The sequence below is a fragment of the Ambystoma mexicanum genome, chromosome 6p, assembly GCF_040938575.1.
Source record: "Ambystoma mexicanum isolate Mex_15411 chromosome 6p, UKY_AmexF1_1, whole genome shotgun sequence".
In the NCBI taxonomy this organism is placed as follows: domain Eukaryota; kingdom Metazoa; phylum Chordata; class Amphibia; order Caudata; family Ambystomatidae; genus Ambystoma; species Ambystoma mexicanum.
The window spans coordinates 495,368,214-495,656,571 of record NC_090935.1 but is presented as its reverse complement, the minus strand read 5'-3'; the positions used below and the strand labels follow the sequence as shown (position 1 = coordinate 495,656,571).

Sequence of the window (288,358 nt, the reverse complement as noted above, 5' to 3'; positions counted from 1 at the left end):
TGGTCTGGTTGGTCAGAATAGCCCGTAGCGGTAAGCGATGCCGGTAATCCTTTACCGGCATCGTTTTTCCCTTACCTCCAAACTCGGAATGAGGGCCACAGTCACTGAAAAGGAATTGAGGTATGAGATTGGCATCACCTCCATCAATGCAAGAGTGACATGGAATACGCTGACCTGGTACAGAAAGGTGGTAGGAGCAGATGATCTACCGCAATTCAAGATCTTAAATAACCCGGCAGAGCATGGAACCGATGCACTCCTGACTAAATGGAGACAAAATTGTGAAATAATTTTAGCACAACTAAATACTGATAAAGATACACTCTTACAAAACCCAAATGCGGTAAAAAAGAAGCTGGTGGAACAAGACTGGATTGAAACCTATGATCTAAGAACTCAATGTAAACTTATGAAGAATGCCCCTCCCGAGGTAAAAAATTAAATACATTACCGAAATATATGGCACAATTTCCATGCAATAAACGAAGAGCAATGTTTCTAAAGTTTAGACTAAACTTATTAGAGACCAAACAAACACAATATGTAAGAAAAGAAAATCAAGAGGAAGATCAATCTTGCAGATTTTGCAATAATCTAGAAGAGTCTCTGAAGCATCTTACCTTGTCCTGTCTAAGTTTGAAAAAAGAAAGATCTCGATACATCGGGTTGGAAATTGCCAAATATCCATCGCGAACAGGAAAAGAATGGTGGTCGATAATGCATGAGGAAGACAATAACAAGCTGATGTTTGCTTTGACCTTATTTCTTGAAGAACTGAAGAAAAGATTGTCGAATCAAACCCCCATATAGAGAGCAATGTCAGCGAAAGGGGCTAAGTGAACATACTACACGTTAACCGTACAGAAAAATGGCATAGCCCCGAGAACCTACGTCAAGCCAAAGGACAATGATTTCTCAATTGTGATCATAACAAAAAAGATGTTTTAAAGGTTAATTGTGACAAGTAAGAAGATATAAAATTGTGACATGCAAAATAATTTTTTTTAAAGTTTGTAATACATTGTATACAACATAAATGTAAAAAAAAAAAAAAAAAAAAAGGAATTATTGGTGGTGAAGGATGCTTGCCAGGTCTGGAGACACCATCTGCTTGGGGCTAAATGGGCCATAACGGTCTTTTCTGACCACCATAACTGGCTGGCATCTTATCTTTTTTTGTTTTGGCTTCAATTTTACCATCCGCCACTGTCCGGGTACGGTCCACTGTAAAGCCGATGCCTTGTTGCATCTTGAGGTGGGGATGCACTTCCTCTATTTCCTGATACCCTCCTTGACTAGTCCCACTTTGTCTGGTAATGTACGCCCCCTTCTCTCTTAGTCACCTACATTCGTCAGTGGTCCTCCCAACACCCCGAATAGTTACAAGACTGGAATCCTGTTTTTCATGATGGACTTCCCTTCGTTCAGGATAGACTGTTCTTACCCAACCACAATACATAAATACAAGCTTTAGAATGGTCCCATGATGCAGCTATTAATGGACATCCTTGCCCTTCTCCAGCATTGATGATGGTGGCCCACTATGTGTCGGGAAGATACCAGTTATATAGAAAACAGCTCCATTTGTGCTCAGTGTAAAACCTGTAAGGGGAGACCTCTAGGCTTGCTCCAACCCATGCCATTACCACAGAAACCATGGCAAATGGTTACGATGGATTTCATCACTGATCTCCCCAGGGTCCAGAAGTTTGACACCATTTGGGTGGTGGTAGACAGTTTCCCCAAGATGGCAGGATTTGCCCCATGTACTGGTGTCTCGTCTGCCCCTGTCCTAGCCAACCTGTTCTTTCATAATGTTTTTTGTCTCTTTGGTCTTCCTTCCACTCTGATAACATACCGGGGATTTCAGTATACATCTAGATTCTGGAGGGCACTCCCACCACTACTTGGTATTGACACCTGATTTTCATCTTCCTACCACCCTGAAACCAACGGTCAGACCGAGCATGCTAACCAGGCGCTTGAGCAATATCTGTGTCGTCTATGCTTACACTACCAGAAATCATGGTATCAGGTCCTTCATGCTGCAGAATTTGCATACAATAATGCCCCCCACTCCTCCACTGGTTCCTCTCCGTTCTACTCTCTTATGGGCAGCACCCTCATGTTTTGCCATTTCCAGACCTATCGTCCTCACCTACTCCTGCAGCTGATGCCTACCTTAGAGCTCTCGCTTTGATTCATGACCAGACCCTTGCTCATCTCCAAGAGGCTCAGGACAGTATGTGTAGTTTTGCAGATAAAGGCAGCGTCAATCCCCGATTTATGCGGCCCATGACAGGGTGTGGTTATCCACGCTTTGTAGGACCCTACAAAATAACTAAGGTGATCAATGCTGCATCCTATCGTCTTGCCCTACCTGTATCTTGGTGGATACACGGGGTATTCCACAGTTCCCTCCTGAAGCCATGTCCTCCTTCTACGAGAATTTTGTTACCTCCCTCTCCCCTGATACAATGTTCATCTGATGAATAGGAAGTGCATGCCATCCTTGATTCCCATTTCAGTAGGGGTCAGCTCCAGTACTTGGTCGACTGGGTGGGTTTTGGTCCCGAGGAGCGGACCTGGGAACCTGCAGAGAACATTCATGCCCCAGTTTTGGTTGCTCGTTCCCATAAGGAACATCCTTCTAGCCCACTGGGTTGTGGGCCATTGGGGGGGGAGAGGTTCTGTCACGCATCAAACTACTTCTCACCCTTGCAACCGGCGTATGCGCCTTTCTTGTCCTTCTCCCGCTCCACCTTCATTTCAGGGGCATGTCAAATGGACCTCCTTTTTCAGTCATCACCGTGTTAGGGGTGCTGTTTGCACTTGAATGGTACATTGCTGACAGAAGCGGCTGTGCCTGTTTTGGCGGTTGCCATGGCGATTAGGAAATAGACAAGGAATGATCTCGTCCAGTCACGTGACACGCCAGAAGTCACATGTTCAGTTACCCTGACAACGAGCATAAATGAACGCTCGGCACGGTGTCCACAGCTTTTCAGCTGTGTTCCCAGCCGGCGTTAAGCTTTCCTCGTTGCTTTAATTCTACGGTGTTTGGCTTCCTGATTCCTGACCTTGGCTATGCATCTTGGATTGTTCTTTGGATTTTCCTGAATCTGCTTACTTTGTTCTTGCCCATTTTGATTGCTCGTGTTATCTGACCTCGGATTTTGCACTGACTTCGGACTTCCTCTTCTGTACCTTGAACTGGATTGCTTGTGGTTTTCTACTGCAACGCTTTGGACACATCATACCAGATGCTGGACCCTACCTACAGACAACACTGCACCGTAGTGGTAGGGGATTTGCCTCCTGTACATCAGGATTCCTGCATCCTCTCCTACTACAGATCCTGTCTCCAGATTCTCATTGGTAGGTGAAGTCCCTAAACGTTACATGCCTGTACTTGACCATTCAATTGTTCCTAACCAGTATTGTCTGCTTTGCAGCAACCTGTGGACCCGGAGCTGTTGTCCCAGCTACCTGTGGCCTCAATAACCAGTCAGTGAGTGATACTCATATCTCCCTGACTGGTACTTGGGGGCGGAGGTACTTTAGTCCCCGCAGTAGCGCACGTCTTGACAATGGTGTTCTGAATATTGGTGCACCAGCAGTCATCTTTCAGGATTGTGGCTGAGGGTTTGTAGGGGTTTCCAGTTCCCCTTAGAATGAACATCTTACAAGTGTTGGATTTCGCACTGGCAATGCGAGCATTGTAGGTAGTGGCTTTGACGGAGAGGGCAGCTTTTTTATACTGTTTAGCGGCAAGGGAAAACATTGTTTCTTAGCTTCTGATGGTGATTTCTTCCAATCAGCTTCTGCTATCCATTTTCTTGAGCAAAGTATTTGGAGTTTGGGGGTAAACCATGAGTTTCTGTGTGCAAATGGTTTGTATTTCCATGGTCCCAGCAGTGCAATAGTGTCAATGGCAGCCATCAATGTCTTAAAGTACAAATCAGCAAGTGTGTTAGGGTCAGTGGCAAAGGTTGGCTCAGGTAAGCACAGTTTAGCAGGGCAGCGATATGTTCTTTAGTGATGTTCTTAGAGCTGCAAGATAGGGTAGAGGGCAGCAGCATGGTGATCAACAGAGTGGGCAGTAGGCGAGATGGTAAAGTGCACAACGTTGTTGTCCGACCATGGGCAAGGAGTGTTAATGAGGATGTTGCCATGGCAATTTAGGTCAGCAATCTAGTCTGGGATGTGTCCTTTGTTGTGTGTGGGGGAAGTAACCATTTGTTGGAAGCCAAGTACATTGAGTGGGTTAGTGAGAGATGAGGCAACTATATCAGCGGGGTCGTTGTATCCTAGATTGAAGTCTCCCACAAGAATCATTTTAGAGGTAGACTTGATATTAGCACCCAGTGTATGTAGGAGGTTCTCTTTGAAGGAGGGTGCTGGACCTGAAGGCCGGTAGATTGTATGATGTGTGATAGTGTCGGAGACGGAGAGGGTTAATGTAACACATAAAATATCACAATTGTCAGACAGAATGGAGTTAAAGTATCTGATTTATGGGGAGTCCCTTGCTACAAGTGCTACCCCTCCACCCTTGGCATTGAGTCTGTCACAGCAGAAGATTGTGAATCCTGGGAGGATGGCAACTGAGAGGGCAGGGCCTGAAGCAGCATGCAGCCGTGTTTAAGTGGTTGCTAGGATGTCGAGATTTCGTGTGGTGATCAGATCATGGATGTCGAGGGCATATGCAGGAATAGATCTTGCATTGATGAGAACACAGTGTAGGACTAAGGAGGGTATATGCTTCTTAGCTGGGTGAGGTGGGATCGTTGTAGCGCTATTGTACGATTGGACTGAAAAAAAGGTCCGACTGTACAATACGACCGAAAAATGCTACCACCAAAGGTTCGAACACCAAAAAAAAAAGACTGCGGGGGTGTCCCCCCCAACACCGCGCTCACTATACTTTGTGGTATAGTGAGCAGGGTGTTGCGGAGGAGACCCCCGCAGCACACCCATGAAAGAAAATGGGGGCTGCAGCGGTGTCCCCTGCAACAACCCGCTCACTATACTTCAAAGTATAGTGAGCGGGGTTGCGGGGGAACCCCCTGCAGCCCCCGTAGTATGTAAGTGTGTTTGCATGAGAAAGGTGTAAACTTTTGGTAGTTTGCACCTTTCTCATGCAAACTTTCCGGCCGCGGCATAAAAAAAGCTGCGGTCGGATCTCTTAGAATCATTGTAGCTACTACTTTGCTTTGAGGTATTTGGGAGCTGTGAGGATGACTTGTCGTAGCATTCCCTAAAGTAAGAAGTTTAGTGTTCTTTTGAGTGGTCAAAGACTTAGAGGGGTTGTTTGAACTTGACAATGCGGACTGCTTTGTACAGGATCTTGGTGTAGTGATTATTTGGTCACCTAGGTGGGTGTTTCTGTTCGTAGTAGATTGGGGGAAGGAGAAGATGCAAAGGATGGCCGAAGGTTCTGTGCCTGTGCAGCTAGCGAGGGCGGAGTCTGGCTCCATGTAAGGTTGGGTACTGTGCCCTGGATCTTAATGTAAAGGGGCAGCATTGTAGGTGGCCTTGACAACCGTAATAGGTGTGGGCCGGCTGGTGGGTCTGAAGGAGGTGCCAAAATGCGCAAAGGAAGGAAGGTGGTGGGTCTTGGTAACGCGTGTCTGATGGCTCAGTGGTCATGGGTGCTATGCAGCAGTGAGGTGGTGCAGAATTTGTAGGATTTGGGGTGTGTGTGGCCCTGTGGTGATACCCGTTTGTGGTGGGGACTGTTTGGCAGAATCGGGGCGGTTCTAGAGATGCTGGTTTGTCTAATGTGAGTAGATGGTTTGAGGTGCGTGCATATGCAAATAATGTTCGAATCGCTGGTTCATTTTCTGTGAAAAAAAACCAGTATAAATTGGTAAACACAGTGGTTTAAACCATTTATTTGCATTGAATTATACGTATATATTTACTTTTTAGACCCTCATAAAGAGTGCATTGTAAGTACTATGCTTGGTACAACATTAGTGTGTGTTACACTGTTGTTGAATTGACTTCAAATACTCATTGCGTCATTGGGAAAAACAATCCATAGTGGATAAAAAAAAACGACTACATTTTAAAGAATATAAATGTTACAGAGTACATGTTTTTGGTAGCATTGATACCTGTTGTGAGTGTATGTTTAAAGTAGTTAGATACCTTTTGGCGTATTCTAACTATATTGGATTTTAGATGAAGAATTGCAGTAACAATACGGCTTATGTTATTTTAAGTGTATTAGACTGAAAGGGATTTTTAAAGTAGTTAGATACCTGTCAGCGTATTCTAAATGCCTTGTATGTTAAACTTAGTATTGTAGTATTATGGATGTAGTTAGATACCAGTCGGCGTATTCAGTTTATTGTACTATAGTTCAGTGAGCAAATTTAGGTTGAATGAACATTAAGTAGGCATTTGTTAGATTTGCTGGTAACCTATGTTTTGGAGTAACAGATGTGTCTTTACATTCAAACCAACCACTTTGAACATATGGAGTAAAGTGCCCTGAAGTGGTGGTGAAACCAGTGTGGTAGTTTATGCCTACTGTTGTGAGGGTTTTCATGCCAAGAGATACTTGGCCATGTGTGAAGCTAGTCTGTTTACAGTTATTGTTGGTACCAACTGCATTGTACCTTAGAAGCATAGTATTACTTACTGTCCTTGTGAGTTGATTTGTATGGTGGAACGATTGTCTGAATTGCAAAAAGGACATATTTTTTGATTTGCATTTTGGAGGAGCTGCAGAATTTGTTATGGATACATACACAAATCATTCATTAGGGATGTGTTCTTGTGAAACATGGTTGCAGAGAGTGCATGTATGTTGCCATGTGTATAAAATTTGGAAGATTTCATTTATAGGAATGTTTTTGGTTTCTAGTAATTGTAGTAAGTACATTAAGAATTCTTGTGGTTCTTCCTATGTGTTTAAGGAGAATTTTACCATTCCTGCAGAGTAGGCTAATTCTTGCCAAGGGGCACAATTTTATACTAACTATTTCATCTGGGAGTCATTGATGCAATTATCAATTAGGGAAAAGGCTGCCTGTGTGCCTCATCTACTTTTGTTCCCCATGTCTCAACTCCAAAAGGTGATGAGCATTACCAATGAAATGCCTGGAATCAATACTGACATATATGGTCTAAACATATACATTGATATGGGTAATATCCAGGAACAGGCCCCATTGTACAATCACTATTGCCCTGCTTTGGCAGGATTTAAATGAGTGTGATATATAGGTCTATACCCCCTGTATGGCGGCACACAAGAAGCAAGGTTGCATAGAATTGTTAACACAGGCGACATGGCTGTTATAATGTGAATTACATCTCGTGTACATGTTCCATTTTGGGGTGTTCTTTCCGTGTGGTTCTGGAACCCTGAGCTGGGGTCACACGGGTTAACTGTGGGGGACTTCTTCTTTATTCAATAAACCTATGTTAATTATACTGAACTTCTTGGACATTTTATATTTTATATATCCAATACATAACAAGTGGCGACGAGGAGCTGTCATGAAAAGAAGTCCCCGGATGTGTGCTAATGCGATCATCAGTTTGCAGGATTGAGTAAATTGCAAAAGACAGCTGGGACCCACCAGAAGTAAGAGGAATACAATGCTGACGATTCAAGATACATTATCGTGTGTTTCTATGCCTGCGAAGTGTAAAAAGTGCCATACCGCTGTGTAGATCAAGGTGCATCATTCAAAGGCTGCGCGAGTTTCCGAGACCAGTGGCAAAGTAATTAAAGCAAAGCACCCGGTACGTGGTTACGTAGATGATGTGCGCTCAATAGCACTACATAAATATTTTGAGTAAGGCACCCAGCGACGTCTAATGCGTGCAGCCATTTTAATCTGATGAAGATCACCATGGCTACATACCTATGCTACATTACGAGCTGCGCGTAGTGTGAACAGCTGTGTCAATACGAATATAATTAGCAGTGATGCGTCCGTAATCCATGCATATGAAAGGATAAAACGTCAGTTTTACACATTGTATGTGACAACTTCCCAACACAAATAAAGTGTGGCAATGAATATTGTAAATCGACGCAGCCAACACAGTTAGTGTAATTGCTGAATAGACATTTAAAGGCACAGAACATTAATGGCTGTTGAAGTGGACACACGCTCTGACAAAGTGAACAATACAAGTAAATTATAAATAAAACTCAAGATATAATAACAACGAAAAGGGATGGACATATAATGCAATAGCATTACAAGCATTGTTCAAGGCACACATCCTATCACAAGTACAGACCCACAGAAAGAGGGGGTTTAACCACTGAAGTCTCAAATCATATCGTGAGAAACATTGGAGTGTAGCAAACCCCGCAACATCACAATCTCGACATGCAAAACATTGTAGCTCCGGTGAAATTCTTGGTGCAGCCTGGAAACCCTGTCTGTTCATGGGAACAGTGGTTAGACAATTTCCAAGTTTATTTGAGAGCAATTGGAGGGGCGAAGTGTAATGATGACTTGAAGGAGGCTACACTCCTCAATTGTGTAGGAACATAGGCACTGAGAATATTTAGAACTTTGCCTGATCCTGGGGATACAGAAGAAGGATCCAGAGACTCAATTAGTAGTTCGAGGAAATATGAAACTGCATTGTTGAAATTGGGGAAACATTTTGGAAACAAAACAAATATAGTTCTTGAACGATATAGATTCTTTTCAAGAAAACAATACAAGAATGAGTCAGTGGATACGTATATTGCAGCATGACGGGTCTCATATCTACGTGCGAGTTTACAGGTGTGGCAGATGAGTATTTAAGAGACCAACTGGTACTAGATGTAGCCGATTCTCGGATTCAACAACGACTATGGCAAGCAAAAAATCCGACGTTAGAACAAACACTTGAAATTGCCAGGTCAATTGAGCTAGGAGAAAAATGCATGAGGGAGGTTCAGAATAAGCCCAAATGTGTTGATATCAAATCAGTTCAAGATGTGAGTGATGGGGGATTGTGTAAAGATGAAGAAGCTTTGGTTGCTATGGTGAAGAGAATTGTCAAATCGGATTTTGGCATACATCCCAGACAAAACAAGGATACATTCCACAGATCACAAAACAGATGCTATAAATGTGGCTGGTACAAACATGCAAACCCAGAGAAAGATTGCCCAGCAATATTAGCAGAATGTTACAAATGTGGACAAGTAGGCCATTTTGGCAAGGTTTGCCGCAATACCAGAGGAAGAGGCAGAGTTAACGCACGCTACAATGTAACAAGAAATTATAGTCAAATTGGAAGAGGTACATCAACGGGCATAAGGGCCATTGAGGAAGCTGGTTGTTCAAGTGATTTGGTAGCAATCACAAGCGAATTTGAAGAGGAAATACAGATTTTAGCTTTTACACCTACGGGAGGAGTTGTTGGCCCGTGGGTATCTATGACCATTGATGGTGTTGCCCTACAAGTCATGGTTGATACCGGGTCTCCATACACAATGGTAGATATGGAGACGTATGTACATGTGTTGAAGAAGAAGATGGAGAATTTACACATTACCAAAGTGAAAGCAACCGAATATGGTAAAACCCCAATCAATGTTATAGGGTATACCTGGGTACACCTTGATTTTGAAGGAAGAAAGACATACTGCAAGTTATATGTGGCCCAAGATGGTTTCTCAATAGTTGGTTGGTAGGAACAAGCCTCTTTAAAAATCAAAATACATCCAGGTGAGAACATACCCATATTGTGTGTAACGGACAATAGTTGTGATTCTGCTACCAATTTGGCCAAAAGTTTCCCCATGGTTTTTAATGATAGCATTGTTCTCCTTAAAGGGTTTAAACACTGAATAATACTTAAGAGGGGAGCAAAGCCTGTAGTGCTCAAAGTAAGGAACATTCCTATTGGCACCCGAGAAGCACTAAAAAAGGAATTGGAGAAATTATGCGCACAAGACATCATTGAGCCTATAGAGAGCTCTGAATGGCTTTCTCCCATTGTGACTGTGAGGAAACCAGACGGATCAATTAGGATGTGCGTTGATTTAAGAGATCTTAATAACATATGGATAGATCGCCATCCCCTACCCAACATTGGAGAGATGCTCACCACTATGGAACCTGCAAAATTTTTCACTACGTTAGATTTGTCCTCCGCATATCATCAGGTGGTGTTAGATGAAGGGTCCAGACATCTCACGTAGTTTATAACGCCTCTGGGTGCGTTCAGATATAAGAGAATGCCGTTTGGGCTGGCTTCGGCAGCTGCTGTTTTTCAAAGACTGATGCAGCATCTTTTTGATGGTCTACGAGGTGTACACTATTTTCAAGATGACATTTTGGTTTCTGCCATGTCTGAGGCGGATCATGATGCCAAGTTATTAGGGGTGTTGCAGGTTATACAACAGAAAGGTCTCATTCTTAAAATTGAAAAATGTAGGATAAAGAAGGAGGCGACATACCTAGGTCATTGTATTGATGCTAAGGGGATCAAGCCAAAAGAGATTCTGGTGAACACCATCCTCAAGCTTCCTGAACCCACCGACAAAGATCAGCTTAGGAGTTTGTTGGGTCTCACAGAATACTATTCGAAATTTGTGGACCATTATGCTGAAAGAACAAATCAGATGAGAGGCCTGATGATTAAAGGTACAAAATTTGAATGGTCTAAAGGATGCAAAGATGAGCTTGAGACAATCAAAAGGTTAATTAACAAAGCACCCACCCTTAAAATGTTCGATCGAAGTGCAGAAACCATGATATCTGTGGATGCCAGCAATACAGGATTAGGAGGAGTGTTGGAACAAGTACAAAATGGAAATGTGGTTCCAATTGTTTTTGCTTCTAGGACATTGAAAGGAGCGGAAAATAACTATTCTACTGTTGAGAAAGAAGCTTTAGCTGTCAAATGGATTTTAGAACATGTCAAGGGACTTATATGGGGGATTCCTGTTGAACTCAAGACAGACCACAAACCTCTGATACATATCTTAAATCCAAAAAATCCACATCTAACATCCCCGCGTATTAGAAGATGGATTCTGATTATCATGCAATATAATGTGACCATTAAGTATACCCCAGGAAGAATGAATATTGTAGCAGATTGTTTGTCTCGTCTGCCATGCTCCTCTGAGGAAGATGATCCCGGGGAAAATGATGAAGAGACCGATTGTGTCATAGCACAGATACATCCCAACTGAGTTGGATCCATAGTAGTTGGATTTATCTGGTTGGTGGTTTCCGATGTAACATTGGATTCAATTCCCCAAACGTTTTTTATTTCCAGTAATAGGAAAGAATTTGGATAGATGTGATTGTTTAATATTACTGTAGTTAGTGAAAAGATGATATGGCACCACAATCGAGCCGATTGATATGAAGCCACTTGATTCGCCAGCAGAGTGGATAACCCGCTAGGGAAGGCTATTGCCTACCACTAAGGGTTTGAAGACAGCAGATTGAGGTTCATCATTCATGCATGGTTCATTAATATCTAAGAGTGTTTTGGATTCCTCATTGAGTTGGTTAAGATCAAGAAGCTCGTCATCTTTGGAGATATTACAGAGTTTTCATGTTAGAATTGTGGCCATTCATTTTTGCTACTGTTTTTTTGCTGTTTTTTTTATCCAGACTGATTTTTTTTCCTATTTAGTCTTCTTTTTTGAGCTCTTAGTTCTAGGTGTTTCATTTTGCGGTACAAATCTAAATTGGCAGTCTCATAAGTCTCTGTAATAGATGCGACTTCGGGGATGTCCGGCATAGTCAAATCTATAATATCGTTGCAGTCAATGAGGTCAGTTAGCGGGGTGGAACTATTGGGAGAATCGGAAAGCGATACTAGGGCTATGCCGTTCACCTCCTGCGGTGCACAGCAATTTTTAAGTTCCTGACTTTGAAAGTCTTTCACATTTTTTATGTGATTTACTAATTCAGATATTTTTTCAGTATTGATAATCACAACTTGTAGTAGATCATTAGATGGTAAGTCAAATACTGGTCTGTTGTTTGGAGGGATATTTTTTACAACATCAGCATAAGATTTGTTTTGACAGGCTTCTGATGAAGGAACTACTATCATGAGTAGTACTTGGGCCAACGTTAGGTCTAAGTTGATGAGGATCTGACTGAGTCCCAGTTAGGGTGTTATCATAACAGTTAAAGGCCCTCGTTTTGGGCCAAACAGCAACTTATTAGATGCATGTGAGGGCGAACTAGCAGTAGGATGAAAATTAGATCTTTCAAACAAATTGCCAGGAGAAGGAGGCTGTTCAAACAATTTAGCATGAGAGTGGTTGCATTAGCGTAACTCTTCAAAATCAGGGGGTAAATGAAAGGCAGGGGTAGAGGGACCAAGTGATACTCTGATGCGTTTGCCTAATTCAGCCTTTACAGCTGGAGCCAACATTGATACATCTGAGATGTGATTGTCATTCTAGCGAGTAGGAAGACATAGAATTGTTTGGGAGATTAGTCGAGCATGTGTTTAGTGTTGGAGGCTCGAGGACGTCCATGTCATCTGCCTCATCTAATGCATAGTTTGTGGGCTTTCGGTTAATAACAGGATTTGCATGAATCTGGGCATATACTGAAGGTTGTGAGGAATGTGGACAACTGGACAAAGAGGAGGAAATGCCTTGTTGATGAGGGGGTGGTGGAATTCGAGCCATGAGCTGAGCAGGAAAAAGAGTTTGCTATGAGAGGTTCTGTTCTCCTGTTTCATTAGATTCAGGGGATTGTGAAATAATGACAGTATCTGTTTGGTTGGTTCTAGAACACCCCTTGATTTGTTTCCCACTTCTAAGTCCCCTGAACATTGTGAGCCAATGAACTTGTAGCTAATGAAAGCTACAGACAGAGTACCGATGTGGAAAGCGAAATTAGTTATCCACAAACTCTTTTTCAATTGCCTCAGAACTCAAGATTCACCTCAGTTCGAATAAATGTAAAACCCTTTCCGTCCTTCTAAGGTAAAGATGTCCAACAATTATGGAGATAGCAAGTATAACTCTGGGAGGTTACCGAAAACGCCTAGGATTAATTAGCGGCGTTCTGCGTAAGCAGCCAGTCTAGAGGAATGATGAGAGTTTTCACTGAAATGAAAAATAGCATCAACTCCCTTGCGAATAGCTGCAGCTTATCAAACTCTAGTGCAGAATTAACAACAAAGCGAGTGAGTAAACAAAGGTACAATACCTCAACGCTGTCATGCTCGCTGAACCGCTACATTTATACAAAGGTGATAGATCCAATACAAAAAAATTGTGCAGGTACAGACCAAAGCTTCATTGTAATAAGGACAGTATCAATGGCGCGCATTAAACGCATATGCCAAAAAGACACAACGGCACTAATTCACCCCGCCGCCCAAGCCAAAAAGGCTTAACAGGCACTTTGAGGAACTTCTGTGGTGCGTGCGCGCACGTGCCTTTTGTAGAGGAGACGGGCGGGGCTTCAAAGGTATTACTAAAAAAGAAAAATAGTGACGTAAATAAGGTACTGGTTAGAGGATTGGCCCCTATATCAATGCTATGATAAGTTCAGGGTCCAGACATATGGAAAACACACAGTGGTACTAATATTCTGAATGTTGGAAAGTCGGCAGCAGAAAAGGCTTCCAAGGTTAAGAAGAGTCTCCAGGCTTAACAGGCACTTCGGGGCACTTGCATGGTGTGCCAGCTGTTGCTGCGTGCGCACATGCCTTTTGTAGAGGAGGTGGAAGGGGCTTCAAAGGCATTACATGGTAGTAATATTCTGAACGTTGGAAAGTTGGCGGCAGAAAAGGCTTCCAAAGTTAAGCAGCGTCTCCAGGCTTAACAGGCACTTCGGGGCACTTCCGTGGTGTAACAAACTATGTGGGTGGGCCTAGGTTCCTTAGCATACAACATACATCAACGTGACGTCAGAATCATTATTTTTGTACCACTCATGTTTGCCAAGAGATTTGTGATAATTGACTGCAAAACACCATCTGTGTCTTTAATCTTTTGAAGCAGTTGGGTAGCAGATATGTTTGAAAACGCAGAGCCTGTTCTTAATGTGTTTGCAACTCCATAACATAGAGCTGCTAGTTCACTTTCAAACAGGAGATGGGAAATGTATTCTACATTTTTTCTAAATCTGAGGTCTTCAGAATACATTCATAAAGAGCGATATTCTGATGCACTCTAATTTGTGTGGATCTTTCATCGTATCTGCCTCCTTTTCCTGTATGAAAGAGTAGAGTAAAAGTGCGTGCTTCTACACTTTTCTCGCATATGCTCATTGGCGAGCCTTTGGCTTGACACATTTTATAGGTTTATAATGCATCTTCTTTGGTGTCTCTGGAGTGTAGTGGGTGAATTGTATACTGATCTAAAATGTTGAATGCAGCAACAGGATCTACACGTTCAAATTGGCCAATTTGTGGTGAATCCTGAAATATTTGGGTTGTTTCTTTTACGTTTTCCTCTACGTTTATATCTTTGTAGTATTCATTGTTTTCTTTAAGGTATTGTAGGGCTTGTCTAACTTTGTTTAAGTCGACTTTTTTGTTTTGTCTTTTGTTGGTACACCATTTTGTCTTTTGTTGGTACACCATTATCTAGGACAATCAATAATTGATCTATTGGCCATTGTACTCCTAGAGTTTGTACATTTTGTTTAAGATCTAATGTCACATATACTACTTTGCCACAAATTATTTTAATAACTCAAATGCAGGCAATATGGCCATTTTCAGCTGAAGGTGTATTATAGCTTGAAATTGGTGTACTGTTTGGATTATAGTGCTCTCATACAAGTTACGTTCTTGGAGAGTTTTTAGAGGTAGGAAGATTTCTATTAGTAATAGCATGTGATGGTATTTGGTTATTGTCCAGCTTTGCATTGCAGTATGTGCAAACCTTTGAGGGGTCAGTTACTTTGTATTTATTTTCTGCTGTTAGATATAAAGCTAATTGAAACCATTGGGATTGGTCACTGTTTTCTTTTTTGTAGGTCATATCTATTATTGTGGTGCTCTTTTTATAAAAGGTACTGCAACAACAGACAGATACTTTGTTTGGTATTTCAGCAGATATGTTTTCAAACGTAGCTATTTCTTTCATTGTGTTTTTGAGGTGTGTGCTGTTTGTGAGGTTTTCGCTAATGTTTTCAGAAGATACTGAATGTTGCAAAGTCAACTTCAGTTCCAAAATATTTACTTTGAATCTGTTCTATTTCTCGAATGAGTTCTTTGGCAGTGGCATGCAGGAGAATGCGATTTAAATTTTGCAGTTCTAGAGCAGGACATTTTGCATATTATAGTCTGTGCACAAGATTTCGTATAGCGGAATGGTGTGTTGCCAACATTTTGATGTGATGGAACGTGCTTTTGCAAGCAGTTCCTGAAATGCAGGCTAATGAATGTCCTAGCAGTCCTGTATGTATGCGCACTGGGCAGGTGTCTATGGTTTGTAAAGATTTTATTCTACTTTTGTCTTTTAGTTTGACAAAGCAATTTAGGAATTGTCTTAAAGATTTGAAGGATTGTTGCCATACATTACATATTGAGCTGCACATCCATTTGTATAATGGACAGTTTGTTTGGGCCAAAGGAACATTGGTTTGAAAGGTTGTTGGGGAAGTTTTCTATAAGAGTTTCTTTTGCTACAATGTTGTCTCCTACCATTTAATAGCCTCGGCCATTATTGTCTATGGCAATTGGGTCTCTTTGTTCTTGTTTATAAGTGTCTTCATTGAAATATGGCTCTGGGCTGCTTGTGTGAATCTATTCACTGCCACAGAAATTGAGAAATGTATCTCTGTTGACATTGCGCATCTTTACAAGTACTTTTTTAAAATTTATTGATTAATTTAGTTAGAGGTTTTATTCTGTTTAATATTAATATAAACAACTTTTCCTTTAGTAGAAATGCGCTGTAAATTAGAGCTACGAGGATTCGTTTTCTGCAGTCGTTTAAGGGTGGATCGTGATTTGTAACTATCTTTATAAGATTGTTAAGAACTCTACGGTGGAAAAGCTTTTGTAAAATACAGTTTTCGATTGCTTTACTGTGGCTATGCTAATACTTGTAGATATAGTGGTAGGTTCATTGCTCGGTCTGATTTTGTTTGTATATGTTTTTTTACTTGTAGATTTGCAAGAGGGACATTAGTTGTTTTAGTGGTGGCTGGTTTACTGTTGTTGAGGGAGGTTAACTGTTTCTTTTAATGTTTTCTATATATTGTTTTAGAGGAGGCCGACTATATGTCTTGATTTTCTTATCTGCTCAAATTTTTCTTTGTTTTATCTTCTCAATATTGTCTTTGTTTTCTACAGAGTTGCTTTTTAGTAGGCATTGGGCCTCATTATAAGTTTGCCGGTCTGGTAACAACAGTACCGGTAAGCTTGCCGGTACCTTTGTTACCGGACCGGCAAACTACGAGTCCTACAAGCGGGAGCCTTTCTGCCCGCCAGGTCTGACCGGCACTCGCTCGCACACACTGGTGGTAGCACCGCACCATTGTGAATGGTGCCGGTGCTGCCGTCCTCCCCATTCCCACTGAGCCCCAAGGGGCTCAAATGGGAATGGGGACTAATAATTACCGGCACCCAGCAATGGACTGGAATGCCCTGGTAATTGCCCATTGCTATTTACCAGCACGGCTACCGCCAGGGTCAGAATAAAGCCCACTGTGTTTTGCCTGTTGGGAAAAAAAGAAAGTTTGTTTTTGACAATTGTGGAATGTTTATGAATGTATTATGCATGGGTGTGTGTATGATTGTGCAGTGGGATGATAGGTGTGGTTGGGAACGTTGTAAGAGTAAGAGGATTTACAGGTGGTATAGGCTTGGGTTAGTGAGTAAGGGAGTGGTTGTGTGATGGAATAAGTAGGAACATTATGATGTTTTGGAGAAAACAGTCGTTGTTCTAATGGTGTGATTTACTGCATACGTAAGAGGGTTGTGTGGATGTGATGGAAAAGGGGTGAATAAGTGTGTCTGTGTGCTAATGTATGTTAGCGATTCGGAATGGAATGGGTTTTGAAGTTGTTGCATTGCAATTGGGACCTTGTGTGCATAGGGCTATGGAATATTAAGGAAGTAAATTGTGGTGTAGAAGTTGTTGAGAAATAGCTGTGTTGTTAGGTAGTAATGAATGGGTGGTGTTTTGAATAAAGAACAGTGTTTAGATGGGAATTGAAATGGTGTGAATGTTACAATATAATGAGTATGAGTGAAATACAATGTTGGTGAGTAAAACAGAATATTCTAGGCTAATATATAGAGAAAGTACATTGTTACAATTAGAGCAGTGAATATGCTATACTCATGTACTTACTTTGTAGGATATGTAGAGTGTTCTTTCTTTGGTAGCTGTTTTCTTCAATCTCCTTTTTCCTGTCATTGAAAAATACGGTAAGTGGGTATATTTGGTAATGGCGAAGTAGTTTTAGTAAGAGAGTTTGTTATTTTTTAGGGTAGTAGATGTTGTTGGGGGGGGGGGGGGAGTTAATGAAGGTGGGTTATGGGTGCTGTAGTAAAGTATGTTAAATATGTTGTTAGAAACATTGGACTATGGGTCTTAATATGAATGAGCTAATCTGTAATTGAAGGTACTGGTAAAAGGTTATTGGCAGCTTTTCTGGACCGGCTTACTCTGTGTTTAGTGGTAGAGGCACTGTACTCCTGGCAGGTCTTACCTGCTGGGAGTTGAGGCTGCTACCGGCAGGCTTTACATTGAAGCACTGGCATTGTTACTAATGGTGTCGGTGCTTCATGGTTCCCATTCCCATGGAGTCATATAGGACTGTATGGGAATGGGAACTTAGTGTACTGATTGTAATATTTCGGTAGCATTTGGATGTCAGGTGGTGGTAACGGTAATACAGAGTTGATGGCAACACCCCATCTACCGGTGGGTTTTATCAGCAATCTTGTAATGAGGCCCTATGAGTAGTGTTGTTAGGGATATGCTAATGACATTGTTGTCCGAGGCTTAGAGAAATAATGCACAGGTTGTTGGGATCTTCTGTTTTGTTATTGATAGGTTGAATTAGGGAGTGGCCCCAACATTCCCCAAACATTTTTCCCTGTGTCTTTCTTTGGTTGGTATTAATGCACCTCAAGGGCTTCAAACCCTAGCCGGCCACCTGCGCCAAATACCTTGGGTTTGGCATGGACAGACACCTCGCCTTCAAACAGAACATAGAAAGATTCGACCACATCACCCTGACCCTCATGGAACTGCACTGGCTCCCGCTGCAAGTTCCCGAAAGCCATAAAAACATTCTACATCAGACCTATCGTCAAAAACCAACACTTGACCCACTCCTCCCCCAGAACTAACGGCCTATTTTCAACACGCATTTCATCGCCAAACGAATAGACCCACACAGCATACAAACAGCTTGGCCATTTTGCCAAAGCCAACAACCCCTTAGACTCTGCACAATCGGGTTTCAGACCACTAAGGGGAACAGAATCTTCCATAGTCTCCATCTGGGACGACCTAAAAAGAACAGCAGACGCAGAAGGCTGCGCTGTTCTCATCCTGGTGGACCTCTCTGCAGTCTTTTATACCATCGATGACTCCATCCTACTAGACAGGCTACAAACACTAGGAATCAGAAGCACAGCCCTCTCTTGGATATCCTCCTTTATCTCAAATTGATCACAAATCATGCACCTCCACATCATAACCAGTAAGTAAAGGGGTCCCTAAAGGAGCCTGCCTATCACCCCTACTATTCAACTTCTACCTAAAACCCCTTCTCGCAATCATCCATCCGCTCGTACAATCTTATCTGCTACAACTATGCAGATGACACCCAGATCATCCTCAAAATCCCAAAATCTCAAGGCTCTGGCAGTCCAGATCTGTCGTCATGCCTCTCTGATATTGACCACTGGATGATGATCAATCACCTCATCCTCAACCCTGGGAAAACTGAAATCCTAGTTTGCGGGAAAATAGCCCTCCTCCCCCAACCTATCCCGTGGCCCAAACCACTAGGACAAACACTGGCAATCTCTAATTTGGTAAAAAAACCTTGGATGCACTTTGGACTCAGACTTATCCCTCACCCAACACACCACCATCGTATCAAAAACTTGCTTCTACCACCTATGGATTCACAAGTGTATTTTCCCTTACCTCACCTATCCCCACCATTTTTAGGCCATCAACTCCATCATCATGTCCCGCCTAGACTACGCAAACTGCCTCTACCCAGGAGCCCTGGCATCTCAACTAAGGAAACTCCAAAGAATCCAAAACGCAGCAGTACACCTGCTCATTAACCTGCCCGCCAGAGAACACATCAGCCCCACATCCTCCATTGGCTCCTGATTGCTCGATGCATCACCTTTAAAGCCATGTGCATCACCCACAGCACAGTCCACAACACCGGACCGGAATTCCTCAGAGACAAAACTGTTCCCCATCGACCCTCTAGGAACCTCAGATCTTGTACAGCCTGGAACTCCCTACCACACACATTCCCAAGACGGAAAACCACCTGAAATTCAGAAAGGCCCTTAAATCCTGGCTTTTCCCAATACTCCCCTGAATCCTAGTTCCTTAACACTACACCGCTGAAACAACACCCCTTGCACCAATTACAACAAAGTGGCCGGCAGCTTTCGCAGCGGCTCACCTGACACACTATCACCCCATGCACAACAACATTCCCACCCACAAATACACCAGTGTAGCCAGCAGCCTTTGCTCTGACACACCTGCAATAAACTCACCTGTGCTCGCCGCCCATCAGACCCTTGCATAAGAGACCACGAATAAATCCAGGGAGGCCTGCATCCCTCGCTAAGGCACACAGCAATAAACTCACCCACACTCAGCGCATCCTCGGCCCTTTGTATTAGAGCGGCCATGAATGACGAGACCAATGCTTAAGGGTTGTCAGTTGGAATATGCTGGGCTCCAGTTCATTTAGGGAACAGAAGATGATGGGTTACATCTTTGAAGTTCATGATATCATTGTATTACAGGAGACATGGCTCCTTGCATCCTTACAATTAGATGGTTTTACATCACTGCATGAAGGGGCTAAAAAAATTGACCGTGGACAGACCATCGGGAGGAATGCTAATGATGATACAGAACTCCTGTATAACCTCGATAGAACAACTGCCAATAAAAAGGCAGGGAATTCTTGCAGCAAGGGTGTTTTTGTCATCTGACCTAAATGCTTTTCTCCAGATCCCCTGGGTTATAATACGTCTATACTGGAGTCCCGCTCATGCAAACTTGACTTTTTTTTGGAGGATCTGTCTGATCTATTGTCTCATATTCACATAGATCATTCGGACGCAAATCACATGCTAAATGCTAATTGTTTGAGGATGGGAATGGGAGATACCCCCATGGGCATTTCAGTTAAAAAGGCCATCTGTGGTCAAATCTCTTTGATGAGTGGAAACTGTGCATAGCAAATGGCTCCATAGAGGGTGAAATTCCTACAGCGAAAACATGGAGGAGGGGTGCGATGTCGTCCACTATTGATTACATTGCATTGTCAGATCATCTGTTTGCACACTGTAAAGAATGTAGAGTAATGGATAGAAGTTCAAGTGACCACATCCCCTTCTCCATATCCTTTGACTTTCAGAAAGTAAATCGTGTAGGAGATACATACGACAGTCCAATTTTGATTAATCAAGGAGGGAATTGGATACTCAGATTTAGGCACAATGGTATCCCTTTGAACAACAAATTGGATACCCAAATTAAAAGTTCTGACAATCATCTGACTCAATCCCTAATTAATCCAAGATAATTTGTGGAGTCTCTTTTGGAAAACAGATCTTCGAATTAAAAAAAAAAAAGGGATTTTCACCTGCTAACCATCCACATAGATACGATCAAGAAACAGCTGATTGTAAAAGAAAACTATGCCAAGACATACGTAGGTTACTGAAAGAAGGGAAATGTTGGTTAAAGAAACAAAATCTCTCTGAAACAATTATCGCAATTGGTCTAGATTGCAGAGAATGGAGAGATTAAATGTAGATGGTAAATACATGCTGAAGCAATCACTGAGTCTAGCTCTAGAAATTTCTGGAGCTTGATAAATGTTCCAACCCAGCAAATCTCCATCTTCCACACCAATTGTATCAATGAATCAGAATGGACAAAGCACTTTGTAAGTAAATTCGAAGAATTGAATCCATGTTTCTGTTCGATCAGTAAAGATCTGACGTGGGACTTGAAGATGGATGAAAATCAGATCAAAGATTTCATTTGCAGCTCCAACATGAAGAGTAGCAGGGCCTAATGGTCCGACAAATGAAACCCTACGTAAATCATCAGGTTTATGGTCCTCCAGCTTGTTTGCTCTATTTAACATCGTAAGCGCTCGTAAAACTCCACCTTCCTGGAGTACAGCACTTATAATTCCCATTTTTAAGAAGAGTGAGAGAGCTAATTATAGACCCATAGCATTGATAGACGTGGAAAGCAAAACATTTACAAGGCTAGTCCTTAAAGATCTGGAGGATTCGGCGGATCAAGCCAATATAATATCAAAGTTGCAAACAGGTTTCCGCAAAGGTCATCCAACGTCTTTGAATGGATTGACAAAGATTTTTGGTGGCAACAATTTAAAACACAAATGTCTATATGGGGCGTGGATTGATCTCTCCCAGTGCCTTTGACATCATTAATAGGGGCAAGTTCTGGTGCAAATTGAGGGACTGGGCCATAATTATTCATTTTCATGAGTCAACCTTCATACAAGTGCAGTTGAATTTGGAGGGGGATCTATCGTCATAAATTCCTATGAATAAGGGTATAAAACAGGGCTGCATAGTTGCTCCCTGTCTTTTTAACATGTTTATGGCAGCCCTATGGAATTACTTAATGGGCTACTCATTTGTAGCTCCAACGATGGGTGATCAGAAAATCTGTGTATTAGGATATGCAGATGATGTAATTTTGGTAGACTGCACAGCAATTGGCCTACAGAGATTGATCAACGCATTTGCGAATTACGCTAAGGAAAACGATTTACTGATCAATCCTCTCAAAACTGCTGTATGGACACTTAAACCGGCCAGGAAAGGTGATTTGTGAAATTTTAGGTGGAGCCTTAATAAAATTAAATTACTTTTAGTGTAAGAACTAAAATATCTGGGTTTTCAAATTAGATCTAACCCACTGTTGTTAGCCAACTGTGTAGCCAAATGAAATTTTTCTTACATAGATATTGTAAATTTACCCTTGTTCCACTGCTCAAATTCTATTGCGGAAAGGTCATTCCAATACTAATGTATGGGATCGAATTGGAAACCTTGGTTGTCAAAATTAACTGGACCCGGCTAGAGGGTGGATTGTGGAAAAAACTACTTAACCTGCCACCCTCTTTGCCGATGGCCATGCTGCGATATGAACTAGGCATTCAATCTTTAGGCTCACAAACAGCATTAGAAAGAATTGCACTATACAGGTTAATTTTGGTTCCAAGGCAAAATTCACTATATGAAGACGCTAAGAAACAGATGGAATCAAATTCCAATTCTTTCCTAAACGAGCTAAAGCAAGAGGTTTTGAGTCATCTAGAGTCTTGTGATTCATCTGAAAGAGAATTGATCGCAAAACCGTTATAAAAGGCTAACTCAGGCTGATTGAATTGCAACAAGGGCTGCGCTTGTAGACAAAAAATGTTTTGAATGAATGAATAATACCTTTTGATAAACCTCTAGGTCACCTGGCAGTGTATCTTGGTAGGTTCCCAAACCAACAATGGAGGGCACATTTTCTGAGATTCTGAATGAATTTCGTGGTCACCAGGGACCTGGTAAGAATTACAAATAAAGGTCCAGAAACTGATGGATTTTGTAAACCTATGTGACTTGAAGACCAAACAAACTGTTAAATATCTGTTGATGGATTGCTCGGGTACGAGTGTACAGAGAAACAAGTACTTCTCTTGCTTTGTTCATAACAGCGGCTGGCTGGTAACAGAGGGGTTACGTCTCTGGGAGGGGAAGGAGACATTTCTCTGCCTGGAGGTGCTTAGATTTCTAAGGAGATCAAAATACCTAAAGCAAGTTGAATTTACAGTCTTTTCTATCACCTGAAATGGGATTTGATAAAGAGCCAAGGCATTTTTGTTACAAATGTGATGTATTTTAATTGAATATATTAAGAACTACAGAAGTATATTGGATGAGAGGGGTATTTGTTCTTATCTCTCCATTGCTTCTTCTTTTTCTTTCCTTCTCTGTATATTTTTGTTTTATTGATTCAATTGTATTTAATCTGTTTGACCTTTATTAATATTTTCTTACTGTTTGTGAAAAAGTTGCCAAAGCCCCTTGAGGCACTGAAGTGAGCAGCCTGCCCGTGTCTGTTGGAATCAAGATGGTGGCTACGGCGGCTTAATGCAAGGACTGCAGGAGGAGTGGACGTTTGTGGGCCGTCAAGAAAGTTGCAGCCTATCTCGGAGCTGAGGCGAAGTGTGTGCGTTGGAGGGGAGATTTTCCGGCCTGCGCGGGAGATGAGTGCCCTTGAGGGGACGAGCTGGAGCGGCTATTGGTGTGCGCACTGGGCACCCTGAGAAGGTAGGAGCCCAGTGCTGCTACGGAGCACTGGAGAAGAGTGAAAGCGGGCGAAGGAGGTATCGGAGATGCCACAGAAAGGGCCATGCGGCGCAGACAAGCTGCCCTGGTACATTTGGCTTACCCAAGGGTTTACATACATGTGGGGCATAGTGGGGACGCTGTCAGCTTCGGATAGTGTTCCCCATCATCATAGCAGCTTCTGAGCTGCAGAGAGGCCAGCAATGGACATATTGCAGGGACAACCTGCTCTGGGGAAATCGGCAGTAACCAACTTTGGATGCCCTTAGGACTGCTGTGTATATTTCTGTTTTATTGATTCAATTGTACTTAATCTGTTTAACCTTTATTAATATTTTCTTACTGTTTGTGAAAAGTAAAATTCTGACTAAGACACAATAAAAAAAATAATAACTTTGGGCTATATTACACTGCTTTTTCCACAGAATGTTTTTCTTGCAAACATTAGATGTTAAATATTAGGGGGTGTGGCTAGGGTCCATGCGGTGAAGACGTGCCTGGCGTGAGCTCCCGCTCCGATCCATATATTGATCCTTACAGCAGCGTGTTATATATTTCTACTTCATGAGATTTTTATCCTTACTGGCTGCAGCATTGAAGCGCCGACTTTTGGGTCCCTTCTGCAGGTTGCCAAAGCCCCTTGAGGCACTGAAGTGAGCGGCCTGCCCATGTCCATTGGAATCCGTTGGTGGCATAAGGACGGCACCACGTTGTGTGGTGGATTCTGAAAGCCATTGGAACGGTGGCTGGTAAACCTTAAGAGAGAAGACAGACATAAGCGGTGGAAACGGGTGGTGCGTTCCAATTTCCCCACAACTTCCAAGCGAGGGGCTTGGTGGTGCCACCCTCCTGGGGCACATCATGCTTAGTCTACAACCCTGACACCACGGCTGCCTTGTTTGAGAGGGGAAGAGCACACTGTGTGCGGCCGCAGATTCTACTGGCTGCTACACTTGCTGTGCAACTACCAAGAGAGGACGCTACTACATATACATGATCCCCTTCCAACAAATTTGCAACATGCTTCTTAGAGCTGTGTATGCACATTGCACACTCCGTGTATGCCGGCTACTAAACAAAAAGGTGGTAGTAGAGGCACGATTATGGATTCTTTGTGGCCAAAGGGAAACAGCTAGACCCAACGCCAATGAGGGAGGTTGACCAGTCTGGCGCACCACTGGCTCAGGAGGTGACCCATAAAGACAAGATCTTTGCAGCAATTGAGGCTTCACAGACCTCCCTGGAGGCTAGGATCTAAGAAGTTAAGGGAGATGTGCATCTCCTGAGACAGGACGTTTGATCCCTCCGGGAGGAAGTTCCAAAGTGGTAGGTTGCCATGAAAGGGATGGGCGATGCCTAGTAGTTTCCAGGTTTTTGACAGGGCCAAAGACGTGCAGGCAACCCGGTCGAGTGATTCCGATACCATCTGCGCTGGTGTGACAATCAGGGAGCGAATATCACGGTCGCTGACCGACAGCTTTGCAAGTCTGACGTGGGGTGGGGGGGGTCCGATGTGTTAAAACCAAAACGAAGTGTATTGGAGTTGCGTCACTAGCCAGTATTTGAGGAAATCAGGAGCGCCGAAGCCGCCTGCCTCCATTGGGGTGGCCAAGGTCTTGAGTTTAAGCCGGACCGCGCCCGAGTGCCATAAAAAGGTGTTGAGGGTACGAGTCAATGCCTGGAAAAACCCACTGCCCAGCCACTGGGGGATGTTGGTGAACCTGTATAAAAGCTGGGGTAACACTAACATCTTCAGTATCCCTATCCTGCCCGTAATTGAAATCGGGAGTTTGCTCCAGTTCAGTGACTTTGCTGTGAGTCTTTTGAAGTATTTTTGGTAGTTCTCCTCAAAAACCTGCTCGAAGTGACGAGACACTAGTATGCCTAGATAAGTGAAATTTGACTGAGCCCATGTGAATCCCAGGGTGTCAAGGGGGGTGGGGCGCGTGCAAGCAGTGAGCGGGAATAGGGTGGATTTAGAGCAATTCACTTTGAGACCGGAAATACGTCCGGAGAGGATAATGTCTTCCAGTATCGGAGCCAGATTGGTGTTGGGGGAGCGGATGAAAAGAAGGGCATCATCGGCATATAGGGACCCTATATTCGAGTGACCAGCGGTTCGCAGGCCTGTGTGTGCAATGGACTGGCGTAGCATGTCTGCAAATGGTTCCATCATTATGGCAAAGCCCTGCCTCGTTCCCCTAGCTATTTGGAAAAGGGGGGAGCATCGGTCTTCAGTGCGGACCCTAGCTACTGGATTGGAATACAGTAGTCTGTCCCAGGAAAGGAAACAGGGGCCGAATTTGCATTTTTCGAGAACCCGCCAGAGATACTTCCACGAGACAGAGTCGAAAGCTTTTTGCATATCAAGTGTCGCGGCTACTGCATGAACATTTGGGTTAATTCTGCTTATAATGTTGAAGAGGCGCCTCAAGTTCAGGGAGGTGGAGCGTCCCGGGATAAATCCTGCTTCATCAGGATGAATAATGTGTAGCATGTAGGGGACAAGGCGTAGGGCTAGTAGTTTGGCATACATTTTGACGTCACTGTTGATTAGCGAGAGTGGACGGTAGGAGCCGCATTGTGTGGGGGGGTTTACCGGGTTTCAGCAAGACGGTTATCGTGGCTTCACGGAGCGAAGGGGGGAAATGACCTGCCTCAACTGATTCTTCCCAAAGGGCCATCAAACGAGGGAGTAGGAGAGTTTTGAAGTGTTTGTAGAATTCCACGGGGAGGCCGTCCGAACCTGGGGATTTGCCTGATGAGTGAGTCTATGGCGTCCGAAAATTCCTGGAGGGTGAATGGATTCTCGAGAGAGCCGATGGTCTCAGGGGAGAGAATCAAGAGGGGAATATTATCCAGGTAGGAGTCAATCTCCGATGTCGAAACGCTGTCTGCGTTGGCATACAGAGATTCGTAGAAAGATAGGAATTCGGAATTGATATCTTGTGGTGACGTGGCCAGGGAACCATCAGGTCTCTCCACTCCAGGAATGGGTGTGGTGCCGAACTCTCAGCGGAGAAGCCTGACCAGAAAGCGGTTTGGGTGTTCGCCTTCACCGTACTTCCTTGTAAGACCCGAGCTGTCCAGGAACCTCAGTTCACGGTCTGCCAAAGAGCGGAATGTGTCAAGTTCCGCGCCGATTGATGCTAGGAGTTCCGGAGTTTGGTGTAGCGAGCATTGGGTCTCCAATGTGGACAGAGTGGTTTCGCTTTTGGCAATATCCCTGCAAATTGTTTTCAGGATGCCGTTTTCCTTGGACAGGGCGATACCTCTAAAATAAGCTTTAAAAGATTCCCAGAGGGTAGCCTGCAAGGACACCGTATTGATGTTAATTTCGAAAAACTCCTCGGTAGCAGTCTCCAACTCAGAGCTGAAGACGGGGTCAAGGAGAGAGTGAGGTTTCATTCTCCAGTGTCTAACCCGGTCATGGTCTGGGCCCCAACAGAGGGTAATGGTCACCGGTGAGTGATCAGAGAGGGTTCTGGGAAGGATCGTTTGGCGGGACACATTCCTTATAAGTATGTCAGACACTATCTCTCGATTCGGAAGTATGAGTCATGTACCGAAGAGTAAAAGGAGTAGGAACGGGAGTCGGGGTAAAGGAGTCTCCATGCATTAACCAGGGTGAGCTCGGGGAGGGATGACAGTGTAGTGTACGCTGCTTTAGAAAGTTGGTGGGGTCTGGAACTGGATCTATCTAGGTCTACGTCGAATATTGTATTAAAATCACCTCCCCAGAGGATTGGTATTAGCGGAAAACTGTCAATGAGGGACGTGAGATGTAAGTAAAATTCCGGATCGTCGATGTCAGGACCATAGATATTTAGTAGTACCACCGCTTTATTCTGCAGGATACTGTGGAGTAGCACATATCTGCCCTGGGGGTCGATCTGTGTAGCTAAGGGATTGAATTTAAGGCTCCTGTGGATCAGGGTCAACACCCCATGGCTGTGGGTGGAGTAGTTAGTAAAGTACGTTTGAGGCCCCAATAGTTTGGCAAATTTTTCACAGTGCTCAGTGCAGGCGTGTTTCTTGTAGGAACAGGATTTTGACCCCGTGTCGTTCGGCCTGAAGCTGTAATTGTCTCATTTACTTATAGTTTCCTAGACCCCGCACATTCCAACTCATGAATGTCAAGTTATCCTCGATCAACAGTTCAGAGGTATTTGTTAGAAATTACGGGATAACAGAGTGGTGACCCCCAAGATCGGTGCACTGTTTGCTCAGGTCTGCGACAACATCGGATCAATATTGCCCAATGCTCTACCTTCCTGGCGGATACCAAGCCTTTTTTATAACATAAAACCCAACATTGCCCACCTCCTTCCAAATCCCTCCCACAAACAGAGGGATGATGACCCTGAACCCAAACAACCAAATCCAAACCAATTGCATTAACGCTGGGGGGGCCTGTGAACTGGCCAGGCGGCGATGCTACGAACCGTAAGGCACTTGGAAGGATAAACATGGTGCCTAGTAGTGACGTTGTGCGCAACCTGGGCAGGGCCCTCCGTGGGTCGGCAAGGCACGGTCGATCTGTAGGAAAGCAATATGATCAAAGTTGGGAGGGGTAACCTCCCTAGCAATCAATTAGGAAAATAACTGAATTTAACAAGAAATGGCAAAGGAACATTGTGGATGAGCGCTGGAGAGGAGAACTAGACCAGTAAGGCGCTCAGTAATGAGCCCGGAGGCACCCTCTGGGATTGTGAGGCCACACATTAATTTGTTAATTGCGCATTTCTGGAACCAGAGGGTGACCCAGAATGTAGATAATCAGTCAAGGTGCATAATAGTAACGGATGAGTATCAAAAAAGGGGGTCAACCGGGAAAGTGTTCATCTATGAATCTGGAGGCTTCCTCAGGGATTGTGAATAAGTACACTTGGTTGGAGTGTTCGATTCTCAACTTGGCGGGGTATAACATGGAGTATTTGACCTCCAGGTCTCGCAGTCTCCTCTTCACTGCTAGGAAAGTCTTACGTTCCTGTTGAACCGCCACTGAAAAGTCCGGATATAAATGGATCCTGGCAGCCCCCAGCAGGAGTTCACCTTTGGCTCTTGCCGCCCTGAGGAGGGCATCTCGATCACGGAAATTTAGAACTCTGGCTATGATGGTTCGAGGAGGCGCACCAGGCCTGGGTTTTGTAGTAAGGGCACGGTGGGCTCGCTCGAACGCAAACTGTGGCGAGAGCTTTGGGGAATCAAGCAGTGATAGTAAAGTGCGCTCGACGTAATCTTCCATAGGTTCCTTTATGCCACCTTCGGGTATTCCGATAATGCGGAGGTTGTTGCGCCTCGAGCACAACTCGAGGTCCTCATTCTTTTTCTCAACCTCGGTAACTCGGGTAGAGAGTGCGGAGACCTCTGCCCTGAGGGAGCCCAGGTGATCCTCGGTGGTACTTACTCGTGTCTCGATCTCAGCCACCCGGCCGTCCGTCCTCTTGATATGGGCTTTGATGGAGGATATGGTGGCATTCATATCGTCCAGTTTGCTGTGGAGCGTGGTGAACCCCTCCCTGATTAATCTCATCATTTTCTGAGAGTCTGAGGGATACAAGGCTGATGAGTTTGAGGGCTCATGCTCAGGTGCCTCCACCACTGACCCCGACGGGGCCTTTGTGAACATATTAATCGAACTCTGTTTCTTTCCCGCACCCTTGGTCATGATGCCAGTTGGACAACAAGCTCTGAGGCCCTGGAGGGGAGCAGGTATGCCAAGGCAGATCGGGGAGGAAGGAGGGTTACACAAGTAGGCCTGGTGAGCTGTTCGGGGTACCTGGGGGTCCCGGGACTCACCACAGCCGCCAAAGGGGAGGGATCAACCTCCAAGCAGTTCTCGGGTCGGGGATCTTCGCGTCCGGGTCCACCGGGGGGGCAGGATGCCAGCACGCCGCCCGGGGGGGCAGCGGAGCTGGGCGCTCAGTGTTGTAAAGGACCTCCGGGTCCAGACAGGAGGCAGGCCCCAGATGAACGGGGGGAAGAAGACAGCGGCGTGCATACACAGCGCCCCTCCCCAACAACGGGCCTCAGATCCCCGGCATCGAGGGCGAACTTCTCTGCAGCGGGAGCATGGATCGGAGCAGCGTCAGCTCTCGGTCCAACTTCAACTCGCTTGAGCTCCGTGTCAGGGCTGATTCAGAACACGGGATTTGGATAGTACCCGCCCGGGTCCTGCAGCAGTCGAATCGAGTGGTTAGTGCAGGGTGTAAGGACACACCAAGGCAGAATTATGAACGAAGAGCGCCTCGCAGCGCGGAGCTCCGAATCAGGCAGCCATCTTAAACGAGCGCAACAGCGTCCCCCTTAGAGTATTTGACATAGTTGATAACTAGCCTTTGCTTGTGCCCTCTGCCGGCTACCCAAATGGCAATGTTTCGTCTTGTGGGAACGGGTATTCTCGAACGGCTTGATGCTGATGAGTGTTGTTTTGGCCTCATTGTTGGGGGCACATATCTTTGGGTTGGATATGGTTGGTTGTTAATGTTTGATTTGGTTTTATGCATCTGGATCAGGGGTGTTGCTAGGTCTGGAAAAGACCCGGGGCTACGCTATTGTCGGAACTGTCGGGACTGGGGGCTAGCTAGCCTTTTGGTTGTAGCTCCTGAGATTCTATCCGGGGCTACAACCAAAAGACCAGGTGCTATAGCCCCCTTAGCTCCCCCCTAGCAACACCTCTATCTGCAATACTGGGAGGTGGCTTGGGGCTGGGCCAGAGGTCGATAGGGGGGGGATCTATGTATAGGGCCTGGTTTTCTGTGGGGGGGGCCTGAAGGATGGGTGGTGGCTGCTGGTGGGGGGGGGTTATGGCAGACATTTGGTCCTGGGTGCCTGGTGTTGCTGGGTCCACATACTGTTTAGATGGCATGGATTAGAATATTGACCTGGAAGGTCAGAGGGATGGGCTCCTACCTATGTAAGAACCAAGTGCGGTCCTACTTATGCAGGAAAAAAATATTGATTGCTTTACTGCAGGAGACGATGAGTTATGGTGTGGATAGATGCTGCTGTCCCCTTTCGGCTCCTTGCTGTGCATGCAGACAAATAGGGCATATGTGTTATAGTACATGGCTATGTCAAACATCAAGAGGTAAATATAGTGGACCTCTATTGCCCTAATCATATGATACCTGCTTACCTTCACCCCTTGGGCAGTAGACTGGCTCGACTGCAGGATGCTTTGCTCCTCTGGGGCAGAGACTTTAATTGCACTAGGGATCCTGTCCTCGATAGGTCAGACTCTACACGGAACAAGTTGTCGCCAGCCTCGGCGGCCCTTCATGCCATATTAACTGACCTCTCACTGGTGGATATTTGGAGGGAACTAAATGCGGGTAGACAGGGCTACTCATATTACTCAACCCCACATAAACTTTACACCAGAATCGATTACATGTTTGTGGGGGCTGAGCATTTGGTTGCATTCTCAAGAGCGGAATATACAGGGCGCTATGTCTCGGATCACTGCCCGCTAATGGGGCACTTCGATAGACGGGGACTCAGACCGCGTGTTCTAACGTGGTGCAAGTCAGCGAAGCTACCGCGGGATGACATTTTTAAAGATTGCCTGGGGGGTTTTCGTGCAGATTATTTGGTGACTACATGGGTAGTGTGGACAGCTGGGGGACAGTGTGGGAAACTCTGAAGGTGGTGACCAAGGGTGAACTAATTGCTAGTGTGGGAGGTATTAGGCGGTCGCTGTGGGAAGACTTGGGGTCTCTGGAGGACAGGATCCAGACTTGGAATCGGACAAGATCACAGACCACTGTGCTGAGTCTGAACCTTTATTGTTGCAGACTCAATGCACGGAAGCATTGGAGAGACTCTGCAGATTTGATTACTCAATATACATGGCACATATGCACAATGAGGGGGACAAATCAGGGAGGTTGTTAGCATGGCTGTGCAAGTCTGAACAACCTTGGCGAGCGATAACCCTTCCTCTCCCCTGCTGATCTCTTGTCTGTTACTGCACTGCTCACCTGGTTATCCTCTGAACTCGGGCCCGGTCCCTGACCGCCCAGTTGCACTCCTGCACTGTCACCTGGCACCCCTGTACTTGTGGTCTGTATCTGCAACCCTACAGTCCCCTTACCTGTACTTATTGACACCTGATGTCTACAACTTAACTCTCGCACTTGCCAACTGTTGGCTGCACTACTTGTTTGTGATCCCATGTACGGCACTTGCCTGATGTCAATGTCACTAGGCCTAGTAAGATCTTGTTTTTGTCCTCCCCGTTTCTCCTCCCTTGCCTCGTCGTGCCTTGAAACACTTGTATATAGGCACGTAATAAATGCCATATCATGTCATACACGATGAATGCAGTGCCCTTTGGCAGTCCCAGGTGGCGATAAATGATATTTTTAGCACATTCTATAGTGGGCTGTATAAGCACGAGACACTGATTGACCCGGTGGTGCTGCGCTCTGCGCTCTACCAGATCAGGATGCTGCAGCTAACTGTGGAGCATGCTGCTACTCTTGACCTACCTATAAGGGAGGAAGAGATAGGTGGGGTGATTGCATCCCTGTCAACTGGGAAGACACTGGGGGGGTGATGGACTCCCAGCTGAGTTTTAAACCTCTCACCCCTGTCCTAAGAGTGTATTAAGAAGCACATGAGCGAGGTCTGCTCCCGTCTAGCATGCAAGAAACACTTATAGTCCCTACACCAAAACCTGGGAAGCCGGTACAGCTATGTGAAACATATCGACCCCTGCCAATGTTAAATCACAACGTCAAAATACTAACAGCTCTGCTAGCCGGGCAGCTCCTGAAGATTATTGGCACCAGACAGGATTTGTGCCCGGACGAAACACCTCTGTGAACCTCTGCCACCTACAGCACACACAATATACCAGAGTAATTCCCAAGACGTGCCGTATGCAGTGGCATCCTTAGATGCAATTAAAGTGTTTGACTCAGACTATTGGGAATGGACGGGTGCTGCACTGCAGGTCTTTGGGTTTGGTGTGGGCTTAATTTGGTGGGTTATGCTAATGTACTCACAGCTGGCGGCCACGGCGAGAACAGGGAGGCAGGTATCGGGGTCATGAGACATACTGAGAGGTACCCGGCAGGGATGCCCACTGTCACCCATGATCTATATACTGGCACTACAGCCGCTGGCTGTGTTTTTGCGTCATGAATGTTCTGCATCTGGCGTGGAGGTGGGGGGGGGTATAGGCACCTCGTCTCACTGTACGCAGATGTACTCTTTTACTTATGTGAACTGGAGCACAATCTGCCCACCATCTTGGAGGTTCTGGACGACTTCGCTAGGCTGTCCGGGATCTCCTTTACCAGACATAAATCGCGTCTATTCCCCTTGGCAGGACTGCGATGATGTGAAACCCGAGACCTGCCAGATTTGGGGCGGCAGTGGGAGGTGGTGCACACATGTAAGTATATGGGTATATATATTGCGCACACGCCAGAAAGTATGCAGACTAGGAACACAGTCAAGGCAGTGGATGGGGTGAGGCGATCTATGACATTCTGGAGTAGACTGCCACTCTCAGTAATGGGTCGGATAGCGTTGGTTAAAATGATAGTACTGCCATGCCTACTCTATTCCTTTGCGAATGTACAATGCTATGTTGCTGCTGTTTTTTTCTGCCATTTGGAAGCTATGCTCAGGGTTATTCCTTTGGGGTCACAGCAGACAGAGAATTGGCTTGAACAACCTGTGTATGGCATATAAGGATGGGGGTGTACAGCTACCGCGGCTGGAGCTCTATTATCTTACTGTGCAACTTCAATATGGGGCTGACTGGCTTGCTGATAAATCAACAATGAATTCTAAATTACTGCAGGACATGCTGCGCCCTGTAGTGCTCAAGGAGGCCGCTGCATAGGCTGAACGGCGCTATTGGTCAGACTTGGACATCGGGTTTGGGTGAGATTAATAAAGATGTTGAAACTATGCAATCCGTGCGCGCACTGCATGTCCCTATGACAGCGGATGTATGTTCGGAGGTGGATGAACTGGCCAATGCCAGGTGGTGGGATGAGTTGGGGCTCACTACATGGGGGGGAATATGTACAGGGATGGGGTTATCCAGACCCTTGAGGATTTGATACCAAGGGAAGGACTTCCCAATAGCCAGTTCTTAGGATACTCGAAGCTTGTGATAGTGGCCAAGCGAAAGTGGACGGACTGGCTGGGAGAACCAGAACACTTCTATATGAGTTGGAGGATGGTTGGCGGCTAGTGTCCCAGTTGTATGGGTGCTTATTGAGTGCAGTAAGTGTGAGAAACATGAGATTGAAAGCGCAGTGGGAAGCGGATCAGGGCTGAGAGTTGAGTGACACTCAGTGGGACAATGTATTATGTTTTGTCAAAAGCGTTTCCTGTAATGCAAGGTTTCGTCTACTCCAGCTTAATTTACTTCACAGAGCGTACATGACACCCAGCCAAATGGCCAGATTTGATCCCACGGTGCCACCTACTTGTCCATGGTGTGGCGCTGATGGCGCAGACATTATTCATATGTTTTGGGAGTTAGTGTGTGTTAAGACTTCATCATCCGGTATCAGTGGGATCCGGCAGAATGCTTGTTGGGCGCGTACCCTAGGCCGGACAAATACACACGTGATCAAATTCATGGACCTAGCGTGCGTTTTAGCTAAAAGACTAATTGCAATGTCAGGGAAGCAAAAGAGGGGACCACAATATCACCTATGGTGTATTGACTTTAGGTTATGGAGCACAGCAGAGACCACTGCTTGGTATAGAGCCCTGAGGGATGGTAATCTCGAGCCAACTGAAAATGTTGAGGCGTGGAACATGATCCTCCTTGCGATATTCAGCCCGTCATACAATAAATAGCCCCAGAACCCCTCGGTATTATTTTCTCTAGACACATGCCCTAATGGCTCATATTAATGAGTGACACTTGCGTCGGAACATGGGCCTCAAATGATCGAGTGGTGTCTATCCCTATGGGGGTCCCTCACACTGCCGATACATGCCAACCCCTGCCCTATTGCCAGATGAAACATAATATGGGATGCCTTATTTTCTTTTATGTTGTTCTTTTTCTGTTCATTGTTGTAATCTGTTGGTTGCTTTACATACTGATTGATATTCCTTATGTTTCTGTCACAATTAGACTTGATTTGTGGATTTTGTACAATGAGACTACATATTAGTAATAAAAATATTTCATAATAAACATATGTTAAATGTTATGCCTCACTTTCTTATAGCTATTAAGGCCATGGATATCCCACGTCATAATTGTTAACTTGGTCATATTACTCCACACATACAATTAATGGCCTGAAATATGTGACGCATTCCTACATTTTGGGTACATATACACACTTACACAATAAAAATGTTACTTGCACCTGAATGCAGAACAAAATCCATCTTTACATTTTACATAACGCAAAGCCTTTGTTTTTGGATCTCCTCATCCCCAGAAAGGAATATATGCAGGGCTCAATAAACCATGGCGGTCAGAGGTCACTATGCCAAAGCAGGGATAGTGTTGTGGGCATGGACTTTGAGTCTTGCGGCTGTTAGTGCCATTTCTTTACATCTCTTCCACATGGACGGTGTTGTAGGGTTGCATTTTGAATCTCACTGCGGTCTGGTGTCATTACCATGCAGCTTTTTCCACAGGCACAGTGCTGTAGGCTTGCATTTATAGGCTACAGGAACTCAATGCTACGTATAGCACTGTATCTCAATAGCCTTATCCCACCCAGGGCACGGCCAATCACCCGCATACATCTGTAGCAATTTACTACTCTACTGTATAACCTGTGCCAACTCCTCGTGGCAACTCCAATATGGCCGCCGCCATTCCCCTCAGGCCATATCCCCCTCCTTGGGTGCCCAGGGCCTGCCTTGCATTGCCTGATTGGGCAGCCTTCCTTTTTACTCACTAACCAGGGAACAGGCAGGATTAGCCAGTCCCTCCTCAAGGCCCTTCCTTAAGGCCCAGGGACTCCCTGGCTAGACTGCACCATCAGAGAGCAACGGACCTGGCAGCACATCTAACCCACCACCTAATCACCTGCTGCTGTGACTATTAGGCTGTTCAAAATGACATTATTTTCAACACTCTAGTGCTGCTGTGGATATTTTTAAAAATTGGATGTTTCTTTTCACAATTGCCTGCGCAGCTGACTGGAGCACCTGATGATCTCTGGGGCCTCCTTTGTGGTCCGAGCAGCACACAAAGCTTCGTTTGATTTTGAGGCATTGGGTCATTCCAGTGTTCCGCGGCCTTGTGGCAACTCCAATATGACTGCCGCCATTTCCCTCAGGCCGGGGACTGTCTGGCATTGCCTGCTTTTGCAACATTCCTTTTACTTACCAACCAGAGAACCAGCAGGCTTAGCTGACTACCCTGTCTGGCCCTGTTCGGGCCTACCCCTCCACACTGACGGCATACCTGGGGCTCTTCGTGTGGATGTACACACCTCCATCTGGTAAGCTGCTACTCGTTCGCTCATAGCAGATAGCCCATCACTCCCCCACACTATGGCCTGCTAAAAACTCTTGGTACCTTACCTGCCTGCTCTACTGGCCTATTAACTTTTCCTAATGTCCTGGCAATTCCAGTACCTGGCGTTACACTTCTATGCACTGCACCTGCAAGGTCTAATCGTTTCCTTGCAGGCACTATTATTGGTATCACCATACATTAGGGCCGCATCAGCTCTGTGGGTTTGTTATGTCAACAGTTTTAAGGCATCTTAGCGCTCAGAAACTCCAGCTAGGGCGACCAAGGGCCAAAACAGGGATCAGGAATAGAAGGCCTAAAAAACGCCAGGTTTTAAGGGAACAACGGGAATAGTAAGTGGTCCTGAGTAGACCTCAAACCCCAGAGAAGAGCATTCCAAAGCTTAGCTGCGGCAACAGAGAACACCCGTCCTCCACCAGAGAGTATCTAAATCTGAGTACTTGCATATAATGCGCGTCTTGCGAGCGCAAAGAGCGACGCGGAAACCTACGGGTGGAAATTAAGTTGTAAATATGCAGCCCACACTCTGAAAAAGGTTTAATTAACTAGACAACTCGCTTTGTTTCTGGGAGCCAATGTAGAGAGCAAAGGGCAGGAGAAATGATTTCTAAAAGGAGTACTAGTAGCCAGCCGCACAGCAGAGTTCTGTAGAATCAAGTTATCAGGCTGAGCTAAGTACAATGCGCTGAAGTACCAGAGTGCTTCCATTTGGTTGAATCCAAGTATTACACATGAGTGGTACCTGGCTGGGGTGCAGTGGATTGGTGATCTGTTCAATGGTGTGAATTGGATGACGGCTAGGGAGATACAGTTGAAGTTTGACATTCCTACTTTTCGCCTGGCAGATTATCGGAAGATCAGGAGCGCGGTGGGGGTTGTAGATTTGGAAAAGAAAATCAATACAGACATGCTTGGTTGGGAACCTGGGGTGAGTGGATGTGGCCTAGTTAGTTATGTTTATAAAGTGGTTGTGTCCAAGTATCGGGCTAATGAGGCGTTAAGATTGGATTGGAATCGAAGAATTGGTGAAAATATCAGAGGATGATTGGATGCATATTTGTGAGAATGTGAAGATGTGTTCTTTGAGTCTATCAGACAGGTCGCGTCAAATAAAGATCTTGGATAGGACATACTGGACACCTGAGAGAATGACGAAGAGGGGTATGTGTGACAATTCTGAATGTTGGGCATGTTTACACGAGGTGGGCACCTTTGAGCATATGTTGTGGGAGTGTTCAAGGGTGAGGAGTCTGTGGTTTGAGTTTGAGCAGATCTGTGAAAAGATTCTTGGAGAGAAGGTTCTTTTGGATTTTAAGACCATAGTAATGGGTAGTGGGGATTTGTTGGACGACCTAACTACTTCTCAGAAGAAATGGATCTTTCGTGGTGCAATGATGGGGAAAAAGCTAATTTTGAGACGATGGAAAACATCTACCCCCGTTACTATTGAGGAATGGATTGCAGAGATGCATTCTCTAGCGGATATGGAAAGAGTGCTGTATCGGAGAGAAAAGAAGGATGCGTTGTTTAATAAGATTTGGGGTAAATTCCTTTTATTATACTAGACCTTGTTTACTGATTGAGGGAAGCGGGGTATTTCCTGATGTATATAGTTTTGTTGATTTTACTATGAATATTATATGATGTTATATTATTGTACATATGTTTCAGTGAAGCTAGCAATCCCTTAATCTGTAAAAACAAGAAAAAGCTTGTATTTAAGGAGCTTTTGCACACCTGGACTGAAATCTGGGGAAAATGTAGTTTGTGTTTTCGAAGCTTATTGCTTCTATATCGGCTTTCAGTATTATGCCCCTAGGCATATGCTGCGGTTTCTATAATAAGGGATCTATGCGCTTGTTTGACAGTGAAGGGAGTGGACAACTGAACCTTCTGTATCAGATTTGGAATCCATTTCTAGATGTAGGTTTCCATTTGTAAAGACTCCACCCATATCTCTCCGAGGATTGTCGGAAGCGGCTGACGTTCACACAGAGAGCGAGTTTGGAGTCAGTGCGGCTTGACGATCCGTAAGCGATGTCCGACGCGATCTCTGTGAGCCTGCTAGGTGCTCTTCTCTAACGGGCATTCTGCAGAGCCGTGCTGAGCCGAGCAGAGGAGCAGCGACGGAGGTTCTCGTCTAGCAGAGAAGAGACAAGACGCGAGGTGACAGGTGATGGGATAAACAGTGAGCCTGTGAACAGTGAGCCCTACCCTGCCCTACCTTTGCCCCTGCCCTGGCAGCTCCCTTGGGCACTGGGTCCCGAGTGAACCTGTACCTCTCCTGGTAGTTGGGAGGGAGAGGCGCCTAGACGGAAAGCAGCAAAAAAGGGGAGAGGCGTTTGGAATCTCGTCCGTGGTCCTCTTTTCGGAATCTCGCCCGTGGTCCTCCGTGGCCCTCCGGGAGATGCCTGCGTCTTAGTGCGAAGAGGTTAGCCGGGCCAGGGATTAGCTGCATACCCTGCGAGATTGAGCAGCCAGAAACTGCCATCTCTATTGTGTCTCTACTGTGTCAGGGAGGCCATTTAAAATGGGACAATATCAATAAATATTTTTGAATAACACTGCAACTTTCAACTAAGAAAAGGGGAAGAAAGCAGCACAACTAACACTGCTTTTATTAACAAAACTATCAAGTGTTTGGCGAACTGGAGACTGCGGGGGGAAACTCCTTTGATACCGTTCGCATTATAAAACAGTTGAGTAATTACAACCGACTCAGACCTCAAAACTGACAAAAACTGACATACTTAAAGTAAATCACTCCCGCAATTGTAATCAGAGTCTTTAAATGAAACTTCGCAGTACAAAAGACAGTACAAAATACATGGAGACAGAAGGGGATGGGTCAAATCTGAGTGGCAGCAAGGAACCGGACATTATGGCCAACACTCTAAACCATGACAACTTGAACCTTAAGACCCCTCAGCAAATCCATGCTCAAGTACACATGGACGAATTACTGGTCCACGTAGCTGGCAGTCATAAAGAAAAGAACCTTAGTAGTGCAAACATAAACAAATGGAAACGGGGACTGGAATACACAACAACAACAAAGAGAATCCAACAAAAAATTGAAAACCACTTTGGAAAAAAACGACACAAAAGCCATAATGATGTTGAAGAAGAATCAATCATCCTGTGGGAAAACCCGAGACAACCCCATACCCCATCTTCTAGCACGGAAATCCCCTTTTCACCAGCAAAATCGGGGAATGAAACCGACTTACCAAATGAAGGGGAAGACGTTGTGCTAACATCAGTTCTTCAAGATAGACAACTACTGGAAAACACAGGACGAACCACAGAAGGTAAAAGAGACATAGATCATCAGGAAGATCATAAAACAAAAACAGATTCAAACCCAGACACATTGAAAGCATTAAACTTTGTTCTCAGTTCATTGGTCTCAGTTTTCGAGATGCTAAAAATTGAGGTGCAAGCACAAAATGGGACACTCTTGGAGATGACAAAAGAAATAGCATTGTGTGATTCGTCCTTAGTCGGCATCGTAACTGCAACCAACACTAATATGACTAAGCCGCTCCGGGATTTAAACCTGGAAATGGTAAAACATGGCATAGACATCTCCTCCATACAGCAAAGTCTGAAAGAGAAAAATCAAATGGAAAAACAAAACAAGGAACTGCTAGGAGAGGTGCTCTCTTTATTGAAAGGAAACTGGAAAATAAATCCAACAGAGGGAAACAAGGAAACAACTCGAGAATACTCATTAGATGACTCAACACTTTCAGACTCAGTGTTGGAAGAATTTCAAAGAATGGCAAACGCTGTAGAAGGAGAATTGGACATCGGAGAAGGGGTGCAAGAAACACAGCCAGAAAAGGCAAATGTGAAGCAAACAGAGACACACCAAGACTGGCAGTGACCAAATGGCCAGACATCAAGAGGCAGGAGAAAGACAAGGAAACCTCTAGCAAGAAGATAAAGGTCAATGACAGTACTCCCCAAAACTAAGAAAAGTAAAAAAAAACTGAAAGAAACCAAGTCTTCTAGGAAAGCAAAGGAAAGATCAAACTCGCAGATAAACCTTAAACATTCTGCGAAAAGTGATGAGCAGAATTCCCAAATAAGCGATACTGGAAACTTACAAACTCATTTGGGGAAAAGCAAAACTAACCAAGAGAAGAGAATCGAGAAACAAAACAAAACGACCTCCCAAATGTTCAAGAAAGGAAACTGTAACAAGCCTGATGAAGCTGTGGCAATTACGAAGGCAAGCATAGGTTTACAAACTGAGAATAAGGCAGAGGAGGGCAATGATTCAAGGACAAAAAATGAGAGCAGCATGAAAGATCTACCTACTCAAGGAAAACAACAAAAAAGAAAGAACTATTAGGGGACCTTCAAAGAAATGCTGATATAAAAGCAATAAAGTGGGCCACAATTTTTCAGAAAAAAGAAGATCTTCAATCAGCAAAAAAGAGCAACTGTTCGGTTTGCATCGCAACGGGGCCGGACACCCATAATATAAAAATGGTTCCTATTTTTGAAAAAAGAGTCAGAAGTTGAACCGAGTGATGTTTCGGAAAATTCGATCATTGCCCTATCCTCGAATAAAACAAAAATAAACGTTACCACCAACGACAATATTCGAAATGGGGAAGGAAAATCGGTTAAACTAAACAGCCCAGGCAAGCTGGATGACACCAGCTTGAAAACACAGTCAGTTTAAAAAACCAGCAAACATATTAATCAAGACAATCTAAAAAAAATTGCCATCCAAAGAGTCTGGTTAAGACTGCGTTCAAACACAGGGCATCATAAATCACTAAGCCGGGCAGTAATCTTGAGCATGACAAAGAAAGTGAAAAATCTTCACCGTTTATCGTCAGAAGACAAAAAAAGTGTCAAATTTCCAATGTCACAAGATCCCTTCCTGGTGGAGTTGGTCCTAACGTCAGAAGATGCAAAAGATATCTTGCTACAAGAATCAGTAGAGTTAGAATCCTATGGGTTGGAAATCTCATGTAATGAGTCAGAAAGAAACGTCATCATTAAACAGCACAATGTACCAACACCAATAAATAAGGGAAGGGAATTTGTGACTGAACGGAATCTGATAAGAGGGGAAAGCAGAGAGAAGGAATCAAGCTTAAAAGAAAACACCCTTACACTTCTTCCAGAGATCCTTACGCAAGTGCTGCAGAAGTTGGGACTGGGCATGCAGCAACTTTAGAAAAGATGATTTAAATGTATTCAGCTGGAACTAGCGGGGCTCCAGCTCAATAAGAGCAAAAGAAATGAGGGATCATCTTTTCAACCTGGGCGATGTTATCTTACTACAAGAAACTTGGTTGGTGAATCCATTGAGTATAGAAGGATATACAGTCTTCTGCTTATCAGCATCACAAAAACCATTGGGGCGTCCATCAGGGGGATTACTTATAGCACTTAAGAATCAGATATTTAAGAACATAGTAGAAATTTGGAAAAATAAAATAGGTTTTCATGCATGCAGAGCAAATACATTTACACAAGGGAAAGCTACAACTTGGGTCATGATATTTTTTGGAATCCCGCCGGCTCAACACTGGACATCTTTCTGGAAAGTTTGGGTCTATTACTCGAAGCAGTGAAATTGAACTCAGCCCTAGCAACATCATTTTGGCAGGAGATTTCAACGCAAACTGTCTATACCCACAAAAGGGTGAGGCAAAACAATCAAATGCGGGAAGACAAGCAGGGGAAAACTGTGGCAAGACTTTGTGGAACGATGGGACCTTGAAATGGTTAACATCCTACAAGAGAGTGATCAAGGAACATACACAACATGGCCTAGAGGGCAAACATCCACTGCTCTAGACTTTATCTTTGTCTCTAAAAATCTACATGCCTCACCCTCCCTTCTTGTTCTTAAACGGGACGGGGGCAGTGACCATACCAGACTCGAATTAACATTCCAAAACATACTAGGAATAAAAACAGAAAGAGCACTGCAGAACTTGGAAAGAAAAAATGGAAAAATCAGAATTAGAAAGTATAAGAATGAGGGAGTGAAGCTAAACAAGCGATTAAAAGAGATTCCCGGAAAGTGGAATGTGACCCGCAAAAGTTTAACAAATTCCTATGGTCAACACAGGCTCCTGAAGATCTAGCAGGGAGAGCTAAACAAAAAACAAACAAAAACATCTTCATGCCTTCGATGAAACAACTCGAAAAAGAGTTCACAGGAAAGCACTGCGAGAAATTAAGAAAATAGGATATCCGGTGGAACAATTAAAAATAGAAATAAAAAGAGAAAAATCCAATTATAAATCATGGTCAATCTCGCTAAGGGAAATCCGGATGCAAGTAGACGGGGAACAGATACTCAATATGCTAAGAGAAAACAACAGTAAAAATGTCTGGGAAGCACTAAATCAATTTGAGGGAGGAACAGGCAACTCTCTTTGCAATCTGGTCTCTGAAGAAGATTGGGTGGAATATCTGACTGAGACCTATAAGAGTGAGAGTATTTGCCTTTTCTCGACCATTCCAGATACACCGTGGCAACTTAACATCAATGAAGAAGAAATTTATGAGATCATAATTAACTCCTCAACATCTAAAGCCTCAGGATTAAATGGACTGACTTATCAGACACTTAAAAAAGAACCAGAACTTTGGTCGAAGTTACTATCTCATCTCTTCGGGGAAATCCTTAAAAAACGAGAATTTCCAGCTGCTTGGAAAATGGCACTGATAATACCATTCTTTAAAAAAGGTGAACGGCGAGCAGCAGCAAATTATAGACCAATAGCGCTGCTCGACATCGAAAGCAAAATATTCATGTCACTTCTCTTAAAGCAAGTTTCAAAGTGGGAAGAAGATTTTGAAGTTTTATCACGCTTCCAAACAGGATTTCGGAAGGGTCATTCGACGTCACTCAATGGTCTGATCCTAAATGTATTGAATGCACAAACGGAGAGTAAAAACTCGCCCCCACTATATGGAGCTTGGATCGACCTATCGAAGGCTTTCGATCAAATTGAAAGAGTATTACTCTGGCAAAAATTGAGAAGGTGGGGAATGCCAGAAACGTTACTATCAATCTTAGTGGAACTACATAAGTCTACAAACCTAAGAGTCCGCCTTGATGTAACAGGGCACCTATCAAAACTAAGAGGTAAACAGAGGGGTCAGACAAGGGTGCCTAGGAGCCCCACTCTTCTTTAATCTGTTTCTGGCAGACATGGGAGCTTTTCTGGAATCTGCTGCATTGGCCAGTCCCACTTTAAAATGGGAGGAAGATCTGTTGGCTGGCCTATGCAGATGATGTATTGCTTCTCGATAGGACACCAATCGGTCTGCAACATCTGTTAACGAGACTGAATGAGTACACTGTAACAAACAAACTTACAGTAAATCCTGCTAAATCAAATATTCTTATCTTTAAACATCCACTCACAAAAGCCAAATACAGCAATTGGAAACTGGGGGGAGGGGGACAGGGGTGGGGAGGAATATATCAGAGTTGTAGAAACCATATAATATCTGGGTTACAATATACATGCCCACCCAGCCCAATACAAGACAGACTCTGAGGTAATGGATAAAGTAACACAAGCTGGATCCCAAATGGTTAAATTGAATTACAAATTTTGTAAATTTTCCATTCTACCCTTAGTTAAGTATTGCCTAGCAAAAGTGGTACCAGTGATACTTTATGGCCTGGAAGCCAAACCGGGCCTCTTGGCAGCAAACTGGGAAACGTATGAGGGTCGACTTTGGAAAAGAGTTCTGGGTCTTCCAAGTTGCACAGCTATAAATAGCTTGAAATTTGAGCTGGGTTTGAAGTCACTAAAGTGCATGGCAGATTGGAAACTGATTTCCCTGTTTCGCGAAATAATTATGGGCAAGGAGACAACCCTATATGGAGATTTAAGGTCTCTAAAACTACAGGGTAAGTCTTCTCTCTTGTCCATATTGGGGGGAAAAAGCTTCCAAGGCACCGTCAGAAATAGAGCTTGATGTGGATTCTCTGATTTCAAACCCACTTAAAATCAAAAGAAAGTTGGAACTTTTGGATTGGATTGGAACGATAAAAAATGTCAGATCGGACCCATTCCAAAGTACTTTTTTGATGGGGGAAAAAAAGCTTGGTTGTCTTTCGAGTTATCTATTGAAGTTCCCTAATAGAAAGCTCCGTTCAAATCTTCTCAGAATGAGATTAAATCTGATTAATTGCGGGGCAATATTAGAAAAGCGAAAACAAGGGACTTAAGCAAAAGAATTGCGTATCATATGCGTAAACCCTGCCAAGCAAACACTAAAACATCTATTAATGGACTGCGAAGGTTCATGGACACATCGTCTAAGACTTTTTAAGAACTTTGTGCGCAGAGAGGAAGACATCATATCAGACTTTTTATGGGACAGACTGGTCTCTGGCACAAACGCTGCTCTGTCATTGGGTGCTTTGCAGGTGTTAAAAAATTGTGAAATAGATCATCACAATAATATGCACCTTGATGGTACTTGAAAAGTGGCAGGGTTTTTGGTAAAGAAAAGGATTGTTTTAATTTTGTAAAACTGTGAAATAATCTGTAACATTTTTTGTCTTTTTGGTTTCTTTTTTTTTGTAAAGGCTCTTTGAGCCAAAACAAACGAAACAAAAAAATATATATCTCTCAGGCAGATTATAGGAATGTTATTTGTTCTCGACTCCCCCCTCCTAGTCCCTAACTGTCTCTTGGAGCACTTTCACTTTACGTTTCATATTAGCGGACGTTTCAGCTAGTTTCTTCACATCATCTTCGGTACTAGCAATTTGTTGACCCGCTTCTTCAGTGCACCCAGTGAGCTCTGTCAGGAAGGACTAGCATGACTGCTCTGTCCCATGCAATGGGACAGTGGGTTCTTCACTTTCCACCGTGCCCTGGGCTGACTCCATTTCCACGGTTTCTCTATGGCCGTCTTGATATGAAAACTGCTGGAGGTAAGGTCTGACTTGCCGCCAAGTTCTTTGGATTTCTGTGTGGACATAACTCACAGAGTAGTGGTAGTCGGTTTCAGTGTGGTCAAATTGGAAAACTGCCTGCTGGAGTATGCAGTTTAATGCTCTGCGCAGGGTGATTTTCATAAACAGGGCACATTCAATTTGCCATTATTTAGCATTGCCCATAGACTAGCCACTTCCCTTCAGAGTTCACATTGGTCGGTAGTATCAGAAGCAGCTTAACAACAAGTTAACTTGGCTTCTTGGACCTCAGAGAAATCCTTTGCAGCCTTCATCACTGGTGTCATCTTCTGCCTTGAGCTTCTCTGCAGCCCCCGCCTCAGGTAGACCTAGAGGTCCCGCTGGGCGGTCTCATCTCCTTGTGTAGCAATGATCCCGGGCCATTCTCCAAAGGCTTCAAGGCACGTTCCACATAAACGCAGCTCACACATAGGCATGCGGGTGCCCAATGGCTATCTACCACATGGGCTGGATCACTTTGGAAGAATAACGCTGGTTCAACGACTCCATGCCTTCAATCTGCCAGAACCATTTGGTAATCAATCTGGCTACTGCCTCCAGTATTGATCTGCACCTGGGGACATACAGTGCAGTGCCACCGGCCGGCAGCATTAACAGGCAGAATATTGATTTTAACAATAATGCAAGATACAGTGGGAGGGAACGCTGACTCCTCTGCCTTCACTAGGCCCTTGCCATCACGTAACCCAGCTTAGAGATAAGTGAAACTGGCCACAAAGATAACTCCTCATACTTTCATTAGACATTACTGATGGGCAATTGGCGATTCGTCCTCACACCTTCATGAAACATTACTGCTTGCCAATTGGTGATTTGCCTACAACTTTGGGTCCAGAATAGTTAAATTCCCGTCCAGGTGTTATGAGAATGTTCTCCCTCTTTCTTTGGGGTCGTCCGGCCATAGATGGTCAGGAGGAGGTAAGGGAAGGAGAGAAGCTTTATCGTCCCAGTAAGGCTCTGGTGGCAATTTAGGGAATATAACATATTGGATCCCCTTCCAATACAAAGGACTGTAACGACTCAGGATGAAGTATAATGATGAAGACCACGCGTGACTTCATTCATTAGAAGTGGAGAAATACGACAAGTACCATGAACTACAAGGAACTAAGCAGCAAGATACGTTGAAACGTAACATACAACTTTGCTTGTTATTAGTCAAGTTGTGAATTACTAAATAAATAACATTAACAAGGAATAGCACATGAGATATTTAAAAAATCAAATGAGATCCAAAGCAATTTGTTTTGAAATAGGGTAAAAGCCACACATTTTAATAGATTAATTTCGCAGAAAGCTGTAGCTCATTAAAAGTATGTGACTGATTGGACGTTGTGCTCAATTGTGACTATTCCTAGTGAACAATGGTGTAATAGTTGGAAAAAAGTTCTTCTTCTTTTTGGATGTCTCTGAGAGCGACAAGAACCACACACCGTAGAGGCCTGTAGGAGAAAAGACAGACATCATCAGACCACGTTTTGAAGCACAATTGTGATTTTGATAATAACTTTCATTCTTTGCATTGTGCGTGTCTTCTCAACGAAAGCTCTACAAACAGGCACCAACGAGACCCTTCATGGAAATGAGACATGCCACAGAGACGAAGGCAGAGAAAAAGACATTGCACATGCTCCATCCACTTAATAATCCACTTGAGAGATGAGAGCTTGAATATGGGCAGCCACGTGTGCATACCCAGCAGCAAAAGGCAACTTGAGATCATTGCAAGAACGGATCCAAACCACGGTCACTCAATGGGACTCATGACAAGGTTGGCAGAGTGGGAAAAAAGGGGCAGCAATTCCATTACTGCCACTTTTCGCACGGAATTACCACTGGGGGAGTTACCAAGCGGTAATTCTGCCGATTTTATGAGGAAAAGTGAAAAATTGAGTATTTACCTCCACTTTCATGTAAATTCTCCTCTTTTTCTCCAAAAATTGGCAGAATTACCACTCAGTAATTTTGCAGGTGGTAATTCCGTCAAACCTCCCCAATGGCATCCTATGAAAATGGGGATTTACACCACCTACCACCACTTGTAATCCCGCGGTAAACCCATGGGACAAGTGGCAGTAATGGTAATTCCGTTTGCCGGTATTCTGGTGGAATTACTGCCGGAATTCAGCCAAACTCATAATAAATCCCAATGATTGGAAGGTCACTTAATTTAACAAGTCATGCTTTTTCCATTTCATGCCACCGGCATTGCAAGTTGCCTAGGTAACCAGATATTCTGATTTCCAGCACCCCTTCTGTCTCTTCTATGCAGCAAAGATTTTGCTTATATGGTGGTAGCTTCCACCACAAAATGCACCAAAACCACAAAACACTTTACAGGGATATGAATTATGCAACCAATAAATATATAGTTGTTTGGTTTGGTGAAATAAATGGTGTTTGTTGCATTTGGCAGAAATTCAGTTGAATAGCAATGCTCGCACTTCCAAATGTTTGCTGTTGTAATAGCATTTTGTGCACTGCATGAATCCTCCACCGACGATCATCAGCAAACCAACCTGCTGTAAACGTACACAAATACTGAAAGCTCACGCTACAGGACATTGCAAGCATGTGTATGTTTACACCAGATACTGAGGGATATTTCAAGGATTGATGTGCACTGGAAACCCAAATTACAGTCGATTGGTAAGAAACCGCCGTTATGCGTTTTTTGAGCCGTTCACAGATGTAGTGCCATGTTGTTAGGTGAGCCACTCCTCCTTTGTTATTCAGCCCGTACTTGGGCACTGAAGAAAAAGTGAGGCAGCCCCCAATTTGAGGTGTGATTTACTGTAGAATGTTGCAAGAATATTCGAGAATCCACCTTGGATTCTTCGACCAGAGAAGTTACTCTATTATATAGTAGGAGAGCTATGAAGTATGCAATTATGACGCCAATATCACTGCCATCGCCAACGTTAAATAATACTCCCCCCCCCCCCCCCCCGTTCTTCCCTGTTCTGGAGGCAATCTGGCCCGACATCTGGAAGAGAGTCAACCAATTCTTTACAATTGAGGGAAACCACTGTAAAATTATGTTTTCTTGGTATTTAACCCCGGTTCAGCTCAGCGAGCATTTCACAACAATGCTGAGAGGGTGCAGTGGACTAAGTTCCAGATTACACATTTGGTGGTCATGCCCCAGACTGCACCCCTCTGGATAGGCATTATCGCACTAATTGGGACGATAACTGTGGTACTTTCGCTGCTAGATCCATTCATTTCTTCGTAGCTGTAGAAGAGGAAATAACGTTCCCTTGTGTTAAGACGGATTTCTGAACTCTGGCCTGGTGGGCAGAGGTACAGAAGGCCAGCCTAGTTTCTTGGAACAGGGTAACTTTCTGGACAAGCCAAACCAATCAAGGTAGCATTGGCGGCGGTCAAGACTAGGTCTCAGGAGGGGTGAGGGTGACTGAAAGACCTCAATGATCACACAGAGTGAAGGACACTTACAAATCACTCCCAGTCAGGTGTATATATATTAAAAATACAAATACATTTATTTCAAGGCCTTTGAGAGTCAACATACAATAGGAAAATCACAGTAATACTTCTAAGCCAACACAATACTATCTATACACATATATACAAGACCAATGGGGTCTAAAGGGTTAATGCATGAAATGGGTCCACAACCTAAAAAGGGAACGAAGCAGGCAGTTCAAATAGACTTTAGGCCCTTCTGCATCAAACACAGTCGTAACTGGAAGGCAGTCCAATCCCTAAGATGAGGGGAGCCTAATGCTTAAATGTACTTGCGAAGCTGGCGTACGTGGAAGGCAGATGGGCAAAACAGGGTCTTTTGTTGGGCTGTAGCAGCTCAGGAAGACAGGGTGAGGTGATGCAGAGTAGGTTCCCACTATTCAAGGAGGGTCTCTCCTTGAGGGCAGAGCAGGTTCCAAGAGTTGGGAATAGTTCGCTAGTTTGCACTAGCAGTGGAAAGGAGAGGGGCCCTCAGGGGCAACTCATGCGTAAAAATGGATGGATGCGCCAGGGGTCACCGGTAAGGGTTGCAATTACTTACCGATCGCCGGCGCACTCTGGACCAAACTGCGGCAGTCGAGTCCACTTTGGTTGCAGGTTCAAATGGGGCAATCTCGCGGCTCTGCGGCTTTCAGCAACAAAGATACAGCGATGATTGATTCCCAAACAGGACAGTGGCGATTTCTGCACTTCTAGTGGATGGATCAGGCCAGTTCCACTGTAGGAGGCTTCAGGGCATAGAGGGGCACAGCTGCAATGAACTTGCAAAGATTGTCACCGCGACTGGGCGACACGGTAATCGCGTATACTCTTGTTCGGGCACGTTCTCGTTACTCCAGACCTGGTAATGCCAAGTTTACGAAATTTGTAGTGGGAGTGCCGTAAACACAGAGCATGTAATGTACCAAGTTTCAAGGGCCTCCTCGAAACAGCGGCAGTATCAGGGCAAAACTCCTGCGTAAGCTGGCCAGTCCACTGGTTGGCCCAGGGACACTTCCAGAAAGGCTTACTTGCAGGTTTTGATGAAGGTGCCGAGAACAGTTGTGCCCACTATTCCAATGGGTCGAAGCGACTTCGCAGACCTTCTAGAACGACCAGATACAGAGGGGTCCAGCAGGACGACAGCGGGTTTAGGGTGCTAAACCTTCCAGCAGGTCACCAGCGGTTCCTCTACTCGACTTCTTAGTTTCAGGATACTTGGATCCTATCCCTCATTCAGTGAGAACTCCAGAGATCGAGATGGTTTGGGTGGTTGGAGCCTCCTCTTATCCAAAATCTCCTTTGCGCCAAAATGAAGAGGACCCAATGGGAGATCTGCTCACATACAGGCACACCATACGTGGACCAATCATGGACCACGGTGGTCCCAGGCATTCACAGCAAACCAGGGTTTCTGGCACCTACGATGTGTATTGGAACTAGACGGTCCAGCCCACATCCAGGAGGCACACACACAACGCATGCAGAAGCTCGTGAAAAGCTTGGCATTTCGCAGGAGAATGCATGCCCAAATAAGGACTGACCCGGGACGGCTCAACCTGGGGAAGGTGAAGGGGCAAGATGGCCAAAGGACAGGACAAAGAACCTTGTGGCATGTGTAGAGGAGGTCCCAAATATGGCCTGCACTCCAGCCACCCATGTCGAAATGCCAGAAGCATACTCGCCAAGATATGTGACATATAAGGAGCAAATGAACCAACAGAAATGAAATGATAAAATGAAATATTTTATTTATATAGTGCTTGTACACAAGTGTTTCCGAGCGCGACCAGGCAAAAGGGGAGGGGAACAAGGGAGAGAAAAAAACAGAAAAAACTGCGATCTTACTAGGCCCAGCGACATTTAAGAAAGCGCAAGTGCATGGGAAAGGAACATGGGGGAAAAGTGCAAGGAAGGGGGCGGGGGGAGTGGAAAGTGCGAAGCAGAGGAGAGAAAACAATTTATTATTTATTCTGTTTAATATTTATTATTTATTAACAGAGAGCCACAGTGGGGCTCTGTCCAGTACCCATCAGAGGGACATGTATACCTATTGAAGCGCCAAGAAGCTAAGTAAACGGAACTGCTTGCAATGCTTAGTAGAAGACTAGAGCGGCATGCGCCAAGTATATATCTACCTCAATGAAGCATGCTATACAAGTGCGACTCCATTTTGTAAAAGAACAATTAAGCAGGGGCTGCAAGGGACTAACAAGGCAAAGATTTATATTCCAGCCAAAACCGAAGGAAAGAGCAGAGTCGAAACTCAGTAAGAAGCAGCTCAATGCCTGGGAATTTGAGGTCAACTCCAGGAAGGGAGGAGAGCGGGCACTCTGAAGAATCAAAATTTCAGAAGCATAGCAGCCAGCCAGTGAAGGTCGAGATAAGGAGGCCCCATGCAGGTGGCGAGGCAATGGAAGAATCAAATACGCGAATAACAGGAAAATGAAGCAGATTCACGGTGAACAGACACGTGACCAGCCAAGAGCGCAGAGGTACCAACGTCTGATGTCACCCAGAACCCAGGATGCCATAACTTTTCCTGATAAGAAGCTACAGTTTTGAGGCCATCCCTAGCCAACTAATTGACACATAGCCCTAAAGGTACTGATTGATGGAAGGGAGGCGGGGTGAATCGTGGGGCACTCCGCATCTGGGTGTCCATTCTGCATGCTGCTAATTAAAGTGGAGATTTATGCCTAGGGGTGTAACCCACCCAATCACCATGGACCAAATAATCTAGGGTCCTATAGCTTGTAGAACCAATAAGACGTCGTAGTTGTAGTGACGTCTATCACAAGTGATGTAGTGGGATGGGCATAGACGCCCACCCGATAAGAGCTACCCATTCTGCATGCTCTGTTACCATATACAGATATAGTACCTATACTTAAGTTACCTTTCCGACCAATAAAATTGCATGACAAACCTATGAGTTTTGCACGTCAACTGATGACGAATTCTGCCCATAAAAGGTGCTGTCTGAATGAAGAATTTGGGAGTTGAAGCAAGACAGGCGATCGCATCATTGATGATTACCATTTATTTCCCCGTTTTTTGTACTGGTCATTAAACAGACTTCCCTTTGCCAAACTATTGAGTTGTTCTTATTGAAGTGTGTTGAGTAAGTGAATCCTGCACCCAAATTCCTCAAATGGTGCAGCTATCTTGTTTTACAGGCACTAGAGGGTGAACTCTGACCTATGGGCATGTCAGAGGATGCTCCGCCCTCCTGTACACTTGGTAGCGTGAGGATGGTTCGACCATCAACTATTGATTAATTAATACTAAGACGCCTATAGACCGATGGCACGAAGTAACTCTATGCCTTCGGCAATATCACGAGTCCTTCGCCATTTGGCTGAATAGACTGAGAAGCTTTCCGTGGATAATGATAGAAGTCCATCAAATCTGTAGTAGGTCTGAAGGAACCTGCCTTTCCAAGCATAACCCTTCTCATTCCCACTGGCAGCGGATCGGATGAAAAGACCGCAAGAGGCGAGAAAAGGAGGGGCGGTGATCCCAAAGTTCCAGAGAGGAAAAGATGAGAGCGGTGAGTGAAACAATAAACTCATTATTTTGGCAAATGTCTTGTAGGCATTAGAACAAGTAAGGGAAAGGTAATGGATGGAAGGTGGCGGCATAGAAAAATAAAAATAGTTAGAAGTAGAGAAGACTATATATATATATATATAGATATATATATATAGATATATATATATATATATATATATATATATGGGGTTAATGACTTGAGTATAATAGATAAAAAAGTAGGTTACCGGGAGGACACCCGAGATAAAAAGTAGGTTCCCGGGAGGATACCCAAGATAAAAAGTAGGTTACCGGGAGGACACCAGAGAGAAAAAAGTAGAGGATACCGGGAGGGCACCAGAGAGAAAAAAGTAAGAGGATTTGCCTTGTTCCTGAGCTTTAATACAGCGGTCAGAAGAAACGTGAACTCAGCGCCCACATAATAGGGGACGATTAGGCTACGGTGACAATTAAAGATAGCACTAATGGGGTTCGTTTAACCCCATGTCGGGGTATTGATTATAAGGCAGGTATATATGTGTGTCCAGCTGGTGTCCGTCTAGTCTGTCAAATGTCTGTCATACGTGTCCTGTTATATGTCAAACGTAAAGAACTGTATCATTGATTGTTTGAAATGAAGTTTGGGATTTACGCGATTCCGTATCTAAGAGGGAATCGCCAATGAATTGATATTCTTGCACAAAGTGATGATATAGAACTTTGGCGGGAAATATTGGATTGGAGCTTGCGTATTTGGTGCTCGCTCATACTGTTGAACATGTGAAAATTGCATAAAATAGTGTTGGTAACGAAAGTTGAGAATGGAAGAAGTTACCCCACTTGCCCATTTGTGCAAGCAATTACCCAAGCACGCACTCAAGCTCAAGAAGTATAGTGCGGAGTGGGTTAAGGGTGCCACCCACAAAATGTTTATGCCGTGGCCACAGAACAGGTCTTTATCTAAAGCCGACTTACAGCATATTACGACTTATCTGCATGCCACATACACAGGCAAAAAACTAGAGAAACGTCTTGTTGTTCTAGAACTGTGGAAAATGAACAGCCAAAGGAGGAAGAGCCTCCTGCAGACTGGATACTAAACGTATGCACGGAGGGGGGGGTGAGACGCCTACCGCGCCACCAGCCCCGCCTGAGCCAGTCATCGAGGGGAGTAAGTCAGAGGGACTCTACGCGTTAAGAGAGCTTAAGGCAGCTACGGGTATAGCAACCCCGCGTATGAGTCACCTACGTACAGTAGTGACGAAATCAAGGAGAAGGATCAGGAAATTAATCTTGCCTCCGCAGTCCCGAGGGACAAGGAGAGACGCGATGATGAAAGGAAGGACAGGCACAGAGTTGTGCACCTCTCATTAAGGAGAGGGAAAGAAATGGAAAGGAAGCGAAGGCAGAACTGATGCGATAGCATTCGCAAAAGACGAATGGATGGGAGCACAGATATTGCTGAAACTTGATGGTAAAGGAAGTGATGATATAAGGCTGAGAGAGAAGTCTGATGAGGCACAGAGAAGGGAAAAGGAGAAGGAAAAGGAAATGAGGGATGAGAGACTAAAAAAGAAAGATAGGCTGAGGCGAGAACAGCTATATCGCAAAGAGCAAAGAAAACCGCTCAGTCGCAAACAATGTGTAGCATATGCACAGTACAGACAGAACATGCAAAGGTTGAAAGAAGAGCAAAGAGTATGTGAAAAGAGAATAACGAGACGGGAAGATGAGGAAGTTAGAAGGACAAATGAACGTAGAAATGAGAGAAGAAGAGAAGATCAGACTAGAAAAGAAGCGCAAGGAAGTCGATGAGGATATAGAACGTAAGTGTAGACAGAGGGCACGGGATCTTGAATATTTGGAGCGGGAAGTTAAAAAACACAATCCTGTTGTAGAATGGGAAGACATTGAAGAATTCTTTCTGCGTACCACTCAGTACCGGGCACGAGTGGGACGAATATTGAAGATGACTGACACCAGAAGCATCAGGAAAATGATTGATAAGATATACGATGAAATGGAGCTGGAACAAATTTCCCAAGGGGGAAGGGAAGATGAGCGCTTAGAAAGCACTCAGCTGTATGACACTGAGGATGTCACCCAAAGTAGTGGGAGCAGGGGACTGTCCCTGGATAGGCTAGAAATTAGTAAGAATGAAGAAGATGTAAGGAGTTGCGTGAACTGGGACCAATTACCGTCCGACTCTGGTGGGGAAACGGAGGACAAGACACACGAAGAAGGGAGAAGACGCAAGAAGCGGCTCCCAAGGTACCAAGGGGTACGATGGTCAGACACTAGCGAGCCCGCACCTAGGGCATCGGAGTCCACCGTGCAGCCTGGCTGGCATGAGGGAATACCCCGCGGTCAGAGGGGGGAGCCAGCACCTGCCTATGTAGAAAGATTGAGGACATTGCCAGGTAGACAGCGATGCGGGAATTCTACCCCAGTGATAGACAGAAGAGCTATGGGGAAAGAGAAGGAAGACTGCACATTTCAGTTCCCGCTGCTAGAAAAGGGAGGCGCAAGACCACAATATATCCCATGGCCACACATGGATCGAGAGAACTTGAAAAACAAGCTTCCAATACTGACTTTGGGAGCCGGGAAATGGATACACGAGTTAGAAAAAATGACAGGGGGTGTCACTTTGGCTATAGGGGACATTAAAGGTCTCCTGATCGCCATACTGGGTGCCAGAGCAGACTATGTATGGAAGCGAGCTGGGTACCCAGGGGTAACCACAATTAACACTACCCATGACGGAGCACCATTCAATAATTGTAGAGCAGCAGAGTGGAAAGCGCTGCGAGTGCTGTACCCAGACACTTCCGATATGGGAGCTATAATGACTCGAAAAATGAAAGAGTCAGAGGATCCTTTGATTTATATCCAGAATTTTCAAAGCACGTGGGTGCTCGAAACGCATGAATCTTGGACGAAATCTATCCCTGTATTCTACCATATATTGTGCCAAGGGTTGCCAGAACCGGTGCAGAAACAGCTCAAGAAATTGGTAGGAGTAGAAGCTAAACCGTGGGCCGAAATACAGTCGACAATTGCACACTACTGTAGATTGTTGCAAGAAAAGAACCGAAAAAAGGAGGCAACTCGTAAAGGTGAGGAAGCGAAGCTGGTGCAAAAGAAATTCTCAAAGTATGCTCTCGAGGGAGCCATGCTGACAAACCAAGCTGAGCCAAGAGCATAACAAGTGACCAACCCATTGCAGAATAACCAGGGTAGCGCGGGATTTTACCCGATGGGTAGGGGTTTTAGAGGAAGAGGATGGCAGAGTAATCAGGGAGGGTTTCAGAGTAATCAGGGAGGTTTTCAGAATAATCAGGGTGGCTTTCAGAACTCGCAGATGGGCAGTCCAGCTACGCCAGATGGACAGATGGCCCGACCACCACCAGTGTGTTGGCTGTGTGGAATGACAGGACATGTGGTGCGTGTGTGCAGAAGCCAAGGCATGTGGCAAAATGGCCAAGGGATGGGAACAGGCATGGTGAATCAGCCTGCCGTCCCTCAACAAGGCGGTGCACAGAATCACGCAGTGCAGCAGCAGGCGCCAGGCTTGCAGCAAGGTACGTCGCGAGGGGTTCACCCCTCGAATATGGGGAATTTGCCAGAGGGGCAATCCCAACAGGCACTGCCGCAAATGTCGACGGGCACTAACTCTGGAGGGGCAGTCAACCCTGGAAATGGGGGAAATCCAGAAGCAGACAGTGGACCAAACCTATATATACAATAGGCCAGCTCACGGGAAACTCTGATGTGCTCTATCCTATCAGTGACACCAGATCCTAACAGGGAACCTGGGGTAAATGTCGTAATAGGGGGAAAGAATATTCCTTCTTAGTTGACACGGGTGCAACACGCTCGTGCATACGAGAAGGCAAGTTTTCCTTGTCCGGCAAGGCCATAGACACTCAGTTTTACAGGAGCTCACAGCAGAGTTCCCTTTACAGACAATCTCCCAGTCTCTGTGGGAGAATGTGAGATGAATGTACCCTTGTTATATTCACGCCAGACCCCAGTAAACATTTTGGGTCGAGGTTTAATGACAAAGTTGAATATGACTATATCGTTCACAGAGGAGGGCATAGTATGCTCCACTCCAGGAATGCATTATTCCAACATGTGCAAAATGATCAGAGCGTACTCCGGACGCATAGCCATGAGAGCTATACCATTAGAACCGGAAGTCTTCGCATATGGCGTGCGTGTGCTTATGGTGGGACTGCCAGGCCTCGCAGATAGAACTATGAGAACCCCTGATGAGTTTCTATTCAGACCAAGAATACCTATGCATGAAGAAGAGGGACAAGTATTTCCCTTATCAATACATATTGCAGCAGTACGAGGGAAGGTAGTAATGGTCGAAGGGTACGATGATGAAGGCAGACAATGGTGCGCAATTATCACCATTGAAGAAGGGTACTGAGTGACTGACGTCACCGATGATGATCGGTTCGAAGAACACCCAGACTCAGCGGAGACTAGGGTGGAGGCGAGTCTCATATTTTGGGTCAAAATGATCAAACGAGAAGTGCCACAGAGAATGATGTTGACACTGATCCGCCCCACATACTTTGATGACGATATGGCCTAGGTGCCTGTCTCAGTATGGACTACAGGACCCTATGACGTAGGCCTCCTGAAGGGAGCAAGAGAAGTGAAAATTAAATTGAAACCAGGAGCAATTTTACCAAGGGCACCACAATATCCCATGTCCAGAGAAGCGGATGAAGGGATTGCAAAGACAATTTCCGCCATGATGGAGCAGGGCATCCTAGTGACGTCAGAATCACCCTGCAATACAGTGATTTACCCCGTCAAGAAATCAAAGGGAGGGTTGTGGCTTTTAATCCAAGATTTAAGAGCATTAAATGATATTGTTGAAGCCGAGTTCCCTATAGTCCCTAATCCATCTCCGATCTTGTGTAACATACCGATCGAGGCAAAATACTTCACAGTGATTGATTTGAAAAATGCTTTTTTCTCAATCCCGCTGCACCGTGACTCACAAGATCTGAGGTCCTTCACGCTCAGACAAATGCTCTAAAAAGTATGTGGTTGCAGCGGGGGTACTGTGAGTCCCCATCCATTTTCAACAGAGTCTTGCAAATGGACCTAGGCAACATTATAGTAGACAGTGTTGTTTTGCAGTATGTGGATGACATTCTGATCTGCAGCACCACTGAAGAACAATGCAGGCGCGATTCTATCCAGCTTCTGACTATATTGGCTGAGAAAGGATATAAGGTTGACAAAGAAAAGTTACAATATTGTCAACAAGAGGTGCTGTACATAGGCCAGCTAATCTCACATGAGGGGAAAAAGGTCACCCCAGAAAGGGCTGACGCTATCATGAACACGGCTAAGCCGCTCACGATACAACAAATGCAGAGCTTCCTAGGCCTATGCAACTATGATAGGGCATGGGTCTTCGATTATAGCTCCTATACCAAGCCCTTGCTCCAGGCCTTGAAGAAGGCCCGAGCAACAAAAGAAAAAATTGAATGGACTGAAGCGATGGAAGAGGGGTTCACAGAACCAAAGAGGGCAATTTGCGTGGCTCCAGTTCTCGGGATTCCTAATTATGCAGAGGAATTCTATCTGTTCTCGCACACGAATGGCAATGTTATGACGGCAGTACTCGCTCAAAAAACCTTGTTGGGATACAAGCCCCTGGCGTATTACAGTGGGAATCTGGACCCAGTAATGAGAGGCCAGTTCCCATGCGAACAAAGCTTAGCTGCCGTAGCGTTCACCATGGAGAAGGCGACAACCATTGTAATGGGATGCTCCATGATGTTATATGTTGAACACTCATTATTTGCCATATTAGAGGAACCAAAAGGTACATTGACATCTCAAAGGGCCTCTGCTTATGAGGTGATCATATCAAATCCATCGATCAAAAAAGTTCGATGTAAAACAGTGAATCCAGCCACGTTCATAGCTGTCATGATCCCTGCTTCCAAGGGGTCAGGACTTGCCCCACGACCTTGGAAGCAGGCCCATAACTCTGATCCCAGGAACCAGCCAGTCCCGATTGGGACCTTTTGGACCTTGTCCTGGCGTCAGTGGCGCCAGGCTCATGATGGTGACCGGTCCCGGCACTGGAAGCGCCGGGCTCATATCTCATATTAGGTAAGAGTGCTTGGTGGACCTACCTGTAGCAGACCATGCTGCTTACTTACCAGCTAACTGGTCTCCTGATCCTTCTCTGCCTGGGACTACTTTTCTGTCTGAGTGGAGCAGGAGCCACTCCCTGGAAGAAGAACACAGGAACTCTTCTAGAAATCTGGAACTCTTTTCTTACCTGGGTGGGGCCGTGGAAGAAGACGCCTAAGCACTACAGAAGGCTATTTAAACCACACCCGATTGGTTTCACGTGCTTCGCGTTATTCTGCATCTGCAGCAGGACGCTCACCGTGTCAGCTCCAGGAAACCTCCAGCTCCAGATCCTGTGAATACTAAATAACCTGCTGGAATCCAATCTTCAGTCTTCTTCAGTATTCTGCAGCTCCTGCAAGACAAGGGCACAGGTTAGGCTAAAGCAAGGGCAGCGAATCTACTTACCTAATCCAGCGGCAGCATCCGAAGCGCCTTTTTCTGCCTTTCTCTTTCGGCATCCGACATCTGCAAAGAGAAAGAACTTCGGTCAGGAATATTTGACTACAGAGTCTGCTTACCTGTGTTACGCCCATACCAACTCAGCTCGCGCTGCATTTCGGCACCTGCAAAGACAAAAGAGACATTACGGTGCATTCTACAGCGCTAGAATAGTCTTTCTACTTACGTGCCATTAGAAGGATAATCTTCATCGCCACAGCATCTAAAAAGGGAAAAGACAGACTTTAAAGACTTAAGACTTTTGAACGAGAAGAGAACAATCTAAAAGGAACTTTAGTACTTACAAGGCACGCTCGTGCATTAACGGCGTCTTCGCTCTCAGCAAATCCTCTGCTATCAAGAGGCAGAGCTCGCATCCAGTGAAGCAACTGGACCCAGCGCCCCTGCACAAGACGCAGGATGGAGAGCCCGGCAATTACCTATATAAGGTAAGCGCAATAACAATCCAGTTCCACGGGGAAAGAAAGGGCGAGAGGGGCAAGGAACTTTCCCAACCTTCCAAACACTAATACCTTGGTTTACCCTTGCAGACATCTCACTCTTCAGCTTAAACTGTCGGTAGGAAGGGGGCCCAGTCCGGGAGCAAAACGAACCCTGCGCCTAACACTGAAGACGGTATCCTCGCCAGATCAAGACCTGCGCCTCCGGGGGAACCAGGTGAGCGTTACAATAGCAGAGCCAGTCACTGAAGGAGAGCCGATACATGACTGTGCAAATTATGAGGAATTCTATGAAGAAATCCCCAGGGTAAAGGAAAATGCCCTGGCAGGTGGTGAAATTGTGTTCATTGACGGTTCTTCAAGAATCGACCAAGAAGACGGACAAAGATATATGGGCGTTGCCGTAATAAAACACATAGCAAACGGAGAATTTCAAGTACTCGTTAGTACACGAATACCATCTCATTATTCAGCACAGGCTGCAGAATTATTGCCGTTGATATTCGCCATTGAGAATCATGCAGAACAGGAAGTAGTGGTGTACAGTGACTCTGCCTATGTGAAGTCCACAGTGCATGCAGGACTAGCGCGTTGGAAGAGGAGGGGCTACCTCCGAGCGGACGGCACGCCAGTGCAACATGCAGCCTTATTGGACAGGGTGATAAAGGCACTTCAGCTCCCAGTAGGCATAGCGGTCGTGAAATGTGCTGCCCATACTCGCGGGACAGATTTCGTGTCATGTGGAAATCACGCAGCAGACACAGAAGCCAATCGTATGGCATCAAAAAATGAGACAATCATGGAAGTTGAAGTGGCACGCACCCATGAGCATATGATGATAGCTCGAGCCACACCAGAGGCTTATAGTAATATGGGGCAAACTCAATTGATGGAGCTACAAGGGGAGGCACCACAGGATGAAAAGAACCTGTAGAAACGACGAAGGTGTTCTTTGAACCCCTCGGACGGATTGTGGAGGCAAGACAGCACTGGTAAACCAGTAATGCTGTAACGCTCACCTGGTATCCACGGGGACGTCACTCAGCCTGTTCTGACCTCTTACGACCTCAAAACCTTCCCTGAAGGCTATTCGACTGGAGACTGGGCCTGAATCACAGGATTGGTAGAGTTTAACTCCCTATTGTCTCTGTGTGCTTGAACCCCTTCTTCCCCGGGGTCCAACCCTTCCCTTTGATCCACAGCTCACCTTGTTTTCTTGGATAGTGTGCTCTCCCGTCCTGCCTTCAGCGCAGGGGCGTGTTGATTGATGCAGGCTCGTTGCTGCCTAGTTACTTCACTGGCAAGAGTCCGACAGGTAAGTATAATGAGTCTTTTGAACAGTTCTCTAACTTCGTTCCTTTCCTTCCTTAGATGATGGCCGGCGTCCGTGGATGGTGGCATGCTGCTGAGATGAGTAGCGCTGAAGGTGAGCGAGAGCGCAATGCGCGATGCACCCCTTTCGTATTTGCATTGAACAGAGTTCTTCTTCTATGTCTTTTAGGTGCCGTGACATCTTCAGCGTGGATGCCGGCTATCGAGAACAAATGCGGTGGGTAAGCGCGGTATGCGGCGCCTCTAGATCCACGCTAACCTGGAGTGTCTTTTCCCTCTTGCAGATGGATGAGAAGTTCCGGAGACAGAGTTCCCCCAGAGCGGCTGGGATTCAGGTAAGCGTTTGAAGCTTGTACAGTATTTAAAAATAAGCGAAGATTTGCAGAATGCTTACAAATGCCTTTTTTCTGTTCTTTTACCTTTTCCTTAGGAAGCGGCGTGCCGGGATGGGAATGACACCGCCGAAGATGCCCGCAGAACAGAAGGAGCGATGACTGATGGGCAGAAGCGCCGCAAGGTAAGGCTGTTCCTAACGGTGGTGTTGTTCTTGCAGGAGCTGAGCACAGAAGAAAGATGCAGGCCTACTGGAGACCGATCCGAACAAGAAAATCTAGCCGCAACACTCGCAGAAGACTGGTTCATACCGAATTTAGCAGAGCAGGTTGCATTTTTTATAGTGAACTGCATAATTTGCCAACAGTTCACCGCTGGGCACACATTAAAAATAGTGAGAGGAGTCATCCTCCGGCCAAATGGACCATTTCAGCACTTGCACGTTGATTATGTCGACATGATTCAAGTATGTAACGGGTACAGGTACTTAATTGTAGTGGTGTGTCCATTCTCTAGATGGATAGAAGCAGGTCCGTGTACACACCCAAAACTCAACCTGTGCTGCCAAATTCCTGGTGAGGGAAGTATTCCCTAGATGGGGGGTGTGTGAGGTGATGAGATCAGATAGTGGGGCTCATTTTGTAAATACAGTTTTTGAACAGATTAGCTTGTTGCTTGGTATAAAGCACAAGTTCTCATCGGCGTATCATCCAGAGGGAAATGGTATATGCGAGAGGCTCAACGGCTTGTTAAAAGAAAGGATAGCCAAGTTGAAGCTTACTCTATAAAAGGGATGGCTGCACTGTCTACCACTGGCATTGTATGCACTTCGGAACCAACCAGGCTCCGACCATCATCTCACGCCGCACGAGATAGTCACAGGAAGGAGAATGAGGAGCCCCCTTACCCCTCGAGATAGAGCTCAATGTGATGCCCAGTCTACCCGAGAGGTCCTGGGAACCGAGTTATCGGAATATCTCAACTGCATGACATCGAGCCTTGCTGTCATTTCAGACCAACTGCAGCAATGACGAAAAGGGTGCAGCACAACACCAGACCTAGAGGGAGATGCTGAAACAGACACCGCTCAAGGGCTACGTGCGCCAATCATCTTCCCTGGTGACAAAGTACTGGTGAGAAATCACACAAAGAAAAGATGGGACGAGCCGAGATTCAACGGCCCGTTTATCGGTGAAGACTGCACTCCCTCAGCGGTGAAACTGCAAGTCAGGAGAGCTTGGATTTTCCTAAATGACATTAAACCTTATATCAGTGAGATCCCTTTAGCTGCACCCCACCGTGAAGAACCTACAGACAACGGGGAAGAACCTCAGCACGTGCAGACGAGAGCTATGACGAGGAAGAAGGACGCATGAGCAGGAAACGAAGACAAAGAACCGGGATACAAGTTGTGGCTTAAAACTGGAGAGTTCCTCCAAGCAAAGGGGGATAAGGACATAATGAACACTCTGTACATTCTAGTTGCAGGTTGAAGAAGAGAATCACACATCTAAGCTACAACACACTGATGATACAAACTTTTTGAATCAAGCCATATCCAAACATTATTAGTGAACGAGACTTTGATGAACTAAGAGCAAAAGTTAAGAACATCACACAGTCACCTGAATTAACCAACACCCAGACTTTGTTTTGCAGAACGTATGACATTCCCCAACAGGAATATCACCAGAGAGGTGCTGTCCTGTTTTCAGTTAATACTAGAGACCTATCCATCGCTTGTAGGGAGAGTTACCAGCATCACAGACTTTGTCCAAAATCCTGCCAACAAGAAGGTTATCTGGCAACTACTGACTGTCATCGCGGAAGCCTTCATTGTACTGCCTGAGTACGATAATATAGACACAGATGCTTCCTCCACAGATGATAATAGATTAACTCACTATTACGCTTTTCTTTCACATCATAGAGGAGTGCCCAGGACTCATCGGGAGAACCACGGATACCCTAACATTCATCAGAGATCCAAGAAACAAGGAATACCTGAACCAAGTGTAGATCAAGCTAAATTACGTGATTGCAATCCACGCAGCAGGAAAGTGCAGAGACTGTTCTCGTCAAAAGAAAGGCCTGTGATCCAGAACCCAGAAAGACAGTACGAATGTTATCACCAGAAGATAGCAGATATGCATACCATGTCTTCTTTCACCTCATTGAGAAGTTTCCAGAGCTAGTGGGAAGACCAACCAATGTTGACGTACTTACATTTCTTGGAGATCCAGTGAAGAGTACTCCGCTAAACATGCTCTTACATGCCATTATAGCTCAGATTAAGAACACTAATGTCCATCGACTTCTGAGGAGATTCCAGTGAAACTTTCCGCGGTGGGACAGATCGAGGGAACAGAGGTACAGTTCTTCATCTTACTGCCATGGGACAGATCGAGAAGAGCAGGGAAGAGAACTACACCACTTGTTTTTATGATTATTGGACTCCCATTTTTTATTTGATTTTGAACGGTACAATTTTTTCCAGTTTCCAATTTTTTCCAAGTTTTCAATTTTTTCCAGTTTTTCAAGTTTTTGCATTGTTACCATTTTTTTCATTTTTTCTACTGATTCCAATTTTCCCACCTTTTTTCGCATTTAAAACAAGATTCCAGCATATCCTCAGGACTGAAGCAAATTCGGGGGGTGGAATGGGAATTGACTTATTTTGAATATGCTCAATGAATGGGACTCACCAAAGAGGCTATTCTAATCTTTTTCCATAGTCTAGCAAGGGAACTACATCCCGCAACCAGAGACAATCGTCACCCTCGAGAGGGAGGACTCTTACGAAGCAAAAGACACTTTACGTCCAAGACCTCCAGAAAGACCATAATGGAATAAATGAAAAGAGATCTTTATAGAACTTTAACTATTGATATGATTGAAATGGGGGCCCAGAACAGTAGCCTAGTCCTCCCACAAGCGGAGGGGCACCCCCACTTCCCTGCAAGAAAATGCTGCAAAACTGACGAAGTCGATGACAGCTGGTTTGGAACACTGTTTCTATGGGTCCCACAATGGATGGCAGACATGTTCAAAATTCTGGGTGCCCTACTAGTAATGATACTACTAGGATTTTGTGTTATCAAGATAATAACACAATGCCAGAAAACTGCGAAGAAAGCCATTGGGATGAAAATTATGGTCTACGTCGAACCAGGATGGAAGCCCAGAGACCTAACAGATGAAGAAATAATAATCGTGAAGGCCAGCAAAGTTGCGCCAGAAGGAACAACGTTTGCATACCCTAGACAATGAAGAAGATATGAAGGGAAATGGATTTACTGTAGCCCAAATGGGCAATGCCAGCTAATGACCTGGAACAAAGACGAACACGTAAAAACAGCAGGAAGTTTGTAAGGAGTGATAAAAATATGGACTCCAAAGATGCACACGGTCACACCATCATGTACAAACCCAGATGACGAAGAATTGGATATGAAAGAACCAAGCAAGAATAATCTAAAGGAAGAAGAAAAAGTGGTTGATAAACCGACCAGAGGGGGGTGTGTAGAGGAGGTCCCAAATATGGCCTGCACTCCAGCCACCCATGTCGAAATGCCAGAAGCATACTTGCCAAGATATGTGACATATAAGGAGCAAATGAACCAACAGAGAGCCACGGTGGGGCTCTGTCCAGTGTCCATCAGCGGGACATGTATACCTATTGAAGCGAGACAATAACCAGACAACCGTGGGCTGCAAGGTATCCACTGAGATAACCATACCACCAGCTGATACGAAATGAAGAGTACTTACAAACAGTCCCTGAAGAGACCCAGAGAGCCTTAATGGAGGGCAGATGGTGACAACAAAGGAACAAAAACAACAAACGAAAAACGGACACAAAGACTAAAAAACTAAGAGAAACAATGTAATGGACGCATAAGAAGAAACGATTTTGATACATAAAGAGACTTAAAGAAACATAGCTACGAAGCGAGATGGAAGTCTTCAACCAGCGTGCGCTTGTAAATAGGCTTGAAACGCCAGAAGCTAAGTAAATGGAACTGCTTGCAATGCTTAGTAGAAGTATAGAGCGGCATGCGCCAAGTATTTATCTACCTCTATGAAGCACGCTATACAAGTGCGACTCCATTTTGTAAAAGCAGAATTAAGCCCAGGCTGCAAGGGACTAACAAAGCCAAGATTTATATTCCAGCCAAAACCGAAGGAAAGAGCGGAATCGAAACTCAGTAAGAAGCAGCTCATTGCCTGGGAATTCGAAGTCAACTCTGAAGAATCGAAACTTCAGAAGCATAGGAGCCAGCCAGTGAAGGTCGAGATAAGGAGGACCCATGCAGGTCGCGAGGCTATGGAAGAATCAAATACGCGAATAACAGGAAAATTAAGCAGATTCACTGTGAACAGACACGTGACCAGCCAAGGGCGCAGAGGTACCAACGTTTGATGTCACCCAGAACCCATGATGCCATAACATTTTCTGATTCGAAGCTACAGTTTTGAGGCCATCCCTAGCCAACTAATTGACACATAGCCCTAAAGTCACTGATTGATGGAAAGGAGGCAGGGTGAATCGTGGGGCACTCCGCATCTGGGTGTCCATTCTGCATGCTGCTAATTAAAGTGGAGATTTATGCCTAGGGGTGCAACCCACCCCTAGGCACACAATGGACCAAATAATCTGGGGTCCTATAGCTTTTAGAACCAATAAGACATTGTAGTTGTAGTGACGTCTATCACGAGTGATGTAGTGGGATGGGCATAGATGCCCATCCGATAAGAGCTACCCAATCCGCATGCTCTGTTACCATATACAGATATAGCACAAGTTACCTTTCCGACCAATAGAATTGCATGACAAACTTATGAGTTTCGCACGTCAACTGATGACGAATTTTGCCCATAAAAGTTGCTGTCTGAATGAAGAATTTGGGGGTTGAAGCGAGACAGGCGATCGCATCATTGATGATTACCATTTGTTTCCCCGTTTTTTGTACTCGTCATTAAACGGACTTCCCTTTGCCAAACTATTGAGTTGTCCTTATTGAAGTGTGTTGGAGTAAGTGAATCCTGCACCCCCATTCCTCACATGGTGCAGCTATCTTGTTTTACAGGTACTAGAGGGTGAGCTCTGACCTATGGGCCCGTCAGAGGATGCTCCGCCCTCCTGTACACATGGCCATTTTGGAGCCAGGCCACCTAACCGTGCCAACCGCAATAGCAGTAACCGCGGTTTACCTGGCAGGAAAGGGTTAAAAATACACGAAAAGATAAGCTGCCACCTGCCACCTAAAAAATCCTTCGAGATTAAGTAGGGCCTTTAGAAATGACACGAAGACCCAAGTGCAGTATACGGGAAGGTACATTGTGCACTTCCAACATGTTGCTGAAAAGTTGCAACATTGATAAGGACTAAGGGAAACAAAGTCTCCCAGTACTGAATGTCTTTAAGGGCATGTCAGTTTCCCCATATCAAAGTGAGCGAAAAGCCCAGGGCAGTGCAGCAGAAGGCTGTGCTCCTCTGGTAAAGTCAGACTATGGTGTTTAAACAAAGCAAAATGTTGGGGTGTACACAACTGGAGGTAAAATTAGACATGGAATGGAAATCTTTCTTAACACCTTGCATTCTACTATGGGAAACCTAATAAACCACAGTCACAATAGTGGAAGAAAATGGATCCTCTGCCTCAGAGCCTATTCTGGCGGAAATTATGGCACAGCTTAGTGATAGACTTTTATTTCCTGAAGAATATGTGTGACACACTTGTTAATATTTGGGATCCTCGTGAATTTTTTTTTCACAAAGAAAACACAATACACAGGCCAGAATCACTCAATCTTTTTTCATTGTATTAAGAAATCTTTTCAATTCTGACTTATTGAATCAGAGGCTGCGTTAAAGCCGGTCTGGTAGAAACGCTCCAATATTGAATATTCTCCTGAGTTGATGATATCTGATGTAAGTCCAACATAACATATGTTTTAAGTTGATATACTTTATGTTTTATTTGTAACTAGCCTCAAACCTTTTTTATGTATAGGATACCTTTTTTATGTATAGGTTACTGTATAGGTTACTGAATGTAGGTTACTGAATGTAGTCAATGGGTGACTACAGCTTACGATAAATGGATATGCTTGCATGTTGTTTTACAAACAGGAATTATTTGGAAGTATTTTACTTCAAAGTAATTCCTTAAGAAATCTCAGTCCCCCAATCCCCCACTCTAGCCCTTTTAACCCCTTACCTCACACCCCATATATATTTCGATGAGTTTTTTTCAAAGAAATTAAAATACCTTAATTCCTTGACCTCTATTAAAATCAGGATGTCAAGTGCAGGGATATTGACGGAGTCAATACAGAGTGCAAGAGGACTTAAAGAAGGTTGCCCTTTGACGCCAGAATTGTTTAACCTTTTTCTATCCGATTTGGAAAAGAGTCAAAAAGAAGTATCTGCTTTTCCTTCTAACTTGTATAGCCATTCGATCTCGTGGGTCGTCTATGCTGACGATTTGGTCATGATTGACTACACACTGATAGTCCTACAAAGGCACTTAAAACAAATGGAAATCTACCTGTCTGAAAACAGCTTAAGGGGAAAAAAAAAAAGAATAGGCAGAGTTGATGTTATGCGCTACCTTGGGGTCATGTATAATGGTTGTTTCATTGAAAAGACTTGGGTGGATGCCTTGAGTTAAAATGTTTAAGACTGGCAGCACAGACAATGAAGATCGATAATAAGTGGAGTATGTTTATTTTTGAAACCCTAATTGCTTTCTATAAATTGAAGATGGCGCCAAAATTGATATATGGTGCAGAATGTGCTCCCCTACTTCAAGAGGCAGTCTGGGACCAATTGGAGGGTCTTTTTTGGAGGAAGGTGTTGGTGCTTCCACAATCTCTGCCAATTTCCTTTGTCCGATTTGAATTGGGATTACAATCACTCAGATCGATGATATGCTGGCGTTCATTGACCCCATACTCCAAGGGCCTCATTACAAATCGCCCGGTATGCAAACAATGGTGGCGGCGGGTTTATCCGCCGCCACCCTTGTTTCCATGCCTGGCGATCACAACTCCTGCAGGCGGGAGGTGATGTTCCCGCCAGGTCTGACCTGGCGGGTTTAACACCGTCCGCCTGCAGGCGGACGAGGAAACACTGGCAGCATTACGAGATGCTGCCAGTGTTTCCATGATCCCCATTCCCATCGAGTCCCATGGGACTCAATGGGAATGGGGATTAACACCATTCCGCCTCCGTGATTCCCGGAAAACCGGGGTTGTAATGCCCCGGTAATTCCAGGAATCACGGAGGCGAAATGGTAATACGAGTCCGGCGGTAACCAGGTGGTTATACCGCCGCGGTTACCAGCCGGACTCGTAATGAGGCCCCAAGTATGTGAATGTGGAAAAGATCCCTCTGTTTGAAATCCTAGACAAAGGAGTGTTTATGGGCTCGTATTATATAGTGGATGGTTAGAAAGCTGGCTGTAGAGATCTGCTGGGCAAACTAGAATTAACAGAGGAGGTCTTATTATCCAATACGAACAAAGTGAAGCTCCAGCTCAAGAGGCTGGATTGGATTAACACACTCCATCAGAGAAATTCATACCAATTGGCCCTGCATTTGGAATATGAAGGTAGACATCTTAAAAGCCCCCCTAAATATCTCTCGAAATTTCTCTTTATGAAATTAAGAATTAATATCATCCCTACCAGGGAGGTGTTGAGTCGTAGGCGACAGCTCCCTCTAACTGTATCATCCTGTACATATTGCAATGATTGAATGATAATAGAGACATCAAGGCACCTACTGACAGAATGTCAAAAGCTGGAGGTTGAAAGAAGGCTCTACATGAGCAAGTCAACTGAAGGATGTAAATCTTTAACATCAAGAGTGGAGGGATATGTTTATTTTGGGGGAAAACACTTCTATGATGCTAGCTGCAATGAAGTTTCTTGAACGAGTGCTAGAACCTTCCAAGGACGAGTGAGCGGCCTCAAGGGGCAGTGGATCAGGGAAAACTAATTGAATGGAGTGTATGCAGACATGGGGCTATGAATATTTTTGATGTGATTTGGCTGGAGTGTATGCTCAATTCCGAAACAGGATGCCTTGTTTTTCAGTTTAGGGTGGCCCCTGTTTATGATCTATGCATTTTTATTTTATTTGCTTGGTGTATGCTTAATTTAAATCGAGGGATCGAAATTAATAATGTATTTGATGAAGCATTTTAAGCGGTTTTCTATTTGTAAGGTTTAAAATAAACCAGTCAAAATAAAAATAATAAATGAAGTAATTCCTGTCAGTAAGACAACAGGATACGATAGATATATATATACGATGGCACTGGCTGAAGATAATATGCAGGACACAAACTTTGTGGAATTGGCTGAATATGAATACTCATAAATATAGTTGGTTTTATTCTATATACCCTTTTGCAACCCAATAGCAGCAGAAGGCGAGTCTGGAGAGAGTGCGGGGGAGGTGTGTGTGCGCAATGTTTTGCTATGTGCCTGTACTAAGCTATATTATACGGGGTAATTCATAGATTTCAGCGCAGAGAGCGAGCTTGCGCCAGCCGTGTGCGCTAAACAGCATTCTGGCACACCGCGCATTCATCGAATTTCAAACAAATTTTGAGCGCTGGCGCAGAGAACATCCCGCAGCGGCAGTTACGCCCCCACGAACGCCCCTTGCGCAAGGAAAAGGCATTGAAATCCCCAATGCAGCGCAAAGGCCCGCGCTAACCCTGCACCAGTTTACAGGGCCGGTACACTGTAATCGCGTGAAAATACAACGCGTACCCCGCTCACGGCAGCCAAACGCGTGAAAATGTACTGGCGCACCCCTCGGAATACGCGTACCCCGCTCGCGCCAGGTAAAATGCGCAGAAAAAGCACCCCCATGTGGTGTGGGCTGCCTGTGGGGCATGGCCAGGGTGGATGGGCTGCCTATGGGCCATAGCCATGGTGGATGCGGTGCCTGCGTGTATTTCGGGTGTGCGCGGGAAGTTTTACACGCGAAAGGGTTTGGGGGAGCGGGATACGTGTATTTCAGGGGTGCGCAGGAGGTTTTACACGCGATAGGGCTTGGGCGAGCGAGGTACGTGTATTTCTGGGGTACACAGGAGGTTTTACACGCGATAGGGCTTGGGCGAGCGGGGTACGTGTATTTCAGGTGTGCATGGGAAGTATTACACGCGATAGGGCTTGGGCGAGCGGGGTACGTGGATTTCAGGGGTGCGCGGGAAGTATTACACCAATAGGGCTTAGGCGAGCGGGGTACGTGTATTTTGAGTGTGCGCGGGAAGTATCACACGCGCTAGGCCTTGTGCGAGCGGGGTACATGTATTTTGGGGGTGCGCAGTTAATCTTATACGCGATAGGCCTTGTGTGAGCGGGGTACGTGTATTGCTGAAATGCGGCGGGAAGTTTAACACGCGATAGGGCTTAGGCGAGCGGGGTATGTGTATTTCTGGGGTGCGCGGGAAGTTTTACACGCGATAGGGCTTGGGTGAGTGGGGTACGTGTATTTTTCAGGGGTGCGCAGGAAGTATCACATGTGATAGGCCTTGTGCGAACGGGGTACATGTATTTTGGGGGTGCGCGGGAAGTTTTACATGCGATAGCGCTTGGGCGAGCGGGATACATGTATTTTGAGGGGCGCGTGGGAAGTTTTACACGCGATAGGCCTTGTGTGAGCGGGGTACGTGTATTTCGGGGGTGCGTGGGAAGCATCACACGCGATAGGCCTTGTGCGAGCGGGGTATGTGTATTTTGGGAGTGCGTGGGAAGTTGTACACGCGATAGGGCTTGGGCGAGCGGGGTACGTGTATTTTGAGGGGTGCGCAGGGAGTTTCACGCGCGTTTTCGCTAGCGTGAGAGGGGTACGTGTATTCTGAGGGGTGGGCAGGGAGTTTCACACGCAATTTGGCAGTGTGGTCCCTCCCTGGTGTGTCCCTACCCCCATCCCCATGCCCCACAGGCAGCCCATCACCCCTGGGCATGCCCCGCAGGCAGGCCGCATGGCACCATGCACCTGGGAGACTTCATACATGTCCAGCACCCGCCCACCATTGACGGGCACCTGCCAGCAGGGCCCGACTCATGTCCCCCCACCCACTCACCCACCCAGCAGTGACAGGCACCTGCCAGCAGGCCCCGAATCATGTCCACCTGCACCCCCACCCACCCAGCAGTGACAGGCACCTGCCAGCAGGCCCCGACTCATGTCCCCCCACCCACTCACCCACCCAGCAGTGACAGGCACCTTCCAGCAGGCCCTGAATCATGTCCCCCTGCATCCCCACCCACCCAGCAGTGCCAGGCACCTGCCAGCAGGCCCGACTCATGTCCCCCCCACCCACGCAGCAGTGACAGGCACCTGCCAGCAGGCCCCGAATCATGTCCCCCTGCACACCCACCCACCCAGCAGTGACAGGCACCTGCCAGCAGGCCCCGAATCATGTCCCCCTGCACACCCACCCACCCAGCAGTGACAAGCACCTGCCAGCAGGCCCTGACTCCTGTCCCCCCACCCACTCACCCACCCAGCAGTGACAGGCACCTGCCAGCAGGCCCCGAATCATGTCCCCCGACAACACGTCATCACGATCCACAATCATGGCCCTTATGGCCACCCAAATCCCACCCCACGCCACCCCAGTCCAAACACCCAACCAAGTATTACATCCACCCCACATTGAAATCCCCATTACATGATACATCCCAAATGGCAAGTATGCACATCAATACATGTCCGTCACACACACACAATGGGTGCAAGTGATTGAGAAAACCCACATCGTGACATGCATGAAACCAATGATACAATACCAAACACTGAAGTATGAAACAGAAATATATTAAACACAAAAACAAGGGAATGAAATAAAATCACACAATAATGGAAATAATAAACAAAATGTTGCATGTCCAAAATAATAGAAAAAAAATGTATGAAAGCAGAATCCAAATAAATCTGAATGAAAATAGGTCCAAAGTGTCTGTCTCTCAAACCAAATCCAAAGGTAAAAAATAAGACAAATCCATTGATCCATGGTAAAATCTAAAAATAATGAAGTGAAATACAGTCTTCAACTATATACAAAGTACAAATCCAGGGTCCATGAGCCCAACTATTCAAAGGAAACCTACAAAAAACCCTACCTAATAAACAACTATATACAAAAACGTGGGGCATAGTCCAAGCGCCCCAAATGAAAGAAAAACAGAAAGGAAACCTAACACTAATTAACTATATATTTGTATTTGTATTTATTGATTTATAAAGCGCTTTACACCAAAGCGCTGTACAGTTGAACAACTTAATAGATAAACATAAACAGTAACGGTAGAAGCAAATAACAATATGAATCAATCAACAAAACAGCAAGAAGAGCAATTAACTGAGGGGAATAGGTAGAGTGGTGGAATAGGGCGGGGTGGTGGAGGCAGGGGTGAAGGGGGAAATAGGAGGAGGGAAGGGGGAAGGTGAGGGTGGGAGGTAAGGGAGGGGAGAGAGATGGTCAAGGGGGGGAAGAAAAAGGAGGGAGGGGAGGCAGGAAAGGGAAGGGGTTTCAAGGGGGAGAATGGAGAAGGAGAGATTTAAAGGAGGTGTGGAATGAGGAAAAAGGTGGTGGCCGAGCGGATTGCAAGACGAAGGGAGTTCCAGTGCAGAGGGGCTAGGAGTTGGAAAGAGCGGAAACGGGAGGGAGCACAAGGAGCCGGGGGAACAGTGAGAAGGAAATGGTCCGCAGATCGAAGGGAACGAGAGGGAGAGTAGAAAGAGAGGAGGGAGGAGAGATAAGGGGGAGCAAGACCATGGAGAGATTTGAAGACGAGGCAGAGAAAGTGAAATTTAAGTTGGGAATAAAATGGAAGCCAGGCAAGGGAACAGAGGGAGGCAGAGATGGAGTCGCGGGGGGTAATGAGACAGAGAATACGAACAGCAGAGTGGTAGATCGATTTGAGGGGGGCAAGATGAGAAGTAGGTAGTCCAAAGAATAAGGAAGAGCAGTAGAAGAGGCGGTGGAAGATAAGGGAGGAGATTAAGAGTTTGGAAGCATGGAAGGTGAGGGAGGGACGGATTTTGCGAATATTGAAGAGGTGATAGCGACAGGTGCGAGAAGTGAGAGAGATATGGTGGGAGAAGAAGAGAGTGGAGTCAAAGTGAATGAGCATGGAGAGAGATAGGAAGATTAGAGGGAGGAAAGTGAATGTAAGGCGGAGGAGAGGGAGAGAGTTAGAAGGGAAGAACACGACTTCAGTCTTGTCAGTGTTGAGGGAGAGAAAGCGGGAAGACATCCAGTTTTTTATGGCAGTAAGGCAAGAAGATAGTTTTAGGTGGAGGTCAGATGAGAGAGAGGAGAAAGAAAGGAAGAGTTGAGTGTCGTCAGCATAGAAGTGATGGGAGATGCCAAACAAGGAGATAACAGGGGCTAGGAGGGAGGTGTAGAGAGGGAAAAGGAAAGGTCCAAGTACCGATCCTTGAGGTACGCTGTATTCTAAAGGTTGGGTTGGAGAGGACCGGCCGCCCCAGGAAATAGAAAAAGAGCGGGAAGAGAGATAAGAGGATAACCAGTTGAGAACGGAGTCTTTGAACCCAAAGGAGGAAAGAGTCTGGAGTCATATATACAATGGCGGTGGGCAAGTCCTAAGGCTCACTTGTTCATTTCCCGGGCCAGGGCATCATCAAACTCCCGTTCTACGTCCTGGAGGCAGACCTGCTCCATGGCCCAGAGGTTTCGCAGGGATAAAGCCATGTCCACCTCCAACTCCCTGCGAATTGCCTCGAGGCACACAGGCCGCCTCAACGCCCTGCGCATGGAGTTCTCCGCCCTGACCATAGTGAGCCGTGCCTCTTCCGCCCACCGCCGCTCCGCATCTATTTGCTGGCCCAACCGCTGCCACATGGAAGACACTCCCAATCCAGGGTCCTCCTGCCCTCCGGCCGATGCCTGCCCCTCTAATGTTGATGGCCCCGAGCCATCATCGCTCACACCTTGAGCCTGCTGCTGCCGTGCATGTGCCCTCCCTCTTGATGCCAGCACATCCTCCTCCTGCTGGGGTCCAGTTGTTGGGGTAGCCACCCCTGCTGGACCTCTGACTCCCGACTGTGGCAGGGATGTGTCCTCCACCAGCCTTTGGCCAGAAGATGGCACAGAGGATGACTGGCACATAGGGGGTTCAGTTGAGGAGGGGGTAGGTACAAGGTCCATCACACGGAGGAATCCAGCACTGGTGACCCGTCCTAGTAGCTTGATGCGGTCAATGAGGCATCCCAGATAACGTGCAGCGTCTTCACGAAAACCCTGCAGGTCATCTCGGATGCCCCGTTGATGCAACGTCATCCCAGCCAGGACAGGCTCAACACGGTCCCGGATTGCCACGTCCGCAGGGAGAGGAAACCCAGTTGTACGCGCATCCCCTCCCTGAAAACGGGTCTGGACGAAGGCATCCCTGCTGCTGCGCGCTGATGCAGTCACAGGATCGGGGACAGGATTACACACAGCCACCTCCGCGGTGGCCTGTGCTGCCGCCTGTCCCTGCCCCTGGACTGCACCAGTGAATCCCCCCTCCAGACCCTGTATGTGTCCTTTCCACGGCCTCCTCCTTAACCAAACCCACCAACAACCTGGATGACTCTGTGCCATCTTCCTCCATCGGACCCTGTGGGGCCTCAGCTGCCCCTTCTGCTGCCGAGGAGTCCACCTCCGACCTCATGGACCTACCCTCGGCAGCTGCGGACACGGACGCGGCACCAGACTCCTCACTCCCCGACGAGATGACAACCTGGGAGGGGAGCCAGGCCTTGCGTCTCCGGCTGGCGGTGCGATCCCTGCAGCTTTGCTCCACAGCACCGTCTCCGCCCTCTTCATCAGTTGACACTGCAGACAGGGAGAGATAGAACACAGGCATCAGGGCACTGTATAGTGGTCTGATACACACATGACAGTTGCACATGAGTGGCAGTGTCAAACTTCACACATGGCATCACACTCCCCAACACACATATTTCAAATCACACACATGCACAAATCAACAGGAATGTTGCAGCAGGCAGCACCATCCATACACATACAACAGCATGAGCAGCCAAAGGTTAGCCTGACGTCACATGCAACACGGAGAGTGCAGAATACATGCACATCTCTACCACCTGTCGCACTATCATCGCCATCCATGTCACATCTGCCAATTAGCCTCCTACATGTCAGTGTCACATGCATCCATGGTGTATCACAGTTGCACACTTCTCAAATACACACACATGCACATGTACATAGTGCAGATACATGCAGGTGGAACCAGCATCCATGTGTGACACCACAACCATGCCACAGTACATACACAGAAATTGAAACATGTGTGCACCCACACATGCATTTGGCCAGCAAGAATTTGAACACATACACCATTGGTGTGTCTCACACATGACAGGACTCCCATGCGGCAGGCTCATGTCCCTGTACATGCACATCCATACATGAGCCTACAAAGACCTATGTCCAACCTGCACACTCCTGGCACACCTCAACATGCACAGTGTCCAATCAGTACGCATGTACACTATGTACACTTACCGCTCGACTCCGGAGGGGTCTGCCCCTCGAGGACCTGCAGGTGGAGCGCTGGGACCCTCATCTGGTTGTTGGTAAGGCAGACCCGGCACCCCTCAGCATCCGCTGCCTTCAAGAGGCGCCGGGCCTTGTTGAGGGTCCTGGACCTGAAGTCCTCCCAATGCTTCCGGACGTGTTGAATGTCGCAGGCTGCCACCCCCTCCACGTTGATGGCAGCCACAATGTCCATCCAGATCCTCTTCCGTCCTTCATTGTCGGCGCGTGAACTTCCAAAGAGGGCATCATACTGCCCCTGTGCTTGCTCCACCAGGATACCAACTTCATTGGCACTGAAGCTGGTAACCCTCTGCCTCTCTGGCTGGGGGTTGCCAGTGGTGCCAGATGGTGTTCTGTACGACATGGCAACCTCAGAGGCAGGTGTGGGTGGGCAACTGCGTCCTGGGGCTGGGCTGTGGAGCGATGGAATACCAGTCGGGAGTCTTCTGGTCCAGCAGGGGTGGTCACAGCAACTGGACCCCTGCAGATCGCTGATGTGCAGGCACCAAATAGCAGGGCACGTTGCCAGCAGGCAGGCAGCAGCGGATGGCAGGTGGGAGCGTGCTCGGGGCTCTGGGGGGCAGGAAAATGGCTTTCTGGGCAGGAGCGTGGTCATCCATGTGTTGTTGCGTGGCCAGCTTGATACGGAGTGATTTGGCACGTGAAAAAACTGCACGTCAGCGTGTAATTCGAGGAAAGGCCCTTAGCGCGTAAGCGCGTCTGTGACGTGGCGCGCAAGGGAGTTTCCCTCAACACGGGTGCATGTTGATTGTACACGTGCAAAAACTGCACGTCCGGGTGTCACTGCGTGTAATTGGAGGAAGGGCCCTTAGCGCGTACGCACGTAAGTGACGTCGCACGTGTGGGCTGGGTTAAAAGATACGCGTAGGACGCCATTTTCTTGTACGTGCTTTTTGTGAAGAGCGAGCGGGTGATTCTTGTACTTCTTGTCGGTTCACACGCGATTACTTCATAACGGCTCCAGTTCGTACTCCTTTTATACTCGGACAGCGTTCAATTATTCTTTTGGTGGGGGTGTTGCCAACACGCACATGCGCGTCTTTTTCACTTACTTTTTCCAGGCAGACGGTGAGTCGCGCACGTATTTTTCAACTGTGGTTGCCCACGTGTGTCGCGTACCCATTCAGAGGTCATTGTAGCATGCGTGTACCACGCATATGCTTATTTTTGTGTTTCTGTGTGCCACCGCGTAGTGCGGGTTCTTTATTCCACGCCCATGGTCTACCAGGGGTCGCATACATGTTAACTTTTGTTTTTGGGGGGCCTGAGCGTTGCGTGACCAGTCATCTTCCCCCAGGGCTCACAGACAGCCTTGCTAGAGCACTACGGTACGCATTCCATCTAGTACCCTACCCCTTTCATCCCAATTGCCCAGGACAATTGTTTACTGCACCTCCCATTCGCACAACAACATCAGTGCCATGGTTGGGAGGTGACCAAGCAGTAAGGGAGGCAAAGGTGGCCGACCTCAAAGAGGTGGGCATGGTAGGGGACTTGGCCAGGATGTGCAGGGTGGCCCAAGAGGCCAGTGTGTGGAGGACCAATCAGGGACACCTACCCCCCCCCCCCAATGGGTCAGGGAGATGTAGCTGACACCATCCCAGCTCAGGCCTTGTTAACCCGGCCCATAGTGTCAACCGAACCAGCACAGGATGACTCCCAGGCTGACTTCCGTGACACCAAGTCAAAGCCACGTGTGGCGGTAAAAGTTGCTGTCACCAGGCCACGTGGATCTGGGGCAGCAATGTCATCTGCTGCCCCAAGTAGCCAGGGTGAGGAGGTTGCAGGGGCAGCTGCAGCTCATTCCACCACAGCTCCGAGTCTCCCAGCCGGGACAGCGTTGGTGCAAGTCCATCACACTGAGGTTGGTCCTGTCAACATCACCCAGAAGTCAATGCCTGCAGTGAGACCTTTGGTCATCGTGCCTTTGGCTACTTCCAGTGCCCAGTCCACCTGCGCCTCAGCCCCTACCAACCATAGTGGCATAAGCCACTCAAGGTCCGCACCACCTTCCAAGAGGAAGAAGGGTGCTCTTGCGGTACAGGCTGGGACCCCAGACACGGCTACCCACTCCGACACGTCAAGGAAGGGTAGTTTCAATGATGCAGAACTAGACGCACTTGTGGGCTACGTGTCGGCCCATGGCTGCGAAATGGTGGTGACTGCAGGGTGCAAGACTACGACTGCTCAACGTAGGGCCAGATTAGTTCCCTTGGATTTGTGAGGCACACAGCTGATTGCTCTAAGCGGTGGAATGACCTCAAACGCAGAGCAAAGAACAAGCTGGCTTTCAATTATGCCTCTACTTTGGTGATTTGCAGTGGGTCTCCACCAGAGGAGGATGACATGGGGCAATCGCTGGAGAGTTCATCGCAGAGGATCAGATCCAAGGCGTGGGAGACCTACCAGATCTTGAGGCAATGTTCTGTGAGTGGCCATGCATGTGTGTGCAAACCATGTGTATGTTGCTAAGGTGATGTGTTGGGCTTGAGTGCCAGGTGAGGCTGTGTAGTCATGACTGCTATGGGTCACCCATGTGGTGCCTCCAAACCATACCCGAGCCTTGGGTTAGTGTTTTCAAGTATCCCTTCTGACCGCAGTAGACAATTAGCACCACATTACTGCACTTGCCCTTCAATTGTCATCTTGCCACAACATTGTTCATACTGTTTTCCTGTTCATTCTGCCTGATTGATGAATTCCTTAGCATTTTTACCACACATGTTTGTGCCGCATTGTCCCAAATGTAACATACTTCAGTCATAGATTACACCCCACAATGGCCCACATTTGTTACCTTATTATGAGAATGATTTCACCAATCAGGCTGATTATGTGCAGGCCATGTGTAGGTGCAGATTACTCAATCACTTCGGGGCCCTGTTTGAATGTTGAAGATGACAACTGTGTTCTGTCATGTCGAAGTGACCAACCATTGATGTATCCATGTGCCTGCCATCACTGCATCAGTGAACACTGGCTTTGTTGCAGTGTGTGGCACATGCATGTTTTGTCACACTATTTTTCACATGGATGGGTGACAGTACTGATTTGCTACCATTTGGGTGTCCTTGTCAAATCTGCCATGGCTATGGTACGTGCCATCTGTGTGCTGGCATGTGTCATGTATGTGGATGGTCCATGCCACTCACAGGCTAATGTGTGATGCCAGTGCTATCCAGCATGCAGCATGTGTTGCTTTTCCATCTTGGAGTCCTCAGTGTCTGCTTTTTGCCTCCCCTTCCAACTCATTGCCAGTGCATGCGCCAGAGTTATTGTGATGTGTGACATCGGTCTTTTGTGTACTGGATGTCTGCCTCGTCATGCCTATGTGTGTGGGCTATGGTGCTCATGCCCGTTTTAATTACTTTTCTTTTATGTTTTTGCAGGTGATGAGGCACTTGATGCTATTGAGGAGGAGGAGATGGCACAGAGGCAGCAGTACTCACAGCCACAACCGGGCACCAGTGGAGGACGTGGGGTGGTGGTGGGTGAAAACCCATTACTCATGCAGACCATACTGTCCACGGGTGTCTCTGGGCACACCTCCAGAGACCTCTATGAATCAGGTGTTGAATCGGACATTGAGACATATGTCCCGTCGCAGGTGAGTGTTTCTGGCAGGGATGCTGTTCTGTCCAACCCACCTGCACTGGGGGTAGACCGCTCTATGGGGCATTCAATGTTGGAAAGTCCGCCTGTGGCGGTTACGGATGCAGGGTCACACTCCGCAATATTTGATCCTGTTCCTGGGCCAGCAGATCAAAGGAGGAATGCAGTCCTGCAGCCTCAGGCAGTGCCAGCACAGCAAGGTGCACATCACCTTGCCCCAAACAGGTGTGGTGCCTGCCAACATGGTGGCCATGCGCCTCCAGGCAATACTGTGTGGGAGAACTCCATGTACACTATAGCAGCACAACAGGGGGCATTGTGTGAGATGATGGCTCAGGCCGTGGATAGGGTGGCCACTTCAATTCTCCCCCCTGAAAGGCAGGTACATCTCCAGCAGCAGGCAACAGAGTCCATTTGCCAATCACACAGGGAGGACATGTTGGTGTCCAACAGGGACAGACGGGCTGGACTGGAGACTCTGCGCACAGCCATATCAGCAGAGTCACAGGCCCACAGGGATGCCCTGAGGTTAGAACACAGGTCCCTCAGAGATACTCTGGGTGAACTTGAGGTGTCCCGGAGTACAAGGTCAGAACAGCAGCTGGAGCAGCTGCCATGCACACTCTCAGCTGAGCTCCAGGCAACCCGTCAGGAGATCTGGGCATCATGCGAGACCATGCAGGCAGAAATGCGTGCTACCCGTGAAGTGCTGCATGGGGATCTCCGTACCATCATCCTGCAGAACCAAACCTTCCACACCCGCATGCTTGCTGCCATGGAGGAGCATGCCAGGGCTTTGCGTGGTCTGCCCATATCACACCCACCTTCTGATGTAGCACCAGAGGGTGATGACAGTGACGGCAGTTCTCCCACTGTAGCGTAGCTGTGCAGGTGTCGTAAAGGCGAACACTAATGAAGGAAAGCATAAAGTTGCTGCTGGAACAGGTATGGGTAAGCCATTAAGTAGATGTCATTTGTGTCCAGGTTGCAGATGTGCTTTGTGTGATAGCAGGACAATTAGAAGCAAGAAGAGGCTTGTAGCAGGACTTCAAATCCCAGCAGCCTCCGGGCATAGGACCACAGCCCCAGCTGCCCAGCCGACTCTGTGGAACAAGCCAGGCACACGGGACCTGCAAATGGCCCAGGCAACGCCCAAGCCCAAGGCATCGCGCATGCGCGAGCGAGCCACCGCGCATGCGCAACCCGCGAACGCTTGTTCGCGCTTGAGATTGCATCGGACAGGACGCATTCAGCGGAGCTCCGGCAAAACCTCCCTCGCGGGGCCCATCCTCGCCGGAAAAACACCTTCCTTGGCCCCGCGCCTCATGAGATAAGTGCCGCTCTAGTGTTACTGCTACGGAAGTTTTCCGGAGCGGGTTTCTGACCAGTTTTGAAATACTAACTTCTGGGAAGCGACCACGAGTGAATAGCGGAATGCTTCAACATACTAACTCCTAACTGCATGCTACGTTATGCTTGCCAGTTGCGGGCATTGTTTGGGCTGATTGGGAGACAGGATCTACACACTTCTAGGGGGGCACGCACTAACAGTTTTCTTTTTGTGTGTGTCAGGAACGAAAATGCTTCAGCCCTAGCAGCCTACAGAATCCGTCCAAACCGCAAGGGAGCAGGACGCTTGGCGAAGCCAGAGCTAAGTGCCTATAAGTTATTTGCCTATGCATGAAAACAGTCTGTCTTGTTGTGCACGCGCAGGAGTGCTCGTTCCAATCCAGTATTTTGTTTTATTTTCCTAAACAACTGGAGACACTGAACAGCATACTGTTACGTTATTGTTTCTAACCTGCAATTCAAAATTTCCACCTCTGTGCTGATTATAACAGAGTGTGGGGCTGCAACACCAAGTGGGTAACGCATGCATGAATGTTGAATGCATGTCTTGATCTCAGAAAGGGTAACGCATGTATGAGGGAATGCATGTGATGTGGAAAAAGCCGTGAAGGCTGCAATACCTCTGCCTATTGTAACAGCTAGCCGAGGACAGCCAAGGAGCATGCCTTTCCTAGAAATCCCCTGCCTATCCATAACCGCTCCCTAAACCTCAACCCGGTGTACCTAACAACCCTCTACCCATCCAATCCAAGGACCCCAACCCTCTTTCCCCGTGGGGGTCGCGGTGACCTGCGTTTGCCTAATCCAGGCACCAAGACCGCCAAGGGAGGTAGGAGTTCGTGCTGCTTCTGCGTGGAACGGAACTCGCCTCGACAGCAGGCCATGAGCCCATAGAGGGGTTTTTTTTTCTTAGCATCCACGCATGTGGGTGTTGGGGTGCACCCTGTACCTTGACCCTCCTGGATGGCCCCCCCTATTTTTTTTTTATGTTACAGTGTGTTGCTTTGTGTGGCTCCCGTAGGCATCCACTGTGTATTCCAGCTGAGCACATGCAGGCTTGTCCTGTCTTTGGGTTAGAAACGTGGGTTCCTGACACACACACACCCCTCGCAAAGGGTGTGACCAAGTGACAGTAACTTACACAGTGACATTGGGCTCCCATAAGTTGTGTGGGCAGTCTGTAGTCCAAACTGTGTATACATCCCTAGTGGGGATTGTTGTTCAATTCTCCACTGCATGGTGGATTTATATTTGGTTCTACATCCATGACTTTTTCCTTATATACATGTACCTTCTTCATGTCTTAACAAGCCTGTCTCCTTTGCAGATGCATTTCATGTTGTATGCAGTACACTGACACATTTGCCTACCAGCAACACTTGCAGTTGAAAGGGGTCGATGTGCTGGCTTAGTCAGGTTGTGACAGTTGCACTACTTTAATTATTTACTGTCATATGTTGCCACTGTTTGATCCTGTACTGATGTTTTGTCTTGCTGGTAAGTATTTGTTCATGTGTGTTGTTTTTTATTCATTACTGAGAGGAAATTGTCTGTGGCCTGTTTCCATTTTGGACAGTGCACTTTGTGACACTTGAGTCATGTGTTGTGCATTCATTTGGTTGCTTTCACATTGCATGCCATGCCATGGTGTGTTGGGTAGCTGAGATGGGGAGGGGTTGGGTGACATGCCACGATTTTGATGTGGTATTTTGCAAGGAGGTAGTCCTTCGTGCTGCATGTATGTGTGCCTTTTACTGACGCAGCATTGGGTGTCTTTAAGTAGCTAGGGGTGCACACAATGTAGCACTTCCAGGTGAACAATCTCAGGCTGGTATGGTTTTGACAGTTGACTGTCCCTTTTGTCATCATCATTGATTGTCAGCTGGTATGTGCCAGGCCTGTGTGCACTCCGCAGGGGTGGGATTTTAGGTGTAATTTGCCACAAGCTGGGTACGGGCTGCCTCACCACGTGCCCTTTCACCTCCCATGCGTAGCGGCCGTGAATGTGGTTGGGGATGTGGGGGCACCACCATGTCCACCGGCTCGCCCCGCCGGGTTGCAACGTTGTGCAGGACACATGCTACCACTATGATCCCGCACACTACTCGGGGCGCATATAGCAGCTGCCCACCAGAGAGGTCAAGGGAGCGAAAGCGTGACTTGAGCACTTCGAATGTGCGCTCCACTATGCCCCAGGATGCAATATGGGCTGTGTTGTGGGTGGTGTGGTGGGGTTCCGAATTGGCGTCATCATGTAGGTGCTCAGAGGGTAAGCACTGTCCCCTGGGGAGGTGATAATGGTTGTCATTAGTGGGGTTTTCACATTTCTCAGTGTCTGACATGCATGCATGTGTAGAGGCATTTATACTCACCAATTAGCCATGTGTCGCCATGCCGCCCAGCTTCCAGGTCCCGGTTTAGGGGTGATATTCTGAATATGAAACTATCATGGCTGGACCTTGGATAGTTGGCATATACTGAGGTGACGATTCCCTTGGCATCACATACAACCTGCACATTGATGGAATGCCAGTGCTTGCGGTTTCGATAGATGTGCTCAGTGGACCTGGGAGGACGTAGGGCCACATGGGTGCAATCAATGGCACCTAGCACTTTGGGGAAGTGTGCCACCCCGTAAAAGTCCTGGACGACAGCCTGCCTTTCTGCAGGTGTTCTGGGCATGTATATGTGCCTGCGGACTGAGGGGCGTGCAGTCATGATGGCCAACACCTGGCGTGGCCTGTGAGACACCCCCAACTATGGCACTTGTCCGCTGAAATGACCCAGTAGCCAAGTAATACAGTACATTTAGCACCTTTTCCAAGGGGCTCAGTGCTTGGGAGCACAGGGTGGGTGATGCAAGGTCATTCTCCCACTCCCTGACCAGTTCTAGGATTATTTTTGGTGAAACCTGTACCTCCCATACACCTGGTCATCAGGCATCCCGAAAAGGCTGGTCCTGGGTAAAAAAATGCGGGGCCTGGCTATCCTCTTCCTGCGGTGTCCTACGGCCACTGCTGCAAGAAATGGTATATTCATTGTAGCGTATGAGCTTGCTTGTTGTTTGCGCGCACTTTTATGCTGCGCGGAGCCGCTTACGCCTGCTTCCTGCTGGTGTACGTGTTTCCGGATTAGCACGTCTTTTTTGGCGTACGGCTTTCCCCTGTTCGATTCCATGAATACGTGTTGTTAGCGCGCGTGTGGACGTTGCGAGCATTTACCTCCTGTACTTCCCTCGTAACGGCCACATTTTCATGCGTTGATCCCCATTCAGCGTGTTACGCCCCGTATTCCACCCACTTTTCTTGTGTGCGCTACATGATGTGCGCCTTCCCTGTGCGCGTTGCGCATGCCGTTTAGTGACGTGTGCGCCCCCCACGGATTTGGCGCACATCCAAGGTTTTACAAGCGCAGCGCATTCCATGAATCAATGAACGGCTGCGTGCACGGCTTTAGCACGCGTGCTCTGCCATTTGCACGCTTGCGCTCCCCTTTTCGGCGCACATTTATTCCATGAATTACCCTGTATATATGCCCAGTATACTACACTGTGTTATGTTCTGCTAGGCCATGTCACACTTCAAATTGTAGAAACAGGTTTACAATGTCTTGCTCTGCTGGGAAGTGTTATTTTCCCAAAGCTAAATGCACGTTATCTACCCAAGTGCTACTGTACGTACTCATTCACTCCTTTTGGGAGATGGGTGGAGAATATGTCATCATTTTACTTTTATACCAGCTGGTTAAGTCATGTTATATCATGTTGTGGTTTTAGCATAATGTTTTGCTTTTGAAGCTGCCATTAGGCACGAGGTAGCAACCCCCTAAACAAGCAGCAACAAAAATAACCCAGAAGGTAGACCTGTGAATCTAATCTGCTCACTAGACCATATACCCATTGTGACCTAACATTTGCAGGCTTCCCTCTATTAACATTACACAGTGACTGTAGCCCAGGGTGAGAAGGCTAATGAAAGGCTGGATTATGTACATTAACACCCAAGCACCCAGTAGCAACCTATGAGGATTCCTGTCTCAGACAACAATATAAACTATTACCTTAAAGGTTCTAGCAGGACTCAAGAACCTCCAGGAAGGCCATCTGCACTTCTGCTCCCAAGGAAGCCATGGTAGAAATCCCATCTGAGTTAAATGTGTCCATATTTCAGTCCAGCTTTCCCATATATAGAACCTGGCAGTTCATAGTCATTCAGGGCTTTGTTTTCTACATTCCTTGGCTTGTAGGAAACTGGGGGAGGCTCAAAGTCTGGACATAGACAGGCGCTGTGTCCTTAAGCACTTTGCGCACAATCCTAGGGTTTTGGTAACCATGACATAATTGAGGAAACCAAAAAATATGATGCTTTCTTTTTGCTCGCTTTTCAGGGAGCTTTTGCAAACATGGCAAATTTGCATTTCCGACATAGAACCCTTCCCAAATGTTGTTGGGGGCTAGAAAGTAAGCGTAAGAGCTTTCTCATCTGTGTTTTAGTAGGCATGGCTTCAATATGCCCAGTCCCATCATACAGGAAGTAATTTCCAGACATACCCCCCACCCCTTGCGCAGAGAACCCCTCCTCTCCAGCATTCTCTCCTCTTGGAGCTGTGCCCCATAGAATATAGTGGAGTCCCACAATACATGTCGTCCAATTGTACACACAGCCCCTCTACCTTCTCATGCCTTCCTGAGCACCTTATCCATCCCTCACCCTCTCTTCCCAAATATCTACCAAACTCTGCTTCTTCTTACCATTACTGAATATTCTATCATACTCCTCCTTTGCCTCTCCTTCAGACAAAGTGCTTCAGCACCATAAACTATGGCAGGAGGTGCTACACAAATGCAAGTTAACATAACATAACTTCTGTATTTGAAACCCCAACAAATTAAATTTTAAAGGAAATACTACATCCTTCTGTCCTCTACAAAGTAAAATAGTAAAGACCTTGTTCCTCTGGAGGTCTTACAATCTTCATGGGCTTACAAGAATAGGATGCAAGTTTCTAAAACGGCTGTAGTTGGTTGTAACATATATACGCACCCGGGGAGGGCGCTCAGCCAATCAGGTGGCTGGACCAGCGTGCAAGAATACACAGTCTTCGTCCGCTGTTTCCAGCTCGCCGAGGCCCTTCCCCAAGTGGAGCCATCATCTTTTATTTATTTTTTTAGATGGAGGGTACAGGGCGCCTCACCCTGTTGCCTCCCCACCCTCCAAAAACAAAACTCACCATTTTCCCACCTCCTCTTCCCCTCACCACTTACCTGCTGGAGAGGAGATTTATGCTCCGTTCCCAGCACTCTTCCGTCTCGCGGCTGCCATAGAAATGGAAAAGGGACTTAGTCCTTTTTCTGATTGCAGCGGGTATTTTTTTTCTCCTTGGGAGATTAGCGTTGCGCAATAAGCGCAGCCAATTTCTAGAGGGAAAAAAACTTTTTTCACCCCAGGAAAACCCTGGGATGCGAATAGCAATCACGCCCCAGCAGAGAGGACGTACATGTACCCTCACCAAGGCCCCTCAGGCTGGCAGGCCATTACTAGCCATGCACGCCCCCCCTACTGGGGCATGATTGCTACAGACTCCATCAGTTTAGTTGAGTATGTGATGTTTTAAATGAGACAGGAACTTCAGGGAACATGTGGCTTAAATGTGGGCTTCTTATTTTTATGTATTTATTGTTTATTTATATAGCGCTTATACGCAGGTAAAGTGCTGCAAAACGCTTCAAGGCGGGAAGGGAACCAGGAAATACAGCATCATTCTTAGCCCTTGAAGATTCCAAATGATCTAAACAGAAAACTAGCATACTAGGCCTGACGATATTTCTTCTAGTGCAAGTGCATGAAGTGGTACAGTGGAGACCAAGCTCGGGAGAGGGAGGGGCGGAAAACGATGGGGGTTAGGGGGGGGGGAACAGGACAGATGAACTAACGGGTCCTAGTACATTTAGGTCATGCATACGTACAGAAAGGGTGTAGATATGGGGGTATGTGGGGGAACAAAGTGTCCGGTCCAGCAGGGCCCTTGCTTAAGTGCAGAGAGGTTGCTCCGCTCAAGGAGCGTAAGCTGAAAGTGCAGTAATGTTGAATGAAGTGCATTGACCCGGAGGTAAGTGCAAAAAGAATGGCAGGGGAGCCTGGGACCTTTAGGCTCTGGAGGTGAACCAGGCAACCAGTTAGCCAAAACTGAACAGAGTTCGGGAGGAGAAGGAGGGTGGAGGGAAAAGAAAGGAGGTTAGCATGTGGGAAGGAGAGAAGGAGGAAGAGAAAAGGAAGGTCTTGAGGAGTTTCCGGAACTTAAGGTGCTCCAGCTCAAGATGGAGAGAGGCAGGGAAGCTGTTACAGAGGGAAGCACCTGCAGAGGATATATTTCTCCCCCAAATCTCTGTTTGTGAAAGCAGGTCACCCGCAGAGAGTTGGAGGAGGATGAGCGGAGGGAAATTATTTAGGAACAGAGCGTGGTAGATAGTGCAGGCCCTGGCCCCAGAGAGCCTTGTGGATTATACAGAGGGTCTTGAACTTGATCCTTGCAGCCACGGGAGCCAGTGGAGGGATTTCAGCGCTGGAGAGATGGGGTTCCAGAGCTTGAGGCCAAGGATGAGTCTTGTGGTTCTGTTATGGATGAGTTGTAGAGGACGGAGAGTAGAAGTAGGAAGATGGGGAAAGAGGCTGTTGCAATAGTCCAGCCTAGAGAGAACCAGGGCTCTCAAGGTGATGAGCCTCTGGGGGAATGTCAAAAAAGGTAGAATACCTCTTAGGAGGTGCAGTTGGTAGTTGGACTTTTTGGAGATGTCTGAGATTTGAGAAGAGAAGGAGAGAGTGGAGTCAAATATGACCCCAAGATTTTTTGATGCCAATATGCAGCTCCTAAAGATCGTAGGCAATAGTTCAAATGTAGGGTAATCATTAAGAACATGAAGGAAACTCTTAGAAGATATACTAGCATCCAGAAACAAGTAGTGTCAAAGAGAGTAAATTATGTACCAACCCTGTTACATCATGACTATACTTGATGTTTGGAATATATTGCCTTAATTCGATGGGGAAATCTTCAGGCACCTCCAACTCCTGATAGCAGACATTGGCTTCTCGATCTAAAACAAAAGTAGAAAAGAAGAAGCATGATAGGATATGTACAATATGAGAATGCATTACTTACCGTAAAAGCATTTCTGATGATTGTATCTGCTTAGATTCACATGCTGTGCATAGGTCCGACATCCAGTGGTCACTGCGGAGTATTGCATTTTGTTTTTCGTAGTCGAAAAGGGGACGTCGACAAGGCGTGTCTGAAACACTATCCCTATAGTGACGTGCGTTGTACCCACAATCCCTCACGCGTCGAGGTCCCTCTGTTTGTATTTTTCTGCCCTGAGGGAGCCTTCTAGACGTGAGTGAGTACAGAAAAGAGAGAGATATATAAAGGAAGTCTATGTTCCTTCCATCCGAGCGGGGAGGAAGGGCGGGCGCATGTGAATCTAAGCAGATACAATCATCAGAAATGCTTTTACGGTAAGTAATGCATTCTCTTCTGATGTTTGTTAATCTGCTTAGAATCACATGCTGTGCATAGACTAGCGAGCAGTACCCGGAGTTGGCGGTGGGTTATGAGAAGGAACAGTAGAGAAAAGGTGTCGTAATACTGCCTGTCCCACCTGGGAGTCAGATCTAGAGTGTGTATCTAGACAGTAGTGTTTTGTAAAGGTGTGCACAGAACTCCAGGTAGCCGCTTTGCAGATGGACTCAAGGGGAACATTTGCAATGAATGCTATGGATGCCCCCGTGCCTCGAGTAGAGTGTGCTCTTGGCCTAAAGGGCAGTTCTCTCTTAGCAAGAGTATAGCAGAGAGTGATGCATTGAACAATCCATCTAGAAATAGTGGATTTTGAAACTGCATCTCCTTCTCTTCCTGCTGCCACCGAGACGAAGAACTGATTAGTCTTCCTCAGTGGTCTGGTTCTTTCCATGTAGAACATGACCGCTCTGCGTACATCTAGTGTGTGCAGAGTCCTTTCTCCCAAATTGGAAGGATTTTGAAAGAACGTTGGTAGTTCTATAGATTGGTTTACGTGGAATTTAGAAATAAATTTCGGAGCAAACCTAGGGTGAGTGCGTAGAACCACTTTATCTTTGTGAACTGTAACGAAGGGGTCTAGAATAGAAAGAGCCTGAAGTTCACTTACTCTCCTGATGGAGGTGATAGCTATTAAAAAAGCAGTCTTAAGCGTGAGGTGTTTAAGAGATGCTTTGTGCATGGGTTCGAATGGAGAGCCCATGAGTCTGGTAAGTACCACATTAAGGTCCCATCCGGGAGCTGGGTCAGCTATCGGGGGGTGTATTCTCTTTACTCCCTCCATGAAGGCCTTTATAACAGGGATCCTCCACCACGACACTTTGAGTTGGGAAGTGGTGTATGCAGAAAGTGCAGCTAGGTGGACTTTAATGGAGTTAAACACTAGACCTGAATCCAATAGGTGGGTCAGGTATAGGACCACATGTGTGGGAGAGCAGTCAATAGGGTTGATGCTTTTACTCCTGCACCAGATGACAAATCTTTTCCACTTGCTAGAATAGCAGTGGCGAGTGTTCGGTTTTCGGGCTTCCCTGAGGATGTCCATGCATCTTTGCGGGAGTTGTAGATGTCCGAACTCTATGATCTCAGGAGCCAAGCTGCTAAGTTTATGTTCTGGGGGCATGGATGCAGAGTCCTGCCTTTGTCCTGAGACAGCATGTTGTACGGGCAGGGGAGTTTTACTGGGGGGGATAGAGACATCTCCATCAAGTGAGCGAACCATGGTTGTCGTGCCCACATTGGGGCCACTAGTATCATGGTCACTTGTTCCTGGTGCATCTTGTGCACCACTTTGTTGAGAAGGGGAGTCGGGGGAAAAGCGTAAACAAATTTCCCTGACCATTGCATCGACAGACCGTTCCCCTTGGATTGGTTCTGGGGGTACCTGGAGGCGTAACTTAGGCATTGTGAGTTTTCCAGGGTTGCGAACAGGTCTATTTCTGGGAATCCCCATTGTGTGAAGACGTCGAAGACGATGTCTTTGTGCAGGCGCCATTCGTACTCTTTGGGCAGGGGGAAATCTCTGCTGAGACTGTCTGCTAGCAGATTGAGTTCCCCGGGTACATGTAGTGATAGTAGGAACATGTCCTGTTTGAGAGCCCACTTCCATATATTCTGGGCCAGCTTGGACAGGCCTGGAGAGTGGGTGCCCCCTTGCTTGTTGATGTAGTACATGGCTGTGGTGCTGTCTGTAAGGACCATTACTGTTTTGCCTTGTAGGTGTTCCTGGAAGGCTCTTAGCGCCTTGAACACAGCTAGTAGCTCCAGTAGATTTATGTGTTTGGATGCTACGTTCGGAGTCCACACTCCGTGAGCAGTCTGATGGGATAGGTGCGCCCCCCATCCTGTGAGGGATGCGTCTGTGGTTAGAGTGGCTTCCGCCGCGGGTGTGGCAAAGGGTTTCCCTTTTTCCATGTTTTCCTTTGTCCACCACCGTAGCGAGAGAACTAAGGCCTGCAAGACCACAACTAGATCCTCCCATAGTCCGCTGGCCTGACACCACTGGCTGTTGAGCCACTCTTGCATTGGGCGCATGCGCAGGCGCGCGTGAGGTACCAAATAAATACACAACGCCATCATTCCTAGCAAGCGCATTGCTTTGCGTACCGTCACCTCTCGACCGGTTACATATTGAGGGATTTGAAACAGCATGTTTTGGACCCTCTCTTTGGAGGGGAAGACGAGGCCGTCCTTTGTTTGAATTAGAGCCCCTAGGAATTGCTTGATTTGACTGGGGTCTAAACTGGACTTCTTTTCGTTGATGGAGAAGCCCAACTGGAACAAAAGGTCTACTGTCTTTTGGGTATTGGAGAAGCATGTTTCGTAAGAATCCCCTGTTATGAGCCAGTCGTCGAGGTAAGGGTAAACTGGGATGGACAACCTGCGCAGGTGGGCCGCTGCCACTGCCAGCACCTTCATGAATACCCTTGGTGCTGATGCTATGCCGAAGGGTAGCACTTTGAACTGGTAGTGTTTGCCCTCTATCATGAACCTGAGGTATTTTCTGTGCGCTGGCAACATTAAAATATGAAAGTATGCATCTTTCATGTCCAATGTTGTCATGTAATCTCCCTGAGAAAGCAGTGGGATTACTTCCTGTAAGGTTACCATACGAAACTTTGGGGTTTGATAAACTTGTTCGCTGGGCGCAGATCTAATACAGGGCGCATGGTTAGATCCTTTTTGGGTACAAGGAAGTACACTGAATAAATACCTTCCGTTACCTGAGATAGAGGCACGACCTCTATGGCTCCTTTTTCCAGCAGTTGTTGTACTTCTTGGAGAAGGATGGCAAGATGTTCCGGTGTCATGCGACGTCCCCTCGGGGGTCTGTAGGATGGGGAACTGTTGAATTCGATACAGTATCCGTGGGCTACGGTGGACAGTACCCAACGGTCTGACGTTATCTCCTCCCATGCAGGAAGAAAGGATGTTATCCGGCCCCCGACCGGTGTTGCATGGGAGGGGACGCGAATCTTCGCGTCACTTGGAGTTGTTGGGGGCTTGGGAGCCTCTGGGGGTGGATCCCCGACCCCTCCTTTTGCCCCGGCGTTGGCCTCTTTGGCTGTACTGCCCACTATTGGTTTGGTAATTGGTGGCAGGGTATTGCTGATGTTGATTTTGTTGTTGTTGTTGGCGTTGGCCACGAAAAAAGCGTTTGTTGCCATAGCCGCGCCTGGTAGTGGGCTTAGAGATTTGGTCAAGAGTCTTGATAGTGTCGAACTCTTTTTTAGCCATCTCTAGGGCTTCATCTACCGCTTTTCCGAAGAGGTTAGCGTCCTCGACAGGTTTATTTATCAAAGACGCCTGTGTCTCTGGTTTAAAGCCCGAGTTGCGCAGCCATACATGGCGCTTTAGGAGTATTCCTTGTACCAAGGAACGTCCTGCTGTTTCTGCCGCGTCCAGAGAGTTTTTAACAATGCTCTGGTTCACTTGGGTTCCTTCGCCAATAGTTGACAGTAGGCGCGTACGTAAAGGCTCCGGTGCTTCCTCGGCGTCTTTTCGCAGTTTGGCCCACTGCGCGTCTGCGTAGCTTGCAAGCAAGGAATTGTTGTTGGCAATTCTTGCTGAGAAGGCAGCCGAGGAAGTAACTCTTTTTGCAAGGGCATATAGCCTCTTGCCCTCCTTGTCAGGGGGTGCCTCACTGGTGGAAAGTGGTACCCCTGCCCTCTTTCTAGTATTAGATACCACTAGGGAATCCGGAATGGAATGTCCCCTAATGTAGAGGGGGTCTGAGGGTGAAGGAGTGAAAAGTTTTGATCATTGCGGGAGTGGACAGCGAAGGTATGATCCTTCTCTTCACTGAAGCGAGGAGTGGAATGGTCTGGCTGACCGGGGGTTTTTCTTTAATCACTCTTTCTACAAAGTCCAATTCTGGAGAGAGTTCCCCGGTGTCGAGTTCGAAATGCGCTGCTGCTTTGCGCAACAGTGCATTGAACGTGGGCTGATCGTCAATTGGAGACGTGTTCCTAACTGGAGAATTGTCCGGAGGAGTTAGGTTTAGGACATCAGTGTCGGAATACACTGATGGTGATTGCCAGGGGTGTGAAGGTCCCTCTTCTGGGTTAACCCCGAAGCCTTCTTCTATAATGTCTGTTCTGTCTTCCAGACATTCCTCCTGGTTCTGTTCTTCAGTGTCCATGAAATCATCTTCTTCCTCGAAGTCTTGTTCCTCCCCAGTGAGGTCATATACATCTTGGAAGTCTGAGGCTGTGTCCTGCTGGGGATCGACTAGCCTCGGATTTTTGGCCCTGGGGTCCTCCTGAGGCCCTTCTCTGGTCCTCTTGTGAGTTTGAGAGGCCTGGGTGCTCATGAACCTTTCCATCCTCTCCATACAGAGGTGGAGTCTTTCCATTGTTTCATGGGGTACCCCAGAGCGGTCTGGCGGGGGAAACATAGGGTTATCTAACTCGAAATGGCTCGACCTCTCCCAAAGCGTCGAGGAAAGTGTCCCGTCGCCCTCCGAAAAACCTTCAGGTGTGTCGGGAGACTCCCTGACTGAAGGGGGTAGTCCCTGCTTCCCTTCGGGCTTTTTCGGCGTATCCTTTAACTTATGCGTAACGCTCGACGTAATCTTCGGCGTACGCTTTTGGGCGTCGGCTACAGCGATCCTTGCTAAGCTATCGGCGACTCGCTTGTCGGCGACTCGTTTGTCGGCGGAAGCTTGAGTTTTCGACGCTATGGGTATCGAACGCTCTACGGCGGTCTGCGCTTTCTGTTGATGCGCACCGGCCGATGGTTTGGTGGCAGCGCCCTTCTTTGGCGAAAGCCCAGTCGCATGTCGCGGCTGCGGTTGCGAGAGGGGCTTCGAACCCGAACGGTCCGAGGAGGCCGCCGGTGGAACCTGCGTCTCCTTGGGCGCCGAAGGTCTTTTCGACTTCGTCGAAGAAGAGCCGTGGGTTGTGTGTTTATGTGGATCTTTGTGTGCGTCTGTGTCGCCGGGGTGTTCATCCCCATAAGCAGGGCGTGAGCCGAGCCCGTCGGGGCCGGGGACAGACGACGAAGCGCGTAAGCGCTCCTTAGAGGGGGTTTCGACTTCCGTAGCGGAGGTCGTGTTATCGCGTTCCTCGTCACTGTCGGTGGTAGCAGCGGCGGGTGAACCTTCGGCCTTCGACATCGCGTAGGCCGCCCACCTTTTAACCCTTCGGTCTTTTAGAGTTTTAGGCTTAAGAAGCCGACAAGCCGCGCACCTTTCCTCCTTGTGATCGAGGGGCAAGCAGCGGTTACACCGTGAGTGCTTGTCCTTCCAAGTGAATTTGCCTTTACAAAGTGGGCAAAACCTAAACGGTGTCCTCTCCATAGCCGAGGCAATAAATCGCGATAAACACCCCAAAGGAAAGGAAGGGGAAAGGGAAAGGCATTCTCAGAAAAGACCCAGAGATGTCCCACGACCCCACTCTCCCTACTGTATATGGCCTGCGAGGCCAGGCCACGTGTTCGGCAGCGCCGAAGGATTTCTTCCGCTCGACCCTCCGTCGAAGATTCTTTTCGGCGGAGAACAGCTTACAACTGCGTCGAGGGAGGGATTATTAATATTAGAGAAAAAACGACCAAAGGTCGAGGAGTTGCAATGTCTCTCGAGGAGCTCCGCGTGAAGGCGACCAGAAGCTGGGCGGAAAAAAACAATCTGAGGGACCTCGACGCGTGAGGGATTGTGGGTACAACGCACGTCACTATAGGGATAGTGTTTCAGACACGCCTTGTCGACGTCCACTTTTCGACTACGAAAAACAAAATGCAATACTCCGCAGTGACCACTGGATGTCGGACCTATGCACAGCATGTGATTCTAAGCAGATTAACAAACATCAGAAATTACATTTATTGTTATCCTTCCTCCTTTTCAGCCCTCCAACATTGAGGTAGCCATTACACCCCTTTACAGGACATACATCTGCCAGAAGGATAGTTCACCGTTCAGTGAGGTAAGCATTTGTTAGAAATGTGTGCAACTTGCAGTCACAAATTAAAATTAGCAGGCCACCATATATTTTTGCATTTATTTGAGATCGGGAAACGCTTCTACCAGAAACACTGCACATACAAAAGAGAGCCTACCTATACCATTGTGTTTACAATGGTAGGGGAACTTAATGGAATACAGTAGTAATGGTAAGAGGACCAGCTATGGTCAGAGGCACATGGAAAATAGAGATGGGGTGATACCAGCTAGGAAACTGAGCACTCACACACAGTAATCACATTTAATAACAGGGATACACAGTCAATGTGCAGGTAAAGCATGGAAGGACCGGTGGGCTTATGATGCTTGGACAGCACCAGCCTTGAGATGGAGGTTCTGCTTTAGGGCTATCCTAAAACACTGGATGGTGGAAATATGTTTTAACTTATTTTCCAATGGGAAGGCTGGCAGGCACGCAAAAGATGAAAAATGGGAAGCAGCGTGTGGTAGGTGAGAGAGATAGAGAGAGGTTGAGTAGTGCGTGAGAGCAGAGTGTGCAATGGAGGATGTCACCAGGAGATGGAACTTGGCAGAATGCGAGAGGAGTTTGCCCATGGACGGATTTAAAGACCAGGAGGAGGAATTTGAAGAGAGAGTGATAGTACATGGACAGACACCCAGCACAGAGACTGTGCGAGGAGCTGGGTGAGGACCGGGGGAAGATTGTGGAGGGCATTAGTTGTAAAGTTCAGTACTTTGTTAAGGGGTGAAAATGAGTAGGGGTGGGGGCCCAGATGGAGGTTTCAGCAGCACTTGAGACAGCCAGGGGAAAGGACAGAGTAGGGTTATGGTGGAGAGATATGTAAAGTGTTAACAGATTCTACAGATGTTAATATGGCTTATCCTAACTATTGTGGCAGTTGAGGTGATGAAATGATGGAGGATGAGGTCAGTGTCAAAAAGAAAACCTCAGGTTATGAGGCTTTGGGAAAGGTTAAAGGAGGTCACTGAGAAAAGAAATGAGGGACAGGAGAAGGAATTGCAGCTGTGGCAGCGAGATAGAGGACTTTGTTAATGGGAGTATTGTGTGTGTACAGGAAATCACAGGACCATCCAGAGGCAGACGGCAATCAGCTATGTGGCTCAGTACATCAGGTAGTATAAACAGAAAAAGGAGTTAAGATTGCTGAGTGAGGAGGTGTGGAGAGTGAAAATAAGTAATCCAAGACAGAGTCTTGTGGTACTCCCCTGGGAAGGGGGTGGGAGAAGATGTGCCCGAGGTTCACAAGATGGGCAAAGATGGGTTTGAAAGATACGAGGTGATCCAGCTAAGCGCTAGGTTATCAGTGTCTATATTGGTAAGAGTGTGGAGCAGGCAAGCGTGATCAACAATAGCAAAGGCAACTGAAACTTGAGGAGAATGAGAATAGAGGAACGTCTTGAGTGGTGTGCAGAAGGAAAGGAGATGGAGACATGGGCTGAGGGCAATCTCAATGGAATGACTGCTACAAAAGCCAGAGTGGAGGGGATTGTTAAAGTCACTTTTCATTGGGAAGCAAGGCATTGTGTCAAACACTATAGGTAGGATTTTACTAAGCCCATAAGTAGGGCAAATAAAGACTGATCCACACCTAGGTTGCAGGGCTTCTCCCTTAATTGCTGGCCCTCCTAGGGTAAACCTGAGCGAGCAGTGAAGGCTACACTTTCAGGAGGTGGGCATACTATGCACACTCCACCAGAACACAGGAAATCACACAAGAGTTCTAAAGATAAGGCAAAGGCTGATTATATATAAAATAAAATCATAGGTTTATTAAGAACCTGCCTTGCTAGTAGCACACTTTGGACGTTTAAGAGATATGATTAAATATCCACACCAGCAACAACACAAAGTATAAGGTAATATGCTATCATGGAATCAAATACTTTGGAAATGTTACACCTGAACAATCGGATCAAACCTAATTCATGTCATGTGCTCCAACTGTACCTTTGAATAAGGTATTCTACACAAATCAACATTTCAACAACAGGAAACACTTATTTTTCCAACACTCATGTTTAGAACACATACAGTGACTCGGCAAACCCAACAGTTAATCTGATGCCAATGCAAGGAGCTGGCAGGCGTAAAAGGGCTTTGCGAGTTCAACAGGACCACAGGAGGCACAAAGCCATGGCAGAGGTTCTCAGTGTTTAGTGGGCACAGACATCCCTGCTAAGTCTCTTCTAGTATCTAATCCTGTAGGGGATTAGACAGAAAGGGAATGCAATACAGGTAAATGATATTACCCCAGTTAGAAACACAAAATATCAAGAGCTAGGCTGACCCCAGCCGCTCGCTTTGACTTGTCCCCTTTAAGATCTGGTAGGCTGTGTAAGCCAGCTCAGAGGGAGCTCACGGGTGTGCGGGATGGGTGAAGCAGGGCAGACATACGATTTCCCGGGCCTCTTGCAGGTGGTATCTTTCTTTCAGAGTGCCTTGCTCTCTCTCTTTGGTTTTCACAATGGACCCATCATGCACAGATGCATCAGCAACATGGCTGGGTTAAGGCATTGGCCTCATGTCTCAGGCTGCCTACGTAGTCAGTTTAAAGACTGCTGAGCATGGAGGATGGACACTCTGCCACTGATAGAGTGCTGAGTCACGTTGAAGGGTCTTCCACAACAGGCATTACGGTCCAGTTACATTTGGACTGATTGCTCAGGGAATTCCAAATTCAGAACGTAGCCATTGCGCTTCTGACAGACATCCACAACTTCGCTCCAGCACATTTACACCGTGCAGAGTGTGTGTAGTTTGCAAACTACTAGAGCTTCAAACAGCATATCTAGAACACTCCATCGACCTGGATATTTCACCACATTATTTTAAGCATTTTTATTTTAATATACATGCCCACATACCTCCTTTCTACAGCCCCATAATCCCCAAACCCCTGTTACACTATCCCTTGAACTGCTACTGTTAGGAAGATTTATCATTTGTATGCTTCATCCCATCTCCAAGTGAGAACCCAAGCACTTTTTGCTGGACTTCTAGACCCTTTTCCTTGGATCCTGAATGAGTGGAGCCTTTTTTCAACTATTCATTCTTAAGGGCTCTGTCTTTTGCAACACTATTCTCTGTGTTTTACCTTTACTATGGAGTCCATATCTATTTTAAGACATCTGTATGTTACTTTTGCAGCACACAGCTCCTTATGGGCAGTGTTGCTAGGAGCCCTTTGGGTTCTCCTTTCTACTGTTCTTAAGGATAGAGAGATACTTTGTTTCTCTCCTAAAACATTATATTCTGAGAGATTGGCGCACACACCACCTTATTTGGAGTGCCACGGGGATACTTAGTATCCCCCTTCTCTCTGCTCTCGAGACTAAGTCACATAGACAACCTAGTTATGGCTTGTGGCAGTGGACATGTTCTACCAACTATTGTTTTATTTGTTTCCGCAGACTGTGTTCACAGTCTCGGTTGTGCACAATAGGGTCGCCTAAGTACTAACTTTGGTGGCACCTTTCTTATTTCGCCATTTCTAGTGTGGTCGTTCTTTGTTAGCACTTCTTCGACCATTCTGGGAGGGGGAGGTCTGTGTGTGTGTTTTGCCTTTGGCGGGAACCCTTGGTTGTCCCCACCTAGGCTCCAGTGTGAGTGGGCAGGCAGCAAGCGAGGAAGGAGTTTTTCACTCCCCTGCCCTTTGTCTGTCTGAGCACCTGAATGGAACCAGCTCCCACTGGGGGTCTGGCTGCCCTGATTGGACAGCCATCCGCCCCTTTCTGTAAACTGCTGATAGAGATTGCAGAAGAGTGTGGGCTGAAATGGAAAAAAAAGGTGAGGTTCCCGAGGTGAAAGGCCAGTCGACCACTGGAAACTGAAGTTACTGTAGAAGACGACCAGAGATGCCTGCAGACCCTTTGCAACACCATGAAGTGACCACTGCTGTCCTGGCCCAGTTTCCTATGCGACAGAGGAACTCCAAAGAGGATGACCCCTTCCTGTTGACTAGTGGGAATAACCAGTCCTGACACAAACTCCAATTTGAGCCATCTCCCAAGGTACTGTGCCTCTCCAGAGCTGCGGACCGCACATACCAGGAGACCTCTGACCCAATTAAAGTGCATCGTCTTATAAAGTAAGAATCCGTTCAAGTCTTTGCTGATCTCCAGGTGAATCTCCAGAGACGCAATCCTACTCATCCCAGTCCCCTCACCAAAATGCTGGCCTCCAGGAATCGAAGAAAATTGACCGAGCAAATCGTGTCCTTTGTTGGTGCTGCAGAAAAGGTGCCAAAATTGCAGATTGATCACAAGAGCTGAATAAATCTGTGCCAGAGGTCCTCTCTCGAGACTGATGCTGAGAGATTCATTCCATCGATTGTCCTGCCTTTTGTCACCAGACCAAGGAATCCAGAGGTCGGGTCCGGTGCGATCACATCAAGGAGATGTGAGCCAGAAACATTTCTTGTAGCCTAAGGTACTGTGGAGAGAAAATGTATTGCTTACCTTAATCCGAGAAGTTGCTCCAGAGCATTGGAGTGCACATATAGGTGCCCAGGATAAATACCTCTGAGCTAAACTGCTGCTTGTGTCCCTTTTGCGAGTCCTTTCCAAAGGGTCTCTGACGTTGTGTTAATCTCCCAGCACCTTTAAACTAGAGACTAGAAAGTATCCACAGGACCATTTGCTGTTCTCCGGCTTCATAAGACTTTGAGCTCTCGCACAACTGCCTTTTAGCTACGGTTGTGATTTGGGCTTTAAAGCCTCAGTGTCTGAAGAAACTGTCTCTAGAACCTTAAACTCTGCTACCGTTTGACTAACCAACTGTTTTCCTTCCTGAAAGACTATCTTATGTGGTTTTGCTAACTAAATGTAATTACTGTATTTCTTCTGTCTTACGCGAGTGCGCAGTAGTACCGATAATATGTTAGAACTGTTATTAGTATCAAACGCGGAACAATTGTAACCGTGAGCAACTAGAAACTAAGCAGTGGCCATTGAAAAGTATCTAAAAGCATTCATATGTATATTGGTTACATGAAAAAAGTATTTTAAGACATCCCTTGTGTAAATACAATAAATCTATATTTTATATACATCTATTTGTGTGTTTCTTTGAATTGCATTATTAACTGGGTTCAGTGCACTTACCTATAGCTCACATCTTCCTCTTATGATAAGCCTGACTGCTCCGCCACGCTACCAAAGTTCCATGAGTAGTACAGATTGATACTAGGAGTTGGGGATCTATATACCATTGGGATAGTTTTATGAAGTATTACCTTAAAGTGGACTTTAGGAAAACTCCCCTAACAGCTACCCCCATAACAGTACTATAGAAAAGGTGGTGAAATGTCCTCTGGATAAAGTGCTGCAGTGGACTGGGTGGATACTCTCACCCAATTTAATGGTGCTTAATTGATCTTGGGTGGAAGAAGAGCTGAGTTGCCCCCTCTTGGATTCAAACCTTTGTCCTGCAGATTTCGCACAGATGAGTGGGGCAAGTGCTTAACCCGCTGAGCTATCTTTCCCGCTTATCTTCTAATCCTGTGTACAGTTTTGCTGCTAAGGGGCTAAATGTGCAATTGATTTGTTATTGTTGGTTACTTTGGAAGAGAAATGAAGCATATTCTCATGTCCCTTAACTAGTCCTCCTCATTGGGCTCTAGACTGCTATGGAGCACTGGAATGCCTGATGGGGCGCCCATTGGAGCAAGCTGGGGTTCAGTAACAGGAGAGGTTTTCTTCGTGATCCAGGTGAACTATGCTTAAGAAAGAGGAAGCTCCAGTTACCTGCAGAGGCCCATGGCACACTCGGAATAGGGATTGGACCGGACACATTGGTTATACTATTTCCCCTGGGGTTATGGAAATGTGCTTCATTGCTGGGATCAGTAAAAGAGAATGCTACGTAGTATAATACTTTCCAGTACTGTAGAATGGAAAATATGCACACCTTTTTTGGATTTAAGAGAAATCAGCGCAACAAAGCTCTCCACTTTAGAGGACAATGGATCAATGCACTGATTTGCCAGAGTAGGAGGCCTCCATAGTCAGCTCCCAGGTTCAATTGCTAGAAGGAGGAACAGGATCCTGCTCTTCGGCGTATGACTCTACAGTGTAATTAGTAAGGATATGATTAACACAAAAAAGGTAGTCAACTAAATTCCATCAGGTTTGTACAAACGCCCAAAGAGTAAATATTTCATGAATACATAAAATGTCAGCTGCCCAGTATTGTCTATTTGGGCAAAGATTAATGCTATCAAAATGGTACTCTTACCTAAAGTTTTATACATTATTCAGTCACTTCCTTTGAGAGTATAAAAGGAGACCTTTTCGTATTGAAAGTGTATATTCTTTTGGTAAGTTACCTAGGCAAGTAGCTAATTTACAAGTGGTGATTGTCACTAAAGTTGCAATACCTCACTGATATTGGGGGGTGGGCAAGGATTGTATATTTACAAGAAGGCTTCCATCTGCAAAATCCTGGATTACAGATTAATAATAACATTTTATGTTGGAAGAGTTGGATTAATAGGGGCATATTGCTGGTGGATGATATCTGGTGTGAAGGAGGAATGCCAACATTTGAATTTTTAAGGAGGAAATTACGTCTACACAAACGTGAGCTAAGAAGGTATGATTTGTTGAAGGCTCCGATGTCCGAAAGGCGAGAAATGCTGGACGCCCCTCTGATGCAGAGGCCTGAGAGGTGTGACTTCCTTAAGGTTGCTCCACATATGGTGTTGAGTTTTTTAAAGCTTTTCCCGGTTGAGAATCATTCGGTAGTATCATGGGATAAATTGAGACTTGCAAGGTCTGAAGAATTAGGAGTGGTTATATCAATGAAAGAATGGGAGAGCTTGTGGAAGGTTCTGATTAAGGCAAAAGCTGACCTGAATCTACGCCACATCCAGAAAAGGATTTTGGGGCGTCTTTTTTGGACTCCAGATAAGATGAGTAGACTAGGATTGAGTGATGATGATAACTGCTGGAGTTGTTTGAAGGAAAAGGGCACACTGCTGCATTTGTTGTGGGATTGTACAAGGGTAAAGGGCTTTTGGAACGATATCCTAGATAGGGTTGACATGATTATGGAATATTGTTTTCCCAAGAACACCATTAGCTCTGCTTTTGAAATACCCGAGTTGTGTTCGGCATCTTAACTATTCAACGCTGTGTTGGGTCAATAAAGTTCTTCTGGTGGCTACTAGGCAAATACTACGTGTCTGGAAAACTAGGAAAAAGCCATGTGTTGAAGAATGGTTAGTACATGTGCAGCTCCTTTCACGCTTTGAGAAGATTACATTTGGTAAATTGCATAGAGAAGAAGCCTATAGAGAGCAATGGAGTGTATTTAATGAGTTTTATGCTTGATACTCTGACAGAGCAGGTTTTGACTATGTATCATATATTAAGTCAGGTGGGATGGAAGGTAGGGGGGGATTGATGTTTGTCATGTCTAGTATCTTGTGTTTATGTTTACACTGTATATACTTCTGTTGATATACTGTTAATATATTACTTGACAATCAGATTATCTATGGATATTTCTTTAATTGTTAAATTCTATTTTTGCTATGCTTATTAATACTAAAATGTTCTGCTCGATTTGTTTTCTGGTTGTTATCCTTATGTATGGTTTTATTGACATGTTATAGTTATGAATAAACTAAAAAATAAAAAAACCTATTGCTTTGCTCCCGAGGATTTGACTAGAAACGCAATTGTGTCTTTGTTTTTTCAAATCACATACCTTTGTCAGCAATGAAGGGTCCATCTTTAATGGACGGTTCAATGGGCAGACTCCCTCAACTTCCAGAGCAAAGTGTCACACGATCAAGACAATTTCGCAAGGAGAACTTTGATTTATGATCTTACCGGATCCCCATTTACAATGAGTACTTATAGATAGTCCTGACTTCAGATATGTGGCATTTGTTAGCCCATGCTGACCTGCACATGACACACAAGGTATTACACGTATACATTTATCACGTATACATTTCTTATTTGTTTTGCCGGATGGGTGGCAAGATTGATCTCTACATGGTTTTAGTCTTCTATTTAGGTTAGTGCCCAGCCCACGGTTCTGTTTTGTCTTCTCCCTTGGTTAGTACCCAAGCAAACTTTCTACCGGGTTTTCTCCCTTGGTTAGTGCCACTGTCACTCTTTCAGCTGGTCATTCCCTTTACTTGGTCGGAGCTTCACCTTTTCCTTCTTCAGCTTTTCTATCGACAGTGGTTCAGCCTTTTCTTTCCTCACTTTGGTCAGGGCTTCTACCACTTCCCTTTCCACTCTTTCTTTGGCTTGGGGTTAGGCTTTCCCTTGCTCTTCTCGTTGGTCACAATCTCAGCTTTAAATTTTGCTCTTTTTCACAGGCCTTTTCAAGGATCCCAGCCTTTGCCGCACTCCACTAAGAAATACGTTTTCTTGCATGCCTTAGTCCCCTCTTCATTTCCATGGGCCACATCCTCCCTCTTTTTACCTGAAAAGAAGTGCTTAGCACTCCTCCAAGGCACCTTTACACTGCTATACTTTGTGCTGCCCGGTACACAAAGCTTAGACTGAACAGCAGCTTTTCCCTGAGTTGTTGTGAAAGATCAGGGGTCCTGTTTCAGTATGATCAGTGGCAGGGATGCTGTCTAGATTGGAGTGTGAGATACAAGCCTTTAAAAATAGGTCCACCGCCTTTTTGGATGCCTTTCCTGTATGGTAATGCAAGCGGATCAGTTGATCCTGCCGTTTTTCCTTTCTTCTCCTCTTCAGCCAGCAGTTCTTCCTCTTCAAAGAGTCTTCTTTGGCCGTCTCCTGTACTGAGCAAGTTATTAGTGGTTTATTAAGTATGTTTGTGGGTAAGAGTTTGAAATAACATCTCTGCAGTATTTTGTCTTGTGTGGGTGTTTTTCCCATTGATTTCAATTAAGATGCTGGCTGCAGGAGACTTTCTGATGTGGTTGCAGCTGTAGGAAAATCTGTTAGCAGTCTAGATCCTGCTAGGGAGAAGCCTGATGCACAAAAGAGCACTGGGTGTAGGCCGAAGCTCTAAAGCACGTCAGGTTTCTCCCTAGTGGGATACGGAGCACTAACAGGTGAAAAAGGTAAGTGGTGCCAGTGGGAGGAAGAGGAACAGAGGAAGGGGGCATGATGGGTGTAAAGGTGATGCAGGGGGCTGGTGGGAGCACCACCGAAAGTGGCACAGGGCAGGGATACAGGCAAAAAGGGACCTTTTGCCAGTGGCCTTCTGCAAAGTCATTCTTTACACTGTGAAACCAGACATACGTGCAGGGAAAACAAGTGTTTCCATTTCCTCAAGTCTCTCTGTATTGTGGGAAGAAGTGGAGTCCAATGTGTGTTACTGGTTGGTAGAGATGTTCTTCTCTAGGTTAACCTGGGTGTTAGAGGGAGAGTGGTGCAGGTCTCCCATAACTGTTCTCTCCTGAGTGACAAAGGTATATTTGTGAGCGGATAAGGGTTTCTCCATGGTCTTCCTGCGTGTAGCTCTATAGTTGATTTAGTTGATCCATTTTGGGTCTTCCCTCTGTGAGAAGGGGGGGGGCTTGGGAGATTTAGTCCTCGTTTGTGTATTCCTTCTCACTGGTCAGGCAAACTTGTCCTTTGTATATATCTAGTAGCGTCATACTCTTACGTCCCGTCCCCTTTGCTCCATACTGCATGGGCGTCCCTTCTAAGGGACGGAAGACAGAACCTTTTTCACCAGAAAAAAAACCTTCTTCCCCTTTAAATTTAAAGGCGCGTGGGGGTGCGGCCCTGGGAGCATGCGCTGCCCGGACTCCACCCTCCGGCGTCACACCTCAGTCCCCTTTTTCCGTGTCGACGGGAACGGGCCGAATTCACCAGCGCTCCTGGGTTTGGCTTCGGCCATGTAATTCCATGCGCAGATACTTCTTTTCTTCTATCTTTTTATCATTCAGGTACTCGGTCCTCAGGTGTCACGCTCCTACCCGCCGCATGTCGACTTCTACAGGGTTCAGCAGGTGTCCATCCTGCGACGGGCTCTTTCCAACTAAAGACCCCCATGCCCTTTGCCTACGTTGCCTTGGCCCAGACCATGGCTGGCAAGCTTGTACCACGTGCAACGCGCACTCCTCAAGGTCTCTGAAGAACAGACTAGCCAGGTGGAGGGAGCTCTTCCGGGGATACCTCCAGAGGACCTAAAGGTGCGATACTACACAAATTCCATCAGATGTTTAGGTCTCCTGCATCATCTCCCCGACCTTGACTGCAGAGAATTCCCAGCAGCATGATCAGATAAGGTACATTTGCTCCCACAAAACCCAGACATCCTTGCCTTCATTTTTCCAGTAAATCTTTTATCGCTCTGAAACCTCACAGTGACTTTCTCTCCCTTAACATTCGCTCTCTCTCTCAATTCCATCATCAAAGAAGATCTCTCCATGTTCCACACTCTCCCCTCATCTAATCTGACTGCATTTTTAAACTCTTCTTTCACCAGATTAGGTTTGGACTACTTACAACACCCATTTCTGAGAGTGGGAGGTAGTTTTATTCTCATTTTATCTCCTATAGTGGGAAGATCGTTGTGTCCCCTTATGCCAGCATCATCATGTGCTTCTTTGTTTCTCAACTGACTGCGCCTGATGTTAGTAACAACACTCTCCAACTTGTTCCCCATCATGGTGTCCTTGCTTGCCCATCCAGGCTATCACATGTTTTGTATTGGCTTTCCTACCTCCAAGTTCAAAAGGAGAAACTCCTGTTGTACAATGAGGGGCAGACCTATGAACAGCAATCAACTCATTCACTGCTTTCTCCAACTCTGCCATTGGCCCAAACCCACCTGCTGGCTTCTTTCAGCAGCGTTCTACCACCCCATTGTTTGCTGATGGTATATGGTGCTTCACCCATGTGCAATGGATTTCCTCTGACAGTATTCCTCCATTTCCTTTGATCGAAATTGTGACCCTTTGTCATTTAGGACTCTGGGTATCCTTCACCCTCACTAATTTCTTCTAAAAACTCTGACAGATTTTGTTAGGTTTGATCAAATTTTCAACCCACCTAGTTAGTAAATCAATGACTACCAGACAAAAGGATTGTATTCAATTACTCCACACAGGACCTAAAACATCCATCCTAGTTTGTCCCATAGGAGTTTTGGAATATCTGTAATAACCATGGGATACTTAGGGGCGTGACTATCTGGCCATGGAATAGGACGTGCTTCGTGAGGCGCTCCTGATGATCCGACTTTATTTTTGCTAAAGTTACCCGCTGAAACTGTAACGAGCGCCTAGAACTTTGGGGATCAGGCGTCGGAAGCTGCATGCTAAGTGGAGTTCGTGGGAGAAGTTCATGGTCCCAGGGAATCGTGAGATATATATGTTTTTGTTGGTACGGCTGTGTGGCCACTTCGGTGCCAAGATGGCGGCTAACAAGGGAGAGGCCTCCGAGGAGAAACGAAACTGATTCCCCGGAACTGCGGGACATGGCTGCGGACGATTGCCTGGAGGACGAGTACAACAGGGCAATATGGAAAATTGTTCGAGATAACTCCGAGAGAGTGCCCGGCCCGGCGTACGCTAATGGAGCTTCGGCGATCTGACTGCAGGAGGAGATAGCATTGGACACTTGGGCGACAAGGCCTACGGAAGTTGAATGAGGAGTGTGAGGCCATAGCCCACCCGAAAGACAATTCGAAGTGCCATCTTGAATGTGAGTTAGGAGACCTGGGAGCCAGACTATTGTCGGACCAAGGACAGTGCAGCAGCTGCACCAAGACGGAGCCGTACAGGAGTGGAGGGCAGCGCCATGTCGGCGAAAGGGTTGAGAGTCAAGTCCAAGCAACCCACGATGGAGGTCAACCCACGATGGAGGTCTTTACGAAAGCGTAGTGGACCCCCTCAACATCGTTGCAGAGCATGGTCATGACTCCCGCGGAAGACGCCCCCTAAGGGGATAAGCACCAGATCCTGGAGGCTATAACGGGACTGAGTGCTAAATGGGACTTGGCAATGGCGGACTTACGCACAACTCTGGAGAACAAGATTGATGCTGTGGGTACGGAACTCACCCTGTTACGTCAAGATGTCAGGGCACTTGCAGAAAGAACTAGTGGTCTGGAAAGTGAGGTGAAGGTTAACACCGACGTTAGCACGAACAATGCGAAGGAGATTCAGGTCTTAAAACAACAGGTTGCCAACCTGGAAAATCGTGTGGAAGAGGCGGAAGGAAGGGCGAGGAGGAACAACATACGTGTGGTCGGTCTGCCGGAGGGGGAGGAAGGCCAAGACCCCACAAACTATGTGGAAAACATGATCCTACAAGGGATTGGAGCAGGGAATCTTTCGCAAGGATTCACGGTGGAGCGGGCGCATCGCGCCCTAATGAGGAAACCCCGGCCGGGGGCCCCGCCAAGACCGATCATCGCGAGGATCATGAATTACAGGGACAGAGAAAAGATCCTCGAATATTTTCGTAAGGGCGGTACGATAGAGAGAGCATCCACCAACATCACAGCATACCCGGACTATACGATGCTGGTGCAAAGGCAGAGGTATAGTTATGTCGCCGTCAAAAGAAGGCTGAGGGCGGCGGGAGTCAAATATATGCTGCTGTATCCGGCACGATTGAAGGTGCTACATAGGAACAAAGCGCTATTTTTTGATACCCTGGAGGATGTTGTCACATGGCTGGAATTGCAGGGTTGCCCGGAACAAGAAGCGTATCGTGATCGGCAGGAACATACCGAATGAAGATTTTGTAATACGGACATTATGAGGGTGAGTGGGAGGAGGATCCTGATTGTACAGGGAAATTGTAACTGGCTGAACTTTGAGCAAAATCCGAGCCTGGTGCTCGACGTGGACTGGAATATAGTGAGTGTAACTGCAATTGGTAACTGTCTAGCATCTGTATGCGTAATATTTCTTAAAAGGAGCAACAGAACGTGGACAACCTACCCCGATAGATTATTAGTTTTAGCGGCCATTAGGGCGGCTTTACCCTACTGAGCCCTGAGTAGAAGCTTGTGCTAGGCAGGGCTTGATGTGGGGGTGCCTGAGATACAGGAATGGAGCTGGGCAACAGTTGGGGAGGGTGTTGTTGGGGAAGGGATGGGTGGGGAGAAGGTGGGGGGATGGGAAGTTGAGTGTGTATGTGGATATGGGAAGTTTAGGTTTTGTTTCGAGCCTATTTGGAGGAATCAGCGTGTTGCACTCACGTTGCATGAGTGGGCGGATTCGGCGGAAAATCGGGGGGGGGGGGGTGCTTATCAACGACCTATGGAAGATCTCAGGATAATAACGTGGAATGTCAGGGGCCTTAACAGTTATTTGAAAAGAAATAAAGTCATGATGTATCTTAAAAGGCAGAAAATAGATATTGCACTACTATAGGAGACGTACTTGACGCGAGAGAAGTTGGACCTGGTTAAGAGAAAGTGGAGAGGGACTGTGGTGGGCTCGCCATACTCTGCATACGCTCGGGGTGTGTTGATCTGGGTGGCACCGCATGTCCCGTTCCAATCGATACAAAAGGTAGTTGAAACTGATGGAAGGATGGCTATATTGCGAGGGCTGGTGGAGAGCAGGGAGGTATGCATAGTAAACACGTATGCCCCCAACCAAAACACAGCAGCATATTTCAGAGCTCTGTGTACCAACCTTAGTATGTGTATAGGGAGCGCAGTGATCTGGGGTGGGGACTTTAATTGTGTGTTGAATCCTGTGGTGGACAGATCTGATGGCGGGGTGGGTAAACCTAGCCCGGCGGCGAGAGCGTTGCAGACACTGCTAGATGATTTTGGCTTTACAGATGTGTGGAGGATGAAACATCCCACTGAGAGGCAATACTCGCACTATTCAGCCCCGCATCAACTGCACACTAGGCTTGATTATGTCTTTGCTACAGCAGATGTGATGTCTGAGATTACTCAAATCGAATATAAGGCTAGGGTCCTCTCAGATCACTCGCCCCTGATCCTCGGATGGCAATATTGCCCCCAGAGGGCGAGGAGCCCACCATGGCGCCTCCGAGCAGAGGCGCTTAAAGATCCAGTCTTTAGGGAAGATATAAGGGAAGAGATTACTAACTTCTTTGAGGAGAATACTGGGAGTGTTGATTCCGTGGGCACATTATGGGAAGCTTTTAAGGTGGTGTTGCAGGGGGCGGCCATTGCTAAGTCAGAGGGGTTACAGGGTGGGGTCTTGGCTGACCTACAGAGGACGGAAACTGAGCTAGAAACAGCATTGAAGAACGGTGACGTGGACACGGAGCTGGTACTCCAACTACAGCAACAATGTGCAGGGTATTGGGAAATAATTGCAATCTCAATTATAGGAAATATGTTGAGAGGCAGCACGCGGGGGGAGATAAAACAGGCCGCCTTTTGGCCTGGCTATACAAAAGCGAGACCCCTAGGCCTCCGATTAGGACCATTATTAGGGAGGACGGGGATGAAGTGGCCACACAAGAGGGGGTTAACAAAGAGTTTGCGGATTATTACAGAGTGCTGTATGGGGATGATGAGACGGGTGACCAACGCAAGATAATTGAAACGTTAGAAGACATAGGGCTGCCCAAGATCAGTGAAGAGGAGAGGGAGGAGCTAGATGAGCCAATTACGTTAGAGGAGTTAGAGGCGGTTGTGAAGTAGTTGCCTACCAGTAAGACCCCGGGAGAAGATGGGTTCCCCAGCAAATTCTATAAAGTATACAGAGAGGAAGTTCTCCCCCCAATGCTGGACATGCTTAACGAAGCGTTTGAGATTGGACGGTTGCCTGAGTCGCTCAGAGAGGCGATCATAATACCGCTGCCCAAGCCCAACAAAACGGAGCATAGATGTGGCTCCTACAGACCTTTGTTGATGCTAAATCAGGACAGCAAGATTCTAACGGCTGTCCTGGCAAATCGATTGCAGAAAGTGATTGGTAGACTGATACATCCTGATCAAACGGGTTATGTCCCGAATAGGAATATAACACACAACCATAGGCGACTTCACTGGGTGGTCGAATGGGGTAGCAGGAATGAAGGTGAGATGGCGATAGTGTCTCTAGATGCAGTTAAAGTGTTTGATTCGGTCAAGTGGTCATGGCTTTTGGCTGCCTTGGAAGGGTATGCAATGGGGCCGGGCTATATCAGGTGGGCGAAGATGTTGTATAGTGAGCCGTTTGCCAGGGTCCGAACTGGAGCGGTGATATCCGAGAGATGGGAACTTGGTAGAGGCACCAGACAAGGGGGTCCCTGGTCCCCGATGCTTTACATTTTAGCCCTGGAGACTCTGGCAATATGCCTTAGGGCACAGTATTATGCGATAGGCATTGAGGTAGGAGGGGAACGACACTTGATATCCTTGTACGCAGATGATTTGTTACTGTACTTGCAATACCCAGAAGAAAATCTCCTATACATACTTGAAGTGATGGAAAGGTATGCAGAGTTGTCGGGCATAGCGGTAAACCCCCAAAAGTCTGTCATATTCCCGCTAGGTGACTATAAGGGGACCCCTGTAGATAGACTACCGGTGCTACAAGTACCATGGGCAACTAGTTATTTTCGTTACCTGGGCGTAGATGTATACCACACGGTGGAGGAAGAACATAGACATAATACAGAAGTAGCCGTTGAGAAAATTAGGAACAGCATGCAGTTCTGGGCAAAGCTGCCCTTGGCGATGAGGGGGCGGGGGGCTATGCTCAAGATGGTAGTTCTACCCAGGCTCCTGCATTACTTTAGTAATATCCCATACATGATACCCAAGAGGTTTTTCAGTAAATTGAACAGCATGTGTAGGGACTTCCTGTGGCATGGTACCCGAAATAGAGTGGCGTTTTGGAAATTGCAGAACTTTTATGAAAACGGAGGTATCAGACTGCCTCATTTTGAGGTTTACTATTTGGCTGACAGCTACAGTATGTGGCTAAGTGGCTCTCTGATGAAGTAACCCCTGAGCACAGGGTGCTTGGACAGGACTGTGCCCCGTTTTATTTGAAAGAAATTATCTGGCTGCCTGAAACCGAAATGAGGGGGCGTCCTGCGATGTTGAGGTTTGGGTGGAAAATCTGGCGTAGGGCATGTCGTTTGATGGAAGTCCCATGCCCGTGCCTCCCGCAGATATTGCTGGTTGCTTTGACAGGAGGGGATAATCAGTTGAGGGTGATTATTAGGACCTACTGGGAATCGGTGGGGCTGGTAACGCTAGGTGATGTTTGGCAAGAGGGGTCAATTAAGGAGTTTATAGAACTCAACTAAGAGGCGGGGCTACATACGGGCCAATATGTCACCTACATTAGGTTATTGCGGATGATTAGGAACACCTGGCCAGAGACAGTTTTGATAGAAGAACCAGAGGCAGTTTTGGGAGCAACATATGATGTATCCGAAGGAGGGCATGAGATCTCGAGACTGTATGAGATGGTGATGGCTAAGGTGGAGAAGGAATTGACACATCTGAGACTGGACTGGGAGGCGGAAGTGGGGGCCCCAATGGAGGATGGGATGTGGGAGCGTGCCCTGGGCTATCACAAAAAAGTGTCTAGAAATGCCAGATTAAAACAAATACAGCTGTATGTAACGCATAGGGCATACATGACCCCCTTGAGGATATCTAAGTTTCGAAACACTGGAAGACAAGCGTGTCCTAAATGTAACCTAGAAAACGCTGACATGGTACATATGTTTTGGTCGTGCCCGATCATTGGGTGTTTTTGGAGAGAAGTAGCACAGAAACTGGCTGATAAGGGGGTTACTCTTTTTATAGATACAGCCTGGGCCTGCTTACTGGGCGCGTTCCCTAGGCCACGGAAACTCAAGCATATTGAGAAACAGAGATCTAGCGTATGTGCTTGCAAAACGTAGGATTGGCATGGGGTGGAAGAAATGCCACAAGCCTAAGGTGGATGTATGGTGGCAGGACTTGCAGAAATGAGCGGAAGCTGAAACGGTAGCATGGCAAGAAGCGAGTGGCCTGGCTGGAGAAGGGGAAGCGGGCACCTTGTTGGCTTGGAAATCGATAATAGCAGAATTGTTTGGAGTAATATCAGATCCAACAGACTCCGAAGAGAACGAAACCGGGCAGCATGTAACAGACATTGAATGAGATTGCCAAATAGGCTCATGGGGGGAGGGAGGTGTTGTGGGAGCAGTGATTAAGATAAAAGGATGTGTAATGGAACTATTATGATTATGCTGCTTGTTTGGTTTGTATGGTTTTGTTTGCATAAAATCAATAAAAAATTTAAAAAAAAAAAAAACATGGGATACTAAGATTTGCAGGTCACAGCCCGGCCACCAGTAGTCACTTCTTATCCTCTGTGTGGTTTTAACAATCCCTTGGTGACCTTCATCAGCAAGTCCTATGAGTCGTTCCCGAATTTTGTATCACAGTATCATTTTGTTTCCATGCATTATCATTCCTCCCCGGACACAAAGATCATCTATTACATTCCATAAAGGTGAAAGCTCCAATTCGAAAGCTTACTTTCTGCAAGGACTGTCCTCCTCCAATTCTTGTTTGAGTGCTTAAACTAGTATCTGTCTCATGGCTTCTTCCCATTCCTCCTGCGACACTGACACAGGGGTAACTGCTAATACCACTTCCTGATCTTCCTTTTCATTCTTCAGTTGTCGGCCTTGATAGACAGTCTGCTGCAAAATATTTTACTCCAGATAAATACTTTACTGTACAATTGTATTCTTGTAGTTGAGACACCCACTTCCTGATACATCCTGGTACTTTATCCAAACCTTTTGTAGTAATTATTTCCACTAAAGGTTTGTGATCGGTGCAGAACTCAAATGAAATCCCTGAATTTGTCTGCAGCCAATTAGATTGCTAGTGCTTCTTTTTCGATAGCATACAACTTATCTGCCCCTTTCCGTAGTCTGCAGGCAAAGGCTATGCAAAATTCCTTCCCTTTCTCTTCTTGTGTTACTACAGCGCCTAGACCAACATTGCTGGCATCATTTGTTTTAATAGTCTTCCTGTCATTCCTGAAGTTCTGTAGTGCAGGAGCTCTCACTAGAGTCTTTTTAATAAATTCAAATTCTTCTATACACGCTCTGTTCCAAACAAACACATTCTTCCCTTTGGTCAGCTCATGCATGGACGCAGTGTGTTTCGCATAATCGCGAATTAATTTGAGTAGTACTCCACCATTCCTAGAAACGTTTGAACTTCTTCACGAGATATTGGTCTAGGCATATTTTCAATGGCTTCTGCAAGTTTTCTTTTGGGGCGTATACCTTCGGCTGAGATGACGTGTCATAGATATTCAATTTCTTGTCTATTAATGTTGCATTTCTCCCGACTCAGTCAAGCCCTGCCAAATGCAATTTGTTGAAGACATCATCTAATCTCTCGTTGTGGAGTTTGATACTATCTGCATAAACTAAAATGTAATCTTGGAAGCATAGGATACCTTCAGCCTCAATTAATAGTTTATGCAGGACTTTTGGGAATACTGAGGCAGCGGACACGAAACGGAATGGCATCCATCTGTGCTGAAACAGTCCTTGAGGTGTGATGAACGCTGTCAAACACTTGGGTTCATCGTGTATCTTCACCTGATGATATGCGGACACAAGATACAGGGTTGGGAAATATTTTGCAGGTCCTATGGTCAATATCTCTTGAATGTTGGGCAGTGGATGTCTCTCTGGAACTACAGATATGTTGAGTTCTCTCAGGACTACACAAATTCTGAGCTCACCAGTTTTCTTCCTCAAAACCACTATAGGTGTGACCCATTATGCCACGTCTATGCTCTCTGATGCCTTGACTTTCTAGTTTCTTCAATTCTAGTTTCACCTCTTCCCTCATTAACAAGGGGATACTGCACAGTTTGTGCTACTGGTGTGCAGTCATTTAAAAATTTTATTTTGTGCAGGCAGCCTATTTCGTCTCAAAATATTTTTCATAATTATTTTCTCACTGCTGGCAATTCCAAGGCGAGTACTTTTTCCTCAGCATTGAGCTTCTTTGTGTCCAGCTCAATAAGGGGGTATTGCACTTCTTTGTTACATAGACTTTTCCTTTGGCTTCTCTGTCTTTGAATTTCAGAGTGGCCCAACACCACCCAATTAATCCCTTATAAACTCTGGGATTATTATCAACCTCATTCAAATATTCACGCCAGTTGTTTCCATTCACCTTGAGGCAAGTGTGTATTTGGCACCAGAATCAATCATCATGGACATTAATGTGTCGGCCACAAACACTGCCATAGATATGCATTCTTCGCCTTCTTTCTCACGGTGGTCATTGCCGATCCAATTCGTGGACAGCTTATTGGTCCTGCAGCACCTTGAAAGATGACCTTTGGCTTTGCATATGCGACGGATACTTTGTAAAGCTGAGCATTCCAAGTTGTCTGCCCAATTGTTTGCGCTATCGCATCTGAAGCATCTACTCGGACTGCTCCTCCTTGGGCTGCTGCTTCTTGTGCAAAAGGACATTCTGCCTCTCCTGACCTCTCCATGTGGGTTTCTGCATTCTGTCTACTGTTCTTCTTTTAACATGTGTTGTCATTGACAGCAGATATGGTGTCATTCATTCGGGGTGAGGTTGTGGGGTGACTTTTGTCTTTGGGTTTGTGTCCTTCATTCTGTTTTTTAAAACTTTGACGCATTTCTCTGTATTCTCCACTTATTTGGCTACTATCAGAACAGTATCTAATGGGGGGGGTCATCTTCAGACCAACATTTTTCTCTGCCTTTCACACTGTTGCACTCTAATATAAATTGATCTCTCAAACGTTCATCCAATTGATTATTAAGTTTCATGTTCTGGCTTATTTTCTCAGGTTTGTGATATATACTCTTCCACGCTCTCACCTTCTTCCTGCACTCTTTTTCCAAACTTGTATTGCTTTAGTATTGTACAACTTCATTACATAGTGTTTGCTGATCTTTTTGACAGCTCTTTCATATTCATTGAGGTCTTCATCTTTATTTTCTGGAAGGTCTGGTAAATCTTCAAACTTCTCTTGCCCTGCGGGTAATTGGTACGACATATCATGCTGGCATAATGTTCAAAGTACTTTATCCATCTCTTCCAGGGTATTGCAGGTTCTGCTGTCTCAGGTAGACTGAAAGCTGGTGGAGGAACACTGCTGAATGCCATTGTCGTAGTAGAGAGAATTGTAAAAGTGAAAGTTTGTGCACCTGAAAGTGTGATGATTACTATCAATTTCACTCCTCTGCATACACCTCTCAAACTCTAATCAAACACAACCACAAGCCTTAAACGCAGCAAACAGCACAAAGTTCATTACACTGCAATAACAAAACAAACCGCACAGACTTGCACAACAGCACACTACGACTGCCGACCGTAAAACACCCCAAGCCCAGCCAACGGACCCACCGGGCTGAGGCTGCCAACAGAACATCACTGCTATCTTGCACTTTTGCAGCTCATTCCCACTAACTCACCCCCCACCCCTTTCAGAGCCGCCATAGCGCCAGGGGACTACTCCGGTGGTGATAGTGTGTGGTACAAATATCCTTTAACATTAACTTCGTCCATCATCGACCCAAGCCCAAGGTAGGGCAGCTCTTTTCCAGCGCACACCGCAAGGACTTGTCCGCGGGGGGAGGGTCAGCTCAGGTCCTCATAACAGCACGAGTACCGAGGATATATCAGCTACCGGCCAGCAGGCTGAGGGGCAAGTTGATCCTCCTGCTGACAGTGTTAAGGGACCGGAAAGGTTCTTTTACCGGGTCGTTACCCAAGGGGCCACACCCTAGTACGGCATCATGTCTGAGGGGGTGGATTTTACGCAGTTCCACTGGCAGATCCGCCAAGGGCAAATTACCTACCAGGCCTCGGCCTGAGGAACAGAGTAGGCCCATGATCCACACTCAAGAGTCAAGAAACACGACGCAGGCACGTGGAAGGCAGCTCGACAAAATGGCAGCTGTGCCAGACATTTCAGACATCCGCCCAATACCGCAACAAGACAGGGAGCAGGTGGAGGAACGTGTGTTAAGGTGGGACTTGCGTTAACAGGTACGTGGCCTACAGCCTACCCTTCCTTTGCGCAGGGCAGGTTTCTGCTGCATCCAGGTTATGCAACGGCTCCAACAACCGTCCGCTACCCAGTCAGTATCGCCTACCACCCCTCCCGCCTGCAAGGACAGATTTTTTTAAAGGTTCCTCTGGCTCATTAAATTTCCTCGGATGGGGGTCATCCTCAGGGACGTCATCAGGGAAGTGCTCCCGCCAATGGCTCTGGCGCCGCAGGCCCCAGTTCAGGTGCCCCTGGCCCCTGTTCAGCCTCGGCTGCCCACTCTGGCCCTCCAACCGATAGTGCAGGTGGTTCCGTACCAGCCTCTGCTGCAGCCTCCGGTTTCTACTCCCCAGCCTTCGGCTCCCAGCACCCCTCCACCGGTGCCAGACCAACCGGACCCTCAGGTGGACACAGATGAGGAGGAGGACCCCGACACGTCATCATCAGCCAAGGCCTTCCGTGAACGTCTTGCAGGGATGGCAGAGTACTTGGGCCTTCCTCAAGCAGAGGTTGAGCAATCATCAGAGGGGGTCCTCGCTGAAGTCCTCACGCTACGTCCCACAGCGAGGACAGGGATCCCTATGCAGAAGGACAGAGTCACCTTGGCCAAAAAGGGCTGGCTCAAGCCCTACTCGGTCCAGCTGGTTAATCGGTGCCTGGGCGACAAGTACAGGCAGATGGAGGGGGATACACTCTTGCTATCGGCCTACCCTCAGCCATACTCTTCGGTGATCGATGCAGCATCACTATACCCCAAGCCTCAGGCATCCTCTGCCTCTTCCTCCGCGGCGCTGCTAGGGAAGGAGGAAGATCTTGGAGGCGTACGGGAAGAAGCTGTATTCCAACGCGTCCCTGCATCTTCGTCAAGTCAACGCGGATGCCATGCTGGCAGCCGTTAACCAGAGGCTTTGGCAGGAAATTGACAATTTCCTCCCAGAGCTTCCGGTGCAGAGCCAATCACGATTCAGGGCGGGATTGGCAGAGGCCAAGATGATGGCACAAGGCATCATGGAGTCCACCGTGGCCCACATTGACACCTCTGGCCGGGCCATCTGCATTGCCACGGACATGAGAGGAACAGCCTGGCTCTGTGCTACTAAATTCAACCTGGACATCCAGGAACGCATATTAGACCTTCCGTTCGAAGGGGGTGACCTCTTCCACTCCACCACGGACGAGGAGCTGGACAAAAAGAAAAACAGCTCACAAACGGTGAAGTCTTAATCCATCCTTACAAAGAACACACACAAAACATACATCCAGTTACAGTAGCGCTCGGACAAGGGACATACATAAAGAGGGTTCTGCGGCTTCTAAGAGAAGAGTGGAGGTCCAGGCAGCCTGACCATTCGCCGACCTAACATCGGCGAAAACAACAAAAAGCAGGGGAGTAAGGGCTTTTTCCAGTCCCCCTCCTCCGTAACAGCCTCAGAGAGAAAGAAGGCATGACACGCCCCTCCGGGTCCATGCGTCTCCAGTGGAGGGGCAGGTTTGCTTTCCATACACAGTTCTGACACCAGAATTTTGCGCACCACTGGATCCACTCGATAGTATCCACGCGATACCACCTACCCATCCAGGCCTCTCCTCCCTCTTCCCCTACACTCTCACAGGTTGGGACAGCAACTCTTTTAGCAGAGATCCGGTCTCTCGTCGAGAGCCAGGCAGTGGAGGCAGTTCCAGCCTCCCAGAGAGGCTTGGGCTTCTACGCCAGGATTTTTGCCATTCAGAAAAAGAGCCAGACGGGCCTGAGAGTTGTGCTGGACCATTCCACCCTCAACCTCTCCCTACCTCTACAAAAATTCAAGATGGTTACACCAGCTTTAATAGCAGAGACATTGTGCATGGGAGACTGGATGTGCTCCCTGGATCTGAAGGACTTGTACTTACACGTCCCAATCTGGCAGCCTTATCGTTCTTTTCTACGATTCAGGATCATGGGCTACCATTTCCAATACAAGGTGCTTCCCTTTGGCCTCAACTCGGCCCCCAGGGTCTTTACCAGGCTGATGAATACTGTGGTGGCCCTCCTCAGGGCCACCACATCTATCCGTACCTCGATGACTGGCTTGTCAGGGCTTCATCTGCGAAAGCGGTGCACCGCACCTCTCACTCCCTCATGAACACACTTCACGATCTGGGCTTTTCGCTCAATCTCAATAAGTCGCAGCTGCAGCCTACGCAGACTGACCTTCTTCCTCATCTGGGACACATGCTCAGAGAAAGTTTTTCCCTTGGAGGACAAGATCACGGCCATCAAGAAGGCCACTGCGCACTTCCTCAGCAGAGAAGTGACTTCGGCCTGGTGGTACCAACACCTACAGGGTCTCATGGCAGGGGTCCTATTGGCTGTCCCCCACACGAGACTCAGGATGAGAGGATACATCGGCACTTTGCGGTATTGTGGAACCAGGAACAGGGCTTTCAGGCGGAGATGATCATCGTTCCTCCTTCTCTTCACTCGGACCTCACTTGGTAGTTCAGGGACTGCAAGCTGTGGACAGGCAAGCCCTTCCGGCCACCTACCCCGCAGGTCACCATCACTACGGACTCCTCTCTCGAGGAATGGGGGGCCACCCTGGACAACCACTGCGTCCATGGCACCTGGACCCGGCAGGAGCAGGAGTACCACATCAATCGGCTGAAACTGAAGGCTATCTGGCTAGCGCTCAGAGCCTTCCTTCCGGTTATCAAGGGCAAGGTAGTCCTCCTTCAGACAGACACCGCAACCAGCATGTTCTATGTCAACAAGCAAGGGGGTACCAGGTCTCCTCCACTGTGCAGACTAGCAGTCAGTATGTGGGAATGGGCTCTGGAGAACAACATCTACCTCATGGCCATCCACCTCCCGAGGGAATCCAACCTGGAGGCGGACAGGCTCAGTAGGCTGCGAGCGGACAATTATGAGTGGAAGCTAAACGTACTGCAGGAGATCTTCAGTAGATGGGGACACCCCCAGGTGGACCTCTTTGCCTCCTGGACAACAGGAAGTGCTAACAGTTCACCTCCTGGCAGGGGCAGAGCCCCAGCTTCCTGGGCGACGCATTTCAGATTCAGTGGAATGGCATGACAGCATACGCCTTCCCACCCACGCCGCTGATACACAGGGTGATATGCAAGATCAAGGAGTCTTGCCAACTCAGCGTCATTCTGATAGCTCCATGCTGGCCAGCCAGACCATGGTTCTCGGAGCTGCGCAGCCTCTTGGAGAGACATCCCATTCACCTTCCGACAGGCCCAGCACATCTTCTGGCACAGCAAGGGGGCAGGGTCATTCACCATGTGCCACAGAAACTAGCCCTCACAGCGTGGTTCCTGAGCAGGTCATGCTAGGAGACCTCAGCCTATCTCAAGAGATCATACAGGGTGCTAGGAGCAAAACTACCAGGGCCCAGTATAAGAGCAAGTAGACCAGGTTCTGCCACTGGGCAGACTCCAAGGATATCAAACCCCTTGCATGTACATTAGACGACGTGCTCTCCTTCTCGGCGCACCTCGCCCACTCGGGTGTGCAGGTAGACACTTACTGCACTTTCTTGGCAGCCATTGGGGCCTACAGAAACTCTGAGGAAGAGGTCTTCTCCTTTTCCAACCCGACTGTCAAGAAGCATCTGACGGGACTTGCCAGACTCTACCCGCCCATCAAGAGGCCACACCCCGTGTGGGACCTCAATATAGTGTTGGATGCCCTGGCGCACAAACTATTTGAGCCAATGGCGTTCATGGACATCACGCTGGTCACCATTAAGACGGACTTGCTAGTTGCCTCACCTCGGCTCACAGGATAAGTGAAATTCAGGCGCTGGTCGCCTCAGAGCCCTATACTACGTTTCACAGGGATAAGGTAGTCCTGCAGACACATCCAGCATTCCCACCTAGGGTGCCTTCCGCATTCCATCTGGACGAAGAAATAGTGCTGCCTACATTTTTTGCTGAGCCCAAGGACGAGGCACAGAGAGTACTGCACTGCCTGGATGTCAGGCGTGCCCTGAAATTCTACTTAGACAGGACCAAGGGCTTCCGCAACTCGACACACTTTTGTCACCTTTGGTGGAGCAAGACCAGGATATCAGGTCTCCAAGGCCTCCACAGCCCGTTAAATGGTCTCGGCCATCAAGGAAGCATACGAGGGACAGCATAAGCCACTGCCGGCCAATATGCATGCCCACGTGGTCAGAGCCAAGGCCACGGCCATCGCATTCCAGCGGCATGTCCCCTGGCAGGTCATAAGCAGAGCGGCCACAAGGGCCACCCCTTCGGCTTTCTGCAAGCACTAGTGTTTGAATGCCGAGATCTAGATCAGACGCGGCTTTTGGATAGGCGGTTCTTAGAAACCTTTTTGCTTAAGAAGGGTCTCCTCTCCACCCTGGGGCTACACTCCTTTGTAATCGCCCATGCAATATGGAGGAAAGGGGACGGGATGTAAGAGTAATTATAAGTTACTCACCATAGTGACTAACATACTCGTAGTCCTTAGTCCCCTTTCCTCCATATGTTCCACAATCCTCCCCCCAAATAAAACTGGTGTCATTAGGCAATGTTTATCTATTGTCGACGTGTCTATGGGGACTGAGGTGTGGCGGTGGAGTCAGGGCAGCGCATGCTCCCAGTGCCGTGCGCACCTCTAAATTTAAAGGGGTAGAAGGTTTTTTCTGGTGAAAAAGGTTCAGTCTCCCATCCCTTGGAAGGGACACCCATGCAATATGGAGGAAAAGGGACTACGGTGAGTAACTTATAATTTGTTGGCCTTTAGAACCTGGTGATATCACTTCCAGGTCCTTGTGACAATGACCATTAGGTCAATACAACACAGGGACTTCAATCACCACCATGTTATTTTAAATATATCTTTGGTGTGGTAATGGACCAAGGGCATTGCTCTGGCAGGATACAAATATTTTTCTTTGCATGGACTCTGCATGGTAACCTCTATATGAATATTTACTGAGCCATTTGTAGAACTTGCAGTCGGGGTGAGAAATATTTGCCCAACCTCAAAGGCATTGGGTCAGATGTCTGTCTTGGCCTTTCTTTTTCTAAACTTCTTGAATCCTGTTGGGAGAGCAAGTGTATAGCTATAATTTTGTCTTAGAGTAAATCAAGCAAAGAAGTGTACCATATAGTTGACATGTTTGAAAATAATCCTAGCAGAACAGGTTGTAATCTTCTGTTTGGCAGAAATGTTACGGCCCCCTTTTGGACTTCACCATAGCAACTAGAAGTTTGATGAATGAAAGATGCAAAGGAGGCAAAAGAAAATGTAATAGATTTGTCTGCGTCCACTTACAGTTCATTTTTAATTATTTCAAGATCGTAGAAATACAGCTGCATGTATGAGCGAATGCAATAGTGTGTGCAGAGAAATTTAAAATATAGCACACAGTTACATCCGAACGCCATGGGATACAGCTTCTACTCTGCACCACATGGCACATACGCTAGAATTGATTATATATATATATATATATATATAGGGCCGAGATGGTAACCGAAATAGAGGAATACTTAAAGTGAATACCACAGGTGAGGTATCCAGAAGAGTGGTGTGGGAGGCAGCGAAAGCGACGTGGAGGGGGGTATTGATCAGAGAAGGCAACAATAAAAAAAAGAGAAAGGTCCCTGGTAGAGAACAGGTTGAGGAAGGAGATAACACAGCTCGATTGGGAGGCACAGACTGCTACCGGGGATAGAGCGGAGAAGATCACTCTAGCTGGGCGGAAACAAGATGAACTCCGCCTCCTGGAGGAGGCCCAGATTGTCCGGAAACTCCAACTCCTCAAGCAGAAGCACTATGAGAAAGGGGACAGAGAAAGAGAAAGCTTTATTAGCTGTTAGATTAAGGGGACAAAGAGAGGACAGATGGGTGGCAGCCATAGACGAGGGTGGAGGGGAAACTTGTGGGTCACGAGGGGGGAACATCCCAGAGGCATTTGCGGATTTCTATGAACACCTATATGAATCCGAAATGGCACAGGACAGCGTCCAAATTGGCCAATACTTAGATAGAGTGGGAATGCCAGTACTCACAAGTGAAGAGACAAATGCAGTAGATGCCCCAATCATGGCCGAAGAAGTAGAAGAAGTAGAAAATGCAGTAAAGAGATTATCGCTAGGCAAAGCCCCCGGAAATGGTGACTACTCAGCTGGCTTTTATAAGTCTTTCTTGGCGCCCCTTCTCCCTTTTCTGGTTGAGCTGTTAAACGATATTTTGGAGACAGGGGAAGCGCCGGAATCCTTTTCGGAGGCACTGATCTCCATTATACCCAAAGAAGGGAGGGATCCCAAGCATTGTGGCTCTTATCCCCCCATATCACTACTCAATGTCGACGTCAAAATATATACGAGAGTCATGGCATCCCGTCTAGAGGCGTATATGCCGCGGCTAGCATCCAGACCAGGTGGGATTCATTCTAGTTAGGCAGGGTGCAGATACAAGGCGCAAAACCCTACATCTCATACATGAATTTAAGATGATGGTAGGGGAGCCAGCTCTTCTGTCTGTCGATGCAGAGAAAGCCTTCGACAGAGTCGAATGGAGTTTTCTGGAATCGGTCTTGGAAAAGGTACAGCTGGGCACGAGATTCAGGCGGGGGGTGAAGGTAGTTTACACAGCCCCAAGGGCGTCCTTATCGGTCAACACTGACTGCTCACGGTGGTTCACTTTGGGTTGGGGCACTAGACAAGGTTGTCCCTTGTCTGCAATATTATTTGCTTTACCGCTTGAACCCCTCGCACGTGAACTCAGGTCTGACCACCTGATCAAAGGAATACAGGTACAGATGACTAAATACAAAGTGGCATTATACGCTGATGACCTGCTATTACACGTCACAAATCCATCCCCAGAGCTATACAAGTAATTGAAGGGTACTGAACTCTTTCTGGGTTCAAAAGTAACAAAACCAAATCTATTCGGTTTCCTCTGACTGAACCCACACAGCAAGACACGGTAAGGTTCCACTTTGGGCCTTACGATACGGGACACTACCCTCCGATACTTGGGGATCAACTTAGTGAAACACTCAGATGCACTATATGAGGCCAATTTCCTTTGCCCCCGCTAGTTGACAAATTCCAGTCTGACTTGACCAAGTGGCAGAACATCACAATCTCATGGATGGGAAGAATCAATGCGATTAAGATGGTGTGTCTCTCGAGGTTTCTATACCCATTCCAGATTCTTCAAATTAAAATACCAAAATCATTCTTTGGGACAGTCAAAAAGTCCATTCTGAAATTTCTATGGCAGGGGAAGAAACCAAGAATTGTGTACAAAGTACTGACATTGCCCAAAGAAAAAGGTCTGCCGGATTTTGAAAAATATTACATAGCGGCACAGCTAAGGATACTGATACCACACCTGAGAAACCAAAAGCATCTGCAATGGGTGGGACTGGATAACCACAGCTTCACCCCAGCCACCCTGTCTGAGTGGCTATGGGTACCAAAGAGCAAATTGACCCGCAGGATTTGCCAGCATCCTATCCTGGGGACCATTTGGGAAATATGGAAGGAGGGGGTAGACATGCGGGGCATAACAACGTGGCCATCTCCACTGAGCCACATTTGTGCACCAGGTATTAGGGAAGAGATCATGACAGGTTCCAGAGGTGGTTCGAGGCGGGACTCGAGAGAGTGGGACAACTGTGGAGGGAAGGCAAATTCATCACGATCTCTGATCTTGAGAGTGCCCTAAACATAGGAGCATTGTCCGTCTTCCACTTTCTTCAATTGAAGGGCATAATGATGAGAGGGCCGTGGAGAGAGAAAATACAAAGACCCCTTACCCTTTTCGAATCACTCTTAGACACCCTCACTGAAACTAAAGGGTTGGTCTCGACCATGTATAAAACTCTGGTCGTGGGCCCCTTTACAGCATCTATCAAACTCATGAAGAGATGGGAGACAGACATGGATATAGAGATTGAGGGGCAATTATGATCTACAATGTGTAAGTGAGCTTCCCTAGTTTCGATTGCCTCCCAGTAAAAACTGCATGCAATTAAACTCCTACATAGGTGGCAATACGATCCCCATAGATTGTCCAGGATGTTCCAAACAGAAAGTCCCAAATAGTGGAGACAATGTGGCGAAAGAGCAGACTACTGGCATATGTGGTGGAGGTGTCCCGGAATAAGAGTATACTGGGATGAAGTCCTTGGGTGGATTAAGGATATAGAGGGAATCGCACGTGAGTGCACACCCCTTCTTGTCTTGTTCGGGCTAGATAGGGATGAGGATGAATATAGGAGAGTGACGGGACTAATTGCCCCCTTACTGTTAGCAGCGAGAGCGCGTGTAGTGATTAAATCGAAGGCGACTGAAGCCCCGGACAAGAAGGAATGGGAAAGGGTTGCCACCGGTATATGTTTGACGGAAAAGATTACTGAGCTTTACATGGGCGTCCTGTGCAATATGAGACACTGTGGCAAGATTACGTTCATAAATACATTTCCTGCACCCAGTCAAATACGGATGGCAGAGGCCCGACTGGAGATAGTATATTATCAGTAGTTGGAGAATTAACGGAAAACAAGTACGAATGCTAGATTACATCCCGCACATGTGGGTTAACGCACTGGAGAGCATCCAAGTTTGCTTGCCGATCATTCAATATCAATAATGTGAGAGATTCAAATATTAATGTAAGAGGCGAACTGAAGCGTAGAGACCTATTCTTGGACTTATTTTGAAAGAAGCACTGCTCCTCGGGGGGAGGTGGAAGGGAAGGGGATGGGGGAAACGTTCTCGTTGAAAAGAAGTTCTAACAATGGGGGGAGGGTGGGTACACAGATCTCCCTTTCTTAATTTGATGTTAATGCAATGCATAAGAACTGTATGTCGATATATATGTCATGTTTAAAATCCAATAAAAGCGAATTAAAAAATAAATATAGCACGCAAAATCAAAGAAATTGGGGCGTCTAAAAACGGACAGAAATCCAAGCAAAAGTTCTGATAATTTTAATCACACAAAAGAAAAACAAAAATGTAACTTTATATGTGAAACAAAAACATCATGTTTCATTCTATTCTTTTTACACTTGTACTATAGGTGTATTCAATATTTATGGTTATCATTTGTTTCTGTTTAAGTGCCATATTATGCATAGTTATGTCAATCTGGAAAAATGAATACCCTTCATTTGAATGACAGACGTAACTTGATGGCCATGGGCCAACCGTTTTATGCACCGAATTATAGAAATATAGACTGTTATGCTTGACCAACAAGCGGCCATTTTAAACGTAGCATAATCGCCATTTTGCTTGTTAATCATTGCTCATTGCTTTCTGTCTAAAACACTGCTTTGCAGCTTGCAATTCTTGCGGATTCTGCTTACTCTGCTCAACTGTTAACATTGTTGTCTGAATATGAAAGGACAAGGTCGCGGGACTGAAGAGTTTGCTGAACTCCTCATGAGTAGCCCAGAAAGGAATGCCCACGCTCCCTCTCTGTAGCCTTAGGAGGAAGCTGCAGGGCATTTAATCACTTCACAGCTGCCAGCCAGTCTCGTAAGATGGTAGACTATGTTAGAATAATACAGTTAAAGGCTTGAATTATGCTTCTCTTATGGCCCCCCTTCGCAAAACCCCTTAGAACGTGTCGGCTCCCAGGACACGAATAGTACCTCATAGATAGTAAAGCTTGGAATGTGGCTCTTCCCCCATGTACAGATTGCTTCCAAGAACAGAACCACTGTGTTCTAAAAGATGCATCCGCACTTTCTAAGTTGCACATTGTTACTAGAATAGACATCAAAAGCATTATGATCGTCATATTAGTCGGATATGTCCATCGTCATCCCGTGTTCAAAGGAACTTAGTACAGAGGGGTGTTGAACATGACTTTGCTGATTGTATGATTGTCATGATCTCTGCTTCCAAAAGGTCAGGGTTTTCCCAACTCCCTTGGAAGCAGATCCCTAACCCAGGTTCCGAGTGCCAACCAGTCCCAATTGGGACCTTTTGGACCCAGTCCTGGCGCCAGTGGCACCAGGCTCATAAATATGCCCAGTCCCAGCGCTGGAAGCGCCGGGCTCATAATGCTTGGGTGGACTTACCTGCAGCAGACCATGCTGCTTACTTGCCTGCCAGTTGAGCCTCTGATCCTCTTCTGTTTGGAACTACTTTTCCTGTTGGGTGGGGCAGGAGCCACTCCCTAGATTCAGAACACTGGAACTCTTCTGGAAAGCAGGAACTCTTTTCTTACCTAGGCGTGGCTGTGGAAGGAGACACCTAAGCACTACAGGAGGCTATTTAAACCACACCCGATGGATGAATCTTGCTTTGCGTTATTCTGCATCCTCTGCAGCAGAACGCTCATCGTGTCTTCTGCATCTGATCCTGGGCCTAAGGAAAAAGGCTTACCATCCTGAATCCAGTCTTCAGCAACACCTATAAAGACAAGAAAGAACAGGTTAGCATTACGGTCTTCAGTGACAGCTCTTCACTTACCTGGTCCATCGGCTGTCACCAACGCCTCGCGCTGCATTCCGGCCTCTGAAAGACAAAAGCTTACCAACTCTTCGCACGCTCCGGAGGCCTTCGGCGCTGCATCCCGCATCTGAAAGACAAAACAAGGTGCGTTTAAAGACATTGGGGAACTTTAATACTCACGTGCCATTACTCCTTTCCACATCCAACCCAGTGGGTATTCCGGCACCCTGCAGCCGCTCCGAACTTGTACCTGCAAAATAAAAGACAGTTAGAGCGCATCGTGAAGCAGGCAACAAGCGCTTACTTACGTGCTTCCAGGCGCTTCTATTCATCACACGGGCTCCATCTTCAACTCACTTCAGCCAGTCATCCGCCATCGCCGGAACCCTGCAAAACAAGAGACATCATTCCTAAAGACTTTTAAAGACATTAGAATTACTCGAAACTTACCGTTCGTGCAGTAAACGACGGACAGCAGTCCTCTGAAGTCAAGAGGCCTGCTCCCCTTATCCAGTGAAGAAACTGGTTACAGCACCCTGCCCCGAGGCAGATGGAGAGCACGGCGTTCACTTACCTAAGGTGAGAGCGTTAACCTTTGGGTTCTACAGGAGAAGAGAAAGGGAAGAAGAGAGAGACATTCAATAACCCAGTTCATTAATCCCATATTTTCTATCTGCAGACATCTTACCCTTCGAGTCAGACATACAGTGCACAGAGGTCCAGCCCAAAGAGCCAGCCGTGTGTTACACATCACCTTTGAAGATACGGTATACGCCCAGTCAAGACCGGCGCCTCTACGGGAATCAGGTGAGCGTTACAATGATATGCATTTTATATATATGTAACGGATGTACGTTATTCGCTCTCTTGCGTCCCTCGAGGTCTAGGAAACTCACGTTGCGGGGCGTGAGATCAGAATTGACCAATTGATACTATCTTTTGCTTGCAATAAACCCTAGCATTGGGATTTTGAAACCTTGTGTCTGGCGCATCTTTTCGTGTATGGTCATTGTCTTGTTACCATAGCACGGGGGACCCCTAGGGGCCCCTTTCAAGGTGGCGCCCGAATAGGGACCCTACCCCACTTGCCCCATCGTATTCGTTGTAACGGAGTAAAGGCGGAAGAACGGCGAGGACGGGATGTTTGAGCCGGGATCAAGAAGTGTACGGGGCGCCCTGTAGAAGAGAGGAGATTTTCCTTCCGCAGATCTGCACACATCTGATCCCTGATCGACGTACCGGGCCAGAGGGCAAAGGAGGCGAGGGTCCCGAGACGAGGCAGAAGCCAGAGAAGCGCAGACACGACGTGGGGAGAGGGTGCGTTAGAACAGGCGACTTGTTTTATCAGGTGAGTCATTCCCCGATTCAAAGAGAACCCTGATTTTTGGTAGAGTGTCGATTTTGCAAACTCAAACATCCAGGTAAAGTTGGCTAACCAAAGGGGAAGGTTAAAGAAACATGCCTGGAGTACTGTCCACTTTAGCAGGGCTTTTCAGCTGCGGTAGACAGTCCTTGGAATATGGTCAAAGTGCACCGCCTGGGGGAACGCCGGCCTATGATATGTATGTAAAATATGGTGTGGGTGCGATAATATTTTGTGAAATTTGGCATAGGCAAACTAGAAAGCAACCCGATCATCAGTGGCCGATTAATGGTAGCTTTGAGATGGGGAGAATACATAACCTAGAGAGGGTGCTGATTAGAAAGAAAGCGCAACCTGCAGCTTTTGAGACCGTCAAAGATTGGAGGAGGGAAGCGATGCTCCGATTAAGGAGTAGAGAGAAGCATGCGCGTAGGCATAAAACGAAACTTGAGATAGCAGAAGAGAAGGAAGAGGAGGAGTGGACTGAGAGTCTAAGACGGGAAGGGAGACGGGACCAGATGAACATATAAAGAATATACCCGCAGCGGGAACTACACATAGCAGATGAATTAAAGGAACATTTGTTAACTAACACGGGTCGAGGCCCAAAACCAGCATCGAAACCAAACACACCAGCAGTGACTGCGCAGGCCCAACCAATAGCTCTCCTACCCCCTCCCGTAGCCCAAGCACTTCCCCTCACGCAAGCATTAACCCAAGCCCCACCCACAGCTCGAGCCCTCCCACAAGCGCAGACCGCGGACACACAATTTCCCAGCACTCAGCAAGGCCCTTCACAGATGCCACCTGTGTCACTTGTCCCATCCGCACCTTCCGCTTTAGAGACAGATTCAGCACCATCCGCCCCTCCCGAAGTCGAGATTGAGACTGGGGAGGCGAGACGCGGGGCTGAAGGAACAGGATTTGGACGGGTAACTCGAAGCACGATCAGCAAAGAGAGAAAGATTGAATTACGGAAAGAGGCAGAAATGTACATAGAAGGAAATGACGAGACGGCAGCATTGGCCTCATTGTATGGGTACCGAAGAGGAGACGAGAGACAGGTAGTGTTGGAATGCATGGGGGAAATTCTGGTGGGAGAGTGGAAAAATATACTTGGGAATTTACCGCCACAGCGGTTGTTAGATTTGAATAAGTTAGCACGCAGTGAGCAAAGATGTGAGGATGTAAGAGAACAGGTTCACAAACTGATTGAAGTAAAGAATGAAATGGAAGACAGATATGCTGAAATGTTTGCTACACCCGAGTATAGTAGAGAGTTTATTAAGAAAGGTAGGAAGGAGGCGTCAAGGTTGAGTATGAAAAAATCATGGCCGAGAGTTTTTCCAGGTAGTACAAAGCATTTGCCGATACCAGGACAGATATGCGATAAAGATTGCAGGTATGGGTAGGGGAAACAATGCGATGGATGTCGAATAAAAGAACGTCAGTAAAAGAAGTAAGTGAGATATGTAATGGTTACCTATTGGAGATGAGGAAGGAAGCGATGCAAACGATAGTAGGGGTGTTGCTGCAGCAGGTCATTGGATACAATAGAGGTAGAGGTAATGCACAAGGCCGGGGAAATTTGAATAATATGCACGGGGTGTCATTGGGAGTAAATCAATGTGCATACTGTAAGGAGGAGGGACACTGGCGAGCGCAATGCCCGCACCTACAGAATAGAGGTGGGTTTGGTCAGAGAAGGCCTCATAGAGGACATCAGGGGTCGAATGGCCCAAGCAGAAGTAACATGCAGCAGCAGCAGCAGGGATATACCAATGGAGGTACTCAAACCGAATCATATGGCCAAAACCAAGCACAACAGAACCAGACATTGAACCAAACTGTTTCGAACCAAAATCAGGGCGGTCAGGGCCAACAGAGGAATGATCAGAGTGGAGGACATCGAGGGGGAAATGGGAATATTTTTGATACACAACCAAACACGTATTATAGCAGTAGCGGTGACTACACATCGGACGATGTGTTATTTTCGCGATAGGACAGCCCACGGCAGGGGTCGGAACCAGTGTCTATTCCCGTGAATCAGAGAGGACCCTACGTAGAAATGAGAGTCGGGAATAAGGAGCACCGTTTCCTTGTAGATACAGGGGCACAGAAGTGCTCGATAGACCACCACTTGGTTCCGGAGATACCACTGTCGGGGCAAAAGAATGTTTCTGTAGGGTTCGCAGGTACACCAGTAATTAACCCCATGTCCGAAGCTGTCCCAATTACAATAGGACCATTTACGGAACAGTGTCCATTTCTTTTGACAGAGAATTGTGGAGAGAACTTGCTAGGATTAAATTTGTTGAGAAAATTGGGGGCAGTCATACATTGTACGGCAGACGGGGTGTTCCTCACGATGTGGCCTCACAATGCACCAGTGACGGAATTTATGTCAAAAGAGTTGCCAGAAGAGCTAAGTAGAGTACCAACCTGTCTGTGGGCAATGCATAATAACGATGTAGGATGCTTGAAAATAGAGCCAGCAAAAATAACTCTGAAAGAAGGTATAACACTACCACAAATTCCCCAGTATAAGATTTCTGTTGAAGGTGAGAAGGGATTGAAAAGCATTGTTACTGACCTAGTGAGATTGGGGGTGGTTGAGGAAATTGCAGGAAGCACGTGCAACAGCCCGATTCTTCCAGTTTACAAGAAAGGAGGCAATGAAGTACCCTATCATTTCATAATTGATCTGCGCGCATTGAACAAAGTGGTAGACCCACAATTCCCTTTGGTCCCAGATGTCACAACAATACTGACAATGATACCGGCCACTGCAGAATACTTTAGTGTAGTTGATTTGAAGAACGCATTCTTTAGCATCCCAGTGGATAAAAGCAGTAGATATCTGTTCGCGTTCACTCTAGGAGGTCGATCATTCACATTCACACGCATTCCACAAGGATACACAGAAAGCCCGAGCATTTACAGCAGAGCGCTAAAAGAACTAGACATGCTTGAACTACCCGAAGGTTGCATACTCTTGCAGTACATAGATGACTTGTTATTAGCTGCTGACACGAAAGATCTGCAAAGAAAGTACTGTATTACTCTTGACACATTTTGCGACCCATGGTCATAAGGCAAGTTTGAAGAAATTCCAGTATAATCAAAAGGAGGTGTCTTATTTGGGATACCGACTTTCGAAAGAAGGGAGAAGATTAACACCAGAACGCATAGAAAGTATTTCTAGTATGCCTATTCCAAAAACTCAAAAAGGAGTGAGAGCTGTAAATAGGCATGGCCTCTTATTGTCGGCAGTGGATCAGTAATTTTGCGTTGATTGTGAAGCCGATGATAAAGTTGACTAAAAAGGATGCAGAGATGCCTTTACAGTGGGATGAGGAATGTCAGAAAGCGTTTGAGCAATTGAAAGCTGCATTGTGTGCTACGCCAGTTTTAGGCACTCCTAACTATAGAAAGATCTTCAGACTATTTGTGAGTGAGAGTGAAGGATGTGCATTGGCGGTTTTGACACAGGAACAAGGTGGAAGAAATAGGCCGTGCAGCTATTTTTCTTGCACGCTGGGCCCTGTAGCGCGCGCACTACCACGATAGTTTGCGATCCGTCGCAGCGGCTGCTGCGTCAGTGAAACAAATGGAAGGAATGGTATTGGGGTACACTTTAATTCTGATGCTGCCACATGCTATAGACATTCTATTAAATAGGACGCAGACGCAACACCTCACCTCAGCTAGACTGACAAGATATGAGCTCATCTTGTTTGCACCCCACATCCAAATTATGAGGTGTAGCGCATTGAATCCTGCAGAATTGCCAATAGCAGAAATTGGTGACAACGAATCACCACCCCATGATTGTTTAATGATCACTGAAGAAGAAACAAAGGGAAGGATTGATTTGAGCGATATCCCGCAAAAAGAGCCAGATGGGGAGTTATTTTGCAATGGCTCTTGTTTTAAATTACCTGATGGCACATCAACAGCCGCATATGCAATTACTACCCTAAAGAGAGTTGTAGAGAGCAGAAGGATCGCCTACAATTCGGCACAAGCCGCAGAAATAATTGCACTGACCCGAGCCTGTGAACTCTGAGAATCTGAACGTAAATATTTATACTGACAGCCAGTACGCCTTTGGCGTGGTCCACAACTTTGGTCGACTTTGGGCTGAGAGGGGTATCTTGACATCACATGGAGCCAGGATTCAGCATGGCCCTTTGATTGTGCGATTGGTGTCTGCGCTCACGTTTCCAAAACGCTTAGCTATTGTAAAGTGTGAGGCGCATAAGAAAGTAATATGCAGAGTGGGAGTGGGAAACACGTTTGCAGACAGGATTGCGAAGCAAACAGCCACAGATTTGGGGAATAAAATGATGCCAGTACAGACTGAGGAAGTACCTTGTATGATAGAGAATGGAGCTGCCACAATCAAAGAAATGCAGGCTGAGGCCACGACCGAAGAGATTCAGGGGTGGGCGAAGGGCTCTGCTGAGTTAGATTTGGAAGGATGTTGGGTGGACAAGGAAACAAAGAACTGGATGTTGCCAAATTGTTACGTAACTGCAATGGTTATAATGGCGCATAGCCCTACCCACATTTGCGCAAAGAAAATGGTATAGCATTTATCCACAGTATGGAAAAATTAGCACATAAAAAAGAATGCAGAAAGACTAGTGCAGAATTGTATCACGTGCCTGCAACACAATGTAGGAAACGGAACCGTGACTCCAGCAGGTAGTTTCGGCCCACCATCTATGCCATTTGAGGTAATCTATTTTGATTTCATAGAAATGGAAAGGTGCCAAAACTACAAGTATGTGTTGGTGGTAATCTGTGCATCAGCAAGTGGGTGGAGGCATATCCTTTAAAAGACTGTACTGCCATGTCCACAGCAAAAGTAATGCTGAAGGAGTATTTCTCCCGGTTTGGGTTGCCTCGTGTTCTGTGGTCAGACAATGGCCCCCACTTTGTGGGGGCAGTAGTGCTACAGATCTGTGCAGGTCTGCAAATAGAGAAACGGTTCCACAGTTCCAGGCATCCCAGTTCTGCCGGGCTTGTGGAGAGACACAACGGAATCCTGAAGTCAAAGATAGCGAAAATTTGCGCTGGGACCAAGTTGAGTTGGGTGGATGCATTACCCCTAGCGCTGCTGTGTATGCGCACGTCTGTGCAGGCTAAGACTGGGCTCTCCCCTTATGAGATTATAATGGGGACCCCAGCAAATGTATGGTGCGCACCGCAGCCTAGAAAATTATGTGAGGTCGAGCATCCTATGTTAAGCACTTACTGTGGACTTTTAATACAATAGTTGCGTTTGATTCATCAGCAGGTGCAGGAGGCGTTGCCGATGCGATATACAGGACCAGGACACTCACTGGAGCCTGGGAGCTGGGTGCTAATCAAAAACCTTGAACGGAAGAAAGCACTAGCACCCAGGTGGCGTGGCCCCTATCAAGTACTTTTGGCAATACAGACGGCCATCCGAGTGGACGGACGTAAGGCATGGATCCATGCTACCCATCCCAAAAGGTTCCCAGCGTCACTGAAAACTTTGCCTGATCCAGACGACGAGAAAAAGACAACGGTCTCGGAAACAAAAGAAACTATTGCCAGTCCAGTGCCACAGCATCAGCCTGAGCGAGAAGTGAAAGTTGAAACAAAGCGCAAACGAGAAGTGAAACTCGAAACAGAGTTTGAGGAGGCTGCCAGTAAGAGGGAAGGGCGAAAAGTGCCCCAACGTTGCTCAGCGGAAACAACATCACTGCCGAGCGACACAAACCCTGCATTGCAAACACGAGCAGAAACAACGCGTGTTCCCCTTTGGCGCCCACCAGTTCTCGTGAATGCACCAAAGCCAGAGAAAGAAACTACATCATTGCCACGACGCCCATCGCTGCCCATCATTGTGCCACAGGCAGACACTGAGCCTGATACTGAAAATGCAAGGGCACTATTCATGGATCATACCATAGCAGGAGTGAATAGATATAATCTGCGGCCTCGACAGGCAAAGTGATCCACAGATCTTTGGTGCTTTTCTTTTTGGCCTTTGGTTCTACTCACGGATGGAGTAGGACCAGGGGCGTAGAGGAGAGAAGTGTGAGAATTGTGCAAGTCGGACAAATCAAAACTCACGGCTCCTCGGTGCGCTTATAGAGTACCTGTGTCCTAAGCCAGAGCGGGACAAGCTGGATGCACATGGTACTCTATCAATAAAGAACTGTTCAGAAATCGTCTGAGCAGTGGGAGAAAGAACAACTAATCTTGCTCGGAGTGGATAAATGATCTAGGCTGTGAAAAGGCTGGAGAATTGAACTGTGACATTTTTCGTTGAACTTTTCTGGCATCAAGAACGAGAGACATTCACAGCGAACTTCGCCAGCAAGAAGAAGGACGATGAAGAACAAGTCAAGACCGGTTTCAGCCTCCTCCTGCACCCCTGCTAAAAAGATAATAGATTTAGAGACTGTAAATTTAGGGAAAAAGCATGATGAGAAGAATAAGGTACTAATTTGGACATTGGTCCTATGTTTCTTAAGTATGGTAGTACCAACAATAACAGCTATTACATTATGGTTCCTGGAGTACGTTCACCCATTAGAAATACTTTTGCCAAAAACAGCTACTGAAAGCCCGGTTCATGTAATCACTGGTACTTTGTCCCCAATGGAAGAAAGACATAGAGAAGGTTACGACAACAATACATTGTTGCTCATCATGAACATGACCCATGCAGTGTTAAAGAAAAAAGATTGCTGGGTTTGCGCCCATTTACCACAGCACGGTGGGAAAGGGATAGGATGGTATGCACAACCATTGCCATTGATTTATTCCTGTGAAGTAATGTGAAGTGCAATGTTCTTTGGGAAATGGAACAAGAGTAATACGGGTCAGCCAGATGAGATCAATATGAATGAATTTGAGGAAGTAATCATGAGACCTGTGGGTTGTTCCATATTCCAAAAAGCTCGCGTATTTGCACTAGAACCTGTGAGAAAGAATACACGAAAAATAACAAGACTAGATAGATTACATAGGCAGAATAGACCAACCCCGCCAGCAGAAAGAGCATCAGTAATGACATTTCGGATGAGGGATGAATGGAACAAAGATGCTGTGCCCCTGCCTATGCAGTGGATCACAGTCCCAAAACTGCTCCCCTATGTCTACAGAAAAAGGGTTCCTATAAAGTGGGAACGTTTAGTAACTGCCTGAACACAGTGGTTTTAAAACATGAAATAGAACCTGTGTACGTGGGAGACCCTGTTTATTTTATATGTGGAGAAAAAGCATATCCATGGTTACCTAGGAACTGGGGAGGTACATGCTACCTAGGTCTACTGTTTCCAGGAGTATTCCTCTTGGAAACAGCAGAAGTAGCCAGACGAACAAAAGGTAGAACTCAAAGGAGTAGTGAGGATGGAATGATAGCAATGGATATAGCCAAATCATTTATACCGTTCTTGTCCCAGATAGAAAACTCTTACAATATAAGAAAACTGTCTGGATATTACAAAAAACAATAGATTCCACAACGGATATTTTATTGAATATGACGTTAGAAGAAAAAGGAATAAGACTGATGGCACTTCAAAACAGGATGGCTCTCGATATAATATTAGTTGATCGTGGGGGAGTTTGCAAGCTCGTAAAAACTGCATGCTGTGTGTATATCGATGATTACTCCCCTACGATATTTAAAGCAATCCGGAAATTACATGTCATAAGTTCCACACTCTCTACTGAAGCAGGGGGATGGGGGATAGAATCCTGGTTATGGGGATTATTGCGGTCTTGGGGATGGAAGTTAATTTCAATACTAATGATGGTACTTGGGATATTCATAACATGCTGTTACATACAATGCTTACCAATGATATGCACTGAAATAACTGATGGATGTACTAAGGGATGTATGCACATGGTGTTGAGAGGAAAACAAACACATGGCTGGAATAACAGACACTGAGGAAACAAAAATAGTAAAACAATTCATGGCGATAGACATTAATGATAGAGATGATTCAGATACAGATACCCCAGACTCCTCCTCAGAAGAGGAGGATACAATGAATAAATAAGACGTTTGGCACATGGCCAAAAGGAGGGTTTGTCAATCTGGAAAAATGAATACCCTTCATTTGAATGACAGACATAACTTGATGGCCATGGGCCAACCGTTTTATGCACCGAATTATAGAAATATAGACTGTTATGCTTGACCAATAAGCGGCCTTTTTAAAACGTAGCAGAATCGCCATTTTGCTTTTCTGTCTAAAACACTGCTTTGCAGCTTGCAATTCTTGCGGATTCTGCTTACTCTGCTCAACTGCTAACATTGTTTTCTGAATATGAAAGGACAAGGTCGCGCGACTGAAGAGTTTGCTGAACTCCTCATGAGTAGCCCAGAAAGGAATGCCCACGCTCCCTCTCTGTAGCCTTGGGAGGAAGCTGCAGGGCATTTAATCACTTCACAGCTGCCAGCCAGTCTCGTAAGATGGTAGACTATGTTAGAATAATACAGTTAAAGGCTTGAATTATGCTTCTCTTACGGCCCCCCCTTCGCAAAACCCCTTAGAACGTGTCGGCTCCCAGGACACAAATAGTACCTCATAGATAGTAAAGCTTGGAATGTGGCTCTTCCCCCCCCATGTACAGATTGCTTCCAAGAACAGAACCACTGTGTTCTAAAAGATGCCTCCGCACTTTCTAAATTGCACATTGTTACTAGAATAGACATCGAAAGCATTATGATCGTCATATTAGTCGGATATGTCCATCGGCATCCCGAGTTCAAAGGAACTAAGTACAGAGGGGTGTTGAACATGACTTTGCTGATTATATGATATGCATTTTGTATATATGTAACTGATGTATGTAATTCGCTCTCTTGCTTCCCTCGAGGTCTAGGAAACTCACGTCGTGGGGCGTGAGATCAGAATTGACCAATTGATTCTATCTTTTGCTTGCAATAAAGCCTAGCATTGGGATTTTGAAACCTCGTGTCTGGCGCATCTTTTCGTATATGGTCATTGCCTTGTCTCCATAGCACGAGGGACCCCTAGGGGCCCCTTTCAGTTACAGCACAGTAAATCGAATCAGGCCATACTCAGCCGGTGTAATGTAATTAGAGACAACCTAAGTGTGACAATTACCAGAACTTTGCCTATCAATATTTGGGTTGTCATTTTACAGAAACTGAAACTTACCATTTGAACAGTTGTTCACATACTGCCCCACTGCCAGTGGGTTCCGATGATGGGGTGTAAGCCACGTGACATCGCTGAGTTTAAAAGGGCCTAGCTGGTCTCTTCTGCTGCATGATCTGAAACGAATACAAGAGCAGAAGCATTTGCTGCACTCAGACCTCAAGAAATAAACTGAACAGATCAACTCGTAACCACTAACACCTGTGCGTTCCCTAGTGTGATTCCTTAAATCATTAGCCAGTGAGACCCCTGGCTTGCCACAATTCCGTTCATACCACCACCTCATATGAAGGGCCTTCACAACAGAACACAATAATCTATAGTGTTGACCACATCCACCCACCTTTTTTTATGCTCTTCTGTCCGATGTCTACCATTCCTCACTCATTACCACATATTTACCAGTGAGTCATCAAATAAAATAGCTTCAATAGAGGGCCAGCAGGGTGTGGCAAATGAGGCAGTCCCAAAAGAAACATGGAAAAATTACAGCGACACAGTGACAAGAAAAAGAAAATGTTTGAAAGATCATTTGACGGTTGAACAACCATGCAAACAGCAAGGGTAACTTGCATTACCAAGTCCTCCAGAGGAAAGCCAAAGGGAGCACTACTAACATCTGTTTTCATTCTAAAAATAAAGCTAATTTCAAAATCTCATTTTGGTGAATTAATCCTCGAATGTGTCCGTCTAGGCTGTACTATGAGACCATTTTGAAGTTCCACTTGAAAAGAGAAAGATTACCAAATCTATTTTTCCAGCAAGTGCTGAAATTTAAGCCTAGGCCAGGAGTGCTCTATGGATAGCAAAGTATTTTAGCTAATTAAAGGTGAGAAAAAAGAAATGTGTATGTGAACTTTCTCAGAAGCAGTGGAAAAACAGCTTCTCTCCTCTTCAATTAGAAAGGCGAAAGAGAGAGAAGAATATTGTACAAAATACTACGTGCTGAAAGAGAAAATCTTTCTAAATCAATTGTGTGCCATTTAGTAAAAGGTATTTGTGCTCTAACGACTGCTGGTCATTTACTTGCAGACTAAATTACAATTTAGTTCATTTGCCGTTTCCCATGCTTTACTCAGTGGGATCGCGGATTGGCAACCTTTATCGTGCAAATGTGCTTCAATTTTCTTTAAAAGTCTCACCTGTAAACACATTTTGATATCCCTTTGTCATTGCCATCAATAAGGATGCCATCAATGCATCTAAAAATAAATGGGTTTCCAATGGACTGGAAAAAGATTGGCTCGTACACCTGATAAATGGTACCTGCAAAAGAAAACAAGTACAATCATAGTGGCAAATGTCAAATATTTTGATGACTAAATATTATTCAATCAATTTTTTGTGTATGTAAATTTTAACCTAATCAGAACATCATGACCAATATACATTATGCCTTGTTAGTACATCATTGTTGGATTCTAGCAAACCCATACAGTATATCAATCTATTTACTGTGTGCCCAGTTATTAAATTATCTCATGTTACTTAGCAGATCATTTTGTCAGTCGTTTGCATATCCCTAGTATCAGTATAGACTTAGCAGATCATTGCCAGTTTATATTATGTCCACTTTACACATAAGTTCCATGTTCCCTTATGTTCAGTTAACCCATCATCGGCCGGGTTTTACTGCTTTGTTCAGCAGGTGTTTACTGTCTGTTGCCGGAAGGAAGGGAGGCTAATGCTCCCATGGTTGTCTAGGGCCTCTATGGCAGCAAGGCTACATTCAGCAGTGGACGCAGCACTGAAGACTGTGGCTTCAAGGCAGGGTCTGCTAATGGGTCGCAGGCTGGCTCGGGTGGACTCATGTCACAATCCGTTATGTTAATTCAAGTCATAATAAAGCATTTCCTAAAGTCATGTAATATATCATCCTATGTGTATGTTGTGATATGCCATGTCAAGTCATGCTATGTCATGTTAGGATATATAATGTCAGCATATACCAATCAAGAGAAAAACTCAATAAACAGAGTAACTCCAAGTGCTCAAGAAAACCCAGCTTCATCCGATACAGACGGCCGCTGGGAGAGAGTGTACAAAGACAATCTCAAAATGGTATAAGGAACTACACGTTTTAAAACAAAGAAATCATTATCACTGATGTAGTTAGTAATCATTATAAAAACCTTTACTCGATTTGTTGGTAGAGTATAGAACATAGATTTATCTATAAGTGAACCTGTTATTATTGATCCTTCTTAACTCCTCCTATCTTCAACCTTCTACAAGTTATACATTTCAATCCAACATGCTATTGGTTGGCATTCTATTACACTAGTCGATAAGAAGAACAGGGTATGATTGGCCAGTTATGTGCTCATCTGGCCTCAGCACTTTTAAGCAGGTTCAAGATATGCAGTGATTAAGGAGAGAAGGGCAAACCGCTATGATCCAATTTAAATAAGTTACTCCCTTCCAGTACCCAGGCCTGAGATCTTATCTGCAGTCTGTTTGTGGCCTTGCCGAGTCGTCTCCATGTCTGAATTATTCCATGCAGCAACCTTCACCTTCCCCTACCTACCGAATGTACTAGGAAAATTGCTGGTGCACTAAATGCCCATTGTTTGGATCACGTGGTAGAGGATCTCTGTTCAGAGCTTAATTTCATCTATTTATTGGATTTTCTACTTTGGCAAGCACTCGGGCGATGTGTATTCATCCACTATGGCACGGTAGCTACTTGCACCTGGCATTCAAGGATGTCTCCATTTCTCTCTGCTACCAACTAAAACAAATTAACTTTAATACTTGTATGCTGTATGCCCTGGGAAACGTTAGCTGGTGTGGTTTTGGCTTGCTAAACAGAAAATCCTTCAGCTCACTGACATTTTTTGGGGCTCGTATGAGCATTGTGAGGCCTGGAATCTTGTGTTAAGCAATTTTATGTCAGGCTACAGTATTTCAGAATTGAGGCCTTGCAGAGTTTGGTCTAAGTAATGGCGGTACCTCTGTTCATTCTCCGCCATTTTGTGTTCTTCATGTCTTGCATGCATGCCACCATTTATTATTCCATGCAGCAACCTGCACCTTCCCCTACCTACTCAGGTCTATACTACTTGTGTAACCGTATCTGGGTATTCTGCAACGCTCCTACTTGCAACTACTTTGCGCCCTACAACCTATTCTACTCTTAATGGTGGCTGCGTGGCCCTTAGTGTTTCACTGACTGTTTATAGACTAGTTCTCAGCTTATATCTGCGCGCATACTCAGGAACTAAGGAACTGGTTAGGTCATGGCCAGACCTCGGGCAACCCTTTTCTCCATTATTACACTCCGCCCTCTCGTCAATGAATTAACCACACCTACGTGTTCGTTCTTCCGGTCATACTCATCTTTGCGTATCCATATTTTACACTCCCCACTCCCAACTACCCCCCACCCCTCAGGCTGCTCCTTGTTCTACATATTATATATCATTCTGACCCACATGTCATGAAACAGCACTCCCCACCACCTTCACAATGGACTTAGTGCTCAGTATAATTTTCTGGGTTGATGGGGGGGGCTCAAACATAGTGCCTGGGAGTCATTTCGGTCATTCAATCACATGAATTTCATGTGGTTCATCGGTTTGGTTGTGCATGCTGTAAAGAAGGCATGGTATGAAACAGTGCAGACAGACACAAGTTCTCTCAGTTCAAGGGTGTTTATTGAACTTCCAATGGGTTATTTGAACGCCTATCTAACCTAAATTTAAGGATGGGAGCAAGATACTACCATCAAACAGTCCTAGTCAAGTCCCAGTCAAACTAAAAGGGCTTATACTAATAACCCTATTGCCAATCCTTACTTCGTATAAGAAATGGTGTGGGACTATAATGTATGCAACAAAGAAAAGTGTTCAGTAAATAATATGTCAGGACGGTTGAGCAGTCGCGTTCCCTTCCCCATGATTTCAGCAGGGAGCAAGGCAGCATGTTCGAGCTTCGCACACACTATGGCTTCTCGACCATGAGGATGCATTTCAAAGCGCAGACATCAAGAACTTCTGTCAAAGCCTCTTTTGTAATAACAGGGCCTCATTACGACCCGGGCGGTAAGTGACCACGATGCCGGTAAAGGATTACCGGCATCGCTTACCGCTCCGGCCGATAATGACACGAGTATCCGCCATTAGCGGCACCGTAATTAACTGTGCCGTTAATAGCGCCCGGAGCACGGGCACGCGACCATCTATGCCACAAATACCGGCATGGCGCAAACAGGGGAACATCACAAGTCTGGCAGACATGCAAACAACGCCCTACTGAAGCCCGAAAAGTACCTTACCGGCATGGAGCTAATTCCGGCACTGCGGACCACCTGTAAACGACCATGTGCAGTGTTCCCAACTGCCACAGGTGCACACAATCAACACAGGTGGAGGCAATACAGACTGGGCCAGCACAAAAAGAGGACACCACACCCAGTCACACTCCACAATGATTCCAATGCTACTAGCAATGCTGGGGCTGGAGGATATGATTGCTGTGGAACTGCTGCAGCAACAACAACTACTGGCAGCACAGAGGAGACGCAGGAGGAGAAGGAGGGCGAGGCAGGGCCAGCATGCCCTACCAGTGCAGCCAGTGCCACCACGCAGCAGCCCCCAATCCCTCGCATTCGAGCCAGTCCATTCAACCTAACCCCTGAGCAGATCCATACCCTGTACCGTTTGGACCGGGACACCATCACCACCATTGTGGATATGATACATGACGACTTTGCCAGCCTGATTGAATCACGCACCGCCATCCCACCCCTACTGAAGGTAGTGTCTGTGCTCCACTTCCTGGCCACAGGCACCTACCAGCACACAGTGGGGCACATGCATAGCATATCACAACCATTATTCTCACGTACGCTGAATCAAGTGCTTGATGCTCTCCTGAAGCACACATGCGACCACATTTACTTACCATGGTCTGTCCAGGAGATCTCAAACACCAAAGTTGGTTTCCATTCACTGGCCGGCATCCCTGGTTGCATTGGCGCCATCGACTGCATCCATGTGGAATTGGTAGTCCTACATGCCATGGAGGTAGCGCACCGCAACCGTAAGCTATACCACTCAAACGTGCAAATGGTATGTGACTCAAACAAGATCATCACACATTGCTGTGCCCGATACCCCGGATCAACCCATGATTCAATGGTCATCCGGAACTCCACGATACCACGCTACATGGAGTGACACGCAGGGATCCTGGCTTCTCGGTGAGTCGCATGTTAGGCCCATGGAAATGTGATGTGGCTAGGTGATTGGGGTAGAGCTGCATACTTCACCTGGCTGAGATGGGGGGGGTAGAGATGCATACTTCACCTGGCTGAGATGGGGGGGGGTAGAGCTGCATACTTCACCTGGCTGAGATGGGGGGGGGGTAGAGATGCATACTTCACCTGGCTGAGATGGGGGGGTAGAGATGCATACTTCACCTGGCTAAGATGGGGGGGTAGAGATGCATACTTCACCTGGCTGAGATGGGGGGAGGTAGAGATGCATACTTCACCTGGCTGCGAGTGCCTGATAGAATGGACCATGCTCATACCCAAAAGCGGCCCAGACTGGACCCGACACCTGACCACATACTGAAAGATGAAAGCTGCCCTAACATGTAAATGATGCAGTGTCACAACCATTCCATAGCCATCTGCATGTGCACTGTACCTAATCAGACCGTAACCCCCTCAACACAATGCAGCTACAAGCAATTACTATAGCCAATACACAGCACCAAATACCATCGACTGAAATGACAGTCCCCCATTACTGCGTACATAGGAGTCACATTAATGCACCACTACACTGACACAGAGGTCCAACAAAAGTGCATTACACCATTTTTTTGTGCATAGTGACATCATCATGAGGCTGACATCAACGGTGCCAGGATGAAAGCATACAAATGACTGCACATCAGCCAGATCATGGAAACAACCGGCGTGGACTAACACAGTGCATGAGCAATTACAAGGAACTGGACCCCCCAGTGCCCACTAGTCAATGGCACGCACACCAGTCCATAAGAGGAATACACACATAGCAGTCACATCGTGTGTCTCCATTCATGCATGGGAATGTGGTTGCAATCAGGAAATCAATGCATGCTATGGTGTCATTGATCAAGGTCCCATATGATGTGATGACTTACACTTATGCATTTTTGCCCACATGCAGGTGATGCAGGCTATCCATTGAGGAGGTGGCTCCTTACCCCAGTCAGGAACCCACAGAACAGGCATGAGGAGGACTACAATCGTACACATACACGTACCCGTGTGGTGATTGAGCAGACATTTGGCCTCTTGAAGGCACGGTTTCGCTGCCTCATCAGGTCTGGTGGGACAGTCCTGTACCTCCATGAGAAGGTTGCCAAGATCGTCATGGCATGTGTCATGCTACACAATATGTGCATCAGACGGAATGTGCCCCTGCCCCCTGGTGCAGAACTGCAACCACCTGACGATGAGGAGGGTGGGGATGGGGCAGCACCTCAGGGAGGCAGCGATGCACAGGAGGGACGTGACATGCGTCAGACACTGATCAACCAATGTTTCTAGCACATATGGACATGGAGTGTGACATGGATGTGGCACTCGGGGAACTGGGTGTGTCAGATACATGGACACTGTAGACTGTTTACCAATAAAGCACATACACGCAATAAGCAATGTCCACACATGTGAATCATGAGTCACCAAAATGTGTATTAAACAACCATAACAAAGTGAACAAGCCCTCCACCCCACACACCCTCTCAACTCCCCCACACACCCTCTCCCCCTGCCCCCTCAACTCCCCCACACACCCTCTCCCCCTTTCCCCCTTGACTTCCCAACACATGGTGTGCAGTAGCACGCACCAGTAGTCCACATGGCACCAGTATGCATGGCTGTGCCTACTGCCCTCCCCCTCCTCCAGCACCAGGTGCCCCCTTGTCCAATCTGTGCAGGTTCCTGCTAGACCGACGCACAGGGCTGGTCCTAGTACAGCTGGCATTTGATGATTGGCCAGATTGTCCTGGGAACTGTGGTGGATGCATGTCCCGCATTGCTGCCACCATTTCCGAGAGGACATGGCGCACTGCTGCAAGTTCTGCAAAAATGTCCTTTGAGGTGGACTCGATGGCTGTTTTTAGGGATGCAGCACAATCCCTGATGTCATCCCTTGCACGGGTACATTCGGTAATATGCTGCATCAACAGCCCTGTGAGTTCCTCCTGGCGCCTCTGTATGACCATGATCCCCTCTTGGGTGGTTGTCACTGGGGTGGAAGTGTGAGGCGTTTCCCCCATGATTTGGTCATCAGGGACAGTTGGCGTGGGGCTGAAACCTGCCGGCCATGAATCTCCAGGTGACAGCCCGTGCATGCTGCCGTCCACCACGCTGCATGGGGATAGGTGTGGAGATTGGAGGGGGCCTATGGCGGGTGTTGTGCCATGCAGCTGTACGTCGCCCTCGTCGTCCGATACGGCTGCTGTGGCAGCTGTCTCACCGACTGTGCTGCTGCCAAACAATGGTGTGCCCTCTGCCAATGCCTCCTGGGTGATGGTGGCTGGTGTGGGTGTTGTTGTGGGGGCCGTGGTGCACATTGGTGCTGTGGCCTCTGTGGTTTACATGGCCTTCTGAGGTGGTGCAGGATGGCCTCTGCCCCTTGAGGTTGAGGGGCGGTGTTCACCCTCCTCAGCCCTGGCCTCCTTCTGTGGTGGCCTCATCACCGCTGTCAGAATGTGTGCCTGTGGGGGAGCAAAGGAGGGAGAGGGTTAGTGATGTGTCTATGGGCATCGGGTATGCATTGGGGTGGCTGCATTGATATGGAATGGTAGATGATTAAAATTGGGGGGAGTGACATACGGGTTGCCTCACTCTTGGGTGGGTGATGCATGGAGGCGTCTGGGTTGCAACACATATGGGGTGCAATATGCAAGTGGACAAGGTGATGCTCTGCACTGCCTGTAGGCAGTCTTGTACTTATGTGTCTGGTGGACCCTGCTCTACATAATTGCACTGTCAGTTCAGGTGGACATCATCGTGGTGGTATTAGCATTGTTTCATTTGAGACACCTACCTGCATCGGCTGATGACGGGGCTCCTCGCTCCATGTCCCCGACTCCCTCTATTGCCTCGGTGCCTATGGTGGAGGCGCATATCTCCTCCCAAGGTTGGAGTTTTATGGGGGACTCCGCACCTCCGCCTGTCGCCATCCCAAGGTTGCGGTTGGCGGACAGTATGCTCCGCACACGTAGACGTAGGTCATCCCAGCGCTTACGGCATTGTTTGGGTGTGCGTGTTGTGGTGCCAACGGCACTGACTCTCTGGGCGACCTCTATCCAAATCTGCTTTTTGCGCTGCAATGCTGCACGGGCCATGTCGTTTGAGAACACCACATCTGCATGTTCCTGCAGTGTCTCCGCTAACATGGTGAGCTCCTCTCTGGAGAAGCGCTCCTTGCGCAGGCGATCTCCCGTTTTTTTCACAGATTTTGGCATATTAAATTGCAACAGGTAGTGGTGGAGGTGTGTTGGAGTTCTGGGGGTCAGATGGCTCCTGGTTGTGGTGGATGGCAATGGATTGTGTTTTTAAAGATGGCCGCCGTGCTCTTTCCCGTTCCTGTGCGATGACGCTACTTCTGGTTTCGCGTATTTACGGTCACCGCTAATAGAGGTGACCGCTAATGCCGATGGCTTGGATGCCAGAGGTGCTATTTCCACTACAGATGGTGGCGCAAAGGGGGATTTTTCGGACTTTAACGCTATGGCGGTGAGGTCATTACCGGCATGACGCAAAGCTCGTGCCGCGAACTCGTAATGGGCTGCTTTTAGCGGTCTATTGCCAGCACGGACACGGTAATTGCGCCATGCCGGTAATGACCAATACTTAGCGCCCGGGTCGTAATGAGGCCCACAGTCTCTTACTGCAGAGGGTCTGTCGTAACAAACAAATCTCAGTTCCATTCCTAGCAGGATTTTCACATGCACATGTTCTCGCTTTCAACGTTAATCATTGGTCTCCCTTCAGGCGGAGACCCCCTTTATCATAATGTCCACACTTGGTCTAACTCGTTCGGGCTCGAATCTCTCTCATTCAGGATCAGATCCTCTTGATGTGGCTCTCCCTCGTTTGGGCCAGGATCCTCTTAGTATCAAAATCGAACCCTGTTGAATGTGCGATGGGTTTTGCTTAAACCGTCGCATGACCACTTCGATTTACTTCACACAATTGTTTTCATCAATCTTCTACTTTCATTTCTCCTGATGGGAAACCTTACAGAGACCTTTGATTTAGCACATTCATGGTGCCGGATCACTCTCTCAATGGTATCGTATCTATCGTTCTCAAGTTCAAACATTCATCAGCAGTTTAGCTTTACTCGCGTCTTTCATCACACATGTTTAACAATCTTCGTTCCAACGCTTGTTATACAATGTTGCTGCTTGCAACCTTGACTTCACACAGATCGGTCTTCCATCGATCTTCCCAACTAACCGGCTGTTTTGATCTCTCTAATGCTTCTTTGTTCTTGGATGATTACGCTGGAGGGCCTCCGGTATCTCCGACACACAATGCAGGATTCTTCAGTCTGGTTTCCTGGCCTTATGCTTTCTGCTTCGAAGGTTTCTGGACAGTGATGGTTTCTTGACAACAATGTCGAGGTTATATCCCTCCTTGGTTTCCCGTCTTTCTCCCCTCTTTCAGCTGCTGACTCGAAACTGCTGTTCCTTTGTGTGGTCTGCCTCGCTCAGAGTGTGCTCTCGTGCCTCGCCTTTTATCCATGTGGGGAAGTTTAGTGGAAGCCGGGTGTGAGTGATTGTCAGTAATTGCTTGCCTTTGCATGGCCATAGTAGCAGGACATGTCAGGTACACTGCTCGGGTGCGAGTCTGTTTTCTCCCAGAGCTGGCTGTCTGTGTGATAGTGTTTGTGATGGGAAAGGGGGTACAGTTCCCACGTATCCTACCTGGTAGGATGGGGTAAAGGTGTTGAAGGGGAGGGATACCGTGTCTTGCTATCTGGTGTCCCACTGCCCAAACACCCCTCACTCAGAAGATCCTCCCACACTAGTCCATCCCCAGGGTCTGGATGCAAAGGCAATGGGCATGCCCTGGCCACCTGAGTAAGAGATCCCCGGTGACCAGCGGGTTAGACACCTTCTGGTTTCTCACAATGTGTACCACCTTAACTTTACCCAATATCACCATCATCATGTGCTGTTCTACAACATTCCACCCCTGTGTTCCTACACTGTGCTAATATTATTTTCAAGACACAAAGATCTGTTAGTACCAATACCAGAACGGATATTGGTATTTTGAACGCATAACCTAGCCAGGTAGGCACTCACAATAACAGAGCCGCAAACCAGTCGTCATCTTCAGCTTCAATAATTTCTTGGACCATTTTTGTGTGCATATTTTGCAGGGCACTTCTAGCTTTTGTCAAGCTCCCATTTTGCTCATTGTGAGCTGGTATGAATGTGCAACCCGCAGAGTGGATTTTTGCACAAGCGCCTCCCTCCATGACAGTGAGGAGGTCGATGACCTACCTATTTTGGAGAGTAATCAATCTGATAGCTCTCTGGTCTTCCATAATGGCACTGAACTCTTTTTCAGTGGCATTTATAGCCTGCCTTAATGCCCATCTTGCTTTCTGCAAACATGTGGCATTTGCTGCGGTTGGCAAGCATGGGTTGAAAAGAGACGCAAATATCATCAATGCCTTGCTAAACAGCCCATGTTCAGATAGGATATTGTCCAGTGCGTCGTTAGATGCCTTCCAAAAATAATGTTCTTGTTTTGTGCCTTGTGACCTTTCGTATCCTTTCTGCTTCTGGTCACTTTTTTTACTCCATCCAGAATCCCAGAGGCTAGAAAATAAATAGTCCTTCAGGAAGTGGAGGAAATGCTAGCAGCCGACATTATAGAGCCCTCTCAGAGTCCATGGTCCTCACCAATAGCCTTGGTAGCCAAACCAGATAATGAAGGAGATTCTGTATTGATTTTCGAAAATGACATTGTGTGCAAATATTCCATGCCCATTGTAGGTGACCTTAATGATTGAGTGGGCGCAGCCATTTATATTTCCACAATGGATCTCACCAAAGGCTATTGGAAGGTCGCTCTGAACGCTGAAGACAGGGAGAAGACCACATTCTCCACTCCGAGAGGACTATTTCAATTTAAGGTACTTCCATTTGAACTTCATGGTGCCCCAGCAACATTCCATAGGCTAATGGACCATGTACTAAAACCGTATTCTAGTTTCTGTGGGGCCTATTTAGATGATATCATCATTTATAGTGAAACCTGGGAGGAAAACATGACACATCTATACAAAATTACCAAAGCCCTGCAACAGGCCGGACTAACCGACAACCCAAAGAAGCTTAATTTGGCCCAATCCGCGGTGGGCTATTTGGGATTCTTTGTGGGCAACGGATTGGCCAACCCCAAGTAGAAATGTTTAGAGCTGTAAAGGAAACCTCTGTGCAAAAAACCAAGCGATTTCTAAGGGGTTTCTTGGGGCTGGTAGGATACTACTGACGCTTTATTGCAAATCTTTCATCCATCACGCCCTGTTTGACCAACAAACTGAGGAATGCTGAACCTCAGAAGATAACGTGGGGTAAGGAAGAACAAAGCTGCTTTGATACCCTTAAAAATATACTGTGCAGTGAACTAGTTCTTAAAGTCCCTAACATTAATAAAGAGTTTGTACTTCAAACTGGTGCTTACAGGGTGAGCCTAGGAGCAATCCTCTCACAGAAATATGAGGGGATAGAACATCCAGTGATTTATATCAGTAGAAAACTGTTTACTATGGAACAAAACTATGCCACAATAGAGCTGAAGGAATGCTTGATAAAATGTACAGTGGGACACTTAATATATTATCTCACTGGGAGGAAATTTACTTTAAACACAGACCACTTGCCCCTCACTTAGTTAGGACGCAAATCCTTGAATTATGCGCTGGTTTCTCAACCTGTAACCCTTCTGCTTTAGCATAGAACATTGCAAAAGTAAGGAACCGGGCAAAGTTGATTTTCTGTCCCTATTTCCTTTACCAGATGGAGAAGCCAGCTGCACGAGACTAAGGGTATGTCACGAATCCCAGGGTATTGTCATTGCTCACGTGGGTGGGTGCCCCTTCTCATGTGGCCAGGGTGGTGATGCTGCTACCCGATAGTCCTCCTAGGGATAGTTCTCAGTGGGTGATCTCATGGGGAGGGAAGCCCTCCATAGGACCAGTGACGATAAACTTGGGAGATTGCAGTATTCACCTCTTCATTTCAGTCCCCTCTCTCCTCTCACCCCACTCAGTCACCTGTCATCCCCCACACCTCTATGAACCTCTGTATAGTAGAAGACTCCATTCACACCACCTAGGTAAGCCACGCTTTTCCTTATCCCGGTATGATTGTAAGTGCATACAATCACTGGCACAAAGAAGATCAACCAGAGAGGCCAAATCCCACAGCGGGACCAACATACGCGGTACAGTTTACTACAGGCAGTCCCGATGATAAGAAAACCAAAGAAGGACTACGTACCCCATCAAGCCAGCCCCGGAGGAGCGAGGAAAAGGAACACCGGTTCCGAGGCGAGAAACCCATGGAGAAGGATACGAGAGGCTCTTGTGGAGGCACGAGTGTCTCCACTAGGTCCATGGATGAAGGACCTTTTCCGGTGGCAGGGAAGGAGAAAACCTGACTGGCGAAGCCAAAGAAAGAAGAAGCTGCACCGTCAAGGATGCAAGGGCTACCGCTGCAGATTCATCGACAGCAGGACACTGACTGTGGAAGCAACAGCGAAGCCTGGCTCCACTCCCAGGACAGACCTAAAACCGCAACAGCATTTCCCAGAGGTAGGCAAAGGGTTGGGCCAGTTGGTGGGACACAGAGGGGGCCAAAGAAAGGAAAGAGACATAGCAATGTTTCGGGAGACAGAAAGGGATAACTATAAAAGCCGGAAAGAAAGTTAAGAGACTTTGTATGTGGAACAGAACCTGGCTGGAGCGCGTACCAGGTCTGTTCAGTTGGTCATTAAGTTAAATAGGGACAGAGGACCCACAGAAGCAACACAGCAGGGTCTGGGACCCATATGAAGGCGGGGAAGCCCCACCAGAACAGCGTACCAGGGTCTGGAACCCACATGAAGTTGGGCGAGGCACGCCAAAGCAGTACACAGGGGTCAAGGGCCCACACAAGCCCAAAGAAGCACAGAGTTATGCAGCAGAGGCCCAAAACAAGTCAGGGAGTTCTTGCGATAATCTAAGGGCTAATCCTCCGATATAAAGCAGCAAACAAGGGCCACTCCCCACACAAAAACATGTCAGGAACCTCCTTGAAAATAGCTCTCCTTAATACTAGATCCATGAACAACCATGCGACCAATATTCACTACATGATTGTTGACAGAAACCTAGACATCCTGTGTTTAACTGAAACTTGGATGAAGGAAGCCAATGGACCTTCAATCAGTCTAGTGATACCCATAGGGTACTCTATGCTCTGTAAAAATAGGGAATCCAGAGTAGGAGGTGGGGTGGCAACAATAGCAAAAACCAAGCTAGACTTCTTTGCAACCAGTGTTGCTTGTAAGGACTGGAATTCTGCTTGCTAAAATGACCCCTAATCATAATAGTTGTATAAATATTGTCCTGATCTGTAGGCCAACAACTGCAATGCCCAATTTCAACGAGGAAATAATACACGTCCTAAATTCCCTAGAAGGCGCCCAACGTGCCACTCTTTTCCTTGATGATATTAATAGTTGGAAGGGGGACAAGTCTGTTAAAGAGGCAGTTGAACTCGAGAGAGCTTTAAATAACACACACGTCAAAGTTGTCAATGATGTACCCACCACTGACAAAAACCACATCCAAGACTGGGTGTTAACCAGAAACCTAACTGCCCAGATCGATCAAACACTGCCATGCATCGGGTCTGATCGCCATACCATTGATCTACACATTCAGGTTCCAAAGGGGCATAAAAAACCTCTAAACTCAGACAGATGTGTCACCAGTAGGAACCTCAAGAAGATAGACTCCCTAGATCTTTCAACCTGCCTTAACCTCATTATGAAGAAAACCTCCAACACTGACTCAGCTGAACCCCTTCTGTACCAATATCAAAAAAGGCTAACTATTCTGCTTGATAAGGTTGCACCTCTTAAAAGCAGACTTGTCACAGACAATCCTGGTCACCAAAAAATGGCTCAGGCCCGAACTGAGTAAAGTAAGAGAAGCGAACGCTGGAATCCACATGGTTAAAACACCAATCCAAAGAAAATAAAAATGCCTGGAAACAGGCAGACAAAACCTACAAAAACAAAGTGGTTGAGAGTAAGAGAATTTCTACAATTTAGAACTGAACAGGCGGCCAATAGCTCCAGAAACCCTTTCGAAACTCTAAAACTTCTGGGGAAACCCAACGGCCTCCACATTTTTTTTCTGCCCACTACCCAAGACACACTGACAGTGCAGGCTGCCTTTAAGGAGAAAATCATCAAGACAAGAAAGAAAATTGAAGACAAAATGCAGTCCAGGGCCAATATACTTAACACCTCCTTGTATAAAAGATAAACTGCCAAGCCAGCCTTCTTTCTCACTCTCTGAAATTGACACTGCTGCTCCCAATAGCCTTTTGAAAATTGATTATACAAGTGTGCCCAGTAGCCTCTCTGTGGAAAATTGAATTTAAAAGTGTGCCCAATATCCTCTATGAAAGCTGCTTTAGAAGTGTGCCCAATAGCCACGCTGTGAAAGTTGCATTTAGAAGTGTTCCCAATAGCATCGGTGAAAGTTGATTATAGAAGTGTATCCAATAGACACTCTGGAAAGCTGCATTTAGAAGTGTGCCCAATAGCCTCTCTGGTAAATTGAATTTAGAAGTGTGCCCAATAAACCTCTCTGTGGAAAATTGTATTTAGAAGTTCGCCCAGTAGCCTTGCTATGAAAAATTGAATTTAGAAGTTCGCCCAGTACCCTCTCTGGGAAAGTTGCATTTAGAAGTGTGCTCATTGAAAGAGCATATAACCCATCATATCACACCACCACGCTTACTCTCTCCTTACATCACCACTCAACTAGAACACAGAGATACTATGACACCATTCGGTATAACTGTTCTCATACCAACATCCGCCGCTTACTCCACATCATTCTATGTAAACACTGCTGGTATCACACCCCCAGCCAGGCGTTTTCCTCAGGCCTAACGCAGCCACATCCGTTCCGGATAAATCCTGCCAGAACGAACACATTCTCCTGATCTCTAAACCACCACATCTACCGCTAAGAAGCAGCTATTACACGAGTACCGCACGAGCTGCACACATACCCGGTGCTCACACGCACGTTTTTGACTCTCCGTTCTCTCTCTACTGATCTGAACTTCGGTTCCCAAGGGCGTTCAACCTACCAGCGCCTTCAGACCATACCAATGGTATATAAGGCGCTATATAAGTGCAACATAACATAACATAACACATGCGATATGGAAAAAACCTAAAGTCCATGAGACCCACAGCATGTTCAGAAAACATACCACCAAAAATCCTTCTGAAACACAAGGAACTCATATGTTTGCAATGCCTCCTTCAGGGAAGGAAAGGTAGCCCAGTCGATTAAAACAGTTGCAGTCACACCACTGCTGAAAAAACCCAATCCTGACCCCAAAGACACCAACAACCTCAGGCCAATCACCAACTGCAACTTCCTCCTTAAGGTCTTGGATAAAGCAGTATACATGCAGTTCCAGTGCTTTGTTGAAGCTAATAGCATTCTACATCCCAAACAGTCAGGCTTTCGGCCCAACTATAGCACAAACTGCCTTAGTGGACCCTCAGTCACACATGCTACAAATTACAGAACTGAGAAAAGTTGGTATTCTGGCCCTGCTGGATTTATACGCTGCCTTTGATCTGGTGGACCATGGCATTCTCAAACAAATACTAGGCCACAGCTTAGACAAAGCAGTAGACTGGTTCCTCTCATTTCTATCCGAACGTGAGGCAAGAATTCAATGGGGGCAGGCCCGCTCAAATGCAGCTCGATTTGGTGCGGAGTCCCGCAGGGGACAAGCCTGTCTCCCCTACCTTTCAATCTGTACATCAGACCCCTCTGTTCCTTCCTAGACATCCTGGGTGTTTTCTTTACCAGCTATGCTGACGACACCCAGCTAGTCATAGAAACAGGCGTTTATTCTACTGTCTCTGCAGCCCTCTCAACCATATCGCACCTAATTGAAGATTGGATGTCATCTAACTGGCTATGCATCAACAGCAATAAGACAGAGTTGATGATCTTCGGCTCAAGGGCTGCACGGGCTAAACTAGGCACTGATTATACCAGCTTCCAAATAGGCACAAGCTGCATCACCTGGAGGCCTCCCTTAATTCTGATGCCTATGTCAATCAAATGACAAAAAGCTGCAACTACTCCCTCCATCACTTGAAAAATATCCGTCCATATATCACCAGAGACAACATGGCAACTATTGCTCGAGCTACTGTCTTATCTAGGTTGGACTATTGTAACTCTTTACTGATTGGTGCCTCAACCAACAACATAAGGAAATGTCAGGCACTCCAAAACAATGTGGTATGCATCGTCAAACTCACAAGACGAGAGCGCAATTTCATCACGTAGAAGGAACCTACATTGGCTACCCATACAAGAACGCATTATTTTCAAAGTAGAGTCCATCATCCATAAGTGTGTACATGGAGCAGCTCCACCCTACCTGAAAACCTTGAAACCACAGTATTGTCCCACCAGAGCATTACGGTTTGGCAGACTATTGTCCCACCAGAGCATTACGGTTGGCAGACAAAAGGCAGATCATATGCCCAAAATAAAAGCGCAAAAACAGCCTTGTAAGATCCTTCCCAGTCAAAGCAGCAACATTTTGGAACTCCCTTCGCACCTCAGTCACAGGGGATAACAACCCAAGAGCTTTCAGGAAAGTCCTAAAAACTTTGCATTTTAAGTAATCCCTCTTCTCCTCTGTAAATTCCTTTTGCTAATTGTCCCATCTTTGATGGTTTCATCTCTTATGTACGTGTTGCACCCCAATGGCTTTTGGCGCATAATAAACAAGCAAATAAAATAAGGGGGTCTGGGACTCACACAGAAGAAAAACTAAAGAGCAAGTCGGGGAAATCCCGAAACAGCCCAGAGGGGTCTGGCAACCATATAAGAAAAAAAAGGCACAAGAAGCCAAACCAAGGGGTCGAAGACCCAGTGGCTGGGGAAGAGATATCTTCTGGAATTCTAACAACTCAGTCAAGTCTGGCAGGATAGTGAACCAGAATTGAGGTGACAGTTGTGAACTGGAGAACAGGGGAAGAGACTCCCCATCACCTCTACGATACTTGAGAACTGTGTTTTGGAAATCTACAGTCCAAATCTGGCAGGATAGTGAACGAGACTTGACGCTACATTTGTACGTTCGAGCGGAGAGAGCAGGGGGATGGACACCCCTCTGGGATTTGAGAACTGTGTTTTGTATACATTTGGAAGAACAGTTAAGAGCAAGAAACTGAAAGTTAAAGAATTACTCCTTGTGTTTTCTCATCAAGAACTGAAAAATCGAATCCGTAGCCAGAGTGAGAGAAGCCTCCTTCTGGATCATAAAATTACCCAGTATTCCTTAGTTTGGATTGTAAGGGATGGAAATAGGCTTGGACACAGGATGGACACTATTTCACGAGACCTCCTGACAGACTCTAATGTTTTGTTGAGGTAGGCCAACCCCTCAGAGATATAGGTTTTCCTTTTCTTTTACAAATAAAGGCCTTTGACAACAAATATGTCACCACTGTGTCAGACTCGTACTTCTGCACCCTTACAGCACCCATGCTTTCTTGCCACGCACTTTTACTGCAGTGGGGGTTCCATACTGGATAGTAAATGGGTCCTCAAATCGTGGCTTGTGCCACTTGTGAATACATTTCTTCACACAGATTAAATCACCTGGGAACCAGGGCAAGGTGGGTATTCCAGCATTCACATCTACAATTCCCTCCCTGTTGTCATTGGTTGCTTCTTGGCCCCACCACCGCCGTACCTTTATCTGTCGAGAAATTTCAAACCTTTAGTCATGGCAGTTAAATAATCATTCATCTCATCACCTGGCACAGTATCAGAACTTTGCATCTAATTAAGCACGAGTGGGAGGAGCAATGGGCATGTGCATCTTTCTGCAGTCACTATTTAATGGGGCGTGTGGTAATGGGCCGAGCCTGGCTAATTGCGTAGGGCAAAAAGTGCCAGGGGAAAGCAATGCAACTTGTTTTTGTGTAGCATATCCTTCAATTTGCAATTCGTTCCTTCAACGGGCTGTTTAAACGTTCCACAACACTGTTAGCCTGGGGGTGGTAAGCAGAACAAGGCTTGTGCTTTAAGCCAAGCAGGGATGTCACTTGAGAAAATAGCTGACTTGCAAAGTGTGGGCCATTGTCTGCCTGCAACCCTTCCCACACTCCCCATCAGGGAAATACCTCGCGTACAAGGAACTTAGCGGCCAACTTGGTGTCTGCATGGGTACATGGTCCTGCTTCAATCCAACATGAAAAGGGACATACCACTGCAATCATACATTTGTATCCATTACACATTGAGCATTTTGACATAGTCTATATGCAAATGCTGAAATGGGCCTGTAGGGCGGGGTATTGCTCCTCTCACTGTACTCAGGGTATGTCCAGCAGTATAGCTGGCATATGAAGTTCGCAATGTGTTCATGTAGGTTTGAGACGAACCAGTGTGCTGAAACATTGGCTGCCACATACTCTCTTGTGGTGTGTGCTGGGTAGTGCAGTTGTTCTAACGCTACTGTCAGTAACTCGAAAGGCATTACAGGTTTCCCTGTGCTATCCTGTCACCACAACAGTTCACTGGGGGATGAGAATCCCTGCTTAATCCAAAGATCCTGTTCAATCTGTGGTGTGTCCCCCCACAGTTCCACTATTTGTGTTAATGATAATGCATTATAGTGTTAAGCATCATTTTTTGTGGGGCCATTGCTATATCTGCTATTTGTGGGAAATATGCTGCCCTTTTTGTGCCTGTACCTGCAGTATTGTTGCCACAGGGAAATTAAGTCTGTGCCCCTAGTATGGGCTGCGCGCTTCACCGCGGCAGCCGCCATGGCATATGCCAGTACATATAGCAGTCTTTCTAGTAATGGAGCATTCTGTACTGGTGTGCCGTCTGCAGGCTGGAATCCCTCCTTCTCCACCGTGACAGTCCTGAATGTACGGTAGACGTAAGATGGGTAGAGTCCAAATATATTGTCACTACCTGGTACTCGTGCTCTTCTAATGCTAGTATCATTGCTACTAGTTCAGCTGCCTGCTCAGAAACATGTGCTGTTAATCTGATACTTGCCACAATCTCAAAATCATCACCCTTACTCCTGATCACTGCGGCTCCTGAATGCCTCAATCCCATGCTCTGATCTATCCTTGATGAACCATCAACAAAACCCCCCCTCTAACTTGGGTTCTTTTATTGGGGGTACATCGTTATGTATATGTATGTCCATGTACATAGAACAGTCATGAACCCATTCTTCTCCCTCTACTGGTTCAGCAATGAATCTTGCTGGATTCACTGTGCGACATCTAATTGATGGATTGGATATTATAATCTCTTACCCAGATGCTCACTATGTGAGCGTGGACTTTGGTTTTTCAAGAACGGCAGACAGGGCATGCTCCACATACAATGTTACTGCACAGCCCATTGTTCTTGCAGATGATGTCTCTTGAAATGGGGTATTGTTTAACCTGGGGTTGATTGCTCCCTCCTTCAATTTTATCCATACTGCTCAAATCCCTTTCAACAGATCTACATCATAAGGGCTGTTAGTACACTTGGTACTTTTGCCAGATCTTGTTGCAGAAAGGATGGTACCCTTTTTGCCAACAAGATTATCTCAGGGGTTTCCCTGTACTGTATCTGCAGATGGTATGGAATAGAAATTTCAAAGAGTACTTCATCATCTGTATCGTCGTCTTCAAATAGCTCATTATCTGCCATGTCAATCAACCGCTGTGTTGAGTCTAATCCTATGGCTCTGCACCAGCTGACACATTCCTCTTCTGTCCAGTTTAACACTGCTCTGTCCTCTCTGACCACTACTGCTTATGAATGTATCATTAGGACCTCCCCTTCTACCACATCCGTAGGTACTCCTGCTCAACAAAAACTCTGCGGGTAATTGTAACAATGTATCCCATATTCACGGAAGCCATCCTAGCAACATCTGTACTCCATAAAGGAATAACTCTAAATTCACTGGCATTACTCGTAATGCTTTTGGACCAGGGAATGCTCGTATAAACTCCCTTGCATTCGCATGATGCATGCCTGGTGTTGAACATATTATCCCTTCCTCAGTAAATGAAATCGTCATGTTTAACTTGCTCAAGTCTCTTCCCAGTATGTTAAGTGCTGTCTTTTGGGAGTACTAGCTTAGTGAACTCTTAGTATAAGAATAGTCCAACAGGATCATTTTGTCCTTGTTTATTTCTTAGTGTAAAGAATAAAGGACATCAAAAAGGCAGTATGAAATATCAGTACCACCACAGGCTGCACAAAAATGGATTTCTGTCCCAACGTGTTGCCAATTCAGCTTGACTTGGTTACAGTTCTTTGAAATTAGTTGCATTGGGAAACCATATGGAATATATAATTTTATAAAAATGGAACACAGTTTGCAGTGAATTGATTAGAATGTAGTATTTCACTATATAGAATACATTGGTAGTAAAATCAGGAAACTACAAATGAGGCTATCAACACATGTTGCAGTGATTAAATGAAAGCAGGATCTGTATCCAGGAGCAGCTCATTTGCAAAAGTTCATGATAACAATCAATATCGCATAAGGAAAAGACACAAGTGGGGCAACAAAGAAAATAAATGCTCAGTCAAATGGATTCCAGGTGGACTGCTAGGCTGGACTTTAAAAACAAATCCCTAAATAAGGACAAAAATGTACATGTCGGGAATATCAAAAACCTCACTATGAGGGGTTCACAGGTTTTTTATATGAGATGCTTCTCTACAGAGCTAGAGAGTTGCAGCAGGTTGTCTGGAGTGAAAAAATACATCTTATACTTTTTTTCCCCAAAGACCCGAGCAAAGCGATTGTGGATTTAAAAGAGGCGTTTCAGAGCAAATAAAAGAAAAAGGCCTGAAAGAAGAATCTGCAACATTACATTGCATTCACTATCAGGAAAATTAAACAGGATTCTGTGCTCCTACGTTAAAGGACAAGGCTTTTATTCACTCTGCCACAAAAGAATGTAATGTATCCAATCATATTAGTTGAATTTACCATGCCTTCTTGGATATACTGGCTGTTATTGCACTGCATGAGGTGGATTTGAACTCCCCCTCCAATTGTCTGACGCTGTGTGATGGGAGGTACTGTGAGGGGATGTGCCAGGGGGCGGCTGGGTACACCTGGGCTTGAATTACTTGGCCTTGATAAAACCTTTTCATTTGAGCTGCTTACAACTAAGAGAGACCCCTGTGTGCCACACACCAAATGGATGGTTAGACCTGCCCAGTGACGGTGGAACAGCAGCCGTTGGAACGCTCCGCGCAGTTGACACCTGGAATGCCGCCACTAACCTTGCAGCCAGGTGGAGTTGCAAACAGAAGATACAGAAGAAGAAAACTGAGCAGTACTAAGAGTAGTTCAGAAAGTTTGGCCTTCTATGCCACACGGAGCACATCGGGGGAGGCGGGCTGGTGGACAAAATGATTGCTGCCCTCATCCCCACACTACTACAAGAACAGCAGTGATCTCAAATCATAAATGTGAAATAGGCACATGACTTTTACACTTCTGTTCAGGAGAGTGAGAGTCAGCATGTAAGCATCCCATCCAACAACAGTACGATAAGTTGCACAACAAATGAAATTTACAATCAAGATTCTATAAAAATGAAACTTTAGTTACACTAAAATGACCGCTAACTATTAAAAACACAAACACCCTTCCCCTGTAATAATCAGCTCTGATAAATCAGACTTTGAGAGAAAAGGGTACTTTGGGTATTGAAGAATAGGGATCTGCAGGTAAACAGTTGTGTATAAAAGTCAAACAATGTCATGAATATGTCTTTGAGCCACAAAGTGCATCTTAAATGCCACTTGGGCCCTTAGAAAAAGGACAGGGGACAGAACCCCTTTCATATACCTTATTTTCTTGCAGGGTCTCAGCAGCGTCAAGTGAGGTTTCTGGGTGCTCTCCGGTTTGTCGAGTTGGCTCAACGGGATACAACAATGTGGTGCGATTCAATATACAGTAAGGGCTCGGGGCTCAAAGAAGCTTGGCACAGACAGTTGATGCTCGAGTAGGCGTACATCTAAGGCTCGAGAGGGTCTTGAAGCGAGGAAAGTGTACATTTGGCTTCACTGGGGGTACTGGCTCCACTGGATTCAGCAAAACGGTACAGTTTCACATGCAGCAAAGGCTCATGCTCAAATAAGTTTGAAACAGGTGGACATGTTCAGGTTGGTATGGCTCAAAGGAGTTAGAAGCGGCTTGAGGTTTTGGGAGTATCATAAGCAGCTGTGTGTATCTTCATGGCGGCCTGAGGGTGTTCTGAGCACTAACAGTGGCTCAAAAATGCAGAGAGCCAAAGACAGCTTCTTTTGGACATTGGGGTTCTGCGGGACGATTCACTGGGTTCCCTGAGGGAAGGTGAGTCTGTCTTATGCCCTTGTCAACCAGGAATGCTGCCAGGGACACTTGCAGGCAAAGTCCAGCTGCAGTCAGACTTTCCTCCAGCAAGTCCCTTCAAATGTTCTGGTGAAGCAGTTAGGGAGATGGGCTTCACACTCCTTAGAAATCCTTATTTTCACCTGAATGTATGGGGACTTTGGCCGGTCTTTAACCCACCATGGCTCCAGTGGAATCATTTTCAAGAGGGTTCTTCCAGATGCATCCCCAAGGGGAACTCAAAGGTGAAATTACTTAAGGGGGCCTATCCCTCTTATATAGTCACTTTGCCAGATCAGATTGGTCCATTTTAAGACTTTTGCCAGTGGGACAAATCCTTACTTTTGTAACAAGGGTTATTTCTTCCGGTGTTCGCTCTCAGGGTGCCTTGTCCGCAGGAAGCTGGGAGTGGTGGGGGGGGGGGGGTCAATCTCAATAAGGAAGTGGAGTGCCTGGCAACTCCAAGATGGATACTATGCCTCTTCCCCCGAGAGTGAAGGTCTCCTTCAGCTACACTGTACTCCCCCACCCCTCTCTCCTGTCTGCCTGAGGTCAAAAGAACTACAGGAATTATCTCCCTGGTGTCACCCCCCCCTTTTGTGTTACAAAGGCCACTCTGAAGCCCCCTGCCCACACCAAACCCCTAGAGGTGATATATCCTGTTATCCTGAGAAAGGTGTCATAGCATTCGCATTCATCATACAAAGTAGCAGATTTTGTTTACAAATGTGTATGTTTCCCGAAGGAGATTGGTCACATTTCCAATTGGCATTTTCACCCACAAGCCACAAAAACACAAAATGTTTTGTGTTGTAAAATGTAATTTGTAAGTCTGAAATGTCCCATTCCATGCTGCAGTGATCTGGAGAGGAGCAGTCTGTCTTCTACAACAAGATGCTGGGATCCCAAGCCCCTCCTCTGGACCCTGTTGGGAGTAGCCACAGTCTTTAGTTAGGCATTGTTGGAATGCACTGAAGCTGAGCTGGAGTAAAGACTGGGATCTCGTTGCTCAGTCCTCACAGAGGAGAGGAGGCACCATGCTCGATTTCCTGGAGCCAGGCAAAAAGACATTGTGCGGGTGCGACTGTGGGAGTGGTGATAAACAGGAACAGTGGTAAGAGGGAGTGGATGGAAGGTGGCTAGGGGGCAAAGGTGAAGGTGGAGCTAATGGAATATAATGGGGGGGGGGGTGGTAAGGGAAGATCAGTTAATTGATGTTCCCACACTGCTTGTATGGGCTTATATAAGGAGAAGGAGCAGATGAAGAGGGAAAGGAGGAGAGCAGAAGATTTTGGAAGGGGTACAAGAAAGCATGTGATTTTGGAAGGGATGAGGAATTGAGTGGTTTTTTAAGTTGAACAAATTGAGTGATTGGTAAGATGGATTTCTAAAATCAGCCCTGCTGGGCAGATGTTAGGAGGCCATCCCAGTTATGGTGCAGTAATACGATGGGAAGTACAATATCCCTTTCCTTAGAAGTGCAGCTCTAAAGTGTATGGGGCCTAGTGCCCAAGGGTCACAGAATCCAATTCAGGTTTGTCGCAGGTACGTACTCTCTTACAAAGATGCAATGGCTTTGTGGTGGTGATTTTATCAGAAGATGGGTATGTTCTCCTCTCTCTTCCAGACCCAAGGCTAACTCAGGGGAAGGATACCCGACACAGGTTTGACGACCAAAGGTGGGCAAGAGAAGCTAGGTGATAAACATACTTGTTCCCAATGTTATCCTTTTGAGGACGGGGTGGGGGGTACGGGTGGGCTACAGTAATGCTTACTTACCCCGATCACTCTGATTTTCCCAAGGATCATGATGGCTCGACGGGGGTGGAAGGGTGGAGCATGGTCTTCCACTGTTTGTTCCAGTGAGAGGTTCCATGGGGTTGCTGATTCGCGGAATCTTCCGCTCACGTGTAACTGCAAGATGCAATCACTGTCAATGATGAATTGTGGATTCCAGGGATGCAGACCTCTTCGGGACACTTCACAGGATATAGGAAGGAGTTCCAGTGATGATCACTGTTTGCAGCCCATGACAGACACCTTCCAGTCGTAATCACAGAAGCTGCTCCACGACAGGGTCCGTTGAAAGTAAAAAGCTGGAATTTGTGGAGAAGGCGACTTGGTGATCACCAAAGATATGGGTTTGAACATGGAACGGCGACGGTTCTGGCAAGGTAGCCCACGAGGAACTGGTCAGTGCACCAGGCAGTCCAGGGACACTTCCAAAGGCTATAAGGGGCTGGCTCCTCGAGTAGGTATCGAGACTAGTTGGTTCCACTAGTCCAAGGGCTGAAGGACCGGTGAGGGTCTTCTGAGATCAGGCAAAGGAGTACAGCTTCACTGGGCCGGTCCCCAGAGAGGTTCCTGGGCCACTGGAGAAGTGGTCCTCGAGTCATTAATGGGTTACTCTTGTTAAAGGATTCTTGCCTCCGACTTAGGTCTGAAGAATAGCTGCAGGAGACCTCCTCTTATCCAAAATCCGAGCTGGAAGCAAATCCAAGCCCACCAATGGAAAGGATCTGCATTATTCAACAGATAGTAGTTGTCCAATCAGGAAAAGACTACTGGTCTCACATCCACCCATTAGCAGATTATTTCTCAACAGTGATGTGGACTGGGACTAAACAGTCCCAGACCCCTTCCTGGGCCACACACACACACACACACAAAGGCTCACCAGCCGTGAAAGCAGAAACTTTCCAAGGCAAGTGCATGATCTTATAAGGACTTTCCAGACCTGAGAAGGTAGGAAGAAGGCCAAACTACAATATGGCTAGAGAACAAGCCAAAGAACAAGCAATAATCTTGTGGCACAGCTATTGTAGGGCACAAGCCACGTTTAGTAGTGATACACAGTAAACGTGAATGTGCATACCAAAAAGAAAGCAAAAATGCAACTGCTACCACCAGCATCTCTTTAGGCACATAGAAAAGTAACCACAAATCGCATGTTTAAAAAGCTAGGGTAATACAAACGTATCCCCACTGCACTGCACTGTAAGGTGCTGTGTGCAATGTAAAAATACAAGAATTCAAAGGGTAATAAAGTTTCCCCGTACTGATGGCCTGAAGGAATGATCGGTTTCCCCATAATAAATTAGCAAAAGATAAGGGAAGAGAAGCTGAAGGATTTACTTCCCTTCAAAACGTAAGCACAGGATCAAAAACAGCGCAGAAATAATAGGGTTCCATAGGAAACTATGGAGGGAAAGTTGCAAAAAGAACATCTTTCCCAACAGTGATTATGGCCAAATCCTTGGAGAGCAAAACATAGTGAGATGACCAGGCTGTTTCTAACCTCCAGATCCTATGCACATAACTCCAATAGCAAAAAAAGAGATCTTAAAAAGCAAGCAGCATTTCTCCCTAAAGTTCATAGAGGTCACACTTTTTACTGTCATTGGCTCCTCCGACTACAGTCCCCACCTCCATGTCCCACCTACCCATGGGCATCCATCAATCAATCAATCTTGCCCTTTGGCCTAAATCTGCCACTGCTTATGTGCACTGTTGCAGTAAATAATCAATGCCAAGGCATGGGGTGCCAGGTAGGATAATAATGGTGATAGCATGACTGGTGGGGAAGCAATAACTGTGTGCGTGTAGCACAGGAAATGTGCATTTGGCCATGACTTATGAGATAATGATATTATATTTTATATATATTGCTCTCATACACAAGTGATTGAGAGCGCGAACAAGCAAAGAGAGGGGAACAGGGGAGAACAAAATGATCTTACTAGGCACAGTGACATTAAGACCACGCAAGTGCATGGAAAAGGGGGAAAGTGCGTGGGAGGGGGAGAAGTGGAAAGTGCGGAACAGAGGAGAGAACAGAATAAATAATAAGTGAAATATATAAATAAATGCAGTGAAAAAAAGGTAGAGCAGCCAGCAAGTGCATGATTAGTCAGATAGGGTAGATCGGATAAGGGCAGAAGAAGAGTGGGGGACTGTATGGGTACATGAGAGTTAGTCAGGAGGCTGAGTGGATTGTCGGGGCAGTAAATGTTATGGTGGGTGGGGGAAGAGTGCAGTTTGTGTGTTAATGTAGGTGGCCTGGGCCACCCCTCTATCAAGTTCCCAAAGAACGGTCTTGCTCAAGTTAAATATTGTAATGCTTAACAGTCTATGCACCACCCATGCATTTCTGGCATTCCACAAATAAGGCACTTTTTGACGGCAAGTTTGCAGTCCGCAACTCTAGATGGAGTGTAATTCAAATTCCAAGTTGTTGCTTGTGCATGCTTTTGTTAACCTGAGATCAGTAAAAAAACTGCAACATGTGGTGTGAGATCTGCAAGGTTATCTGCATAGATAACATCTGAAGGTAGGATGCGGGGAATCGATTCACAAAGATTATGGGTGAGATACACCATCATTGAGCCCGGAGAACAACACCCCTGTGTTTCACCCCACCACACCTATCTGGAGTGTGGCTAAGTAGATGTTGTGGGTGGTGGAAGGTGTGCCCACAGGCCTGATAGCACACTCAATCTTTTCAAGTGAGTTGCAGCCCTTGATTGCAAAAAGCGTGCCTATGCGCTCACCATCATGGCAGATGACCAGCAAGCAGGCGGAGAGCCTGTGGCAGGTGTCCCTGGTGCACCTGGAGGAGCTTGAGCCCCACGCCAACAGGGGGCATTAGCGCCCATTCCAGAATTTGATGTGTCAGGGGATCTGTTCAGTTTGGGCCCGAGGTGGAAGACATGGATCACTGCATGGACATTTATTTCAAGGCCACAGGAGAGATGGATGAGGAGAGCATGGGGGCTACGTTGTTATACTCCTCAAATTTACCAATCTCTTCACCTGGCTGATAGAACATACGCTGGGACTAAAAATGCACTGCAGGAACACTTCATGCCCCTTGGGAAATTAAATTACGAATGGCTCGTTATGTGCAGTGCAAAACAGAAGGACGCGGAGTCCCTGGACAAGTTTCATGGTCGCCTTTGATGCATGGCAATATCCTGTGCCTGGGACAAACAACAGGCAATGATACCTAATCAGCTCATCCAGGGATGCACTTCTGGGAAATTACAATGTCAAGTGTTAGAGAACCAGGCTTCACGCTGCCACAAATATGTGACCGTCATGCAGTGTCGGGGACGAGGGCATCCAAAATGGATGCTGCTCTTTGTTTGTGCCGTCGGGCGTGGCCAAGAAATGAGAGGAGCATGTGGTCCGGTGGGGCTGCCACGGGACACAGGTTACTGGGGTCCCCTGAGTCATGTCTGAAATGCGGGTACAATCTGCCACACCCTGCAGAGTGCCCCGTGCAAGGAAAAGCATGCGGAAGGTATGGAACAATGGACCACTATGTGCGCATGTGCCGCGCACCTCTGCCGGTGGTGGTACAATTCGAGCAGGTTTTTTTTCAGACAACAGCACCTGTCCAATATGGCCCTTGTGGTTCTTGCTTGTTCAAAGCACACACGCTAACTTGCTTTATTGGTAGTGGGGCTGCAAGCAAGTCTCTCCCCATTTAGTCCAGTTGTTCTAGTAACTCATATTACGACATTTCTAAAATATTCACTCTCTGTGCTGCCATAGATTGTTGTTAGGGGTTGCAAGCAAGTCTCTCCCTATTTTTCGTGGCCAGTGCCCAGACTGAAAGAGCCACTTACAATAGTCCTGGCTTGGTTTCCTGCCTCCTTAATTACCTTGCAGATTGTGATCTTTGAAATCCAGGGAATTTGAAAGTCAGTAAGGGTGTTATTGCTTTAAAGCTTTTGTCAGTGGGTGAGGTGTTGGTGACTGCGGTTGCGAGCTTCTCTCCCCCCCGGCATTTAGACCACTCAAGGACACACTTCGATACTCTATGTAAGTGCTTTTATAGACTTTCTTATTTATTCATTATTTTTATACTGTTTTACCTGCAGTGTTCTTGGGAAAATCTCCAGAGTTGACTAAGTGATAGATCTAACTCGGGGTAACCCCTAGTATTTAGAGGAGTACACTAGGGCCAGGAAGTATGAGTGGTATGCCAGAGGGGGGCCCATTGCAGGGGGGCGGGGGCCCACCTCAGGTAGTAATCCCTCTCCCGCTATCTCTCCAATTGATTCCAGCAGGTGGTGGAAGTTTACTACTATCTATGGCAGAGGGCATCTTACCGAGAACTCCAGATAGAGCCTCTAAGATAGAGAAGAAGGTTCTGGAGGGTGTTAGTCAGGGCCCAACAAAGCAAATGGACTCGATGGCCGAGGTTGTGGGGGACATAAATCGAGTTCTCTCTAACATTGAATCAAATGTGAATTTTTCGGTGGCAGAGGCAGGGATGGTGGAGAGTGACCTAGTCTCAGACAATTCAATTTTGGCCCCATTGCTTTCGCAAGAGTTAGCCAGAAAGGTCAGTGGGTCAATGGACTTTAAAGCTAAAGAATGGTCAATTTCAGAATCTCCAGTACGAGAAACGGGTTCCACAGAGAGCCTACTTCATCACCATTTTAGTTGTAAACAAAGCAAGGGTGGGGGATTTGTGGGTTACGGCCTTCAAAGAGTAGACTGCGAATGCCAGGGAGGTATGGGAGTGAAATCAAATGAAAACAGTAGGGGTATAGGTCCTGATTCAGAGACAGCAGGAGTAGAAGGCATACAAGATGTTCTCCAACAGGAGCAGTTGCCTCCAATTGATAAATTGTCATTCCCAATCCTGTCCAGAATTATGGATTCTATGGACAGAGGTACGATACGCTGAACTTTGAAATTCGGGACCTTAGGAAATCAGTGAAGGAAGTTTTGAACAAGGTACATTTACTAGAGGGTTACATAATGGCAGAATCAGTTTTAATACTCTGCATTTAAAAGGGAATGGTACAGCAGTGGTTGGCGTTCCCGAGGAAGGGGGGCTGAGCTTCAAAATGTGGAAGCCCCGGTGGCAAATGAGGGGTCGGGGGGACTGGGTCAGTACCAGAAGCAGATCAATCTGAAATAGCCCCTTTATCGGTGTCATGCCTTGGACGGGCACAAGTCCAGGGGAAAAAGCCCTCGAGTAGTAGCCCTAAGGGTAAGATTTTAGGCAATGGAAATATTTCAGGGCAGAAACAAACAAAAAAAGTAAAGAAAATCGTAAGCACCCTCGTACCCAACAAAATAAGGGGTCTAGTAAATGTTTGTGAAACTTAAGGATGGAAGTGGACAGACATATGCAAGTGGACAGGGACGCTTTAGAGCTAAAAAAAAAAGAGATTTATTTAAAATCAAGAAAAAAGTAGTTAACAAAGAATGTGCACTGACTGTTGAAGCTGGTAAGGCTTCATTATCCGCAGACAACTCGCAGGAGGAGGATAGTCCCTCCTTCGACCTAAGTAACATCTCAGTATACCCGGTGGATGGGGATAGCTCAGACTGTGAGAAAGTTGTGGGCACTGAGGATTTGTCTAACATTGAATTTGGTGATGGGAAGGGTTCAGGGAAGTGCTGTCTATTAAGGGAGGGGAGGGTGCCCCCCCCCCCGCCCTGCAGACGTGCACGTAGGAAAATCTGCTAAAGGGGGCATAATGAACCAACCACCAAAGGTGGAGAAACTTTAATTTTCTCTAAGCCGGTAGTGGTCAAGGATTTACCGGTTGAGAGGCCTCCAATTAAGGTCCACTTGACCATGCCTCTACCACCATCGAGGATAGTGGAAGAAGTAGGTTCGGGGGAACCAAAAAGTAAGTTTTCGGAAGTCTTCAGGGGGCCCGTGAGCCGGGAGGAGGCACAGAGAAGGTCTCTCAAAAAATGGTTACTACAACAGCATGCCAATCCCTCACAATATGTGGCTGTGGAAGACGACCATCTATGTATTTTCTGAATCGGCTCTTAGAGAGCTCTAATGGGCACCCTCTGAATAGACAATACATTTTGGCTTTAATGCACGAAATCCATAATTTGAGATTGTTGTCTTCAGGGGACATTAGAACGGATGAATTTGTGTATGACGACTCTCTGGATAAAGTAAAGCTCCATCTGAGGTCATTTCTAACAAAAGAAATAATTATGGAGAGAAAGAGCGGTTCCTGGCACTAGGTTTCGAGATAACTGATACAGGGCCCTCGATATTGTCAAGTTTGGCGCCAATTTATCAAGACAGGAAGGGCAAGATGCAAGATTCAAGAAACAGTTACAATAAGGAAATTTATAGCTCAAGAGGCTATACTCAAGACCCCATGAGAAGGACAGGGGAGGGCCCATGGGAGGAGGGAAGACCCCCACAATATAGATGATGGTCTAATTGGTCACTTATCACGTGGAACTCTAGAGGCTTTAAGAACATTGTTACGGAGAATTCTGTGTTTAGGCTGAATTTCCTAACCTAGTGAGTCCCCCAGCAGCTTTGCTGGACTTCTGGAGTTTGTTTTTTTCTCCTGCCAAGAGTGAGACTCTTTTTCTCCCACTCTTGGACATGATTTATGGTGTTCCTTTGACTGTTTATGTGTTTTATGGGCTATGGGGTCCTTTACTCCATAGGGGCTCATGTGTTTTACTGTGTGTGTTACACAGCACCCTCCTTGCAGTGACCTAGGGGTGTCATAGTAACACCCCACCATAGACTCCATACCCTGGGACTGACTACCGTCTCCCAGGGCATGTAAAGTCACCATTGGCTTTACTAGTCCCAAATTATTAACAGAAACCGGTACAAACCATCATATTGTGGACGTACTGGTCGGGGCAATTCAATCGCCCCGGGGTCTGTTAGTCGAGGGGGCACGTCTCCGTCCCCCCTGATCGAGTTTTGGCTGGTGGCAGTGGATACTACTTTTTATATTCGACCACGAATATATCCCTATGGGATTTTCCCATTGTTTGAGGCTACCAACTTTAATTATTTAATTCTCATAGCCTCGAACATACCACCCATTTATTTATTTAATATTAATTCGCCGGTTGGTGTTTTTTGCCAGGACTTGATTCTAAAATGCCGTTTGTGTTCTCTTCTGTGACTCCAACCCAAGTCGAGCCCTTTGTTCCACTTTTTGGCAGGCTTCTCCACAGAAGCCTCCAAAAGTGGTGCCACTCTGTCTGGGTAACACAGGGGGTATGGGAGGGGGTTTAGGCACCCTGGACTGAGTTACCTTGTTAACTCAAGTCGCACTCTTGTGTGATTGGCCCAAGTGGTGAGCCGGCTGGCTCACCACTTAGCATGTTTGATTGACAGCTAGGCTGAGTGAATGGGGGTGTGCTGCATAAAAGCAGGGCTTTGGGGACTGGAACTTCAAAAGTCACCACAGGACCTGAGAATCCGACGAGGGAGAAGCTGAGCCGACCTACCACGACGACACCACCGGTGGAGCCCTGCGGAACCGACTCACCACTTCCCGACGACAGAGAAGATCTCCCGGCTGGAGAGGCTTCTTCCCCTGACTGGTGGGCACAACCAGTTTACCTTCTTTTCCTCGCACCCAAGACCGTCTTGTGGTCGAATTGCCCGTGCCAAGCACCCCAGCAACCGGATAGCCACTTACCACTGGATCGCGAATAAAAGGACCGCTCCGTTTACCTGAGAACTCCGCGGCTGGTTTCTTCCCTGGCAGTGCACCGGACTCCTGTCTTCCTCCCCGATGAGATCCTCTCTTCCCCCGGATGAAGCACAGACTTGCATCCGCTGCCAGGAACAACTGCCCCCACTGGAGTATTCTCACCACTTTAAGGTACCGTGTCCGCCAGGCCTCCATTTCTAAAGATTGCTACAAGGTAATAATAATTCCTTAACCTTCTGGACTGGCCTGGCCGCCTTGACCTTCTAACTGGTCCCTTTCTTTTGGTCCAACTCTTTCTGAACCTTTTCAAGACATTTGTGCATTTCAACTGTGTGACCTTGGACACATTTCGTTCTGATCCTCTTAAAGTGGATCCGGCCTTCTGAACTCTAACTTCACGGTTTTACTTTGCCTTCCTCTCTTGTTGTATTCTTGTGAAAGTGTTGGGATCTGTTTCAAATTATACTCTGCTTTTCTCTCCCTTTTTAAAAACGAATTATTAGAGTGCCATCTGCGTTAAGCGCTCACCGCTGTCTGAAAATAAGTGGGACTTTACTTAAGACTTGTCTAATATTTTTTTAAGGGAGTGTATATCTTTTAGTGACCGTGTTTTTGAACTGCTTAACATTAGTGCCTGTGTGTTTTACTAGATGTGGTTTTAAATAAATAATTATATCTCTTTTACACCAAGCTCTGGTCAGTGTTTACTTGTTCTACTATGTTCTTTTGACCTATTGTGAATACTGTGTATACTGCCTAACTCTTCTTGAGGGAAGTCTGACTCCTCAGCCACAGCTACCAAGTGAATCTGTGTGGTACAGACTGCTACCAAGTGGGTTTACTGCCAAACACCTGTAGTCTTAAATCTTTTGGAGTGGTCCCAGAGGGAACTGCACAGGTTTCTGCATGACAAACATTACAAAGAATCACAACCTCTTTGCCTCATTTGATATAATTTGTTTGCAGGAAGCTCTCTTGCAGGACATACCAATAATAGATGGTTTTGATGTTGCATATATTAAGGCCCGTCGGGGAGTGAAGGGAAGGGCATATGGGGGACTAATAACAGCCGTTAAACGGTCTCTGGGAGCTACCATGCTCAGGAAATTGCAACAGACAGGTCGGACATTTCGGTGGTGTTGTTAGAATGGCAAGAGAATGGGGGGGCCTCTAAGCAAATGCTTCTTGGTAAATGTTTACTTTAGTCCAATGAAAGAACAGCTGGAGGAGGCCCTGACAGCTATGGCTTTCACAGTACTAGGCGAGTTCCCTGCCGACGGGGCCTCTGTGATAATTGTTGGTGACTTTAATGCCGAATGTCTAGAAGATAAGTGGTATCTGGATCAAAATAGGAAAACTGTAGGTAAGGAGGCTCGGGAGAGGGGGAAGAAGAATTAAGCAAGAATTCGAGGCATGGAATCTAGTAATTGTGAATGGTAATATACAAATGGAGATTCCCCCCGCTTTTACGTGGCAGAATGGCCTACGGAAGACGACATTGGATTACATCTTTGTTTCAAAAGATTTAGTCGTAAGAGGGGGTACCTTAGAAGTTATACCCTTGATCTGGAGTGAACATTCTATGCTTGTATATAAACTGTTTGGTTTAGTGAGGAAGAGGGAGTCCGATTCCTTGGTGGTGGCAATAAGCTCAGGAAGGAATGAGGTAAAATGGGTCCCAAGAATAGCAAAAGCCTTTCTTGGAGAGATAGTAAATCTCTCTGTAGATAGATGTGGCTTTTTTTATGTACAGCAGAGGGATTCTCAGGGACAGTTAGGGAGTTGTTGGGCAGGCTAAACACAGATAGAGGTTTAAATCGGGGTATAAAAAAAAAATTAAAGGTACCCACTTCTTCGATTTAGAGATCCAGATACATAAACAATTGCACCAACAGGTAAAGTATCTCAAGAGGTCCTTATCTGCTGGTTATAAGGATGAGGTGCGGAGACTAAGACAAACCTACAGGAACTGGGTGAAAGGAAGGCAATTTGTGTTGTACATAAAAGATGCTAAGAGTATGTTGGCATGTATGTCAGGAAATAAGACTGAAACATTCTGGGACCTAATAAAACCAATAGGAACCCAGGATTTTCTACAAGCACAGGCGGTTAGCGATACCGCCTGGGTTAAGCACTTTTCTGACTTGTACAGGGTAGATGGGTTGGAAAGGCCAGTGATCTGGTCCCAGGCGGACATGAGTGGAGTCATGGTATGGGATCTGGAGGATGTTACTTACTTAATAAAGAGAACTAAGCGGTCTACTCGCCGGGGCCAGACAACCTTTCAAATCTGACTTATAAAGATAACCTGGTAGTTTGATCAAAAGTGCTTTCAGACTTATTTTCCAGCATTCTTACAAACAGATTGTTTCCCTGTACCTGGTCCGCGGCCACTATAATTCTGATTTTTAAAGGTGCTGATAGGTCCTTGCCCCTATATTACAGACCAATATCCCTGCTGGATGCTTCCAACAAAATTTTCGCAAAAATGTTGTTGAAAGTTCTGCAAAAATGGCCACTGGAATCAAAGTCTCTTGACGTCTTTCAATCAGGCTTCTGCCAAGGTTTGAGTACTGCCACAACTTGTTTGGTTTTAGACTTATTAGCACATCAAGCCAAGACCCAATCTCGGCCTGTATTTCTAGTTTTTTGGGACATCAGTAAGGCCTTTGATCCGGTGAGTAGGGCTCTTCTGTGGAAAAAGCTACATGATCGGGGTGCCCGGCTGCTTTTGCAAGGATTAGGGTCAGGCTTGACACCTTTGGAAGTTATTCACCTTGGATACAGACTAATAGGGGCTTAAGGTAGGGTTGTGTGCTGGCCCCTTCCCTTTTTTGTTTCTATCTGTTGGGGTTGGGAGGCCATTAAGGAACATTTAATACTCCTCCTCCCCCCACCTACCCCCCCCCCCCAAGACTGGGCTCCCTGGTAATCCAATATTTACTGTGTGCGGACGATATAGTTCTATGCGATTTAACAACTATTGGTTTACAAAGAGCATTAACAGCAGTTGAAGGTTTTCTGGGGAGTCTGGATTTATCACTAAACACAACTAAATCAAAGGTGCTTGTCTTAAAAGGGGGTAAAAAAGTTGTAAAACCGCATCCTGGTATTTGGAAAATGGAAAGCTAGAAGTAGTGAACAAGTTTGTTTACTTAAGCCTTGGAGTGTACGATAAGGTTACAGGGTCAGAGCCCCAAGAAGATCTTAAGGCTAAATTCCTAGGGCCACTTGTGAAGCTGTGAGTATTTGATGGTAAATTTGGCAGATATTCACTTTTACCAGTTTTGAAACTATATAAACAGCAATTAGTTCCAAAACTAATCTGTGGTGCTCAAACTAGGAGTCAGCCCATAGCCTGGCCAAAATTGGAGGGTGTTTTGTGGAGAGGCCTCTTGCAATTGCCACAATCAGTACCCCTTGCAGGGATCTTGTTTGAGATAGGACAGCTCCCTATCCAGACAATGGTGGACTGGGGGAAGCTCCAGCTATTTATAAATATCTTGAACCCCCCCCCCCCCCCCCCCAACAGCTTCTGTTTTTGAGCAGCTAAACCTCGTGAGGGCACAGGGTGGCTGTAGGGTCCTTACAGATTGGGTTACGAGATGTGAATCAATGCTCCAATGTGCAGATATATCTGTCGAAGAATTGGGCCTAACACCAAAAATAGCTAAGTTAAGATGGTGTAGACATGTTTGGTCAAACATGAGAAGTGCGATCATGGATTATAAATGTTTTGGTGATCATTTTGTGTGGTCTTGCAAAAGCTTCAATGTACCAGCATCTTATTTGAAAAAACACCCATCGAGAAGCTTTAGGTCTCAAATACTAAGAGTTAGGTTGAATTTGGTTCCAACCAATGAAATATTGGTACGGCGACTTAATATCCCATGAGACCAGGGATTGTGTCAGCATTGCAAAATCCAGATTGATACTTTAAAAGCACATATGAGTTGGGTGCCCTGATTTGGAAACCTTGAGAACTCAATTCCTATCTGGATAGGTTACTCCTCTGAAGATGAGTTGTGGAGGAGGATTTTAAATTGTAATGAATTGAGTCTGCGTATTCATGTCCTAGAGTTTTTAAAGAACGCTGCAGTAGTTTTATAGAGGATGGGAAACGTTTTACCTTTTTGTATGGATCCTAAAATTGCAAATATGTTGATAATATTGTTGCTGAAGTGTGAAGTGTATTGAAATGTGAATCTGAAATTGCACTGGATTTGTTACATTTGTTAAATGTATTCTTTTCTTATTTGTATTATGGCTTTTTAAATACTGTGTTAAAAGTACATTGTACTATGGAACACAATAAAATAAATAAAATAAAGAGGGTGACAGAGTCACCATTGAGCCTGACGAGGACAAGGATGAGAACGTTTTCTTCATCTCCAGCGTTAATGTGCTTAAATCAAAACCCGACGCCAGCCGAAGTGCACAGCACAGGTGGACGGTTCACCAGTGCCAGTATTGGTGGACACTGGTGCCTCCGTGAACGTGATGGCCAAGGTACACTACGAGGCAATGGCTGAGCCCCCACCTCTGCATCAGCCGGGAGCAATCATTTTTCATAGAGGGGAGAACAACCTATTCCACTGTTGGGAGCCTTCATTGCCAAAGTTGAGCATGGTGGCAGTTCAATCAGGGCCCATTTCTACATCACACATGTGAGCCAGAACACTTTTTTAAGCTGTGCGGTTGCAGAAGCCCTAGGGATTGTCAGCCACGTGGCCCAATATTACGGAAGTAAGGAAGAAGGGAGACTTGAAAACTAGAGTATTGCTACAGCAGGTAGCCAGAGGAAATAGAGGTGGCGGAAACGCACCATCGAGAGTCCAATCTGCACTATGATCTAACATGCATTGGGTTCTGATAGGTAAAAATCAGTGTGCCTATTGCAGACAAGAAGGCCATTGGCGAGCACAGTGCCCGCAATTACAAAGATTGAATGGAACTATTTCAAGAACACCATTTAGAGGTCGACCAGTTATAGGGGGCCAGAACAGAAGTCCGTTTCAAAATTACAGGATAATCAGAACCAGCACAGAACACCATGAATAGTGCGAATGTCTTTGATAGTCCCTCCAATGCATATTATTCTGGAGACTTTACATCTGATGATGTACTGTTCCCCTAGGACAGCCTGAAGCAGGGTTTAGAACCAGTGCCTATTCCCGTTATTCAGAAAGGGCCCTACGTAGAAATGAAGGTTGGGAATAGGGAGCATACTTTTCTAGTGGACACAGGTGCACAGAAATGTTCAATTGACCATCAGCGGGTTACAGATATACCACTGTCAGGGCATAGCAATGTTTCAGTAGGGTTCTCAGGTACACCAGTAATTAATTCAGTCTCACAGCCATTCACTGAATCTTGTCCATTTCTTTGATGACGAATTGCGGCGAGAGTTTGTTGGGATTGAATCTGTTGAAGAAATTGAATGCAGTAATTTATTGTTCACCTGATGGAGTGAGTGTACTTGACAATTTCTCTACAACAAACTCCCGTATCACAATTCATGTCTTTACCATTGCCAACTGAATTAAGTAAAGTACTGACTAATATATGGGCAGTAAATGACAATCATGTAGGTGTTTTGAAAATAGAACCGATTAAAGTTGTTCTGAAAGAAGGCATTACATTACCGCGTATTCCGCAATACAAAAGATCAACTGAAGGTGAGCAAGCCCTGAAAAGCATTCTATCAGATTTGATTACTAGAAATGTTATTGAAGAAATATCAGGAAGTGTATGTAATAGCCCGATTCTTCCAGTTTACAAGAAAGGAGGTAATGAAATCCCATACTGTTTTATAATTGACTTACGTGTGATCAACAAAATTGTTGCTCCGCAATTCCCACTAGTCCACGATGTCACCACAATTTTGACTATGATTCCAGCCTCTGCATCACATTTTAGCGTAATTGACTTGAAAAATGCATTTTTTAGCATTTCTGTTCATTCAGACAGTAGATACTTATTTGCATTCACATTAGGAGGACGCTCATTCACATTCATACGTATTCCGCAAGGTTACACTGAAAGTCCAAGTATTTACAGTAGAGCATTGAAAGAACACTATTTTATTGCAATACATTGACGATCTGCTTATAGCAGCAGATTCAGAGGATGTTTGCAAGGAGGGCACGGTCTTATTATTGAAGCACTTAGCAGAACACGGACACAAAGCATCATTGAAGAAATTCCAGTATTGTCAACAAGAGGTGGTCTATTTGGGCTACATCCTATCGAAGGAGGGAAGAAGATTGCACCAGAACATATAGAAAGCCTCGCTGGTATGCCTAGTCCAAATACGCAAGAGGGAAGTGAGTGCTTTAATTGGCATGGCTTCAGATTGTAGACAATGGATTCCGAACTCTGCGATGATTGTGAAACCCATAGTGGCATTGACATGGAAGGATGCTACCTTACCTTTGCCATGGAACATGGAATGTCAAGAAGCTTTTGACCTGCTCAGAGCTGCGTTATGTTCAGCTCCGGTTTTGGGCACGCCAAATTATGAAAAGTGTTTGATGTTGTTTGTACATGAGAATGATGGATGTGCTTTGGCTGTTTTGACTTGGGGACACGGGGGGGAGGGGGAAATCAAGTGTGCGGTTATTTTTCTTCCACGATGGACCCTGTTGCATGTGCTTTGCCACGCTGCTTGCGAGCTGTTGCTGCGTCAGTAAAACAAACCGAGGGGATGATTTTAGGTCACTCTTTAACTGTGATGTGCCCCATTCGGTAGACGTTCTATTAAATAGAACACAGACGCAACATCTCACTTCTGCCCAATTAACAAGATACAAACTGATCCTATTTGCACCGCATATCCAAATTAAGAGATGTTGTTCTTTGAATCGGGCTGAATTATTGCCTCCTCCAAGTGAAGCAAAAAGTGAGGAAAAAATATCACATGATTGCTTAATTATAACTGAGCAAGAGACAAAAGGAAGAATTGATTTAACCGATACACCCCTGAAAGAGCCAGATGTTTTAAATTACCAAATGGCACATCAACTGCTGCTTACGCCATTACCACTGAAAACCATTGTAGAGAGTAAACAAATCCCACAAAATTCAGCACAAGCTGCGGAAAGAATAGCCCTAACCAGAGCATGTGAAATTTCTGAAAACCTTAGTGTAAACATATATACTGACAGTCAGTACGCCTTTGGGGTGGTCCACAACTTTGGCCGATTATGGGTAGAAAGAGGTTTTCTGACGTCCCATGGAACCAAAATTCAACATGGCACTTTGTTAGTGAAACTGTTGTCAGCACTTGCGCTTCCTACGCGATTAGCAATAATGAAATGTAACGCCCATAAGAAAGTAACATGTGACATATGAAAAGGAAACACATTTGCAGACAAAATTACGAAACAAACTGCCACTGATTTACACACAAAAATGTATGTCGAATCAACAGAGAGAGTGTCCTGCATGATAGAGGATGGAATTGGGAATGTAAAAGAAATACAAGCAAAGGCTACGCCTGATGAGATAAAACAATAGTCCAAGGGTCCAGCAGAATTAGATCCCAAGGGTTGAAGGGTAGACAAAGAAAAACGTAGATGGATGTTGCCAAATGCATATGTAATGGCAATGGTTACTATGGCCCATGGTCCAACACATATTTGTGCAAAGAAGATTTGTCAGCACCTCGATTCTGTATGGTACAATGACAACATTACAAAAACTGCTGAGAGATTAGTTCATAATTGCATGACTTGTTTACAACACAACATTGGGAAGGGAATAGCGACACCAACAGGGAGCTTTGGTCCTCCCTCAATGCCGTTCAAAGTAATTCACTTCAATTTTATAGAAATGGAGCGATGCCAGAACTATAAGCATGTTCTTGTAGTGGTCTGTGCATTCAGTAAAAGGGTCGAGGCCTATCCCATTAAAGACTGTTCAGCCATGTCCACAGCAAAATCTATGTTAAAGGAATATTTCCCAAGGTTCGGGCTGCCACATGTTATATGGTCCGATAATGGGCCACATTTTATAGTTGCTGTAATACTACAAATTTGTGCAGGTCTCCAAATTGATAAACTATTCCATTCAGCCAGACATCCGATGAGTGCCGGTGTTGTGGAATGTCAAAGCGGTATTTTGAAAAATAAGGTGGCTAAGATTTGCGCACAGTGTAACTTGAAATGGCCCAATGCTTTGCCATTAGCCTTGTTGTCAATGCGTTCGACTGTGCAATCAAGAACTGATCTCTCCCCCTACAAGATGGTGATGGGGAGACCCGCCAATGTAAGGAATGTGCCATGTCCGAGAAAGTTAAGGGACATAGAATATCCATTGCTTACTGAATATTGTAAACAGTTGACTCAAAACTTGCGTTTGATTCATCAGCAGGTGCAGGAGGCTCTTCCTGTCAGATACACAGGCCCAGGTCATCGTCTGCAGCCAGGTGATTGGGTGCTGGACAAGAACAGTGAGAGAAAAACTTTGCTTGCTCCACGATGGAAGGGGCCATTTCAGGTGCTCTTGGCCACGTAGACTGCTGTTCGAGTGAGTAATCGCAAGCATTGGATACATGCAACGCACACAAAAAGAATCCTAAATCCTTTGCTGCATGAAAGAGAGACCAAGGATTCTGATTTCCAGAGTGAACCAGCTTTAATTGATCACAAATACATCACCGAAATCCCACCAAAACTACTTCCTGAGCCCAAGGGGGGCCTGGAGAGACTGCAAGAAAAATCCAAAACATCAGTGTTACCTCAACTTTGTTTGCCTGCTGCTTTATCAGTATCAGTTTCTGCATCACCAATTGGCACTGTTTCTGCATCTGCTGTAAACAACGATAGTGCATTGTTCATCGATCAAGCTGTACCTGGTGCTATGAGGTACAATCTGCATCCACAAATTCGAAAGTAATTGCAACAGCCTTTGTTTCTAGCCCACGGAGAGGCTGAAAATGGAAGCCTAGGGAAAGGGAGCGTATGAGCTGTATCGGATAAAAGCTCTGACACGAGATTTCCCGGTGCTAGCTTTGAAAAGTGAAGGGCTTTGCAACCTAGCACGGACGAGCAGGGGCAAAGGTACTGACAGTATGGAAGCCTGATGCCGATACTTGATACGGCATTTTGGAGCCTCTTAGGTAAACACCAGCTTACTGCCGTCTTTAGCAAGCTGAGTTGAACTTGCTTGCATCCTGAACTTCTACTGACTAATATGTGTGTTGCCACTTCGCTGAACGAATTACTCAACAAAAGCTAAATAGCAAGGATTTTCTCTACGGACTCTGAGAAACTTTTTGAAATCCCTTTTTAACTATGCCGGTATTTGTTCCTGCTGCCCCTTGCGCTGATGAAAACATCATTAGAACTACTGACATTGAGCCTGCTCCGAGAAAGACTTGGCCTATGAAATTCTTACTGATCACCGTACTCAACTGCACCTTATTTTTTTTATTTTATTTGATATGGATAATAAAATCATCCTTTCAAATATATAGCTAAATAATACAAAACATTTAGCAATTTTTCAATACAGTTTAGCAACATTTCATTTAAAAGCAAAGCAATGCAAAAGTTAAAATACAGAAATCAGAAATAAATGATTAAACTACATATTGTCCAAAATGGGAATCATTTGGTTTCGGGAAAATCGAATAGAGAAAGCAAATGATTGCCACACGGATGGTCAGATTCGGGAAATTATTTATATTTGACCAAATGTCGCTTGTAGACATCAACATGAACTTGGTCAAGTTGCATTTTTTAAAATATTTCGATCTTTGAGATGCCAGCATTGGACACAATAGAATACAATGTTCCAAGGTTTCGATTTGAGATCTATCTAAACAAAAACCACAGAAATCTGCATGTTTTGGAATAAGCTTATGTCTGGCCAGAATTTGTGTTGTGGGCCAGAGGTTAAAACGAAACCTTAGGAATTGTTGGCGTATGTATGGGCTCGGGCACTTTAATAAATAGGGTTCTGTTATATTTAAGGCTTTTATGCTAAAGACACGAGTATCAAAATCTTTATACTGGAGGCACAAGGTGCGATTTTGAATCCATTCATGTTCAAACAGCTTTTGTTTCGCTCGAACTGGGTTTATTAACAATAGTTCAAATGTGATACTTGCGTCTGCAAGTGAGTTCAAAACATTGTTGCACCACGTTTTGGAAAAAACATGATCTTGTGCTAACAGGTGTTGAGCCAAAATGGTCAGCAAGCCGCCAGAGGTCAGGCCCAAGGTAGCTTTCCTTAATAAAGCACACATCTTCCATTTAATTTGAGATTCTAGCGATATGATAACTAATTCATGTCTGATTAATGGAAGTGGAGTGCTTTTGGGCAATTGCAATAATTGTTTCCAGAAGGTCGCTTCTATAGTTCGCCACCATTGGGATTTTCTTGGAAGCATTGTATAGAGACCATAAGAGAGGGATGGAATTACTTTCTGTTGATAGAATAGCAAAATATGTTTCAACGTAAATTTGCCAAATTTACTTTTCAAGATCTTGGCCTGTGCAATGGGCACGCAAAGTTTGGAAAAAATCTGTTTGTTGATTGAGGGCCGAGAAAGAGTCCTGTATATGTACACCCAAGTATTTGTACAGGCTTACTTGGATTAATAGATCATTATGAAAATATCAAGTAGATTGTTTTTTTTTTGTGCTGTGGTTTGCAAATCATAACTTGCCTTTTTTGAGTATTGATTGTAAGATTATTTATCTTTACGTACATGGCTAGCGTTCAGAAGTTTTTGCAGCCCTGAGGGGGTTTGAGAAATAAGAATTAAGTCATCAGCATATGCTAAATAACTTATGGTGTGGGGCCTAAGTTTCGGAGAGTCACTCACAGTGTTCTGGAGACAGATACCAAGATCGAAAATAATAAAATGAAAATCGAGGACGCTAGAATACAGCCTTGTTTAAAGCCTCGGGCTGTTTTGATGAAAGACGAAAGTACACCAGCCATAGAGAGACGAACCTGTATAGTAGTATCGGTGTGAAGAAGTAGAATTAAAGAGAGAAGAGAGGCAGGACATTAATGAAACCTCAATTTATGGAAGAGGATAGCTCGATCAATGGAGTCAAAAGCTGCTTTAAAATCAATGTAGGCTAGATATAAGGCTTGATTTTTATCAGCATACTTAGATCTCAACATGTTTAAGACCATATGATTTGGGGATGTGCCCAAGCCCGCAACAAATCCCGTCTGAAAGGGATCTCTCAGGTTGTTTTGCTTGGTCCAGAGATTAAAGTCCCGTAGGATGATCCTCGTAAATATTTTAGCTGGCGCATCTAAGAGCGCTATGAGCCTGTAACTAGATGGTAAGGATCGATCACCCTTTTTGTAGATAGGGACTATTATTGAATGGTCCAACTAGAGGGTAAACACTGGGTCTCATTAATGATGGTGAAGATCTTATTCAGAATTTCTGCCCAAAAGTGTGGATGTTTAAACATTCGATTGGATAGACCATCTGGACCACAAGCACCAGAGTTGCTGACTTTGGTGATGTAAAATGTAATATCGTCTAAGTCGAAAGATAGATGAAGACTGCAGATCATGATCTGTTAAGGATTGTTTTCGAGGAGGACTGGCATATAGAGACGTGAAGTGGGCTGCCCACAATTGTTCAGATACGCAATTTGCTTGAGATATCAGATGGAGGCTGTTGGTGTTTTTGTTTATAAGCGACCATAACCCAGCTGCATTTTTGGCACAGGCAGACTGGAGTAACAGTTCACCATCCACCTGGTACATTTCAGCTTTAAGGGATTTCAGTGCATTTTTATGCCTGGTTTTAATAGTTCTTAACAAATCAGCTCTCAAAACTCTCAGCCCGAGCATGGCCCGAGGTTTTAGGGCCCGAGTATGGGTTTTGAGCTGGTGAACATTTGAGTTAAAAGCATGGAGCTTAGGACCAATCACTATTTTTATTTGATGGTCTACAAGGTTGAAAATGGTGCATTAGCGTAGAGTACTGCGTAATTTGTTTGTTAGAGAGATGGTCCAAAGCACCATTCAAGTCACTTAAGGATTGAGCTGGCCATCATAGTCGGTTTCCCCCATTGTTCAAGGTTAGATTTCCATGAAAACAAGACATAGGAATTTGTGTACATGGCCCAGGGTTCATCCATTCAGCAACAAGTTGATTATGATCACTGTTAGCATTAACGATTACCTTGAAGTTATCAATACAACCCAAAAAATCAGCATTTACAAAAATGTAATCAATTATGGAAGAACTCTTTCCTCTAGACCACGTGGAATTTGGAGGCGAGTCTGATGAAAAAGCTCCGTTAAGCATTACAAAATTATCATTTGAAATTAATGACAACCACTTGAATATTCTGTGCCGGTTAGTGGAGTGTGGTTGAAAGCAATTTAAATTTAAATCGCCCGCCAAAATAATGTTTCCAACTGATGGATCAAGAGCAACCAAATTCAGCAAATTAGTTAGGGCCTTAAGGAAGCAGTCATCAGAAATGCCAACCGCGTTCCAGTATACATTAATCAAGGCATAATTAATGTTGTGAATGGATAACCTGATCATTTGAAGAAACTCGTTGGGAGTGTGCCAGTGCTGAGCAGAAATACCAGAGCCCATTTTTATGGCTGTCAGAAGACCAGAGTTAGGACGACTTGAGATGTCACGCTGAGCAGGATTAAGAATTAAGATAGGATTGTCCCATAATGGGGCAGTCATCATCCAAGTTTCCTGAAACAATAAAATGTTGTGACACGCAAGAATATTATTGTCGTTATTAATCAAATGGGATAACCCTCTGGTGTTCCAGCTGACGAGAGAGATGGGTTGTATCACAGGTGCGGAGACTAGTTAATGTGATGGTGAAGTTGATTGTGGGTGCAAACCAAATGCTGAAGTGGCTTGAGGGGCGCATTGCTTGTCATGCGCACTATCACTTTTATGAGTAGATGAGGCATTTTCCTGACGAGCAAAGGCATTGAGTGAGTCAATTGATAATATAAAGCCAAGAGATTGGAGCCCAGACATAGTTTGCCATATAAGATTTTGTATGACTCTAGATTGAAGCCAAATTCTGATGGATGTTGTTTCTGTGGAATGAAGAATTCAATCAGAGTTATATCTTCTGAGCTAATATCTTCCAAGGATCGAATGTCTGAGAAGATGGTTAGAAGATAACTTCTGTTGAGGCTGTATTGTAAGGCCGGCAAAGGTTTACAGGCCAAGAGCAGTGAGAAATTTGCAGGTGGTTTGCCCATCAATTTCGATGACTTGTAATTTACTTTAGAGGTAGGGACAGTAAGTGGTTTAGGAGCAGCGTTAGGTAGCGAGGTCCTGGAATTTTCAGAATTCTGCAGCAGTTCAATCATCTCAGGAGTAATATGTGCTAGAATTTCATAAGGATCAGACACAGGAGCCACTTTGGGATGTGTGGGGGCAATCGCGGGTGTATTCACTACAGAGAGAGGTTGATTAGTAGAGGGCTTTGGGCGAGGCAAGTCACAAGTTGGAGCAACAACTGATGTAGTGGATATCGGCAGATCACAAGAAAAACTGGACATATACGCTTCAACGGCCAGTCTGATTTCCTGCCGATGAGATGCATCGGCTGTGGATTCTAGGGAAGAGGATGCGGCAGCGTTTGAGAACTTCGTTGGAGGGGCATTTAAATCAGGAACTACCTTAGATCCAGATTGGGGAGTTTGGATTGCACTCGTGACATCATGGTTTCTACTAGTTGATTTAAAGGTGCATACTCTTGTACAACAGGGCGGTAGGGCACATCAAACTTGACATTATTAGTTTTAGACTGTTTCTGTGAAAGGTACTTTTTTGCAATCGATCGTGCAGCTGCAAGTGAGTTCTTTTTTGCAAAATGTAAGTTTTTGATGAACAGTTTTGTTTTAGCAGTAGTACTCTTGGTGTTCTGTGGCAAATTTTTAGGTAATTTGGTTAAAGAAAAGAGATCTGTTCTCTGATGGTTTTTCGCAAAAATGGAATATGTCTGCACATTGGGGAAACCCTGCAGAGTTTGAGGGGGTTGCAAGGGACAAGGTTTTACAGTGCCCTTTGCTTCTGTATTAGTGGAGGCAGGAGCGACCGAGCGGGTTTGAGCAGCCTTTTTAGCCTTTTTCTGCTTTGCAGGGCGCTCATCAGGGCACTTATCGGCAAGAGGTTGTGAAAGGTCAACAACCTGTTTTATTGGCGCTTCATTTTGGTCACTATTCAAGCCTGTTTCAGGACACACAAATTCTACATTATCACCAATTGGGTGAATGGTGTGATCAAATTGGGGCAGACAATGTGTGTCAATATTTGACGTTTGCGTAGCCACCGCAGTAGTAATCGGCAATGACTCAATAGCCGAATGCTTGGCAGCAGAATTAAGTTTATTAGCGGATATTTTTTCTAGCAACGACATTTGAAATTGTAATTTGGCATCTAGGGAGTCGTATAGCTTTGTTATTGCAGTTAGAGAAACATGAAGGGCATCAAAAGCAAATTGGGTAATTGCCTGGTTGTTGTGTGCAGACCATGCCAGATTGCCAATAGGAGGACATTGTTGATCTTTGCCAGCCAAATTAAATTGCTGTTTTTTACACATGCATTCCCAGGACGGATCTGGTTCTTGGCTAGTAACCGTTGAGGTGATTGAGATGGGAACTACGTTGTCACGTGGGGGAATAGGTCTACGAGGCGTTGGGGCACAGAAAGAAATATTAGAAATGGAGGAACAACAACTTGAGAACATGATAGGGGATTGATTTCAACTGCGGAGAAAAGAAGGAGTTAGACATGTTAAGGTCGATGACAGCAACATCAGTAATGTGCGCAGACAAGGAGGCAAGTTTACACTCAAGTTCTGCAGTTGGAGGTACATTTGCAAGAATGCTGTTATCATTGATTGCATTAAGTCCGTTTAAATCTGTCTGTCAAACCACATGGCACAGCTGAGACACTTTTTGAGCTTATGTCAAGTTGGTTGATCGACAGTTGTTATTGGTGCCTCCCTAGAATTGGAGGTAACTTGCCGAGGTTGAATTCTCATTTCTTGCATTAGTAGAGCATGTTGAACGGGGCAATGATGATCCAGATGGTCATGTGCTTTGGGAGGCACAAGGGGCTGAGCAGTGCTCTCCTTGCAAAATTTGCGGATGTCCGAGGAATTCGCTTTCCCAAGCGTTAAATTTACTCCCCTTTTGACGCTGAGAGACTTCGGGGTAGAGGCAGATATGGTGGACTTCACTTTTGTAGTCTTAGGTGTCAACGCCTCTAGGCCAATTTGTAAAGTTTTTGGCATGCCGGATTTTAAGGTATTCATCATAGATCGAGAACAAGTAAAAATAAGTGACACGAAGGCTAAAAAATAGTAATTTCTTGAAAGAATATCAGGGATTGGCGTGCTCTACTGACAGAAGCGGGGGCAAAAATTCAGGCCCACCACCCCAATGCCTGCGGCGAAACGGGACTTCAGGGGACTTGCTGGGTGCGCGCGCGCAGTCTCCCTTAAGTAGGTCCGCCTCTGACAAAATAGAGCAAAGCCTATACCAAAAGAAACAAAGCTGTTTTAGAAGGTTTAAAAGCTTATAACGTTGTCCGTGATTTATATTCACCTTCTGGAGGATGTAGTGACAAAATACCTTATGAAGACAAAACGAAGAACAGCAGCAGCAGTCTCTCCTGCGGCAAAGCGGGACTTCAGGGGACTTGCTGGGTGCACGCGTGCAGGTGCGCGCGCAGTCTCCCTTAAGTAGGTCCGCCTCTGACAAAATAGAGCAGAGCCTTCTGTAGGATGTAGTGACAAAATCCCTTATTAAGACAAAACAAAGAACAGCAGCAGCAGAGTCTCCCGCGGCAAAGCAGGACTTCAGGGGACTTGCTGGGTGTGCACGCACAGGTGCGCGCGCAGTCTCCCTTAAGTAGGTCCGCCTTTGACAAAATAGAGCAAAGCCTTCTGGAGGATGTAGCGACAAAATCCCTTATGAAGACAAAACGAAGAACAGCAGCAGCAGTGTCTCCCGCGGCAAAGCAGGACTTCAGGGGACTTGCTGGGTGCACCTTATTTACCCTGATTCCAATTACCTGGTATTTGGAAAATATGTATCCAATAAATACTCTATTGCCCACTGTTGATGTTCCCACTATGACCGCCGCACACGTGCTTTCTTACACTCTCCCCCCACAAGATGTAAACACAGAAAAGGTTATGATAAAATACTCTGTTATTGATTATGAATATGACACATGCAATTTTTAACCAATCTAATTGTTGGGTGTGTTCGCATTTACCCCAGCATGGAGAAAGAGGAATGGGGTAGTATATACATCCTTTACCCCTGAGTACTGCTTTGTTATGCTGCACTAAGAGCTCTATTCTTTGGGAGATGGAATGATAGTGTCACTGGAAACTTTGATGGAACTAATATAAATTAATTTGAGAGATTGGCATTGACACCATTAGGGTGTTCTGTATTTACAAACAAGAGTAAAATGAACACTGCCTCGACCAGTCCCAATGATAAACTCTCTAGACCATACCAGTCGCTGATTACTTTTAAAATGGCTCCTGTAGGTAATAAGGACGCCATGCCTCCGTCCTACACTATTAACCATAGTCCACATTCTGTCCCATTTTGTCTGCAGAAAAAAGGTTCTCATCCAATGGGTACATTTACCAGATGTATGAATACTGCTGTGCTTGAAAATGAGGAAAAGCCACTATATATATATATATATATATATATATATATATATATATATATATATATATATATATATATATATATATATATATATATATATAGGAGGTCCTGTTTATTTTGTATGTGGGGATCAAGCCTATCCATGGTTACCTAGAAACTGGGAAGGTACCTGTTATTTAGGGATACTTTTACCTGTTGTATTTCTTGCTACAACCTCAGAAATAGAAAAAATATCCAGATCTCGGCCTCGACGAAATGATGCTACTTTGCAAATTTTCGGCACCATAGCCAAATCTTTTATACCTTTCTGGGGACAGGCTATAGATTCATGGAATATTAGAAGAATGTCCACAGTGTTAGAGAAAACAATTAATGAAACCACTGACATAATATACAACATGACATTAGAACAAAAACCAATTAGATTAGTTGCACTTCAGAATAGAATGGTTCTTGATATTATTTTGGCAGACAGTGGATGTGTCTGCAAATTAGTGGGATCAGCGTGCTGTGTTTTTGTAAGCGACTCCTCCCCTACGATATTAGAAGCAATCAAAAAATTACATGTTCTGTGTTCTGAAATTCATGTTCCCACAGGTGGATGGAATTTAAATTTGAGTGCATGGTTCTGAGAACTGTTAAGAACCTGGGGATGGAAATTGATCTCCATTTTAATTATGCTTCTTAGTTTCCTCATACTTTGCTGTTGTTGCATGCAATGTCTGCAGGCCATTTACTCCATAATCACAAATGAATGTATACAGACGATTAGTACCAAAATACAAAAACCCAAACAGACTATGATAAATAATGGCCTCGAACAAGAAAATGAAATAATCAAAGAGTTTATGGCAATTAATATTTCTGATCATAATTATGATAGTGACTTGATTAGTTCAGAAAGTGACACTTGGTCCGATGAGGATGCCATGTACGATTGAGGCTACTGGCTCAAGGCCAAAAGGAGGGTTTGTGAAACTCTAATGCAATCGCACAACCCGAATGGTATGTTTTTTATGTTGGCCATAAGCAAATTGCATCATGTGACAAACATTGCAAACCATGATAACCTGAATGTGACCATTGGGAGTCCATTTTGTAATTACCCGCCATTTTCTTTTCTGAACGCTTTTGCAAATATATTCTGTGCTTCAGGTCTACACACGGTGCAAGGCCACAGCTTGAACTTTGAATGCTAAACGTAGGCAGGAATGTGAAACCCTGCAGAAATACATTGTGTTTCTTAGTCTGCAAAGCCTTGAAGCTGTGCATAAGCAGCGGCTAATCAGCAACCCAGGTGCCAGCCTAACTTTCAAACTCTGTTGTAGAGAGCAGTTAAATAAGAATTATATGCGACTAACGGTGCTCCTCCATGAAAAATGGCATTTTCTCTGCTTCAGAACTGTCTGACCCTTAACCCATGAGCGCAGCGAATAGATACATTGTTTAAATGTCTCCCTGCTAGAACATGATATGCTTTCCTGTGCCAGTGCCCCGTGTTCCCCAAAACAGTAAGCAGTCTCTCCAGCGTCGGCTAGAAATACTGAATGTTTAGACTGAATGAAGTTACGTGCATAACTGTCAATTACTGAACCCTACCTTGTATGTCATGCATATGGCCAGACCGATTAATGCTGTACAATGATGATGTGTTATGTATATATATTACTGCTTAATCGAAGACTCGCTCTCTCCTCTCACAGTGTTTGTGAGCACACGTTGTGAGGTGTTGAGACCCGGTCGGCCGACTGAAATACTCTGAAAATAATCCAGACTTGTTAGGGAAACGAACCTTACAACTGGCGTGTCATTAGTATATCATTATTGTGCCTTTATTCCAAATATGGTCTTAAAGCACTTATCCCACTGCATCTTTGTCTTCTGGCCTGGCTTTTGTGATTACGAAAAGCCGTTTAACTCCTGCAGCTCTTCTTAAAGCCATTACCGGAAATAAAATAGCATTCGATATTAAAGTTGCAATACTGGTTGCACATCTGTTATTTTTGATCTTTGAGAACAGCAATTCAGTGAAAAATGTTGGAAAATGCGGATGTTGTAAGTGACCAACTTCAGCCAAGCACACAAATGATGAGGTTAAAATGCTCGGCCACAGTCTAGCCATGCAATGTCTCTATCCCAACCATGGCATCATATATGAATGTGGTACATTTTGTAGGGTTTCACTCAGGTGCTTTACAGTTGGGTACACATTCATATAATGGTTTACGAAGGTCACACACCACTAGCCTGCAAAAGGCGGGATCTTGTTTTCAATGTGAATGCCATCAGATCGATTTTCAGGCCTTTCACTCGCAGCTCACTTCTCCCAATGTGACCATAGTGTTACCAAGTACATGGAATTCGGCATGGCTGCAGTGATGAGCAAAGGCTTCTGTGCACTGTGGACAGTATCTTCTGCACTAGGGAAGAACGCAGAATCCACATACCTGCATAGGACATGGGCTATCACTGGCCAGTTCGGAGTGGATGAGAAAGTAAGGGGCTTCTGTGTGCTAGGCCTGAGCTATCTCAACAATGCCATTCACAAACTTGTGAAAAGGTTAGATTCCCTCTAGGGTTCTATTTTCTTTTGCCGTCAGGTTTTTTCATATATCATTTTTTACAAAAAAATTACATTAAAAAAACTCACCGTATTTTTTTTTATATTTGAGGATTCCCCCTAAACCCCCCCCCAGCCCTCTCTTCCTTATTATGGTATCCTTATCCCAAACCCCCCCCCTAACCCTTCTATCCCGCCTATATTTTTAGATGTAATTATTTTATAAAAAATGACATTAAAAAAAAACTGCCGGCAAAACAACTGTATAACCCCTCTAGTGCTTAAAGTAGAGATTGATACATAAACTGCTGGCTGAATGAACTTCACTCAGCCGGTGCCAACGATATGATATGCACGTCCATTTGGTATTTAAAGTTAATTGCGGTTAGCAGTGATGACAAAAAATGCCTGCCAGACCACATTTCTGTTGTGTAATAGCTTCATTAAAAAAACAATCAGAATCAAAGATCTGCTAAGATTTTAAAAAAAAAACACATGCACACCCTGTGATACGTTTCTAATCCTCCCAAAACAATTCCTTTTTGCAAATGCACATTAAAACTGGCTGTACAAGGTATGCAGTGAAAATCGTGGCAAAAATGTCGCCTGTAAAAAAAAAAAAAAAAAAAACGCTGCAAAAATGCAGTGCTTTCAACCGTTAAAGGTGTACCCAATTACACCATTTAAGGGAAGCAGGGGTTACGGCGGTGTCCCCCTTAAATAGTAGTGTCCCCTGAATCCTTTACATGGATTGCGGCGGCAAAACCACTGCCTTGTTGCGCGATATTTTGTATCCACGGCCATTTTAACACATGGAACCCTGTAACACAAGGGTTGAGATCACAAGTGGGGCTGTCAGCCATTATGATTTTAGCCTCGTCATGTGAGTGTATATACTTGTAAAAACACAAGCTGTTTAAGTTTTGTGCTTGGGTTTGCAACCGTTTACACACGGTGGGGCATTTTTTAAAAACTTTTTGGCAGGCGGAATTGGGACACAGATTCTATCGTTTGCCACCGAATATAGTCCGCCTGCCCAAAATATATGCATTGACGACAACATCGGATTTTGACGCTGAAGTTCATACATACATTTCTACGACATCCCAGGTTGAAGCACAGGAATCCATCTCAAGTGGCACATGATTGGAGAAATGTACACCTGTTTGCACTACACGGTGCAAATAATGCATGAAGACCGGGTCTGCCCGTGTTTGCATGCTTTTAGCGCTACTTAGTGCAAAGGATAAACTACCATTGAGGGGACTGAAGTGCATGTGTAAATGTTGCTGATCTCCCCCATGCAATTAAAAATGTTTGTTAAATGCCCCCTCACCCATCTTAACACGATTGCACAATATATGCTACACATTATCAAAATACATAAGTCACACGGGTGTGGGGTTTCCTTTGATCAGCCAGGTCTAGCCAATTTCACTAATGGGGTTTACAGACGGTAAACGAACTCGGGGCTACAGTGACAATGTTGGGGAATTATTTACATCAATAAACTACAAAGGTCTCGTGCACCTCCCTCTGAATAGCAGAACGGGTGAGCAACTGGAACCCGCGCTGCATTGGATCACAAAAGTGCCAAGGACGTCCTTTTTGAATAGACTTGCATAATAGCCTGGCAGTTGTTAAGGGGTTAAGTGATGTATGCTCGGGATGAGTTACCAAACCAAAAAAGACGCTATCGGAAGGCAAGTTAACTCAGCAGCGGGTACCCCACCCAACACCTTTATCATACCAATGGGCGGTGAAGGTAAGGCAGTAAAAACAATCTTCTGTGCTTGCAATGTTACATCCCAATGAGAGTATCAAGAAAGAGTGGCATGCCAGTACCGGGATACATCGACACAACTGCTCCTCTAGGCACAACTCCTTCGGAAATGAAGACTCCCGTGCCAGCAGCGGCCAGAGTGCTGGGACCTTCCAGAAGACTGAATCCCAGATCCTTGCAGAGCGTGTCCGCTGGCTGTAGCACGCTTCCGCTTGGATGATTGGAGGAAGCACTCTCAGTCGCAGCCAACAACTCTTCATATTTTAATTTAACATCCTCTGGCAGAAAAGGAACCAGGTCCCTTTGGCTTTGGAAATCGTACATGAACAAAGACCGAAAGACTTTTAACAGAGTGGCCAAGACGTCTTCATCCGAAGTGATCTTGTCTTTGGAAACCTCTGACACAAAGCGCATTGTCCTGCCAAAAAAAGGGAAACCATGTTAGTGTGCTAATCGACTGAACCAATTAGTGCCACTGGCAAGAGCCTAAACATGGTGCCCGTTAGGCCTACATATGAAAATACTAAAAGTCCCACTAGTTAGGATGAAGACGTCATGCATGGCCTCTTCAGTGGGAAGGCACCCACTCAGGCAGGGGTGTTGCTAGGTCTGGAAAAGATCCGGGGCTACACTAATGTCGGGACTGTCGGGATTCGGGGATAGCTAGCCTTTTGCTTGTAGACCCTGAGATTCTATCCGGGGCTACAACCAAAATACCTGGGGCTATAGCCCATAAACCCACCCCCCCCCCCCCCAAGCAACGCCTCTGCACTCAGGATTTTGATTTGCACTGTGCACCTGACAAACCTAAACGTATTTGGGCGCAGATGGATCCACAAAGTCATCAAGAGAAACGGGAGAACCAAAATACAAATCCGAGCAATAATCAGAAAAACCAGGGCTGTCAACATACCAGAACTCCAAACTGGGTTCATTTATACTGAACGACTTAAGTGCCCTGATTTCCACTGGCAATCTACTTTATACTCTGGTCCGAAGACTGAGAATCCCCGGTCACCCCTACACACACAGGACAACAGTGGCATTCTCAGTAACAATTTGTGCACAGATCAAAGCAATCGAGTCGGGCAATATCTGTGAATTCTTTCTGCCAGGTAGGCCAGAGCCAAGTTATTCAAGCATTTAAATATGAGACGGAGAACTTTAAAGTAGATTCTGTCCCTCACAGACAGCCAATGTAGGGATCGATAGGATCCCAAAACGTGTGCAGATTTCTTTGCTCTCACCACCAGTCTTACTGCTGCATTTTGTGCCACTGATCGGCATTGACATTGTTTAGCAGAAATCCCTACAAGTAAGCTATTACAGTAGTCAAGTTGGGAGTTGACCAATACTCCGACCACTGCTGCCTGCTTATCTCAAGGCACATAAGGAATGACCTGACGTAAAAGACGCAAATTATAAAAAAATGCCTGCGCCTTAGCACTCACCTGAGCCACAGGAGGGTCTGCAATTACGCTTCAGCCCACTGTGAAGTATCCATTTGCATATCTGTCCATGTGCATATCTGTCTGGTGCCAGATACAAGGACAATCCAGCACCAACATGCTAGGTAATTCTCCCCTGAACAAGAGTACCAACAGCGACACCAGTCAAACATTTCTGCCTTGCTGGGCATCATCAGTGAGGTTGAGTGTGTGCATAGAATTTGTGGTAATTCCTGTACGGATATTCTGGAATCTTTAGAACTTACGAGGGAGGTACCGTTGACATATTTAGAGTTCAAAGGGGAGATTAAAGAACATGTCCTGGACTAGATCCTAGATTTTAATGTCATTTTACAGAAAATAAATAGTCAAAGGAGCATCTCAAAGTGTTACCAGATTGCTGCAGCTGGCCTCGGTATATAGCACCCTTCCCCCGTTAAACCCCAAGATGGCATTATATGAAATTTAAATGTAATCTTTTGGAGTCAAATGAAGTGTTGGGCAGCTGCATGCATGAAAAGAACTAGAGCAGCAAGGGAATGCAGGCTTTCTGAGGAAGAATCATAAAGCGACACTGAACGTCATCCATCCATGGATTGCTAGAGCTGAAATCTCACACGCTCAATGCACAGGAGTAAATATCTAAGCGACACGGAAGTGTGAAATCAAAGCAATTCTGGGCATTAGCCCTCCCAGAGTGTGGGAGGCCTGCAATTTTGTAGGTTTATCACAACCAGTCTGAAACAAGGGGAGGATGGTAATAAAGAAAATAAAGGGGGATACAGCTTCATCTGAGCAGGAGACAAGTGTTGTTATCAATGCAATGCTAATACGGCACCCGAATCGGTGTGTATTACATTGCCTGAAAGAGAATACAATATACATCTAACTGTACTTGTGCATATTTAATAGGAATTAATTTTGATGGGGATTAATTAAATGTTCTTTTTATAGCCATTTATTTTATCTCAATGTTGGATGTTGCATGAGTACATCCTAATTGTAACTTTGTATTGATCAGTGTCAAAGGGTTTATATATAAACAGAAATTTTATGTAAGGGAATAAGGGAGGGGAGCATCTGAGTGCGCCGAAGGGACGGAATTGGAGACGGCTATGGGGACTGTAGAAGGGTGGAGGGCACACAGCCTACATTTATAAACCTGGCGAGACAACATGACCAGCCACAGTTGTCACAGAAGCATGAACCTCAGTGTCATCAAATCTCTAGGGTAGCACTAATGTCCAGGTAAAGCCATTGCAGGCCTGGGTACAGTCTAATATAGCTTAGGTGTGGACTTCCATGACCCGGTACTGCCAATGTGGGCCAGGTGAGCAAAACATTTGTCACAAACTTTCTATAGTATTCTGTGGAGTGGTGAACATACATGCAGACTCCAGGTAAGGGTGTAAAGAAGTGCCTCCTTTATTGTTTCAAGTGCAGGACAGGCAATACAGATACAAGCAGAGCTGGACTGGGAACTAAAAGAGGCCCTGGAAATAGTTACTGGGGACCAAAAGAGGCCCTTGAAATAAAGTTCAAAGTGGCCCTATATGACACATTTTCAGCAAGCCCAATGCTTTTCCTATGAGAACATTTGGAAATACCACAGAAAAAAGGCCCAGGGTGCAGAGGCCCACCGGGAAATCTCCAGCGTTCCCTAAAGGCCAGTCCACCCCTGGATACAAGATGGATGTAGAGGGGCAGCCGGCACCACCACCCAGGCAGCTCCTCCCAAATCAGCACCAACGGCGCAACTGCTTAGAATGGAACACAGCTAAACTCTGCCCTTACAATCTGACCTGTCATAGGGTTCCACAGTATCACAAGTATGAAGTCACAGGATGGTGACAACAAGACACCTCAACACAACTTCCCCTTTAGGAAAACACAGGGACAATCCCCACATGCATGGCTAACCTATCATATAACAAGATATAACAATGCTTAGAAATATAACAATGCTCAGAAACAACACGTGCACAGCGAATTTGGTACAAGGCATTCTTAACGATAACACACACCCTAAATACCTGTGAGAGCCAAGAGTGGGATGGCCGGGTATGTTGCACACACAATGCTTGCAGCACATCCGTAATAACACTACCACACTTAAGAGAATGGTGAGGGTGTACAATAAGGAGTATGGGCTGAGCACAGGGTAAATGTGTACAGAGACTACCCCACAGGGATAAGACTGCTGCACAAACCCATCCCCCCTAGGGTTAACATAATTGCTACCCAGCAAATGTGGCAGGAAGCGCAACTAATAACTAACAGGAAACTAGCACAATGAACAAGGGTGCCAGAAGGACCCGGAACAAAAGTGGGAAACAACCTCAACCCCACTCCGGCATTAACACAACTTCACCCAAGGCCAGCAGGGGTGGAAAAGGCACTAAAGGACAGAAGCCCAGGAGGGCAAAACAATGGAATACATGGAAGGCTTGGGAGTGGGAAAAAACACAATGAGGTAGCAACCCAAACTAACCACCACCTAGAAGCATGGAAGCCCCTTGGAGACAAGTGGAACCCGAAGATCACCACTTCCTTGCGAGGAGGAACCAGCGGGTCATCAACCAAAACAGAACCCGTAGGTCAGTATTCCCCCTGCTATGCAGAACCGGAAAAAAGTCACTCATTTTCATTCAGAAGATACGATGGGCCAAGGAAGAGCCAGAAGGAACTTCCCAAGCTTGAACAATGTTCACTGAAGCACACAGCCCAACAGCCCCCACCTAGGGCGCATAGCCAGTTTCCCCAGACACAACAAAAAGGCAGATATTGAGCCAAAGAGAAATCCAGAGGACCTCCAAGGCATGGGGAGGATGGGACACACTCCCCAACAGTCGCCACACACGACACCCTGCCAATTCTGCTTACTAATACCCATGGCATGGCCAAAACCACTACACCCACCATGGCAGCAAGACACAAAACACTGCCCCCAAACTCCTACCAGGGTGAGGCTTAGAGGAGGCTAGAAACACCAAAACCCTGCAAAGAGGATGGTGAACACCACAACACACCACCAGCAAATTAAAACACTGCCCCATAACCTCAACCAGGGTGAGGCTTCACGGAGACGAGCAGTGCAAAAACCTGAAATGCAGGCGATGAACAACAACGCACTGAAGGAAGGCATGGTATCAAACAGTAAGACAGACACAAGTGATCACAGTTCAAGGGTTGAACTTCAATTGGGTTTGAGAAATGCCTATCGAATCATAAATCTAAAGATGGGAGCAAGCTACAACGACCATCAAATAATAATAATGCAGGCATAGTGTGGTGTCTTGTCAAAATAAAAGGGCCTATACTAATAAACCTATTGCCAATACTTACTTCTAAATACAAATAGTGTGCGAAACAATGTTATACAAAGGAAAAGTGGTCAAGGAATGATATGTCAGGATATTCAAGCCTTTGGACTTCCTTCCCCACATTTTCAGCACGGGATAAGGCGGCACACTCGAGCTTAGCACAGTCTCTGGCTTCTCTAGCACAGGTATGCAGTTCAAATCTCAGTATCTAGGCCTTCTATATCAAAGTCTCTTTGCCATTCACAGCCTCTTACTTCAGAGGGCCTGATGCGACAAACAAACATACAAAAGTTTCATTCTTCTCAGGATTGTCATGTATAACTTCTTGGGTGATTTTCGATTCACTCCAGTCCCCCCTCCGCCGGCCTCAGACCCACTTTAACACAAAGCTTTCAATTGATCTCCCTCTGTCGGGCTTGGACCGAATTCATGTACTTTTCAAAACGTTCTCTACTTCATTGAAATCGAAGACTTTCGACTGTGTGGGATTTGACTTGACCCGTCTCAGGACCACTTTGATTCACATTTATTCATTTGATCGCCCTCTGTTGGGCTCGGACCACATTCATGTACTTTTCCAAATTGTTCAAGACTTTATACTGTATGTAGGATTTGACCCATCGCAGGACCACTTCTGGGTACCTTACTGAGACCTTCGATTGAGCACCCATGTGGTGCCGGAACACTGTCAAAGGTCTTGTAGCTTGCTTTAAAGTTCAATCACTCATCAGCAGTTTAACTTAATTTGTGTCTCTTACCACACACGTTTGAACAATGTTCATTCCCATACAATGTTGCTGTTTGCAACCTTAGCTTCAACACAGTCTGGTCTTGTATCAGTCTCCCCGGGTGATCCTACCGCACTGGTCCACTCCCAGGAACTGGATCCAAAAGCGATGGCCGTGTTCTGACCACCTGGATGACAGATCCCCTGAGACTAGCGGGTGAGACACCTAATTTCTCACAGCAAAATAAGGCGCTGCTTCCAAACCCCAACCAGGGTGAGGCTTAGCGGAGGCGAGTGATGCAAGGAAATAATAAATACCCTCTTCAAGTCCAACCAGGGTGGAGTCCCTTAGAAATCTGGTATGGAAATGTGAGGCTTGCACAGAAAAAAAACTGTCACCATTCTAGACCCCAACCAGGGTGGGACTCCTATAATGCAGACCCAAGTGGGATATATCCCACATACCAACAATACTACATTGGCAACCTGCCAAGCCCCAACCAGAGTGGGACCCCTAAGGAGGAAAGCAAAATGGGAGTACTCCCACTACAAACATGGCCAGGTCCTTGGAAGCCGTCAATATGAAAATATGAAAATCAATAACAACTCCAACCACAACTGGTTATGGCCACGCATGCCCAACAGAGCATAGCTGGAAAAGGGAGGGTTTAGATCCCTAATGTGTCACTGGGCAACACCAACAAAACAAAAGGTGCTATAAGAGGATAGCTGACTTTAGTTCCCATCTGCCTCTAAGGCAGTAGCTTTGCTAAGCTATCCCTAACATGGGAAGAGATTGAGCAATAAGGCACACAACTTGGGGAAACAACATCCCAACACGACATTATGTCGAACACAACACATGCAAGAGGAAACCTGGGCATGCAATACGAGCAGACTCCAGCTAAGGGTGTAAAGGCAGTGCCTCCTTTATTGTATCAAGTGCAGGACAGGCAATACAGATACAAGATGGATGTAGAGGGGCAGCTTGCACCACCACCCAGGCAGGTCCCCCCAACTCGGCACCAACGGCTCAACTGCCTTGAATGAAACACAGCTAAACTCTGCCCTTACATTCTGACCTGTCATAGGGTTCCAAAGCATCACAAGTATGAGGTCATACGTTGGTGAGAACAAGACACCTCAACACATTCTTATTTAATTATTTTAATTGAATTTATAGAGCACTTTCACCAACGTGCTGTACATAAATAGAATACATTGTTACAATAATTAGAAAAAGTTACAAAATTAATAAGGCATGAAGAACAACTTCATTCAAAAGAAGTGATAGCTCTGTTTTAAGAGCAGAATGGAAAATAGCCAACGCAGGAGAAGAATAAAGAGCGATAGGAAGGCCATTCCAAAGTTTAGGAACTAAGAGGGCAAATGAGCAGAAACAATACTGTGCAGACATGAATGAGATGGTACATAAGCAAACCAATGAAGAGAGACAATGGGGAGTGAGACCATGAATGCATGTATGTAGAGTACCCAAATAACACAACTGGAGACAAACAGGAAAAGGAAGCTAATGAAGTGAATCGACAGCTGGACCAAGACTAGAACAGGGAGGAAGAGAGCAAAGCACAGGAACGGCAGAATAAAAAATAGAATGCAGACAACCAAGTACATAGACAGGCAGGCCTACAAGAGGAAAAGGCGGGCAATAGTTGAGACGTGAAAAACATGCTGAGAATAAGAGTTCTGTTACCAGAAAAGGTAAGATAATGTCAACATTCTACAACTATTGTAAAGCTGGAGCAGAAAGACTGAGCAAGAACAGAAATATGGTGAGAAAAGGAGAGAGGAGGCAAACTAACACCTTGATTGCATGCAGAGGTAGACAAAGTGAACCTGGATAAAAAATAAAAAAAAATGAGGGAGAGGAGCAGTCATAAGGAGATGGAGCAGGAAAGAATAGAAAGTCATTTACATGACGAGAGTGAGAAAGCACCAGTTCTTAATAGCTGATAGATGAATGAACGAAATCAGAAAAGGAAGAAAAGATTAGGAAGTTACCATCAAAGAAGTGGCCGGAAAAACCAGAGGACTGAATAATAGTTCACAGTTGAATAATGTATAAAGAAAAAAGTAAAGGGCCAAGAACAGAACCTTGTTGGACAACAAAACGAAGAGGAGGAGATCAAGAAGAGTTCCCAGCTAAAGATACAGTATATGATCAGAAAGATGACACGAAAACCAGGCTATAACAGCATTAGATATCCCAAGAGAAGAGAGGAACAAAGAATAGCATAATGCAACATATCAAAAGTGGTGGAAAGATCAAAGATCAAGAAGACTAAGACAAGAGGATTGCTGTGCATGCTGAGAGGAGGTAAGGAATTTGCTGATATGTAAAACAGCAGTCTGTGTAGAGTGAGCATGACAACACCCAAATTGCAAAAGAGGAAGTATAGAGTTTTAGTATACATAGGAGGAAAACCAAGAGTGAAAAGTGCATTCCAAGAGTTTAGATAGAACCAATTAGGGTGACAGAAGGAAGAGAGAGATCACAAGAAGACTCAAAGGATAGGTCAAATAGCCGCATGCTTCAAAGAGGAAGAAAAAACACCAGTGTACAATGAAGTGTTAAAAGGAACACAGAGAAGGGGGCGAAAGAAAGGATATACAATGGAAATAATAGGTGAATGAAGGGTATCAGAAGGGGCAGCAGTAGTATAAGTCAGTTGAAGCAAGAGAGATACAGAATGTTCAAAAAGTGGAATTAAAGCAATCAAACTAAGAAGAGTGATTGGTAGACCAACAGATTAGGAAGAAAGGGGGGGAACCTTAAGAAAAGGAAGAACCAAGTGTATAAATCATGGAAGTAAAATAGAAGGGAAAGTCAAAAGCAAAAAGATTGGAAGTGAAGGATCGTGGAGATGAGGAGAGAAAAGAGTATTAAGAAGAAGAAAAAAGATGGCAGAAATGAGGAGAAAGTGCAGAAGGGAGAGGCAGGCCAAAATAGGGGAGGCACCAAAGTCTTTGCAGAAATAAGGAACAGATTTATTACAGGCAGAGATGTAGGCACATTGCCAGCAGAGTAAGGTAGGCACTTTGGATATAGAGGATTGTCTGCACTGGACTGCAGGCAAAAGGCGGGGAATTGATGGCAGATATACTGGCTAGGCACACCCACTGGCATGGGACCCAGGCCCTGTGGCGCACCCTTGGATGCAACAAAGGGGGGGGGGGTGGACAAGGGATACCAAGGGTGCATTGGAAGGGTTGAAGAGGGTGAGGGGTGATAGAAGGGGGAGGGATGTGGGGCCAGGGCAGCAGAAAGACAGGCAACGAGGCACAAGGAAGTTGAAGAGAGCGAGAGAGAAGGAGGGAGGGGAAAGAAAGAGCTACGAAGAGTAAGAAAAAGAGTGAGAGAGAGAGGAAGAGAAGGATAGAGGGAAAGAGTGAGAAAGAGGGAGCACAAAAGATAAGTGAGAATGTGTAGGGAGTGAGAGAGACAGAATACCCCATGATGGACACAATTGGTCCCACACAGCGGATCCAGGGTCCACAAGGGGCTGGTGACAGGAAGAGGGACCAGGGGTGCAAATATAGGCAGGGCCCCTTCAGAGGCAAGAAACTGTTCCCAGAAGAGCTGCAGTCTATGCCATGATGAACACAGATATCCAAGTGGTAGGAAGGGGGAGAAGGTTGCAAGAATGTGACAGGCAGGTAGACATGCAGGGACTGGGACGGACACCAGAGAGGAGAAGACTTTCTCAGGCTGAATGGATTCACTGGCCTTAAAACTGGCAGCTGTTAGCTGTGCCTGGGATGGGATGGGAACAAGTTTCACAAACATTGAAAAGTAACAATCCCCTGTGTCTGGGCCTGTGCAGTCACATGCAGTGAAATACATTTGTGGAAATAAAATAAAATCATGCAATACATTAAAATGTACCAAGTGACATGAAATACATTAAAATGCAACAAGTGACACATGATAACACAGGTATCCACCTGTGGAAACTGCCATTTCCACAAAAGAATATATAAAAGTGATTGATAGTAAAATCACTTAGCATGAAAAGGTTCAAGGGTGCATGAAGAGAGGACAAAGCATTAAGATCAGATGTGTAGTGTGTTTTTCTTACATTAACGCTCCAACTATCCTAAATGTTTTCTAATAGTTTTCAATAAAGGAGTATGTCATGGTTGGGGAGGTTTTTCAGAATAAACAAAGGGAAGGAAAAGTTGTGTCCCAGGTTGAAAACCATGTGGAAGGAAAAAATAAATAAGAGAAAGAATCTGGAGAAAGTTATCAAGAGAAAGTAGTGAAGAGAGGACATGAGATACGAAAGACAATGCGTTAAAGCAGCAAAGATCCCAAAAGCAAAAAGAAAGAGCAAGAAAGAATTCACTATGGGGCGAAGAAAGAAAGAAAAGGATGATCAGACAAAACAAAAGGAAATGCAGAAACCGAAGAATCAGTACCAAAAGGTAGAAAATATTAGATCTAAAATGACCCAGAAAATTGTCAAAGCGCAGTAGACAGTTGTGACAGATTAAGAGTTATTAATAGAGATAAAGGGCAGTAGGAACAATAAAACGATAAGTGCACATTAAAAAAAGGAAAATACAAAAGAAAGAAGAGGAGGTAACGAAAAATGATTATTTAAATAAGATGATACATGTCTAGGAGGATGTAGATAATTAGAAAAGTTGACAAAATGTACAGAAAGAAACAAAGTAATTTTCAAATATAGAAGGGAGAGTCCATACAGAATGAACAAATACAGCAGTTCCGCTGGAGTGGGGCTTGAAAAAAGAAGTAGAAGGAGAAATCAGACCAACATGAGTGGCAGAATTCAAAAGAGGACTCAGTGAGACATAATCATTGTAAATGAAGATGAAAAAACATCAGGAGTATCATGATTTCTAACCTTCCCTGTAAATACTCTTAGTCAAACTAATTAAAGCACCATCTCAGAATGTGCTGTGATCTGACAAAGAGTACTTCAATCATGCTTATATGGCAAGTAAATACAATTGAATGCTTAAAAACGTGTACAGCTGGGGTTTGAAAACTATAAGATTAAGCATGTACATAATAAAAGGACTATAATGTGTAAAGTAATGTGCTTGCCAGGATAATGAAGGTATATATGGAATGTTAGTTGGAGCACTGGATGAGTGTTCTGAGAGTCTCAGTTCGAAATGAGCCGGTTGGGTGTGGATGGGCCAATGGTTGTGTGCTACATCTTATATACTTAAGTGTCAATGAACTTACTTGAGGAAATGGAATACACACATTTTTATACCTACCTAGGAATCCAGAATGGAACTTCTTCATAAGTACCAGGTTACTTCAGACTACCTTCCTCCGGATACATGGAAGTCTTAGTGTGCAAACCCTAACTTTTACACATGCCCAGGCCCCTTACTGGCCTCTACATGCATTTTCAGGACACCCAGCAGCTCCTACATTATCCCTGCAGCGAGCACACTACAAGTGAGAACCCTCCATTTACAAGATTTGTTGGCAACTGTAATTATACCATTGAATCCAGTGCCTGGGAGGTTTTCCAAATCAATGGGATGAAAAGATATAACATAAGGCTCAAAAGCTTTGTGGTTGATTCCTAAAATAGGAAGTAAAATACTCACACTTCAAAGTCTTATCTGACGTCCTGCTGCCATCACATTCTTAGGTGCGGACTCATATGGCCATGTACTATTATTGAGAGCCCAGGTATGGCTTAATTTGGCTGTGCTGCAGTAATGGGCCCAGGTGTGACCTCATATGGCCATGTCTTGCTACCATGGGCTTTGTTAGAGCCTCAAACAGCCAAGTACAGGCAACATGAAGCTAGTGAGACATCAAATGGCAATGTAGAACAATCATACACCCAGGTGATATCGCATCCCCAACTCCAGCCATCAAATGCAATATAATCATAATGTAAATACCACCATAGATTGGAAAAGACCTCATGCAAAGGACCATGTATCGCCTTCTTGCTTTCTAGATACAGACTCATAAGGCTGTGTAATGGCATAATGGAGCCAGGTGTAGCCTCATATGGCTATATACAGCCATCATGAGCTCACATGCAGCCTTATAAGGCCATGAACAGCCATCTTCTGGATCGGTGTGGCTTTATATAACCAGATATTTCTATCAGATTCCTTGGTTGGGCCTCACGCAACTGCAGCCACACCACTTATAGATGGAGCCACCTAGGAATATGTATTGCCTTTATATGCTCAATTGGGCCAGATACCATGCCTTGCTATAGCGATCACAGGCCCAAACACTGTCTCATGTGTGATAAACCTGAAGGTGTCTCACCCGCTAGTCCCTGGGGATCTGTCATCCAGGTGACCAGGACACAGCCATCCCTTTTGGATCCAGTTCCTGGGGATGGAACCGTGTGGGAGGATCACCTGGATGAGGGGACTTCGGGGAGTGGAAGTGGAACACCGGATAGCGAGACGTGGTATGACCTTCCCTGTAACACCTTTACCCCACCCTACCAGGTAGGATACTTGGGAATTCAACCTCCGCCCCCTTTTCCAACACAAACACTTTCCCACGGACAGCCAACTGTGAAATAAAACGGATTAACACCCGAGCCGTATACCTGATGTGCCCCACTGCAATGGTCAGGCAGGGTCAGGCAATTACGGATCATTACACACACCTGACTTCCATCACACTTCCCTACACGGATAAAAGGTGGAGCATGAAAGCACACTTTGAGCAAGGCAAAGCACACAAGGAAGCAGCAGTTCCAAGATGGCAGTTTAATACGGTTCCATATCATTTCGCTGACACACATTTTTACAAAAGGTGTTTTTCTGCGGGAGTTTTGACGAAAAACGTCAGACACATTTTTTTATTATTATTTTGGGATGGGGGGTTCTCCCCCGAACCCTCCATCATTTTGCTATTTTTGTATTTCCCTCCCCCCACAAAAACTTTGATGGACTTTTTTATAAAAACTCTCGTGGCAAAACACCAGTCGCAAAAACGGGTGTCGGCAAAAAGACACAATACTGTTTAATACAAGGCGGAAGATGGCAAGACCGAAGGAGGGAAGTGCCCTTGACCTTTTCACCACAAGATCGTATCTTTCATGAGCCTTCGACAATAGGAAACGTAAGACCTGAAATCAAAGCTGAAGAATCTTGAATTGTGTGTCGGAGGAACCCGGGGCTCTCTTGCGTCGACAGTCAAGGCGGGGAGAATCAATTGCCACCGTGGCACTGTCCCTGGCTCCTACAACAAAGCAGCACCAGTGAAGTCAGCAAAGCCAGTGATTGGGGAGACAGATATCAAACCAGTCTGTGTGGAAACCAAGGTTGCAAGCAGCAACATTGCATAAAGAATATTGAAGAGAACAGTTCATGAAGCGTATGTGGAAAACCAACATGAAAATAATCAAAACAGATGAGTGATTGAACGTTAAAGTTAAGATACAATAACATCTACGGAGTGGTCCAGCACCACGTGGGTGCTCATTCGAATGTCTCTGTTAGGTATCGAATGAAAGGTGACAAATATTCAAATGAATTGTGAAATCAAAGTAGTCCTGCAGAAGTAAATTGCAATTGGTCCGAGCCCAGCCGAGGGAGACAAATACTACGAACATTTTGCCAAAGGGATCTGAGCCCGGCTGAGAGGGATCCGGGATGAATAGTTAATCAGCTTAAAAGGAATAAAAGTCTCAAGTTGCACTATAACTCAAATGATTTGATGGTAGTCTGAATGATGGACACAGATGGATAGTTTGATACATCAGTTTAATTCACTGATAATTCAATTAGATCAAAAATAATATGCTCTTTACTGTGAGTAACATAAGTGCGTTCAAATATATGAAACTCTAGTCTCAGTTAAGTTCACTGATAGTTCAAGTAAATCCAAAAGGTAATATGTTCCATTCTAGGAGTACCATAAATTTGCTCAAATATGTCAAACTCTGAACCTCGACATGTGTTTCCCCACCTGTATTGTTAAGCGGTTCTTCAGGAGTTACAGTTCTTAATGTCACATGATTGATTCATTATACGTTCATCTCTATTTACTGTTCAACTCAATTGATGAGATTCAAAGAGAAACAGTGTGTTTTCAATACCTGAAAGTCAAGACAAAACATTGTTGTAGTGCCACTTGTTTATATGTATTGTGAAAGCCAAATATTTGTCAAACAGGTTATACTCACAAGATGTCACATGAGTGAAAGAGACTGTTGGTATAGCGGTGCATTCACAAGAATTGCCCTGGATTTAACCATAGGACATAGCTTTCCGATTATGATGGCCTGAAGAAAAGGATCCTTATAAGGTAAAAGAGTTACACTAACTCTTAATTGTATGTAGAAAGTGTAAAGAGCCCACATCATGCGCTTACCTGAATCAAGGATATGATGCTCTAGGAGTTGTGCGCGATTGCCATGTTAGATTCATGGGGATCAGCCGTTGTTTATACAGCGCAATGACGTGATTTACGTGCGTGCGGATGCCATTTTGAAGTGGGACAGCATTTCTTTTGTTGTAACTATTATAAGAGTGTGCTTTATCGAATTGTATTGAAAATGATAATTTGTGATGATTGTGCCCCTAGAATTTGTTTTGTCTTGAAATTTAAATAGAATGTGTAAAATATTACGGAAATGCAAATATAATACAGAATGACACAGAACCGAAAATGACAAGGAATGCTGAACTAAACATAATTCAAGACCTTCCTACATAAGAGGTGTAAATAGCATAATGTCACCAATTATATTTATGAAAAGGTATACAGTCAGATGGTAAGTGATGATTAAAGAAAATGATAAAGTTCCTGGTCGGAATTTAGGCCAGAATGCCACGTGTCCATAGTGCATATCCATTTGGCTTCCTCTTTCTGCAAGATTTGCTCCATGTTACCCCCTCTTGCCGGAGGGTTTATTTTTATAATTCCAAAGAATGTCAATGAATTGAGATGATGTGCTTGGTGCTTAGCCTGGAAGTGGACCGCTAGCAGTGATCTTATATTGTGGTTGTTGATGGCTCTTATGTGCTCTCCAATTCTTGTTTTTAGTTTTCTAACGGTACTACCTATGTATAATAGGTTACACTCACATTTGATGCCATACACTACATGTGTGCTATTACAATTGATGAACTGCTTTATATCAACCTTATTTCCATTGGGTAGCATAACTATCTTTTTCCCATGGTCAGAATATTTGCAGATCTGGCAGTGGCCACACTTATGAATGCCTCATAGAGGTGGATTCAACCACATGGATTCTGGTACTTCATTTTGTGATTTGCGGTGTTGCTAATGGGATGGGCTGAGTTGGTTCTTAAGACTGCAAGTTTTGCAAAATGTAATGGTTGGATGATCATCCAAAATTGAATTTAAATCTTGATCCACTTGCAGAATATTCCAATTGGCAGATATTTGTTTAATTACATGGTTGTTAGTACTATATGCGATTATAAATCTTGTTTTTTGCAGTTGGCCAATTTCCAATAGGGGTATTTTATCTTGCAAAAGTTGTGCTTATGTTCTCGTGAATATTTTTTGATAGCTTTTATCAATAAGAGTCTGGCTGTATCTGTGTGCTTTGAAGTTTTGAATGGTGTGAGCCACATGTTTTTCAAATTCTTGTTGGGCTGTGCAGTTGCGTTTAACTCTGAGCATTTCTCCAAATGGGATATTGTTGTTTACATGGATGGGGTGATTACTGGTCGCATGCAAAGTACTATTGGCAGCAGTCGGCTTGATATACAGAGTAGTATGTATCATATTGTCTACTAAGTAGAGGTTGATGGCCAGAAAGTGGATTGATACTTGACTGAAATGAGAAGTTAATTTGTGATTGTAGGTGTTAAGATATGCAAAATAATTATGGAGTTGAGTTGTACTGCCATTCCAAATCATGATAATGTCGTCAATGTACCATGCCCAGAAGATGACGTTGTTATTGACAGTGAAAGAGGGATGCTGCCATGCCTGTTCAAGTTCATAATGCCCCATGTAGAGGTTGGCATACGATGGGGCGAACTTGCACCCATGGCTTTTCCTTGAATCTGCTTGTTCAGTTGTTTGTTGAAAACAAATATGTTGTTGCTCAGAGTGAAGTGAAGCATTTTGAGAATCATGTTGTTCTGTTCTTGGTAAGAAATGGATCTCGTTTTCAAAAAATAATCGATTGTTTGTAAACCTTTGGTGTGAAGGATACTTGTATAAAGTGCCGAGACATCCATGGTAACAAGTCAATAATCTGATTCCCAATGTATTGTGTCCAATTGTTGGATAATATGTTTAGTATCTCTGATATAAGAAGATAAAGAAACTGCGAGTGGTTGAAGTTGATGATCAATGTATTCAGATATGTGTTCTGTGAAGGATCCAATACTATTAATGATAGGTCGACAAGAAGGTATATCAGAAAAAAGTTTGTGGATTTTGGGAAGGAAATAAATTGTAGAAATAATGGGAAATGGTGTGATCATGTAGGAGTATTCTTCATCTGTTAATAGGCGGTTGTCACACCAGTATTGGCTCATGATCTTCCAATCCTCTTGTAGTTGTGGAAGTGGATTGATAATATTTCAAAACAATGGATGTCCTCAAGGTGTTGCATAGCCATCTTCATATAGTCCTCTGATTTGAGTAGCACAATGTTTCCTCCTTTATCATAGGCTTTAACCACTATGTTAGGATTATCTTGTAATTCCTTAAGAGCTCGTTTTTGTTGAAGGGAGAAGTTGTGTTGTGTTTTTTGCTTTCTGCCTTGTAGATAAATGCTTCTTAGATCTGTTTGGGTTACTTTAAAGAACAAATCGATCACATTATCAGGTACCAGTGTTGGTAGAAATTTTGATTTAGGTTTTAGCGAAGTTGTTTCAGACAATCCCATAATGATCTCTTGTTCTAATGTGAAAGATTCCAAAGTGAATAGTTCATAGGGATCAGGGATATTAAATAAATCTGTCTGTTCAACATGTTTAACTGACAGATCGGATGGTACATTTTGGCTAGTAGGATGTTTTGACACTTCTGATAGTGACATTTTTATTTTTTTATTAAATTTTCTACAGAAATGGAATACATCCACAATGGTGGTAAAGTAGTCATAAGAATTAGTGGGACAAAAGTTCAGGCCTTTATTGAGCGCTGTTATGAGAGGAGTGGAAAGAACTGTATTGGTAAGATTGACAACTAGGTTTTGTGTTGAGCCAGTGGATTCCGTCATCTGGTTTGTACCCTTCTTGAGAATTGCTTGTGTTTGTTTTTGGATCCGCTGCCCCTTTTGCCCCTCTTGGTCGTTGATGTGTTGCTGTGGTACTTCCTTTGTTTATACCAAACCATTCTATGTGGAAACCAAGGATGCAAGCAACAACATAGTATAAAGAATATTGAAGAGAACAGTGCATGAAGCATATGAGGAAAACCGCCATGAAAATAATCAAAACAACAGATGAGTGATTGAACTTTGAAGTTAAGATACGATACCATATACGGAGTGGTCCGGCACCACGTGAGTGCTCATTCGAACATCTCTGTTAGGTATCCAATGAAAGGAGACAAATATTCAAATGAATTCTGAAATCAAGTAGTCCTGCAAAGGGTCAAGCCAAACCTGTGCACATTCAAAAGTCTTTGATATATGAAGTAAATTGAAATTGGTCTGAGCCCAGCAGAGGGAGACTAATACTACGAACATTTTGCCAAAGGGATCTGAGCATGGTTGAGAGGGATACGGGGTGAATAGTGAATCACCCAAAGTGAATATTTGTGCAAATCTAAGGAGGAAAAGAACTTGTTGTTTATTGGTTGCATCAGGCCCACTGAGTAAAGGGACTTTTAAAAAGGCAAGGAGACTTGCGCACCGAAGGCCCTGATGCTGGTGATTGAATTGTATCTTCGTGCTAAAGAAGCCAGAGACTGTGCTACGCTCGAGCAAACTGTCTCGTGCTGAAAACGTGGGCAACAGAGGCCAATGGGCTGAATAACCTGACATATCATTTTGAACACTTCTTTCTTTTCATAACATTGTTCGTCACCGTTTATATTTAGAGGTAAGTATTGGCAATAGATTTTTTAGTATAGGCCCTTTATTTTGACAAAGACACCACTAAGACTGCGTTATTATTTGATGGTCGTAGCTTGCTCGCATCTGTAGATTTAGGCTTAGATCAGTGTTTATCAAGCCCTTTTTGAAGTTCAGTAAACACCCTTGATCTGTGGTCACTTTTGTCTGCCTTACTGTTGATTGCATGTCTTCCTTACACATGTCTAAGGAAAAGAAAGAGGATCCAAAGGTAGGAGCCCTCCCGTCCCCTGCACACTATTACAAATCCATCATCAGATGGTTCATCAAATTTTAAGTATATAGATTGATACTTATTAACAATGTGTGAGTCTATAAGTAACAAAATGAGACATTCATTTAGTAAAAAAACAAAAAAGTTTCAATAAACATAACACATTCTTATACGTTTGTACTTTAAATGCAGGAAACCAAAACAAATATTGACAAATTGTACTGGTGCGTATCAGTAATCCATGTATATAGTTCAAATAAAGAGGCTGACACGTTTCCTTACACGTGTTTCCCTGTACTGCAATTATATCCAGTTGGGACTACACATCCTGCAACAACCTTTAAAGGCACAGGCAATGCCTCAAAGGTGCATTTGCAGTGTGTACTGTGGCGATTTGTCACATAAGAACTATACATCAATCAGGAAAGTAAAGTTCTCCTTTTATCTTTATTACGAGAATATATATATACTTTCTTTAAGTAGCTGTCAGACACTTTTAAGGCTTACCCTCTGCTCTATATGCCCTTTGTTTGAATCATGTGTACTCAGATTGTGACTGTAACCGCTTAGGTACTTTTCAGGACGCACAATCTCTCTGAGATTTTAACCTTAACCTCCAGATCTCTTGCCAGGATTCACAAATCTAAGAGGCTTGACTTTATTCATTCACTTCTTTATTTTTTTAGATCTATTGACAGCGCCCAAACCCGCAAGTATCACAGCACAGGTACAACTTAATGGAAGGAGAGACACAAAGTACAGAAAAGCATAGTTATACAGAAATCAGGTAAGCAGAGACGAGATAAGAGAAGTCACCCGTAATCAGACTAGTCATATTTGTCGAACAGCAGAATTTTTACTCTTTTTCTGAAGATGAAGTAGGACGGTTCTTCTTGAATGTGGAAGGGGAAAGGTGTTCCATAGGGTGGGAGCTATGACAGTGAAACAGGCTTCCCCTGATATCCTTCTCGTAAAGCTGGGAATGGCTAAGCTCAGGGTGGTGGCGGAGCACAGGCAGCAAGGTTTCGATCTTTTGGAAAAATGCTGGTTGAGGAAAGCGGGTGCAACGTTCTAGACACATCTGTGGGTTATAGATACAATCTTGAACTCGATGTAGGTTTTAATTGGCAACCAGTGGGCCTCCCGCCTAGCTTGAGAGATATGGTTCAAGCGCTTTAGTCCCCAGACCACCCGAAGTGCATTGTTTTGAATCAGCTGAAGTTTGGAAAGAATTTAAGACTAAGTGCCTGAGAGAATGGCATTACAATAATCCAATTTGCTGCCTATGTTGGCATTGGCAAAGGTGAGCCAGTAGATTGAAATTTTCTGCTGAGGTTGATGAGCTTAGAGGGATAAGCTGCTGAGGAGGCGAGGGCCTTAACATGTTTGTGCATAGTTAGCTCTGTATCTAGGTAGATGCCCATGATTTTCACATGGCTCAAAACGACGGTAGGGTTACCATCAGTGGAGAATGATGCAAACGCTGGGTCCAGGCGTTTGAGTCGGTGTGGGGATCCATCAATAAGGAGCTCTGCTTTCTCGTCATTCAGGCAGAGATAGTGTTCAGCTATCCAGGCATAAATGATGCTGTACACACGATTGAATATGTTGGAGTCAGTGGTGTGGTTCCCAGTGAGTTTTAGCAAGATTGGAGTGTCATCTGCAAAGTTTGTGGAAGTCAGGGCTCGATATTGTGATTAGATAAGCAGGAGCTAAAAGCAGCTTTTGGGTTTCCAGCAGTAACTGGTCACTAGCAGCTACCACTGGGGAACAAGGAGCTAGTACACAGCATCACACAAATGTGACTTCCACATAAAATGCAAACATATCCTTTTCTCCATCATTTAGGACCACTTATGCTTTAAATGTCATGTAGAAGTGTCCTAGGGTTTATGTAGAGATTGTCCCAAATGCACAGAGTTACATTCATATAGTTGTGTTTGTTCAGCATCAGTTGGCCTGGGGAGCCAAAAGTACCTCCTTGTAGCTTGGTGTCAAGGTAACCAGACTCTTCTAGGCTACAAGCAGGAGCTAAATAGCACACAGCTTCCCTCAATTGCGAACACTGGGAAGGGATACCGAGACAGTCGAGGTGGTCAAAAAGGGGTTTTGGGTACATGTTGTACAGAATGGGTGTGATGCAGGTCCCTTGTGGAACACTAAGGCACAGGAATGGGGTCAGCAGCTTCAAGGCAGGCGAAGACCCTAGAGGAGTGCTCGCAGAGAAAAGTATTTGATCCAGCTAGCGGCTTGTCTGGAGAAATTGAATTTAGTGGTGTGGTGCTGGCACAGAATGTCATAGTCGATAAGATACAAGGCTGCAGAGAGGTTGAGAAGGAGGAGGATGGCGTCCGAGTCTGAAGCCAGATTGGCGAGAGGCAAAAAGGCAGTGGTTTTCCAGATGGGCTTTGAGTTGGGTGTAAGCAATGCAGTCTAGAATTTTCAGGAGGTAAGGTACCGTGGTGATGGGGCAGTAGTTGGTGGGGAGGGTTGGGTAAACGGAGGGTTTCTTGATTAAGGGCGTGACCCAGAATTCCTTAATGGGAAGGGGGCAGAACTAGTGTCAATAGGGGCATTTTTGAATTTAAAGATGAGGGTAGACAGGGTTTCTTTCAGCGCACATTTTGATGATACAGGATGGGCAGAGGACGTCCTTGCAGTTTGATGGTTTAAGGTGTTGGATGATAGAGTGGACATCAGACTTGGGCGAAGTGGAAAGGCGGAGTGATGGGGGAATTCTTCAGGGAGAATAGGAGAGGCAGCTTTGGCGGATAGCAATGTTTTCTTGGTATTACCCAAATTGATCGAAAAAATGTTAACGAATGGTAGATTTGACCTAATTCGGTCACTACTATTAGTTCGAATTTTTTCAATCAATTTGAAGACAAAAATACCAAACATGAAGAGTGGCAGTTGCAGAGGTGTCCCCTGCTCCCAATGTTTGGCATCTTTGGCCCCGGGGTTGGAGGGCTGTCCCCCGCAGCCTTAACATTTGCGGTGGGGGACAAAAATTGTTTGGGCCCCCGTTTTTAATGAACAGTTAAAACAGGGGCCCGAGCAGTTACACTGCAGGCAATCCACCCGCAAGCAGACAAACCAAATCTGTTTTCTTAAAGAGGTTTTGTTTCTCAGCTTGGTAGTTTTGTTTTTCAGTGCTGATTGGAAAATAGTACACCAGGTTTTATCCTTGGGGAAGCCAACAGGTTAGAAGAATATTTGGTTCTAATTATTCAAGTTCTTTAAGATTTTAAAGAGCTCCTTGGTCTTTGAACTGGCTTCACCGATTCTGGTAGTGTCAATGCAGGATTGTGTGTTTATGATGGCAGCGTTGTATGTTTTAGCCAGGGAGAGGAAGGCTTCTTTGTGTGCAGTGGAAGGGGTTCTTCCTCTAGAGGTGTTCTTGGGCCCATTTCTGTTTGCGCAAGGGGACTAGTTCTTCGGTGAACCAGTTGTGGATATATAGCGCCTAACGGCTAGGCACTGTAGAGAGAACAAAATCACAGTACAATAATTCAGGTAAATGCACAATAAAATAACAACGTAAGCTTAAACAGAAAAGAGGTGGTCCTTTAGCCGGGATTTAAAGAGAGGCAGAGATGAGAGAGACCGCAGAGACAAAGGAAGAGAATTCCAATGTTAAGGTGCTAAAAGGGAGAATGAACGGAAACAAAAAGAAGCACAGGGAAGACAGGGGACCGGTAAGAGAAAGAGCGCAAGATGGAAGAGGCAGAGTGCAGAATTAAATAAGACAGATGAGAAGGAGCAAGGCCATGTAATCATTAAAACACTATACAAAGGAAATTGAATAGAAGTCATGTCTCAAAGGAGAGCCAACGAAGAGACAGCAAAGTTGCTGAAACAGAGTCATGAGGAGAGAGAATATGAGAATATGGCTGTTCAGGCTAAACAAAACAATAATTAGAACCAAATATTCTTGTAACCAGCGTTGGATCCCCTTCCCCAGGATTAAAGCAGAATTTCCAAAAAAAGGTTCCAATGAATAAAGTGCACTCCAATACTCAAGTTCCACTTCAAAAGGTAACATACACAAAAGTTCTGTTTCCAACACCAAGTTCTGGAGGGTTTCACTTGGCGTTGCGATTGTCTTAGAATCAAACAAAGTTCATTATTCTCCCAATGAAATTTCAATAGGATTTCTTATATCTTGTGAAAGACTACTACACATTTCTTCTCTATACACAACAATGTTTTTGTCCGGATGTTTTTACCACAGTGCATCAAACATATTGGTGGCGTTGATACTTTCTCTCCACCACAACCTTTCACCACAATGGAGTACTTCAATGCCCCCTCTTTACTTTGGCAATGCTGGTTACAGCTCTGATTGGATATTGCCCTTGCGTTGCCCATGGAGTTTATACTGCCCCCTCTGTTCATGGGCAAGGGTACTCACAGCCTCTCTCAAATATTGTTCTTCTTTTATTTGGGTAATGATAGCTAAACACTACATCCTTTCGTTTCCTTTTCACATAATCTTTAGGCTAAAACACTTCTTTTCATTAGTTCAGTATTCAGAAGAATGGCAAGCAGTTAGCGGTTTACAATAGAGCGCCCTCGGGGTCACCGGTCAGAGAATAACTCACCAGGTTTTCCCTGTGCGTCCATGTCTCTCACTTCCGCTGCCGCTTCTGCTCTGCTCTTTGGTTTAGGAACTTCTGAGAGCTCCAGTTGCGGTCCCAAGACTTGTGCCTTCCCGAACAGCAGTCCCCATTACTCCTCTCGTATCCCGGTGTTCGCCAGCCACCGGAGGCAGACACAAAGTATGGAGAGCGACTCAAATTACTTTTTCTGCTGCTACTACTACTGCTACTCCTTCTCATCAGCAGCACCTGAGCGGGATTTAAATAGTCGAAATTCCCGCTCAGGTGTGGCTTGTTCAGAACATTAGACTGCATATTGCAGTTCTGTGCCTATGAGCACCTCTTCCCAGTACCTATGGCATTATGGGACTTGAAGTCCCTAACATTTTGATTCTTCTCTTTATCGTATATTTTGGTTCTGCAATAGGCCATTAGGACCGTAGGGTCACTAGGGAGGTTATTTAGAGGATTCTCCCAATTCTCGTGACCTGAATCCCCTCCGATGTGATCCTCGCACAGAACACCACACCCAGGTTCAGGATCAGGAAGCGTCTGCCTTTCCCTGGCCACATGAGAAGGGTCTCAGGTGAGGAATGGTGGGATGATCACCTGTGATTCATCACATAGAGATTCAGAAGTAGCCAGAAGGGCCATTTCCATGGAATGATGAACCCGGAAACCAGACTGACATGAAGGGACTGCAGAGAGACAAAGTTAGAGACCTGAAAATAGACAACTAGCTCAAGTAATTTCGAGAGAAAAGGAAGAAGTGAAATTGCGTGAAAATGAGAAGGTAGAGAAGGGTCAAGATTGGGAACTTTGGAAGAATAGCAGCTTGCTTAAAAAGAGAAGCAGTAGAAGACCTGAGTGAAGAATTAACCAAGGTAGCAAGATACAGGAGAAGTGAGGAGTAGACTACTGGGATAAGAGATGAAGGAAGCAGGACGCTCGAGAGCCGCGCCACAGATGACTGCTCTAATGTGAGCTCCCAGACCACCCTCCAGAAATCCTGTTAAAATCCTGTGCTTTCGTTGCCATTGCACCCCAAACAGCTTCCCGATTGATTCCGGTGAGGTTGGTGTGTTGAATCTCCGAGTCTCTGATACTCTGTGGGTGCCAGTGTGTTGTGTGTGAGAAACCTAGGGGTATACTCCTATGTAGACCACGAGAATCCTCTATTCAGGTGGCCTAGGGAGGGCCAACGCTCTTGGATCACAAACCTGGGGTGGACAGGCGACGAAGGATGACCTGGGTAGGAGATCCCATGGTTGTTATTGTGGGAGTACCCCAGGTGAGACGCGGATCCCAACGGGACAATAAGGGAGGAAGTAGTAGTCCCGGACGCCTTCATGGCGTACATTGATTCCCACCACCCTAATCCAAGTCTCATTTACCCTAATTCCAATCCCGTCATCAATGACCCAAGGGGCAGGAAGGAAAGAGTCAATCGCCCAAGGCGGGGAAGGAAGAAAACCCAACCAAAACAAAGACAGAAGTCTGATGTTAATATCCATTCATCCTCTAGCAATTTAAATCACAGTATATACCATCAGAACTCCTGTGTATATAGTCATCCATCAAGAATATGGAAGGGAGAAACCATCCCCTTGAGGGGAAAACCAGGCTACAAGATTTCCCTATGTCCATTGTCGATTCCCCGATACAGTAGTGGGAAATAGATCTATCCTCCAAAACCCTTCCACCCCCTCCCCATTTCCAACTAATACTGGGAAGAGGAAGAGGCAACTGGGTGCCATGAATATTACCCATCAAGACATGGGGAAAGTAAGAGAAAACTACTATAGCAAGAACTCAAGTTGTCCCACTAATAGAGTCAAGCAGGGTCAGGCATTTAATAATGACCATTCACACCTGACTCCATTTGACTGTTTTTTCCAACTATAAAAAGGTGTGGTTTTTTCACAAGAAGGATAGCGAGCTAGGGGTGCTCTGATGACCCAAGAAGACAATTAGCAGAGAGCAGCAGGAGTTAGTGGCTGGAGAAGAATGGCGTGCCGAGACGCTGGCCCAGTGTTTGTGAGGGGCTGCAGCATGGCTAGGGAGCCGTGCCTCCAAGGAGCCGGAGTAAGCATGTATCCTGCTGTTGGCGTTAGAAAATGCTCGTTCCCTTGGGACGTGCGCCAGTCACAGTGGTGTTTGAGGGGCAGGTGGCAAAACCCTCACCTCAACCCCATGCATCCAGAGGAACCACTGGACAACACAATGCTACGGGGTAAGAGAGACACGGAAGCGTGCGTTTGACTGAAGCGGGATAGAAAGACACAGTTTTAAAGCAGCACGTAGCAGAAAGGTTTGAAAGTGTGCGAAGGACAGAAAGTATAAGAAATAACCAGACAGAGAGAAATAGACAGAAAAAGAGGGGTGCTAGCGGCGCAGAAAAAAAAAGTAAAAGCGAAAGAAAGGCATGTGAACTTTTAAAGAGTGCAAATCATGTACGATGAAGAGAAATGCAAAGCGTGCACGGTAGAGAGGACAGTGTTTTAAGCGTGCAGGAAGCACAAGAAAGAAACAGACAAGTGCAAGAGTGCACAGTGAATCAAAAGGATGTGAGGTGCGCAAGAGGCACAATAAGTAAAGGAAAGTGCAAGTGTGCACAAGCAAGAAGCCAAAGAAAACGAGAAGGGTTGCAGGAAGCACTTGAATGTGAAAGGTTTAAAAAGAAGAGCAAGGAATAAAGAGGGGTTACAGATCAGAGTGGTCATGCTTAGGAGGAGCAAAGAACCAGGCAGTTTCGAAAGTCTCTGATTGTGCCCCACAAGTGAAGTGTGTATGAAAGATCTGTGTTTAAAGGGAAAGGTACATCCTGACAAGATGACCTTGTATATAAAACCAAAAAGGGGCCTAAGCTTGGGGGAGGGAACCATGAAGAAAGCTAAGTGCATCCTGACAAAAGTGAATGTGTGTTGGAAACTGAAAGAGGCCTGAGCTTGGGGAAGGGAACCCGGAGAGGCCTAACCAAGTTGGAGACTTATTGTTTTGTAGTGTTGAAAGGATTGATTGATGCTTGGGGAACGGAACCTTGAGGAGCTTCAAAAGGAAGGATGTATCATTTGTTTTGTGGTGTTTGGAACTTGAATGAGTTGAAACTTGGGGAAGGGAGCCCCAAGCAATCCAAAGGCACGGAAGGTATTTCAGAATATTGCAGGGGTGCTATTACACTCACCTAGTTTCTGCGGAGGCGTTGTGGCACGATTGCAGCGCTCCCTGAACTTGAATCACCCCCTTCAGGCCTATCCCTCAGTAGAAAAGCTGTGAGCGGTGGTACGTGGTGATACTGCTCCTGCGTGGAGATAATAGAGCGCCAATCTGTGATTGTTGTACCTCTCAAGCCCTTCACCCCAAAGTACGGTTTCTGTGAACATACACGGCCCATAAAGCTCACCTGTGAATTATGGAAGATAAACTCTCCATCCTGCTACTTCTGGCAGGGGCGCGTCAAATGGGATCTAGTTCCTTCACTGATCCCTGATAAGGATTAGTCCGTCCAGTCCAGCTGCGACTTTGCTTCTCCTTATGATTGGTAAGTCTTTCCTGAGCTCTTGTGATGCTGTTCATTCTGTTTAATGTCTTTATATGTTGCTCCTATTTATGCCCGCAATAATGTCTCTCTTCTGTTTTCTTGCCTTAGATAGAAATGCGGCCTCAATGCAGCTGTGAGGCAAGAGGCGCGGCCGGATGGAAGATGGATGCTACCGCAACGCTCGACAGCAGGTAAGTGATGTTTAAGGAAAAGCGCAAAGTATGGCGAAGTGCAACCTTAAACTGACAGTTTTTTCGATTTCTAACCTTGTCTTCTGTTTTTCCTTGAAGGTGCTGCTGTCGACGATGGAACATGTCGTGCTGCAGTGCAAAGATGAAGATTTCGGCGTTCCATATCACTTTCTGAAAATTGCGAACAATGCGTTAAATACGCTAAAAGAACAACCAATAACACTCAAAATGCGTATTTTTCAACATGTGGATTGCACATTACAGTATGTGGACGCATCAGCATTACCCGGCCTTTAATTGCTATCACAAAGAATATGACAGCACTGGATGCAGTCAGTACGCAGACTCTCCAAGATGGAGGCTCTATTTGCTGGATCAACTCACATCATTCCCACGCATGCGCGCGAAGTACCATATCCCGGAAGGGTTATCATTACCAATGGTCACAGCGCACCGCAGAATACTCTACTCTGCGCTTGACAAGACGAAATCAAGGTAAGAAAACACGCGTTCGGCAGAACGTATAGGCAACACTCATTCCGCTACAGTCCCTGCAGAAACCACAATCCTTACATTTAAACTGTACTTTTGCACGCTAAACAATGTCAAGTTACAAATAATGCCCCCTACGCCATTGAGCCTAATTGCAATATTGCTCTGTATTTAGGCACTCTGGACTACTTAACAGTCCTGTCCCGAAGATGCAATAATGCTGCAAGGGAGAGCTGAGGCATCTTTTGGCACTGCACTCAGGGGTAAGGTAGCATCTGATATGCTTGAGCATACTACATATGAATGCTTTTGAAGGGAAAGTAACATTCATAGTGTCATTTCTCTACTACCCCGTTTCCTTCTATCATAGGTGCAGTTGCCACCCCTAACTCAGTCTTTTTTGGCGGTGCCCAGTGTGGGACCGTGGCCCTGTAGAAAGTGGTCACATCCATATACACCACTGGAAACCGGTCGGGCCAGTTAGTGGTTCCTGTGGCCCCCTCAGCACGAAGGAGACCACACTATAGGAACCTCAGTGTACAGCACATGGTGTACACAGCTCTCTAATTACAGAGCCATGTTTTTAGTAATATTTTAAATCAATTTGAGCTCGCAAAACAGAATAATTAAAAACAATTATTCCAATCCTGTATGACTTCTAACAGCTTTGGGGCATGGTGCATAGCGCTTTCAAGGGGTTTTTAATTCTGCCATTCATCAGTTGTTTTCATTGCTCAAAATAGTTAGGGCAAGCCTCTTTCTCCGTCTCCTAACCCCAGATAAGCGGCACACCACCGCAGCCTAGGGCCCAGCCACCACAGGAGGGCATAGTGAGTAAGGTTGGAGGGCAACGTAGGTTGTACTCACTGACAATACTGAATCCTATTAATCAAATTGCAGACCTGTTTTCTGTGAACATGTTGGGGTATAGTTACAGGCTAGTTATTCACCCCCAGTCACCAAGTGTGTGTTTTTCTTATTTATTTGTCTGTTTTTCTTATTTTTTTGTCTGTTTGCTTTTTTAGCCTGTGAGAATCGCCCGAGAGGCTTGGAAGAGGAAGCAGAGTTCCTTACGGACGAAGGGCAGAGGCCGGGGAGATTGTTTGCACGCACAATAAGATCGGAGACTGCAAGGTCTCATATCACAGCTATAATGTCACCAGAAGGGGATCTTTTGCACACAGATGAAGAGGTTGCAGGAGCATTACTAAAATCTTACAGCGCACTATACTCGCCCAATCGTCATTGTATGAGCCAGGCAATTCAGGACAACTATTTAGACCAGGTAGGTCTGTATTGGTTGCCCAGCATATCTCTCTCCTTCTGAGCCAGACAGCTGACGGAGAAAGAGATACATTCAGCCTTTAAATCACTTCCCGCTGGGAAAGCCTCCGGCCCAGACGGGCCTATCGGCTGATTTTTATAAAACATATGCAACAATCCTTGTTCCTCACATGCTAAACAAGTATCAACAAGCATTGCACAAGGGCGCCCTCCCGGTCTCGATGAGGGAGGCTGTGGTCACCTTGTAATTAAAGCCCGGGAAGTGTGCTGAAAACGGTCCATCCTATCGGCCGATTTGCTGATAAACCTCGATAACAAGATACTGGCTATGGCATTGGCAAACAGGCTTGCCTCGTAATGCCCAGATGTGTCCTAGCGGACCAGGCAGGTTTTAATCCTGGTAGGTCCACATCGTATACTTTGCACAGGGTATTCAGCCTTCTTTCGGTATTAGAGCAACAAAAAAAAAAAAAACAAAAAAAAAAACATAGTGGGGGGCTCTTCTCGATGTCGAGAAGGCGTTTGATTCAATTGAGTGGCCTTTTCTGTTTTCAGTTCTTCTGCGTATGGGCATGGGGGCCAGCTTTAATGCATTGGTTTCCCTGCTGTATAGGCACCTGGCGGTGAGGCTGCAGGTGAATGGCAGGGTTTCTGATCCCATCAAGATGGGAAGAGGAACCAGACAATGGTGCCCGTTGTCCCCCCTTCTGTTCGCCCTTGCTGTGTAACTCCTGGTGGAGCTGGTCAGATCTAGGTACATCCTGAGGGGAATACGTTTGTTCACTCGAGATTGACGATTTCTCTATCCGCCGACAACCTAATATTGTTCATTAACGACCCCAGAATAAACTTAGCGCTTGTGAAAGGCTGATATTATGGAATTTGGGCGTTATTCAGGGCTTATTATTAACCCTGCTAAGTCGGTGTTGTTCCCATTGACCGACGGAACTGAACGGTTCCGGGACGGGTGGAACTTCCAGTGGGAAACTGAATGCACCCACTATCTCGGGAGTGATGCTGGCCTGAGACCCAGAGATGTTATACTGGGAAAATATGGAACAAAATTAGCCCAGACCGAGGAGACCCTTGGGAGATGGAGGAACTTGCCCCTGTCCCTGGCAAACACCATCCAATCCCAATTGGACAAAATGAAGGAAGATCTAACAGGGGCTCTAAAGGAAGAGCAGGGACACCTACTGTCATGAATGGGAGCTTGACAGGCAAAAGAAACTTAATCAATGGCAAATTCAACTAACCTGGGTCTGGCGGCAGCAACTGAGGAGTGGACAATCCCCCTGGAGACTCTGCTTTCCTCTGCATGCTAGGCAAGGATCAGAGAGGCACAGGGACGCAGGTAAACCCTCTGGGGTAAAAAACCCTGATGTGAGGAGCCAGGAGCTTAGCGGCTGTGGGTGTTCTTCTAGACGTTGAGGACGCTGACTGCAGAACCCTAAGGGGCGGAATGCATCACCGCATCTGATAAATGAGAAGGAAAAGGTAAGTGGTCTTATAGAACCAGTAGTGAGAGCCAGAAGGAATGGTGTGTACCTTGCAGTGAAGCGAGTGAAGAGATACTCTGTGGCGTTCCGGGAGGAATGCGTGTTTCCTGCTGCAAGGAAGGAGATTATTTAAGAATCGAACTTGAGGTCGGAGAGAGGATAGTTAGGGATTGGTTACAGATTGCCCACCTGCTTGAACCGCATGTGCAGCATAGATTGTGAGATCGAAAGTCGTTGTACACTAGCACGGAAGATGGCCACGGACGAGATACAGTTCTGTTTAAGAAATATGTCCGGCTGGAAGATAGAGAGTTTAGGGCGGCTAATCGCGGAAGACTGTGAACGCTGAATTGTAGAGCGAGGGAATCCTACGTCACTCCGGCAAGGGATGAGACGGAGTCAAGTATTGTGTCTGGCGAGTCACCCGCAAGAAAGGAGGCAGAGTGACATCTTGGTGTGTCGGAGATAGAGGGGAGGAGAGGGGAGGAGAGGGAACTTTGAAGGAGAGTTGCTATGTTTGTGCTCTCATACCTTATGCTATGGGAACCTCAAAGATATATAGCTACAGAAGTACCAGTGTAACAAGCTCACTGCCTGACAAGATGACAGTTCCAGGGTCGAACAGCATCCTTAGTATGGGTGACTAAAGAGACATCTTAAAGAGAAGATAATTATGTGCAAGATTTGAAGACAAAAGAGAAGCCAGAAACAAGGAATCTAGTATTAAGATATCAACAGCCTGCAATGGACGGAGCAGGAATCAGAAGGGAAGAAAACAAGATGCTAAAATGTCAAGGCAAGGATAAAGAAGAGATATGGAGATGTTGGGAAAGAGGCCAACTGCAAATTGAAGTAACAATGATGACCGCAGAATGATGGGCTGAAGCCCTGATTGTGTGCAAAGCACCAGCACGAACAGGACGACCTGCAACAATTGTGAGACATGCAGAAGCACAATGAATAAAATCATTGGCCGAAGATTGTAAAGTTGTTGACATGGGTTGACGATAAAGGAGGACCGTTGCATATAATACCTCTAGCGAATGTATCCTTGTGTTTCAGAAACAATGGCACGAGGAAATCATCAGTGTGGCCGAATTTTAGATGTACCAGGCATGAAGGATAGAACAGTAGTTCTGATGGAGCACTATTGGGTCTGTGGGTCCAGAGCCTACATGAAGCTGCCCAAGCACTGGGGAGGGATGTGTTCTATAGTGCTTATTCATGTTCCGGCATTAGTGATTGTAAAGAGTGAACTGAACATTGGAGAATTTCCAAAAGCAGATGCCCATTTGAGGAGGAGAAGATCATTTGAAATTCTCAACCGAACAAAGAGGCGATATTTTTGCAGGGATATTAACACATGGAACCCAAAAAAGGCAAAAGGAATGAAGATCATGATCTATGTCCAATCAAGGTTTGGGCCCAAGGAGCTGACGGATGAAGAAATCAGAAAATATGTAGAGGGCAGCATCTTAGCACCTGAGGGAACAAAGTTCCTGCATCCAAGAAATCGAGGAGAGGCCAGAAATAGCGGTCAGGCTTGGTGTCAAAGGATGGAATAGATAAGAACCGGTCATGCATCCAAGAAATCACAGGAAGTATGTGGGACGATGGATTTACTGTAATCCGAAGGGACAGTGCAGCCACGTGACCCGGAGAATTGGCGAGCATGTAAAATCAGCATGCTCCCTGAAGGGAGTAGTGAAGATATGGACTCCAAAGAAGCACTTCAAGAGAAGGTTTCAAGATGTGGAGACTGATGGAGGAGTTGTTGATGAATCAACCAGGGGGGTTGGGGGGTGGGGGGAGTGTAGAGGAGCAGCTCAATGCCTCTGCAGGATGTCCCGCCCCCATTTTGCCTATAAGTTGGAAGCCGGAAATTGCGAGATGCGCAGCGCCAGTGATGGTGCCTATTCCACAAAGAGCCTTTGAGACAAGGTATCCGTTGAGAAAACCCTATATGATGTATCCCCATAGAGATGACAGTCTCTTTGAGAAAATCCCAGAAGGAATATGAAGATGAGAGAATGAGAGGCTGGTGACGTCACAAGAAGCAATCGTGACACACTGAGATGAGTGGCTCAAGAAGAGAATGCATAGACCTTATAGAATCTAATGACGAAGTAAAGAATTGAGAAGACTTTCATATGCGGAATGGAGATTGCACGTGTGAAAAGCACTACAGAAAATGCAAGCCGTTTTATAACTGTACAGATGCAGCAACGCAAGTAGACCAAGTAATCGTAAAGGCTAGCTATATGTCGCGAACAAACTGCAGGCGGTGCAGCCATCATATAGATGCCATTATATAGAATTTTGGACATTGGTGTCAAAGAAAACAACTGAAATTCGAGGAGGCGCCAAAATAGCTGTCTGGCTTGGCGTCAAAGGATGGAGTAGCCAAGAACCAATTATCTATCCTTGAAGAACAGTGGATGTGAGAAGATGATTCAGCCCTTGTTAAGGTGCTAGGAAAGAATGCCATGAGTGCCAAGTTTATCAATTCAAGACAATTAAATGCTGTAAAACAGGCCAAAATACGGTCTCCAGTCACGTGAGCCGAGGATGAAAATAGGAGTGGATCTGCAGATCTGAGCTACGATGTGTCTAGACTCCCTTTTATTCTCAGGAGCAATGATACTTTGCAAGGCCAAGTTCAAAGACAATCTGAATGGCAGACAGCATGAGTGATGAGAGATGATGGGCTAATTGGGTGGGGAGACACAGTAAAGTCCAACCACCAGCACCTGGGGTGCAATCTTACGTGCTGCTAGTGAGCCGAATGTTTCAGAAAGGCACGAGCGTGCCAACCAATTGTAGAAGGCCATATAACGAAGGGCCTTATAGTTAGAGAGCCAATAATGTACTGTATACTTAATAACTGTGGAAGATGACTTGCACTAGGGGTGGGCATAAGTTGTCCACCTGACTGTAGAGACCCAATCACAACCCAACCCCTTATAGAAAGTATACTTCGATATTCCCCTTAAGCCAACCACAATCTCCCGTAGATTTTTTTAGTATGCCACGTAGTATGACATCACATATGATGAGTTTTTGTTATGAAAGAATTGTTTTTTTAATGAAATGCGAAGGAGAGTATGCTGTGTGACGTCCATTGATGTCCGTTGTAACTCCCTCTTTTAAACAATTGAAAATAAAACAGTTGAGAGAGACATTTTGCCAACTTCCTGAGTCGATCTTATTATTTGGTGTCAGAGCTATTCTGCATTCCCATCCTTGCATGGCGTGTTACTGATTTAAAAGGGCCCCTTGTGGGTTCAAACATAAGAACCGATTTCCTAAACATTGCGTGGAAATGCCTGCAGATCTTATACTTCTGGGAGAGGATCTGTGAGGTACTCAGTGCAATAACAGGGGAAAGACTAGATCCGGACCCGATAACAGCGCTACTGGGTCACACCAAATCCATTCCAAGGGGTAGGAGGAAGTTAATGGGGTTGCTCCTGCTCTTGGCCAAAAGGAGGGTGGCAATGGCGTGGGGATGAACCCAATTTCCAAAATTAGACCAATGGCACACTGACGTCCTGTATTGTAATGATATGGAGACAAGGGGCCTCATTACAACCCTGGCGTTAAGGGGTTAACGGCGCCGTAAAAGGCTGCAGCGCCGTTAAACCCTTAACGCCAGATTCACACTTTAACGCCTGCTTTTTGCAGGCGTTAAAGTGCAACCGGCTAAGGGAACTTGGTGCTAATTACGGCACCGTAATTTACGGTGCCGTAATTAGCGCCTTCCCCATTCCCATTGAGCCCTATGGGCCAAAAATGGGAATGGGGAAGGGGCCATAGTGAATGGGGATTTACCGCCCCGCCAACCTTGGAATGGGGCGGTAAATCCGCCATCCACCATGGCGGAATCCGGCATGGACCATGGTGCTAATAGCACCATGGTCCAATGCCAGGGTTGTAATGAGGCCCAAGATATGGCAGACTACTGTATCACCGGACCAACCTTCTGGGGACATTTGGGCCCATATATTCACTACCTGATCACTCAATCCCATAACATGACGGGGACCCCCTAAACAGCTCCAGAGTAATACCAATACTGATAATATCATGCAGACTATTGACTCCCAGGATGTATGTGACGATTTAATGCTGTAAAGACATCTGTGAGACTCATGCATTCTACCAACGGTGACTCAGCACATGGGAATAAGAACGAAGACTGGAAGCTCCAACAAACTGCATAAAGGAACAATGCTTACTGTGTTGTCTTGGTTTAGTTACTGTTTTTTAATTTTCTGTAATGTGGGCACTTTTATGCTGGTTATGTTGAAAAACTATCAATAAAAAATGTTTTAAAAAAGAGGAGTGCTTTTCTTGCCTGGTTGTCTGGATGTCTTGCCTTACAACTATATGGTCAACAGGGTCCTTTAGGGTCTACCAGGATCTTAAGGGTAACTGGCGCTAGGGCCATCCCTCTCTCACCGGTTCCCTCAGTTTATCCCTCCCCCATCACCCAGGTGTCCTTCCAGGTGTCATGTTAGTATTCTCGCCAACAGTGAAACCCGTTTATTGTTCCGACTAAAAAACTGTTGGCGTTTTCTGCTAACTATATCCCTCAAGACTTTCTAACTGTCCCTGACCTATCCCACTTAGTAGCCTAGGAATTAGGGATGGTGCCTTTTTTCACCCGGTGCCACTATCGCTTCTCTCACACCCCGTCTTACCTGCCCCTTCACTATAATGGTGTGGAGATGGGCCTTTAATCACCTTAACCAAAAACAGGCCCACTATTTAGGAAGCAAGTACGCGGTTGTACATAAAGCACGTTTAAAGCGGTTACATGGTGCTGCAGGACCAAACAAGCCCAAGTCTCAACAATACAACATCAGTTGGCAGTTTATATACCTTTTCCAACAATTCAAAACACTCCCAGATACGTTTATCACAATGCACTCCTTAGTATGATTGGACAAAACCTATATAAAGAAATCCCATCTTTTCCCAATTCTTCAATTTTTACTGGCCAGGCTTATCTTCATTATTATCTTCATTATTATCCCCTACATTTACTATGTTGGTTTCTCCTGCTCAGTGTAGCACAATGCTCCCTGATGTCTCTGATGCTATTGTGGTTAATTCCCCTACATTTACTATGTTGGTTACTCCTGCCCAGTGTAATGCAATGCTCCCTAATGTCTCTGATGCTACAGTGGTTAACACTCAGTGTAATGTAATGCTCCCTGATATCTCGGAAGCTACTGTGTTTAACTCTCCTCTGGCCACCGACACTGACCATGCCTTATCCTAAAACCATACCTTGGCCTGCACATCCGACAAGACAATTTGCTCACCCTTTAAGACTAGAAAACCTGATGATTCAACCAGGCTTACCTCACCCAGCACTCACCCAAAGGCTGCAGTGGCTGCCCCCACCGCCCTTAGCTTAATGACCAACCTGCATCCTACAGCCACTTCCCCTAGTACGTCTAGTCCCGTCTAACCAAAACAGCAGTGATGTTAGAGATGTGTCCAATGCTCCGGTTATGCCTCGTCGTCCACCTAACCCTAACTTACACACACCAGCCCCCCTCAAAGGAGCACTAATCGATGCAAGATCCGTACTGGCACATGCCTTAGACATGTCTGGCCTTATCACATCTAATCACCTAGACATTCTGGCTTTCACAGAAACGTGGCTACACCCCGCAGTTGGTCCCTCCCTATTCCTAGCCACCCCATACAATTATACCATCTATAGGAAAGACAGACAAATGGCAAAAGGTGGAGGAGTTGCCATCATTGCTAAAATAACACCACCCATAAGAGAAAAAATTAGCCCAGCTATCCTGTCCATCAAGCCGACTCTTTCCCATACAGCCACTCCCAACCTTCACTTCATCTACAGGCCCCCAGGGCCAATATTCTCATTTGAGGAAGACCTGTCACTACTCCTGTCCCAGGAGGCCAAACCCTCGTCTAAAATTGTTACTTTTGGGTAACTTAAATTTAGGCTTGGACATCCATGCCCTCTCATTAGCCAAGTCTATTGAAGCCCTGGGCTTCTCCCATCTCATCTCTGAGCCCACTCATAACAAAGGCTACACTCTAGACAGGCTAGCAGAATGCAACAATAACATCAAAGTACTATCTAATCAGCCATGCCCATGGTCCAACCACCATGTGATCACCTTCTCCATCCCTTCCAGCAATCCCCCCTTACAGGTAGCACCACGACTACCAGCCAATCTCACAAGAAAGGTCCGGAATATCACTCCCATCAATATCCTCCCACTCTTGAAGCCCCTCACAGCCTTCCAACCATCTAATATTGACACTAATGCACTGGTCGAACTATACAACCAGTCACTCCTCCTAGCGATCAACAAAGCCAGCGCAAATCTAACCTTCAGCTCATGCAAATACATGGTTCATGCCGAATCTCAAACCTATTAGTCTACAAAACGAGCAGCTGTGACAATCTGGAAAAGGGACCACTCTAACTCCAATAAAGACCAGTTCACCACCTTATCTAAACCATATAAACCGGCCATACTACAAGCGAAAAATGCCTCCTACAACGAAAGGATTCACAAAGTGCATTCAGGCACCAGACAGCTATTCGCTATACTGTGCGAATTAAAATCACCAATTGCCCCACCTGCCAGCTGCCTCAAAGACATTGCTTAGTGTACTAACATTCAGAACGCCCTACTAGAAAGTCTCCTCACTCCAAACTATAATTTCACACAAAAAACAAAGCTTATGGCCAGTGGAACATTGCCACCACACACCTAAAAGCCTCTTAACCAACCTGCCTACCTATTCGAATTTTCCAAAGTTTCAAACCTGGAAGTTACTAAACTCATCAAATGCCTAAAACCCTTTATATGTCAAGGTGACATCTGCCAAGCCTCCGTCATCAAAGATTGCGACAGCGAGCTAGCCCCTTTCATTACCTCATTCATGAGCACCTCATTTACCACTGCGACAGTACCTACACCCTAAACTGGGCCCTCCCACTTCTCAAAAAAACGACACTCAACCCTAGTGCCCCCACCAACTATTGCCCCATCACGAATGGAACGTTCCTTCTCAAAATTCCCGACAGAGCTGCTTACCTACAGATCCAAAATTACCTTGAAACTCACAGTCTAAGTTTGCGCTAATCCGGATTCCGAACATGTCATGGAACGGAATCTGCACTCCTAGACCTCAAAATACAAATGGATGAACTTAAAGACCATGGCAAACTAGCCCTCCTCCTATTCCCTGACCTCTCAGCTGCCTTAGACCTGGTGGACCACAATATCTTGTGTCAGCACCTGTTACGCTCACCTGGTCTCTGCGGGGACGTTGGGGCACGGTTGCAGCCCTCCCTGGAAGTGAATTCCCCTCGTCAGGCTTCTTCCCCTGCTCATGTGCTGTGGACTGCGCTGGCTGTGGACACTGCTCCTGCGAGGATTTGAGTGATCGTGAGAATGCTGCTATACGACTGCTGTCTCTCTCAAACCCTTGTTCCCAGAATGTGGTGAGCATGCGCCGACCCCATTTAGTCTCACCTGTTGATTGATTATGGTGAGCTCTCCGTCCTGCATCTCACTGCAGGGGCACTTTTTATGGACCAAGTTCCTTCACTGGCCCATGTGCGTGGCATCCAAGACAGGCTGTGGCTGAACCACTCCTGAAGGTAGATGTCTTTTGGCTTTTAAAATATTGTAATGTTGATTCTTGATTATTGTCTGTGTCCTTTTAATGATGTCTTTCCTCTGCTTTCTCCCAATAGACGATATGCGGCCCAGCTGTAGTTGCGGTGCATGAAGTGAGGCCAAATGGAAAGATAATGGAGTCCACAATGCTCCGACAGCAGGTGAGTGTTGGTTTAAGGTTAAGCGCAATGATTTGTCTAAGCGCGATGTTAAACGTTAAGTCTCAGCGAATTCTAACCTTGTCTTTATCTTTTTTTCTAGCAGGCACAGTTGGTCACGACGTTGGGCTGGAGCGCTGCTTTCCGGAGGTCTGGAGATCGAAGATGAATGCCAGAGTCCACGATGATGCGTGCCGAAGGAAGCAGATTCCTAGGTAAGTGCTGCGGCTGGTAGCTGGAAACAAGGTAAGATGCACTCAGGCTGGTAGCTAGAAACAGGTAAGGTGCGCTCAGGCCGGTAGCTGGAAACAGGTAAGGTGCGCTTAGGCAGCGGTGAGCGTTACGCTGCAATAGCAGAATAACACGAAGCGTGTGCATGAGGGCTGAGCAGGCTTATATAGCCTAGCTCTGGGCACGCCCATTAGTCCTGACTCATCGAACCCACCCTGCCACTCCTACAGGATGCTTACACGTGCAGTCTGTCTCTCCCCAGCAGCCACGCCTGACCAAATGCACGTGGGGGCCCCTGCAGGGGCAACAAAGTACTTGCACCAGCTAGAAATGTGCTAGTGCACATTTATTTATGAGCCTGGCACCAAAGGCGCCAGGACCGAGTCCAGCTGGGCCCTTCAAGATGCATTGTCCCCAAGGGACAATTAAAGGTTGTGTTACCCCTTGCTCTTGTGCCCTGATGGTGCAGGGTCTGGGATTCTGGGCCCATGACCATGACAGCACTCCCCCCACAAGGCCCCTCTCATGGGTGTTTTCTCCTGGTCCTGGCTTGGTGGGATTGTTGTGATGGAATGGTCTGATCAGTCGTGGGGCGTGGACGCATTCACCAGTCGATAAGGTAGTACAATTTAGATCGCACTATTTTGGAATCCAGAATAGATTTGACCTCGCATTCCGGTTCTCCTTCTATGATGTCGGGCTCTGGTGGTCCTTCAATTCAAGTACCTGGTTTTGTTGGTTTCAGGAGTGAAACATGGAATACTGGATGAATTTGCATATTAGATGGCAATTCCATATTCATAGCAGCTGGGTTTATCGCAGCTTTGATGGAATAGGGCCCCAGGTACCTGGGACAGAAGGCTTGTGGTCCTTTCAAGGGAATGTTTTTTGATGCTAACTAAACCTTGTCTCTGACTTGATAATGTGGGGCCTCCCTTCGGTGTCAGTCTGCAAACTTTTTCTGCTTTTCTTTAGCTCTGGTCAGATGTTCATCTGCTTCTTTAAGAATTTGAGTGATGGCCTTATGTAAGGTTGCTACTGCTGGCATTTCCAATTCGTCAAGGGAATCAAAAGTGGATGTTCGAGAATGTCAACTATGCACCATGTAGAATGGGGTCTGTCCAGTGCTAGTGTGGATGGAATTGTTGTAGGTGAATTTGGTCAAGCAAACTATGTCTTTCCAGGATTCCTGAGTTTGTTGCAACATACACCTCAGATATTGCTCCAAGGTCTGGTTGGTCCGTTTGGTTTGGCCATCGGTTTGAGGATGGTGACTAGTGGATAACCGGAGATCAATTTTGGCTATTTTGCAGAACCTCCTCCAGAGTGCTGAGACGAACTGAGTTCCAAGGTCTGATATTAGTACTGATGGGAAACCGTGTAATTTGACAATCTGTTCCAAAAAAACAGTGGCGAGGGTGGAAACAGTGGAGAAGTCCTTTTAATGGGATAAAATGTGCCATTTTGGAGAACCAATCTACAATAACTAAGATGGTGTTGGGAGGAAGATCTGTAATAAAGTCCATTGACAACGTATGCCACGGTGCTGGTGGTACCATCAATGGTTACAGTAACCCAGCTGGAATCAGCTTCTGAGATTTGTGTTATGCGCAGACACCACAGGTTGCAATAAATTGGGCAATGTCTTTTCTCCAAGTTGGCCACCAAGAGCCTTTTTGAATTTTAACCTGAGTCTTGGCAATCCCCAAATGTCCTTCCACTAGTGAATCGTGATAGTTAGCTATTATTTGGTCTTGTAGCTTCTTGTCCTGAATGTACAACCTCCCTTGAAAATACGGCAGGTCATTTTCAATGGTGCATTGGTCCCCTCTGTATAGCCACTCCAGTAGTGTTGCTTGGTTCGTCTGAGATTGGAGATTGGTTTTCAAGTCATCCAAACAGGTGGTTGCGGCAATCTTGTTCTGGATTCGTTCTTCAGGAATGATGGCCACAGGTTCAGACGTGGTAAAAGCTTCTTGGTCCTCACTCAAGCGTGACAGGCGTCTGCTTTCCCATTTGCGTACTCCGGGTCTATAGGTGATGATAAAATCATATTCCGCAAAGAAGAGAGTCCAATGAAGTTGACGAGAGGACTGTTACGCTCACCTGATGTCCCCGGGGGCACCTGGAAGGCTCCGAGACCTGGAACCCTGGATGCGTAGTTGCCCAGTGCTGAATAATGAATCTGTGTTATTTGTACGGTGAGCTATACGTCTTGCGTTTCTTGTGCAGGGGCACTTGACGTTTGTTGGCGAGCTGCCCGAGTTGCTTCACTGGTGCAGTACGCATTCCTTGGGCCCAGGCCTGCTGTGACGCCAAATCTGCTGATAGGCAGGTAGGTTTGTTAATTGTAAGTCTTTGTTCTGTTTATGGTGAGAATTCGTTAATGTCTTTATCTCCTTCCTTTCAGGTACGAAGGTCTTGATGCTGGCGTGCCGGATGGAGAGGCATGTTTTCTAGTTAAGAGAAAGCGCTAAGCGCAGCGCCTTTATTGTCTTTTAAAGCTAACCTGTGTTTTCTTCTTCTTCTCCTCACAAGCCGCTGTGGTGCTGCGAGTGGATGAGAGCGCGATGAAAAACAGGCCCCCGGAATCTGTTAAGGTAAGTACAGCGCTGTGCGGTTGTTTAATATTGAAAGCGAACATGAATATGTCTCTTTTCATTTGCAGATGTTGTTGTGGTGCTCCAGATGGAAGCGTGGCGTAGCGCGATGGAATTTAGGTAAGACTTATGGAATTAGATGTTTTGGAAGCGCGTCTAATATTATTTTTCCCTTTCTCGTTATTGCAGGTCACAATGTTCGAACAGCAGCTGTGGTAGCGGTTTGCCAGAACCAGAAGTCCTTAAGCTAGTACTCACAGGTGAATGATGTTTCTTCTTCTCTTGGTTTCCACAGATTGCAGCACAGTGGAGATGCTGAGTGCTGGATGGTGTTTTCTCAGGTAAGACAGAATAATCTTGTTCTTGCAGGATTACAGGAAGATGCCAAAGACCAGCAGCTGGACACGGTGAGTGTCACGCTGCGGGTTGCAGAATAACACGAAACGTGTTCTGCAGTCAGGGTGTGGTTTATATAGCCCAGGTAAAGTAGTACCAGGGAAAGTAGTTCCAGGCCTGCCACACCCAAAACACTAGACCGCATGGCTTGGTTCTTAGAACTAGACTGTGTGGGTGCTTCCATGTTGGATTTAAAGGCCCATGTACATAAATGGGACCTAGTCTGAACAGCCCTTCCTTCCTACATATGAGCCTGGTGCCAAAGGCGCCAGGACTGGCTCCAGGAGCCCTTTTGCAGTGGTTTTAAGGACCTCAGGGTTCTGTTGGGAGCCTGCTTGTGGCACAACATGTGCCCACTCACAGTGGTCATGACAGGACTAGGCCTTGTCAGTCTTCAAGTATTGCAGATTGCAGTGATGTAACGCTCACCTGATTCCCGTAGAGGCGCCGGTCTTGACTGGGCGTATACCGTATCTTCAAAGGTGATGTGTAACACACGGCTGGCTCTTTGGGCTGGACCTTTCTGCACTGTATGTCTGACTCGAAGGGTAAGATGTCTGCAGATAGAAAATATGGGATTAATGAACTGGGTTATTGAATGTCTCTCTCTTCTTCCCTTTCTCTTCTCCTGTAGAACCCCAAAGGTTAACGCTCTCACCTTAGGTAAGTGAACGCCGTGCTCTCTATCTGCCTCGGGGCAGGGTGCTGTAACCAGTTTCTTCACTGGATAAGGGGAGCAGGCCTCTTGACTTCAGAGGACTGCTGTCCGTCGTTTACTGCACGAACGGTAAGTTTTGAGTAATTCTAATGTCTCTAAAAGTCTTTAGTAATGATGTCTCTTGTTTTGCAGGGTTCCGGCGATGGCGGATGACGGGCTGAAGTGAGTTGAAGATGGAGCCCGTGTGATGAATAGAAGCGCCTGGAAGCACGTAAGTAAGCGCTTGTTGCCTGCTTCACGATGCGCTCTAACTGTCTTTTTATTTTGCAGGTACAAGTTCGGAGCGGCTGCAGGGTGCCGGAATACCCACTGGGTTAGAGGTGGAAAGGAGTAATGACACGTGAGTATTAAAGTTCCCCAATGTCTTTAAACGCACCTTGTTTTGTCTTTCAGATGCGGGATGCAGCGCCGAAGGCCTCCGGAGCGTGCGAAGAGTTGGTAAGCTTTTGTCTTTCAGATGCCGGAATGCAGTGCGAAGACCTCCGGAGCGCACGAAGAGTAGGTAAGCCTTTGTCTTTCAGATGCCGGAATGCAGCGCGAGGTGTTGGTGACAGCCGATGGACCAGGTAAGTGAAGCGCTGTCACTGAAGACCGTAATGCTAACCTGTTCTTTCTTGTCTTTATAGGTGTTGCTGAAGACTGGATTCAGGATGGTAAGCCTTTTTCCTTAGGCCCAGGATCAGATGCAGAAGACACGATGAGCGTTCTGCTGCAGAGGATGCAGAATAACGCAAAGCAAGATTCATACATCGGGTGTGGTTTAAATAGCCTCCTGTAGTGCTTAGGTGTCTCCTTCCACAGCCACGCCTAGGTAAGAAAAGAGTTCCTGCTTTCCAGAAGAGTTCCAGTGTTCTGAACCTAGGGAGTGGCTCCTGCCCCACCCAACAGGAAAAGTAGTTCCAAACAGAAGAGGATCAGAGGCTCAACTGGCAGGCAAGTAAGCAGCATGGTCTGCTGCAGGTAAGTCCACCCAAGCATTATGAGCCCGGCGCTTCCAGCGCTGGGACTGGGCATATTTATGAGCCTGGTGCCACTGGCGCCAGGACTGGGTCCAAAAGGTCCCAATTGGGACTGGTTGGCACTCGGAACCTGGGTTATGGATCTGCTTCCAAGGGAGTTGGGAAAACCCTGACCTTTTGGAAGCAGAGATCATGACAAGTGATCAGCGATGACAGTGACTTTATGTCTCGCTCTCAGAAGGTAGTGGCTCCAGGTTTTGAAGGCTCCCTTAATCGCTAGTAGTTCTTTGTCCATGATCGCATAGATCAACTCTGGTGCAGAAAACGTACGGGACCAGAACACTATGGGATGAAATTGTCCAGTGTCGGGGTCTCTTTGTGATAATACCGCCCCCGTGACTATGTTGGAGGCATCTGTCTCGACCACGTATGGCAGATCTGGTCGAGGGTGTCGGAGAACTGGTGTTGTGGTGAAAGCAAGTTTCAGCTCATGGAAGTCTTTCTCTGCTTCTGGAGACCAAAGGAATTTCTTGTTTTTTCTCAGCAGGGAGGTAATTGGATGAACTATCTGCGAAAATCTAGGAATAAACCGACGATAAAAGTTGGCGAATCCGAGCACACTTTGTACTCCTTTTGTGGATGTCGGCGATGGCCATTGAAGGATAGCATCCACCTTGCGTGTGTCCATGTGTACGCCTCGTGGTGTGAGCATAAAACCCAACAATTCAACTTCTGTTATGTGTAAGAAACACTTTTCTAACTTGACAAACAGCCGATGTTGTCAAAGTTTTTCCAATACTGCTCTTACATAGCCGACGTGGTCCTCCTTGGAAGCTGAATATATGAGAATGTCATCTATGTAGACAAGTGTGCAAACGTCCAATAATTCTCGAAGCACATAGTTCATAAGAAATTGGAACGCCGCCCGGGAATTACATAACCCAAAAGGCATAACCTGGTATTCGAAAAGACCATACTTGGTACGGAATGCCGTCTTCCACTCATCCCCTTGTTTAACTCTTACAAGGTGATGGGCTTTTCACAGATCCAGTTTTGTGTAAATTTGGGCATTCTTTACCTGATCCAGAAGCTCCGCAATAAGTGCAGTGGGTATTGTTTTTACCGTGATCTGGTTAAGCGCTCTATAGTCAATAAAAGTTCTTAAATCGCCCTCTTTTTTTTTTTTTGGTACAAAAAAACGAGAGCCGAAGAGGCAGGGGACTTAGACGGGCAGATAAAGCCGTTAGCTAGATACTGATCCAGGTAAGTTTTTAGATGCTGGTTTTCCTGCTCCGTTAGGGCGTAAATTCGACTGCAGGGAATTTGGGCTCTGGGCACCAGATCAATTTGGCAATCGTAAGGCCTATGTGGAGGCAGAGTGTTCACTTGCTCCTTCTGAAAAACATCCTGGTAATCCAGATATTCAGGTGGTAAGGAACCAGTGAGTCCCAAAATAGTTTTTGTCTTGGGGTTCGGGTTGCTCACATCTTTGTTGTAGCAAGCGTTAGCACACTCTTGAGGAAAGGTCAGACCTCGTTTCTCCAGTCGATCCTAGGGTTGTGGGTTTCCAGCCGAGGCATTCCTAATGTCATCTGGAACTGAGGAGCATCAATGAGATCGAAGGAGATGTCTTCTTGATGACCATCCAGGCACATAAGCATGATTTTTTCGGTATGCTGCGTCACTGGCCCGGATGATAACTGAGAACCATCCACTGCTGTGACGCTTTCCGATTTCAGCTTCTGTTGAAGAGGAAGGCCCATTTGTGCTGCCAGATCTTGATCAATGTAATTTCCCACAGCTCCGCTATCAATATATGCCTCCAAGGCATGTATCTTTGACAGTTGTTTGTGGTTGACCAAAATTACCGGGATGACTAGATGCGAGGTCTGTGCGGATTCCTTCTTTTCGATCGACAAGTGGACCCCTACACTTGTCGGGCGTTGGAGTTTCCCGAATCTTGTTCCTTTTCCTCGTCACCATTGTCTGTTGCTCCGACTAATTTCCTGGGCGGTTTCACCGGGCATTCTCAGAGGAAATGTCCTGCCCTCACGCAGTATAAGCAGAGCTGCTGTTGCCTTCCCCTTTCTCCCTTTCAGCCTTGGTGTTAGGACTTCATAATCCACCGATCTGCATTGGTTCAGTTTGTTCTTGGGTTTGGTTTGATTGTCCCGGGGTCGCATATAGACCGACTGCTCTTCAGCTCTTGTGCGATCCATTTTTTGATTCTGCAATCTGTGATCGAGCTGCACAGTCAAGTTGACGTATTCCGCACATTCCTCGGGGGGGAATGACCACTTGGGCTAGAACATCCTTTTTTTTAAAACATTTTTTATTATTTTATAACACACCAAACATTACAATAATTAGGACTTCCATGTTCAAGTTTAATGGCATAACATTACAAAATACGTTCTTCAGTCCCGCTCCCTCCCGCCCCCTTAACTTGAACCAATATGTCCATATCATCCGCCTGTACGTCTTCAGGCGGGTCTATTGTCCTTTTCATGTCTGTATCATCATCACTGTGATCAGGCTGGGGGGGGGCACCATGGTGGCCACCAGTTGTCTCCATTCGATTAGGGTTCCTACCTCCTCCTCTCCTCCCCTGCTGACCGCTTCGAACCAAGCAACCGTTTCTGCCTCTGCCCACTTCAAGAGGTCAGCCCACCACAACTCTATCCTAGGCCTATGGGCTGCCTTCCAGCACATTGCAATCCTCCGTTTGGCCAGGATGTATGCCAGGTCTTTCATTTTACTAATGTGCCTCAGATTGCATGGCCTAGGGAAACCCCCTAGCATGCATGCCCAGGCCGACTCCACCTCCAGCATAATACCTTTTTTCTGCCAAGCGTATCTTCAGTTCTGACCAAAACCTTCCCACCTCCAGAAAAGCCCAGAACATGTGTAACATCCCGGCTTCCTCCTCCCCGCACCTGGGGCATCTCTGAGTCGACTGGCCCCCAAACCTGGCGATCTTGCTAGGGGTCAGATATGCTCTGTGTGTGACATATAATTGGATCTGTTGGAGCCTTGCGTTCCGGGACACTTTCTTATGATATCTTTGGGCTCTATCCCATAACCCATCCGACATAGGTTCTCCCACCTCTTCCTCCCAGAGTTGTCTCAGTAGGGACAATTCCTTCCCCGGCTTGGACACCAGAAGCTCATATATGAGAGATATCTCATGCCCACCCTCCAAGATGTCGTATATCATCTCCATGGTGGCATCCGGTTGTTCTGAGAGCACCACCGCCGGCCACTTCTCTCGCACTTGTTTAACCATTCTGGAGTAGGTTATACGTTGCCCTCTATGCACCCCAGTGTCCTCCATTAGTTTCTGGAATTCCAGGGCCTCCCCTTCCTGCCATAGGTCTCCCAGGGTGGCCAGGCCCATCGGTTCCCAGTATCTACGGACCCCTTGTATCAATTGGGGATCCTCTCTGCATAGTGCCGCCAACGGCACCTGCATAGAAAACGGAGCCGGGTATCCCACCATCTGCCATGCTCTATGCCACACCTCCCAGCCAAGCGCCAACAGCTTCGCCATCTCTAGTACCGTTGGCTTTGACAGCCACACCACCTCTCTAAGGAAGTAGGGAGCCGGTTCCATGCACAACGGCCTGGTTTCAGCTGTTTCTTCTTCAGACAGCCACCTGGCCACATATTGCAGTTGTTCCGCTAGATAATAATACTCAAAATTCGGCAGGTTTATCCCCCCCTATCGCATGAGTTCTGTAATTTCCAAAGAGCCACCCTGTTTCTGGACTTATGCCATATAAAGCCCCTGCACAAGCTGTGGAGACTAGCAAAGAAGCGTCTAGGGATCACATGCGGGATATTTACAAAGAAGTGTAACAGCTTGGGCAGGACTACCATCTTAATTAGAGCCGCTCGCCCCATCATGGCCAGGGTAGTCTGGACCAGAATACCATGCTATTTTTGATGCCTTCGACTGCCTTTACCGTGTTGTGTTTATGTTCTTCTCCTGTCGTGTGATATATGTCAATTCCGAGATATCGGAACAACTTGGTTCGCCAGGGTTTTGTCAATATTGGCAAACCCTCAGGTAGGACAAGTCTATATCTCCCCAGGAGGAACATGCTGGATTTCTTGGGGTTGACCGCTATGCCGAAGAGGGCAGCGTGTCATTCCATCACCTCCAGGATGTATTGCATATTCTCTTCTGGGAAGCGCAGATAGAAGAGTATATCGTCAGCATGTAATGAAATAAGATGCAGGCCGCCCGCAGTGCGGATCCCAATTTCCCCATATTGTTGTCCAAGACAGACAGCCAATGGTTCCAACACTAATATATACACAACATGGGCAGCCCTGTCTGGTGCCCCTACTAAGATGCCATTTGTCTGAGATCGTGGCACCCATTTTAACCCTTGCAATTGGAGAACTGTATAACATTTTAACCCACCTGAGATACCCCAGCCCCATTCCATAGCCTTCTAGAGTCGCCAGCAGCCAGGGCCATCTCACTGAATCGAAAGCCTTAACCGCGTCGAGCGAGATGATCGCCAGCTTACCCGGGTCCTCCTTTGTCTGATCGATAATATGATGCAGTCTCCTATGGTTATCAGTTATATTCCCACCAGGGAGGTAGCCCGTTTGCTCAGGATGTATCAGTTTACCAATGACTCACTTAAGCCTGTTTGCCAGCACAGCCGTAACGATTTTTCTGTCTTGGTTGAGCATCGAAAGGGGTCTGTATGACCCGCAGTCTGTGCTAGGCTTACCCGGCTTCAAAAGCGGAATGATCACCGCCTCTCGTAGGGACTCTGGCAACCTTCCTTGCTCATACGCCTTGTTCAGCATAGCCAGCAGCGGGGGAAGCAGCTCTTGTTTGTAGGTTTTGTAGAATTCCCTTGGGAGCCCATCTGACCCCGTAGCCTTACAAGTGGGCAGGTGTTGAATCATTAACTCAAGTTCTTCTAATGTGATTGGGGCATCCAAGTCTGCCCGTTCTAAATCGTCTAAGGTGGGCAAGCCTATATCTTCTAGCGTTTCCTGGATTTCTTGGTCTCTTGCTCTGCCTGGGACCTCATAGAGCCGTTTGTAGTATCCCAGGAACTCTTCGTTCACTCCCTCCTGTGTATCCAGGATCTGGCCTCCCTCCCCTCTAATTTCCCTGGTCACCGGCTGTGGTGCCTCGCTCTTATATAGCCAGGCCAGCAACCATCCCGGTTTGTCTCCCCCTGCAAGCTGTCTCTGCACATATTTCTTATAGCTTAATTTGCATAGTATGTCCCAGTGTTCGCTACTAGCTTCTTGTAGCGGTCTCATCCTGACCCCATCTTCCCTAGAGGTGTCTCATCCTGACCCCATCTTCCTCCCCTACGCATAATGTCTTCCAACTCTTCCTCCGCTTCCAACAGCTCTCGTTATATACCCCTCCTGGAGCCCTCTGGATTTTGACATAGCCTCCCCCCGCACTACCACTTTAAATGCCTCCCACACAGTTCCCATAGATCAGACACTGCCAGTATTAATTCCGAAGTACTCCGTGATTGCCTCCCTTAAATCCTCCCGGAATTCCAAATCCTGCAGGGCCTCGGCTCTAAGCTTCCACGTCGGAATCCGCGCTCTAAGGGATTGGTGTTGCCACTCCAGAACCAGGGGGGGAGAGGTCTGAGAGTACCCTGGCCTTATTGTAACGCTCACCTGATTCTCGCAGAGGCGCCGGTCTTGACTGGGCGACTACCGTATCTTCAAAGGTGATGTGTAGCACCCGGTTGGCTCTTTGGGCTGGACCTCTGTGCACTGTATGCCTGACGTGTAGAGTAAGATGTCTGCAGATAGAAAATATGGGGTTAATGAACTGGGGTTATTGGGGTGTCCCTATCTCTTTCCTCTTCTCCTCTCCTGTAGACCCCCAAAGGTTAACGCTCTCACCTTAGGTAAGTGAATGCCGAGCTCTCCATCTGCCTCGGGGCAGGGTGCTGTAACCAGTTTCTTCACTGGATAGGTAGCGCAGGCCTCTTGACTTCAGAGGACTGCTGTCCGTCGTTTACTGCACAAACGGTAAGTTTCGAGTCATTCAAATGTCTTTAAAGTCTTTAGTAATGATGTCTCTTGTTTTGCAGGGTGCCGGCAATGGCGGATGACGGGCTGAAGTGAGTTGAAGATGGAGCCCGTGTGATGAATAGAAGCGCCTGGAAGCACGTAAGTAAGCGCTTGTTGCCTGCTTCACTATGCGCTCTAACTGTCTTTTTATTTTACAGGTACGAGTTCGGAGCGGCTGCAGGGTGCCGGAATACCCACTGGATTAGATGTGGAAAGGAGTCATGGCACGTGAGTATTAAAGTTCCCCAATGTCTTTAAATGCACCTTGTTTTGTCTTTCAGATGCGGGATGCAGCGCCGAAGAGTAGGTAAGCCTTTGCCTTTCAGATGCTGGAATGCTAACCTGTTTTTTCTTGTCTTTATAGGTGTTGCTGAAGACTGGATTCAGGATGGTAAGCCTTTGCCTTTCAGATGCCGGAATGCTAACCTGTTCTTTCTTGTCTTTATAGGTGTTGCTGAAGACTGGATTCAGGATGGTAAGCCTTTTTCCTTAGGCCCAGGACCGGATGCAGAAGACACGATGAGCGTTCTGCTGCAGAGGTTGCAGAGTAACGCAAAGCAAGATTCATCCACCGGGTGTGGTTTAAATAGCCTCCTGTAGTGCTTAGGTGTCTCCTTCCACAGCCACGCCTAAGTAAGAAAAGAGTTCCTGGTAAGAAAAGAGTTCCTGCCTTCCAGAAGAGTTCCAGTGTTCTGAATCTATGGAGTGGCTCCAGCCCCACCCAACAGGAAAAGTAGTTCCAAACAGAAGAGGATCAGAGGCTCAACTGGCAGGCAAGTAAGCAGCATGGTCTGCTGCAGGTAAGTCCACCCAAGCATTATGAGCCCGGCGCTTCCAGCGCTGGGACTGGGCATATTTATGAGCCTGGTGCCACTGGCGCCAGGACTGGGTCCAAAAGGTCCCAATTGGGACTGGTTGGCACTCGGAACCTGGGTTATGGATCTGCTTCCAAGGGAGTTGGGAAAACCCTGACCTTTTGGAAGCAGAGATCATGACACTTATAGTCCGTGCTTCTCACCTCATCTACCAGCTCGGCAGCAGCGAACACGTAGTCCAGCCTCGTGTGCAGGTCATGTGGCACCGCATAGTGCGAGTATTGCCTATCTGCTGGGTGTAACTGCCTCCAGACATCTACTAGGTCAAAATCTCTCAGGAGGGCCTGTAGCACCTTTGCATCCAGTTTGGGTTCGTTTAGCTTACTATCTGATATGTCCACTTTAGGATTCAGTACACAATTAAAGTCTCCGCCCATAGGATCCCGCCACCTAATAGGGGGCTAATTCTACCATACAGGGTCCGAAAGTAGGCTGCTGTACCTTGGTTGGGGGCATATAAATTTACGATACTCACTTCCCGGTTTTCCAGCATCCCCCTCCCAACTATCATTCTGCCTTCTGTGTCTCCCGTGGACTGAAGCAATTGGAATGGTACATGAGGTGCTACCCAACTGATAACTGCTCTTGCGTAGGCCGAGTATGTGGCTCCCGCAATGCTCCCCCTCCACTTTCTCTTGACCACCTCCAATTTCTCCCTGTTGAGGTGGGTCTCCTTCAATAATGCTATTTCAATCCTCATCCTTTTCAGGTACATCAGCTAGAACATCCTTAAGTTCCCCACGTAACCCTCGATAAAAGAGCGTCGTCCTTTTTTCTTCTGGCCAGTTTGTCTGTGCTACAAGACGATTGAAAGTAGGGATGTAGGTCAATAAGTCTTGATTTCCCTGTCTGAGTGACAGTAATTCATTGTCCAAAGCTTGTCCTTGAGTATGCCTTGCGAACAATTTCTTCATTTCCCGCTGAAATTCCCCAAAGTCTTGAAGTAGCGGATCATCCTGGTTTACTAATGGTATCGACCAGTCCACTGCGCTACCTACTAAATATGAGAGTACAAATGCGATTCTGGCTTGATCATTAAGTAAAGCCCCAGGCCGGCACAATAAATGGAGACGACATTGGTTCATGAATATAGAGTACTTGTTAGGGTCACTAGTAAAGCGTTCGGGCGGGGCCAGTGGCACTGCACCAGGAAGAAGATGATAGCTGCGGCATGGGAGGATGGGCAAGCCCTGGTAGTGGGACCTGACCCGCGTGGGACTGAAGCATTTGTCTTGCCAAGTCGTCAGTTCGCTCGTTACAATAAGATCCCTCCTTAAAGCATTGGTTTCCTGTCTGGAGGCATGGACTTCAGCCCGTAATTCCCCCAGTAGTTGGGCCAACTAGTCTGTTTCTGAGGTTTCCATAATGCCCAGGCAGAGATTTGTAGAGGCTTCGAGTTCTGTTACGCTCACCTGGTCTCTGCGGGGACGTTGGGGCACGGTTGCAGTCCTCCCTGGAAGAGAATTCCCCTTGTCAGGCTTCTTCCCCTGCTCGTGTGCTGTGGACTGTGCTGGTTATGGACACCACTCCTGCGAGGATATGAGAGATTGTGAGAATACTGCTGTATGACTGCTGTTTCTCTCGAACCCTTCTTCCCAGAATGTGGTGAGCCTACGCCGACCCATATAGTCTCACCTGTTGATTGATGAGGGTGAGCTCTCTGTCCCGCTTCTGACTGCAGGGGCACTTTTGATGGACCGAGTTCCTTCACTGCCCCATGTGTGTGGCAGCCCAGAGCGGCTGTGGCTTAACCACTCCTGAAGGTAAATTTCTTATGGCTTTTAAAATATTGTAATGTTGATTCTTGATTATTGTCAGTGTCCTTTTAATGACGTCTTTCCTCTGCTTTCTCCCAATACATGATACGCAGCCCAGCCGTAGTTGTGGTGCATGAAGTGAGGCCAAATGGGAAGATAATGGAGTCCATGATGCTCCGACAGCAGGCGAGTGTTGGTTTAAGGTTAAGTGTGCGGATTTGTCCAAGCGCGACCTTAAACGTTAAGTCTCAGTTAATTATAACCTTGTCTTTATCTTTTTCTCTTGCAGGCACCATCTGTCACGATGTCGGGCTGGAGCGCTGCTTTCCGGAGGTCTGGAGATGGAAGATGAATGCCAGAGTCCACGATGATGTGTGCCGAAGGAAGCAGATTCCTAGGTAAGTGCTGCGGCTGGTAGCTGGAAACAAGGTAAGATGCGCTCTGGCGAGTAGCTGAAAATATGTAAGATGCGCTCAGGCTGGTGGCTGGAAACAGCTAAGGTGTGCTCAGGCCGGTAGCTGGAAACAGGTAAGATGCGCTTAGGCGGCCGTGAGCGTTAAACTGCAATAGCAGAATAACGTGAAGCACGTGCATGAGGGCTGAGCAGGCTTATATAGCCTAGCTCTGGCCACGCCCATTAGTCCTGACTCATCGGCCCCACCCTGCCACTCTTACAGGATGCTTACACATGCAGTCTGACTCTCCCCAGCAGCTACGCCCGACCGAATGCACGTGGGCCCCCCTGCAGGGGAAACAAAGTACTTGCACCAAATAAAAATGTGCTAGTGCACATTTATTCATGATCCTGGCGCCAAAGGCGTCAGGACTGAGTCCAGCTGGGCCCTCCATGTTGCATTGTCCCCTAGGGACAATTAAAGGTTGTGTTACCCCTTGCTCTCGTGCCCTGATGGTGCAGGGTCTGGGGTTCCGTGCCCATAGCCATGACAGCACCTTGGCTTCAAGCAGCCTACTTCTCCCCCACGGCAATAACTTGGATTGAATCCTATTTATCCAACAGAACTAAGTCTTCTCGCCGCCAGCATCGGCTCCCGCGGCAGTAGTCTCCTGTGGTGTATCCCAAGGTTCCTGTCTCCCTCCCACCCTAAATAACATATTCACAAAGCCCCTATTCAACCTCCTCAACACCTTGGGTATCTCCTACACCAACTACACGGACGATACCCAAATCATTCTTCCCATCACAGGTAACTACAACACTGACTCCAATGTGCTCAACAAAATCTACCAAAGTGTCCAGGGCTGGATGGCCCTGCACTCACTTTGCCTTAATGATGAGAAAACTGAGCTGCTGCTCATGGGATCTCAAAATCTTCCATGATCAACCAGAGCCTCCATCTCTCACCTAATTGCGAGCCCTAAATACAAGCTGCTAACAGCAGGGGTACTCAGTTTCCCAGTGGTAGCAGCTAAATACTGGAACACCTTACCTCCTCACCTCAGAGATGAAAACCTCCATCTGGTCCTTCTGCAAAGGCCTCAAAACTTGGCTTTTTTCACAAGATGTATAATTTCGTCTATGCCCTCGCCAGGAACCATTGCGCTACTTGTTTGACTAAGCTATATACTTTGTGTTTTTACTCTCTGCTATGATAAACATGTTTGAAAGCTAACTGTGCTTTCTGTAACCAGCACCTCGATGCCTCCGGCTTTTGCCCGCTTTATAAATAAAGATCATATTCAAAACACACCTTTTCTTGGGATTTGTCCGTAGTAGGTCATGCCGTTGGTGCATGGGTAAACATTAGTATTGAAAACCTAATTCACTGATAGCAATAACTGGCCTTAGGCCTTTAACTTTAAGTATGATTGCAATTGCAGCTGGTCCTGCTGACATATTTTGACAAATAGAGGAAGGTCTGCATAACAGGATTTTCTTTGAACTATAAATTACAATCTCCATTTCATAGACTCCTGGCTCCTTAAAAAAGACCTTCTAATGTGGCCACACGCAACCCCCGATGACCTGGAAAAACAAACTGTTGGACCCTGGCCTCAGGCCTTATGTTTATTACCACCAAACAAATAACTAAACCCCATTTAAACATTTAACTACAAAGGGCAAGATAACAGCTGTTCCCTTGCAATGACTGTGAACCTTACCCTGTTCATACAACCTTTTTACTAGGTAGCTACTTCTCTTTTCCATCAAGAATGTCCCTGCTATTTAGAATGCATGTGTAACAACTAACCGTGGAGAAAAGCACCCCATTGTATGGATTTGTGTTTGTGTTGCATTTGCATTTTTAATATTGTATCTTTTTATGTGCTTGAAAATATATCTATACATTTGAAATACTTGTAATACTAGAGGTAACATACGATATGAGAGTAACAGGTTGTATCAGCGCCTTGATGCCTGAGGGTTTTCTTGTGCTTAATAAATAAATATGATATATGTCATGTCATTTATAACCTGCCTGTACACAAGTGGTTCTAGGAGCGATAATACAAGGGGTGGAAGACAGAGGGAGGACAAGACAAACAATTTTATTAGGCCTTGTGTCATTGAGATTGTGCAAGTGCAACAGTGCAAAAGTGCAGGGGGAAGAGAGGGAGGGGGAGTGCCAAGGAGAAGCAAGGGGGAAGTGCAATCAGGGCAGCAATGCTCTGAGTGAATGCAGCCAGGGCAGTGCGGCTCTAGGAAAGTGCAAGGAGACAGGGAGCTGTAGAGGTTACAGTTACAGACCGTAAGAGCGCGGTATGCCCGGAGGCAGTGCAGGGAAGCCTGATCATGAAGGAGCCTGGTACCCAGTCAGACTCTCGGGGCAGCCAAGCAACCAGTCGGCACAGCAGGCAGGTACGTCAGCAGGTGAGAGAGAGAGAAAGCAGAGGAGAACAGGAAGGTCATGAGCAGCATCCAGAACCTCAGGTGATCCGGTTAAAGTTTGAGATAAGCATATGCAGGGGAACAGGATGAGTTCTATGCCCAAGACCAGACACAACAACAAGGACATGCAGAAAATGTATACCCGCAGACACACCAGCCCATGACACAGGCAACACAAATGTAGGCGCCAGCGCAACATTATTCACAAACACCACAGAAATCGCAAATGCAGAATAACACGCAGCCTTCCTACAAAGCACAGCCAAACGACAGGACACTGCTATACACGGACCCCATGACAACAACTCCCAATAGGAAACTAGGGGGGGGGTTACTGTAGTAGTGGGCAACACATTCTCAGGAAACAAAATGTCATTATACCCTCAATAAGAGAGACCACAGACGGACCTGATGTGTTCCATCCTATCGATTACAGCCAACCCATCGGAGGAACCACGCATAGGGGTGACGATAGGCGACAAAACGTTCTCCTTTCTTGTAGACGCAGGGGCGACTAGATCCTGCATCCGGCAAGGGAAGTATAGAATGTCAGGCGATGCTATGAATACTCAAGCATTCTCTGGGGCAATGGAATTGGTTCCATTTACCAACAATATTGCACTTTCTATAGGCGAGCACAACCTGCCACTACTCTTACTGTTTTTCCAACAGACACTGTATTCCCAACAGACACGAGTAAACATAATGGGGAGAGACCTCATGAGCAAACTCACCATGACCATCACATTCACTGACAAGGGGATAGTGTTTTCCACACCTGGGATACACCTTCTAAACATGAAGGAAATTATTCAAGCTTATTGTGGACGCAAGATAGAGAGGGGGGTGTCTGCAGATGAGGAACTATTGCGATATGGGACTGAAATATTAATAGCATGGCTCCCATGGATTCAGCGAAATATGTGGCGTATTCCAAATAAGTACATATTAGGCTAGAATTACCATTAGACGAGAAGGAAGGGACAATGGTGCCACTAGAAGTAGAGGCAGTAATAGTGCAGGACGACAGGTGACACAGGGCGACCATGGCTATCAGTTATCACTGTGGTAGAAGTGTACAGATGGACTATAGTTACAAATGAAGAATTATTCAAAGACAATTGATCAGATCACAAGGTAGTGTTTGAAATTAGTATAACATAATGGGTGAAAATACATTACAGAGGTACCACAGAGAATGGCGATTATGCTAAAAGCAGCGCTGACATTTCTCGAGGAAAACTTGGCAAAGGTCCCCAACATCTTATGGACCTCAGGTTCCTATGACGTGGGGCTTCCGAGAGGGATAGGAGCAGTGAAAATAAAACTGAAGCCAGGAGCTATTTTACCACGAGCTAGGCAATATCCCCTGTCCGGGGAGGCAGCTGAGGGCATCTATGAGCCAAATGCAGCACTAGTGAGGCAGGACATCCTAATACCATCAGAATCACCATGCAACACAGCGTTATACCCTGAAAAAAGGCAACGAGGGTCATGGTGTGTTATACAGGACTTGCGCCCTCTGAACTATAATGTAGAAGCAACATTTATTTTAGTTCCGAATCCAGTGACAATTTTGTGCAGTATTCCCATGGAAGCTACCCACTTCACGGTCATAGATTTGAAGATTGCCTTCTTCTCTATACCATTACACCAGACCTAACTTAGTTTCTATATAGAAATAAGAAGTGGAAACTTAAAAGACTTCAAGGGTACTGTGAATCATCTTCTATATGCAACAGGGTACTTCAAATGGACTTAGGAAATGTAAAATTAGAGAGCAAGGTTATACAGTATGTAGAGGACATATTGATTTGCAGCAAGACAGAGACACAGTGTAGAGATGACTACATGCACATGTTGACAGTACTAGCAGACAAACAGTGTATTCCAATTCAGCCTACCTGACATCCCAGGTGCATTCTGGACTGTCACGTTGGCTGAGGAGGGGCTTCTGACATGCTGATTGGTCACTGGTGCAGCACGCATTCCTATTGGGCAGACTGATAAGAGGTACTCCAGTACCCACTGCACATGGAAGTGGCAAAGTGCCAAGCACACACGAAGGGGGAGGACCCCATTTCTATGGGTAATGAAGCAGCAGACGTGAAAGCAGATAACATGCATATTTTGGGGACATTTTAGAAATGGATGCTTCGTCCCCAGTGTGGAATTATGCGCAAACAATGATACCAAAGGAAGGATATAACACATTACCAGTGACACAGATTATGAAATTGCAGGGAGCTGCATCCAGGGGAAAAAAGGAGTTGTGGATAAAGAGGGAACGTATAGTGTCTCCGACAGACGCCTTATGGCAGCAAAACAACACAGGAAAAGTGGTAATGCCATTCTCATTATTGCACACTGCACTGACACAATTACATCATCCGACCCACATAGGGAAGAAGGTGATGGCTACTCATATTGGAGAGGATTGGTTCTGTCCCTATTTGGCAGAACACCTGGCTGAATTCATGACCAATTGTATAGTGTGTAAACAATTTACAGCAGGTCATACATTAAGGGTAGTGAGAGGAGCCATACCTCGCCCAATGGGTCCATTCCAGCACCTGCATGCTCCAAGTATGCCAGGGCTACCGCTAAATGATAGTAGTTGTGTGCTCGTTTTCCTGATGGATCGAAGCCGATCCTTGTTCCCATCCCATACCCTTAGCACAGCGAAATTCCTGGTTCGAGAAATGTTCCACGATGGGGCGTGTGTGAGGTCCCCCGGTCTGACAATGGTCCTCACTTCGTCAATGAGATGTTCTAACAAATTAGAACCTTGTTAGGAATACAACACAAATTCTCTTGTGCCTATCACCCACACGCAAATGGAATGTGTGAGCACTTTAACAGGCAGCTCAAAGAAGGCATCATCAAAATTAAAAAAAACCTCAATAAGAGTTGGCTGAATTGTCTTCCATTAACCCAGAGGTCTTCAAACTGTGCGAGAGAGCCCAGCATGAAATGTGTTAAAAAAAAAAAAAAGGGCTGGCACACATGGTCAGACTGGACCATAAAACTGTCTCATGCACCAATGTAAAAGTGGCCCGCAGTTGCAAATGGATATTAATTCCTTAAGTCACAGACTGTTTGAATAGCACCCAACGGGGTGTTTTTGGTTACAATGTAAGCAATTTGTGATATTTAAAGAATATTTATTCAGCAACAATGGTCGAAACTATTAGCTGCATAGTGAAGAAACTCATCAAACTGGCCCACGTTAGCCAGAAAAGTGGCCCACTGGCCAGTCCGAGCCTGGTGGCTCATCCATAATGGGCAAGGGGGCATCCACCCAGTGGCCTCCTCACCCATTATGCAGGAGCCGAGGAGCCAGCCCAGTGAAACAATGAGCACTTCATAGATGTCCAGTCAAAAATACCATGCTTTCCCCCTTTGCCCCCCAGTTCCAGTTGCAAACTGTTTGGCCTTTTACCCATTTTCTTCTAAAGTATGCTCAAAAGTGCAACATTTTAATGCATTATTTAAAAAACAATTAATGGGGGAAAACCCCCCCACCCCAAACCCCCCTTTGATTGGTTGAGGCTCCCTCACTGCGCGCTCGGTCGCTATGGCATTTTTGTGGGAAATATGTATGCCCTTCCACATAAAAAAAAATACACCAGCTCCCACTGGCCCTCGGACTGTGTTGAGAAGGGGTGGGGTGAGCTCAGGGACTATGGTGGGAGCAGGATGGGCAGGAGCACTGGGATAGTGTTGGGAGCAGGATGGGGAGAGCCCAGGGTCTGTGATGGGGTTGGGAGAGCCCAGGGACTGGGTAGGAGTGGGATGAGGGAGCCCAGCGCTGTGATTTGAGCAGGTGGGGGAGCCCAGGGACTATACTGAGAGCAGGTTGCGATGACGGTGCGTAATAGTTCATAGCCATTTATACATACTTTTGTGAGGGGGCCCAGCCTGCCCAGATTTTGCTCAGGGGGGGCCCAGGGCAAAAAAGTTTGAAGACCACTGCATTAATCTTATTCACGTTTCGCAATAAACCAGGGTCCAACCACCATTTAACCCCACATGAAGTGACAGAACGGTGCATGCGACTTCTCCTGGCTCTCCCACTAGGGCACTGAAAGATACAGAAAAAAATGTCTGATGATTGGGTCAGGTAATGTAAGAATACACTACTTCCTTGATGGCTAGTGGCTCCCATTTCTTGTCAACCCCAGTGACTACGGGAGAGGCCTGAAGCAAGGTGAGAAAACAACGATCCAGAAGCAAATTAAGACCTTTTGACACCACCACAATTGTATCCGGAGGATAGAGTTTTGCTGAGGGATTTTACAAGGTGGTGGTTTTAGCCCTGCGTTACAGGAACTTACACCATGAAGCAGGTCACTGATCGATCAGTCAAATTAGAAGGGAAAAAGACTTGGCACTATCTGGGGGACATCAAGCCCTGCAAACCGGTGGCCTCTCCTAGCACCAACAACGAAGGGGCCAACGATCCACCAGCAGAAGAAGAAAACAATTGCCTGGAAGCAACAAAACCCAGCAGAGGACAACCTATGATTACTCGCTCCAGAGCAAGAGAGATAGGGAAAGGACTTCCTACACATCCAGAGTGAGGGCACACTGTCTATTATTTTTCTTTCCGCACGACAGCATTCATCGTGAAAGTGTGACTGTTATAATTGCATTGTTAGCATTGTATTGTTTCATGCTTCTCCTTAATCCTCATCCGGAAACTTTCCACGGCCAATTCCCCCAATTTGTCAAGAGATCAGACAGCGCAAGAAGGTGCCATCCTAATGTGTTTTTCTGCTGCGTTTTCATAGCTTATTTGGCCCAAGTATATCCACACCTAGAGATAGGAAACCCATCTTTCTCTCAGTACTCCGTGACCCTAGAATAAGAGTTGCGTGGGAAACCTTATTTCTCTTTGCAATGACCAAACACCAAGTCTGCGGTGCTTGAATTAATAAAACACTAAAACAATAATGCCTCTTTTAGCGCTTTTCAGGCAGGCAACAAACATCTTCAAGACTACACAGGCGTTCAAAGAGGTGTAGGTGATGGAGGGCATTATTAAAAGTATGCTTATTGTATCCTGTGTCTTATTCTCATGTAGTATTTCCCTATGAAAACAGCTATATAAAAGGCACTCGACATGATGGACGAGTATTGGAAAAAAGACTAGGGTATACAACACATAACTGACAGCCACAGAGACAAGAGACACAAAAACGATAACACTGAAAGAATTGCCATGTCCCATGAAGGGACCCAAGGAAGTAGGAGGGGAACCAGGATGTAGGGAACAACCAGAGATGCTTGTGTATGGCCAAGTGTACACAGCTGAAGGATGGAAGGAGGGAGTAGTAGGCAGCAAAGCACACACGCTCCTACAAGTTCCAGTAAACACAGCACAAGCAGAAAATTATATATGCCTGAAGGAATAGGATGCAAGTACAAAGTTACTGACCAGGGTGGACAATTAAGCTGGGCCAATGCCCATAATACGACTAAAGAAAGCAGCATTGTGTTTTCAGAATGATGTTGCAGTAAAGGTCGGAGAAAACAAAGAGTGCAAGTACACAGAAAAGCATCCAGCAAAGAAGGTTGGGATGGCAGTATTAATGGATCACCATTGGGTGTGTGGATCCAAGGCATACGAGAAGCTGCCACCCAACTGGGGAGGAGCATGTTCATTTGTACACATCAGTAAAAGAAGAGCTCCGAGTATTAAGGTTGATGGCTCTCCAAAACAGATATGTTCTAGACCTCCTGACAGAAATGGAAGATCGGGTCTTCTTGCTGTACATTCGTGCCTGCAAACCATGAAGCAAATGGCACACTGACAGAAGCAGTGACAAGAGTGTCGGAAAACGCACACCAAAGTGGAGGAGAAAGCCAAAGGAACAGGAAAAGGCCAACGCTGGCTGTCGTATATATTCTCATGGATGTCAACATGGATGGAACACTGACTAAAAGTATTACTAGGAGCACTAATATTGGTACTAGCAGGACTATGTGTGAGTAAGATCTGCATCACGCAATGCCGCAAGACAACAATATGGATATAAATACAAATGGTGAAGATGATAAGATAGAAGAAAGAAATAAGAAAGGACACAGATAAAGGAGTGCCCATTATTACCGACCGAGATGATAGCATTTGATGATTCCGCCGTGGGAAGAGCAGTTCCCAGCGAAGCAGACACAAAGTGATACATGTGTTGTTTTACAATGTTGCAACCCTGCAGGCACTCTCAAAGGCAAACTGGTTATACTGATGGCAACAATGGGGACACATAGTTGTTACAACCACCTTGAGAAGGTGCATGGAGCCCTGAGAACAGAGCTGGGTCTCAGGGAGAACACTAATCTAATCCAGGTGAGGATGGGCAAGGGACAATGGTAATCCTACGACTCTACAACAATGTAATAGATAGGTTCTGGGGAAGGCTCAGGCAAAGCCACCTGACATGAGAGGGCCAGTTAGCTAACATCTATAGGTGCTGGCTATGGATAATACCACTATAACCACCCAATTGGGCATGGCTCTTAGGTTTTTGTGGAAGACCCCCGACTTCTGACTTCAGACCTAAGCAAAAGTCCATGACACAGGCTCAGGAGCTGTGATTGCTGGAGATCTTGCCATTTCCTGTATGATCCCTGTCTGCTATGGAAAATAAAGGACAGTTCTAACTTGCCTTTGGCTGAATCCTCAGTTTGTATACCAGGGGAGGGTTTGTTGGGCCCTGGGTGCTCTGAATGGTGAATGCGTAGTGTGAACCCCAGTCCTCTCTGGAATATCTATACAACACCACAATAAGGACTTTTTCCATAGTTCACTCATTGCTCCCTCCACTCCTGTTGTGCTGGAAACTCTCGTACTACTGCTATCCAAGATCACAGCCTACGCAACTAAATCAGTTGCCATGCGTCAGTTGGCCATTCTGTCCTTATTAATAGTGGGACTTTTAGTTTTTCTTTGCCATTTTGAATTTAGGAAAATTACAAGTGACAAAATACAAGGAAAAAAAGTGCTGGATAGCCTTCTCAGCATGGTAATAGTGGGCGAACGCGCTGGCCTCCAGACGGCAAATGGCGGGCGCTGCCCTTAGTGGGGGTATCCACCCAGCCGACATGGAGAAAGAAGGAAATCAACAACGGACCAAGAGAGGGCCCCCATTCTTGGGATGGGGGTTGGAGGGGGTAACAGGACCAGGTGAGGTGGGGGGCTACATAAAGCCTCTGACCTCTCTGGGGCGCCCTCTTGGTCCTTCCCTCCCATCCTAGTGGAAATCCAGTCGAGGAAGGTTTCCGGGAGCCGTGTGCTCCAGTGTTCCTGTGAATTAGGGTTTTTTCAGTTACAGTGACAAAGGGAGCGTTGTGTCGCGGTCGGAAGAAACAGGAGGTAAAGACCCGAGGCAGGGAGCTTTCGTTCGAATAAGGTGGGGTGTTTGTTAACTTGTATGGGTTTGGGCGTTTCGGTTTGTTTAGGAGGATTAGCTGTGTGCGTGCGAGGTAGGGGTGAAGGGCTTTGTCCGTGGAGTAGAAGTGCTTGTGCCGCCGTTGGAATGCACAGTGAATTTCAGTGCGTAAGGGGAATACAGGGGGTTAGAAAAGTAGATTGTGGACCATAAACAAGCAGGGGCATTAAAACGTTGGCGTGATGCACGATGCAGCACTGATAGTCATAGGTTAGGAGCTACGGGGGAATTTAGCAGGGGGGGGTGTCGGGTAGTCAATGATGTAATGATTGTCAGGTACATCGACTGCATTTCCTTGACGCAGCGATGGGCAAATCTATATATACTAATGCGAGTCATGGCACAAGTAAAGGCGCAGCACTGAGGCTTCACTGCTGGCCTGTAGTGTAAACGTTGTAATTTAGGGACAGCTTACGTGCATGTGCTACTGCCTCTGGAGTGAGTGCAGCCTAGCCACCGGCTGCCTCGCCATTTGCAACAATGCAGGCCAGGTGAGTGGAAGCTCTTGGGACCCCTTTGGGCCCTTTTTTTACATAACTATTCGGCCCCAGCTGCCCGCGAGCAGCCTTGTTCCCTCTCCCCCTCCCGACCAGCTTCCCGTGTAATTATCCCGCCTCCCAACCCGCCCCCCGCCCCCCGTGATTGGCTACCTGACAGACAAATCTGAAATCCCCAGGGCAGCCCTCTGCCCGGCAGCCCCTGCAGCTAAGGGCCCCAAGGCCAAGGGCGGCTCCGACATTGGCGGCTCCAAGATGTGTCTGCAGGGGAAGCCAGTGAAGCCAGCAGTCATCAGACACCAACAAAAACTGTGAGTGTGGCATGGGGGGGGAGTGGAGCAATCACTCTACTCCAGAAAACCCCTACCACTCTATCTTACCTCCAAATAATAGACTGCCATAGACTCACACCAGGTACACTCAGATTTGTGACCACCAGACTGAACTTATTCATGACAGGACTGTCGAAGATGCCTTGCATTACATACGAACATACCTGTCAAGGTCAACAAGCGCGGCACTTAGATGGAACTTGAATGTTAGCATATGCCACACTTACAGTTGGGAATGTTAAGCCTGCGTCGTGCTTAGACGGAGTTGTGAATATCAGCATGTCCACACTTGGATAGAATTGTGAATGTTAGCATGTCCACACTTAGACAGGATTGTGAATGTTGGCCTGCGTCGCATCTAGATAGGATTTTCAATGTTGGCATGTCCATACTTGGATAGAATTGTGAATATTATTCTGCGTTACATTTTAGATAGGACTTTCAATGTTGGCATGTCCACACTTGGATAGAATTGAGAATATTAGCATGCCGCTCTTATATAGGATTGTGATTATTAGCATGTCCACACTTATATAGAACTGCGAATGTTAGCCTGCGTCGCGTCTGGATAGGACTTTGAATGTTGCCATGTTCACAGTTAGATAGAATTGTGAAAATTAGCATGTTCACACCTGGATAGAATTGTGAGTACTGGCCCGCGTTGCATCTAGACAGGACTGTGAATATTAGCATGCCCGCACCCAGGTGAAACTTGATTGTTAGAGTATGCCACACTTGGAATTGTGGATGTTGACCTGCGCCGCATCTGGGTGGGACTGTGAATGTTGGCATACCCACTCCTAGATGGAATCCTAAGCATCGGCCTACGCCGCATCCAGGTGGAACTGTGGGCGGTCGGCGGGTGCCACACTTGGACAGATCTGTGAATACAAGCATGTTAAAGGTCAGGTAACCCACTAACCAATACAAGCTCAAACTCTGCATACTTATCTCACTCAAAAACTCACACAACCATCTCTCGCACCACAAGCCGCACGCACTTCACAACACTGCAACAACACATAAGCCGGAGCAACAGCACACGCGGACTGACACCAATCCAATACCCGCAGCAAAGCTCAGCATCTGGTGTATACCGAGTTGAAGCTGCCAACAGAACACCACTCCTCTCACTATCCTACTCCCTCTTCACCTTACTAACCCATCCCTCCTTATCATTTACAGATCCGCCAGAGCGCCTGGGAACCAATTCCGTTGTTGACGGTGCGCGGTACAAATACCTTTAACATTTAACATGTATTTCGTGAACTTGTGGTTTGGGAGTGCATTATGGGGCGTGTAGTGTGGCGTTACCAATTACGAGTTCGGGGCAAAGTCGGAGCAGGTGCCATGCTACATTACACTAAAACTGAACAGGGGCTACGGCTTGCATGGTAGACACCTTATGGTTGCTTCAAGCCCAGCAACACGGGCAGCCGAGAAGCAACTCGCAGGGAAAGGATGGGTGCAACCTCGTGGCTAATGGGGGCCGTTGTCTAATGGGTTAAGGCACAGGCTGCGCTACTACAGAACGGGGACAAATTCAAGGTGGCAATATGGTTCAATTGAAGGGCAATACAGATGGCTGCCAACATCAAAAGGGGAAGATTAAGGCATTTAGACTGTAATTAGTTACATTTGCGTGTATTTCACCGAAGGTGTGGAATAAGTAATGTATCACACTGCAATGGTAATACTGGGAAGAACTTACAGGGAACGTGAGGGGAGGGGTGCGGCCATTCGAAAGGGGCGTGGGTATGTTTTACGGCGGATTCTGGGTGTTGTGGTTTGCGCTCGGGGGAGTGGCGCCATCTGCCTTTCGTTGCGGGACACGACGTTGGGGTGCCTGGGGGGTTAGAAGCCTTGTTATTGCGGGGATTTGAAATGGATGCATAACTTGTCACTACCAGAATAGATATGGGAATAGTTCGATGCAACCTGCAATCTTTTTTTAGAGATCTGCAATGTGTTGAATTGAGTAAAAAGGGTTATAGTGTATGCAACAAAGGAGGACGCTGTTTGTTATCCATTTTAAACGTCCACTGCAATAGTGTGCTGTGGTTGGGGGGGTTGTGGATAATTATAGCGCGCGTGGCCATGAGTACGGGATTGGGGTCTATGCGCTGGTCGGGTAATGCGGACCGTATCGTGTTGTTCGGCTGCGCTGTGCTTGTGCCTGATTAGCATAAAGGCAGACTGCGTTAGTAGATTTTTGGGCTTGGTACAACAGCGTATGGGGCAGGAAGCTCCATTTGTGATGGTGCGATGTTTATGCAAGCAGCACGCATAACGTAAAAAGCATTGGATAAGTAACGGCTCTAAAATGAACAGATTGTTCTGCAGAGGGGGGCATGAACATCTGCTTGCTTTGTTCGTCTATGTGCACCAAATAGGAACATCTGAACGGGCAGTTCCAAGCTGCTTATTCATGTACCATGCTAATTGCTAACCGATAGAGCGGTAAGGAGCGGCCGGACAACATATGTGTCATGTACATTTAAGATCGCTAAACAACAGGGCAGGAGACTCCTGAGTCAAATGTTCAATATTAGTGAATAATTCCAAATTCCCGAGTCTATTAAAAGTCCAATGGTCACTAATAATCGATTAGTGTTTTATTTCAACTTGGTCAGAATTATTGCTCCTGGCGTTGCTGAAGTGCAACCCGTTTTCTAGAAGTGTGGATAGGAGACCTCTAGGAATGAGGGTCCATCCTCATCAACAACCGGTGAATCCGCCTTAAAAGTTAAGACTTGGTTATTGAATTTCAGTTAAATTCTTGTCTGAAGAGGGTTAAAGTACTCCCGTGTTAAAGGTCCTAATACCTATGAATGGACTATATAGGGGCTGAATCCCGTGTTCCTAGCTTGTTAAGCGATATTCTCATAAGGAGGTCTAGGGGCGCCTCGTATGTTGCTTCTGCTGTGGTTGACTATCGATGTATTGCCGAAGACTAGGCGCACCCCAGCCTGTTACTCCCCACAGTGTTTGTTTTTTTGTCTTATGTATATTTAAGAGATGGGGCACTCAGCATGCATTGTTAATTTGGAAATTGAATTGTATGCGGTTTCCGTACCGCGTTGTGTTTTTCAAATGTAATTTCCCATATGGAATTATCGCTGTCTCCAGGCCGCGTTGTGTCAATGCTTTAACTGTGAATGTTTAATAGTATGCGGCCCGCGGGACATGTTGGTGGCAAAACGCTGTTACGGCATATTGTAGATTCAAGAGAGTTCCATGCGTCACGAGGTGGCCAGCTGATATTGCAAGTGTGGTGTAATGGGCGATGTGTAGTTCGTTGGCGAGTGTTAGTGGTGAGCAGATTTATGGTCTCGGTTTCAGGCACAAACCTTTTGGGCTGGGGTGTGCCCCGTAGTAACCCACGCAGTGGGGGGGACGTTCCAAGCTAACTTATTGTGTGGTAGCGCCCCGTTCATATTGTCTTTTAATTTCGCAACAAATGCAAGGTGTCATAGCGAAGCAGAGGGGAAGTGTGGGGGGCATTCCTTGTTTTGTGGGGTCCGGTAGGTGCAGCCAGACACGGGTTTGAGGGGGGGGGTGGTTGTGTAGCATTGTCAAAACAATTGGGAAGTTTTGATGAATGCACGTGGGGGATGTCAGGGTGAACGTTTACGAGCATGCAAGCTGCTCACATGGATGGCATTAGGTCGCCGTACAAATGGGTATGGGCACGATCGTGGAATGCACGAGCCATTTGTGGAAGATATGGCTACAATTCTGCCAATATGGACCCATGAGACATTTCGGGGCATTGTGGGGAATTTGAGAAGGGACGATAGGGGTTGGTGCACCAAAGGAAGGTTATGGGAAATTCGGGCGTTGTATAGAATGATGCCAGGGTGTCTGGAACAATTGGTATTCGGTCCAACCAAACATGTCAGATTTAAGGGTTGGGCAAGGTCCTAATGTTGGATACTACTGATCAAATACCAGTAAAAAAAATGCGAAACTAGTAAAACTTCCCCCTCGATACCGCGTGGCAGTGAGAGTAAACTGAGAGAGAAATTGCTGTTGCAGCTGCGGGCCACTTTTTTTTTTTAATCGGGGCCCCAAGACAAGTTATGGCCCAGTTTGGCACCGGGTGGGATGGTTGTATTTTACTTGCACATGAGTGCCTGTTATTTTGCCCTGCCAAGCGTTTTGTAGGAGACGCTGGTGATTGCCCAGTGGGGACCAGCATACAGGACCTCACTTTAGAAGCCGTAGGTGCTGCAGAAGCTTTGTTAAGGGTGCATGCTGTTGGAAAACAGCACATTTTAAAAATAAAAAAATAAAAAAGCCAATATCCAGATGAAGTTGTTCACCAGATGCTAATATCACCATGCCATTGTGTTCTCGAAATTGATTTACCATTGGAGCCAATAGAACATCGCAACGTTATGGCCTTTAACGTATAATCCATCGAGTCAAATGTGCAAAGACAGGGTTGGGAACTGATAAAAGTCTGTACAACTCTAATGACATATGGTCTATTGGCATTTCTCTGCACGTTATAGAGTATGCAGCCCAGCAACTGCTTTATAGGGTGCATGGTCCGTCTGCTTGGTCTACCAAATCGCACAATATTGCAATCGTGATAAACCTTCACAAAAAACCTTCACGATTAAGCGGCATCATTGCCAATTGAGGAATGTTCATGGTAAAGCCTAAGGTGCCCACGCAAGCAGGGGGTATGCGGGGGGCTTGGAGTTCAGAGAGGTCATGGAAAGGGGTAGCGCCCAAAAGGCGGTGCCCATTAATCATTTTGCGCTTCGGACCATTTGTGTATAGGCGAGTTAATAATGCCATGTCTGATCATTTCAGTAACATAGGACACAGGATGGTAGGGGTGGGGTCTGTCACCCCAATATGTTTGGTGCACTGGGCAAATAGCATGAAATGTTAGAAGCAGGCAGGATCACAAACAAGGCATTCGAGTATCTCACACAATTGTGGTTTTCCCAAGAACAGGAGCAAGCAGTTATCACTCAGAGTGAACTGAGCAGCGAGACGTCCAGGGTCCACCGTACAAGTGCTAGAAGGTATAGCGGGGACACCTAACAGTAAGCACGCTAGGTGAGAAGGGGGAGGGGGGTGACTAGTGCCACGTTACAGCGGTCGTTGACCGCTTTGCTTCCCGCCATGTCGCAATGTTTCACCAAGGAAGGCCAGGGAGACCAGGAATCAAGAATGCAGAGGATACGGAAATAGAAGATGGGCTAGCGGAGGAGGCAGTCAGAGGAACATTTCCGGTAGGCCGATTCATGGACACTGAATCTTGGGCGGAATTCGCAGCCCTAGCAAAAGTGTTAGGCTGGGAAGCGGCGATGGCCAGGATGGGGGCTCCCCTTTGGGAAACAATGTAAACAGCACAAAAGCCCTGATATCAGGCCCCTCCGGGGACAATGATGCTAACATCACAAAGGGGTTAAAATGCCCTTCGCCCAACACTAGCGGGGAATCTCAGGCCTCAGTAGGGGGGCCGAGCATCACTTTCAAAATGCTTACAAAAATTAGCGGTGGCCCACCGTCAACGGAGGACCAAGAAAGAATTTTTTTAATTTTTTTTTATTATTTATTGTGATATTAAACTAACAGTTTTTTTTACACAATTACAGTCATATAAAAAATATATCTTTCAAAATGTTCTCATCTTCACAGCTTCACTACCGATAACAGACAAGAAAGAAGACATATTAATATTAAGTAAAACCTATCTGTTGTAGAACTCTAACTACATTTATGGTCAGGGCCGTTTCATGGCCCGAAGTCATTCGTACCCAAAACTCATCAGATGTCAGCCAGTCACTTGAGCAAACAAAATGTTCCAGATATTTCTTTCGGGCAGCCCATGTGCCTTCACAGAATCTTAACGGATGCTCCAGTGACTGATTGTTGTGATTTTGACATTGTGGACATAGGTGCCTACTTCTTTCACCCTGGCCCCAACGAGCTAGAACCTCTCCTGTGTGGATCACCCCCAATCGAAGTCTGAGAAAGATTTGCCTCCCTATTGTATCCGGGAACTTCATCAAGTAATTTGCTACAGCATTAAGTTTCTTATCCGTCGGTGAGAGCGAGGGTGCCACGATTGAGGATCGTGTGTGGTCAATTGACTTTAGCCAATCGCATGATAAAAGTCCCTTCTTAATCTTCATGGGGTTTGTAATTAAAGTATCTATCCCACTATTACATCTAATAAGGATTCCTTGAGAATTTTTTTTTAAGGCCTGTAAAATCCCTGCCGATTCTCGGCTCAAATGGACTTGAAGATCTTCGTATAGTGTGTTTCGTCTAGGATTTATTATCAGATTGTAGAGTGATAAGAGCTTCCAATCGGCAAGCGCCCCCAGTGAAGACAGACCTAGCTCCAATCGCCGGCTAGCCATTGGTAGACTATTTGGAAGATGTAATGCCTTTTTCCAAATCTTGCCCTCTAAAATCTGCCAGTCTATATTCCAAACCAGGTGTTTTGCCTCTAATCCATATAGAAGAATTGGAACAATCTTTGCTCGATAAAAGCGAATTTACAATACTGCTTGATTATTTTCTGCAGTTGGGCCAATTGTCTGCATTTTTGTAGCATCTCTGCCCAGACTGTGCCCACTTTAGGTGTTGCATACAAAGTATATCCCAAGTAAATCACCTCCTCCGTTACCGGAATTTGTATATCCCCCATAGACCACCCACATTTCTCTCCTCTACCCCCTTTCTTCCCAAAAATCACTATTTTGGATTTCTCTGGATTAACCTTAAGATCATTTTCTGTCATATATTGATCCAAGGCATTTAGCAACCTCTGCAGTCCCACTGGTGTTCTGTCCAGGAGGACGATATCATCTGCATACATGAGCCACTTTATTGAATTTGTGCCTAACTTGGCACTGCCCAATGCTGCCCCATCGACCTCCTGTCCAATATCGGCCAAGTAAAAACTAAACAAGAAGGGAGCCACCATACACCCCTGCCTCACCCCCCTCTTCACAGGGATAAGTGCTGATAAGAACTAGTGAGGCAGGACATCCTAATACCATCAGAATCACCATGCAACACAGCGTTATACCCTGAAAAAAGGCAACGAGGGTCATGGTGTGTTATACAGGACTTGCGCCCTCTGAACTATAATGTAGAAGCAACATTTATTTTAGTTCCGAATCCAGTGACAATTTTGTGCAGTATTCCCATGGAAGCTACCCACTTCACGGTCATATATTTGAAGAATGCCTTCTTCTCTATACCATTACACCAGACCTAACTTAGTTTCTATATAGAAATAAGAAGTGGAAACATAAAAGACTTCAAGGGTACTGTGAATCATCTTCTATATGCAACAGAGTACTTCAAATGGACTTAGGAAATGTAAAATTAGAGAGAAAGGTTATACAGTATGTAGAGGACATATTGATTTGCAGCAAGACAGAGACACAGTGTAGAGATGACTACATGCACATGTTGACAGTACTAGCAGACAAACAGTGTATTCCAATTCAGCCTACCTGACATCCCAGGTGCATTCTGGACTGTCACGTTGGCTGAGGAGGGGCTTCTGACATGCTGATTGGTCACTGGTGCAGCACGCATTCCTATTGGGCAGACTGATAAGAGGTACTCCAGTACCCACTGCACATGGAAGTGGCAAAGTGCCAAGCACACACGAAGGGGGAGGACCCCATTTCTATGGGTAATGAAGCAGCAGACGTGAAAGCAAATAACATGCATATTTTGGGGACATTTTAGAAATGGATGCTTCGTCCCCAGTGTGGAATTATGCGCAAACAATGATACCAAAGGAAGGATATAACACATTACCAGTGACACAGATCATGAAATTGCAGGGAGCTGCATCCAGGGGAAAAAAGGAGTTGTGGATAAAGAGGGAACGTATAGTGTCTCCGACAGACGCCTTATGGCAGCAAAATAACACAGGAAAAGTGGTAATGGCATTCTCATTATTGCACACTGCACTGACACAATTACATCATCCTACCCACATAGGGAAGAGGGTGATGGCTACTCATATTGGAGAGGATTGGTTCTGTCCCAATTTGGCAGAACACCTGGCTGAATTCATGACCAATTGTATAGTGTGTAAACAATTTACAGCAGGTCATACATTAAGGGTAGTGAGAGGAGCCATACCTCGCCCAATGGGTCCATTCCAGCACCTGCACATCGACTATGTTGACATGCTCCAAGTATGCCAGGGCTACCGCTAAATGATAGTAGTTGTGTGCCCGTTTTCCTGATGGATCGAAGCCGATCCTTGTTCCCATCCCATGCCCTTAGCATAGCGAAATTCCTGGTTCGAGAAATGTTCCACGATGGGGCGTGTGCGAGGTCCCCCGGTCTGACAATGGTCCTCACTTCGTCAATGAGATGTTCTAACAAATTAGAACCTTGTTAGGAATACAACACAAATTCTCTTGTGCCTATCACCCACAAGCAAATGGTATGTGTGAGCACTTTAACAGGCAGCTCAAAGAAGGCATCATCAAAATTAAAAAAAACCTCAATAAGAGTTGGCTGAATTGTCTTCCATTAACCCAGAGGTCTTCAAACTGTGCGAGAGAGCCCAGCATGAAATGTGTTAAAAAAAAAAAAGGGCTGGCACACATGGTCAGACTGGACCATAAAACTGTCTCATGCACCAATGTAAAAGTGGCCCGCAGTAGCAAATGGATATTAATTCCTTAAGTCACAGACTGTTTGAATAGTACACAAGGGGGTGTTTTTGGTTACAATGTAAGCAATTTGTGATATTTAAAGAATATTTATTCAGCAACAATGGTCGAAACTATTAGCTGCATAGTGAAGAAACTCATCAAACTGGCCCACGTTAGCCAGAAAAGTGGCCCACTGGCCAGTCCGAGCCTGGTGGCTCATCCATAATGGGCAAGGGGGCATCCACCCAGTGGCCTCCTCACCCATTATGCAGGAGCCGAGGAGCCAGCCCAGTGAAACAATGAGCACTTCATAGATGTCCAGTCAAAAATACCATGCTTTCCCCCTTTGCCCCCCAGTTCCAGTTGCAAACTGTTTGGCCTTTTACCCATTTTCTTCTAAAGTATGCTCAAAATTGCAACATTTTAATGCATTATTTAAAAAACAATTAATGGGGGAAACCCCCCCCACCCCAAACCCCCCTTTGATTGGTTGAGGCTCCCTCACTGCGCGCTCGGTCGCTATGGCATTTTTGTGGGAAATATGTATGCCCTTCCACATAAAAAAATACACCAGCTCCCACTGGCCCTCGGACTGTGTTGAGAAGGGGTGGGGTGAGCTCAGGGACTATGGTGGGAGCAGGATGGGCAGGAGCACTGGGATAGTGTTGGGAGCAGGATGGGGAGAGCCCAGGGTCTGTGATGGGGTTGGGAGAGCCCAGGGACTGGGTAGGAGTGGGATGAGGGAGCCCAGCGACTGTGATGGGAGCAGGTGGGGGAGCCCAGGGACTATACTGAGAGCAGGTTGCGATGACGGTGCGTAATAGTTCATAGCCATTTATACATACTTTTGTGAGGGGGCCAACCCTGCCCAGATTTTGCTCAGGGGGGGCCCAGGGCAAAAAAGTTTGAAGACCACTGCATTAATCTTATTCACGTTTCGCAATAAACCAGGGTCCAACCACCATTTAACCCCACATGAAGTGACAGAACGGTGCATGCGACTTCTCCTGGCTCTCCCACTAGGGCACTGAAAGATACAGAAAAAAAATGTCTGATGATTGGGTCAGGTAATGTAAGAATACACTACCTCCTTGATGGCTAGTGGCTCTCATTTCTTGTCAACCCCAGTGACTGCGGGAGAGGCCTGAAGCAAGGTGAGAAAACAACGATCCAGAAGCAAATTAAGACCTTTTGACGCCACCACAATTGTATCCGGAGGATAGAGTTTTGCTGAGGGATTTTACAAGGTGGTGGTTTTAGCCCTGCGTTACAAGAACTTACAACATGAAGCAGATCACTGATCGATCAGTCAAATTAGAAGGAAAAAAGACTTGGCACTATCTGGGGGACATCAAGCCCTGCAAACCGGTGGCCTCTCCTAGCACCAACAACGAAGGGGCCAACGATCCACCAGCAGAAGAAGAAAACAATTGCCTGGAAGCAACAAAACCCAGCAGAGGACAACCTATGATTACTCGCTCCAGAGCAAGAGAGATAGAGAAAGGACTTCCTACACATCCAGAGTGAGGGCACATTGTCTATTATTTTTCTTTCCGCACGACAGCATTCATCGTGAAAGTGTGACTGTTATAATTGCATTGTTAGCATTGTATTGTTTCATGCTTCTCCTTGATCCTCATCCGGAAACTTTCCACGGCCAATTCCCCCAATTTGTCAAGAGATCAGACAGCGCAAGAAGGTGCCATCCTAATGTGTTTTTCTGCTGCGTTTTCATAGCTTATTTGGCCCAAGTATATCCACACCTAGAGATAGGAAACCCCTCTTTCTCTCAGTACTCCGTGACCCTAGAATAAGAGTTGCGTGGAAAACCTTATTTCTCCTTGCAATGACCAAACACCAAGTCTGTGGTGCTTGAATTAATAAAACACTAAAACAATAATGCCTCTTTTAGCGCTTTTCAGGCAGGCAACAAACATCTTCAAGACTACACAGGCGTTCAAAGAGGTGTAGGTGATGGAGGGCATTATTAAAAGTATGCTTATTGTATCCTGTGTCTTATTCTCATGTAGTATTTCCCTATGAAAACAGCTATATAAAAAGGCACTCGACATGATGGACGAGTATTGGAAAAAAGACTAGGGTATACAACACATAACTGACAGCCACAGAGACAAGAGACACAAAAACGATAACACTGAAAGAATTGCCATGTCCCATGAAGGGACCCAAGGAAGTAGGAGGGGAACCAGGATGTAGGGAACAACCACAGATGCTTGTGTATGGCCAAGTGTACACAGCTGAAGGATGGAAGGAGGGAGTAGTAGGCAGCAAAGCACACACGCTCCTACAAGTTCCAGTAAACACAGCACAAGCAGAAAATTATATATGCCTAAAGGAATAGGATGCAAGTACAAAGTTACTGACCAGGGTGGACAATTAAGCTGGGCCAATGCCCATAATACGACTAAAGAAAGCAGCATTGTGTTTTCAGAATGATGGTGCAGTAAAGGTCGGAGAAAACAAAGAGTGCAAGTACACAGAAAAGCATCCAGCAAAGAAGGTTGGGATGGCAGTATTAATGGATCACCATTGGGTGTGTGGATCCAAGGCATACGAGAAGCTGCCACCCAACTGGGGAGGAGCATGTTCATTTGTACACATCAATAAAAGAAGAGCTCCGAGTATTAAGGTTGATGGCTCTCCAAAACAGATACGTTCTAGACCTCCTGACAGAAATGGAAGATCGGGTCTTCTTGCTGTACATTCGTGCCTGCAAACCATGAAGCAAATGGCACACTGACAGAAGCAGTGACAAGAGTGTCGGAAAACGCACACCAAAGTGGAGGAGAAAGCCAAAGGAACAGGAAAAGACCAACGCTGGCTGCCATATATTTTCTCATGGATGTCAACATGGATGGAACACTGACTAAAAGTATTACTAGGAGCACTAATATTGGTACTAGCAGGACTATGTGTGAGTAAGATCTGCATCACGCAATGCCGCAAGACAACAATATGGATATAAATACAAATGGTGAAGATGATAAGATAGAAGAAAGAAATAAGCTAAGGACACAGATAAAGGAGTGCCCATTATTACCGACCGAGATGATAGCATTTGATGATTCCGCCGTGGGAAGAGCAGTTCCCAGCGAAGCAGACACAAAGTGATACATGTGTTGTTTTACAATGTTGCAACCCTGCAGGCACTCTCAAAGGCAAACTGGTTATACTGATGGCAACAATGGGGACACATAGTTGTTACAACCACCTTGAGAAGGTGCATGGAGCCCTGAGAACAGAGCTGGGTCTCAGGGAGAACACTAATCTAATCCAGGTGAGGATGGGCAAGGGACAATGGTAATCCTACGACTCTACAACAATGTAATAGATAGGTTCTGGGGAAGGCTCAGGCAAAGCCACCTGACATGAGAGGGCCAGTTAGCTAACATCTATAGGTGCTGGCTATGGATAATACCACTCTAACCACCCAATTGGGCATGGCTCTTAGGTTTTTGTGGAAGACCCCCGACTTCTGACTTCAGACCTAAGCAAAGGTCCATGACACAGGCTCAGGAGCTGTGATTGCTGCAGATCTTGCCATTTCCTGTATGATCCCTGTCTGCTATGGAAAATAAAGGACAGTTCTAACTTGCCTTTGGCCGACTCCTCAGTTTGTATACCAGGGGAGGGTTTGTTGGGCCCTGGGTGCTCTGAATGGTGAATGCGTAGTGTGAACCCCAGTCCTCTCTGGAATATCTATACAACAACACAATAAGGACTTTTTCCATAGTTCACTCATTGCTCCCTCCACTCCTGTTGTGCTGGAAACTCTCGTACTACTGCTATCCAAGATCACAGCCTACGCAACTAAATCAGTTGCCATGCGTCAGACGGCCATTCTGTCCTTATTAATTGTGGGACTTTTAGTTTTTCTTTGCCATTTTGAATTTAGGAAAATTACAAGTGACAAAATACAAGGGAAAAAAGTGCTGGATAGCCTTCTCAGCATGGTAATAGTGGGCGAACGCGCTGGCCTCCAGACGGCAAATGGCGGGCGCTGCCCTTAGTGGGGGTATCCACCCAGCCGACATGGAGAAAGAAGGAAATCAACAACGGACCAAGAGAGGGCCCCTATTCTTGGGATGGCGGTTGGAGGGGGTAACAGAACCAGGTGAGGTGGGGGGCTACATAAAGCCTCTGACCTCTCTGGGGCGCCCTCTTGGTCCTTCCCTCCCATCCTAGTGGAAATCCAGTCGAGGAAGGTTTCCGGGAGCCGTGTGCTCCAGTGTTCCTGTGAATTAGGGTTTTTTCAGTTACAGTGACAAAGGGAGCGTTGTGTCGCGGTCGGAAGAAACAGGAGGTAAAGACCCGAGGCAGGGAGCTTTCGTTCGAATAAGGTGGGGTGTTTGTTAACTTGTATGGGTTTGGGCGTTTCGGTTTGTTTAGGAGGATTGGCTGTGTGCGTGCGAGGTAGGGGTGAAGGGCTTTGTCCGTGGAGTAGAAGTGCTTGTGCCGCCGTTGGAATGCACAGTGAATTTCAGTGCGTAAGGGGAATACAGGGGGTTAGAAAAGTAGATTGTGGACCATAAACAAGCAGGGGCATTAAAACGTTGGCGTGATGCACGATGCAGCACCGATAGTCATAGGTTAGGAGCTACGGGGGAATTTAGCAGGGGGGGGGTGTCGGGTAGTCAATGATGTAATGATTGTCAGGTACATCGACTGCATTTCCTTGACGCAGCGATGGGCAAATCTATATATACTAATGCGAGTCATGGCACAAGTAAAGGCGCAGCACTGAGGCTTCACTGCTGGCCTGTAGTGTAAACGTAATTTAGGGATAGCTTACATGCATGTGCTACTGCCTCTGGAGTGAGTGCAGCCTAGCCACCGGCTGCCTCGCCATTTGCAACAATGCAGGCCAGGTGAGTGGAAGCTCTTGGGACCCCTTTGGGCCCTTTTTTACATAACTATTCGGCCCCAGCTGCCCGCAAGCAGCCTTGTTCCCTCTCCCCCTCCCGACCAGCTTCCCGTGTAATTATCCCGCCTCCCAACCCGCCCCCCCGTGATTGGCTACCTGACAGACAAATCTGAAATCCCCAGGGCAGCCCTCTGCCCGGCAGCCCCTGCAGCTAAGGGCCCGAAGGCCAAGGGCGGCTCCGACATTGGCGGCTCCAGGGAAGCCAGTGAAGCCAGCAGTCATCAGACACCAACAAAAACTGTGAGTGTGGCATGGGTGGGGGGAGTGGAGCAATCACTCTACTCCAGAAAACACCTACCACTCTATCTTACCTCCAAATAATAGACTCCCATAGAATCACACCAGGTACACTCAGATTTGTGACCACCAGACTGAACTTATTCATGACAGGACTGTCGAAGATGCCTTGCATTACATACGAACATACCTGTCAAGGTCAACAAGCGCCGCACTTAGATGGAACTTGAATGTTAGCATATGCCACACTTACAGTTGGGAATGTTAAGTCTGCGTCGTGCTTAGACAGAGTTGTGAATATCAGCATGTCCACACTTAGACAGGATTGTGAATGTTGGCCTGCGTTGCATCTAGATAGGATTTTCAATGTTGGCATGTCCACACTTGGATAGAATTGTGAATATTATTCTGCGTTACATCTTAGATAGGACTTTCAATGTTGGCATGTCCACACTTGGATAGAATTGAGAATATTAGCATGCCGCTCTTATAAAGGATTGTGATTATTAGCATGTCCACACTTATATAGAACTGCGAATGTTAGCCTGCGTCGCATTCGGTAGGACTTTGAATGTTGGCATGTCCACAGTTAGATAGAATTGTGAAAATTAGCATGTTCACACCTGGATAGAATTGTGAGTACTGGCCCGCGTTGCATCTAGACAGGACTGTGAATATTAGCATGCCCGCACCCAGGTGAAACTTGATTGTTAGCGTATGCCACACTTGGAATTGTGGATGTTGACCTGCGCTGCATCTGGGCGGGACTGTGAATGTTGGCATACCCACTCCTAGATGGAATCCTAAGCATCGGCCTACGCCGCATCCAGGTGGAGCTGTGGGCGGTCGGCGGGTGCCACACTTGGACAGATCTGTGAATACAAGCATGGTAAAGGTCAGGTAACCCATTAACCAATACAAGCTCAAACTCTGCATACTTATCTCACTCAAAAACTCACACAACCATCTCTCGCACCAAAACCTGCACGCACTTCACAACACTGCAACAGCACACGCGGCCTGACACTGATCCAATACCCGCAGCAAAGCTCAGCATCTGGTGTATACCGAGTTGAAGCTGCCAACAGAACACCACTCCTCTCACTATCCTACTCCCTCTTCACCTTACTAACCCATCCCACCTTATCATTTACAGATCCGCCAGAGCGCCTCTGGAACCAATTCCGTTGTTGACGGTGCACGGTACAAATACCTTTAACATTTAACATGTATTTCGTGAACTTGTGGTTTGGGAGTGCATTATGGGGCGTGTAGTGTGGCGTTATCAATTACGAGTTCGGGGCAAAGTCGGAGCAGGTGCCGTGCTACATTACACTAAAACTGAACAGGGGCTACGGCTTGCATTTTAGACACCTTATGGTTGCTTCAAGCCCAGCAACACGGGCAGCCGAGAAGCAACTCGCAGGGAAAGGATGGGTGCAACCTCGTGGCTAATGGGGGCCGTTGTCTAATGGGTTAAGGCACAGGCTGCGCTACTACAGAACGGGGACAAATTCAAGGTGGCAATATGGTTCAATTGAAGGGCAATACAGATGGCTGCCAACATAAAAAGGGGAAGATTAAGGCATTTAGACTGTAATTAAGTAATTAGTTACATTTGCATGTATTTCACCGAAGGTGTGGAATAAGTAATGTATCACACTGCAATGGTTATACTGGGAAGAACTTGCAGGGAACGTGAGGGGAGGGGTGCGGCCATTCGAAAGGGGCGTGGGTATGTTTTACGGCGCATTCTGGGTGTTGTGGTTTGCGCTCGGGGGAGTGGCGCCATCCGCCTTTCGTTGCGGGACACGTCGTTGGGGTGCCTGGGGGGTTAGAAGCCTTGTTATTGCGGGGATTTGAAATGGATGCATAACTTGTCACTACCAGAATAGATATGGGAATAGTTCGATGCAACCTGCAATCTTTTTTTAGAGATCTGCAATGTGTTGAATTGAGTAAAAAGGGTTATAGTGTATGAAACAAAGGAGGCCGCTGTTTGTTATCCATTTTAAACGTCCACTGCAATGGTGTGCTGTGGTTGGGGGGGTTGTGGATAATTATAGCGCGCGTGGCCACGAGTACGGGATTCGGGGTCTATGCGCTGGTCGGGTAATGCGGGCCGTATCGTGTTGTTCGGCTGCGCTGTGCTTGTGCCTGATTAGCATAAAGGCAGACTGAGTTAGTAGATTTTTGGGCTCGGTACAACAGCGTATGGGGCAGGAAGCTCCATTTGTGATGCTGCGATGTTTATGCAAGCAGCACGCATAACGTAAAAAGCATTGGATAAGTAACGGCTCTAAAATGAACAGATTGTTCTGCAGAGGGGGGGGGCATGAACATCTGCTTGCTTTGTTCGTCTATATGCACCAAATAGGAACATCTGAACGGGCAGTTCCAAGCTGCTTATTCATGTACCATGCTAATTGCTAACCGATAGAGCGGTAAGGAGCGGCCGGACAACATATGTGTCATGTACATTTAAGATCGCTAAACAACAGGGCAGGAGACTCCTGAGTCAAATGTTCAATATTAGTGAATAATTCCAAATTCCCGAGTCTATTAAAAGTCCAATGGTCACTAATAATTGATTAGTGTTTTATTTCAACTTGGTCAGAATTATTGCTCCTGGCCTTGCTGAAGTGCAACCCGTTTTCTAGAAGTGTGGATAGGAGACCTCTAGGAATGAGGGTCCATCCTCATCAACAACCGGTGAATCCGCCTTAAGACTTGGTTATTGAATTTCAGTTAAATTCTTGTCTGAAGAGGGTTAAAGTACTCCCGTGTTAAAGGTCCTAATACCTATGAATGGACTATATAGGGGCTGAATCCCGTGTTCCTAGCTTGTTAAGCGATATTCTCATAAGGAGGTCTAGGGGCGCCTCGTATGTTGCTTCTGCTGTGGTTGACTATCGATGTATTGCCGAAGACTAGGCGCACCCCAGCCTGTTACTCCCCACAGTGTTTGTTTTTTGTCTTATGTATATTTAAGAGATGGGGCACTCAGCATGCATTGTTAATTTGGAAATTGAATTGTATGTGGTTTCCGTACCGCGTTGTGTTTTTCAAATGTAATTTCCCATATGGAATTATCGCTGTCTCCAGGCCGCGTTGTGTCAATGCTTTAACTGTGAATGTTTAATAGTATGCGGCCCGCGGGACATGTTGGTGGCAAAACGCTGTTACGGCATATTGTAGATTCAAGAGAGTGCCATGCGTCACGAGGTGGCCAGCTGATATTGCAAGTGTGGTGTAATGGGCGATGTGTAGTTCGTTGGCGAGTGTTAGTGGTGAGCAGATTTATGGTCTCGGTTTCAGGCACAAACCTTTTGGGCTGGGGTGTGCCCCGTAGTAACCCACGCAGTGGGGGGGACGTTCCAAGCTAACTTATTGTGTGGTAGCGCCCCGTTCATATTGTCTTTTAATTTCGCAACAAATGCAAGGTGTCATAGCGAAGCAGAGGGGAAGTGTGGGGGGCATTCCTTGTTTTGTGGGGTCCGGTAGGTGCAGCCAGACACGGGTTTGAGGGGGGGGGTGGTTGTGTAGCATTGTCAAAACAATTGGGCAGTTTTGATGAATGCACGTGGGGGATGTCAGGGTGAACGTTTACGAGCATGCAAGCTGCTCACATGGATGGCATTAGGTCGCCGTACAAATGGGTATGGGCACGATCGTGGAATGCACGAGCCATTTGTGGAAGATATGGCTACAATTCTGCCAATATGGACCCATGAGACATTTCGGGGCATTGTGGGGAATTTGAGAAGGGACGATAGGGGTTGGTGCACCAAAGGAAGGTTATGGGAAATTCGGGCGTTGTATAGAATGATGCCAGGGTGTCTGGAACAATTGGTATTCGGTCCAACCAAACATGTCAGATTTAAGGGTTGGGCAAGGTCCTAATGTTGGATACTACTGATCAAATACCAGTAAAAAAAATGCGAAACTAGTAAAACTTCCCCCTCGATACCGCGTGGCAGTGAGAGTAAATTGAGAGAGAAATTGCTGTTGCAGCTGCGGGCCACTTTTTTTTTTAATCGGGGCCCCAAGACAAGTTATGGCCCAGTTTGGCACCGGGTGGGATGGTTGTATTTTACTTGCACATGAGTGCCTGTTATTTTGCCCTGCCAAGCGTTTTGTAGGAGACGCTGGTGATTGCCCAGTGGGGACCAGCATACAGGACCTCACTTTAGAAGCCGTAGGTGCTGCAGAAGCTTTGTTAAGGGTGCATGCTGTTGGAAAACAGCACATTTTAAAAATAAAAAAATAAAAAAGCCAATATCCAGATGAAGTTGTTCACCAGATGCTAATATCACCATGCCATTGTGTTCTCGAAATTGATTTACCATTGGAGCCAATAGAACATCGCAACGTTATGGCCTTTAACGTATAATCCATCGAGTCAAATGTGCAAAGACAGGGTTGGGAACTGATAAAAGTCTGTACAACTCTAATGACATATGGTCTATTGGCATTTCTCTGCACGTTATAGAGTATGCAGCCCAGCAACTGCTTTATAGGGTGCATGGTCCGTCTGCTTGGTCTACCAAATCGCACAATATTGCAATCGTGATAAACCTTCACAAAAAACCTTCACGATTAAGCGGCATCATTGCCAATTGAGGAATGTTCATGGTAAAGCCTAAGGTGCCCACGCAAGCAGGGGGTATGCGGGGGGCTTGGAGTTCAGAGAGGTCATGGAAAGGGGTAGCGCCCAAAAGGCGGTGCCCATTAATCATTTTGCGCTTCGGACCATTTGTGTATAGGCGAGTTAATAATGCCATGTCTGATCATTTCAGTAACATAGGACACAGGATGGTAGGGGTGGGGTCTGTCACCCCAATATGTTTGGTGCACTGGGCAAATAGCATGAAATGTTAGAAGCAGGCAGGATCACAAACAAGGCATTCGAGTATCTCACACAATTGTGGTTTTCCCAAGAACAGGAGCAAGCAGTTATCACTCAGAGTGAACTGAGCAGCGAGACGTCCAGGGTCCACCGTACAAGTGCTAGAAGGTATAGCGGGGACACCTAACAGTAAGCACGCTAGGTGAGAAGGGGGAGGGGGGTGACTAGTGCCACGTTACAGCGGTCGTTGACCGCTTTGCTTCCCGCCATGTCGCAATGTTTCACCAAGGAAGGCCAGGGAGACCAGGAATCAAGAATGCAGAGGATACGGAAATAGAAGATGGGCTAGCGGAGGAGGCAGTCAGAGGAACATTTCCGGTAGGCCGATTCATGGACACTGAATCTTGGGCGGAATTCGCAGCCCTAGCAAAAGTGATAGGCTGGGAAGCGGCGATGGCCAGGATGGGGGCTCCCCTTTGGGAAACAATGTAAACAGCACAAAAGCCCTGATATCAGGCCCCTCCGGGGACAATGATGCTAACATCACAAAGGGGTTAAAATGCCCTTCGCCCAACACTAGCGGGGAATCTCAGGCCTCAGTAGGGGGGCCGAGCATCACTTGCAAAATGCTTACAAAAATTAGCGGTGGCCCACCGTCAACGGAGGACCAAGAAAGAATTTTAATTTTTTTTTTATTATTTATTGTGATATTAAACTAACAGTTTTTTTTACACAATTACAGTCATATAAAAAATATATCTTTCAAAATGTTCTCATCTTCACAGCTTCACTACCGATAACAGACAAGAAAGAAGACATATTAATATCAAGTAAAACATATCTGTTGTAGAACTCTAACTACATTTATGGTCAGGGCCGTTTCATGGCCCAAAGTCATTCGTACCCAAAACTCATCAGATGTCAGCCAGTCACTTGAGCAAACAAAATGTTCCAGATATTTCTTTCGGGCAGCCCATGTGCCTTCACAGAATCTTAACCGATGCTCCAGTGACTGATTTTTGTGATTTTGACATTGTGGACATAGGTGCCTACTTCTTTCACCCTGGCCCCAACGAGCTAGAACCTCTCCTGTGTGGATCACCCCCAATCGAAGTCTGAGAAAGATTTGCCTCCCTATTGTATCCGGGAACTTCATCAAGTAATTTGCTACAGCATTAAGTTTCTTATCCGTCGGTGAGAGCGAGGGTGCCACGATTGAGGATCGTGTGTGGTCAATTGACTTTAGCCAATCGCATGATAAAAGTTCCTTCTTAATCTTCATGGGGTTTGTAATTAAAGTATCTATCCCACTATTACATCTAATAAGGATTCCTTGAGAATTTTTTTTTAAGGCCTGTAAAATCCCTGCCGATTCTCGGCTCAAATGGACTTGAAGATCTTCGTATAGTGTGTTTCGTCTAGGATTTATTATCAGATTGTAGAGTGATAAGAGCTTCCAATCGGCAAGCGCCCCCAGTGAAGACAGACCTAGCTCCAATCGCAGGCTAGCCATTGGTAGACTATTTGGAAGATGTAATGCCTTTTTCCAAATCTTGCCCTCTAAAATCTGCCAGTCTATATTCCAAACCAGGGGTTTTGCCTCTAATCCATATAGAAGAATTGGAACAATCTTTGCTCGATAAAAGCAAATTTACAATACTGCTTGATTATTTTCTGCAGTTGGGCCACCAATTGTCTGCATTTTTGTAGCATCTCTGCCCAGACTGTGCCCACTTTAGGTGTTGCATACAAAGTATATCCCAAGTAAATCACCTCCTCTGTTACCGGAATTTGTATATCCCCCATAGACCACCCACATTTCTCTCCTCTACCCCCTTTCTTCCCAAAAATCACTATTTTGGATTTCTCTGGATTAACCTTAAGATCATTTTCTGTCATATATTTATCCAAGGCATTTAGCAACCTCTGCAGTCCCACTGGTGTTCTGTCCAGGAGGACAATATCATCTGCATACATGAGCCATTTTATTGAATTTGTGCCTAACTTGGCAATTCCCAATGCTGCCCCATCGACCTCCTGTCCAAAATCGGCCAAGTAAAAACTAAACAAGAAGGGAGCCACCATACACCCCTGCCTCACCCCCCTCTTCACAGGGATAAGTGCTGATAAGAACCCCTCTGCATTTAATTTTACTTGGACTGAATTTCCTTCGTGGAGTGAGACCAAAATATCAATAAGTTGGGGTGGAGCTCCCCCGTTTCTTAATTTAAACCATAATCTGTCCCGATTTACCAAGTCAAACGCGCTAGATAGATCCATAAATGCGCCATATAATCGTGGGGTTTTTCCTCCCTCCTTGATGTTACACAGCGTGGAAAGCACTATGCCATTTAAGGATGTCGAATGACCCTTTCCAAAGCCCGTCTGTTGTTTTGGAAGAATGTTATTTAACTCAGCCCAATATTCCAGTTCTCTTAACACGAGGCTGGAAAACAACTTACTTTCCACGTCAAGGAGGGTGATTGGTCTGTAATTCTGGGGATCTCTTCTGTCCCCCTTCTTGAATATTGGGACGATAATTCCCGTCTTCCAAGATGACGGGATCATTTTAAGACTCAAGATCCCATGAAACAGAGTATTTAATAGACCAGCCCACCTTTTGGGGTTTCCTTTCAGAACTTGATATGTTAACCCTCCTGGACCAGCCGCCCTTGAGGCTGAAGACTTAATTATAAGGGCATGGATGACCTCTTCCGTTATATCCAGATTCCATTGTACTCCGGAAATAGGGAAGAATAAACTCCCCCTTGGCTTAGTATATTTCTTTGACAGAAAGTTTACCCACTCCAACTCTGTGACCATATTTGCCTGAGCACTGGCTTGGTCCATCGATTGTTGGTTAATTAATGACCACCAAAAATTTTGTGAGTTCTTATTTGGAATTGCCTTAAGCATAGTTTCCCCGTCCTCCTGGGCCCGGAGCATTTGCTGCTGTTTCGACCATTGTTTATACTTACTTCTGATTCCCTTTATTTTAACTTCTCTGATTGCTATGACATGTTCTTCCCTTCTAATGGCACTTATTGCCCACCGCATCTCACGTTTCTTTTCCCAAGTTTGCTTATCAAATGTATGTTTATGGTTTTTTCTCATTTTCCCCGTCACACAGTTTGGGGCTTCAACCGACCACAAGAAGTCATGGAAAACATAAGGATTGCACATATCTTTCCATTTTCTTTCACTTAGCTCTTGTTTGCACTTATCCAATGCTCTGTTCAACTCCTCTCCCTCCCTTTTATATTTAACTAGCCGATTTTTATCATTATTTACTACTGTGCAGACCATCTGCATCTTTACCTTCCTAACATTCTTCCATTTTACCGACATTTCCAGACGTTTGTGGTCGCTTGTGCCTCCTTCCCTTACTCTCACGTTTTCACATTGAGCAAACATACCTGCTGATATAAACATATAGTCCAATATAGACTCTGAACCTCCCCGGGACCAGGTACTTGCTGCTGGAATGTCCCCCTCCAGGGATCCATTCCCCATTTTCAGATCCCATTCTTTAAAAAAGGATCTCCACATTTTTCCATTTGCAGAAATGGCTTTGTGGGTTGTTATACCTCTCCCTTTACCACCCTCCACACATTGGGAATTTAGATCTCCTGCCACCAACACATATGCATTGGGATAAGCCAGTTTTATTCTTGTCAGCACACCCGACAGACCGCCCAGAAAAATAGTAAGCTTCGAGCACGCGGGATTCCAATATAAATTTACTACTACTATTTGTTTTGACCCATTTGATGTATAGGCCTCACAAATTACTGCCAAAATCCCCTCTCGTTCATCTGAGATTATTTTTACTTCTTTAAAGAGAGTGGATGTACAGGCAAGTAGCAGGCCTACCTTTGGCCTTCCTTTCCCACTGGTTGTTGCTGGTTGGGTGATAATTCTGAACCCCTCCAATTCTGGCCCATTAACCAGCCAAGTCTCCTGTAGGATAACCAGGTCGTTTAAACCAAATATCTCCGCTCTCATATTGAGATTTCTAAACGAACTGGAGCCCCGCGTGTTCCAGCTCACTACCCTCATTCTCTCCCAACTAAAGGCAGGTATCACCCATGCCTAATTTCTGGCAAACCGGTGTTAAAATCTCTGGTAATAATACCCACATTGCCCGTTTATCCTCCTCCGATTTCTCACGGGTAGCCACCGGTGTTCTTTTTACTTGATCATTTTGTATTATTCCTCCTTCACTCCCTCCCTTTTCCCTTTCTTCCTCTACCCCCAAATATAGTGGGATGGCTTCGTATACAATTATACCTTGACTCTGCAAGAGATCTGCTGCATCCAGCACTGCCCTTGCTCCTACCTTAGATGTAAATCCCACTTCCACAAAATGGGTTGCTTGACTATCAGGAAATGTAATGTACTCAATATCACTTGATGATAATAGGTAAAATTCTGGTATCTTTTTAAACAATATCAAAAGTGACCCTCTATTTAGATATTTACAATTCATCTCATCTTTCTGACCTGGGAACCAGAGCCGAGGTACAGCAAACAGATTTATCTTTGTCAAAGCTAATTCTCTTTCAGCTCTTCCTTCTAACTCTCCCTCTTTTCGACATTCAGTTTGACTGTCTTTTAATTGCTCTGACGAGGCATTGTTTATTGCCCCTTCTTCTGAGGTTAATGGTAATAATAACTCCCCTTGGGTTACTATTGGTAGAAGGTTTTCTCTTGCTCTTTCCACTCCTTTTTCCAATTGTTCAGATGCCTTATTGGTCCTTTTTTGCCCTTGCAAAAATATCAGAGCTATTTTTAATACCGGAGCCCTTAACTGAGGAGAAGTTGTGGGCGCCCGTTTAACCCTAGGCAAAAAAATAGGGGCCCACTTTATTGATTTCTTTGCAATCTCCAATGGCAGCATACCCGCAGCTAGGCCAATTGAGTTTTCCAAGTTTTTACTGCCAATTTGTTCTGTTTGTATTCCTACTGTTCTCTTAGATTGTTCCTTAGTATTGGGGTTCCATTTTTTCCTTGTCTTCTTTTGATTGATTTCACACCCGATCACCCCAGAAGATTCTGTCTCAAATCCAAGGAGCAATTTCTCCTCTTTATTCTTCTTTTTCTTGTTCTGCTTATTAGGTAAACTCACTATATTCTGAATTAATTTGTTTGTATCAGAATTGCTCGCCTTCTTTCCCTACATGTTTTTTTATTTCTTTTCTTGCTTAGACACTTGCTGTGATTTATGCCTTGCATTTTTTGGTTTCCTTCTTCTCCCCTCCTCTTTTTTTGTGCAATTTGTTCTTTGTCTTCTGCATCACCCTCTTCCTTCTCCAAGTCATTTAGTTTTGGGGGGGACTCTTCCTCTATGCAGATCACCTGTACTTGTGGAATAGCTTCCGCCAGGTGGGCTAGGCGACAGAACTCTTCCATCACTGATGAGGATAATGGCGTGTCGTCCCAAATCACTGGAGATTGTTCTTTCGCGGGCTGTGCTGAGCGAACTAGTTCTTGCCCCTTATTTCCTTGGATCTGAGACAAGTTATACAGCATTGTTTTGATTTCTTTTCCATCTAGACTTATGCTTTTAAGCATTTTATTAATGTTAGCTATCTCCATATTTTGGGATGTCAGAGCTCCAGTCAGTGATGTTATTGAAGGAAGAATTGTACTGTTTATGGCCGTAGTAAGGCCAACTATTGAGGACTGAAACAGATCGAAATCTTTAGATATTTCTAACAAAATCCCAGTGTGGGCTTGAGTGTCACTTTTGGTTGCCTCCAAGACCCCCACCAAGGAATTGAGGACAAAATGTAGAGCTGTTAAAGTAATCTGGTTAGCGCTGTGCTCCTTAGTTGACAGACTTTCTAGAGGAATATGTTCATGTGTATTCGTTGGCGAATTCGTTGTCAGATGGGCCCCTAGACCAGTTTTGTTATTTATTATTTCATTTGATGGGGGATCAGAGTCTAACCCAGTCCCTGGTGGAATTACAGACAAATTGCTGCCATCCGAGAAGTCGAGGCTTGCCATTTGCAAAGAAGTATTTCTCCTTTCATCCACCCTCTCCTTCTTCTATACACTTTCTCTGCCCTCCTCTCTGAAAATAGTGATCTATAGTTCATTTAATATTTGAGGTTGTTAGTGTATAATCCTTTCCCCGTTTAAGCGTTGAAACCAATGAGGCAGCTATATGTCCCGGGTCTATTCTTCTACTCTGATGTAACCGAGTAGAGTTATGTATTTGTGCATAGGTTAGCTCGGGCTGCCCTGCTGGAATACTCATTTGCAACTCCTGCAAGATATTATCATGTTGGATTGGAACACAGTCATTTCTGGGGCTCTCCCCCTCCTGCTCCTTATGGTCGTCCGCCCCCGGGCCGCTTCTCAGATTATATCTTGTTGACATAATAATTCCTCAGTTGCTCTTTTGTATCGGGTCACGTCCGTCTGACGGGATCAAAGAGGTCAAAGCCTCCACAGTCTCCCGTTCCGCCTTTGTTCTTGCAGTGCTTGTTTTCCAGGTATATGCTAATATAAGTGGTTCTTTGCCTCTGTTGCCCAAATAAATTGCGTATCAAAATAGACTTATTATTGGCACTCGTTACAGACAGACGTTTACATTGAGGGGGACTTACTTGAGTTCCCCAGTATCAGCGTCTTTATGTGTTCCTGGATCTTAATACCTCAGCCGAGGTCCAGCCAAACAGCAAAACAGGCGGCAGCCCTTTTCGCGGCAGGGTTTATCGACGCAAGGGCTGCTGGGTCCCCTTTTTCTAGGCACTTCCTCCTTCCTCCTTCTTCCAGGAGGTGGGACCGGAGTCGAATTAAAGGTAAAGGCACCACTTCAGGCACCAGTTCAGTCCGTGTGCGAGCGTTCTCTCACAGCTGATCTTTGAAGTGAAATGCAGCAAAACAGACGGCAGCCCTTTTCGCGGCAGGGCTTATCGCCGCAAGGGCTGCTGGGTCCCCTTTTTCTAGGCACTTCCTCCTTCCTCCTTCTTCCAGGAGGTGGGACCGGAGTCGAATTAAAGGTAAAGGCACCACTTCAGGCACCAGTTCAGTCCGTGTGCGAGCGTTCTCTCACAGCTGATCTTTGAAGTGAAATGCAGCAAAACAGACGGCAGCCCTTTTCGCGGCAGGGAGGAGGAATTGGCTGCCATAACCGACCGCATTGGCGCACCTGCGATGGCATAGTCAGGGGCAGTGGCGCCATCGCCGGTCTACGCTACTCAAACTTACGAAACCCCAACTTGGCAATAGCGGAGGACACAAGTTTGAGCAGAAGGGGGGCAGCTGTCAAGACCACAAATTTGGATGGTGGCAGCGTTTATGGGGCAACTAGAAGAGAACCACAAGGGGCTCACCTAGCCTGCAATGCAGCCGTATTCCAGCAGAACGGTAATGATAGACCTACAGAGGGGGGGAAAGGGTTCAACAAGGGGACGGTAGGGCAAAGGAGTGCAGACGGGGCAGCGGACGGCGAAGGGTACGGGGGTGATGGTTATAGGAAGGGCAGGGGAGGAGGACCAGGGGTGCTCACCATCAAGGGACCATCACCGATCAAGGTGGAAAAATTACTACAATGGTTATTTCGGTACCCACTGGCACAAGAGAGGGGCCTACTGGTTGCAGGCTTCACAATGGGGGTATGAGATATCATATAAGGGGCCTCAGGGAGCAAGGACAGCAGAGAACCTGACGTCAGCTAGGGACTTCCCCGAGGTGGTAAAGGCAAAAATTGACAAAGAGAGGTCATTAGACAGGGTGGCGGGCCCTTACCTGATGCCTCCTTTGGGGGATTTAATAATTTCACCATTAGGGGTGGTGCCCAAGAAGTCAAAGTGAAAATACTGGCTAATACAGAACTCATCCCAGAGGGGACTCAGTGATTGATTGGTTGGAAGAGGCTGACTGCTCTGTCTCTTATGCATCATTTGATCATGCCATCAGCCTGGCCAGGAAGGACGGAAAAGGGGCACTACTGGCTAAGGTGGACATTGAGGCGGCTTTTAGACTGCTCCTTGTGCACACAGGGAGTTTCCACCTATTGGGTTTCCAGTTCAAAGGGGGAGATTTATGTCGATCGATGCATGCCGATGGGGTGAAGCATATCATGTGCCTATTTCGAGGCATTCAGCTCATTTTTGGAATGGGCTCTAAATGAGATGGAAGGCTCAACAAATTCATAAACTTGGCGGGTGAATTGGGAGTGCCCCTGGCGGGGGAAAAGAAATCAAGGCACCTGCACAAGGTATTGAGGGGTGCATTGGGCATCGAGATTGACAGTATTAGGGATTTGCTGCCTTGCCGATGAAAAGATACTCAAATGTAATTCAGACATCTACACAGCGCTAGCAGGCAGCAGGATCACAGTGAGGGCTATCCAGTCTCTAGTGGTCGGCCTAATCTTTGCGAGTAGGGTCATCCCAGCTGTAAGGGTATTTGCCAGATGCCTCGCCTCTGCCACGGGGGTGCTACGAAAGGGTGGCACAAGGTACATTTAAGCACAGGTTTAAGGGAGGATCTGCGGATTTGGCTGGAATTTTTAAGGAATTTCAATGGGGTTTGCCTGTGGCAGGCCCCCTGGGTCGCCTGCTCCCAAGTCTAGCTCTTTACCGACGTTGCAGGGTGACAAGGGTTTGGGGTAATCCTGGGGAAGGAATGGTGCAGGGGAGACTGGCCTAATGCATGGATCAGGAAGGGATGGAGCAAGAACATCAATGTCTTGGAATTGTTCGCCACAGTATTGGCTCTACACCTATGACCCAAGGAATTGGCCAACAAGCGGTTGGTAGTATAGTCTGATAACCTGGCAGTGGTACAAGTGGGCAACACTCGGCGTGTTACCCAGCAACCCTAAATTTGCTACGACACATGGTGAGGGTGGGCCTGAAAATAAACACAGCCATAAAAGCATGCCACATCCCCAGGGAATATAACGTTGCAGCTGATGCACTTTTTCGTTAGCAGATGGCCCATTTTCGGAAGGTCCACCCAGAGGCCCAGGTAACAATGACACCGTTCAAAAATCACCTCTGGAACTTAGTGTGCTGGGAAAAGGCATGAGGGAGCTAGCATCAATGGCCTTGTCGGAGAGGACCAGAGATGGATACAGCAGAAATGTTAGCATCTTCTTGCAGGCAACCAAAGACAAAGGGTCGGACGACTGGGGACACAAAGTTCAGCGATTCTTGCTCTGGGCTAGGAACACAAAGAAAGCGAAGACCTGGGTGGCAGCACATCTCAGTGCTATTACATTCCACATCCAGCTGGCGGGGAGGGGAATCCAACCAAGGGTTTTCTGGTGACGGTAGCTCTGAAGGGGTGGGACGGAGGAGCGCCACCTCGCAAGGACGATAGGCGGCCCATCCTCTTTGATCTCCTGAAAAAGATCATGTCAGTACTGGAGTTCGTGTGTTACTCCTGGTATGAACACACCTTGTTCAAAACTTGTTTTGCATTAGCTTTCTTCGGGGCCCTGCACATCAGCGAGTTGGTGACCAGGGCTATGGTAGATCCAGACCAAAGGGCACTATTGACAAAGGACGTGGCCATAAAGGGGGAATCCTTGCAAGATTAGGCTATCCAAAACAGAACAGCAGGCAAAAGGGAAGGTGATGGTGTTGAGAAAACTGGGGCAGGATGCCTTTTACCCAGTGGTGGCCATGTCCACATTCCTGGGTGCATGTGGACATGGTCACCTTACCTTTTCTCACACAAGGATGGCTCACTTCTCACGCAATTCCAATTCAGGAGAGTTGTAGAGGCAACGCTAGTCAGGGCAGGGTGAGACCCAGCCTGGTATTCACCACACTAATTTCAGACAGGGCTGGCCACAACAGCATACAGGGAAGGTTTGGGGATGATTTGATAAAACGCATTGGGTGATGGGAGTCAGACAAATTCAAACTCTACATCAGACCTGAAGAAGGGCCATTGGGGTCTAGAGTGTGAGGGAGGGAACAAGGGGGGGGGGGGAAATAGGTTGGTGGGGGACCGCATGGGGGGATTTGGAATCAAGGGGTGGCAAGGGGGGGGTCATCAATGAGCCATTGGGGGTAACCTGCGTTGGGTCGTTGTCCATTAGTTTGTGGCCAGAGCAGCAGAAAGAGCAAGGAAGGCGAGACGGGATGCTAACCTGGGTTTCTTGCGCACACAAATTTGGTGGATCGTAAAAGGAGGGTTGCGTTGGGGACAACTATAGGGGGCACTAGAGATGGCATCACGGCAACACAGCCCACCGGACATTTTAGTGCTGCACATGGGGGGCAACGATCTGGTCCCCATGGGAAGAAAGGAACTGATGTCGGCTATGCAGGGGGCTCTTTCGCAGGTTGTGGAATTTCATGGCACAGAGGTAGTTTGGTCCAAAATAATCCACAGACAGGAGTGGCAGGGTGCAGCTTGTCACAGGGCAATCAAGACGTCTAGGAGGAAGATGAACTCGAGGATGGGGGCATATTTAAAAAGTAGGGGCATGGGCTGGATCAGACATCCATTGATCACACTGAAGACACCAGGGTATTTCGGGGGGGAGGGGGAAATAGGACCCACTTGTCAGATGTAAGAGTAGCACCAATTACCATGAAATTGAGGGAAGCCTTGTCAGGTGTGGGGTGCGTATGAGGGCCCGAGGGGAACAGGGGGAGCCACTAGGCCGGGGGGGAGGGGGAGTGCAACCAGAATTACGTACCCAGGAGGCCACCGCCTGGGTACACGGGGGTGGTCCGCACCTATCAGCAGGGTAGCTTTGGGTCAGGTTTAAACTCAGTGGATGCATGAGAGACACTTGCAAATTAAGGAGAAGACAGAGCTGGAGCTCGTCTACAAAGTTCAACACGCTGCCGGACGTCCAGAGGGCCCCTCTGAATGTCATATTGTGAGGGTGAGTGTGAATGTGAGTGGGTAAGCGGAATTATGGGGAGTGCCTTGCCCCGGGGCAAGCCACGACCTGGTGTTGGGGGAAACACTCTGCCGCCGGTAACCAGCAGAGAGTCATGGCGGAGTCACAGGTCGATCCCATAGAAAGCACTGACAGATCCCATAGGGGACTGCGCAGCCAATAGCTTAGAAGTAACGTTGCCCAGGAGTACTAGACTCAGGAAAGGCTCCAGGAAAAGGGGTAGAGGTTAGGGGGCTTGGAAGTCCTTCCAACTCCAAACGTGGGGGTGGGGGGAATGGAAGGGAGAATGGAAATTGGAGGGGAAAGGGAAGTGAAGTTGTGGAGGAACGAGAAGAACGTATTACATGAAGGTTGGATAAAGGAAGAATTTGGGGAATGGATAAGGAGGGTGGGGTAAGGAAGGAGTGGGGTAAGGAAAGAAACAGGGAAAGGGAAGTATCTAGGGGAAGGTGAAGAGTGGGGCACTGAAAGGGCCATGCAAGGGGGTAAAGGTTGGCAGGTCTGGGAGGAATTAGGTGGTTGGGGAAATAACTGGCTGGTGGATGAATACTATGAACCGGGGGCGGGGAGGGATGGACAGGCAACTTGGGGAATAGATAGAACTGAATATGGATGCAAGGGGTGGCAGAAATGGAATAAACTAAGGGGGGGCGGAAGCACTGGCGGAGGAAGAAGAGACTAGGAATAAAGGGGGGGTTTTAGGCCGGGGCTAAGGGGTCCGGGAGGAGTGGGGGGGGGGAAGAAGGAAAGGATTTGGAATTATAACGAAAAAGAACAAGGAGGACAGGTAGAATAGGGAAGAAAGAACTGAGAATTAGAATATTAGATGGTTGACAGAACACATGAATAGAAAATGGAAGTGAAGAAAAGACATGAACACTCAGCACTAGAATTAGAATGTTATAACAAGTGATTAGAATTAAAATGAAAGAAAAGTGCATGAAAAAGAAAATGAAATAAAGAAAAACGAAAGTGAAAAGTAAAGAAAGAAATGGCCACGGATAGAGAGGGAATGTGTATGGAGGGACAGTCCTACCTGGCAGTGTCCACTGACACCGGGGGGGGGGGGGGGGGGGGAGAGAGTTGGAGGGGGTGCTGAAGAAGCAACGCCCAGCATAGAATTACCTGAGGTGTGGTAGAGAAACGGATCACCTGTAAGATAAATCCTGGTTTGGGCAATAACGCTTGCTGCAGCATTTGTGACTTCCTCCTTTAAAAACTGGTCTTGCCTCTTTATTTGGGGAACCTTCGAGAGGTCTTGGCAGGGTGGGGGAGGAAGGGGTGCTGAATGTGGTGAGGGGGCTGGCCACATCCAGGAGAGAGTCAGTTAGGGGCACCGAGTACGCGGGTGCTCCGGGCACGGCACCCGCAGGCAGAATGAAGTCGGGGCTGAGCCCCCCCCCCCGCCAGAGAGAAGAGACGTAGTATGGATGGCCCTTTGTTCCATCCATACCGTGTCTCTCTCTGGCCCCAAAGCGACCTTATAAGCTACTGTCAACTGGCTGAAAGCGCAGAGCACCTGCCGCGTGGCTGGGATTATGCGAGACCATCTCTCTGAGTGCAGAAGTTGCCATAGGTGTGTAGCAGATCAGTGAGACTTTTTTAGAGTGACTGCTCCACCGAACACTCCTGGCAATGCAAACAATGGAAATATACTTAGGGAGGATTGATCTTTTCAAAAACAATAGCTAAACTCCCTCCAAATTATCAATTTTGGTAGAAATGTGCAATAGTGTTTTTTTTAAAAAACAGATTGAAGGATTTGTACAAAATAAACCTGGACTAAATGTTTCAGGATAGGATTATTTAAAATGGTGCAAGGGCTTACCTAAGGAACCAAACAGGTCCTTTCAGGGTCCGCTAATCTAATATGCAGTCTCAGGGATGCAGCACCAGCTTGCTCCTTGTCTGTAAACTTACATCACAGAGCGAGTGGTGGTCGCTGCCCCCCATTGTCACCCTAGCCCCGACATCAGGGCTAAAAAACCTGTGAGTTTGTCGCATGGCCCAGACATAATACTCTTGCCGAAGCTAAACAAAGGCTGTGCAGCAGCCATCGTGTTAGGAAAATTGATCTGGGACGTGGGGAGGGGCTCTGGAAGTCTCTCACTACCACCTCTAGTTACCAACTCCAGGTCGCTCTTTACACAGCTAGTGGCCATGCCTGCCCCCACCCCCCCCAGCCCTTGTGTGTCCCATAGGGGGGGGATTTGTAATGTGACTTTGCTGCAACATTTTGCATCAGTTTGGCTGAACACAGCATAAAAAAGAGCATTGTGGGCCAGCGGGTCCAAATACAGGAATGACTCTGAGATGTGGCTGGACTATGCCAGCAGACAAGAACAGTTCACCTCAGCTTCCAATGCGGTGCCTGAAGTAGCCAATCAGCTGTTAAGTTACAGAGGATGCTAATTACATATTGCACAGTATTTGTGCGTTGTTGTTGGGTAGCCCACCGCAAAGCAATCTTCGTGGCTGTGTACTGTAACGCAGAGGTATTCAAACTGTGGGGGGCGCCCGGGCACGAGACTTGCCTGAAATTGAAAAAAATCGTTTTTTTTTTAAATTAAAAAAACGTTTTCTTTTAAAAGAGGGGAGGAGAAAAAGCCAGCGCGAGATGGGACATGCACGTTTGTGCAAATCTCATTCACCCATGGCCCCTGTCACACATGCTCAGCGCCAGGCCTAGGGTCAGTGGGAGTGACTGACTCAGGAAAGACACTGCTACATCTGTGCAACGAGTGCACAGATGTAGAGGTACACCCAACCCAAAACGATCTTTAGAAATGGCTTTGCATCCGTGCCTCCATTTCTAAAAATCTTTTTGGGTTGAGTGTATTTGCACATCTGTGTAGCCCTCTTGCTTTGTCTCCATTTTTAAAATCGTTTTGGGTTGGCTGTACTCCTACATCTGTGCACCCCTCTTCCGAAGAGGGGTGCACAGATGTAGAAGTACACCCAACCCCCAAACCAAAACGGGTGGAGAGAGGGGCATGGACTAGGAGGAGCACTGTGCAACTCTCACACTCTACCGCCTCCAGGTAGTGGATGGGCCGAGAACGGGGGCCCTCGAAAGCCAGATTTTCTGTATTGCAGAGTGAGCGGTCAGACACCCGATTGCATCTACACCCATTAAGCCTTAAATATCTTCCAAATGGAATCCAATAGCGCTATATACACTTTACCAGGCATGTGAGGGATAGGTCTTTGAAAATGGGTCAAGGGTATTGTACTATAATCTAGTGCTTCAGAGTCTAGATCACTGGACACAGAGGGGGGGCATGGATTGCGATTGGCACTCTGACCTCCCAGGATGCACTCCTCCACCTAGGACATGGCTCTGGCTTTTAGACATGATAAGAATGGCTTTTCTGTGTGGCAGAGTGCCCACCTTTCCTTAGGAAGGGGTCAGGCAACGCACCTTTTATGGCTTAAATATCTTCCAAATGGATTGTAATAGTGATTCCAAAACACACAGAGTTAACATCCCCTAGGTTTGTTTGTATGGCCCTAGTTGGCCAAGGGGGTGAAATGTAACTACTGGTAGCTGTTTGTGCCAGGCCCACCAGGCTCTTCTAGGCTACAGGAATTACCTGAATAGCTCCCCTGCATTTTCAGTCCTGTACAAGTTGCCTCTGCAAAGGGTACATTCGGCATCAGTTTATGTGTGTGCGTGGCACTGGATGAAGGTTACTTACTCTGTCTGATTTAGGGGACACTATCCCAAGCAGAAGAGTAAGCCTTCAGTTTATAGACCAGCGTTCCTTGGTACTAAATGCCCTATTCAATCCTGATCTGGCCGCAAAGGTTCAGTGGAGGATAGCCATTGCCAATTGGCAAGCAGCCACCTAAGCACATGGATTCCTATAGTTGATCTGGTGCCTTCATGTATGAAATCTTCCAACATATGCACTCCACACTAGCACATTGAGAATGACCCAATCCCTAAAGTTCCCAGTGGAACATGATCTAGCTGGCTGACAGCCACCAATTAATATTGCCCCTAGGATAGCCTTGACTAACAAAGGTTCCTGCTCCAGTGCCAGCATTCAACAAACAGTAAACATCCCCAAAACCAAGACAAGCTCCATGAAAGGGTCTACCTATATGATTGGCAGCGTCTGCTCGGCATAGTTGTAATTAGTTATTTATAATGCACTTAATACCCGAAGGTTTCTAAGCACAGACCCAGGGATCGAACCTGTGTTGCTCTGCGTCGTCTTGCTTCCAAGACGAGCGCATTGCCCCTGAGCTATCCTACCGATTTGCATCCACATTGCAAGATAATGAGGTTTTAAACTATACAGGCATGCTGTTGAAAGAGTTCAAGGGGCCACCATCTCTGCTTAGAAGATATGCATGGTGGAGCCACAGGCTGCCAACACTTCAACTCCATCGTTCTTTATGTTAAAATCTTTGGTCAGCAATCATTATGTTGTAGCGTATCACAATAGAAAATCAGTGTGCTGCCTGAAGGTCCTGGAAAGTGTGCAATGGCAGATGGTGTCAAATGAAAAACTCAATATCATATCATAACAGGACATTGCAGAGTGGAGGGCAGTACTCTGGATGGCCCAAGCAACTTCAGTGGCTGAGAGCAACAGGGGAGAAAATGTGGACGGGCCAAGCAACTTCAGTGGCTGAGAGCAACAGGGGAGAAAATGTAATGTTGGTTCTACCACGCTGTTGGTTCGCTATACTAGAATCTCTGGTGCACTGACTGGCTGGTGGGACTCTCTGCCTGTCAAATTAAATGATACCAGACGGGGAGGGCCAGCGCAGCAATAATGCAATTCTTTGAGACAGTATTGGGGCCACAGCAGAGGAGCACTAGGATGCACCAATTTGCCCCTACACTTATTAAAACTGTCCTATTGTAAGGGTGTAAACGTAATCACTTATAGGCACTGCATTTTTGCAGTTGAAGTCAGGGTGAGATTACATTATTTGCCCAGGATCACGCACTAAACAGCAAAGCAGGGATTTTAACCCACTGCAATTTGGGCATGGCCACTTTTTTCCACGCTTTACTTGCAATAAATATTTAAGCTTTGGGTGTCAAGACGTACAAGAATACTGTCCTATAGAGTCTTTACTCTTCCCTTAATTGGGAACTTTTTGTTGTTGTTAGTACTCCACCTTGCAGCTGTACCTTCTGTTTAGCCAGCATTTTGTTCTCCCATCCTAGTTGTGTTGCTCTGCCTTTTGAGGGCTACTACGCCCTGGATGATTATAGATGGGTGGAGTAGAGGCAGTGATGGCATACTGGAATGCAACTGGAAGGCTTGCATCTCCTTCTTACTTGACTTTAGTATATGCAGGAGTACATGCTAGCCAATGTTTCCACTGTTCTGCGCCCTCCTCCCCCCCCTTGCACCAAGTTTTAGTGACTACCTGCAAATGCAGTCATATAAATGCCGGTGATGTCACTTCCTATATTTGGGCACCCCGGGAAATTCATAAGTCGGCTCCCCTGGACGTTGTTGTGGGATATCCCCGCCATGGGACTATAGGGAGCTGACAACATGTTGCTGTCTCTCAGATCACAGCATACAAAGCAGGGACGAGCCATTATTACCTCTGTGTCCAGAGTGCAGTCACCTTGGACATATCACACAGCGGCCAGGCGGAAGAAGAAACGGAAAAGGACAAACTCGTACTCTTATTGGAGCTTTACCTCTGACATATCTTGATTCTTCGCAATCACATACTTAAAGCTTCACCGCTTGAGTTGCAACGGATGCTGTTCACAGGCGCAAACGTTCCCCGTTTTGTTTGAACTTTTAAAATGACTGACTCCCCCCGTTCAACAAAATGCCATCTAGTCTGCACGCACGTTAACATGGCCTCTGCCTTTCCCTAGTAAGAGGCGTGTCTTCCTCATAGTGTAGCGCCCTCCCTCCCTGCTCCCTCTCACCCTGGCTACACACGGAGGCGTAGAGCTCACAGGAACTGCTTTTCCTCTCACCTCCGGTTCCTGGACATGTTGAACGCGATCCAGGGCACGAAACGATGCCTGTAAGACTTCCATTTCCGTAGCAAGTCATTGAAGAGCGAGCGGCAGAACACCATTATCGGCCACCATAGTAGCTCACAAGAACCTGCTGCACGCCGGGGAGAGAGTATGACATGGCGAGGAGAGATGGGAGGGGCGAAAGATGGGTGCAGGGTGGAGAGAACGTCCAAAACAAATACGAAGTGCCCCACTTTTAACATCCATCTGGCAGTGCTCGAAATGGAAACAATTGATTGGGGTAACTGTCACCCCTTTGGAAGGGTGGGGCTGTGGGGAGGAGCCCCCCTATGTTAGGTTGCAGCAAAACAAGCCTGTTCGGTCTGGAAACACCCTTTCCAGACCTCCAGACTAGTTTTCGTTGGTGCCGGTGCTTCGATGTCCGCATTCCTGTGGTGTCCTGTGGGACTTGCAGTTCCCGCCACCTGACATCCGGGCGCCAGGACTTGTAATATCCCGTGGCACCGGGATATCAGTTGGCTGAAACGGTGTTACGAGGTCTGTTATGAGGTGAGCAGCAACCCACCAGTTAAACCTGCAGGTTACCACCGACCTCGTAATGCGGCCCACATACCTCTTCATAGAACGTAATCTAGCTATTTTCATTAAAGCAAAGAGCATTATGGGAACATCATAATGTCCACAATTTTAAATGTTAAACATGTCTTTTAGTGATTCAGTATGAAACCCTTTTAAGTGAATAATGGACTTCTGTTTTGATTAGTCACAGTATTCACCCTAATGAAGAAATGTCTGTAAATTGCAGGAAATAAATACTAGTTTGGATTGCTGTGGCACTGTATGTGAGGCTTTGGCAGTTTCTGCCTGCAGTGCTGAGTCTTCTGAAAGCCCTTTACTGGTACGTGCAGGGCTCTGTGCCGAGTGTTATAAAAGCATGCTGCTCTATGAGAGTCATGCGCTGGCTCCTGGCTCTGGGCGAAGGAACAGCGCTCCAGCAAGACATTTTTTGCCGGAGCGCAGCTCCATCTTGTGGACAGGTAATGAGAATGGGAATATCTCAAGTTTATAAAATATTACTGACATGTCCTCTGCATTTCTTTTCCAGGTGTGTAACAGCTAGATTTACATTAACGGGTTAAAATGAGAAAGCACTGAGCAAAAAGAGAAGCGGCTAAAGAGAAAAGACAGTCTAAAGAGATGGAACAGAAAAAAGGCAGCGCTCTTGGCAGACCCCTCATGTCCCCTTTAAGCAGCAATCGAGGTTTAATCATCTGGAACTGGATGCTGAGGGGGAAACGAGCACTGGCAAAGCCAACAGGATTCTATGTCAAGATGGAGACGAGCATTAAGCATTATCTTCTATTTATTCTACTCTCCAGCAGTTTCAACAAAATAACATAAATTTAAAAATGTCTTCTTTTAAAATAACATTTTTTTTATTTTTTACAAACTTCATATCCCATCATTCCTTGTAGTCCCAGTGTCTTAACCATGTGACCTAGTCCTTCCTCTTCCTCTGTTCCTCCTCTTTTCCTGCTCTCCAAAGATAAGTACTATCCTTCATTAGCTGTGCAGTATCATGTATTTATTGTATGATTCATCGTGGCTAAAAGCTAAGTTACATGTTATTTGACTGCATTAGAGAATAGCAGAGAGTAATAAGAGGGGTTGGCGGCCCCGTGCCGCACTACTCGACACCTCAGGGGCTCGCCGATCTCATACGGGTTCATTCGCGGCTCCGAGTTCGCTCCAAAGAGCAGGCAACCCCCACCCTTGGGGGGGCGGAGCAAGCAACACGATTGGGAATCAATCTCCCGACAGA

The 288,358-nt window shown here is 46.1% G+C and overlaps 1 protein-coding gene across 10 annotated transcripts; it reads right to left on the bottom strand.

Annotated features, from left to right (window-relative positions):
- Positions 1-46,252: 46,252 nt before the first annotated feature.
- SETD9 (SET domain containing 9) lies at positions 46,253-286,861 on the bottom strand. Of its 10 annotated transcripts, XM_069627305.1 has the most exons (7): positions 214,795-215,192; positions 214,576-214,692; positions 189,079-189,434; positions 136,944-137,067; positions 135,802-135,917; positions 87,331-87,436; positions 46,253-46,453 (listed from the first exon to the last, which is right to left on the bottom strand). In XM_069627305.1, exons 3-7 carry the CDS (start codon positions 189,428-189,430, stop codon positions 46,366-46,368), a joined length of 786 nt encoding a protein of 261 aa, XP_069483406.1. In that variant the 5' UTR covers positions 189,431-189,434; positions 214,576-214,692; positions 214,795-215,192; the 3' UTR covers positions 46,253-46,365. The 10 variants fall into 10 exon arrangements, with proteins under 10 accessions (XP_069483406.1, XP_069483408.1, XP_069483400.1 ...); XM_069627307.1 differs by lacking the exons at positions 189,079-189,434; positions 214,576-214,692; positions 214,795-215,192 and adding exons at positions 215,199-215,294; positions 286,531-286,861; XM_069627299.1 differs by lacking the exons at positions 214,576-214,692; positions 214,795-215,192 and adding an exon at positions 286,531-286,852.
- Between the last annotated feature and the right edge of the window lie 1,497 nt (positions 286,862-288,358).

Coding starts and splice junctions, on each gene's coding strand:
- SETD9 (XM_069627299.1), bottom strand. CDS start 286,778: ATGTTAAAAGTGGGGCACTTCGTATTTGTTTTGGACGTTCTCTCCACC. Junction 137,068..189,078: donor AGTTGTGTCGATGTATCCCG/GTACTGGCATGC, acceptor TTTCTTTTGCAG/GTACCATTTATCAGGTGTAC. Junction 87,437..135,801: donor TGTGAACAACTGTTCAAATG/GTAAGTTTCAGT, acceptor CTTTTGTTTTAG/ATCGAGAAGCCAATGTCTGC.